Below are 288358 nucleotides of genomic sequence, written 5' to 3' on the forward strand. Positions count from 1 at the left end.
CTATCGCCTCTTGAGGTACACAGAGGTATTGCAAGACAGGATAGGCCGAAGCTAGCTAGTTAGCATGTTAACTTCAGTAGACATCTCTGCAACACAATACAGTCATTTTTATGTCATAATGTCAAAACTGTTATTTCCTCATATTGTGTTGATAATTTTAGTCTGAATGTTTTTAATGTTTTTACAACTGCACTAAGTTGCCTGCATCAGGGGCTCTCATAATGTGCTCACAGTTATTCCTGGTAACTAACCCCAGGGTTTCAAAAACAGACATTCACAGATTCCAGTGAATGTGCTGACCTCGATTTGGATTTCCTGCCACTGCATGAGTCATGAGGTGCAAGTATCATGTGCCCGCTTGCAAAAATTGCCAGGGTAGAAAGTCCAGACCCAGATGCAAAGAATAGTCAGCTTCTGTGTCTCCTCCTGTCCCCCAGTCACTGTGCAAAACCCGCAGCCTTAGCTTACAGTTGCTTGTTGTTGTATTTGTTACTGACAGGAAATTGTTAAACATTAATAATAGCAATCATTTATGTTTTTAGTTGCCAACTGGTTCCAGCACATAGCCACAACCATGTTGTGCTGCACCAGCTAGCATGTTAAACATCATTACATTGTTGTATTTTTCGGAGGAAATACATTATGTAAATCAGTGTTCCCAACCTTTGTCCCGGAAGGACGCCTTTTCTATCAGTGAAACTGATGACCCGTGTGACTGAAATAATTTATGAACCCAAATAGCAAACTCATTATTTCCTGTTCAGGGAACGTTTTATACGATTCTCTGTATTATGTCATTTTTGTAAATTTAACAATCATAAAGACTTAATAATATTCTTTTTACTTTTTCAATTTACTTTACATTTACTTTTCTTCACAGAAGTGAACCAAATGCTGAGATATAGGCCTATTGTGTATATTCTTTAAGTTTTCTAGCACGCCTTAAAATCAAGAAGGCCTTGCGATACTCTACAGAGCTTTGGGGACACCTAGTGGGGGTACCCAACACATATTTAATACTAGGTATTAAATACTAAAGGTAATTCTTCAATGCAGTAATCAGAAACTCTTAAATCTGCTGCTCCATACTTCTGTCACACTGACTGAGCATGTAAAATAAACCCTCCGTTATCATTTTAGTGGAAAGTAAAAGCTCCAGTTTTAACTGTCCTTTCCAAATGTTAGCATGATATGTGCATGAAGTAAAATCATATCAGTAAAATTACATAACAATTTTTTATTCTACTGCTCTTATTCTGCTTCTTCAATCAGAGAGTGATAGCATTCACTTATATAAAAATGTAAAAATTACTCACTACATGTGTTGCTCAGAAGGTGAAACAGTCAACCTGCTTCCTCTCTCTCACACACACACACACGCACACACACACACACACACACAATGGTGTTTTTCCTATTTTTCCTAACATAACTTAATCCTCCAAAAAATTCACTCATTCACATGAATTAAACCCAACTTATAAATTGTTGAAGAAATAACTCACTTTTGAGTGCACTTAAATTTGTGCAGTATTTTAAGAATTGGTGATATAATTCCAGTTTGTTCAACTAACCAATTTTCCTTAAATTTACTTTATATCATCACAAGAATATAAACCCTGAAGCCCCAAAATGAATTGGCTACCATTTTGATAATCAATTAATTGTGAATTGTTTTTCATCATACGTCAGTTGTTTTGGCAGGTAATGTAATAATTTGCTTTAGTGGGAAAAAAACTGAGTAATTCAAAAACATTGGTAACATTTGTATAAAGAAGTACAGTTAACTGGATGAGTCAGCATGGAAGACCCCTGGAAGTCCCTGCAAGACAATATTTTCAACTTTTGACTCTCTGTTACCCTCACAATGTAACTTTCATATTTCTTTTGTGTACTATTCAACAAAAAAGATACAGTCTGCTTTTCAAATGTTGGCAGATAGTAGTTTTGAACTTCAAGCTCAGGCTCTGCTCTAGTGTCATATTTGCTTTCACTCTGACCTCTTACTACTGCAGTTTGCTTTTGTGGACACCCTCCTCATATTAGTTAAGGAGTATAGGGGTACAATTAATGTTTAAAATGATTTCAAAATATTTTTGCTTTAATACATTTTACTCTATTTTTCAAAAATGTTCTACATAAAAATAACAACATAAAAGGCATATTTCTTCGCTAATATAATATCCCAGAAACCAAATGATACTTTTGAATTTGAATATTTCAGTGTAATAAATATTGGCCTATATATACTTGTTATTACCTACTCGCATAATGTCAAACCTGAGGCTTCAAAACAGTATTCTACAAACCATGATAGGTTCACACTTGGTTGTAACATTTGTAAAATGTGTTGGCTATAAGGTAGATTACAAATATGACAGTGGTTTAAGTCTTCTCATCAAAAAGTGAACAGGCAGTTTCTCAAACTGCTCCTTTAATACTCTTTCATGTGTCACAGCTGAAACCAATAAAGTTAATTAAGGGTTTGCCACTCATGAAGCAAAAAATACTTCTGACTGTCAGTACTTCATACAAACTATATTTGTGTATTAAACAGTTCCGGCACTGATTAGTGAATTGTTCTTGCACTCACATGCATGAGATACTGTTCATTCTTCTACATTATATGCATGAATTAATGCTTTTCCTTGATTTGTATTATCTGCAGTCAGATGCCTTCAGGCAGGAGATGCTGCTGCATTTGTAGCAAGAACACATATGTGTGACCGACTCTGTCTCTCCTGAGGCCATCTGTAGGCTTAGTATTGTCTCTGTATGTTTATGTACTTTACACATTCAGCTTGTTGTCTTTTACTACTGTGCTTGCTTATTACTAATTCATTTAGCTGTTTTTGTACTTTGCTGTTTTTGCGGTCTGCGTGCTATTTTTGGTATTAATATGGTTGGAACACAATAAGGCTCACATAAATCTCCAATGGTTGCTTTATTCCAGTATTTTCTTTTTTACAACAATAGAACAAAGTAATTCAGATTTATACCCTGTATATACATGCTCATTCTTTGAGAAAGTGTTAGCTGGAGAAAAAGAGGGAATCCTACCAAATAAATCACATATCTCATTCAATAAGAATCCCCCTTCACAATTAAAGCATGATGATTTTGTTGGCTAAGTTCTCATCACGTAACGGCTAAGCTATCAAAACCATGAGCTTGTTTGAAACTGACTCATCCTCACAGAATCACAAATGCATTATTTGTTGATGTCACCACGTTTGTTGCTCTCAGTAAATTATAAAATGCAGTTGGCCACTTAGCTGAAGCACAAAAATGTTATTTGCAGCCCAGCTTTCCTTTTTTTTTTTCCATTACTACACTTCAGTCTCTGGCTTTTGTTTCTTCTTTCCTTCCAATCTGTTAACCCCTTCCCTTGGAATGCCCTCTTTATGTGTGTGTGTGTGTGTGTGTGTGTGTGTGTGTGTGTGTGTGTGTGTGTGTGTGTTAGAAGGGGTTGATGCGGAGTCCTGTTCCCAAAGGGGAGAAGGGGTTGACTTTTGCCCACATTAGAGCATCGTTAAGGGAGATTGCTGATTTACCGTCCTCCAGCAAAAACACTGGACCCTGCACATTTAAAAGAAGAGAATCATGAGAAAAGGCACAAGTTGTCAAGACATATCAGTGCAGATACATAAAATACAGAAACACACACCTGTATTCTGTGTCCAGTGAAACAGGACAGTTGAACATCTGAGTGGCTCGGCAGATTGGAGCCGGTCACATAATCAGCACCACACAGGACCAACGCAGCTGGGAGAGAGAGGAAACTTGTTACGGGTTAATGATTACAAATAATATGTATTCACTATCATCACAGAATAACTGTCAAACCAACCTAATAGACAGTCCATTGTTATTCATGGAGCCTAGTTCCATCTAAACCACACTCCATCCAATCAGAGAGCCAATTACACACACACAGCAGCCAATCACTAATCAGCATACTCTTCATCACCCACTATGTTGAGAACAGTTATTTTTACCAGAGTCTGTTGGCTGGATTCTGCTCTCAAGGCAGCTGTACTCCTCTCTTTGACACTCTGATGGAGGACTGTTGAAACAGACAGACAGAGATACAGTTAATGCACATAAGCAATGTAGAGGTCACTGTTAGTGGAACTATGCCTGTGCATTTAAACATGTGGTACATAGATGTAGAGCAGGTTAAAGATCCATTGTGTAACATGTATGAAGATCTATTAGAGCCTTTCATGTTTTTTTTTAATGTTCCTCAGCCTCGCCACTCTCGGACCTTTTCTGTCTTTAAAAAACAAATACTGAACATGACATCCCATCTCCTGTGACTGGCTTGTCAGTAGTGCTGTATTTCACTATTGCAGTTATTGCGACAGCCTTATTCTGGGCTACTGTAGAAACATGGTGGTCCAACATGCTGGCCTCCACATAACAGCAGCCATTTCCTCTGTAGATAAAAACAGCTCATTCTAAGGTAACCAAAACACAATGATTCTTATTTTCAGGTGATTATACACTAATGAAAACATACCTATGGATATTATATTTTCTGCCTAAATGTTACACACTGGACCTTTAAATTTGTCTATTTTAAGTCTGTTTCATACACACAAACCCAACTAAGTCTGATCTGTCAAGACGCTCTAGCCTTTCTTGCCTCACTGATCCTAACAAAGCTCCACAGCACTGCAAGCTCCTCCTTGGTGAACTTAACATGAGGCTCAGTCTCTCCTCATCAACAAGTCCTTGATACCTCAAAAAGATGTTTATCTTCAGTCACCAGATCTGCCAGTCAGACAGGGACACTGTCACTACTCAGGACAACACATCCATCTCCCCAGAGGGGGATTCAGCTGCTCTTCAAGTCAGCTTAACCCCCTCCTCTCCTGTGTTGCCTTGGTAACTGGACTCATCATGGCCTTAGCTTTTGGCTCTCTTTTGGGTGAGCTGAGACTAGACATGATTATAATGCAGAGTCGTGACTGTGACGACCACCTCAGTGTTCTCCTCTTCACCATCTGCCTCTTTAGCATCATTTCCATTACACAGATGACCTACGTCACCACCTTCCTCTTTAAACCTCTCATCACTCTTGGCCCAATTAGTGTTCATTTGTATGTTTTCTTTTTTACAATATTTATGTATTTTGTGGTGTTACTAACAATATTGAATTGTAATAACATTATCTTTGTGCGTGTGTGTTTATCTGTGTAACCTACTTGCTGTTGCTTTGTGTGCAGGCCCGCCAGGCATCCAGCTCCACTGACAGCTGCTCAATCTTCAGAGGAACACACACCTCCCTCCGCTTTAACAACTGACTGAGAAACAGAAAGGAAAACATGGTAGTTACTTACAAATCATTAATCCAGTTTCACCCTGATTATGGCAGTTATCTAAGTAAAGCAATACTGAATGAGCAGCTTCACGTCAGGCATCAAATCATCAACGCAAAACACAGAGCCCATTACTGCTGTACACCCAATAATAATCTCTACAATGACCACAAGGTATGAATACAGATCCTGGATTTACATCTGCATTAGTATTGTAATGAGTCTTAAAATAAAGGCTTAAAACTAAGAAACAGTTAGAGTTCCTAATCTTCCTCATTACTAAACGAAACCCTCAGGCAGTATGTATGTATTATCAGCAAAATGGAAGCAAAAATTTGAAGTATATTTAACCAGCACTAAACCTTTTTGATACATGCAGAACACATCAGAAAAGACTGTAGACTGTGAGTTTAAACGACTCCATGTTAAATAAAGAATCATTAACACACACACACACACAGCTGTGTGTCTACCTGGTGTATTCGTAGAGTGCAGGTACGATGCTGGAGTACTGTCTTCTAATGGCAAGCAGACCTCCAATATACCCACACAGGATCAACAGTTCACTGCGGGTTCTACACACACACACACACAACACACACACACACACACACACACACACACAAAGACCTGGATGATGATCAAGTCTGACAAAGTATAGGCAGTAAGAGCATCATGGAAAATAATTAAAAGAACTACTAATACTAAAGTAATAAATGTTCTTACTCAGTCAACTTGGCCATGATGAGGCGGTCGGTTCTGATGTAACTCATTAGGTCCAGGATTGGCTGAACGCTATCCACGGTCCAGTCAGAACCAGACAGCTGCTCTGGTGAAGAGGAATGGTAAAGAGAGTTTCTGATTAATCGGGAAGACAGAAGTTTTTCTTCATTCTGACACTGGTTGCAAAGCATAAGAAAGCATTTAGTTATTTATTTAGTTAGTTATTGTGAGAACTAATATGGATAGGCATATATGTTTGTAGTCAACAGTTACATCATATCAGTTGAGAAGTACAGATTTGGTGGGAGGATCACAAAGTGGCTAAATTACAATATAATTTTGACCAAAAGAAAAAAGTAAAATATTGCCTCATTTAAGAATAAAATATAAAATCAAATCAATCACACCAACTAATGGCATATCAGACAGAATCTTGCCAACTGTTTATATGTTAAGGCAGGTAACAACACACACACAATGTAACTGAGTTGTCAGTACCTTTAACGTGATCTATCCCTATGTGAAGGGCACTCTCGGGTTCAGAGCTCAGCAGGTGGAATTTAACTGCTGAAAACAAATCTCCTTCACACATGGCTGCTTCTGCCAAGGCCTTACACTCCTCTAATGAAGGGAGACCGCACTTGAATGACAAACAACACATAATCATAGTCACTATCATAAATATATACATATAAATATCATCTACATCAAACATCCATTCCATTTCATCCAAAACATGTCTTAGATTAAACACACTGCTCACCCTTTCATGCAACTGGTTGATTTCAGCAGCACTTCCTGGGTAAAATGCACACAGCTTAGCCAATAAAATGCTGTTGTCGGGAATCATTCGCAGTAGGTCAGCTGAGAGCTCCCTAAATGTAAACACAATAAAGATAAGAGTGTGCTTTGTGTGCTACACCTTAGCAGCAGCCACTGCAGATGTGTTGTTGTGCATTGTAAACATACTCCTACTCCTAATTGATTCATGCAGAGGTGAATTTTGGCTTGATTTAAAAAGTTCAAGATGAAATAAGTTCATCCCTACTGTCTGGCTAGATATGTGAAATTGAGTGTCCTGTTACACAGGGGTAAGTGGTCTGCCGGTAGTTGCTTTCACTGGGCTTCAACAAGGGTTTGCAGTAGATAAGGAGTTCGGTCTAGACCTGCTCTATTTGAAAAGTGTCCTGAAATAACTTCTGTTATGAATTGGCGCTATACAAATAAAATTGAATTGAATTGAATTGAATTGAATAGAACACCCCCAGTTTGGAGAAGCAGACAGGAGTACCAGCACTGAAGCTATAAGCAATATACTGCTGTGTCCTTTTCCAAACTGGGGGTCTACTGTTGGTTGTACACTGACTGACTGCATACAACCCCACTTCACTCATCCACTAACAGTATATGAGCACATTCTTGGTGGGGGTTGCAACACTAAGGGACCAAAATCACCAAAAATTGCTTGAAAGTAGGAGACAACAAATATACAAGTATACATTTTAAAAGAAAAGAAATTACACTACAAAGTAAAAATTGGAAACTTCTTTTAACAAAATAATAACTGGACATGCATAGATGGAGACATACCATGTAGGTGTGGTCATGTACTTCCTGGCTAAGAGTTCAAGGCAGTATGCAGTGCTCTGATTGGCTGCCTCTCCCAGGCTGAGGCCGACACATGCAGCCAACTCCAGCTCATTACCTCGGATGAGGCTGGACATGGCTAGCTAAAACCATAACACACACATACACACACATTTCAGACACATTTTTAAAGTCTGTTTTCTTATTATTATCATGAATGATCAGTAATGCTAAAGGAGATGAAACTGCATCATATTCTTCATTTCAGGGCACATTACGTATAGAAACAAATATAGTGTAGGTAATAATGGTGATGTGCACAGACTGTGGTGTGTACCTGGACGTTGTCCACAGCTAGGTGGCAGCATGCAGCAAGGACAGAGCTTCCGTCCTGGAAGTACCACTCAGCTAGTTCCTTACACACCTTATGGAGGAGACTGGATGGGGAAAAAAAGCTAATAAAGCCAGGGATTGTGCTCAAAACACAGCAGCCCAAATATATCCTGGGGTTAATTTCAGAGAGCAGTCAAATTAACCTAAACTTTTACTAGCAAGAATGACAAGCTTATTTTGTTTTTTACAAGACCAAAGCAAGAAGCACAGTATTAAGACATTTTGCCATGTTGGCAAAAAGATGAGTGTTTGGGAATATGAATGAGCAAAGTAGAAGAAGTGCTGTAGGAGTGGTTTAAGAAGTTATTATTGGCATTTTGAGCCACTGTGAAACCTGATAACTACTGGGATATATTGGAATCACAGCTGACTACAGCTTCTGTTCTACTCGATTAAGAAAAACTACAAACTTTTGGTTGGAGAACATTTGGACCGTTCAGCTTTCAACTGAATTCTTCTCTTTTTTTTCTCATGTGCTGTTTTCCATGCTGAAAATAATAATTTGCCAAAAGTAATCCCTAATTAATATTGTTAGTAAAAAAGGCCATATTTAAAGGTTGTCATAGTGACATCCGCATTATAACTATCCTGTTGATTACCTGTTGGCTTTTAAACTACTCAGTTGTTTGATTAAATGTGTCTGTCTTTCTGCTGTGGACTGTAGTAAACCTTTTTCACTCCAACTTTAATGCCAAGTGTCTACATTTGACAGAGACAGAGAATACCAACACAGTATGTTGGCAAACAGCCGCTTCAGTCTGAACCTATGTGTACCTGTGTGTCAGATTTGTTCTGCCCATTTTGGTTAAATGTTAATTTCAAGTTCAGATCAAAACAAACACAACAAAGCTAAATAAATAACAGAATATTATCCTTGGTGTGTGCGTGTGTGTTTGTGTGCCAAACCTCTGGTATTGTTGTCTGTTATCCACATCATTAGTCGTGTGGTTGACTGGAGAGCTCTGAGGTGCACGAATGTTCCCTTCACACGCTCCCTAAAAGTAAAGAATGTTATTATTTTATTATTTCTGATTAATATTATCACAAGCATCAAAATTACTGTTCAATGCTTTCCTCAACCCTCTGTCTTTGTCCCTTGTTACTTAGTTATCCACCCCTCCTCCTCCTCATGCACCCATCTGACACTATTTATCATCATCTCTGTGTACCTGTGCTATTATTAAGGCTTCCAGCAGTTGTCCTCTGCCAGTGAAGAAAGTTACAAGTTTTTTTATGTCTCCTGTGGCGATGCAGTATGGGATAGCATCATCATTATCTTCAGCCATCAGCTGGTCGGCTCTCCTGCAACATGAGCATATTAAAATGACATACATAATTATTATTATTCAATCTTTATAATGATATAATAATTATTATGCCATTATACACCATGCAATACATTAATATACAAAAATTGGTAAAACTGAGATGACAAAATAAATGACAAAGTTGTTCACATGGACTGCAGCACACATTCTGTGATTCTTTTTTACATTTCATTTATGATTATTCATGTTCTAATGTTATTTAGGGGCTTCCTATTGATCTGCTGCATAATCAGCAGCTGTGTTCTTTGTTCTGTCTCTCTCCTACTATGGAGCAATATTCTGAGTTCCCTTTCTGTAAATGGTCTTTAGAGTAAAAAAAACACATTCAAGTGAAATCTGATTCTAATAAATTATACCTTTTAGAAAAACAACACAGAAAACAAGAAGCCTTCCAGGCTTAACACCCAAGCATGGGGGGTTGGACACAATAGACCTTTTTTCAAGGCAAACATTTTGACATGTCACAACAGGAAAAGTACAGGTGTAAATAAAAACATTGTTTTGCATTCCATTTAGGTGTGCCAGTTTCAGGGCTCCGGCAGTGTGCATGCTGTCTCACTGGCTCTGCTTACTGAAGCCATCATGAATGTTACTAGTAACAAAGCAACAACAACACAACATAATGCAGTTAACAACAACAGTAATATAAATACTACCCTTTGTGAAGAGTAGTAGTGTTTTTTGTTGACACTGTGTCAGGACTGGGTTTGATTTAACTCTTAAACATGGTTTACCTCTGCATGAGTTTCTTCCAGTACTTCATGGAGACTCCTGGTGCCACAGATAATGCTTTCTCCCACTGAAAGAGAGATAAATGTCTGATTTGACATCTTGTCAATGGGATAGGAAAATAAATCCCTATCGTGCATCCCTAATAATAATGCTCACTCCATAATTTTCTTTCTATTCATTTCTGTCTCGTCTTGTCTCTGATAATAGAAATATAATAATTACAGCGACTGTGACCAACAACCCATTTATTAAAATGTGATCTGTATCCAGACACATAATCCAGGAAAATGCATGTTAGTGCAAGGTGTAAATGCGTCATTATCATTAAGAAATGTGATCAAATCTTCCTGACCAGACCTGGAGGGAGTCTGGCTTTGGCATTGCACGTGAATCTTAGGTAGGTGTAATCTATACAACATGCTGGAATTCGTACACAAAATAACTGATACAGATAGTATGTATGAAATATAGGTTGTTGTAATGCCTCTAATTACTGATTATACGATTATTCTGTGCCATGAAAGTGGCAAAAGATGCGTTATTCAACAGAACTGTGTGAAAAAATTTGCTACCAATCAAATTACTCACGTTGATTTTGCTCTGGAGGACAGAGATCCAATCTCAATGAGCATAACAAGAACGCATTAAAAAAACAGGTGTAAATGCAAAGGGAAAGATTGCATTTTAATACCAGTGTAAATGGGGTACAAATATACTTCAAGCTAAGAGCTGGCTGTTTTGTTAGAACCTGTTTGATGATGCCCAGATGTCACTCTCCATGACCTCTTCAAACACCTACTTTCTGTCTCTGCAGCTGCTGCCTGCAGCTGCCGTTCTGCCTCAGCTCTCACTCTCCACTCTGTCAGAAGTCCTAAAGGCCAGCCCATCTCTTTTCAACTTTTTTCACCTCCACTTTCCACTTGCAGACTCTTGGATTGAGTATGACAAGCATAGCTTTTTACTGGTTTCACTGACTACATTGTGGCAGGGCCAAAAATGGAGTCCCAGAAATCAGTAACATCAGTGTTTTGACGACTGCCGAGGAACTTTCAATTTTCACAATTCAAAACTATAGAGAAAATATATATAGTCATAAAAAAGGCACTAAGATGGAGCCAGCCAATGATTAAAGAACATGTTGGTAAAAATTAAAATGGTCGGAGTCAATTCAGTTTTCTTGAGAGAAAAATAACCACACACACACACACACACACACACACACACACACACGCGCGCGTGCTCCGTACCTGTCCCAGCTCCACCATTAGTTCACAGTATCGTTGGATCTGTCCCAGTCTCAGATGGATGTCTGCTGCTTCTTTCAGCCTCTCCTCTTTACTTGGAGCTCCGATACCTCCTCCAAATTTAGACATCTTGACTATAGTGAGCTCCTGGGCTTCAGACTGAAAGAAAATGGGACAAAGGGAAGAAACAAAAGTCAAGTGACAAAGGAGACACTTTTGAACCTGTGATACATTCCTTTCTGAATCATCTTAAATGGACTTTGGTTGAAGAGAACAGAATAAACAATTCCCAATATGTTCTAGTCTTCTTCTCCCTAAATAAAATTGATAGTGTGTGGATGAAGCCAAATAAACTCTTGTTTGTATCATCTTAGATGGACTGAATAGAACAGAAGAAAATGCTGGGCAGGTAGTACAAAAACAAGCTAAAAACATGCCTGGATTTCCAATATTTTATTTTTATTTTATTATCATAAGCTCTCATTATATTTATTTGATGTATGTTCTCTAACTTCTCTACTGTTTTGACCTTATCATCAAGCAGGTATTATTTTTTCCATCTTATGTTCCATTAGTCACGGCAGTCAGTTTTTATTATGTGAAGCACTTGGGATCTTCTTCAAATAAAGTTTAATTATAACTATTATTATTACAACTACTGTGCTTTTCCTAATGTCTGGCCAGGTTAAAGAGACAATTTATAGACCTTATTATCTATCTATTATTTGCTCATGCCTTTTTCTGTAGTGCCTGTAGTACTTTTTTACGTGTGTTGGTGCAGCTGTTCGTACTTGACTGTGTAAATCATTAGTGAGGAGAAAAACAAGCAGGCTAATAACAATATTTACAGAGAGCACTTATCTCCCTGTTTAGGGACAGAAGTCGCTGTATTTATTTGGTTCTCCTCGAGTGAAGTACACTTCTCTGGGTCTGTCCATTTGGTGATTTGATTGGCTGTCATTTGGGGAAGGGCTTGTAACAAGCTGCTCCTTCATGTGCTCTCTCTGGGTTTCTGCACACACGGTGACCTTCCTGTTTGAAGAGGGAATCAGAGCTACGTACCGTTTTAAACTTAAGCAGGTGTTTCATGTGCATCACTCCCTTGCTGTAGCTGGCTGGCAGCAGCGAGTCATCCTGGCCATTGATGACTGACACCAAGTCCCACAGGTTGCTGCTGCCTCCTGGAGGCTGACACAGGATAGAGTACACACACAAATGCATTCAGAAACACACACAAATAAATATGTTGCCCACATTTTTGTAATTTTTTTCACAAATATGTATGTATCAGTTCTACTAATTGTACTTTTATTTAGCTTTTTCTGCTGTTGTTGTGGATGCTGTGTTCCACCACATGCAAGGAGCATTGAAAGAATTAAACTTTACAGAGTAAAAAGACTCAAAATGAAGTTGGTAAAGTGGTTGGAAATAAACTTGTATACTTTGTATGTATTGTTCAAATTTGAACTGAAAAGTCTTAATATTTGCTCATGTTTAAGTCACCACAGAGCTCTCCCCTCACTGACTTCAAATCGCAACAGAAATACATTTTTTACTCTTTTTTGTGAAGAGAAGCCATATCAAGGCCTTTTCTTTTCTAATCTGCGTTTGATTTGCATTTCCTATGAGTAAACATACAATAAAGGTTGTGTGTACGAGAGAGCCTTGTGTTGACTCACCTTCCACTTGCGTTCTGAAGTCAAACAGTTAAAATGAGCCTTGTGAAGAATCAACAAAGCTGCACTTATGGTTAAACCCTGGGCTCTGGGCCATGTGTTACATGACTGCAGTAATGGCAGTTAAACCCTGAATGTTTTTGGGCTAAATCTTAGCTATGGAAGCTCCTGGAATGTGGACATTAAACGTACTGCAAAGAGTTTTTAACTTGTTATGAAACAGTCTCTATCATATTTCTATATAGTTATTCTTAACGCCTGCAACCAGCTCAGATTCCTATTTAAATCAATATAACGAGGCAGTGAAAAACGTTCTTATCCACAGGGGCTGCCAGAATCAACACAAAATGAAAGTTCCTTGTAGGGGGATTTAAGAAGGCTGCTCATTACTCATCTCAAAAAAGACATTTTTTGAAGAAAAACCTGGAGTTGCACAGAAAAGAGAGATAAACCAGAGCAAAAGTTATGGAAGCTATAGATAGATGGAATAATAGAGTCTGGGTGCTAATTACGCAATTATGCTCCCTTATTTCCATTTAATCAACTAAAATGTTATCTAATACACTGAATAGTGTTTCAGCAACAGAGAGAACCTTCTCAAATGGTTTGCAAACAAGAGATTCAGATATATTTATTATATATTTCTGCATTTGTAAATTGATTTCCAGTTCTAAATCATCTAATCTGCAATAGGAAACATCAGCTTAGCACAGGTATGGTAGTCTTTAATAAATGATGAAAACAATCTCACAACCCACACACACATTTAGCAGCAGAAACATCTGCATGCGTGTATACCTAACCTGAGGCAAAATCATGCCCTAGCTGTGTGTTGCGTGCTGTGAGATTAACTGCTTAGAATGAAGACACAGACTGCACCAGAGCATGGCATCATCTAATGACAAAAGAGCATTCAGAATGTAGTTACCGAAAAGCATTCAGAGAACCAGCGTAGCTTCTTGGCCCTGATGTCTAAGCTCAGTTTATCCAACTCCTGCTTGATGTCTCGGGACACTTTACCACAGAGCAGCGGGGGTGAGCCAGGAACCATGGCTGTGTCTGCGGAGACACACAACCAACACACTTAGACGAGGTTTTGGAACACAACACCATAAAACAAAAACAGAACGGTAGTCTGTTCTCACCTGTGTTTCCTATGATCTTTTCCCAGGGCTGGTCGGTGATGATGTTCAGCAGCAGTGGAGAGATGAGGGGTGTGAGAGACCACAGCCTCACAGTGCTGTCTCTGCTACAGCTGGCCATAGTGAACGGACGGCTCTGATGACATGTTAAACCTACAGATAGGGATGAGAAGACATACTGATATTATCACAATTAGTGCTGTCAGTTTAACGCGTTATTAACGCCGTTAACGCAAACCAATTTTATCGGCGTCAATTTTTTTATTGCGAGATTAACGCCTGGCACACTTTGTAGTTTTTTTCACATGCTGTTGCCACAACTAGTAACGTTATAAAAACTACAAAACCACACCGGATCTAGCTAGACCGGAAACAAAACAACAGGCACGCCGCACACACTTGTTTAAGAGTAGTAGACGTTACGTTTTAAGTGGATGGCGAGGGCGAGACGCCGAAATGGATGGATTCCTTGTTGTCTGAAAATGTCAACAGGCTTGTCTGTTTGAGTAAGTGGCTCAAAGCAAAGAAGTAGTAGGCTTACCTTTTATTGGTAACCGTTACTGTTCATTCTTTCTGAAATAAGAGGCTGGGTTGAGCCTCTGGTGAATAAAGAGCAGTAGACTGACTGCTATGTTCAAAGCAAACTTGAGAAAAGTATTAAGCCATGGTTTAACTGCACTATAGGCTGAGTCCTAGTTTACCTTACATGTGCACTTTGTAATTTTATTTTGTATCGCCCTGTTTTGATCCCTTAGAAAGGGCTGTTGAAGGGGCTGTTTGTGTGTTGAATATTTTTTTCACCCTTTTATTGATGGACAGTGTTACATGGTGTGAGACATTATTTGCTCCAAGTGAGAATGTTAGTGTGAAATTGAACACTACAGTATATGCCAATGTTGTTTTCAATAAAAACAACATTTGCACAAAGCAAGCCAATCCATGTTGATAAGAGCATTAAAATGAGAAAAAATAATGGGACAAAAAGAAACCAAGGGACATTTAGAATAGATACAAATATGCGATTAATTGCGAGTTAACTATGACATTAATGCGATTAATCAAGATTAAATATTTGAATCGTTTGACAGCACTAATCACAATAAAAAACACATTTGTCGTGGTGAATTTCCATTATTGGGATAATCGTGAAACAGTATAATCCCCAGGAGTGACTTGAAAAAGCAGTCTAGCATGTTAATGTAATGAGTCCTATATTGATTTCCTGATTTATTTTTAATTGCCACAAGGAGAGCTTGCATATTTCCATAAATTCCAAAATCCTAAGCCTGGCACCATGGCTGGCTTGCCCATTCTATCCCCTACAAAAAAAGTTAAATAGGATGTTCAATACATGGAATAACAAAATAACGGATTGCAATGTACTGTGATTTTCTAAAACCAATAAAAACTTTTGTTTACTGTAGATTACATTTTAGTCTACAGCACTTAATTTCATGTAACCAAGAGTTTTTATTGCCTTTTTAATGAATGACCTCATTCATCACATGCTTTACGTCATATATGTGCAGTATTAATAGTCTAGTAGGCTGTTCTTGTCTTACCATACACATCGGCTCCGTGGTCGTAGACTGTATCCAGACATGTGCCATCTCTTGTGTCCCAAACTCTGATTGTATAATCCCAAGAACCTACAAAATGATACAACATTTTATCATTTCAATACAGCACACTCTGGGAGTATAGTTGCATTACTATAAAATACAGTTAATTTTACATCATACACCTGCCCTGTATCTGATCTGTAATATATTACTGGCTCCATGCAAGTAGACCACTACACGAGTAAGGCTTGACACAGTTGTATACCAGTTGCTCATCTGTCTGCTAAATGGTTGCAGAGATTTTAAAATCATGGAAGGAGCTTTGAACTCTGAACTGCAGAGATTATATATTTGTTGGATCGGTCAGTTACCTCTGTCATAGCTAACATTAGCCATATAAGCTAATTATTGTTACTGTTGATGTGAAATGTCAGCTGGCTACAGCATCACATTTACTGGCATACAGACATTCTCTTGTTGTGTCTAGTCTCTACATCCATTTTTCAGTTTAAACACATAAATGAAAGCTTTTACCACTAATTTCATGTCACTTGTCATGTTGTGCTCACTATGGTGTGGACTGGTGTTGTAATGGTAAATAAATATAGATAACAAAAAACCTTGTTATAATATGAAGTTGCTGGTCTTCCCAGAATGACTATATGAGCTGCAAGTACCTGTGGATAAACCTATGTATAATCCTCTCAAGATTACAGAGTAGATGTGTATATGTTGTTGTAGTTTCCCACAGCTGCCACTAGATGCTACTAAAGAGCCTTATTTTACTGTCAGCACATTTAACATTATTGAGCCATTATAGTCTTTGAATTTATTTATTTTTTGGGGACAATGCAATTTAACACAGTTCCAATACAAAGCATGGACACAGAGGTCACACTCTCTGTACTGTGCAACTTGTCACTGAAAAGTTAAAAAATATATAGTGACACAAAAGTATGTTGGTCATATGATTAAACTGTTAGAAAGCCAATGTTGAAACACACATTGCCTTGGTACCTTGATATCTGTTGGCCTGTTTGAAGTACATTGGGCACATACACTGACAAGCAGGTACACAAGCAGCTCCACAGTGTGTAGACCATTATATTATGTTGATTACAAAACAGGGTTTCTGCATGTTTCAACAGGTTTTAAGACATTTTTAAGACAATTAACATTGCAGTTTGTATTGGTTCCATGTTGGTTTGGTTTTGTAGTTGTTACAGCATGATCAGTACATACTTCTCCCAGAAACATATTTAAGAAAAAGCACATTTTACAGGTAACATTGACTTCATTAAACCAATCAATTTTTAAGACCAAGTCATATTACAGTTTTAGTGACCTTACCTGAAATGAGGAGGTAAGGAACCTCTGCGTTCCACATCAAGCCTCTGACTGGAGCTGTATGACCACTCAGCACATTAATGCACGCGTCCTGTGTGTAGTCCCATATACGAACAGTACTGCAGAGACAGACACACAGCAGGGATTTCAATTCATTTCAACCGATTACTTCAAGGCCGGATACTTTTTCTTTTCGTTTTCTTTACCATATAAACTCCAGGTATTTACATATGTGACTGCAGAGTTATAAATGATAAATCATTCTTTTGTGTGTTTATCTGCAGATCATAACAAAAAATAAAGGTTATGCTAAACATTAATGATAAATAAACCTGTAACAGCATCTAAACTGATGTGATAAATTGAATATGGGGTTGGTAACTTAATTATTGTAATACACAATACATATCTATAGAATATCTGGACAAATGAAACATTTACTTACATTTATAAATGCAGAGTTTCCATGTTAACTCTACAAAACCTCTCTATAAAAAGCTGTTAGCAATGGGACTGCATCCTTATAGTTTTCATTCCATTTAGGGTTTTAAGAAGACACATACAATACATGTTTCATATTTGCCAATCAATACATACAGGCAGTTAAAACACAATGTCCTTTTTTGTAATGCACACATTTGTTTTTGTACCTCATCATTATCTGCTGCAGTGACTCAGTTCAGTTAAATGTATTAGTATAGCGCAAAATCCAAGCAAAAGTCATGTCAGGACACTATAGAGCAGGTCTAGACTGTTCCCCATTAAATGTCTCATCTCATCCAAGAAGAACATCTTGAACAGTCTGTATTATTACCCCTAGCTCTCTGTGTCTGTACTCACCCATCATCTGATCCAGAACACAGTATCCCCTCTCTGAGTGGAGACCAGCGGACATGGAATACTTTGGCTAAGTGCCCAGTGAAGACCTTCAGAGGCTGATCGGAGCTGGTGGCCAGGTAGTACACGCGGACGTTTTTATCCTCACAGCCTGTTGCTATCATATCCCTACAGACAGAGAGGAAGAGGCGGGAGGATATGTGTAAAACTGTGGCCACATGTTAGCAACTACCAGATGGCACAAAACAGAGTTAATGTGTTTGAACATCACTATAGAGGGTAAGGGTTGGTACGGTCTGATTTTGCATTGACAGTAATTCAATGTTGTTCAATGTTCACTAAGGACCTCATGTGTTTGAAAACCCCTCTGTCTCTGTATGTCCTTTCTATTCTCCTCTGACACCTACACTTATCTCCATCCTTTCTCACAAAGACTCATTTGTTCAAATTTGTCATGGTTTGGGTTTTTTATTGGCTATTTCATGTTTTATTTTGTAGTTTTCCTCCTATTGTCTAGTTTTGCTTTACTTCCTGTCTTTGTCTTTTACCTGCTGTTTTTGATTGTTTGTCCAAAATGTGGTTGTCCTTTCAACATAGACAAGCCTAGCACATAGCATATCTTAGTACAGGAAAAGAGAAAGTAGACTGAGGCTAACTCGATTGTTATTGGATCACAGAGCCAAAAGGGGCGGGACTTAGGGACACATTTTTACCTGGTAATTAATTATTAAATGGACCTGTACTAACACGCCTTTCTAGTCTTCCGACCACTCAAAGCGCTTTTACACTACGTGCCACATTCACACAGCGATGGCAAAGTCCATCAAACAGAAACTAACACATTCACACACCGATGCACAGCATCAGGAGCAATTTGGGATTCAGTATCTTGCTCAAGGACACCTCAACATGTGGTGGGAGGAGCCGGGGATCGAACCAGCCTTCTGCTTGCCTTACATATAATCCATTACCAAGTAATGTGTTTATGTTTCTTTTGAAGATATTTTTTTAAGTCTTTCAGGTCCTGTTATATGTGTATAAACTGTTCAAATAAGTGAAATAAATGAATAGGTCTGCCACACGTAGAGGTCACCATCTAATGCATACTGACTACCCCGCTGAGAAAGATGGCTTACTTGTTATTCTGGCTCCAGTCACATCCAAATACAGCAGCAGGATGTTTGTACTTATGGAGGATTTTACCATCGATGGTCCGGATGATACTGTTGACAAAACAATATAAAACACATAAGACTCTCTATGAAGCACACATATTATGCTTTCTTCATAATGGAGCAAACTCTTTTCAGAAAGGAGGTCTACTGAGGAAGATGAGAACTCACCAGAATCCATCTCCACTACAGGTAGCAATCCTCTTAGAATCTTTATGGCTCCATGATATACAGAATATACCGTTCTTACCATGCTGGAGGAAGACAGAGAAGGCCATCATTTTTAATAGGCTGGGGTTGTTACAGTTCATTGTACACTTACTGTTATGCATTGAATGTATCAACATGTCAGTACAAAGCTATATTGATGCACTGGTAATTTTCATACATTAATGACACACAGATTTAAAGACATTTTCCACAGAGAGTCAAAGTAACCTCATTAAAGCGAGTGATGATCTTTCCTTTCCTGACATCCCAGATGAACGCTCCGTTACGAGACGTCGCCCCTGCGATGCAGTTCAAGTCTCCTTCAAAACACACCAAAACACACACAGACAGAAAGGTCACCAACTTTAACATGAGCAATAGATGATACACTTTACTGAGATATTGTTGCTGGGATGGAAGTCTTTTGAACTATATAACTGACTAGTTTGTGTATGTGCTTGTCTTTTGTGGGCTGAGATAAGTCATTCCTGCTTCTTCCTGGTTGCAGAGGTTTCACACACACATTTTTGTGTGCAGCTGTATGCATGCATGTGCTCGTGTGTGTGGATGTATGGAGATGGAGATGATCTACCTGGAGCCCAGGACAGTGAGTAGACCACTCCTTCATTGCCAGGGGAGGTGTAAACAGCTGTTAGTGTGTTTGTGTCCCAGATTTTGATGGTTCCATCAAAACTAGCTGTGGCCAGCAGGTTGGGATCATCTGGTTTAAACTTACAGTCAAAGATAGTCTCTACATGACCCTGAAACGGTAGAAAAACAGAGGAAAAGAGCAAAGAGCATGATCTTTTATTGGTTTGTTCATTCAGTAATGTGTTAGCATGTGTAGGCTGTTGACTAAAAAAATAACAAAAATATTACGGAATACCAAGTCTCGTAGGAAGTCCCACTTCTTGGCCCCCATGTCGTAGAGTCCCACCCCTCCATCCATGAAACAGCACACAGCGTGGCCAGGGGGCAGAGAGAAGGACCGGTTCTGTGAAAGGGTTGGGGGAGGTACTGCCTCACTGGTGGAACTGGTGTGCTGACTTTTACTGGGAGAAGAGGAACTCTGAGCTGCAGAGACAGTGTAGAAAGGAGAAAATATCTGGTGTGCTATTCAAGAAATCATAAAGAGGAACATCCTTACATTTCTTAACAGTTTCGAGCTTATTTCAGGGACTTACCTTAGCGCTGCTGAGTTAATCACATGAAGACTTACAACAAGAGAAGTACTACTGGTCAGTGTTTGAATAGCTGCTTTAGAGTTTCTGTAGATTTCACCAACCTGAAACCAGGAACTCCTGCACCTTGTAACAGTTGTGGTGCATGGATTTTAATTTATACCACATGTAAGTACAAAATGCTTTATTCTTATTCTTACCTTTCTTGGCGAGAGGGGAGTTGAGGACATGTAAAGCATGAAATCCAGTCTTTTTCAGTTTAAAGCTGTCCAAAGGAGTGGAGCGAGACACATTCCATACCCTCAACACTCCAACCTGGGAGTCTGACACAGACAAACATAAATCAGTTAGAAGATATCAAAGGTCTCTCCCATAATGTAAATGTGCTGAATATTTTTCTTGCTCCATAAACTTCCTCTCACAGAAACACATTCTTACTCCCACCTTGTCAAAAACTGCAGCTTGGTCAGTTGCCCTCTGCTTATGAAGCTGTCGGTATACCTTTCGTATAATTTCTCAACGAGCATCTTTTATGGTGGCAGCGAAAAGCTTGAAAAACACCCCTATCTAGAGCCAGTGCATGGTTTGTGTTGATTCTGGTGGCCCCTGTGGACATAAGTGATAATGTTTCCACTGTCTTGTTGCATTAATGTCAAGGGTAATCCAAACAAATATGTTTATGTTGGTCGTATAGAGGCAACATGTATTAAACCGAGACTGTTTCATAACCAGTTAAAAACTCCTTGTAGTACGTTTAAGTACATTACGTAAGGTACGAACATCACTTTAGAAATTGTTTACTTTTGGTTTCTTACAGGACATGAATTGGGTCTCCCGGGTTAAAGTTCTGTGTTTGTCTGAACCATCCATCTACCACTCTTCATCCATATGCAGACTTTCCCGCTCTTTATACTATGTCTTTGATGGTGGGCACATCCAAATGACGCAAGAAGGATACCTACAGCGTCTTATATTGAAACGGAGGGCCACTGACCAAGCTGCAGTATTTGAAGACTTGGGAATGGACTGGGTCACTTGTAACACATGGGTGGTATTAATATGAACTCCATCTACTATCTTCAAGTCATATAATTACACTAAGCATTACTGTGGTTTTAAGAAGCCAAATGGACTCATTAATATGCCAGTAAGAATGCATCTATACATAGACAGATGGCACTTTGGCAACAACAGGTCCCACATACCAGCTGGATGGCACGCTGGAGATTGAAATACAAATCTAACCTGTAGTGGTAAACACATCTAGGAAGAACGGAAACCAGCTCATACACACATCCCACACAGAAATATAGTCTACCTCCGGTGATGAACATGCCCGGTGCAGAGGGGACCCAGGCCAGACACTGAACGGATGCAGCAGATGAGGGGAAGCAGAAGGACGTGATACAAGCCAAGGCCTCGCTGTCCACCAGCCGGATACCATTATGGAGATTAGACACTGTGAGAGAGAGAATGTGTCATTTAGCATCTGTGGTTGTAATTATAGCCACAGAGATTTTTGCAATAACCAATAACAGGACAAACTCTTTATTGTTCTATTCTATGTCTTCAAAGTCTTTTGTCTCTTCACTTCAGCTAACAGAATCCTGGCAATGTTGTTAATATTTTCACCAACCTAGTAGATAGTCAGTTGACAAAAGGTCCCATTCCAGAGCACTGACTGGGTCCTCTTCATCTGTCCCCTCTAATGACTCTGGACGCAACACATGCTTTTGGCTTTTACTCCCTAAACAAGAGAGGACAGCCAGATTAATGAAGATGTGTTTACAGCCTAAGATGTCTGCTTATGGAACCTGAAGGGAAGAGTACGGTTAGACATGTATATGTTAGAGCCTATGCCTCCAAGCAAGGACTTTTTAATGAGTTGAGGAAAAACATTCATACCTGGCTGAAAAATAGACAAACTCCCATCTGTGTGTCCAAACACCAGTTTTCCCTTTTTAGTGGGGTGCCATCTGAAGAGGCAGATATCAGACAGGAAGGAGTGGGCTTCTTTATGCACTGTGACCCCTGGGTCAGGACCTCCATAGACCCAGATATACAGGGGACCACGCTGGGAGACAAAAGCCACTCCATCAGCTGAGTTCCAGCACCAACTGACTGACGTTGGGACACCTGGGAAAGAAGAGGAGATGCTGTGATACTTCATTGGAGGAGGTGACAGTACAATACTCAAACCGTAAACACTCCAGTGTGCCAATAAAACCTGGTGTAGATCATCCATCGACCTTTAGTGTTGTCCAGTCTTGCTACAGCCTTTTGTTCTGCTACGTTCCATACGATGAGTAGGTTATCAGCAGAGGCTGATGCAAACAGATCAGGGTTGTCGGGACACCAGCTGATGGCTGTAATGGTCTTCTTGTGTTCAGACATGATGGACCTCAACTTAAATTCATTATACTGCTGGTCCAGCTACAACATGGATACAGAGACAATGACAATGATTTTTCTAAAAGAGAAATAAGCAGCTTTGATTTTGTCCTGTGACGGGTTAAACATAAATTCTAAACATACATGATATTATGAAACCTCCCTGCAGTAGCAATTACATGATTGTAGACAGTTCAGGTTTAAGAGGTTTGGTTCAGTGATTCAGTTTTGTCCAGAACTGGACACTTCAAACAAAAATGACATGGTACAAATAAGTTCCAGCGTGTGTGTTTGAAGATTGGAATACATTGCACTCTGTATAATTATATTGTATGGGGTTTGCAATACCCAGAAAACATGTATTTTGGTTTACTGCCTTTGGATACCATGTGTGTCTGTACACTGTAGTGACCTCGCATTTCCTGTGACAAGACATTACAGTTAAAGTGGTGAGTTAAACACGGTTAGTAACAGTAAAATAATAGAGGTACAGTATGTGAGAGCTGCTCCAGCTCATTAATGTTACTGTGAGGAACTGACTATAAAATAAGAGCAAGAAGTAAATAGTGTTGTTTTTACTCTTTGTTCAACGCGAGGAAACATATGTTTTCAATTTGAGAAACATAAAAAAGGCATGAATATAATATAATCTAAAATAATCAGATTAGACTATTGGTTTTGGGCTAAAGAAATACTATTGCTCCATTGATCCCTAATGGCCTTTTTGGTGGTATCTCTCCAATTCTATTGCTGTATTTGCACACGGCACACCACCTGCCCTCATATAGTGTTTAGGTAGTCTTACTTATGCTAATAACAAACAAACAGCCACATGCCTCCAATTTAAGATCAAGTGAGATTCATCATTCAGCACACCTAGGTAAGAACGTTTGGTGCATCTGGAGTTGACTTCTCTTATAATTTCCCTTCACAGAAAATTAAGAGAAAATATGAGAGAATGTTGCTGCATGAGGCCTGTTGTACAGCATGTCAAAACGGTGGTACTCTGCTCATTGTAGCAGTACATAATGGCACCTTAGATTTTAAACATTCCCCACCCACATGAACACAAGTACACACAAATACACACACACACACACACACACACACACACCACACACACACACACACACACACACACATAGTTCACCTGGTAGATGTATATAGCCAAAGTAGCACAGTAGGCAAAGCGGTCTCCACTAGCAGCACACACATCTTTATTCCACGGCTGACAGCCTGCTGCCAGCAAGCCCACCTGCTTCACCTTGGCCATCCTCACCTAGAGACACATAAACAAATGCAGCAGACACTAGACACACTATGTTATATCTAAAGTATAATTTAGAAATGATACTTTTTAATCACACACACAATTTATATATGTCTCTTAATACATGTCTGGAGGGGATCTTTAATGTTTTTCTTTGAAGTTGCTCATATTCATCAACGCAACATTTGCACATTCACAGATCCTTGAATTTTTAATGAAGTTGAAGGAGTATTAGGTAGTATTTTAATGTGGAAATACTTTTCTATCAGAAACACACACAACACATTATTGTTCCAAGCCTGGGGGCTTTATATTCAGTTTAATGTTTATTAAGTGGCAATGGCTGTAGCAAGCACCTCTCTAAACAATATCTTTTATGGATTATGGACTGAATTGCAGCGTACAGTTCAATTACTACCAGAGTAACACACACAACATACTAACATACTATGTAGATCCACAGGTTGGAGAGGATAAGATGATTACAGAGAAAGAGGCATGTAGAGAGGATAGAATTAATCCCTGCAGGGATTGGCTAAGACTGCTGCTTATCTACTGATTGAATAGTGCTGTTACTGTGAAGAACTGACTCAACGTACTGTATGTCTGAATGGTGGTACTCTACTCATTCTACACACCCACAAACTCAGACCCCTGTTTGTTTTGTGTTAGTTACCTTAAACTACTTCCTTGTACCTGCAGGGTGTTTCTTCACTGAAGACGCACTTCACTTACAAATGATAACAGGTTCATGAGTATCTACCCACACACAGAAGTGTAAGTCTTAAGTCCATAAACCTGTAGGAAGAACTGTGACCTGCATGTTGTACTTGGTGTATTTGTTGAATTGATTACATTTTTTAGTTTATAATAATAAAAAGGAGTTTTTGAGGCGTTTATCTCTAAAGGGCTTTTTCGCCCAAATCACAGAGGAGCCGGAGAAGAGAAACAGGGGAGCGGGGATTTTATATCAAAGGTAATCTTCAAACACCTGTTGACCAGTTAGCCCATAACCTCTTTCTGTAAGGTGCAAATTGGCTGATTTGCATATAAATTTCTCACCGACCATTCTCTTTCTCATCAGATAATGGTGCGGTCATCTAAACAGTAATGATGTGCAGTTGTCACAGTAATGACACTCACACCACTTTAATGGAGGAACAGGGTATGCTGCAAGTGGACCTTTCTGGACATCCCAAAATTACATTTTACTAGCATTCCTCAATAAGCTAACGTCTTCCTCTAATGTTGTGTAAATCTCCTCTGGCCCAAATGCCACTCTTGCCACCTCATGCCTTTTACCTTCTCCTAGAGAATATCTGGTGTCTACAATCTTACACAGGAGTGACAACACATGCATTATTGTTAATATCATTTTTTAAGAATTGTTGCCACTTGATTTGTGACTGAAGGACTGCATCAACCAGCAACAATCAGATAGACGACACACACCAATGGGACCTAGCCGCGGCACACGGTGCACCAGTTCTACCCAACCCTAACCCTAACCCCAGGGAATGGGATGGAACCTTAACTAGTATCATTGGTGACACTTGTGTCTGTTAGGTACTGCCTCTCTCTCTCTCTCTCTCTCTCTCTCTCTCTCTCTCTCTCTCTCTCTCTCTCACACACACACACACACACACACACACACACACACACAGTTTACGTGGTCTGACTTAGGCTACATTTTGGGACACATTTCAGACCAAAGATAAGTTAACTGGGGGCTGCTTGTCTAATTTAGGGACAAAACCCATGTCCATTTGGAAAAAGCTGATTTGTAGGTCAGTGGTTAGGGTTAGGATAGGATATGGGTCCAAAGGTAGCCTAGGTAAGTGGTTTTCAAACTGAGGTTCGGGGACCAACAGGGGAGTGGGTTGCAAGGGGTCCCCAGCAAAAGGAGGAATGGAGTTTTTCAACCTAGTCAGATCATTGATTGACTAGTAAGACTTGATTATCTTCAAACCCAAAATAAAAAATACTCAGAGGGGATTCTTTAGGACAAAACTCTCTCACATTGGGGGGTTAGTGGTCCAATCTGCATCTCTGTTCCTTGACATAAAAAACTTTGCACCCACATACACACACAGCCACACACCTTGGGCAGCAGGAAAAGCACAGGTGGAACTAGTAACATTACCAATAGCAGGACCTGGCTCAGCCTTGATCACTGTTATAAACTACCCCTGTGCTTCGGCATTGCCGTGTCTAAAATGTCTGCCATGAAAAAGGTCCATTAAAAGTAAATGAGTCCCCAGTAGAGCAATTAAGACTTTAAAGGGGGATATTCTCTATACGGTACACAGTAAAACCAGATAAGTTAAAATAACAGAGACAACTGACAAAAGATTTGAAGCAAAACTAAATTTTGGAAGTTAAGAAAACATTCTTGATCAAGTCATTTTAAGTGACACTGACATGATTTTTTAATTTTTATTTGTACTGTGAAAACAAAATACCTAGAAATTATATGACAAAACAAGATAATATACGTCACCTATTGCATGTTATACACTTCATGTGTCATTTTATCTTTAGGTGGGAAAAAGCCTTTGATCGACTTGAATGTGATTATTTATGGTTAGTTCCTGACCGCTTGGGGCTGGGAGAGAAATTCATTAAAATGATACTAGTCCTTTATAATAACCCTTCACTTGTAGTAAACAGGAAAACAACACTTCCTAGTTAACAAGTATAAATCAGGAATGTTTCTGAAACTTACAAAACGAAGTTAGTGTCACTTAAAATGATCATCCACAGAAACACTACAAAGGTGCAGTCAGGAAAAGGAATGTCGCGATTTTCAAACGATGTATTTGTCTCTTAGAATTGTGCACATACTCATATAGAACAATGGTGCTGTCCAGCTCCTTAAGCACGGCTAGTCATCGTTAGCCTTCACACAGGTCTCCTCCTCGGGTCATTTATTTCCCGGTAAGCGCACGGTTTGGGGTCGTTCTCCGGTGAAAACGGTGTCTAACACACTGAGCCAAATGTGGCTGAAAGGTTAGAGCTACGTCTACGTTTCATATAAGCGTTGTTTCAGCATTTCATTGATTTATTTGAGCCCATAAAGGACCCGGTTTCCCAGACGCCAGACATATTTCTCCCATGCAAATCACCACAACCGTGCTCACTTGGTGTTGGTATCTATTATTAACACAAACACTTGGTTTCAGACAGGATCATAATAGTAAAAATAGACTCAAATAAATGCTCATGTGAAGCAGCGTTAGTTAAATCAATAGGCTAACCCTGTTTGGGAGCTACTAACTAGCGATTTTTCACCCTAAACTGCTGCCACCAGCCGCAGCCGGACGCGGATTCGGCGTTTGGTTTCTGTCTGTTCTCCGTTATATTTCACCAATATGTAAATGGCATCAACAGGTTTCAGCGGCACAAACTAATCCGCGAGGAAACAGTGTGTTATTGAGGCACTACAGTGTCGCAGATGTGCTCCGTCCGTACCTCAGCGGCAGCGGCAGGTTGCTCATATTAACGCGCGCTCAGCGGCATTTTACATGTATGCGTTGTGTGCCGTGGCCGTGGGTTCACAGTGGCGTTACGGAGCTAGCGGGCGGCTGCTGTGGGTCTGTTTTTCTTCTTACCGTGAGTTGTCAGTGGGCTCGTGCACAGCGGACAGCTCCCAGGTGCTGAAATGCTCTCCGCTCACCGTCCTCCGCGTGAGGTGGGACGTACCGGCGGCGGTGATTGGTCCGCGGGGATAGTCACTTTGATCGGTCATTGGTTGGCCCGAGTGTCACAGAGACTGTTTCTGTGTGAGAGAAGTGTGTGAGTGTGTCTCCTCCTCTCGTGACTGTGTCCAACATGATGTGTGATTATATTAGTGTGCTCCAGGGTTCGTTTCCCTGCAGCAGCAGTTCATATTTGGGTGATTTAAGCAGGGGCGGATGTAGAGTAATATTCATGGGGTGGCTGATTTAACCACATTCACATATATCAATACTTGCTCGGAAAAGCCCCCAAATGAATCTATTTGAACTCAAAAACATTACATTATTGTGGCACATTACCTGCGACACTGTAAATCCTAACCACATATCGTAATAAAATAATTAACCTAACATAGTTTAATCCTGCAAAAATAATGTAATTCCCATGAGTTGTCCCCAACTCAAAATGTGTTTTTTTGAATTGTTGAAGACATAACTCCGTCGTTTTCAGTGCACTTAAATCTGTGCAGTATTTTAAGTAGATATTGGTGATATATTTCAAGTTTGTTCCATTGACTCATTTAAATTGTTTTATTTTATTATACATCAGTTGTTTTAACAGGTAATGCAATGGATAGATAGATAGATAGATAGATAGATAGATAGATAGATAGATACTTTATTTATCCCGAGGGAAATTCAAGATAATAATAATTTGCTTTAGTGGAAGAAAACTGAGTAAATTCAATTTAAGTAGTAACATTTGTTTACAGAAGATGCATTTGAGTTGTCTTACTTTATTCAGAAGAATAATATTTTAAATAACCTTGGAGAATATGAGTGTAATATACATTACACAAATATACACTGAACAAAATTATAAACGCAACACTTTTGTTTTTGCCCCCATTCATCATGAGCTGAACTCAAAGATCTAAGACTTTCTCTATGTACACAAAAGGCCTATTTCTCTCAAATATTGTTCACAAATCTGTCAAAATCTGTGTTAGTGAGCACTCCTCCTTTGCCGAGATAATCCATCCACCTCACAGGTGTGGCATATCAATATGCTGATCAGACAGCATGGGTATTGCACAGGTGTGCCTTAGGCTGGCCACAATAAAAGGCCACTCGAAAATGTGCAGTTTCACTGTATTAGGAGGGTCCGGGGGGGTCCGGAAACCACTCAGTATCTGGTGTGACCACCATTTGCCTAACACAGTGCAACACATCTCCTTCGCATAGAGTTGATTGCGGCCTATCGAATGTTGTGTTGTTGGTCCACTCCTCTTCAATGGCTGTGAGAAGTTGCTGGATATTGGCAGGACCTGGAACACGCTGTCGTATACGCCGATCCAGAGCATCCCAAACAGCTTCCAGGAATTGTGTACAGATCCTTGTAACATGGGGCCGTGCATTATCATGCTGCAACATGAGATGATGGTCGTGGATGAATGGCACAACAATGGGCCTCAGGATCTCGTCACGGTATCTCTGTGCATTCAAAATGCCATCAATAAAATGCACCTGTGTTTGTTGTCCATAACACACGCCTGCCCATACCATAACCCCACCGCCACCATGGGCCACTCGATCCACAACATTGACATCAGCAAAACCCACACAATGCCATACATGCTGTCTGCCATCTGCCCTGTACAGTGAAAACCGGGATCCATCCGTGAAGAGAACACCTCTCCAAAGTGCCAGACACCATCGAATGTGAACATTTGCCCACTCAAGTTGGTTATGATGACGAGCATGCAGATGAGCTTCCCTGAGACGGTTCCTGACAGTTTGTGCAGAAATTCTTTGGTTATGCAAATCGATTGTTGCAGCAGCTGTCCGGGTGGCTGGTCCCAGACGATCTTGGAGGTGAAGATGCTGGATGTGGAGGTCCTGGGCTGGTGTGGTTACACGTGGTCTGCGGTTGTGAGGCCAGTTGGATGTACTGCCACATTCTCTGAAACGCCTTTGTAGACGGCTTAATGTAGAGAAATGAACATTCAATTCACGGGCAACAGCTCTGGTGGACATTCCTGCAGTCAGCATGCCAATTGCACGCTCCCTCAAAACTTTATTGTGGCCAGCCTAAGGCACACCTGTGCAATACCCATGCTGTCTGATCAGCATATTGATATGCCACACCTGTGAGGTGGATGGATTATCTCGGCAAAGGAGGAGTGCTCACTAACACAGATTTTGACAGATTTGTGAACAATATTTGAGAGAAATAGGCCTTTTGTGTACATAGAGAAAGTCTTAGATCTTTGAGTTCAGCTCATGATGAATGGGGGCAAAAACAAAAGTGTTGCATTTATAATTTTGTTCAGTGTATTTAGACAGGTAAATGAAGTACAATTAATTTACCTGTCTAAATGAGTTTGTTGGTCTTTTTCATGCTTAAATTGTTGGAAAAACTGTTGAAGGTTTCCTCAACAGTTTGAGTTAAATTAACTCAGTGTAAAGCACTGAATAAAAATATCTAAAAAATTATTAAAATTTAGATTAAAAATCAATGAATTGTTTTGTTGTATTTTTCCAAATACATGTCTTTTTCCATTGAACTTAACCTTATCACTTAGTCTAAAATGTGACCAAAACAGATCAATTATATGTTATTTTGAAAATTAACCTGGGGTGGCCAACCATTTTAAGGGGGTGGCTACTGTCACCCTATGCCTCCCCTCTAGATCCACCCCTGGAAGGTCAATAAAAAGCAGTCATGGAAGAAGTATGCTGATCTTTCATTTAAAGGGCCAGTGTGTTTCCCCTTGAAATCAATGAAACAAGGTGGTGTCCACAGGGGCTGCCAGAACTAACACAAAATGAGTCCAGTGTGTAACATTAACCAGGATCTATCGGCAGAAATTGAATATAATATTGTAATAAATATAATATATAAATATATACTATATAGTTGTGTTTTTGTTACCTTAGAATGAGGCGCTTTTTTCTACAGACACCGCTGGTCGCCTTCCATGGAGTCCACCATGTTGAACCGCCATGTTTCTACAGTAGCCATAACACTGGCTGTTGATAGGGCCTTTTGTGGTTTTTGCAATTTTCATGGCCGTCCTTCATTGTCCGTTGTCAAATACAGATGCGAGTGGTGTTCAACTCAATAAATAGTCCCATTAATTAAAACTGCATAGGTGGAATTGGGTGCTTTTGAGGGGGTCCCACAGGACCCTAATACAATAGTGAGTGCCGGATCTAGAGAAATATTCATGGGGTGGCATGGAGACTTTAAGGGGCCACAGAAAGAGATGCATTTCCTCCTACAATGTTAAACATTTGATAATATAAGGAATGTTTATTTTAACAAATGAAACTCTGTAATCTCAGATTTCAACAATCTAAGTGGCCGCTCCAGATTAAAAATAATCCTAGGAGAAGGATGCTATAACCCAAGGGACAAACACACACACACACACACACACACACACACACACTGACATTAATAAAAATGAATGTATTTGTGTTTTTTAACTACTTTTCCTTTTTCTTACTAATACGTATATTCCCCATGCCAATAAAACCCCATTGAATTGAATTGAATTGAATTGAATTGAATTGAAATATAGGTCGAACAACACGGAAAAGCCCCAAAATGAAGATATTTGAACTCAAAAACATAATTGTGGCACTAAAACATTGAATAGAAATACCTAAAGGCGGTATTAGAAATCAATACATTGTTCCAAATACAAGTCTCTTTTCATTAAATTTAAGACTATCACTATCTCATGTGGACATGACAGATCATTAAAATACAAATTAATTGTTTTTAAAATTAAATTTAGCAGCATTTGGAGCTCACCTGGTAGAGCTGGTCCTTGTTGCATTTTATCTCCTCTCTCTTCCCCTTTCCTGACTATCTTGAGCTGTCCAATAAAGGCATCCCAAAACATTTTTTTTCAAAAGTTTTAAATTGACATCTGACCCCAAACTAGGGTGGCAGCTGGGGTGGCCAAGCATTTTTTTCAGAGGTGCAGATGCCACCCAATGCCACCCCTCTAGATCCACCCCTGACAATAATATTTTTAAAAAGCAATTAAAACAGAATGGAAAAATGCTATGAAGACATCAAGAACACACTGACTAACAAAGTCATGAAGAATTGGAATGCTATAATAAAGCACCTGAGAGATATGATATGATATGATATGATAGGATGAAAATATATCCCTCAGGGGCCTGTGGGTACCCCAGTCGGCAGGATGAGGGGCCCTGTGGAGTTTTTCTGTAAAAAAACAAGTTCTATTTACACTGAGTGCACAGTGTGTGTATCATTGAGGTCTGACAAATGTGTCCACTTCATAAAGCACTCCAGTCTGAAAAAAATTGCAAAGCCAATTTCTAGAGATTTCAAATCCAGCATTGTTTACCTCCATGTGTACGTGCGTGTAGTCCTCTTCGTCCCTGCCTTTGGTGGCGCATTGCTGCGTGTCTTGGTGTGTTACTGCCACCTTTTCATCAGTGTAATAGTGTGACACAATAGGACTGTGTATGGCCTGGGTCTTCAACAGGAGGTCCGCAATCTCAGATTTACTGCATGGGGGATGCCAAATTATTGTTTGATCATTATTTGAGTGTTTTTGTGTATGTGAAAAATATACATTAACATGAATCCACCATACTAGTAGATAAAGCACAAATAATATTGTACACATTGTTGTAGGCCCAGTTCAATATGCAACATAATGAATATGGGTCCCTGCTCCATCTATCTATCAGCTATGGGGGTCTTGGCCTTAAAAACATTGAAAACCACTGGTGTACGGTGTCATACGCATGTGCATGTGTGTCACTATAGTAAAATGTGTTGGGCTTGAAGAGCCACAGTCTTATGCTGGCAGCTCTGTCTGGTTATTTCAGACTTATTGTAAATGGACTGTACTTACATACTACTTGACATTTATACAGTGATGGCAAAGGTCATCACAAACAGAAAACTAACTGGTTCACACTGATGTACAGCATCAGGAGCAATCTGGGGTTCAGTATCTTACTCAAGGACACTGACATGCAGCCAGAAGAGGCAGGGATTGAACCACCAACCTTCTGATTAGTGGACAACCTGCTCTACCTCCTGAGCCTCAGCCACCCTATTGTGCAGTGCAGTTTCAATATTTCAAACTATTTGAATAACTGTTCTGGAAAAGTGTGTCTGTATCTACTAATTGCGGGAAAACATTTTATTTGCATTGAAATATTCACACCACACTCCATATTATTATTCACACTACACTTTCACTTTTATAATAAAATGAATAGTTGGTAAAAGGAAGATGTTTTTCATTGAAGAATTAATGATATTGTAAAAGCTTGTTTTGTATTAACTATTCCAAACCCTTGTATTAAAAATAAGATTCTCAACATCCTCAGTAGTCAGCTACTACAGCAATAAATGTAGTGCAGTAAATAGTCGACATTATGTAGCAGAAATATACAGTAGCAGACAAATGCCAGTAAAGTACCTCAAAACTGGGCTTTACTACAGTACTTGAGTAAATGTACTTAGTTACACCCGATTCCACAATGACAGCATACTTATCTGTTAGACGAATAATGTTTTAGATGTTAAAAGGGCAAAGAAACAAGACATGTGGCCCATAGCAGATTCCAGTGTGGTCTCAGCCCTGAAGTGACCCGCATGACACTTTAGAGCAACACAAAGTAAATCCTGCTGATTGTTCATACTATGGTCACATTGAAAAAGTTCAGACCTGAATCTGATTTAGACTACACATAAAGGTGGCCCTTTCTCTGGCCTGCAGTCTGAGTCATTAGAGAACACTCATCCCACAACAGACTGCATATAACACACGACGGCATACACTATCTAATCCAAATGACCCGAGTCCTCATCAAGATCAGCTATATCCAACCACTGAAGGCTCTGCTGCCATCTAGCCAAGCTGGGTCACAATATAGTGACATCTGACAGCAGTTCTGGTAATGAGCAACTGTGCCACATTCATTTACTGAGACAAACTTCAGTCGGTGTGCAGTGTAGGGATTCAGAGAATTATGGAGGCTGTGGTCTTTATCACACACAGCGCAGCAAACAAACTATTATTTTCATTATGGTTTCATCTCTAGCATTTTCTCAATGAAGAGATTGTTTGGTCAGGAGAACGGTGAAGACCAAAACCCAAGGTGACATCCTCAAATGTCTTATAGTTTACTGTCAGAGGACCAAAAGCAGAACATTTTCACATTTGACAAGCTGGAATCTGAACATTGACAAACTCAGATTAAAATAGGGGACAATTTATTGACACAGCTCTAGACCCATGTATCTGTCAGCTCTATGTTGCATTCTACATACTGACCAACATGCACCAATATCAGTACTACAGGACAGCTGCAAGTCAGAACATTGTCAGCAGCTCATCAGTTCACTACATTTTGGGCCAGAAGATGTTTGCATGTTTATCAAAATCAGACTAAAGGCTGAACACTGGCTGTAAACCCACCAAATCGCATACATTTGAGTGCATATTAGCATCTTGTATAATTAGGTAAAGAGGGTTTAAGTGCATTTATCCTTTAGCATACGACTAAATATCAATGATAAAAAAAAAAAAAAAAAACACAATTATAATCAATATACAAAATTTTATTACAAAAAGAAAATTCGTTCTACATGAAAGTTTTCAAAGTTCCACATTAAAAATGGCTGCAAACCTCTTTAATCAAACTACAGATAACCCCTGGTAGTAAAATGACAGTGAAGAAACAGCACCACTAAACAGAAAACCTAAGCAGTGCTTCCAGAAACGATACATTTTTAAAACTTTACTGATTTGCTGCTGTCCACTGCCCGTACAGGAGTTTTCAGTTCTTTGTAATATCACAGGAAATTCATATGTGGCTGCCCGTGTAGATAGCAACAAGGATCCAAGATGTAAGAAACCCGAGTTCAGCAGAAAAACTTAAAAAAAAAAATCATATGGGGGGGGACTAGTGACAAAATAAAAACTAAATCCCTGAATTTGAAAAAAGGAACACGTCTGATATCCTACAGAGGCAGACCAACAGGGACAGCAGGCTATACTCTTGGAATCATCCACAGGGACAGCAGGCTACGCTGAGGGAATCATCCACACAAAAAACAAAAAACAAACAGGAGTTAAGCTGAACAATGCATTGCAAAATTCACATCCTTTAAACACAAACTGCTTAGTCGTCATCCTCATCGTCATCATCATCGTCATCCTCGTCTTCCTCGTCGTCATCATCATCATCGTCGTCATCGTCAACTGGTTCTGCTTTCTTGGCAGTGGGCCTGCCTGGACCACTCTTCTTACCAGCATCACTCTTCCCTGAGCCACTCTTTGCTCGGTAGGCAGCAACATCCTAATGAGGAAAAAAGGGAAAGTATATGTAATCATACCACCTAATACTGTCACATACTTAAAATATCTAAGAGCCAAGTCACTTTAGCTGGCAAAAACAGGCTACAGGTAGATACCTTCTCATATTTTTCCTTCAGTTTGGCGGCCTTGGCCACATAGGGAGCCTTGTCTTTGGGTGTCTGTGTAGCCCAAAACTCGCCAAGCTTCTTGGCAATGTCACCAATGGAGATTCCAGGGTTCTCCTCCTTGATCCTGGGACGGTGGTCAGAGCAGAACACAAAGAAAGCAGAACTGGAGAAAGAAAAGGGGGACGGGTTAGTGTCAGAAAGGACCAGAGGTAACAAGCATAAAAATCTGGCCTCATTAGTTTAGACTTACGGTGGCCTCTTGGGTGCATTGGGGTCCTTCTTCTTCTTGCCTACGACCTTGGTACCTTTGGGAGGCACGTATGATTTCATCTCCTGGTCATACCGGACCTTGTCGTTCTTGGCCATGTCCTCGAACTTCACCTTCTCCTTGGCTGACATGGTCTATGCAACAGAAACCATAAAACACCTAAATACCAAAATATCCCTACAAACATCCTTATGTAGGGATACCTATCCATTTGCTGTGTCCCATATGTTAACAAAATACTTTGTACCCTTTCCAGGGGGGAAATTTATACATTTCAACCAGCCACTCAATTGTCATTTTGTGGCTTAAACCTACCTGCCACTTAATCAGCATTTGCCTTGTGCTAATTTTCCACCATTACCCCTTTCTACCCAAATATGGAGAGGGCAAAAGGTCCTGCAAGGTCATGCAAGGGCATTGTTGCCTGACCCAAATCAAATTCTCATACTTCTGCTAACTATAAGTATAATTTGATTGTTTTAAATTGATAATGTGGATAATACAATGACCCATCCCAAATTACAATTCATGTTGTAATTTGTTAATTATTGCATTTATAAAGCTAAATTGCTTCCAACTTACCTTCCATCTCTCAGAGCATTTCTTGGAAAACTCTGAGAAGCCTACAGTGGTCCCTGGGTGTTTCTTTTTGTGCTCTTCGCGGCAGGTCGCCACAAAGTAAGCATAGGAGGTCATCTTTCCTCTCGGCTTATTTGGATCCTTTCTCATGACTGCGTTTGATCTAAAAACGGTGGCAAAGAAAAAAATAAAAATCACATGAAACACGAGTATATATATATTTTTTTTATTAGTTACCAAGTATAGGCAGTATAATGTAATATTTGCAAATTTACCATGGATTATCTAAAACGCGTACAATAACGTAAATATGTTTAAATTATTAGTTCAACGTAACGAATATGGACTCTGGCAAATATTGTATTTGTATTTGCCATAGTTCTAGTGTTGTAAATAATGTTATTGTTGCATAAACCGGACGAGCAGACGCCCAAGGGTGTTTTAAGGCTCTAATCGGATTTCTGCTTCACTGGGACAAAAAGACTTGCCACCATTTTGTATCTTCCCGCCTAAACTAAACTGCGCCAAAAGCTTACCGAAATAAGTACACTAATATCTATTGTGTTATTTCCATACTGACTGCTGATCTGCCTTTAACCTTAACGCAACTAACTGCGGTGAGTGTGGGCCAAATGGCGGCTTGGTTCGAACTTAAACCGTGGAAGCTAACGTCCCCGTCGTGTGGAAGGCTAAGCTAACTCACCAAACCAAATGGCGTTTGAACTGCATGTTGCGCACACAGCAATAGATTACACGGCTAGTGACACAGTAAGGTTATAGAAACAGGCTAAACACGCCACCGTTTGGAATCGGCATATAATCCGACGGCTTTCTCGAGGCACATGATAAACAACGTTGTGATTTATACGAACATATAAACGATTTATTTTACTAATATGCTTAAATTGGTAAATATGCACAACTATTACATTTTATCACCCTAATCAATGCACCAAGCTACCAAAGAAAATACTGGTGACTTTAAACAGTAAAATTAGCTGAATACAATTGCAAAAACGGTGAAACCTTACCTGTTCTCAGCAAGACAACTTGTAAACGACTGAATGAGGAAGAAAGCGCAACTGTTTTGTCACTGCCTGCGAGGCCGATCTAACTTAACTAGAAGGACTTTCACAACTCCTCCCCACCATCCACGGATTGGTCAGATTTAAGCATTTCAATTTGAATTTAGGGCACAAGAAAGATCCGGTGCTGTGATTGGTCGGAGTATGTGCCATCAAGACAGCATGTTTCTATGCATTGCCAACGCGCTGATTGGTTGAGCTGGGCTTTTAAACATACGGCGCGAAAGGTCCTTTGTTTGTCCTGAATCAAAATATGTTCATCTGTTGATGTGTGGTGTGTCTAGGCTGTGTGTACGCTTAAACCGTTTGTTTTCTAGATGTGACTGGGCATATAGGACGCTTTCTGTTTCGTTTTGTGCATTAGAAAGAGACAATTCAAACTCCCCTTATTAGGTCAAGTCAAAAATAAAACTGCTCATTTATTTTTAAATGGAACATGAATACTAAACTGAGCAGAAAATAAGAAAAAGACTTCTGGATTTAGCTTTTCCCTTCAAAATACATTATCAGTTTATAATTGTACATACTTGCATCTAAATTGTGAGAAGTCACTGTGATTGCAGCACCACACACTGCTGGATCAGCAGTAAAAGAAGCCTAGTCATGTCAATGCATCATGTTAAAGTGTACCACTGTATGTGATTTAGACTCTTAATTTTCTAAATTTTAGAGAATGTATGAGAATGTCTCTAAGCATTACACCTAATGGGCTTATTTTGATAACATGGCGATATATAATATTCTCTATAATCACTGCAGTGGTGCTTGCAGATTTTAGAAAATTACTAAAAAATACACCACAGACAGCAAACACATTAATATGAATGCAAACATTTTCAGTAAAATGACATTTTAACATTTTTGAAAATAACTTTTCAACAGGCAAATGCAGAACAATGTCAATTTCAATTAAAATAAATACAATTGAAAATAGATAGACTAAGTGCACTGGTCTGATCAATGCAACCAACATGTCCAAATGGAAGTCAGAAAGGAATTTTGTGGTATTGGTCACAGAAATATAATGCAGCTTTGCCTAGACGAATGCAAAAACATTGTGCTGATTGTACTAGGTCAATTGGATGTTATTATGTTTTATTTTTCTGTTAAAACAACAAAACCTTCTTCAGGTCTAATCCAAGTTTCTTTAACCAGTACACATCTTCTCAAACTAAAGTGAAGTAAATGTTCAGCTCAACAATTACTTATGGATGAAAAAGCACGTCTTGCCTTCTGTATCATAATTTGCCCCCAACATTTCTCTGGCATCCTAAACCTTGTGATGAGCTGAATCAGTACAAATGCGCAAAAAACATTCTTGAACTTTATTTAGTTCTTGAAATGTACTGTAAAAGTCTTAATGCCACACTTTTAATCCTATTTCTACAGGGTCTGTATGAGCTCCACATGAGAGAAAACCTCCAACCATATTTGTTGTTTCACAGCTGGACAGTGTGTACTTGGAGATGCACCTTAAAAACATACTTTCCTCTAGAAACATCAAATCACTTGCTGAGTTGTTCTTTCCTTGTAGCTTTAAGTTGAGGTCAGTGAGATGAGATGTCAACCAAGGAGGTATATCCAGTGTGGCCTTCTGACTCTGACCCTTATGTTGTGACATTTATAATTATATTCAGTTTCTAAGTGCCTTAAAGCATGCCAACACTGCCTTTGCACAGCAATCTTATGTTTCTGTGCGTGGGTGAAAACAATACAAAGGGCACCCACCACAGAAACTAGTGGTGCATTTATGGTGAAACGGCTCCAAACCCTGGTTAAGATTAAAGTTGTTTTATCATGTGACTCAAATTTTAAGTACAAACACACCTCTGTCATAAAACCCTCAAGGAACTATCATCTGTTTAACCACTAGAGGCTCATAGAGGCCCACGTTATTTTCCAGCATCAAAGGCACCCTGGAGAAAGACTTCTCAACCTTTTTGTTGTCAAGGAGCCCAAAACTGATACGCATCGGGGCCGTGTCCAGACCTTTTTGACTGGGTGGTGCAAATGGGGCACCGCAAGAGTGGAAGCTTTCTAGTCATTCCCAATTTCTGAAATTCACTGTTTAGTGACCACAGAATGCAGAACTCTTCAAGTACATGAGGGAAAAATAACACCAAACTGTGTGCTGAGAAAACTGCATGTTTTTTTTTTTGCCCAAAGCTGCATGGGATTAGCATGAAGTTAGCCTGTCTGCAAAGGAGGAGACTCATGGGTACCCATAGAAGCCATTTTCATTCAGATATCTTGAGGTCAGAGGTCAAGGGATCCCTTTGAAAATGACCATGCCAGTTTTTCCATTGCCAAAATTTAGCCTAACTTTGGAGCATTATTTTGCCAGCATGACATAGTTGGTACCAATGGATGCATACGTTTCATATGATACCAGTATCTATCTTCAGCTTCCAAAGGAGGCCCACTACAGACTCTGAAAGACAGTGTGGAGTGGCAGAGGTAAAGATAATGGGGTGGCACTTGGCTTGGCCAGATCAGATTTCAGGCTCAAGCTCCCCCCGTGGTAAAGATTGAGTTATTCCATAACTGTCTATACAGTAAATGTGCATATTAAGAGTGTGAAACCTGTAGGCAATAGTCATATTGATACATTCTCTCATTAACCTTTAGTAAATAGGGCTAATAGTGAAATTAAAATATTCTCTATTTTCTGGGGAACACCCTGGAACCCCCTCAAGGACTCTTGGGGGTCCTTGGAGCCCAGGTTGAGAACCGCTGCCCTAGAGGAGTTTTTGCAGATTGGGTTAGCATAGAGGGGCATTTATCATGTTTTGTCTACATTAGAGGCATCCAGGAGGGCACTATCGCTGCATTGTTTTTCTGTTTTTAACACGGGACCTTTGTATGTTGCACCCAAAATTCACTGTATCCTTAACTAACCCCGGCCTGCAGGCTGAGATGTCAGGAAGAGGCCTTATATTCAGGTTTGCTCAACATCCTCCGGTACAGCAGGTGGCGGCATGCACCTTACTTTTTCCTCCGTAAGTAAACGCTAAAGAAGAAGAAGCTGGTTTCTCTGGTTGTAGTTGTCGTCCACAACCTCAGCAGCTCTGCAGCTGGATCATACAGTGGAGAGAACGACGGAAGGACAGTGGGAGCAGAGCGCCCAACACTGAGCATACACACTGTCACTGGATATTGGGAGTACAGTCCGAGCTGATCTGGGATCAGACTGACAGGCAAGATGAGTGACGCCGCTGTGGACACGAGCACGCTCTGCCTCTTCGACGTTGACGGCACGCTCACGGCCGCGAGACAGGTGTGTGAACCTAACGTTACGACCGTTTCCACCTGACTCCATTCATACAAACACAGTACGTTATGACAGTGCAACATCCGGCTCCACGTCGTTGTTGTAGTTCTTCCGCGCGGTATTGTATCCCGCGGAAACTTTTGCTTTGAAAAATGGTTCCACTCTAAAACAATTGCAGATACGTAGTGGGACTGCTAGCAGCTACAGAGCACTCACTGGTCTAAACAAATAATAGTGTTAGCTACATAAACAAATTAACGTTACTGTGGTTACACTGCCCTGCTGAACGGTTAAAGTATGCTAACGTTAGTTGCTAACACGTTTTGGGCTTGTTTACCATCAATATTCAAATGTACTATACACTCTGTAAACCTATGGTAAATACAGGCCCTGTAAACCTATGGTAAATACAGGCCCTGTTACCCTTTAAACGTTCAAAACACTCCTTTCTTGGTCATTAAAACAAACGCCTGCTGCTACTGTTTCCGTTTGGTTCCGTTGGCATTTTGCGAACAATTAACTACAACCAGCAAAACAAATGTCTCTTTAAGTTTTGTTTTGCCTGATATGTAAATAAAAACTAAACTAAACTAAAAATATCCAGGAAATGTCTTTAGTTTTAGTTTTTGTCAGGTAATGATACAAAACGAGCAAACTCACTGAAAACAACAATGAAAAACGAAATATAAAAATAAAAAACGAATTAAAAACTATGAGTTATAAAAACTGTGGTTTACACAGATTAAAATGTACTAATTATTGATAACTATTAAAACAGCAGCTGCATTATCTGTATATTATAGAATATGTGTGTTATTACTAACATTGTACTGTAACGTATTATATAGTTTCTAGGCATACAGTATTTGCTTATTCATTAAGATATAGACCCAATGATCACTTTGGGCATGTTTATCGTACTTTTATAGTTTCCTACTATTAGTTTTATAGTTTGACTGAGAAGAGGACATTGCATCAGCAGCGGGGTTAGTCGGTGTGCAGACAAAACGGGTAACCTAATGTTGGATCGCTGCATAACAAAATACCTGAAAGACCAGTAAAACAAGTGATACTTCGACTAAAGACAGACAATCTTAGTAAAAAAAAAGACTAAAGGACAGGCTTTTCCAGTTGGTATGCATCCTGCAACATTTGACATGAATCCTGACATATGAAATACTGTATGTCCTGTTGCTGTCCTTGCTGTTGTTTCTCCCATTACGTCAGTAAATGTAACCTGTATTTCTGTGTTTGTTTTCAGCGCGTGACTCCAGACATGGCAGAGTTCCTCGAGAAGCTGAGGACTCAGGTTCGAGTCGGGGTGGTAGGAGGGTCAGACCTCTGCAAGATCAAAGAGCAGCTGGGAGATGATGGTGAGACACACAGATCAGTAGTAGACCAATTATATCTCAAGTGTGTCATTAGTCTGACTCTGTTCATTTATGTGTGCAGTGATCCAGAAAGTGGACTATGTGTTTGCTGAGAACGGTCTTGTAGCCTATAAGAATGGACAGCTGCTCTCTGTCCAGGTAAGGATCAAAGGATCAAAGTCTTCGTTTGACACATTAACATGATTTGCCATCATAATATTGGTTTGTGGGAAAAACCAAAACAAACCTACCTTGAATATGAAGCCGTCACGTCATGTGACAGGCCCCAGGAAGTTGACTTTGTCTGCTTGCTGTTGTCAGTCCATCCAGGCCCACATGGGAGAAGAGCTACTACAAGATTTCATCAACTTCTGTCTCAACTACATGGCCAAGATCAAACTGCCTAAGAAAAGGTACAGACACAATAGAGTCTCATTATCAGCATTTGTTTGTTTTTGGGCTAGCAGTTGTGATGTAATGGGCCTGGAGCAGTGCAAGGAAGCTGTAAAATGCATAACATTTGAAAATGTAGAATAATAACAGATAGTAGTGATGTGTATTAGCCTTAAGGAGACTGTAATGTTTTACAGGGGGACATTCATTGAATTCCGTAACGGCATGTTGAACGTGTCCCCTATTGGTCGCAGCTGTACGCAGGAAGAGAGGAAAGAGTTCTACGAACTAGATCAGGTAGCGCACACACTTTCATTCTCACCACTCTCAACTCCTTTCCAGCTGCAAAATCTCTGATAATCCGCTAACTGCTCAGAACCAAACAGACAGACACAGTTAAGGCTTATTGATTCTTTCTGTGTACGCGTGTCTGCGAGGGTCCATTAGGGTCAAGTGAGTGGAGAGAGAGTGCAGAGAACAAAGCAGTGAATCAGAGAAATGTCATTTTCTAATTCTTCTTCTTCTTCTTAAAAGCACATAGAAACACAGCCACACCTCCACACAACCCTGCAGAAGGTGCGTGTTGCCAGATTTTAAGTGAATGCAGCCGAACAGCACTGTCTTCTGTGCTGTGTTGTGGTTCAGCCCCGCCCAAGGTCAAACAGACACAGACCTGCACATCCATAGTCTTACATAGCCAGACCATATTTTGTTTAAATATGCCCATGCTTTTAGAGGGTAGCTGCTGAACATAGTGGAGCATTTAGCAGCTAAAGAGCTAGATGTTTTCCCCAGGAGTTGATGGAGACCAAAACAAAGCTAAAAGGAGAGCGAATGTTGAACTTACATTTGTCAGATGGCCAGAAGTTCTAAAGAAATTCAGTTCCTCTGTGTCGGCTGTATATGTAACAAGGTAACTGTTTGTTAACATGTTTTTAATGTGAAATATATATATGCTGTTTTCAGCTCGTTCTGCTGCCCCCCAGCGGCCAAAACATAGATTAATGCAGCCTTAACTTTGCGTATTTTTGCAGTGTGTACATTTCACTTACTGGATAGCAAGATTGTGATAGAATGTATATAAAGGCTGTGCTTATTATACTGCCACCTAGAGTTTTTGGTTTCCTCCCTACAGAAAGAGAAAATCCGAGAGAAGTTTGTGTCCATATTGAAGGAAGAGTTCAAAGGAAGAGGGCTGACATTTTCAATCGGTGAGTCAGCTGCATTTGTGACAATGATACAGCTTGTATTTACAGTGAATCTGTTTATGAAAGTAACACAGTTCCATTTAAATCTGCAGGGAACAGCATCAGTAGCAGCCTCAAACCATAAAATAAAATACTATAACAGCCTGGGACAGGATGAGATATCAGGTTGCTGTTGGCTGTTTTTAGTCTGTGTGATGTAAATTGTCCACATCATCGCCTCCTGCCTCTTGGGCTTTGTTTCTCTGCAGGAGGCCAGATCAGCTTTGATGTGTTTCCTGATGGTTGGGATAAGAGATTCTGTCTGGGGATCGTTGAGAAAGACAACTACTCAACCATTCACTTCTTTGGAGACAAGACCAAGCCTGTGAGTATGCTAACTGCTATAGGACGGCACAATGATGGCTGATGGCTGTACATGTGCATGTCTTTGCAGACTGAAACGATGTAAGTGTTTATTTGCATTTAGAGCAAGGACGGGAGATCCGATCACAAGTGGCTACTCGTGGAGATGCCTTTCAATGCACGGTGTGAACTGACGTAGAGCTGTTGTGATCCAATCACGCATGTTAATTGCTCACGTGGAATATTGAGCTGTTTTGTTATCATACTTTGAAAGTTGTCAATTCTGCTTATAATAAGCAATTTTGGGCTTATATGTATGTACAGTATGTAATTTCTGCAGCTAGCGAGTCTCTCACATCAAAACAATAACAAAAGACATTTGTTTGTTGTGAAGCAGTGTGGGATCCTGGGAGTTGTTGTCTTCACCACCATTGCAGTCAGCTTCTCCCAGTTAGGATTCCTTCAGTGTTCATGGTTCAGGAGGTTTCTACCGGGAGCCCAGCTTTCCACAGAGGTCTCCTCCTCTCCAAAACAAACAGACCCGCTGATTAAAACCACTAAACACACTGAATAAAGCAGTTCCACCTTAAAAATCACTGCTTCTCCCACGCTGTTGGACAGACAAGGGACGTCCTGGAGGGGCTGCGAGCTGAGCTGCTGCTAACGTTAGCTCAGCTTGTTTCTCTGATAACTTAAGATCCAGACGTCCAATGACTAAAATCCTTCATCCGGTTCAAATCTAGAGTTAAAAAGCACCAAGATCTAAACAGTGGATGGTAACAATGTGGCTTCAGACTGGATAAACAGTCAATGTATGACAGCTTCTGGCAGACAACCACAACGCTGACACAGGCACAAAGGGGATATAACGCCATTGACAGGCACAAATGGAAACATTTGGGATAATGTAAGGACAAAACTCAACTACATACAGAACATAGAGCTAGAGTTTATAGACTGTTTAATGAAGAAATGTTACATATCAGAACTTTAATACATTAGTTTATAGGATGGTTCTAATTCAATGTAAACAGAGCTTTTATTGTAGAATGAAGGTATTATCCTAGCCATTATCGGTGGTGATTTACATTTAATTTGTAGCAAATAATATTGATACATCTGTAATTATTCCTGAATACTGTTTTCCAAGTTTTCAGCATCACCTTAAAAACACAAGGGTAACCACCAAAGTGCTGTTCTTGCTTTTCAAGCTCAGACTGGTTTCATGGTTTCATTTTCATGTATTGAGCCTGTTTACATTGAGGTTGTAGCAGCCTATATTAACAGTAGTTCCTTTTTCTGCGTTCGAGTTTTGGCAGCACTGCGTACTTTATGTACAGTGTAGGAGCCTGAAACCCAAACATTTCCTCCAAGTTCATTGCTGATGTTTTAAAACTGCTCAAACACACAATTGGATTTAGGAGAGCCATCAGATGCTACCTTTGTAGTATTTATGTATGTATGTATGTATCTTCAGCTTTGTGAGTTAACACCCAGGTTCATATAAGCCAGTTGTCTGCATGCTGTGCTGTTGTGAAAGCAATCACACCTGGTGGTGGATGGTCAAGACCTAACAAGAGATCCCACTAGCTGACTACCATCCCATTCAAAAACATTTCTCTTTTCAGCCAGAGTAGATTGCTGTGAGTAGACTGATCACATTTACATACACAGAATATGCAAGATTGCTGGCTTTTTTCATTCATTTAACCTTTATGTACTTCTTGGGCCTACATTGAGGGGTGAACCGAGATAAAACATGTATAAGCAAAAATGGAAAACTAATCAAAAAAGAAGACACGAGCATCAGCATTAGTTAAACATATTCCTAATTAAATTGTTAATTAGGAATATGTTTTAACAAATGTGGCAAAATAATTAAAATGAATAAGCATATTTCTATCATTTACCAATGTTATCAGGGAATCAATATTTAAAGTGCATTTTAGGTTATTCCAAGAGTCCAGAGCTGAACGTCTAAAAGCAGGAACCTGAAAGGTAATCCAGTCCTGAGAGCGGGTTTGATAGGCTCCTACCTTGAGGTCTAATAGTGAAGTGATGTAAGGTGGTCATTTGTTTAGGAGTGCTTTATAGATAAACATAAACCAGTGTTGATCTCTTCTCAAAGAGAGAGAGAGAGGGTCAGCCAACCTTTCCATAGAGAATACAATGATAGGTACTGAAGGAGTCACCAGTAATAAATAAAGAGCAGAGTGATATATAGCATCCGAGGGCCTGAGGGTGGCAATAGCAGCATGTCTCTATATTACATCACCGTAATCCAAGACTGAGAGTAATACAGAGTCATGTATTTCTATAAATAAAACCATCTTTTGTTTGCAGCTTTTAAACCAAATTATCAACATGAACTTTAAAAGTGAAGTCATCGATCCAGATTATAAGATATTCATAATGAGGGACTCTTTCGGTAGGTTTTTTTCTCTTTACTGTGGTCGAAGCACACATAGAATATATCGTCAGTTTATATCATCAGGGGCAGCGCTGCGAGAAGCTATCTTACTATATGTTGTTGGACGGATTAAAGAGCAGGTTAAAAGGAACTTTATCTATAGTCGTACTGAAAATGAGAGTGATATCATGCTCTGTGCTGGATGGCAATCAGTGGAGATCCTCATATAGACATGGAGGTAGACTATATATATAAAGGTATAATTAAATGATTGGGCCAAGTGTATGCTAACTATATCCAGATATGCATCATATCCTTACTGAAGAAAGATTTTTTTGAGGAAAACTCTCTTCCTATGGGTTTGGAAAAGATGTAGAGCTGAGCTGGCTTCATGTGTCTACCTGGTGTCAGTTTACAGCAAGTCAAAGGCTGAGTGGGGCCTCCAGGACGAACTCTTTCTACCAAGTGACTCTTAACAGTAAAGGAAAGAGAATTGGCTCAGTCACAATTCGATCACATTTTTTTCTTTCACAATGGATATCTTCAGTGTAGTGTGTAATATGAGGAATCTGCAGAGAGGACAGTCTGGAGAGGTTTTAGACAGCATGACCTTCATCTCCAATACAGTTCAGCTGTTTTCAACCAACCAAGAGAAACCAACCTGCAAAACCTGCAAAATGTTGTGGAAAACTACACTAAATGACTGCGAGCAGCACCTTTCTAGCTGTGATGGGGTGTGAACAATCATCCCAATCCCAGAATGTAGAAAGCACCGGCTCACTTTGGTTGCTTTAGGACAAAAAACAGAGGCTCATATATGTACCAAGGGAGAAACAAAGCAGCTAAGCTAAGTGTGTGTGTGTGTGTGTGTGTGTGTGTGTGTGTGTGTGTGTGTGGTTGCAGGGAGGAAACGACTACGAGATCTACTGTGACCCTCGGACCATCGGCCATGAAGTCTCCTGTCCAGAGGAAACGCGACAGCTATGTCAGCAGCTTTTCCTCTCCTGAGAGAGAGAGACCAATATAATGCAGACAGAACTGGTGTCATGGTGTCTTTGATAACGCATGGAAGGAGAGCGAAGAGCCACTGACAAACAAGAGGAGGGATTTCTGGGTATTTTGGGTCAGGGTTTGAATGAGGGCTGTCATGGCTTTGAATGTTAAAGTAATGGTTTGAAAAGTGATCAGTGAAGTTCTTTTAAATGAGTTTCTGGCTCGTGCTCTCAGCATTACCTCGTGGTAAACGGTGAGCCATGGTCCTTCCCAACATACACTTAGCAGACTAATGCATCATCCACATGTAATTAAGACCAATCATGATTTTGATCATGAAAACAAAACTCAACTGGAAATCTGTTTGCTTGGATCTATCATTCCAGGTACTGCACGTCAATATCAGCTGATTCTGAATCTGCTTTTACTGAACCACAACCACCATGTGTCAGACGCACAAATACAGAAGACTACATGCCACAGTTAAAGCTGCAGTAGGTAACTTTTATAAAATAACTTTCTGTCATATTTTCTGAAACTTTCACTATATCCTGACAGTCAAAGCTGAGAAAGTTTGTTGCTTGTTGAGCCTTATTCCTAGGTTGTCAAAAACCAATGCTAGGAATGAAACTCAATAATCAACATCTTTAAGCCTCAAACCCGAAGCATCTTTCTTATCTTTCTCGGCTCTGATTGGTTGTTTTTGTTCAGACCCAGTGGATTCTTGCAAATCCCATCAGGATCACTAGGAGGAGCCAGAGGAACCTGATTGTTTCACAGATTATCTGTCTCATGTTCTACTGTCAGGATATAGGGAAAGTTTCAGTGAATATGACAGAAAGTTATTTTTATAAAGGTTACCTACCGCAGCTTTAATGTAACAAACAGGTTGTCAGAAGCATCAATACTATTATTCTTTAGCAAAAGAACAGATCTACATCAGATTTTCAACCCAAGCCTGCACAAATGAAGCAGAGGGAAGAAAATCAACTTGTCCTCAACCTTAATAATAATGTACTTACAAACTCACCTGTCACCTTTCTTTTTAAAAGGTGTCGTTTTTCTATACTAGTATTGTATCGAAGATTAAAATGATGGTATCGTGTCAACTTTATAACAAACTGATCCAAGGGCTGCTCTCCTTTCCAGAGCTCATTAGTCAGTCAGATCACGTCTTTTTCTTTGGATTTTATGTTGAAGTCTTTGCAGGTTTTACTCGTCTTTGTTCAGCAGTGTTAACTATCTCTATCCAAACAAACTGGAGCCATAATACACATCACTTCCTGCGTGCTGTCAGATGTTCTAGAACAGTACATACAAAAATAGTCTCATGAATGGTGTTATGGCAGTCAGTAGAGAGAGGCAAGAAGTACAAATATTATGTAACACTTCCTGCAGAGTCCCAGCAGCAGGGACAGGACCAGTGTCTGAAAAGTGAAGCTCTGTACAGTCATGTCCTGTTCTCAGTACATGGCACTTGAATGAAGTATCAACTTGTGTGAAGATTGTTCTGTAAAAGATGTGAGCAATAAAAGAAGGGAATAATTCTCAGCGATAGGTTTGTTTTGTAACCTATAAAGTGTAAATCTATGCTAAAGTGTACTGTACGTGACTGTATGAAGTGTAATGGAGATACAAATAATGTGTTGTTATAAATTAGACTAGAATCCAACTGACACTGATATCAATCTCTAATATCAACATTAGAGGGTAAAATATATAATATATTGGCAGATTTTAGTTCTACATAACTAACGGTTCTTAAAGGGTACCTTTGTATTGTGAGCAGATATGTGCTGAGTCATCTTGTCAGCGCTCTCCGGTGGACAGAGTATGTAATGGTAACACTGTTGCAATGCTCTCACATGCCTTTTCAGTGGCATGTAAGTATTCAGATCCTACTCCAGTAAAAGTACTATACCATACTGCGAAAATACTCCACTACAAGTAAAAGTCCTGCATTCAAAACCTTACTTCAAATACTACCAAGTATTTTTAGCTAAATGCACTTTAAGTATCAAAACTCAAAGTACTCAGTATTACTCTTTTCAAAAGTAATATTATGACTTTATTACTCCCTGTCAACAGTTATTAGTTACACTACTAGTTATATTACTTTTCTGCTTTTCCCAACAGAATTGTTAACTGTGTCCTTTCTCCCCAAAATTCACCAAAACAAATCCAGTTCTGTTTGTTAAAATCAAAGTAATGGAATATTTCCAGCTGTTGAATGGAAGTGTTTCCATCTTCCAAACTAGTTTCCTCCACCATTACAAAAATGAATCCAGGGATGTGATTGGAGTGTTGGATTTCTAATCAGTAGGGAGGTGTCAACAAAACTAATGTTCTAACTAATTATTTTTTAGGGGAAAAAGTCTTATTTTTTGTCTAAAAAGAAATAATCTTGTCCAGCATGTTTTGCATCAATCTGGTTTTAAGAAAATCTATCTAACTGTGTCTTAATGAGATATTACAGCTAATACTGAGCTAGATATAACCAGTTCCAACTATGGTTTGCATAATATCCCGGATAGAAGATTATTGTCCTTATTTTAAGAGGAAGACCACTTGCACAACTTAAACTCAGTTTAAGAGAAAGTAAATGAAGCAGCTGAGTTTTCCATTGTTTTAATTAAAAATGCTTCTGGTGCCTTCATTTGAGACAAAGTCACTTTTATTATGCTGTTTAAAGGAATTGTGTCCTATTACTAGCTTTTTTTTGCTAATGATTGATCTTAAACAGTCTTAAATTACCTAACTTATTAAATAACCCTAACCCCTAACCCATTTAAAATCTTAAATAACATAAACAATAGTTTTCATTGCTTTTAATAAGCACAACTTGCTTACCTTTCTTCCAGTTTTAAGGTCCATTACAGTCTTTCAGTGGCAAAATTGGCATATTATTCTGCTCAATACAAGAAAAATATAGAATATTTAAGAATATTTGTCTGTCTAGTCACAAGTTCTGGTGATGAAATAGTACACTGGTTTTTCCACTATTCATCAACAAAGACACAGTTTGGTGCTGTCATGAATCAATGAAACAACAGAACATTTGACATTTTCTAACAATTCTAAAGCCCTGCTGGGATTTGCTATTTGAAGCCGTTTTTCATGTCATACTGAATAATGTGTCAGACCCAGCATGTTGCAGTACTGTCCCTTTATTGATAGATCATTCACATCAATGGATACGGAACACACACACATACATACACACCACAGGCTACAGTGAAATGTACAAGTTAAGAGGAAGAGGAGATTCAGTCATTCATCACACACTGGGTGATGTTCTTTACCTTCTGTGTGTCTGCATGTCGGCACACCAGCCAATGACTGCCGCTGGGCGAGCAGGGACGGGGACACTTTGTTTAATATACCAACAGTGGAAAGAAAAACCTGTCCTCTTTTTTTTTTCTTGATTTGTTGGTATGAATGTCAAGTGTATACATGATTTCCAAGACCTAAAAAACTGGGCTACGTGATGATATCTGTGCTAAAACAGTTGGTCACCTTCAGTGCACTACTCAGTTAGCATGTGTTTGGAATACAGTTTTCTTTAGTCTGTCCCAGAGGTGGGGCCAGGTCATTGTTTTGCAAGTCACAAGTCCTAAACTTCGAGTTTTGAGTCCTAAACAAGCCATAATGCGCTCTTCCCAAATGTAATGCTATTTTAACCACAGGACGGGTGAAACTAAATGCTCCTTGGTAACATTTCTTCCAACTGGTGCTCAGTAATGCAACGTTAGTTCTTTCCATCAACTGGACTGGATCCTGTCCGATTGGTTCAAACACAGTGGATCTAGGGAATGAAGCATCCAGTTGCTGGAACATACTTTTTAATGTTTGGGGCTGGGGGAAGGTATCAAGTCTTTTCCAGTCAAAAGGCTCCAGTCCAAGCGAAGTCACGAGTCATTGGTGTTAAAGTCCAAGTTAAGTTGCAAGTCTTTTTTGATGAAGTGGTCAAATCTGTGACCTGAGTCTGCCTCGAGTCCACCCACATTAAAGGAGCAGTACAGGGAGCCAGTGGTGTTCATTGGGAGCCACTGTCAGCTTTAAATACACTTACAAACCAATAGGTCAACTCTTAGATAGCACACAGCCACACACTGTAAACGCTTGTTCAAATACAGAATGCACGTCCACACAGAGATCCCTCTGGACAGCGCAGGTAATTCATCAAAGTGGGAAGGTAAAAAGTTACAGATCCCCTGAAAGGACACACACTATAGATTCTGAAGCACACATCAGTCCAACCTCCCACTTTCTCATCTGAAGGATTCAGTTGGTTTGAGGATTAATACATGAGTGTGGATATCAGGTCCTTACAGAATGTCATACAGTACACTGGAACAAAACAGAAGACTACATGGCTTTTAAATAATATATTGCACACAAAAAGACAAAAGAAAATACTGTATCCCAACATTTGTTGTAAACAGGAATATTTTTGTTCATATTTTCTTCTTGCTGATTCTTGTTTCTGGTAATCTCATCTAATGACCAAACTAGTTCATGAAGCCTCCATCCAGAAATAAATGTGGCACATATTCTCTCCCTGTTATACTTTCATCACAGGAAGCCTCTGGAGGATCCAGTTTTCATTTTAAGCTGCTCGTCTTTAAACTCTGCAGGAAGCTAAACTGGGTGCTAATCAAAGGGATAGAACGTTGCCAAGCAAATGAATTCCTGCAGTTTGACTATTTATTTTACATAAGTAGCCATATTGTTACCGTCAAGCTCCAAGCTCAAACAGCCTGTAGTCCTTTATTGACACCAGCTACAGACTAACCTTACGATGCAGCTGGACTCGCCAGATCGCGCCAGAATCCATCTTGCCAGGCTTCAGTCTGTGTTTGTGGTCAGTAAAGTGGTACCGGACCAATCAGCATCCTTTGACACCGTTCTTTAAACTAAAAAGGCGGCAAAAACATCTTCTCCATGGAGAAAAGTCTTCAGTGCTGCTCTTTGTTCTTCTTTCAATGAAGAAATACTCGCTAACCTCTATGGGCTTCAGTAATAGTAGGCTGAGTGATATGGTTTGGGAGAAGTCCAGGACAAGTAAAAAAGGAAGGAAATAATTTAACTTGACTTGAGTGCAACCGAAGACGAGGCTTCAGGGAATAAGAGTGGATTCAGACGGTCGGCTCTCTGGCCTCCCAGTGTGGAGAGTACAAATACAACATTTAACAGTTCTCCTAGCAGCAGCTCTATAGCTCCATTTCTGTTCTTCCATTCAGCTTCAGATGGGACAATGGAGGGCTGATCCAGAGTCCAAACCTTTAAACTCACTGGAAACAACCCACTTTGCTCTACATGAACAAATAAGTTCACATTCAGCGACTCTGAATCAGCTTCTAATTATATTAATATTAATATATATATTACGGAGTTCTAGTGCTTTACTAGTGGCCCCTCACACCTAACTTGATCCAGACTGTCAAGGAGAAATGATGTTACCGAAAGCAGGTCAGTTATTGAGCTCATGTATCCGCTGCTACCAGTGTGTCTTAATGTCTGCTGGCCCTACAAACAAATACCTCAGAGGAAAAACTATTATTACTATCGTCATAATGCATATTATTTTACACTGAAGAAGGAAGACTGGATGTAAATCAATCATTCAGTAAATCTTCCATCATGTTGTTGACATGATAAACATGGACCCAAGTTAAGGTTGGTCTAGTGAGTGTGTTTGTTCTACTCTCTGAAAAGTGTTTCAGCCGGTTGTTTCCCTCCCCTCATCGAACCTGTGTCCGACATTATTAGTCTGGTTTCACGTAACATTTGTCCGTCTCACAGTAGTAACAGTGCAATCTTTAAACTAAGTGCAATTGACAGTAATTGAGCCCACCTAAACAATATCCACATATAAAAAAAACTGCAACAAAACATACAAATTAAAAAAATGTCAAATTAAAACATTAAAATGGCGTCTTTCAGTGCCTTTGTCAAAAAGGTGAACTGTTAAAACAGCCGGTGAGGTTTCTCTGACTCCCTTTAGACTACGAAAACACAAGACATAAAATCCAACCGCCTTTCAGTCAGTCAGTCGCCATCTTTAACTCTGCCTCTGCTCCCTCCAGGTGTTTGAATAAATATCTACTGTAAGAGCGGCCTCTTCCTCTTTCACCTTCCAGCCAGGCTGCAGGGTTCCCTTTTTTCCAGTCAGGCAGTAGCAAAGGCAACCTCATCTGAGTCCGGGTCCTTTCTGTCCTCCCCGCCGCTGGACGAGCGGCTGCTGAGGTCGGCCACGCCCGACTCTAGGTCGCTGCAGGTGGAGAGGTCGTCGGGGTCGTGGCTCTTGAGGTGGGTGTGTGGCCCTAGAGGCAGGATGAGGACGGGGTCCTTGGTTTGAGCCTTCTGATTGGCCGGTTCAGAGGAAAGTGCGTGACCGTTGTCCTGTGCAGGGCTGGTGATTGGGTCTGTGTAAGTGGTGGGCGGGTCCGGCCCGCAGTGTCTCTGCTGCAGGTGGCTAGTCGTCCTCCTCGGAACCTTGATCTGCTCCCACGTGATTGGCTTCCCTGTCAGGGCTGCTATCCTCTGCACAGACAGGAGGACAGCGAGACACACACTTTAGCTCAGGGATTCCATTCATTTATCAGCCATATTAAACTCTTCACTCACTGTGGCTCTTGAGTGGGTTAGGATAGTGTTTCTCAAATGGGGACACGTGTACTCTTAGGGGTACTCTGGAGTACTGCAGGGGGTATGTGACTGTATAAAAAAACAGCCTATATCATGCATAATTCCTAAAATAATTATACAATACATAAAAAAAGAGACAAAGACCCTCATTGAAGCACAAGCACACGTTTGTCAACTGTATGTGTGACTCATCAAAAACATGCAGTTTAATGCAACTACAATGCAGTCTTGGTGTTATTGCATGAATTTAGTGATGGGTTTTTATTGTGTTTTTATTAATAAATCAGACACTGATGGTACAGCACTGTACTGAACCAATTTTACCAAATGTGTTTTGTGCTGGTCAGGGGGTACTTGACTATTTATTTATTTCAAAGGGGGCTATGGAAATGATTAATTAATGAATGAAAAACCATTAAGAACCACTGGGTTAGGGGGTGGGAACTGTGGATGGCGGAACTTCAGCAGGGCCAGTGATTAGAGACAGAACTCAACAAGACATTTATTTGTTGTATAAAAACAAATTCCCTGTAACATATGGATTGTCTTTCCTAAATACTGTCACTCTTCAGGAAGGGTTGTATACCCCACCCAGACACTGGCTCACAGTGTGGATAACAGTATGCAGAGGATTCATTCATGCACTTTTTCTCTGCTCTGTCCACAAACTGACATGTTTTTTCAAATAAATAAAACCAGTTGGAAACTGGAAAACTTCAATAGTTCCAAATTTTGCAGGATGAGGAAGATAAGGTGCCAAAGGTTCCAATTCACTACTATTATTTCATGTACAGTGTGTATTTTTCTGCTTGTATTTAGTGTGTCATTGAAACAGCAGCTCAGGGAGAGATTCTCAGGCTCATTCTGGAGAGATGGATGTTGAATTGGGGTTATAGTGGTGTCATAACAGGGGGTGTCTTTGTGTGTTGTATGCCTTGTCTGGAGCCCAGGTGGTGGTGGGCGGTTCCTCCTGGCGGTACCTCCTGATGATTGGTCAGCTCCTCCTCCAGCTGCTGGGACTCCTCCCTCACGGCGGACAGGAAGTCGGCAGGCGACTGGCGAGGAGGTGTTGATTTCTCCATGTGGTTATAGAGACCCTTCCACATTCTAGAGACAAGGACATAGGGAGAAAGTAAAGGAATGATATTATGGTTGATGTTTTCCTTTTAAAGTCCCCCTCCTGTGGAAAATCTTGTTCCTACAGTGTGATGTTTGAATGATGTATGTACAGAGTTTGATCTGCTGAAAGTGGAAAGTTTCTCTGTGCTCATTGAAAATCTGATCTATTCGACATCACAAATAGTTACAACGTCAGTCCTGGTCCAGTATGCAACTTGTACAGTGTGATGTAGAAACTTGAAGCAGCCAGTGCACATCCACTGAGAATGGACTTTACAGTGAGACATCTTGTGCCACAAAAATTATACTCTCTGGAGTCATGTTTGACTAAGGGTTCTTACCCTTTTTAAGAAATAATTTTCCAGGACATTCTCAGGTGGTTTGTCTTTAAAATACAGGAAAGAACTTGGTCAAAAACGGTGGTCAGCCAAAGGTATTTATAATTTAGGGGAAGTGACTACAGCTTTCCTCTAACTGAACAACAAACAATAATTTGGCCACACAAAATACAATTAAAAATTTACAGGACAACATAGATTATTTCCACAATATTTGATTATTTTTATCAGTTTCCAGGTGTTTCCATGACTGGAAAACTAGTCTCTAGATTTTCAGGTTTTCCAGGATGCAGAACCCAGTTCACTGTTTTAATAATTTAAAATATACAGGTACAAAATATATTATATCAGTAAGGCAATAAATACATATTTAATACTAAATCCAGCAGTATTTATTTTGCCTTTTCAATGGTCACATGACATGACCCAAGACAAGATTTTAAATTGTAAGAAGAATTACGGCTGTATGTCCCACTACATACAGATGGTACACTTCTGAACCTAGTACAGTACAGCTTTTGCTGTGTGTTGCTGCAGTGACTCACTTGAAGCAGTAGGGGGTGGTGTTGGGTCTCAGGACGCCCTGAGTCTGGCTCAGCTCGGCCTTGTACAGAGGGTTGGTGTATTCGGCTCTGTCCTTCCACAGCTGAGGCCACACAGAATGACTCCGCTCCCGAAGCCTGTGGTCAAAACACCCACCCAAAGTAAAAAGGACTTCACTCCCTCAAAGCTGCTGGCAGACATCCAGCCCCATGTGGCAGAAGTTCATTCAGGACAGGACAACTCAGCACCAAAAGGAATTGATTATATGGATGTTATTGCGCTGCATCATAAACAAGGTCACAAGGTGCTGTTTTCTGTATGCTTCCTACTTTAACTGCAGTGGAACTGTTATAGAAGTGAGAATGTGATGCCTTCTCACTTTTTATGGTTATAAACTGTATGCAATTTTTCAAATTAAATTTTTTTCTGTCCTTGACATAGCAAAAAAGAAGCTCTGAGATAAACAATTATGTACCAGACATTAAGTTTTACCAGTGTCAACGAGTATACAGTGGCAATAAAACTGACATAGTTCTGTAAATATTTGACTGTGGAAAGTGAATTTTAAATAGTTATGATAATAAAAAAACACAATAACACAAATGAAATGAAATTAAATTAAACCTTTATGTACCATTTAGACAGGAAAATGAGTAAAAACTGCCTATCATGCTTATCTCTAAGAACTACATACTGTAATTACAGTTTGATTTTAAAATCTCTTCAGACAATCCAGTACGTCTGTAGTGTATGTGTGCGTCAGTCCTACCTCATATCCCTGCGTTCCTTCTGGCAGTTACCCAGGAAGGTCCCAAAATGACAGGAGTAGACGTGTGTGTGTATGGCGACGAGGAAGCGCTCGTTGAACTCAAAGGCACATGGGAACTGCTCAGACAGCTGCCACACACACTCCAGGAACTGATCGATGACGGGGGACACCTCTTTAGGATCTCCATCCAGGTGAGCGTACCTGCAGGGGCAAACACAGCTCCGTCTTAACTGTCCATCACACTATTCACTCTTCAAAAATAATCAAGTATTGATTTTCCTTGTGTGACCAATTATTTATTACATTTTGAAAGGACAAACACGAAGATGAAGCATTTACACAGAAACACACACGCAAAAAAAAAAAAGAAGAATAATAAGCAATTACAATTCTATGTGTCTGTTTGACCAAGGGCAGACAGGATGAAGCTACACTTTAGCTGCATTCACACTAAATCCAGATATATGGCACCTTCCTGCAGGGCTGTGCGGAGGTGTGGTCGTGTTTGGGCTTTAGAACGTAACCGCTGTGAAACAATCAGACATTAACATTTTATTTCTCTGAGTCACTGCTTTGTTCCCGCTAACCTTGCTTCTCTCTTCATTCATTCTCTATGTAGCTCGACCAAAGGTGCTCTCTCTGGTTCACTCAAGCTGGGGAGGAGTCGCAAACTTTGAATGGTGTGTTTACAAACAGCAATGCACAAATCCTGCGTAGTATGCCTTTAAGGTTCCTATCTATGACAGAGATAGTCATAGAGACCTATCGGACCCCTCTTGATTGTAAGTTAACTTGAGAAAGTTCCCATTTTTCTAATTTTACTTTCACCAACTTTTAAGGTTGAACAAAGTTAAAGAGTGGTAGCTCTGTTGGATTAAATACTTTTGTGATTGGCTAAGAAGTTCATTTTTGATATGAAGATGAAAGAAAGTCAGACTTTTGTGGCCTTTGGTTTGTTCGTCAAGCGTATTTAGATGGCGTAACTGCAGATAGGCAAGAGAAGCTAAATGACAGGTCTTTAATTTATTAATAACAATAAAAAATATACATGATTTAATTATGAAAATATGTATTATTTAATTATTTCTGTCACTGTTTGAACTGGTGTATCTGGACTTTGTCTCCAATGTAAGTGATAACATTGACAACTACTTTTCTGGTGTAACTGTTCTTATGTTTAGTTGTTATCCTGTGGAGAAAAGGAACTCTCTCAATAAAAACTTGAAGGGATTTTTTTTACTGATCCAAATTAGTCGACCTAGTACTTAAAATTGCCTATTTTTCTGTCTGTCACACATTTTTTACACACTCACTTCATCTATATATAGACCACACTAACTAATAGGGACATCCAATTTCAGTTTACTGCCAGAAACTTCTTTTATTGTTGCTAAATCATTTTTATATTTTTCTGCCTGCCATCATAACATGCACAAATGTTTGATAGAAGATGTGTAACTGCAAGGTTCAGCTGTTGGAGAATAATGGCTGGCCCTGTCTTACAAACTAAAATACACTAAATGACTGTCATGATATTGCTCTGCAGACACCGTTGAAGGCAGAGCCGGTTACTGACCTGTGGGAGAACTTGTGTCCAAAGGAAACCCAGTCTCTCTCTATCAGCACCTGGACGAGAGGAGAGGAAGCGGAAGAAATAAGGAGGAGAGAGAGTAGAGAGGAAGATGAGGATCAAATTAGAGAAAAGAACCGCTAATGTTCTTTGGATAAGAATAAGAGATTGTAAGTATTGTGTGTGTTACCATGAGTCCTTTAATGGTTCTGTAGAATGGGTTCAATAGTATACTGGCTACAGAGCAGGCCTGAGCCGTCCTGTCCCAGCCATCTGAACAGTGAACCAACACACTCACACCTTCATCAGCAACTGCCTGGAGGGAGAGAAAGGGAGAGAGAGGAGGTTCCATTTCTTTCTAAAGTTGAAAAGAACATGTTGGATGGGATTTTTTCCCTTTGCGCTCCTTCTGTCATATTGCAGACAGTCAGCTTCTTTCTCTCTCGCAATCACCACTTTGTGCCATGAAGCAATTTTCAAAATTTACTTTGCAACTACAGAAAATGATTTTGCATTCCATGGAACATATTGGACTCATGAACTGATAGCACTTTATACAACGTCATTGGACTCTTTGCATTTTATTGATGTTTTTACACTTCGGCACTGGTCGCACTTAATTGTTTTATTGCTATTGATTAAAAAGGTCCAGTGGGTAACATTCAGGAGGATCTATTGTCAGAAATAGAATATGATATTCATAGGTAGGTTTTCATGTATAATCACTTAAAACAATTGTTTTTCATTTTCATATTTTGTAGACTAAACAATTAATAGATGAATAAAAAAGATAAATTAAGCTAACGAAAAGAATCATTAGTTGCAGCCCTGTTATACTTTGATGTGTTCTTACACAGATTATATTATTATAACCCAATCAGACAGTATAAATAATTAAAAGTGTGGTTTGTGGCTGCTGTGTGTGTCCATCTTAGTGCCTGCCTCTTGTGTGTGTGTGTGTGTGTGTGTGTGTGTGTGTACACACCCTGGCTATGAAGACCCCAGCATCTAGTATGGCTTTAATGTGTTTGAGCCAGCCAGAGTTCTCCAGACCCCACAGGAAGTCAGTCATGGATGGCGATCTCATCTCACCCACTGCATGTACAACACAGACAGACAGACAGACAGACAGACAGACAGACAGAGAGAGAGACACACACACACACACACACACACACACACACACACACACACACACACACACACACACACACACACACACACACACACACAGGGAAATAGGAAAAGATACTATCAGAGAAGGTCTGTATTTACTGATAGCAGCTCTGTGTGATAATGTGAATATTTCTTCCTCTTTGATCAGCTGTTTCCCTGTTTCCATCGCACACTGTGTCTTTATATAGTTTTCTCTACACACACGCACGCTCGCTCACTCGCTCACTCTGCCTTCTTACCGTCGATGATTTTCTGCTGGCTGCTCCTCATTACGTGAATGTTTTCAATGCCAATGAACTGCAGCTTGATGTTAGTGTAGTGGTCCTCATTCTCGTAGCCTTTACCTGCGGCTCGATTCGCCATGGCGTTCAGCTGGACACACACACACACACACACACACACACACACACACACACACACACACACACACACACACACACACACAGTACTGCATTGTATATGAGAGTATTATAACACATTGTACATATGATTCACTGTGCCTATACTTGGATGTGTGTGGGGAAGTGCGTGTGGGGAAGTGTGTGTGGGGATGTGTGTTACCTTGGGCCTTGTATCCACCACATATATGAAGTCACTGCCAGGGTTGGACTTCATCACAGCCTGCAGCATCATCTCATCCTCCTGACAGCGTCCACTGAAGCCTGACAGTGGCTGACTGCACCGGCACACTGCTGCCTGTGTGAAACATCATCATCATCATCATCATCATCGCACACATTACTGTGGTACAGATCTTTGTCTTTTTAACTTTTTACCTTTCTACTGATGCAAAAAGTTATAAATAAAGTCATAACCCCCCCCCCACACACACACACACACACATTTCCAACATATGATTTTGATGTTGTGGATACCTTTTATTGTCTACTTAACTCGTTTGACAGGCTAAATTAATTATATTCACATAATTCTTCCTCTGTGTGTGTCACACTGACCAGCGTGTCCTGGTGGAAGTAGGACAGGGCAGGAAAGCGTCCCCGACTCCTGAACCGTGAGCTGCCCACGATGATGGCAGGCGTGGCTGACTTTGGAACAAACAGCTCTGATGGGTACGTATCACACACCTGGGAGAGGACACACACACACACACACACACACACACACACACACACACACACACACACACACACACACACACACACACACACACACACACACACACACACACACACACACACTTTAGGTTAGAAACACATTGATTCACAGTAAATGAAACTTATTTGAACTGTGTTCCTGTTCATCCTGTTTGTGAGCACATACAACTTACAACTATTTACATTATTTACAGGATATTTGGTCATTTTATTCAATTTCCAAGTGTTTTAATGACAGGAAAAGTTTAGTCTCTAAATTTCCAGGTTTTCCATGTTTTCAGTAGGAATCCTGTCAAATATTTAAGTAAGTATTTAAAAACTTGATAGGCTGTTAATATTATATAATGATATACAGTAAGTCTGGAGCCAGACTCAGCTAAAAATTAGAGTTATGGTCTCTCCTTGAGAGCGCTGCTGTGTGCTCCACGGGTTAGAGGAGGAAGCTGCTGATAAGAAGTCAGTGAGGCTGAAGGGAGGCTTGTACTATCTTATCTATGACCTTGTAAATGTCCTGAGCACAGGGCACATTCACTGCACTTAACAAGAGAATGTAGGCAGCTACAGACCATTAGAGTAATGGCTCTAGGTAAAACTTCACTTAAACTCCACCCTGTTTTATACAAGAAGTAGTTTTAATCTCTTACACCTTATCTCCTGAAATATGATTCCAACATCCTGACTGACTGGATGTCCTATTCCTCTTAAAACCACCACACGCACAAGTCACAATTAGACCGACCCTGTATTCACTGTTGGCTGCTGTAGCAACCCACAGGTTGTTAGGAACTCCCATCCTCTTGTAGTCGGTCATGAGGTCTATGAAGTTCCATGACTCTTCTCTGTCCTCTTTGTTCACATTGGGATTAAAGGACAGGCAGTACAGCTCGCTGTACTTCTCTAAGAGGAGAGCAATCATGAAATCAGAATTTTTTATGTGCTTAACATGCTGTAAAGCGTGTTAGAGTGATTTCATGCACACACACACCTGGTCGTGACAACCTGACCAATGAGGTGTGGACGTCCAAACAGTCTCTCTCCTGTGGAATGAGGATCTGGTAGACCCGGAAGTCCTTACAATGCAGGATCAGCTGACTCCCTGCAGGGATGGTGGGTGGCCTCTCCACACTGTTCACCATGCTGTGCAGCACCTGAAACACACACATCTGTTCTATTATGCACTGTGGACACACACACACACACACACACACACACACACACACACACACACACACACACACACACACACACACACACACACACACACACACACTTTCTCCATAAGGTCCTTTTATGAACTAATTAGCTTTTCATCTGTATGTACAAAGGTCAGCACTAAGAAAATGACTGACATCAACATGTGTAACATTATTGCGTAATCTGTCGTGTGATCTCAGATATTCAGGAAGGAATGTCAACATCACTTTATGGGGAAGCTCCTGTGCTTTTCTCACGGCACATGCCGTGCAGCGAGGAAGAAGAAGCGGTAAACAGTTGCTTTAGCAGCCGTTTCGTTTTGACATAGGCTAATTGTCCTCTTTGTTCCTGCTAATCCAGTAGATACAGTCGGTGCCTGTTGGGTGAAATCTGACACCCCTGGAGGCCTGTTTTATCTAGTCAGGTCCAGAGGGATGGGGCAGTGTCCTCCGCCACCTCTGGCAGGAGATTTGGTAGGGGGAAGGGTGGCATCTCTCCTTCCTGTGTCTGGAAACTCACACAGTCATTGATGGTGTAATAGCAGCTCTTTCAAAAGACAGGGAAGGTTTTTATTTAAGAATACAAGCATGCCAGATGAAGATTTCACAATTCCTTAGTGTCCTACTGTCATCATGACAATGTTGCACTTGAAGAAGAGGACGAGCTACAGAATGACATATTGTACCTGCAAGTCCAAAGGCTATGACTGAGGCCAGTGTGTGTCACTGTGATTATTTTATGTCTTCAGCTTTTATGTGCATCTCCTTTTGTACTGGAGCTACTAAATGTAGATACGATGATTTTTTTAAAGAGCAATGATCTCATGTAGTTTTCCATCCAAGTAATAAACCAAAACATATCCAGGATTTGAGCTGAAACATTTTAAGCAGTAACTTGCACATAACTTCTTTAACACTGTTTGATGGTGCCTACAGCTACACTGCAATTTTAATCCAGCCTTTCTTCAGTAGTCAAAGCGTGAAAAGATCAAATTATCTGCTAAAATCTTGTTCAGCTGTTACTCACACCATTGAGGTTGTGTTTTTGCTTGGAGTAACTATTTTAGATATTTCTGTAACTAATACGACATAAGTGTGTCTAACAAGTGCTTCTCTGCAGATCATATTTCTGTCACAACATGTCTTCATATTGCCATTCACTTGCAGTCACAAACCTGTCTAAAGAACTACCCACATTCAGATGGAGCAGCAGTATTAGTCTCTGCTTTACTGCTGTTGATGCACATTACAACACACATTTCTCTCTGTTCTGTATAATAAAATCCACCACTTTATCTAAAAACAGGCAGATATTGTTTCTTGGTAGACGCATGGATGGAGGAATATTTAAGAGCAGTCCATTCAGTTGCATAGGAACAGCCAGTCAAGAGCAAGACCCGAGTATGAGTCAGCAAAGTAAGGTAGAAAGCCAGGATTCACTTTAAACTAAGCCATCTGAGATCTCAAGCAGGCAGTGTTGTGAAGATGGATAAAGAGAAATACAGTACAGTACAATACAATACATATTAAAGCTGCAGTAGGTAATGTTTAAAAAATAACTTTTTGTCATATTTGCTGAAACCTTCACTATATCCTGACAGTAGTACATGAGACAGATAATCTGTGAAACAATCAGGTTCCTCCTTCCTCTCTGAATTCCTCCTCCTAGTGCTCTTAATGACATTTGCAAGAATCCACCGGGTCTGAACAAAAACAACCAATCAGAGCTGAGAAATTTGATTGATTGCTCATTCCAAGCTTACCTACTGCAGCTGTAATATGAATATTATTAACCTTGACTGTGACATGGATCAGGTGTTGACGGTGGTACTCATGACTAACAGGTACGGCTTCCTGGCTCCAGCTTACCCATGTCTCCTTGCGTGTCTCAGGGTTGTTCTCTACAAAGATGGTGTGCGTGGCAGAAAGGTAGAGAGTCCCAGTGCTGGCCTTCCTCTGGCCCGACGACCGGTCCAGGAGACGCACATTTTCCACCTAGCAGAGGCACAGAATGGTCAGTGATGGGAAAATACACAGGTCAAACTTGACAAATGGTTAAGAACACACCAAGACATGCACATAAACGATTTAACTGTAACGAATAATAATAGCTCACAGTATCCTCTAACCATGACTCAACAGATTACAATGTTCGCTGAGTTCAAACTTAAGCGTGTCTGAATAACAAGGTCATTCATGGTTTTGTATGGAACGTGTGTTTGTACAGAACAACAAACACACGTGCCTCTGTCAAGTGTTGGGACATAATAAGAGCTAGTTATGAGGATCTGATACTGTTATGCATGCTGCATTATAGATCCTGCATACTCTGCACGCCCTCTTAACTCATCTATATCCGTTATAACCAGGGTCAGACCATAATGATGTGGTAACGAGGAGGATGGGGGCCACATGAGGCCTGGATGTATTTACCAAGGTATGCAGACAGGAGGAAAATGGTGGTTACCAGCACATGCTACGTCATGGTTGGGCAGAACATCTCGACTATATTGCACATTATCATTAATACCAAACATTATAATAATAACTGAATGTCTATGGTAACAGGTGCACATGTGCATCATAACAGCCTCATGCACCAGGTGTGTTTATGGATAGGGATTCGGAATCTATTATCGGACACATGATGTTGGCTTCACTGGGATGTTTCCTGTGAATAAGGTGGTGAAGTATTTGTTATGCAGAAGATAAACTAGCCTACACTCCCTGCACTCGAGGTGTTTGAAGTCCACGGTGCCACAAACTGTACTGCTAGCATGATAAGGACGTCCTCCTGCAGGCTGTCCCTTAATAACAACAGGCAGACGTCAGTTTCGGGATGCCTCGCATACACTGAAAACACTGTGCCGAGAGACGGAGGAAGACAGAGATGAGACGCAGAGATGGATAGAGACAGAAGGGGAAGAAGGACCTAACGTGTCATGGTAGAAAAGGCGAAACGAACGGGCAAACCGGCAAGAAACTAAGACGAAGCAGAGAAAAAGCCATGTCGCTGGTGTTTAAATGCCGAGTGTCGTTACCTTGGGCGTCCGAATGTGCTCCATCACTGACAACCAAAATGGTGGAGATGGAGAAAGAGTAGCCCGACGTGTTGTGTGTGTTGTGTGGTCTACCGTATGTTGTTATATTCCCCGTTTCACGTCAACAAATGAGGTATATTCTCCGTGGCAGCCGTTCCAGACCTTCCCTGGAATATTTTCCATGACTTCCGTCCCACCGTATCGCGGCTTTGTTTGGTTAATCTGGAAGGGGAACGATTCTATCCCACCGCCACCCGTCGTTAACGGTACCCGCGCTCCCTCTGTCTCTGTCTCCGATGGATAGTGACGCTGATAACAGCTGCGTTACTGCGTGACGTACTACACCGCTGTCAGGTTAACGACAATAACATGCACCGCCTCCGGCTGTACCTTTCAAAATAAAACCCAGTAGTTCCATATTGGAAGGAAAAAAGGTCTTAAGCTTTAGCAGTAGTGGCGGTCCCATCTGATAAGAGTATACTGTAGATAGCATTTCTGCATCCCAACAAGACTAGCATGTATATGGTGTACCGAGGCCAACTGCTGGAATTGCGGTAAAAAAAAAATGACTGTACCATTTTTTAAATACTTCCTGTTTTATTCTGATACTTATGACTAAGCGTCCAATCCGTTATTTTTTCAAACTTCATACTTGTTCACGGCACTCGCCAAGAGCGTGCTCGTGCGCTCCGAGGATCAACCACAGCTGCGCGTGCGCATATTCTACCCTCTCCCGCCTGTCTTTGAACGCACGAGATAAAACCCATACAGATTTATTGTTTTCTATATATTTATTGTTGTTTATTGATTTCCTCTACTGTTTCTATATTCTAGTACTAGCTATTCTATAAGTCCACCTCCACCCAGCAGGGCTCTTCCACCCTTCAGTGATTCATTAATGAGGAGTTTAATCAGGATTTGGATTTTATCACTTAACCATCTCCTGTATATCAAAATTTCAAATACACTTGGAATAAACTATGTTGCAGCTGTGTATGTAAATGGTGTCATATTTTGTATTTTTGTGTACTGTGGCTACTCACAATGCTTCTAATTAAATCAGGTTTATTACATTGCCAATGCGTCATATGTCACACAGCAGCCAGGCAGAGCGTGACTGTCACATTGCAGAGTGACACAGTCAGTGTGTACAGTTCAGATGATTGTGAAACTCTTTGTCATGCTGAATCTGGGATGAAGAAGTGCAGGGGTGGAACTGGGGTAGCAAAAAAGGTTTGCTACCCCAGTTTGTTGTCAAATTTAAAACATCGATTTAGATTAATTTAAACAACAACATGAAATACAAATTATTTTAATGATCTGTTAAGACCAGATTTTTTAATTATGTGATACATACAAAATACATGCAGTTTTAGGAGTTTGTAGGAAAAATGTGTTAAGATTTGGTAAAAAAAACAATTTGTGATGTTTCTTTAGATATTTCTATTCAGTGCTTTACTAATGTGCCACTGTAATGTAATGTTTTTGAGTTCAAATATCTTCATTTGGGGGCTTTTCCAAGTAAATATTAATATATATGATTGTTTGTGATTAGATTCCTGCCACCATTGCGCCACCCAATGCATTTCTCTATATCAGCCCCTGCAGAAGTGTGAGTTCATGCAAACTGTCACTGAATGAAATCTGATTCTATTATGTTACATACTGTATGCTGTATTGCTCTCAAAAGCACTTTACTTTGACTGATGTTACATAGCTAATGTTATATCTGAACTCTAACTTCTATCCAGCTGGTGGATGCCAGACGGATGCACCTAATGCAGGTACAATCAAGTTAAAATCTCCTGTCCATGAAATTAAGATTTAAATTTTAGTCTTTATAATTTCTGTATTTCTCATTTGGAAATGTCTATTTCCTGAACTGTAACATGACTAAGTTGCACTGAACTGAACACCTACACCCTATGTTACACTGTATGTTACATTATTAAGTAGTGAGACTGCTACCGTTCCATGATAACACACTGTAAGCTGATAGTTTTACACCATTTCAGTATGAAACTGTTACACCAGAGTGTCTCAGTTTTACACTGTCACACATCAGTCAAACTGCTCCAACGGTGAACTGACGCACTGTGATTGAGTCAGGACTAGAATGCAGAACCTCCACTTGCCAGTCTTCCTTTGGCCACTAGATGGCAGTGTCACACGCGTCCAGTGGTAGGACAGGGTGAGGTGAGGTGAGCTGTATCTGCAGTGCAATTTAGCGCCCCATTGAAGTTTGTCATCCAATAAAAAACCAAAGAAATAAAAAAGTAAAATACATAATGGAATGAAAATGATATAATAATACTGATTATAAGTAAAAACGCATGAAATGCTTGTATAAAATATACTAGTTTAAAATCAGCACCAAGCACTCATTGCTTATATTAAAATAAAGTGTCATCACATAAATACATTTTTAAGAAAACGTATATTGTAATATTTTTACAAAACGTTATTCCTCCGCCTACAAATATAGTCCCTGAGCACGTGAGGAGGCTGGAGGTGTGATGATTCATTTGATCCATTAATATTGTTTATCCCACAGGTGTGTGTGTGTGTGTGTGTGTGTGTGTGTGTGTGTGTGTGTGTGTGTGTGTGTGTGTGTGTGGGCTTGTTCGTGACTCCGCTGTTCAGACTGTAGGACTGCAGCATCGCGGATCTCCTAAAGAGGGGTTAGTCCGCTGGACCGTTGCACTCCCGACCTAAAGGAATACGTTTGAATGGAAGAATGTGCTCGAGCAAGGTGATGTGGACGCCTCCACGCTGTGGACGGGGGGGAACCAGGTAGAGGCTGCGGACGGCAGGTTCACCCACACCGGGCGGCCACGACGGTCACGGTAGGTGTGACTTCCATCTGTTATAACTTACAATTGTCTGCATGAGTGGCTTCACACTGTTTGATACCGCTGCTGTCCTGGTGTATTAACGACAAGTGGTTAACTAGCTTAGGAATGCGCCGTTTTGGCCATAGGTTTCTAGTGGCAAACTCCATTAAAAATGTAACGGTGTAATGTTGGCTCGTGTATCGGTAAAAGTAGGCCCCTCGCTGAAACTGACTGAACACTTTTTCGAAGTCGACACACTCTTGAGCCAAATTCGGCGTACGTGTGATACAAAAAGCGGCACAATTTTAACTTTAAAACGTGTTCATGTTGCTCGATGTTGCTCTCCGCCGTGACACCATAACAGTGTGCAGTAGGGTAGAAACAATGGTAAAAACAATAGTAAAAATAAAGAGTTCATCGCCTAAGTGCTGCTTTATTATACTGACTGCACGATGAATCAAAGACGGAGCTCTGAATGTGTAGAATAACTCAAAGCTTAGACTTGTTCTGTCATGTAGGGTCGTTACAGTCCAAACAGCATAAAACTGACACATTTATGAACGGAGTTTGGCGTCGCCCCCTCTCCGTTGCAGAAAATTGCCATGTTTCGAGGAAAGGTGACGTCGGTGTTTCTCCATTATAGCCAAGCTGACAAGAGTCTGTCAAGTTTCTTTTTTTTGATAAAACACTATAAAAGTGAATGCCTTCTACTTAAAGCTTCTTCTCCAACTAGTGATTACTCCCTCTTTCAGCAAGGATGTGGGGTTTTAATCCCAGCCAGCAAAGTTAAACCCCCTCTATAATGTCTTTCTTGGGAATATGTCATTATGGTTGCATTCGTGTAAACAGTGCAGTCAGTAACAGGGGATTTTAAACGATTTGCAGTCTCCTATATGACTGAATGTGTGTGTGTGCGCGCACACAGTACAGGTGTATGGCTCTATGGCACCCATACTGCATGTGTGGGCATTTAACATGTGCAACTTCATCACTGGCTGTGCACTGTACACATGTATTTGTGTGTGGCTGTCCATGGCCGTCTGCTGCCATTTATGAATGGCATTGTGCAGCAGTGTGTGTGGTACTGCCTGTGGCGTTGCGTCCACAGTGCAGTAAAGCGTGCCCCGGTGTGTAATGGACATTTGTGCTGCAGCAGCATTCCGAGTGTTACATAACAGGTTGTCCTCTGCATCATCCTGCAGGGCTGCCCAGGATTAAATAAAGACTCAAGTGCTTCTCCTTGGCATGCTGGAGCGCTTTGCGTGTCTGTTATGAGGACGCACGCACCTCTGCTGGTTTATCAGAGACAGCTCAAATGAAAATCCCATAGAACAGAATAATAATAACATGGGCATTTACAGCAGTAACAGACAATACAAACTGATACTACAAGTGTCGACTGAAAACAACACCCAGTTAATATGGAAAACAAGGAAAACAAAACACAACAACACAAAACAATTATGGTGCATAAACATGTCACATTTTCTCAAATGATATCAATGACAATTTAGAAGCGATCACATTTACTAAAAGTACTAATCTTTTGATAATAACAAACCATTGCTTAATTCTAAAGGCTGATTACTGCTTTTCAAAAGTCGCTTTGTGGCCTTTTCTGTTTTAGAGCCCGAAAGTTGAATCAAACAACAAACCATTTTTTACCATTTAGCATGGTGCTATACCCCTCAGTCTGGATGTGATGTTTCTGTCCATTACAAACTTCAATATATTCTTCCATAGCAGTTCCTTGTTCACCTCCAGAGGCTGCAATCTCTTATTGCTGCTGCTGATTATACTGCAATGCTGTTGGGTGTTGATAGATGTAAGCAAAGATCCCCTCCAGACATGTATTAAGACATATATAAATAGTCTGCTTGAAACAATAATGTGTGTCTGATATGTTTTTCCACATTTAAACCCTTAAAAAGTCATCTCCTCCTTCTACCTCGTTAAAACTTCCAGAATCTCTGACTATGCAAATGTTGTTTCAAGTTTTCCTGCTGGACACGAGATGTCTCCTCCTTCACTGTAAAGTCCATTCTCAGTGGATGTGCACTGGTGGATCACAATGTACAAGTTGCATACTGGACCAGGACTGACAAATCCTGCTGGTAGGCCCGCTCCTTAAAATCTGATTTTCAATGAGCACAGAGAAACTTTCCACTTTTAGCAGATTAATGTGAAAACATCCTTCTAGTGTCAAACTCTGAGTTTTGAGTGAGTGGGACTCGCTGTAAGTTTAGGACGAAATGCTCCAACCCATCAGTATTAAGTACGAAGTCAAACTGGGATAACTAGATGTTTTTAATGAGAAGAATTATGAGCAAACCTGACTTGTAACAATGAAAACAGGATCAGTAATCATATGACTGGGTGCCATGCCACCCAATCATATGATTACTAAATACTAAAAGAATGGAACTGAATGAAAGAATAAACTGATCTGTTGAACTGAATTAGGCTCAAAATCCAAGGCACAAACACATTACTATAAAAAACCAAACACTACCAAAACCTGAAATGATATCTGAAAAGTTCAAATTGAATTCCTTTTATTGAACAAAGTAGACGCTCTTCTCTTAGTGGAAATAATGACAGGATATGTTTTTATTGCCGACAGTCAATCCTCACATTTCTTTTGTCTAAAGGGTGTCTCCTGGTAAATGGTATAAAACCGTACAAAAATAATCTTATAAAAAACACAAAAGGATCTTGGTGCACATTTTCTGTGAAATGTTTTCCAGCTGCTCAGCAGTGGAGAACTTTACTGTCCCGTAAGTACATGTCTGGCATTGTAATGTCAAGTCCAAATGACAAAGCAGCATATTTTAGTATACATATAAAAGGGTGCTATACTACTTTTTAGATGTTTGCTGAAGTTGGATCTCTAATTAAATTCTGTAGCTTATGTGCCTCTGTTGTGTAGAGATCTATGTAAGCTGAAATGACACAGACAAGATGTAGATTTAGGCTGATGACACTGGTGCATATGTGCAAGTGTTTCAGTCTCTTCTGTGACTACATATCATTTACCTCTTTGGCAGTAGAGCCAAATGTATCAGGTGCCAAGTTTCTGCAGGTCTGGTGCAGCCACTCCTTTTCAACAGTGTGATCGTGCACTTAGATGAGGCTGTGCTTGTTCATGTGCATGGAACAGTGTGTCTGTGAGCATGCCATAATTGGCATTTTTGTGTGTGAATGTGTATGAGGTAGTTAAAGGCCCACCTTTGCCCAGACTTGTCGTTGGGATCAACATTGTAACTTGTTGTGATTGATGAAGCTATTATCCACCAGAACAGATTAAAAGAACAACACTTTGCTCTTTGATGCCAAACCCAAACCTCTACAGCAATCTAGTTTATAATTATACCACAGCAGTGATTGTTCACTGTCAGTCAGGTTGGATCAGAATGGTTCAAAGCAGTCAGATCTGCACTGTCTTACACAAAGCCTTCTGCCCTACAAAGCCTTTAGCACTGTGTCTAATGGTGTAACTGAAAACCATGTTAAAGATGTTGACTAAAACTGCTCCACTCAATATTTTATATAAACTATTGGTCAGATGACTTGTGTGTAGTGTGAATTGGAGACTGGTGGAGACCAACCCATATGCCAAAGTGTATCGTTTTTACACTGATGTTTTAGGTAGTGTTGTTCTGATATCAGCCACAGAAATTCCTTACATACGGCCTAAAATGCGGTAATTAATTAGCCCCGGAAGGAAGTAGCGGGGTCCTGTTTTGGGGTCACATCTTTCTTCCCAGTATAGCAGTCATGACCCCTACTGGATTCTGATGAAGGATTTAACCTGAGCCAGGTCATACAACAATGATAGCAGTCACGCAGGCTTAGTATATGCTTGTTAAAAAACAACAATATTATTTAACACGTGTATCGGATCGGTACTCAGAATTGAACGATATGCAAAGTTAAGGTATCGGAATTCGGAAGGCAGAAATGGTTTTTTGAACATCTCTGGTTTTAGGTGGTTGTTAGGTTTTGTTGTATGTTCAGTCACAGGGAGAACATTCATGATGTTACAATATACCAATCTCACAATGTTAACGAGGGTGAAAAATGATTTGTATATCCGCCCCATGATTCGGATCTGCTGTAAAATTGAATGGGTTTTTCCTTTGCCCATGCTACAATCTTCAACCAAGTTTAATGAAAATTGGGCTAGTAGTTTTTTCCATAATCCTGCTGACAGACAAACAAACCCACAAACAGGAAGGAAATAAATAACTGACTTTGCAGTTCCATATATAACTAAGCTTTTTAGTCTCTTTCAGCTCCTTGTTGCTCCTCCTGTTGCTCCTTATGCAGCTTCACTCGTTTTGGTTCAGTCTCACTTCTCTGGCAGAAAAATCATGGATAATCCCTCTGTCAGTCTGTCAGTCTGTCTGTCGTTTGATGCTGTGCAGGTAGCATACAAAGTTAGTGACTGGCTGATAAACATTGGGCAGCTAAAGAGCCAGACGCAGTACATATATCCTTCAAGTGCTGGTGGAGACAAAACTGATCTAAAAGGAGAGGAGAGTGAACACTGGACCCACCAGGTCACCTGAAATGTGACTCCATGCTAATGATGCTAATGTTGCTCTGTTTCTGCTGCATGTGTAAACAGGGAATTGTTTGCTAAAACTTTTGCTAACAGGTGGCCAAAAAATCAATGAATGCAGGTGTGACGTGCTCTGACATGTCATGGAATGGACAGGTGCAGTTAATATTGGAATGTTCCTTCTATTATACAAGCTTGCTCGAAAAGGCACGGCTTACTGGGCCATTCAAATGGTAGAAGAAGGTCATCGTTATTGCTGTCAGTTTTACCTGTGCTTGTATGAGAAGTGAAAATATGTGGGGTCTAATAGCTGCAGGGAGATTAGATTAATAACATAACATTGTGAGCACTGACAGTGAATAACAGATGGGGTATATATCAGGCAGCAAGTGAACATTTTGTCCTCAGAGTTGATGTGTTAGAAGCAGGAAAAATGGGCAGCGTGAGGATTTGAGCGACTTTGACAAGGGCCACATTGTGATGGCTAGATGACTGGGTCAGAGCATCTCCAAACCTGCAGCTCTTGTGGGGTGTTCCTGTCTGCAGAGGTCAGTATCTATCAAAAGTGCTCCAAGGAAGGAAAAGAACCAGAGACAGGGTCATGGGGGTCCAAAGCTCATTGATGCAGGTGGGGAGTGAAGGCTGGCCTGTGTGGTCCGATCCAACAGACGAGCTACTGTAGCTCAAACTGCTGAAACAGTTAATCCTGGTTCTGATAGAAAGAGGTCAGAACACACAGTGCAGAGCAGTCTGTTGGTATGGGGCTGCAGAACAGTATGACCCCCAGCGTGGTCATATATTCAGAGATTCTGGAATTTTTAATGAGGTACAAGGAGTAGGTGTTTGTTTTTAAGTGTAGGATAAAGAGATTGAGTTGCAATGGTGTCACTGCATGCTCATAGTATCTGTCTAATTTTGGTTTTATTTTGTATCTATATGTTGGAGATGAATGATATTTTGTTTGTTGAACATGAAAATGCAACTTAATCACACACAAGCCTGTTTTCTTAATATTTATGTGTAAAGCATCTGTGTATTAGCATGGATCACCAGAGCCAGTGATCCATCAGGGATAGATGGATAATGCCCATGTATTTCCATTAGGGATGCACCGATCCACATTTTTTCACTTCCGATCCGATCCCGATCCCTGAATTTGGATATCAGCCGATACCGATAATACCAGAGCTGTGTTTGCTTTAATATTATTATTATCATTATTGTTGATTTTATATGAGGCTGAAATAAACTCCTCAACAGGCAAGTATGATATGTACGTATGTATGCATGTATGTCCCAAAAGGCAACTTGGTAAGTATAAGGTCAGAAAAGGAAGTCAGAAAAACAGGAAATCCTGTTAACAGGAAAAATCCTATTCTGAAAACAAATATGCAACTGTAAGGGTTTCAAATTGATTGTCATGTCAATATTTATTAAATTCCCAAAATGTCAAACATTTGAAATATAAGAAAAGTGCAATAAGTGTAAACATCTCACACACACACACACACACACACACACTAATCCCTTTAGCTTTCACGTTGTCTGCCTGGAGTTTACCTTGTTTTTGGAATGACTCCAGAAGTGATTCCTGACAGCTCCTTTTGTCTTTCTGCCCCTGCTCTTCTTCTTCATATGGATTTCCAGCAGTTTAGACGCTTCTAGGCGTATTACTGCCCTCCTCAGGAAGTCACTCTAAAGATAATGTTAATTTTATTTGTATAGCGCCAATTCATAACAGAAGTTTTCAAATAGAGTAGGTCTAGACCGAACTCTTTAAAACATTATTTACAGAGACCCAACAGTACCACCATGAGCAAGCACTTGGCGACAAGGGCAAGGAAAAACTGCCTGTTAAAAGGCAGAAACCTAGGACAGATCCTTCGGCTGTAGGTGGGTGGTCGTCTGTCTCGATCAGTTGGGGTGAGAGAGAGAGAGAGAGACAGAGAGAGAGACAGAGAGAGACAGACAGACAGACAGACAGACAGGTGTACAGCAACAACAGTATTGGCAATGGCAATCTAGCAGGACCATGGCAGGAGGCTCCACCAGGATCCATGAGAACCTGCGAGACGAGAAAGCACAAGAACTCCGGGGAAGAAGTGAAGTTAGTAACATGCATTAATGGGACATGAATGAGTGCAGAAAGAGAAAGGAAGGGAGGAGCTCAGTGCACCATGGGAAATCCCCCGATAGTCTAGGCCTATAGCAGCATAACTAAGGGATGGTTCAGGACTCACCTGATCCAGCCCTAACTATAAGCTTTATCAAAGAGGAACGTCTTAAGCCTACTCTTGAATGTGGTGAGGGTGTCTGCCTCCCGAACCACAACTGGAAGCTGGTTCCACAGGAGAGGAGCTTGGTAACTGAAGGCTCTGGCTCCTGTTCTACTTTTAGAGACTATAGGAACCACAAGTAGCCCAGCATTCAGAGAACGTAGTGTTCTAGAGGGGTAATAGGGTACTATGAGCTCTTTAAGATATGAAGGGGCCTGACCATGAAGAGCTTTATAGGTGAGGAGGAGGATTTTAAATTCTATTCTACATTTTACAGGGAGCCAATGCAGAGAAGCTAGTACAGGAGAGATGTGATCTCTTTTTCTAGTTCCTGTCAGTACTCGTGCTGCAGCGTTCTGAATTAATTGGAGCGTTTTAATGGACTTATTGGGGCAACCTGATAATAAAGAGTTGCAGTAATCCAGCCTTGAAGTAACAAATGCATGGATTAGTTTTTCTGCATCTGTCTGTGATAGGATGTGTCTAATTTTTCTAATATTACGTAAATGAAAGAAGGCAGTCCTGGAGGTCTGCTTTATGTGGGAGTTAAATGACAAATCCTGATCAAAGATAACTCCAAGATTCCTGACAGTGGTGCTAGAGGCCAAGTTAATGCCATCTAGAGTAACTATATCTTTAGACAGTGAGTCTCTAAGGTGTTTGGGGCCAAGAACAAGAATTTCGTTTTTTTCTGAGTTTAACATCAGAAAATTGCAGCTCATCCAGGATTTTATGTCCTTAAGACATGTTTGTAATTTACATAATTTATTAATTTCATTGGGCTTGATTGATAGATATAACTGCGTATCATCTGCATAACAGTGAAAGTTAATGGAGTGATTCCTAATAATGTTGCCTAAAGGGAGCATATATAAAGTAAATAGTATTGGTCCAAGTACAGAACCTTGTGGAACTCCATGACTGTAGTATTTATTGAAGATTCATCGTTAACATGTACAAACTGCGAGCGATCTGATAAGTATGACTTAAACCAGCTTAGTGCGGTTCCTTTAATGCCAATTTCATGCTCAAGTCTCCCCAAAAGAATATTATGGTCAATGGTGTCAAATGCAACACTAAGATCTAATAATACAAGTACAGAGACAAGTCCATTGTCACTGCTTCAAATTTTCATATATAGCCCTGTATCGTGTAAGAACTGTAATACTACTTTAACAATCAAGTGGTGGTTCTCATTTTGACCCAATAATCCTTGTGCTGTTTCGTGTGGTGCTTTTTTAAATGTTTGATTGCGTTTGTAGTGTTGTACGACGCGAGGGAGCTTCCGCCTCTCTGAATCACGGCTTTGCTAGCTGGCTAGCATTTAGATTTGGCGCACAAACACGTCCAGGCTTTTCTGCTCATTCAGTGTCCTTCTCAGCTCCTAGTTTGTTTCTACATGTGTGGAGGGAAGACACAGCTTTCACACTACACAATAATCTTTACATTTCATAGCTGTGGTGCCAGCAATAGTTTTGAAAGAATACTATAGCTCGTATTTTAAGCAATTATAGAGATAATTTGATAAAATTGTGGCAGATACAGTACAGGCGAGAATTACATCCAAAAAAAGTGCTGTGGTGTGTCTGCGAGCAGCCAGTGGAGTCGATGCTCTTCAGGAGACTGTTTATCATGACAGCTATACACACACACACACACACACACACACACACACACACACACACACACACACTTTTCTTTCACACTTCCTATGTCAGACAGGCAGGGCTTGATTAGAATATCTATTTTAGTCTGAGTTTCCAGAAAGACCAGTGGCTGAGAGATTACGTTGTCTTCTGCTACGACAGCTTCACAATAGTTTACTTTTTGGTACACACATGTTGCTGTCTTAGAGCTAGGGCTGGGTATTGTTAAGAACCTCACAATTCGATTCGATTTCAATTCCATATTGATTTAAATGCTTCAATATCGATTTAGTAATAACTTCCGTCATGTGTTTACGTGTTGGTATGGCGTATCGTGGTTTTAGTGTGTATACCATCTTCTTAAAACCCCCGTTTTCCACGACACTGTATGGTCGTAGGTCCTTACATATAAACACAGCCACATACTCAGTTATCTTCTGTGCGCGGGCAGAGTTTGGCGGCAGTTTGCAAAGGAAGGATCTGTCGAGTTGTGTCTGTTTTGAATCCACGGGTTTAGCCGCGGGTTGCTGCAGAGCATCTGCATGATGTCGGCTTAAGTGGTTGCGCAAATTTGTTGTGTTATTGCAGTATTTTAGTACTGCCTGGCACAGCTTACACAATACCTTACTTTTGTCTATTGTAACACTGCTGCTACTTGCTTCGGTTGCCATGTTGTTGTTGTGTGGTCATGTGCGGTCTCCGTCCATACAACGCAAGTCACACAAAGGTGTTGCTCACCGCGCCCCCACTGGCCAGGGGCTTGAATCGATTCAGAGGATTTAATGAATCGATACTGAATTGGGAAAAAATATATTGCAATGCATTGATGAATCAGTATTTTTACCCACCCCTACTTAGAGCGGTTCAATTTAAAAACGTATAAAATGTTTGGAGTCATAACATTATCGTTATTATTCATCTGAATTGCTACATGGGTTGTCTATGACTCTTTAACATAAATAAACAGCTATAGCACTCATGCAGTAATATGTCGATCTTTGAAATGCTGTTTACATGCTTTAGTGTTTCCTTTCTCAATTCTGTGTGTGTGGTGCATGTTTGTACACAACATGTATTGTCCTCTGAGCTGTTGCATGCGCTGAAAGCTTAAAAATTCGGCCCATGCGACCATTTTAGCTCCACTTGTGGTGTACTTCAAGGGCTTCTGTAAAGATCAAAGTTAATCTGATTATTGTTTTGTTAAAACATTCCGTCTACACTGCTAAACTGTCTGAGAAAATGTGGAGAAATTTTTTTGATTCATAATGTAAAGTCACATGGGTTTTGCTTGCAGAGACATGTAAGCTGGAAGCAAATACGAACAATTGAGCAAAATGGAACACAGTTTAAAAAATGTTTGTTGTATAGTTGCAGTGCAATAAACTGCATCGCATGTACATGTAGTTAAGCCTACACAGTTGCTGTTGTCTACTTGCATGCACAGGGAAGTTGAAGGTTTTCAGTGTTTTCTTCACTAAGCTGTAGCATGTGCTAATGTATAATGACTGCTGGGATTTAACTCGCCTCAGTGTTCTCTGTTCACAAGGCCTCACAGTTTAACCCCCAAACCCGGACCCTTAAGAGTGTTGCAGGTATTAAATGGTAAATGGTAAATGGACTGTACTTATATATCGCCTTTCTAGTCTTTGGACCACTCAATACGCCGTACACTACATGCCACACTCACCCCATTCACACACATTCACACACTGATGGCAGTGGCCGCCATGCAAGGTGCCAACTGCTCACCAGAACGGAGACTAATCATTCACACACACTCATACCTGTCACATAAATTTGGAGCAATTTGGGGTTCAGTGTCTTGCTCAAGGACACTTTGAGTCCTTTGCGAGGAGTCGGTAATCGAACTGCCAACCTTCAGATTAGTGGATGACCTGCTCTACCTCTGAGCCACAGCCACAGTATTAGGGCTGCTGTAATGGCGCCAATTTGCCAAAAGTGCTGTATGCATATTGCACTTGACCATAATGTTATTTCGATTAGGTATTTCAGGGCTTAGCACACCTACCGAGTGCACCTTTGAACACCATGGACCCCATGAACAGCATTTTTGTTGCTGGGTACTTTATGAAGGAGTAAGCCTCCAGGAGGTCTTTAGAAAAGACAGCTAACCATTAACTTTCTGTCAGAGAGAGCCACACGCCTATGATGTCTGTAGCTGACATTACAGATAATATTTTAATTACTTAGGGGTGGGAAATTACTTGCAATAAGGCAAACGCTGACCAGCACAGGTAATGTTTAAATCACCCCACCTCCAGCAGACAAATAAATCCAGTCTGGATGGGTCTGTGGTTAGAAATTTCACTCAAACTCAGATGTGAAAATAATGTGGATCAGGATGAAAATCAGATTTTAAATCCAAATCCAAATTTTCAGTTTCACGTTTAATGTGCTGGGGAACAAAATAAAATAACATTATTAAGCTATTAAGATAGAAAAATGGCTGGTTTGGGCCACCATGTGTTGCCCTTTTATGCTAGGCAGACTTTCTCTCTCTTAAAATCAGTTATGATCTTCACCAACTCTGGAGAAAAATATTTGGTTCTTTGCCAGAAATGGAATATTCATAGGTATGTTATTATTAGTGTATAATAGGAATCTTTTTGTTTTTTGTTACCGTAGAATGAGGTGTTTTTGTCTACAGACTCTGTGGGCCTTCCATGGAGGCCGCCATGGTGAACCACCATGTTTCTAATGTAGCCCAAAAGGAACAAACACTGGCTCTAGACAGGGGTGTTCACATTTTGTGACAGTTTTGGGGCCATGTAGTTTCTCCTTCACACTTGGAGGGTGGAGCAACTACACTGCTGGATGCCACTAAATCCTACACACTGCTCCTTTTAAAAAATATGCATGGTTATAGATTAAAGACCCCACACTTGCTGATCAGGTTGGAAAACCAACAGGAGAGCCTCTTAAGTCCTGATTTCCCCCCAATCATGTTGCACACGACAACTTGTGTGTGCTAATTATTCTCTTGAGATTTTGAAAAAATCTTTGGGGACCTTGACTCTATAATGCTTTCAAAGGGGGGATTTTAAATGAGTACTTTTACTTATAAAACAACTAAGGAAACTTCAGAAGGCAAAATCTCTTTGCCAAGTTCTTAACTTTTACAGAGGAGCAATAGAAAGCATCCTGACTGAAAACAAATTGGCATGGGATGTGCACTTTGAGTACATTTTGCTGGTAACACTGTATTGTTCAAATAAAAGAAAGTGAGGCAGCACTGGCATTAGCTCTAGTGTGTGTGTGTGTGTGTGTGTGTGTGTGTGTGTGTGTGTGTGTGTGTGTGTGTGTGTGTGTGTGTGTGTGTGTGTGTGTGTATAAACGTGGTTTAAGTAAGTTAGTAATTTAGGATGAGTTGTTATCATCAGCTAATGTTGGTGATATTACTGCATCACTACACAGTCACCTTTTTAGGAACAGGAGAAATGATGTTTAGTCTGTGTCACTCTCACTCTCAGGTCAAGATGAATGACATGAAGTCATCTTATTAGCTTTACTGGGCCAGTGGATTGCTCAGTCACTCATGATGGATACAGTTATTTTGAAAGGGGAGTTTTTGCTGCAGGGTCTCAGTGGGGTGTGGGTGCCCACTTGATTATGCAATCAGTGTATTGAGTTACAGTTTGGCTATCAGTATGCATGTGTTGTCATGCAAGCTGGTGATCCACTGCCACATTAGGAATTTATTGCAGTGTGACGCATGGATTTTATAACAGTGTTGTTCGAGGAAATCATTTTTGCTTTACGACCTGGATCTCATTATTGTCTGGGTGTGGGTCATTATGTCCCACGATTTGATTGCTGATCAATAGCAATGACTCAACCATAACTTTTCCAGAGAATTCTGGCTTTTATTGCTCACTCTTCAGCCTGCACCCTGGTTTGGAACCAAAGCTCCTCACCCTCTGGAGTTTTAAGACTCTAGCAACTCCTCCACCACCCACACTGAAACTGAACAGCTCAGTGGTGGAGGCTGTTGCTACAAGCAACCCTCCATCACTTTTTACCTACAAAGACGGACAAATTTCAAGCATTGGGTATTTGGCAAGCTTATTTTTACTCTTTATAAATTAATTGATTAGATGGACAGGGTTTATGCCATCTAGTGAAGTTGGAGATTGCGAGCAACGAAATACCACTCTCCTTCCAAGTGTGTAGGAGAAACTGGTGGCTACAACAAGCGAAAAGCGTGAAAGGCCCTATCTCGAGCCAGGGCCGGGTAAAAAGCGGAAAGATTTCTGGGACCCAGCCTCTTGGGAGACGGATGGAGGCCTGTAATGATCATGATCACCCTAAATTTAAGAGACCACATTTTTAATTTAGAACCAAAATACTCACCATTATGTATTAAAACAACAAAAATAAAAATTTTATTTATTGTTGCTTTAGTAAATTCTTGCTTATTTCATAATGTTAGTTTACAACCTTTCCAACTAAATGCTTACAGCCTGCATGAACCGACTTGTCAATGGCCAAAAAGGAAAAAAAGGTCATTTATGATGGACCTCTTTTCTGCTGAACGGGCTCTCCTGACAGCTCCTCACACTATTAGAGTATGACAGAATTAGTACAGGAATCAGGGCCTGTGTGTGTGTGTGTGTGTGTGTGTGTGTGTGTGTGTGTGTGTGTGTGTGTGTGTGTGTGTGTGTGTGTGTGTGTGTGTGTCCTCTGTCCTTTTAAAACCTGTTTGAGTTTTGGACCATAAAAGTGACCACATTTTAGCTAGAGATTGTTGTAACAATATATTCAATCATTATTAATGTAATAAAGACCAGTAGTAGCAGTGTAGAGCTTGGGTCGAGGCCTTTGCTAATCCAGTGGTTGGTTTGTTATTATTCAGTCTGTTGGCAGCACATACATGACCAATTTGTAATCTAACTTGGACTGTTCCTGTCATTGGTTCACCAGTTCCTTTTCCAGTCCTCCCTCCGTCCTCTCCATCAGATTACATGGGTTACTTTTCCATTACTCTCATTGCCCCTTTCTTCTCCAGTCCAAAACCTCCCTCTCTGTTTCCCCCTCAGACTCCTGCAGCCAGTAACAGGGAGGGGGCCCAGTGCAGCTTAGCAACAGCCAACCCTTTTGGACCGATCAGCACTGGTCCCTCCTACGTTTTTGGGGGTGGAGGGTGGACCCTGACCAGGGTAAGGTTACCTGGCAGACACACACGCACCAGCTCTCTGTAAACAGACATGGGACTGACTATCCCCTCCTACACTAGACCTTGAGGGATGTGTGTGTGCGTGTGCGTGTGTGTTAGCTGAGGAATGTTGTTTCCCTCTGCCATACTCATGCCAGAAACAGCAGTTTGCATACCCACACACTGTTTCTCGTTACTGCAGCACTGAGCAGTGTGCTCGTGTTTCAGAACCAAAAAGGGGAAGGTGTATCTCCCTCTCTCCCTCTTTCTCTCTCCCTCCCTTCCTTCCTCTCCCTGTCTCCTCCCTCCCTCCCTCTCTCGACCACCGTCACAGTCTGCGCAGTCTTCACTCGCTTGTGCTCACACACACAGCAGTGATGGGATAAGATACGACGCATAAACGTGCAGTGCAGTGCAGCAAGTCGAGCGTGTGTGTGTGTGTGTGTGAGGACAGCCAGCCAAGTGCATGTCATTCTGAAGCAAAGAGTGTGAGCGAGCTGAAGGAGCTTCCATGGTTTCTTTTAAGTGGATGTGTTTTTGCAGCAGTGGAGCCTGAGAAGGAGACAGAAGAGTAAGTTGTGGCTGTGGTAACAGTTATACATGGGATCAACATGTGTGTATGTGTTTTTTCTACTTCAGTAGTGTGTGTGTGTGCGTATTCTGGGGCATAGGTCTTCTGGAAAGCAAATGGTCCGTGCACTTTGAGATGCTGGTCAATCATTTAAAATGAACTTTCATGGTAGATCATTATCAGCCAGTTGGCTTAAGAGATTGTACTACTAATTTCCTTTGTTATCAATAGTGTAATTATAATTCTTATTGCTCTCTTAGTGATTGTTTATGTTATAAATTTCCCTTAATTTAGACGTCATGTTGAATTTTCAAGTATTGAAACTTTTTCCTATAGCAAAGACTTACCATGTTTTAGTATGTGCTGACAAGTCGCTGCAAGTCCAGGACAATTTACTCTACATTTGATCGTAATAATAAAACAGTAATTGGGATTTTAATTAGGATACTAACAAGGTGATGCTTCTGTTGCCAAACTGAAGACACAAAGCACTCATGTTCTTTCCTCTGTACTCTTTGAAGATGGTGGGTTTGATGGCTTCCAGATGCTTTGTTGAGATGATTGCACATGTAACTAAATCCCCTCACAATGTACGTACAGTCGAAGCATTGTTTCACCGGACTGCATGTGGCGGGTTTACAGTTGTCTTTGTTTAAATATGGTTTAACATGAAGGCCAACGCAGACCTAAAATTAACAACTTTATTTTGGGGCTGCAATTAATGATTATTGTCTTTATCAGTTAATCGGTCGATCAATCCCCTAATTTGTTTTTTGGTCCAAAAATGTCTGAAAATTGTGAAAAATGTTGATCAGTGTTTCCTAAAGCCCAAGGTGACGTCCTCAAAGGTCTTGGTTTGTCCACAACCCAAAGGACTAAAAAAACCATATGAACATTTGAGAAGCTAGTTGGTAATTGATTTAATAGTTGGGAACTAATCAGTTAATTGACTAATTGTCCCAGCTCTGCTTTATTTTGTCAGATCCATATGACTGATGAAGAGATGTCAAGATCTAAGACAGCCATTTTACCAACGGTCTTTTTAATGTTGAAGAAGCCATCTCAACATCTTTGTTTAAAGTAGCTATCAGGCACACATTTAAACTAGCATGTTTTTAAGTGATTGTTTGAAATGTGAGGCCTAAATGGAGAGCAGTCATGATGTGATCTAGTAATATTAAAGTAACCTCCTGGATCCTTTCGCTCACTCTTACATCCGTTAGTCGCTTGACATTCCCAGTGGAGCTAACAGTGACCCATGAATGGATTAATAACGTTGGAGGATGACATAACCTGCTAGTGATGAAGATCAGCTGCCGGAGCCGAGGCGTCGCAGTTCCCAGAGGAGGCTCAGTCTGTGTAAACAGGATCATACAGCCGCTTAGAAAGCAGCGACACATCGAACAGATCACACAGGCAGAGAGAGGCCTCGTAGGAGCCATAAACTCTCACATATGGATTATGATTTGGATAGCGTCAAGCTTTTATTAAGGCTCTGGCAACAATTACATATACTTCCATTTCCAGATATGTACAGAGCCACAGTTTTCAGTTTTTGAACTCCTGGAAGGTAGTTTCAACTTTACCAACACCATACAAAACAGGAGAAACACACATACACACACACACACACACACACACACACACACACACCACAAGGTAATTAATGTAAATAAGATTGATAAGATAAGACTGGTTGCTTTATCTTAATAAATCTCTCAGGAGTATTCTCAGCAAAAACTGTCTTAAAACCAACAGCATTTTTAAAGAAACTGCCATTTGAGGTTGAACACAAGGGCTGAGTCAGTTCTCCGGATTATCGCATGTTTCCAGAATGTTGGTTCATGTAGTAAAACCACGGCACAACTCACTGTGTGAACATTTCTAGCCATGTATGGACAGATCACATGTTCTGGTCCTGCATTTCTATGATGAGAAACACTGCATTCCTCCCTGGCAAGCACTACTGCAGTGCTCTGTGGGGAGCAATACTATTACTGGACGAGTTTGAATATACCAAAACATATCAGTACCATAATCAGTGATGTGGCCTAATAATCGGGGATGTGGTGATGGACTAACCCTTCTGAACTCTGTTTTCTACTATACTAGAAATTCTTGTCATTTACATTCTGGGTAGAAGTAAGTGATGTCCTAGTTAACGGTATATCACTGCTAATGAGGTCCAAATGAACCCTCATCCACTGTCATGTATCCAGGTATTGATCCGTTAAGATGGTGGGGGCGTCAGAGCTGGAGAGGGACAGCTAGCTGGTTACATAACCGCTCGATCCACGCTACGCTGTATCACCTCAGGACCAGTCTAGCAGCCAGCCAACCAGCTCTTTCTCTGTCGTTACTCTCCACGCCACTCTCGCTGTCCATTAGGATCGCTCCCCATTACTCTAATGTTGCATGTCTCTGTTTCTGCAGTGACTCACCATATTTTTCACAGTTTCTCCTCCTGACGCTCACTGATTCTAATATTGTTTCCGTCCTGCAGTCTCTCGCTCTGGAGCGCCATAACTGCTCTAGTGCTGTCTATTGTTTTCAGCTGCTTTAAAGACATAAAGGTGTATCATATGATGTCATACTGTTCATATTAGAGAGCAAATATGACATTAATATGACTGATGTCTCTCACTAGCTAGCATTTCCTCTACCATCCTAACTGGAGGGATGCACTTGTGTGTGTCCTTTACATCATCTGAACACACACACACCCGGTCAGCAGTGTCACATTTCCTCCTCCGTCCGCACGCACTGTGTCGCGTCAGAATAGAATAAATTGCTGATGCATGCACACAAATGTACACATGCACATGCTGTCATCACTAAACGTACACACTCTCACACACCCCTCTGCAGTGACTGCAGGTGGGAAAATCTTAATAGCAGAATGACACAAGCTGGTTATTAAGTCACACGGTCGCATCCATCTTCTCTTAGAATGACTAAGCAGTCTGTTTATTTCTATGGCAACCACTTTTGCTGCATTGACGGTGTCCTTTGTGTGTGTGATGCAGTGAGGGGCTGATGGTAACTTTGTCTGCTGTCTTTCACACACCACTGTTTCACCGACCTTGTCATTGTGTGTGTGTGTGTGTGTGTGTGTGTGTGTGTGTGTGATGTCGGTTGTCTCTGTGTGTGTGCAGTGATGCCAGCTCAGTGTTAGCGTGTGTTGCTGTAACGTGATGCAGTGGTGACGCTCGCCAAGTGTTTCTATGAAGGAAAGGTGAGCCTGCTGCCTCCTGCCTGTTAATAAGCTCCCTGATTGGCTGTGCGCCCGGCTGAAAGAAAAAACCATCAGCACAGAGCCTGCATTCTTTTACATCATGCATTAATCAAATGGTTTCCGATCAAAATCAATTCAGCACATAGCCGGAGTGTATTTTCTTCAAAATGAGAAATAATGGACATATTGTTGCATTGGGGAACAGGGAATCATTGGACTGTCATTAGCTAATTAATTTCCACACGCTTTCCATTTTAAATCCTTTCAAAAACAGTGAGATTGAGATTGCTTGTGTAACATAAAACCACTGGTGTAACATGAGCAGTTGCGTCTGAGCTGCTGCTCGGGTCCTGTCAGGTGGATGGTTCTGAAGCCTGATTGGGTGTTGTTGCCTCTGGCACTGCAGAGCTGATAAAGTTCAGACTGTTCTGCTGTTGGAAATTGGACAGACAGCAGCAGCGAAGTAGCTTACTGGGGTTATAAGCTAAAACCTAATGACAGCTCCCCAGTACCAGGACCTGTCTCTCCTGAAACAATGTGAAGAGGGGATGCTGTATGGTGGGGGTATTTCTCAGCTTCAGCTGTTGGTGTACTCACCCCTTTGTCCTGCTTGGTGGACGGTGGCTGTGAGACTGGAGCACATAAGATAATGTAAGTTCTCACTAAAATAGCTCCTGTGCAAAGGGTTTGTTTTGTTTGGCCACATCTATGCAAGAAATGTATTCCATGTTACGTACCTGAGCACAGAATATTGTGCATACAGGGTTCAACGGTGATGTTAGTGTCTTAGCTTCCATGTGAGACGCTGAACTTTGTCTTTACCTGCTGCCATTTTCACCGTGAGTGCCCGATTGTTACTGCGCAAGTGCAACTCTCAACAGAGCAGCAGAGCAGAGAGGAAGCAAGATGGCTCACTCCTTAACTACTTCCATTATCAGATCTGGAAAAAGCGGTGTGTGTTATTCTTTTTTAGGCACTTGCCCAATCAACTGAGTGAGTTTCTAGATTTACTTGCCCAAAGTGCTATTTTACTTGCCCTGGGCAAGCGGGCTATGCTTCCTGTCCAGTATATTAAAGCAATTAATAGAATTTAACCAGTGGAGAGGTTTGTTTAATTTAAGCATTGCCACCATACAGGCAGATATTAAGTGAAGGTAGTCAGTGAAGGTTCAGCAGTGTGTTTTTTGCTTTCTTTCACTTGATCTGTTGGAGGTTTTTTTCACCTGATGAAAAACAGTTAACAGAAGGTATCACTGTCTTCTAGTTGAAGTCATTGAATGGTAAAAGTTTTAGTGTGTTCCAGTTCTGTTTGATCTGTACCAAAGGTCCATTTGAAAGTATGAAACCACCCGTCGCTGTGTCACTTCCTGTCCAGAGCCATGAGAGGAACTGCTTGTACTAGTCATTTTGAAAACAGAGCCGACATCTCTGTACCATTCTCCTTCATGTTCCATTTTTTGCTTTTAACTTGTATTTGTTGTATACATAGAATCCTCTACTTTTTGGCTGTCCTTCATCATCCAGCTGGTTGGTTTGGCTTGTGCAGTAAACTACAGATGTATATGCTGTATATAGCAGATAGCAAACACTGTTACTGGTGATACTGATAAAACTATAAACATCTGAGGACTTGGGCTGAAGACTAAAGAACATTCTTGTTGGCAAATATTATCGTGTGTGTGTGTGTGTGTGTGTGTGTGTGTGTGTGTGTGTGTGTGTGTGTGTGTGTGTGTGTGTGTGTGTGTGTGTGTGTGTGTGTGTGTGTGTGTGTGTGTGTGTGTGTGTGTGTGTGTGTGTTCACTGCTCTTGTATGTGTCTCTGTATGTTTGTGTATGTGTGTGAATGTTTGTGTTCTTTTACATAGTAATTTAGTGAGAATTGTATTAATGTTTGCCTAGCTTTTTCAACATTTATACACTTCCATACTGACTGCACCTTTTCCTGCTCTGTGTGTGTGTGTGTGTGTGTGTGTACTCATTTCTGCATGCCCCAGTGACTATTCACACTTGAACAATAACTGTTCCCACTCTCTGATGTCCTCAACACTGCTGTTTTCAGGGTACAGATTTCAGAGCTGTCAGAGTTGTGTGTAAAAATAAGATCCAGTGGTCTGTGCATGAATCTGACATGTTAATGGTACTGAAACATGGTAACATAAATCTATCACTACCTTAATGACAGTTTGATAAAGTGTAAATAAATGAAACCACTGCTCAGATAATGTTCAGCATCTGTCAGGATTGTGATTTACATAATAGGACATATTGGTGGTTGGACATAGTACAGCAGCATTTAAATCTTAAGACTTTCTTGTGATGCAGAAAGAAAGTCTGCTAATGTTGTCTGTAATGCCAGAAGAAAAAAACTAAAGAAGCAATGTCTACTCATGACAGAGGAAGCATTAGACTTATTAGAACTAACTGGACTTATTGGACTTTGACTGGACTAACAATGTGACTGCTGTGTGAGTTAAACAGAGCTATAATTGCGATTGTACATTGATGTATAAAATGCTACCCTGAGCTTCCGTCATACTGTAGATGGTACAGTGACTAGAATTTCTTTTAACCAGTGGCCTGCTGCACAGAATTCAAATGTGAACAGATTGGAGAGTCTGTACTACAGCACTGAGCAGCACTGAGCAGCTCCTCTGTAGCATTCTGCAGGATAAACTTGCTGTAGTAAACCTAATATGTCTGCTATGTTTTCCTGAGAGAAACCCTGTGCAAGACAACACGTTATGTGTTGTTTGTAGTTTGTTTGTGAGTAAATGGAAGATTTGCTGAATACTTAGCTGCCATGCAAAGAGAAGTGCATCACTTCCAAAAACTCATAATAATCCAGCAATAATTAGCCAGGTTGCATAATGATCAGCTGAAAACAATGTGGATGACTGTTAGTTACCACAAATAGATTCTAGTTCAGTCAGCTGTAGCTGGCATGGGCCACTCTGATTATTGCCTTGTTGTACTCACACACACACACACACACACACACACTCACACACACACACACACACACACACACACACACACACTCACACTCACACACTCACAGACTTTCTTATCACAAAGGGTCACGTCAGTGGGTTGACACTGATCAGGGTGAGAGACGAAGATGAGGCCACAGAGAGAGAGGAAGCAGCAGAGGCAAGAAAAAAAATTCAGTTCAGTTTTATTTGTTTAGTGCCAAATCATAACAGATATGATCTAAGGACTGTTTTCAAATAGAGCAGGTCAAGACCTTACTCTTTTTTTATACAACATTTTTTACAGAGACCCAACAGTTCCCACCATGAGCAAGCACTTGCCGACAAAAACAGAGTGACTAGCTCAAAGCAATAGAGGCAGAGAGGGATATTCAGGCTCAGGTCAGCGTTACAGCCTGCACTTAACCTCAAAAACACAACCAAACAGTTTTTTTCTTGGCCAGCCTGAAGTGGAGGTTTAAAGAACAATCTGAATAGCAGAAAAGCAAGTATAAAGTAGGCCAGCAAGACAAATAAATTTGCTCAGGAGGCTCCAGTGATTTAGGTGTGACTACTACAAATTTGGCATTTTTAAAATGTAACACTAAATTTATATATCTCTCTATACATCTCACGTCATGAATACTTAATAACATAATGGAGATGCTTGCAACCAGCTGCCACCAGAATTAAGACTTGAAAACCCTTTTATTAAATTATCAATTTGCTTCTATAGGCTATAAATCCTGCTTTTAGTTATTAGAAATGTGTAAAAGTATTATTGATGGGTTTTTCATAAATAAAGGATTATTGGTGTCATTGGACCTGTTCTAAACCAGAAGAGGGAGAGCTCAGCCTCCACTGCAGGAGGAATCTGTGATAAAATATCTAACAATGTGTGTGTAAGCTCCTACAGCTTAATGACAACATTAGCTGCTGAGTGGAACATACCTGTCACCTGTGTACAATGGGTCACCGTCTAAACACAGCCAGGACGCTGTGCTTCATTCATCCGCACTCAGAATACGTGGCCACGCCCACCCCCAACTGCCCTGAGTTTCCTGAATGTCACCCATTCTCATCCTGTCACCCTAATGTATTACTCTCTGATAACTTGAATGATTTCCCCAATTTTTTCTAAACGAGGCTTTAAAAAACAGTGAACTTGATAAGAGGAAGACAGCTGATAAGTGATTATAAAGAAATGCCGTGGTCTTTAAAGGTCACTGGGGTAAAGGAAAGTGATTACAGAGTGAAAAGTTAGTGGTAAGAACTGAGGTATGATGTGTGCAGAGATGAAGAAAGAGGACGAGAGTGAGCAAATGTATAGGGAAAAGAGAATTGAGTTTTGGGTTCTCATGTAAAAATATTTGCTGTGTTTATGTTATTAGCTCTCTGGGCTCTCCTGCAGATTTCCATTCCATGACCTTCATGTGTGTATTGTTATGTAACGGTAATAAATGATGAGGTAACCAAAACCACCTCCCCATGCTGCAGCCACAAGACTTGTTGTTCAAGTCCCGATGAGAGCGAGGCCTGCCTGCTTCACTTTTACTTTGTTTATTCTGTCGTACTCTTGTTTGAATTAACCACTGTGTACAAAGATCAGAGCCAAGCAAGGAAAAAGTTCCATCATGATCTGCTGTCCCCATGAACAAAACAAACACCCCCTTCAGAGCTTCAGAGCCATATGATGTAATATGGATCTGCAGGGGGTGATTACATCAGACAGATGGAAGGATGTTTTTTGAAAAGTGTGTCACTTTTGAGCTCTTATGAATATTTAATAGTGACTGTGAATGTAAGCAATACAAGCTTTTTACATTTTTTTTTTGTCTGTTTTGTCATAGTCCTGAAGTGACCCGCATGTGCAAAAGAACAATAACAAGGACCCTGCACGCAGCACGCTGTCATATGGATGTAAACATAGAGGCCACTAAAGTCAGTTTCCTTTTAGAAGTTGATGTGCAGTGGAAGCCAGTGAGTTCATGAGCAGACGATAATGAGGATGAGGAGAAAGAGCCAAATGTTTGAATATGGGTCTTTGAGGAGGAATGGCTGCTATATCTGTACCCCTCTAGTTGCTTGTGCAGTAACATCAACCCAAACACCTCACTGTCCCTCCACTGACTCTCCATCGCAACTGAGTGACTCCCACCAGCACAGAATTCTGATGAATGTGAATCTAGAGCAGGGGTGCCCAAACCTTTTCCCCTTAGAGGGCCAAAACTGATACTCTCTGGCCAGTGGACCAAAAACAAACACCCATTGTAGTGTACTTTTAAGATCCAAAATGGTACTAGGATCCCAAGATCTCTTATTTGGCTGACTTTTTGCAGAAAGTGTCATTCTGCCTGCCACGCTCAGATTATGAAATGTTTAATTAACTAATAACTATGGATCCTACATATTTAGACAGTATTTTTACTTCACAAAAAATAAAACCTCATGAACAGAAATTTAGATTCAAATTACTATTCAAGTTTTATTATTCAAGTTATTTATTTTACTAGAAACATCTGGCAGGCCAAATCCAACCATATGGAGGGCCAGCTTTGACCCACGGGCCCCACTTTGAGCGGCCCTGCAGTGACGTGAAAGTCACATGAATTCTGACTGCTCACAGTGAGGTGCACAAAATCAGACCTGTATCTAATTTAGGACCACATATGAAAGTGACCCAAACCAGTTTGTTAAATGAAATGGATAGAGGCCTTACATTGCTTTATTATTTCTAAAAACAAAGTTTTCACACATAATTTGTGGACTGAACTTTAAAAGTATCCCCCAGTGTTGAGGAAATACTCAGTTAAATACTCAGTTCCAGCAATTATTCAATGAGTAAAGAGCTTGTATGGTTAATTCACTGAATCATTTTAAAGGCTTACTGGTTATTAGACCTCCTGTTGTAATTGCTGAGCAGTGCCTCTTTAATCTTGTGTTCACTTGTGTCACTCTCTTCCTCTTCATGTTCTTCCTCTTCCACTCCATCCAGCTCTGGGCATAACCTGCTTGACAAGCGTGTCTTAATGCATAGCAGGGTCCCGCCGCTCCACAATAGTCATTAAACTTGCGGATTAGCCCCGTTATCCACTTCAAACCCACGCACACACGCACTGTGCCAGCGAGGCCCCCGGAGGCCGATGGTGAAACTGATTCTAACAGGAACTGATGAAACGTTTGGTTGGTGAAGGGCAGCTCAGGAGTTTAAGCCAGAGAAAGTCAGTTCAGTTGTAAAGGCTTGGTGCCAGAGAGAGCGGGCTGCTCACTCAGCCTGACAGCAATGTAGGACAGTCTTTCAGCCTTTCTGTCTGTCTTTTAGTCTCTATTTGATGAAACAAATCTTGGTGGTATGGTTATTGAGTTGGAGCAGTCAAATGAATGTCTATATATTCATAGGAAAGACAATCATGTGCATGTGTCAAGGGACTGTGCACTGTTGAGAATACTGCCCTCAAGAAAGACCTTTCATCAGGACGTGAGTTTGAATAGCGATCTTCCTAGACTGTCAGAAACCGCTCAGTGAATGCCAGATGGGACAGACCAGCTCACCTGTAAGGAATTCATCACTATCATTATCATTGAAGTCCACAAGCTCCTCCGTTAGTTTTGTTCCAATGGCTGAGGCAGGCGGTGCATTAGGCTGTTTTCAAAGGGACAAATGTGTCACATTTATGGCTGCCAGATTGGTTGAGGTTTCTGGGATGAAAACCCTGGTGTGCAGGAGTTAGGCCGCTGTTGGGCCAAGCCTTTTTGTCTACCTAGGATGATGGTGTGGTGGTTTTTACTGCACTTTGTGCTACACTTCCCTGACATCACCTGTTTTTATAGGTTCTTTATTTGCTAAGTAGGGGTGGCTATTATCATTTCAACTACCAGTATAAAAGCAGATAATGCAATATGAACATTTTGCTGATACACACTTTGGATAATTACTTTAATGTCAAATGTGGCAAATGCTGTGTGTCTGAAATCACTCAATATTTCTTATGTAGTGTGCTGTTTACCCAGTGCCATTATGACTGTTCAAAGTGTAAGATTTATGCTCTTTATAGTTTTATCAACCCAGTTCAAGGTGAGGACTTAAGGGAGTTATAGATATTGTGTAAAGTTTAAAACTTCTTACATGAGAAATGAAAATGAATATGTGCAAAAGGGTGGAGCCATTGTGAAGTGTGATGTTTTTCAAGTTTTCAGCTGTTTGTTCAGTGTGAACACTTTGGGCAAAACTAACCATCTTTGTACACGCTTGTAAACGCTATGTTTTCTTTAAAGCCAGGCATCAGTCAGGGTTTGCCATTGCTGACAATGTAGTGTTGAATTTGATATTTAAGTTTGGAAAGGTTCAACTCAAATCTAATTCCCTTAGTCTCTACTTGTGTCTGAAGACCATTTTCTCTGCATGACCATAGCTTCTAATGAATCTTCAGAATTTTTAGCCAGCCCTATAACCTCTGTCTGTCCCAGTGAGTGCGTGAGTAATGAAGGTACACCATTGGTTGGTCGAGTGCTGGAGTTTCCCCATTTGGCGTTGCTCTTTCAAAATAAATAGGTGCAAATGTTAAGTCATATACTTTAACTCCATAGTGTGAGTATGGGCACAGCTCTCCAAGGCTAACAGTAGTGGGTTCATACCCTCTAGTGCTCATGCTGCATTGTAGACTTTTAAGTCCCCTTAATACATAGATTCGTCTGTCCTTAAATTGGGCTGAAACCGGACAAACACACATCCACTTCATGTGACACAACCAGTCCACACCACAACGACACATCACAGTACACTACAGCACCTGTTATTCATTCAGAGGGGGTCACTCATCATAACTTCAAAACAAAGCCTACTGCTGAGAGAAGCAGAGACGATGATTAAACACTGTAACAGTCCTAGGACAAGTTGCAGAACATATAATATCCAGTAATCCACATTATAGACACTACCACTGATTATGTAAGAGTTCTGCCACACGGTCCAGCCATATACTAGGTTTTCAACCTAGTGTTGTTGATACTGACAGTGACAGGGGTTATTGGGTGATTGTTTGTCTGCTCTCAGACAGACAGACAGACAGGAACAGAGGGACAGACAGAGACAGGCAGACAGACAACAACCACAGACTCTGTAGGCTGATCAGAGTGGAGAGATAGTGTTGATAGTATTTGATTAGGCCAAGCCGACCTCACCACCTCTACATCAGTATGCCACATTATCAGTTGACCTTGTTGTCTCAGTCCCTTTCATAGTTAATGCAGTTTGCTGACATACTCATACTGTCTGATTACACTTTTACACTTGCATACTGACCGGCAACATTTATCCATAAAACATTGGTTGAACATTTTGCCTTAGATATTCTCTTGTTTACTATACTGCCTGTGAACCCTGTAATCAGTCCTGTGAACTAAAGCTAACAGTGGAGCTAAGGTGACTGTTTGATAATGCCACTGTCAGGCTGTCTGTCTGATGCCCTAACCCTAGCTCATACATTATGGATTAGTGCAGGGGTAGACTGCAGCAGGGGAGAGTCTGGTGATCTCTCTTTTTAAGGCTGTGACTGTTAATACAGAACATGCTTTTTTTTTGCTGTTTGTTAATTTGTCCACCCAGTGTATTCAAAATGGGAGACTTCAGCAGTGGCAACCATTTGTGCAATGCTTTCAGCAAAAGTTTTCTTTTATTGCCTTTATTGGATAGTGACAGCCAAAGATAGACAGGAAAGGGGGGCAGAGTCGGACCCGAACCTGGGCCGGTCATGGGTCGCCAGCTCTACCGACTGAGCCAACCGGGCGCCCAAAAGTTACATTTTTATTGCTGCTCCTATCTCTGTAATATCACATACTACTTTAAAATGGGATTTTAGTAGATCCTGATTAATGCACGCAGGAAGGTGTAGTAATGCAAAATGTGTGCAAGAAGCTAACTCGGATGAAAAGAAATCTGTGTTTCAGGTAACTCTGCTCACACACAACACATTTGGATAAGAGAAGAAGATGCAGATATCCTGTTTCGGTGACGTAATGTTTTCCTGAGCAGTTGAGGGCTTTTAACTGAGTGCCTCCTCTCTTTCTGTCTACCTGGAAGTGAGTCAACTCTCTGTGCCGCCCGGGGGCCCTGCTGTCATTACTGGATAATGGAGATGGAGCGCTGTCCTGGATCTGATCGCCTTTATTTAGCTGCTCCTCTCTTTTCTCTTTGTCCCTGACCCACATACACGCACGCGCGCACACACACACACACACACACACACACCACACACACACGCACGCACGCACACACACACACACACACACACACACACACACGCACACGCACGCAGGCAACCACACACATACAGCAGGTGTCAGTCTCATCATTAAGCATGCCACAGTGTGGACGATGTGCATAAACGTGACAGACCTTTAACTTTGCTTTTGCAGAATTTGCATTGTGGTATTTCAATGATTTTGGACAGTAAAACATCTGTCGGCCAAAAATCAGAGCATCAAGACTGATGCTGAACTACTCAGACTTTGGAGTCTGAGTGTGAAAATAAAAGATGCAGGTCAGAATCACTGTTCCACTCCAGGTCCTTCACTTCCTAAAGGAGTTCAACTTGTGGAGACTGGTCTTTTTACTACCGATTTACTACAGCTGTTAATCGGAAACACCTCCAAGAGTCTGTTACTGTGTGTGTGTGTGTTATGCTTGTTGCTGCAGTCAAACCTATAACTTCCGGATTTTAGCCTGCAGAGGGCAGCATTTCTCAACTCTTTTTACCATCAGTGTGCAGACACTGGGTTGTTTCAGCAGCAAAGAGAACATCAGTTCAGCAGGGGAAGAGATGTACAGAAAAGTGACGCATACTAAAATAATGTTGTTAAAATCTTTCTTTAGGAGATTTAACATTTGCAGCTGATTCCTGATCAGCTACAGGAGTTTGACATTGTGTAAAGTTTAAAACTGCTTGCTTAAATTTAAATGTCTTTTATTTGGCAGTGTCTTAAATTAACAAGGTAGAAACTAAAATAAATATGTACAAAAGGGTGGAGCCATTGTGAAGTGTGATGTTTTTCAGGTGCAGCTGCTTGTTCAATGTGAACCCTTTCAAATCTAACCATCTTTGTAGCTGCAGCGATTAGGTGATTAATCAATTAGTTATTGTATTAAAAAATGCATAGCAAATATTTTGATAATTGATGATATTTTTTTTCATATATAATTCTGGTCTTCTATGACAGTAAAGTGAATGATTGATCAAAGTTGTGCTGTTGTATCCAAAAGTTAAAATAATCATTGTTTCTCTCTTCTTGCTGTTTTTCAGATGTTTTCAAAAGTGGAGTGCTGAAAATGTGGAATCTTGTCCTAAAATAAGATGCAAAGATCAGGGCCCGTAAATGCATATTTCTCTAAATTACAGTTCTGCAGTTGACAAGGACACGATGACTTACAGCCCTCGAGGAAGTACTGCAGAATTTTCGAGCAGTGTTTAAAATGTATAAGTGTCTGGACTAGATATCCAAAGGAGAACTGCAAACACTGCCCTACAAGAATGGATTGACAATCTATAAAATGTCAACATATAAAGAATATAAAGAGGATAAAAATCTGTGAAGAACACTGTTCATAGTTCCTCCACAACCAGCAAGAACAACAACAGGAAGCCAATGGGCCAGTAACGTTCATCACAGATCAGAAAGTACAACATTCCTGATCTAGAGATGAGTGTTTCTCAGCCCAGCGAGGGTCTCCCTGTCAGGGGCAAAAGTGGATCCACCATGAGGCTCCCACTTCACAGTGCAGGAGACCACAACGGGAATGCTTTCCCAATTTCCTCCTCCTCCTCCTCCTCTTCCTCCTCCTCCTGTCTGGGGGAGTCGTCTCCAGAGTCACTGCGGAGCCTGAGCAGCCTCAGTGGGGGCCGGACTGACAGCCCACTGGACTATGACATGTTTGAGGTCACCCTGATGACGACAGTGATGACCAAAACGGACAACGTGACAGATGTTGTCATTGAGAAATGGGTGCCAGAGGAGAAAAGTAAACCAGATGACAATGACGACGTCTCAGTGGGAAAGATACAAACAGCGGCAGAGCTAACGGAATCCAACGACAACTCTGTGTCTGTCTACCTGGACGCCATCAGTGGCGAGTACCGCCAAGACACCTGGAACGACAACCTGGCGCTGGCCCTGTCCCTGGCGACAAACAGCGGTGGCTGCGGCAATACTGATGACCTCAGCAGCAGAAGTGGTAATGGGAGACGGCATGGCTCCTCAACCCCAGATTCAGACGCTACAGAAATCCCTGCCGATGATGATGATGACGATGATGAAGAGGAGGGTCTGTTTTTGTCCGTGAGCTCTGACATGGGTGTGCGGAGAAGCAGCGTGACCCTCATAAGCTCGGGCAGACAATCCAGTGACAGCCTGGTGGACCCAGGTAGCTCTGCTGTGGCTCTGAGTGTAGCTGATGATGAGAGGTCAGAGCTGGTGTTAGAAGGGCTGGAGGTTGCCTGTCCCCTCGGTGTACCTGTGGAAGACCAGACAGAGCCTCCTGCTTGTGAGGACCTTTGTGACACCCCCCTGAGATCATCATCTTCTGCTAATCCAAGTCAAGATGCTAAGGAAGTCACACATTCTGCACCTGAGAAAGTTGAATTCAGTGCAGTGGGCCCCAAACCAAACGCCAGTCAGCCAGCCAGAGCAGCTAAATCCAAATCAACCACTTCAACTACAACTGCTCCCAAGACAGCCGTCAAACCATCCTCTCTGGAGGCAAAGAGAGTTTCCAAACTGGATCTAAAAAACGTCAAGGCTAAAGTTGGGTCCCGGTCCACATCATCTCCAGCTAAAACACCTAGCCAGGTATTGTAGTGTTACTGAAAAGCTTCCATGACTCAAGTATTGTACAGCTGTCTTCTGTCTAATGTTTGTAATTCTTCTTCTGCGCAGCAGAACAGATCCATTCCATCCAATGGAAAAAGAGCTGTTTCTAGGAAGGAGGAAGCACAGACTGGGGATGGAGGTAAAAAGCAAAGATCATCTACAGGTCCAGTCAAAGTGGCCGTGGTGCTGAAACCCATCAGAGGGAAGAGTAGTAACCTCACAATCAACCACAAGACAGCAGCCGGTGACTCCTCTCAGCCAGAGAGGAAGAGTGCGGCTGTCAGTCGAACACTCTCCACTTCGACCAGCTCTCTAGGGTCTGAGGCGGTTGAGGAAGGAACCCTGGACTCTCCCAGGAAGGCTGTCCCGGAAGTGCCTGGTAAACTGGAAACAACTGAAGGTGTGGAGAATTCCCATCCAAGTGAAGATGCTCATAAAGAGTCTGTGGAGGACCAAAGGGAGGGTACTGGAAAGGCTTTAATGACGGAGGCAGCAGTGGAGAAACCAAGGAACCATAGCAGGGTGAGTAAGATGAGAAATGTGTTTAAACTGAGCATCTCTTGGATGAGAGAGCGGGGATCCATCTTCCTTAATTACTAAATCCATGAATATGATTTCCTTCTGTGCTCTGCTGGCCAGGAGACTTATTTTATCCAAAGATTCCCTCCCTACTACATATGGGCAGTGGATTAGAAAGGTCATGTGTCATGCCTACCTAGAAGAAGATCAGATATACCATAATAGAGTCCACAAGAAAATTCCATTCCTATCCTCTGTTGATGGCACTGCAGCTGCTATCTTTTTTCCTTTCTTAAATTATTTGTTATTTTTGTATACTTCTTTTTATGTGTGTATGTGAACTTATCTCTATGAATGTAATATGTATTTATATGGGCATATTTTTGTATGGATGTCTGGCTGTACGCAAATGTACCAATGGTTTAGTTATTGGGGGGTTTGATGTATCGATTCTCAAAAACACTGTATAGATTTTTATGTTTAGATCACCAACAGCTAGATATCCGTGTTGAACGTAAACTGAGGGCAGTGATGTTGGATATTACAGGGACTGTGATCAGTACAAATGCAGATCCCACGCTTCTGGTTGCATGAAAATAGTAAACTTTTTTTAAATTCAGGTTTTATGCATGTAGCGGTGTGGTCTTTGACAGTTCAATCTCAAATTTGATTTCTCAATATATCGCCTATCACGATAGATCGCTATATATTGAATCGTAACCCCTGTCTCGTGATATGTATCGTATCACCAGATTCTTGCCCATGCACAGCCCTACTATCTACTTGTGGGGTATTTCGTCTATTTCCAGAGGTCTCCTCTTTAGGAACCGAGTCTGAGCCAGGGGTGTGTTTTGTTTTTTGCCTTTAAAATAGTATCTGCCTGGTCTTTAATATAACGTGTCTTGATAAGGCATTCTAGACTCCATCCTTTTTGACATTTATATGGAGATGTTTTCAGACATAATGTATAACTTAACCTTTTGATCAAACTGCTTTCCTTATGTGTTTCAATGAACCAGGCATTTTGCTCCACCTAGAACATGTACTTGAGGACACACCTTACCATGGTAGAGCACGCCTGTATTGTCCTCTGTTTGTCTGTTGAGCCTGTCCTTTAATACCCTGAAGTTGGTACATTATTAAAACATTTGAGTGTGCAATTATTTTTTTTTCTGCACCTCAACTGAGCATCTCTGCCTCAGCCTTGTGTGTTTAGTCACAGTCACTGGCCCGAGATATAGCTTATGCAACACAACCATTGTGAAACAGATAAGTGTTGCCACCCGCTGGATCACATCATCTGTCATAAAACCTGGTGGGTTAGTGTGTGTGTGTGGGGAGTCATTGGGTTTACTGGTTTTTTTTAGGCTAGACAAAGAAAACTTTGTGGATACACAGTAACATAAAAAGTGTCTCCAGCAGTGTTATGTTTTTTTTAAATGAGCACAGGTTGTCACTTTTCAGAGTTTTATTTTTAAATTCCAGCTTTACAGCTGAAAGGAAAATAGCAGTTATGGTATATGCTCAAACAGGGAATACTGGAGTTAAACATTGTCATTAACATTTGCAGGTCAGAGGTAGATGGGTTGGAATTACGTAAAGTATAAGTCAACACCGGAAAATGAACTGAATGAACTGTGAATAACAGGCAAATGCAAATCCAACTTTTGTCAAAAGGCAGTGAGCTTTAGTCGTCTCATGCCCTAAGCTGTGCTGTTGTCTAGCATCATTTGCATGCACAGAGGAGACAATGTCATAGCAGGTTTGGTGTGCACATGCAGTTGTACATGTACAATGTGTATGTACTCTGCCTCTGGTATGTGTGAGCCAATGACAGGTTTAAAACCTGCCCTAGCATATTCTCTCGTAGGCAGCCTCAGGGGATTGTATCAGCGCAGGGTGTGTTTAAAACAGGTCTCACACACCTGTGCATGAGAAACAAATATGTGTAAAAACCAGTGTATTTTGAAAAAGTTGTGATTGCAGTCAAACAAGGTAATATTTTCAAGAAGTTCCAACCAATCCAATCTAATCAAAGTTGACAATTCTTGTCACTTAGTTATTCACACTGATTTGCTTGATTATTTTATGTTATTCCCATCGTAACTTTATTTTATTGATATTCAGAGAAATGGTGTTATACATGTGAGCATCAATTGGGCCCAGTTCAGCTGCCAGCTAGCATGTCAACACATGATTTAGTGTATATTGGTATGCTACAATAATCCGTGGGCTCAGCCTCTTGGCTCAGCTGAAAAGTCAAAGGAGGCTTTAAGCTACAAGAACACTCCGAAGTGTTTCATCTCTTCTGAACAGGCCCCGTGTCTGCTGCTCTGCCACTCTGGGTGGGGAGGTGGAGGTGACAGGGCACAATGCTTTTTGAACGAAAGCACATCAGGGATTTTATCTAAGAATAGATTTGTGGACGTTCTCTTTTTTTCTTCACTGTCCCAAGTTCTCGACTGCTGTTAGTACAAATAGCTGAGCAATGACGGCTAACAACAGTTTCTATAAGCTGAGTCTTTCTTCTGAAGAGAGTGAGACAGACGCCAGACCTTCATCCACAAACTCACTCCATGTGTGCTGGTGTTTATAGAGTCAGAGGGGTGGGGGTGGGGGTGGGGGTGGAGAGAGAGAGAGAGGGAGAGAGAGAGGGGGAGAGAGAGAGAGGGAGAGAGAGAGAGAGAGAGAGAATTCTCAAGGGGAATGTACAACACAATAGCAACTTTTTTTTACCCCTCTTGTGGTTGCAGCACACTCCCAATTGTCCCTCCTCCCTCTCTTTCCTTCTCTCGCTTTTCCTCCTCCCCCTCTATCTTGACACACTCTCTCCCTCACTCCTCCCCTCTGCTCCTTCACTGCCTCCCTCGCTTCCCCCCAATCCACATTTCTGACTCTGAGCGGGGAATGGCTAACACCATGGTCTCAGTGCGCAGCTCCGAGCTGGGGCCCCTCGGCTGGGATGCAGTCACTAAACGTCAGCTCTTCCTACAGAAAGTCTCCTCCAAGCTGGGGCCCAATTCCAGGCCGCAGGGGAGAGGCATCAGAGTGGATAAGGGGCCCACTGGACCGGCTCCACCTCCAGGGTCAGGGACTGGAACTCCAGGACAGGGGAGCCCCGGGCCAAGGCAAACCCAGAAGGATGGCTCCACGTTGGAGGACGGACAGGGCGCTGGTGGTGGATCTCCAACGAGAGCGAGGCAGAGCCAAAGTCAGTGCCAGGGTGAGTCAGTATGGTTTCTGTATGTATGTAGAGACATAAACATGAGCTATTTCAGTACACACACACATTAACTTCATGAAGGCTGAAATGTAAACACGCTGCACATGGACTGTATGTCTGGTCTGCTCCGCTCGACAACACTCTCTTCAGCTTCTCTCTCTGTCAGTCAGGCATATAGACTCGTGTGTGTGTGTGTGTGTGTGTGTGTGTGTGTGTGTGTGTGTGTGTGTGTGAGTGAAAAACTCTGCTTTGTCTCTGCAGCAGACTCAGGAAATGAGCAGGCTGACACTGCAGAGCTGCAAGTTAAAATGCCTTCCACATACCACTACACCACTCACATGCACATACACACTCTCACTCACAGACACTCTGTTTTGCAGGCCTTAACACACACTGTTTTTCGATTTCCACACTCTGTCACACACAGTGAGCAAGTTGCTGACGGACAGGCATGTACTGTTACTGTTACTGTGTGTGTGTGTGTGTGTGTGTGTGTGTGTGTGTGTGTGTGTGTGTGTGTGTGTGTGTGTGTGTGTGTGTGTGTGTGTGTGTGTGTGTGTGTGTGTGTGTGTGTGTGTGTGCAGCTGGTGAATTAGCTTCTCGTGTGTGATTGTTTCAGCTGCAGTGTTGCATAAGAGCAGAACTCTGTTTCTTTAAATTCTACAGTTGACAAACTACTGCTGGACACTGGACTGTGTGTTTATGTGCAAACTAATTTTACCCTGCACTTCCCTGTTTGTCTGCAGAGGAAGTTGAAGAGCACATGGGTAACATTTTTCCCTTATATACTTTCATGATTTTTTTTCTTTTCTCCCTCATCCTTTTTTTTTTTTTTCTCCTTTCTCCGCTTTCTTTTTCCTCAAGGGAATTTCAGGTCTGTGTGTGTGTGTGTGTGTGTGTGTGTGCGTCTGTGTGTGTGTGTTTGTGTGTGTGTGTGTGTGTGTGCGTGCGCCACGCAAAGTGATATGTGTTGAGTGGGGAAATGGAGAGCGCTGTTGGCGTCATGTCAGTCACATGTGTCTGTGTTTGTGGGTGTATTAGTAAATACAGTGTATGCTGCTGGTGACAAGACCCTGTTGAGACACTCCACTTAAACATGGTGTCCCCTATCTGGTGTCCAGTGGCCTGTAATCCTACTAGTGTGTGTGTGTGTGTGTGTGTGTGTGTGTGTGTGTGTGTGTGTGTGTGTGTGTGTGTGTGTGTGTGTGTGTGTGTGTGTGTGTGTGTGTGTGTGTGTGTGTGTGTGTGTGTGTGTGTGTGTGTGTGAGAAACCAGATCTTTCTCCTTATAAAAGGTCACATTCGGATGGACAAAAACTTGTCTGTCCTCTCCGCTGATACTCAGGAACAAACGGATGCCTCTTGACCTCAGACTGAGATCGCCATCAATGGATTCCTTTGAGTGTGTGTGAGTGTGTGTGCGTGTGTGTGCCATTTTGAATTTTGACTCGATTACTTCATTACAAATCCTTTCCATTACAGGTTTAGCCAATGTACTCACGTGCTCTGTGTTTATCTGTACTTAGATGTGATGGGCTTTGTAAACAGTTAAATCTGCCTCTAAGATAAAAGAAATCCACATAAGCGTGAGGCAAACTGACCAGTCCACATTTTATCAGGAGGTCAGTCTTGGGTCAGGTCTTGCTTTAGCGTGATAACACTCCTCAATAGATTGTCCCCTTGGCTCACTATCTGCTAAACATGCACGGCCACAATTTAACAGTTTAATGTGTTCTTGTGGCCACATGGACGCTGCAGCACATGGTTGTGTTTCCTGTTTGCTATGCTGATTCATGGTTTGGGTGTTGAGTTTAAGTGTAGATTTGGTTCTGTCACTCAACCATTTACTGCTGTGGAGTACCATGGCTCAACACCCCTTATGTTATGCAAAACATTACCATTGTAGATAGCAGGGGGCTGACATCTTCAGAGCAGGAGACACATTCATTGAGTAGGCCTGAGGAAGACTTTGGTGCATTGCACAGACCTTTTTAACCAGTATTATTGGCACGGAATAAAACACTCTTCAGCTCAATCTTGTTTATCTTCCATTACTGCTGACCATTTTTCCAAGCTTCCTTCGGGCCAGTTGCGCACGGTGAATGTACGTCCATTAAAAAGTGCTTGTTTTTGCCACTGACTGGCTCAGATTGTTATTATAAGTGTCTGACAACATTATGGAAAAGATTCCCATAGAGATAGACCTGTTTTGTTAAAGATCCTTTTTTGGTTAACCAGAAACAGCTGTTATATCGCTCTGTTCTAAGCCACCAGACTCTATTGACAAAAACAGTAATTTTACCTTGCAGAACACGGGGGTCACTGGCCTACCGCTGCCTCAATTGGTTTGTGTTATTGTGTGACTTTTAAATGGTTAAAAACACCAAAACCTGTCTTTGGCTGCCAGCTGCAGCACTCTCCCTCAGTACTGGACCTGTTTCTCTTAGTCTTAGGAAATTGGGTCCAGGTTGGAAAAATACAATGTCCCTTTAAACTAACATCTAAGTCTAAGCAATCAGCTGCAGAGCAACATTTTTAGAGTTTGGTCTTGGGTTTATGGTTAGGTTAGGTTAAAGGAATGAAGTCACTAAAAGTTCCAGACTGGTGTTGTCAGTTAACTGTGTGTACATGTGTGTTTTTGTGTACCAACAGTAGGCACGAGGCAGTTCTATAGTGCACCAGCTCTTACCTAACATTGATTTCCTAGGTAAGAGAATACAGCTGATTTACTCTGGCTTTTCATCAGAACTGAAACAGAATGAAGCCAGATGTTTCCTGCCAGCTTCAGTCGCAGTACAAGTTTTACTGCTGCTCTGACTTCGCTAACAGAGACTACTGTGTGTGTGTGTGTGTGTGTGTGTGTGTGTGTGTGTGTGTGTGTGTGTGTGTGTGTGTGTGTGTGTGTGTGTTACTGTGAGGTAATGTAACACATGTAAACTTTTTCTCTTTATTACAAGCCCTGCTTCTTCCCTGTTCTTTGTGCTTTCTGTCTCTTTCTCTCTCTCCCTTTGTGTGTCAGAACTCATATTTGTAGAAAGTTTGATTCAAACTTTAATGATCTCTGTGGATAAATGAAGTTGTTGCATAATATGACACAGCAGAACAGCAACAATAAGATCCAAATAATATAGCAAATTGTTGGTCGTAAACATACAATAAAATGCCAACAGCAGGATTGGGAGAGTTACCTTAAAAATATAATCCAATACAGTTACTAATACCTAACCTGTAAGAAAAACTGATTTTATAATTTGCAGTCCTACTAATAATGCCCCTTTTATTCTAACTGTAATGGATTACAGTTACTTTTTTGTATCCTGATTATGTAACTTAGTTATATGTAACAGATATTAAGTACAAATATGAAATGAAATGACCTTACTGCACATGCAGGATGCACAAATGGAAGAGAGTTAGACTCCATTAAGGCCCAAAAGGAGGTGGGATAACCTGTATATGCATTCATCAGTATGTCAGTAGCACTGTGCAGGTCAAACCTCACAGAACTTTAAGAATAGGTGTCTGATATTAGACCGGATGTCTGTACATTCTCATGCTTCAGATAGAGGAGCTGTGATTTGGGGTCCTTTCACTGCCAAGTCCTATTTGTATATGATGGGATTCAGTTGTTCAAGCTGTAATGTGTCACAGTATGTGTTCTCTCCATCTTTTTTTTTATTAAGGTAGTTGACCACACATCAAAGCTAGCAGTGAAATATGTCTCTGTTGCTTAGTCTGAGGAATTTTTATATTCAGGCAGTTTGTCAGTACGTTGGGTTAAATTATCAAAGTACAACATTTTGTGGGGTTCTTGTCTCTTCTTCCAAGAAAACAAGGGTTGTTTGCTGTAGTTGTTCAATTCAGTTTCCTTTATTGGCATAAGTGTAACACAGACAGTATTGTCAAAGCATTAAGAATGTATAGAACACAAAGGAAAAAAACCATTAGAATTGAAACTATCAGAAAACACTGTGTGTGTGTGTGTGTGTGTGTGTGTGTGTGTGTGTGTGTGTGTGTGTGTCAGAGATTGAGGTGTGTGAAGTTGTTATAGGTTCCACTGATTGTGCTTCAGGTCATTACAGGAGGGGTCTTTGGGATTGCCAAGCCTTGTGTGTGTGCTGCAGAGGAGGCACTGGTTCAGTTGTTGTTTCCTGTCTTAAACATATTGAACACGTGTTTTTTTTTTTTTTTTTCTTTTCACAGCTTCTTAATTTAGAGTTTGAGACTAGGCTGTGGATGTTAAGATGCAGTAATGAACTAATAATGAAAAAAAAAAACCCCTGCTGCTCTTGAATGAGCCGCTGTGCTTCCCTCCTGTCCTCACCGTCACCTGTTTCAGAGCACCGAAGGAGGAAGAAAGCCACTGACAAATGAGCTGAGTAGTAGTAGTAGTAGTAATAATAATAATAATAATAATAATAATAATAATAATAATAATAATAATAATAATGATGATGATGAGGATGATGAGGCCGACTCCACTGCAATCACATGATCACTGTGGAACACCTTGCTGAACACCCACAATGTAATGCATCACTTGCAAGCAGGACTGCCAGGGCCTCCCTGCTCAGCTGGAGATCAGGCTGCAGGTCCCAAAAGTCATTAGAAAAACCAGGCACTGCCCGGTTGATCTGACAGGGCTGTCGGCTCTGGAGGACAAGTTTTAAAAAGTTCCCTTAATATGTATGAGTTAGGTTTTTGAGTGAAATGAAATAATAGTAGTTTTTAGAGCAGCAGACAGTAACGAGGTATTTGGTGGTGTGGCTTTGGAGTGCAAGAAGGGACTGTTGGATTATTTACTACATAAAGCAGCATCAGGACAAAATTGTTAGAGATGTAGATGGTGTTGGATCTGCATCATGGCTACTTCAGATATCTCACTGTTCTCATTAAAAGAGGAGCAGAGACCTCTTATTGTTTGCCACTTGACATTTTGTTCCTCTCTTCCTGCTATGTCTTTGTGTTGCAGTCTTCACGTCCCCGCTTTGGTGTGAAGAGGAGGGCGTCGTGGCTCTCAGGGGAATTCATTCTCCGTTTGGTTTTAGGAAAGAATGTGTGATTCAGTCCACAAAAATGAAAAGAGCTTGAGACGTTGGGCTTGACATTTCCATAACTATAGAACTGCTGCAGCAGCATGTTGAGCATGTACTTTCATCCTCTGGGTACTAACAAAAGAGCCATTCTGTCATTTGTGAACACTTTAATTTACAGATTGCACTTTATCTTTTTCTTAACTGCTTATTGCATATGCATATATAATTTAGAATATAGGCCAGTTTTACATCTTTGTTTGCAAATCTAACGGATGATCAGAAAAAGAATTTTGACCTTTGAATCACTTTGGGAGTCATGGCATGTTCTAGTCTGAGTTTTGATTTGTGGTGGGGGGTTTATAGCTGGAATTAACCTTTTTCTGACACTCAACTGTGACAGATGTTGATCTCTCTGTTATTTTGGTATATTCTGGAGAACCACTAACTTATAAAAAGCATTTATTTGTTGGAAGAATCATTAAAGCAAGTTTTAAGGAAGCACCTGATGGATGGATGGGGGATGCTGATGCTGGGTAGTCTTTGTTACAGTGATTCAACAGGTTCTTTTCTCCACGTTAGTCACATGTATATCTAAATGAAGTAGGCAACATTTTCTTTGATTTGAACCAAGGTGTAATATTGTGAATGCTGTCATAGTGACTGTGGATGTTTTCATCCTCTGAAAAATATCACATTCAGTTGACACGCATATATTTTCTTGATATCTACTACAGTACCCATAATCCTTACTAGCTGTAGGTTCATCGTGTGATTGGGACTGTCCTTGGTATGATCCTTGTTACAGTGTCGCTCTCTCCACTTTTAGATACACCCCCCCGTGATCCATTATATCCTCAGCATCCTAACAACATGTTTAAATGACACTGTAAACTCTGACTGAAAAAGACCAAAATTCTGTCTTCATATCTGTAAAAAAAAAAAAAGAAGGCAGTCTGTAAAACAAATGAACAATTTCTGTTAAGAAAGAAGGTGAGAAAGAGATACAACACGTTAGTAATAGTTTTCTTGCAGGTCTAATGCTGTCACACACCTCCAAAAAAATGCAAATCCTACATAGTTAATTATTACACTCACAATTCACACTGAAATTTTGCTGAGTGATGAAACTGTTTGAAAAGTCTGGTGGCTGTAAATCATTTACCAATACAATAGCAGGATTTTGATGGTATTAGGATCACCCTGCAGCTATCCAGCTGCTGCTGGTGTCACCTGCATAACAGTAGATTGTATTCCAGTCAGAGCCAGCAAGGAAGCATCAAACACATACAGCTGGTGGTGTGTGTGTGTGTGTGTGGGTGTGGGTTTGTGTAGGTTGTGATAGCTGGTTGTGTCACATTGTAAATGTTGCGCCAACATCACTGTAGATGTGACCGCGACCTCAGGCATGCTGATGCTTTGCTCCTGTCTCTGTGCCATGCAGGCCTTTTTTACCTGTGCATTGCCTCAGTCTTCCTCCTCTATTGTTTGTGTGGTTGAGATGGTATAATAATAATAATAATAATAATAATAATAATAATAATAATAATAATAATAATAATCATCAAGTGTGACATTACACTTAACATTACATGTGAGACTCAGTTTGATTACTTGTATATTATCTGATGAAAGAGAAAGATGGGGGAGAGTTCTGTAGTGAATGGAATGGACAGAAAGTAATGGTCTACCTATAGGTGGCATAAATAGCTGCCTCTCCTACATTGACGATTGTTCAGCTCACAAGACAGCTGTGTATGGCAGAGGCTACTAAAGGTTCTTATATATATATATATATATATATATATATATATATATATATATATATATATATATATGAAATCCACTAGATGTAGCACTACTGCTGACCAGACTCCATTGACAAAACCAGGAATTTTACCTAACTAGTTATGTTTCAAGGCAGTATTACTTCCAAAGTCATTTTTCTGTATTGTTTTTGTGGCGATGAATGAAACTAACTCATGGCCTTCTGTGTTTCCTTTTTCTCTCTCTCTCCCAGGTATCCCCAAACCTCGCACCACCACAGAGCGAGCATTTGCACTGGCTGCCCCGGGTCCCATAACATCCAGCTCCAAACCAACAGCCAATCAGCAGCCAGCGTTGGGGTTGGTCGGACGACCCGTAGCACCCGCGGCGTCAAAACTTCCTGTTAAGGGATTACCCACAAGCCTCAGCTCCTCATCTCTGGGAAGCAATGAGAACAATGGAGCCACAAGCAAAGGTGAGGCGGCGGTGTGTGTGTGCCCAGCTCTCTTCCCCTCTCTCGCGCTCTCTCAAACACACACACACACACTCTCATCAGAGGTGGTATTCTTTGGTGTGGTTTCCCTATCACTGCTGACTTAACTTCCTTTTCTTTCACTGTTGGTGTGTGTTTCTCAAGCACTCACACTTGCATAAAGCGACACATCTGTCTCCATCGTATACACACACACACACACACACGCTCATATACAAGATATACAATCAGCTACTAAGAGTGTGCTGACGTTCATAAAGATTCTTGTACAAACAGGCTGTTAGAGGTAAATATACGGTCAGTTCCTCTCTGACTCTGTTGTACACTGTCATCAGACCCGCTCGCCCTGGGGAATCAAGGTGTGTGTGTGTGTGTGTGTGTGTGGTTGTGTGTGTGTGTGTGTGTGTGTGTGTGTGTGTGTGTGTGTGTGTGTGTGTGTGTGTGTGTGTGTGTGTGTGTGTGTGTGTGTGTGTGTGTGTGTGTGTGTGTGTGTTGTCTACAGCGCCATTCTTCATTAATTAATTAAACAAAACCCAGAAGCTCACAATAAATAATGTGCCTTGAGTGACAGTGTGACGTAAAACCTGGAGTACATCCAGCCATCATCATCCAACCTGGTCATTAGTGGTTACTGTCCTCACCCAGCAACTGTCTGACTCATCCTGAATGTTTCATAGTTTGGTGGCATTAGAGATAAAGGAATTTCTCAACCTGTTCGACCTGACCTGCGGTACTCTGAATGAGGGCTGGCAGATTTTCACTACACTATTATCATGGCCAAAAGAATTCATGATAATGATATTTACGCGAGATCTATATATAACTTTTTGAGAACAATTACACTCCATGAACCATAAAAAGTCAGAGAGATGGAAAGAAATGGAAATGATCTAAGAAGTGCTGGGTCACCTACACAATAAATCATTTGTGTACTGTGGTATTTTTATTTGGATAGGCTGCCTACAGATTGTTGGCATATTACTACACCCCTGCTCTGAATCTTGTGATCAGATTTGTTTTTGAACTTCTATTAGGCTAGTCCAAAATCAAAACACTGGATTGTTGAAGGCAAACACACTTTCTCAGGCTTGCCCCAGGCTTGCTTTTTATAGTCTCTACAAAGCCCTGCTAAACATCCCTACAAAAACATAAAGGGAAGACCATGAGATGTGGTCAAAGGCTCAGGAAAAAAGCTAGTTAGTGAGTGAGGGGAGAGCACTTGACCCACAGAAATATTGACATTTATAAACACATACTAAAATGTAATGAGAAGTGGTTCAACAGCTCTTTCTTCTCTTTTCCCACTGACACACTGATCATCACAGTGATAGTTACAGATCACTAGGTTGTTATGGTAACCAGATTACATTCGAGGTTCCTAGTTCCCATGGTAATATTTAGGTTCTGTATTCATCAGAGAGGAGCGTCCGTGTAGTACACCTCCACACAGTTGGTTTTATGTGTTCTATCATTTTATAGATGCACATTAGTAATGACTCTCATTTTTTATCACCTGTAATATGTTTGAGCGGTCCACATGAAGGAAAATAGACAAAGACTGTAGCCCTGAGGGCATTATACTGTACATGTGTGGAAACCAGGAATACACCAGTATGTTAGTCTATTCAATCAAACTCCACCCAGTGAAATTGATTATACTAAATAAAGAATTAATTGGTGAGAATAATTTGATCAAGACTGTTGTGTTAACAATAGTGATGTCAGTTAGATTAGATTAGGTCAGAGCTATGGAATATTAAATCCATCTTTTCTCATTACATCTTAACCTGTCTTACCCTCAGGTGTGTAAAAACCACAGGTTATGAACTTGGCCATAAGAAGCAGGTAATTATCGGTTATCGTATTATCATTTTTATCCTGCTGGAAAATACAGTATTTATAACCTACGATGACATGCAGATACATCTGGCAGTACATACTCGATACCTGTTCCAACATGTGCATTGTCTGTGCTGTCTGAAGCTTGTTTTTGCCAGTCTGTGCTCCACAGACCTCAACTGCTGCTCTGTGGCACACCCTGCCACAAGGACACTGTAATGGGGGTATCGAGAACCGGGACTAAACATTTTAGCTGCACTTTTCACTCCACTTTTACCTGGTTAATCTCTCCCAGTAGATCACATCAGAAACAACATGAGAGCTGTAGGTGATAGAAACACACATAATTAACACAAGACACAAACAGGAAAACAAGACCTTTTTTTCTCTCCGTCTTTGGTCTGTCTTTCTTTTTTGTGCCTGACAGATGCCAGTAGATTTGCATCACACATCCTTAAACACACACATGCAGACATCTGATAAAGCCCTCATGCTTTCATTTCTCAGCCTCCCATCACCACAAATGAAATCATACCTTAGACAGTATTTATGTTTGACATCCATTAGATAACTTCATCAACATATCAATTTAATCTCTGAATGGTGACAGAGTTGCCCTTATTTAAATGAGGTTGTATTGTCTGTATGTATGAGGAAAGGAACTACAGGAACATGTAGTTTTTGTAAGTGGTGCTCTATGTTGAACCTTCCTCCCGCAAACCACTCTACTTCAGTTCTCTGCTCTGCAAAGGATATGCTCTACGCATCTACCTTACTTTCTCTTTTAGATATTTTATTATAATTGTTGAGGTTAAAAAAAACACTATCAACACCCACTCCAAATTTCTGCTCTTTGATCTACGGCATGGCAAAGTAATATGTTATATCTATTTTATATGTCCTTTCCTTCAGCCTCTCCAGCACCAACAGGGACCAAGCCAGAAGAGCGGCCCAGCAGAAGCACTCTTCCTGCGGGCAGCCAGAGCACAGCAAAGCCCCTTGTCTCCAGCAGTGCAGCTACCACCACCACTAATGCTCCCAGTGAGGCAGCTACCAGTGCTACCAGTGGTGTCACTGCTGCTCCAAAGCCTCCTGCAATGAGGAGCAGAGCTCTGTCACTGCAGGCCAGGACCACTACTACAGGTGTGTTTGTGTGTGTGTGTGTACTAAATCCTCCACAACTTTATTTGTTAAGCACTTTAAAACAACCAAAGTTGACCAAAGTGCTGTACCATTACATATTTGCACTGCTTCCATTCTCTGTATCATGCCTTACTTACATAGTACTGTACTGTATGTTTCAGGACTTAAAAGAATATCAGAATTTAAGAGCAAAAAAGCTGTTCCATAAGACTGGACCTCTGTACCCTATTGAAAACTGGCCACAGCTAGTTCTGTAGAACAGACTATCAAGATCAGCAGAGGTGATAACTGGAGTGTCTCAGTCTAATTAGCAGCTTGTTCATCAGCAGTGATAGCTGTTTGTGTTCAGTGAGAATCAGATGGGTTTTGATGGAATGGTAGGCATGGTGATGTGTCACAGACTGGGTCGTGGAAGTGTTTATATGTTTATTATAGGACTGTGTGTGTCAAAGTGAGAAAATGTGAGAAAATGTAAGTAAAAAAAAAGGATGATTGATGAGTACACTGTTCTCAGTTTCCACGTGAAGCTGTCAGTGGAAGTTACTGTGTACAATCTTGGGCAGGTTTGTTGATGCTACAAGATTGCAGTTTATCTTAAAAGCCTTTCATTCAAAACCCAAACAGCAGCAGAAAAGGTAGGCGGAAAGGAAATCTCTACTTTGGAAGAATGACACCCTTAAACTCCTGTAGTACTACACTGCAGTAAAGTCCAGCATTAAAATTTTTACTGAAGTAAAACTACAAAATAATTAGCATGAAAATACACTTAAGTACTAAAAGTAGGTCCATTTCAGAATGATATAGATTTCATTATTTGATTATAATTAGTGATGCCTTCATGCGTAATCATCACTTCAATGTTGGTAAATATGGAGCTAATTCTAACTACTGCTGGGTAGGCTAATATATAAAAATACATTACAATTCTTTTTTTTTATTGTTTTTTGTATTAATATTCTGAATCTCAAGAGTAACTTAAGCTGTAAAATAATAATGTTGCTGAGTAAAAAGCACAAGTGCCTCTGATTTGTACTTAACGACAACACTTTCCACCACTGCACATCAGCCAGAGAGTGAGACTTTGTATTAAAGGTGTGAACGACAGTGCAACTTCCCCTCCACCTATAGTAGGGACTGGTTGGCAGGTTGGCTTTATAACACACGTGACATGGGGACCTCTCCTTTGCACTGGAGACAAGAAACAGACAGACAGCTGTTTCTGTGGCATATCCAGTCTGGGTCAGAGTCTGGACAATACATGTGATCCTATTACACAGAGAGAGGGATAAAGTGTAAGAGAGAAATAGTGACTCTAGCTGAGAAGTCAGCTGAGGACTGAAGAACAAGATAAGGATGGTGCAAGATAAATGATAAAAAAAAAACACAACAAGTTCCTGGTCGCAATCTGGCTTCTCGGACTTCAAATCTTGGTCATTTGACTCTGTGAGAGAACAGAAGAGTTTGAGCATCAACATCTAGCCGGCGAGGGAAACAAAGCCTTCTACAGGTTCTGCGATGGGTTTTGACTTCTTCTGCATCCACTCCACAGGTCTGAAGACCCCGACAGTGACCAACAACAGCACAGCCAAGACAGCTGCCACCAATCAAACGGCAGCAAAGACTACTCCCACTGCCACTCAGGGACTGACCAAGCAGGCGTCCCAGTATCCCTTGCAACGAAGCGGCTCGGCAAGGCTCAGTCGACTGCACAGCACAGGTAAGGATGAGGCTGTTTGTGTGTGTGTGTATGTGTGACTATCACCTGCTTGTGTGATGTGTTGGCGAGGAGAGATGTTTGTGTGTAAAGGGCTGCAGGTGTGTCTGCGTCTCATTGCACTAATCCCAGGATTCTTGGCAATAGCTGCAATGGCAAACATCCAGCACTATCACAGCTACTGTATGCGATCTGTGTGGGTGCATCTTGAATGGTGCAGAAATGAAAGCACCTGAAGCTGTCAACCTGTTTTATCTGGTATTCTGCAGGTATTTTGGCAAAACTACACTCTGGTCTGTGCCAAACGAGGAGGATTTAGCTTCAAACTCTTAAAGACGTTGCTGTTTACTTTCTACTTCCGTTCATGTGGTTTTGATTTTCTACATGGGTTCAGATGATGTGGCTAGCCCCTGCAGTATTCAGATTGATTCTGTTGATAGGCAGCATTTTGTGCAGCCAAACAATGTCTTTAAACATGACTGTGTTTCGGCAGGAGATGATGAAACATTTAGACACTTGTGTTGAATCTGACCAGTGTCTCATTTGAAAGAGTTCAGCTTTAAGTGTACAATATGTAATTTGTGCCACTCTGGGCTCTCTCATCAATTCAATGGTAAAAGATGTAGTTTGATGATGCTGTTAAGTAGCGTGGGATCAGTTGTTGTCTTTATTGTCAAACAACCACCATTGCTGATGAAAATCTATTTAATGAGACTCAGGCACAAATTGTCCATGGAGGAGGCAATGTCAGTGTTCCCACACATCTTGGAAAACAGTTGGAAACACCTGAAAATTGATTAAAATTACCAAATTTCCTGGAGATAATCCATGTTGTCCTGGAAAATTGTAATCGTATTTTAGCCCCTCACTCAGATCGCCCACTGACTTGCAGCGACCTTATTAGTGTCAAGTCAAGTTTTTCCGCAGCTGTGAACGGAATTCTCAGGGAAGCCCAGTGAAAATACAAGATTTCTGTAAAATAAAGTAGCTTCTACTTGGTTTAAACTAGAATTAGAAGGAAATGTAGTAAACTGTAGTCAAATCTCTGAGCTAACACAGTGGCCAATAAACGGCGTCCACCTACAAGGCCTACCGGTAATCATAAGACCATTTATAAGTGCTGTCCTGTACTGTCAAGAGAACTCCTGAAAAATGTCCTGGAAAGATCCTGGAAAATGATTTCTTAAACAGAGTGGGAACCCTGGATGTATTAAAGTCTTATTCACATTATGTTAAGTCGTGACTTCCTTCCTCACTCTCTGACCTATCCCATGTTTCCTTGGTAGTTATAGCAACTAGAGGCAAGTAGGAACGCACTGCTATCAAAATAAAATGGGTTTTTCTGGGTTTGAACATTGTTAGAAACATATGGCATAATGTAAGTACACAACTCAACTACGTATATAATTTAAGTCTTGTCTTTATAAACATTTTAATGTGGAAATGTTACAAATGGATAAACTTGTGTAATAAATGCAATCAGCCTGACCTACAATTAAAGACTGTGTATAATTACAGTAAGATATTTGCATGTGTCACATTGTGGACTTCCATCAGTGGAGGACTCATTTTTAGACTTGAAACCTGTGTGAGTGATAGAGAGCTGTTTCAGGTGGTTGATGTGTGCAGGAGAAGTCTGATGTGTGTAACCGGTTACAAGCAATCTGAAAACTCAGTACTGCAGTACGACTGATAGCAGCCTTTGTATTGTTTTGAATACTGAGTACAACTTTTAATAGTGATACAAGATCATTAATTAATTAATTCAGAACCACACTTATGGCTTATGGTTTGCTGTTCAGCTGCACACACACACACACACACACACACACACACACACACACACACACACACACACAAACAAACATGCATATTTGGCCTTACTGACTACGGCTCATATGCTGGAAGCTTAAGCAATCATAATTCTCATCCCTCTGCAGTCTCTCTGTAATTATTCTGCTGCTCATGACACATACTTGCGCACACACGCACACACAAATTATGGTTGAATTTAGAGTGGAGCCACATTTGCATCTCAGCAATACTGAAGTTGGATTTAACGTTTCAGTGCTGTTTATTGTCAGTTTTCAACCAGTAAACACTCATTCACTGGTGACCAAATCCAACATTTCGCACCAAAAACAGATTTTAAAGCAGCTTTAGAAATTATTTTAGTATCAAGACAATATTTCAGATAGTAATGCAAGTAGTAGATACATGTGCAGTCACAGATGGGGTCCTAATGTTGGAGCATGAAAAACACTGGTGCTTTTTCCTCCGTGCGGGCCTCATGAAGCCAGGGCCTGTGGTTGCAGCCTCCCCCTGCATGTGGTGACTCTGGTCTGGGCCCGGGCGCCTGGCTGCCTCCCCTCTGTGGCCGGTCCTTGAAGTCTCCGGAGGGCCTGTGGGGAGCCGCCACTCACAGACATGCTGTCACCTCCGTGATGGCAGGCAGCCTACACTTCATATGCCCCACACTTTTGATTCATGCACCCCTCTCTCTCTCTCATTCACACACACCACAGCAGCCCTCAGGCGACAGCGGTTAGCAGTGTGGGCTTTTAAAGCACTCACTGGCTTACTTTAGCTCTTTCTGTTTCGGTTGAACATGGACTTTATTGATTCTGACATGCACATACATATACATACAGGGCTAGTTTTATTGTCCACGCTCTCAGGGGACTATTTATGTGTAATGGCTGAGTTGTCATTTTTCAAGGCTGATTTGAAGGTTTTATATCAGTCAGATTTGTTTTCCTACTTGTATCGCATGCCCTGTTCAGTGCAAATTAAAGTTTTACCAGACAAGGTTTCTGTGTAAAATTGTATCCTAACAGCCTCAATCACAGAGCAGGACTGCAGTAAAGAGAAGTCTGTCAAACCCACCAGTTGAGTTACCTTCTGCTGCCATTTGGGGCTGCCAGTGCGCCAAGATGCCTGGTGTAGCTGTGAACAATTAACTTTCTCTTTCTTCTTGTTTCTCGAAGTAACCACCTTGTTTAAAGTCCCCTCCAGTAACAACTCAGTGTTCCTTCTTGCTCCTACAGTGTGCTGTTTGAATGCTGTATGTGCAGAGTTTGACACTAGAAGGATGTTTTCACATTCATCTGCTGAAAGTGGAAAGTTTCTCTTTACTCATTGAACACCTGATTTTAAGGGGCGGGGCCTACCAGCAGGATTTGTGACATTGTTACATATAGTAGTTGTTATAATAGTTTGGAAGACAGGCATTTTAAATGAAAGCTGAAAATGTGCATATTTATAAATTCTGGAATTGTTAATGAGATGGAGGGAGTAGATGCCTTTTTAGAAGATTTAGTGCGGAAAAATGTATCAGACACACATTACTGTATTATTCCAAGCAGACTGTTTGTCCTAATACATGTCTGTAGGGGATTTTTAAGAAAGGGAGTCATTATTCTGAGATACATTTGAAACTAGCTATTTAAAGTCCCGTATGGTATGCTATAGACAATGAGTGAATATTTGAATACAATAAAAGCTCTCTGGATGGCCAGGTGATAATGACTTTTTTATTTTAAAGGTTTAAAAGCATGAAGTTATCTTCAGTTTATCTTCAGAATAGAGTCTATGAGAATCAGCTGCTGTTTAGTGTCTTGTTGGAGGAAGCAGAGTGATCTAAGTGTTCATCTAGTGCTGTTCAAACTGTTTCTCCTTAGATGAGGAATGCAACTCTTATGGTTTATAGTTTTTGTGTCTACCTAATCATTTGAGGGTCTCTCTGGTATCAACCTCAGTTTACTCCCATTTCCAAGTTCTTTAGATCAACCTAGCTACAACTAATGCAGTCAGCTTTGTAATAAATCCTACCCTCTTGGATGTTCAGTGATGTTGTGTTGTCAGTTGATTTCAGTCTGGTTATTTGAGGTGGAAGGTAATCATCCTGTTGAAAGTGTATTGCGTTATAATGAGATGATTCTAATGTTTTGTTTCCCCTCATTTATGTAAATGGGTGGATATTATTCAAATTATACACACTGTGGAAAAAGGGTAAAAAAGAATACTACTACTACCTGTTAATCAGTCTTGTGTTGTAACTGATTACATGTAATCAGGATTATGAAATCAGATAACAAAAATAAGTAACTGTAATCAGCCCTTTTGAAAAATAAATAATTAGATTAAAGTGACTTTGTCGAGAATCTTTAGATCTTTGTTGGGGGGATCTAAGAGGAAAGGAAATGTACAAGTGCTCAATATGCAGCAGTAAACACATCTCCCCCTGCAGCAGGCAGTAATAAACTTTAATCTTGACCTTCGACATCGTCATTTTGAAAAAGAAGCTGAACTTAAACGTGTGTGGTGTGTGTTTTCAAACAAAGCCGTCTCTTTTTTCTTTTCACAAGGCGTCTGTATTTGGCTGAATAGGTTTAATATGGCACCTGAGAGAGAGAGAGAGAGAGAGAGAGAGAGAGAGACTCCTCCCACCCAGTATTTCTTCTTTATCGTGGCCCTTTCATCACATCTAACCTTGACATGATTCATCTCTGACACTCTCTCATTCAAACAGAGGCAGAGAGACTTGAGAAAAGAATGAGGGAGGGAGGGAGGGAGAGAATGAGCGAGCAGCAGAGAGATTATTCAAATCCCACCCACTCCCCCTCCCCCTCCTCTCCTGCAGCATCCCTCCCTCTTTGTGTGTGTGTGTGTGTGTGTGTGTGTTCAGTATTCAGAGAGCTTTAGAAGCAGCAGTAAAATAGAGGGAGTGTATAGATGCTTGTCTTCGTCCAACCACTCTGTGTGTGTGTGTGTGTGTACACATGAGAGCTACATCACTGTGACACACTGCGGTGCGTCAGGGGGACGGATCACTCTGTGTTTTGCGTGTTAACCGCAGAGACGGACTACTAATCATCACCAGTGTTGAGGATTTTCTCTCCTCCCTCCCTCACTCTCTCACACACACACATACACACAGGAGTACTACCTCTGTCGTTCCCTCCATCTCTATCGTTGGGTGATTCACTACCACCTGGACAACGGTGGAGCACGCAGCTATTTTTGGCGCCATTTTCTCTTCTTCTATTGGCTGGGCTACAGAAACCAGTTCTCCTTCGCTTTTATTTTTTGGTTTTGCGGACTCTGTGGCTTTGAGTCGATGAAGGGCAGCTAGCAGCTTAACGGACTCCCTTTTTTTCCTCTTTTTTTTTTTTACTGCTTCTCTTTCCCTCTGTAATGAGTCAAAGGTTTTGCCTTTTAAATTCAAAATCTTGTTTTTGTCCTTTTTCTTGATCTCGAGGCACAAATTCCAGCAGCAACAATCCCTCAAAGTCTTTTCTCTCTTTTTCATGTGGAACAATTTTCACATACTTTTGGGATTAAAGAAGAAAAAAGGGAACAGTTAAAGCGTCTATTGTGCATCTTAATTCATTCTTGTACAAAAAGGAGTGTTAATATAACAAGGAAAAAATTCTGGAAATAGGTGACAACTGTAAACTGGCCAGACAGGCAACAGGAATTTGGACTGCAAGAAGAAAAAACTGGGTCAGTATTTCCTGCTCTGTGTGCAGAGTCTTTGAGAGTCCGGAAGAACAGGGAACGTGCTGAAAGTCAAAGTTTTGCCACAAAAAGCCAGTCCAGACCAGAAGCATCAGTCTCAAACCAAGTCTTGAGAATATTGGATTACAAACCGAGACAATGTTATGGTCTCCCAGACTGTCGCTGTCCAACTTCCACGTGAAGCTGACAGCCAAAGGACTTTTCCGAAACCTTCAGCTGCTGTCGGGATGCAGGAAGAACACTGTGGTCTTCCACGCAGGTCTGGATGTGCCGCTGTCCTCTGTGTCCTCCCGTCACCCAACCATCAATTGTTTCATCCTTTCAGCACATCCATCTTTCCACCCATCGATTAACACGAGTTTCAGGCCAACAGGTTGATCACTGCAGCCTGTCATAGACCTCCAAACCATCTGCAACCCCCATCTTCAATAGCTGTTAGAAATCTGAGAAAGATTTTCACAATTTCACACCAACCCACCCATCTATCCATCCATCCATCATTTCCCCAAATCCTCCATGCAGGCCTGAAGCCGGTTATCCAGCACCTTTCTCCATCCACCATAGATACACATGGCTGGGTGGGGTTTAAGTGGGATGCTACCACACCCTAGCAAATGAGCTAATTGCACTCAAGACTACTCATACATTCCTGAGAGCATAATGTTTGCGGTTTCTTCTTCATTAGCTGTCGTTTTTGTGATTAAAACAAAAAAGAAAAAAGATTTTGAAACGATGATGTCTTGAAGCCAATGTAGCATCACAAAAACACCTGGTTGTGCCTTGTGTATCTATTTAACCATACCACAATAAAATACTTACTTTCTGTATATTGTCTACCAATGTTCCATATCAATTCACCCCTCCTTACAATCTGTCTTCCTCCTCTTGGACTCCATCTGATGGGTGTGTTTGCCTTTGAATAAATTGTAAGGATCTGCTTTCTTTGCCATTTCTTTAAAGCTTAATCTTTAGTCATGGGATTGCAAGCCTGACTCCAGATCAGCCTCAAAGGCCACTTCACCCTCTCACTCCTCCTCCTCCTCCTGCTCCTGCTCCTTCTGCTCCTCCTCTGCCTGTTCTCCTGCATGGCGTTGGCAGCCATTGATGCCTCCGTCTCTCCTCCACTGTGGGGGCTTTCAGCATTGTGCATGCCGGCTACCACAGCCGCCATGGATGTATAGGGTTGCTTACAATAGGGCCGTCAGTCGTCTTAACAGTTGCATGTGTACACGAGTCTGTGTGTGTGGAAGCTTTCTGCACGAGTGCTTGAGCAGTGGCGTGATGAATAGCCGTGGCTGCGTGCTCCTTTTTAGCAGTGATATCCACGCCTAGAGGGGCACCAACCACGTGACTCACACACATACACAAACCAGAAATAGCCAAGGACGCATCTGGCCTTTTACTTATTCAACCATTAAATGGGTGCCCTCTATTTGTGGAAGGCTGGTGTCTTCTGAGTAACATGGCAGAGCGTCTGTTAATGGTGTTTATTCCATTTCTACAGGAGGTACAACAGCATTATACTGCTGTGTTCCTCTGAACATTTGTTGTTTTCTAGTGCTGCATAAAAGGAAAAAATCAGAATCTTTCTCTGGGCTTGCCAAGCTAACAAGACACATTGTTAGCATAAAATGAACTTTCGTGCTCAATGTTAGTGTTGCTTTGGCTGCAGCGTTAGCTCTCCATTTTCAGCTGAATTCAATATGGAGTGTTGCAGGGATGATGTATTTTTGTATAGTTGGCATCGTCCTGGTTCCCTCAACAAAAAGCCAGTGGGATTTTTCCATTGGATTTCCGATTGTTGCAGAAAATAAGCTGTGTTGTTAGGTTTATGATACTTACAGGTTTTGTTCAGCAAGATAATCTAGTGAGTAGATAGTCTGTGTTTAATGTCAAAGACAACCTCTGTAGTCCTATTTAGCCTCTTGTTAGCAACCACCTTTTTAAAGACACATAAAAGCTTTAAAATATGCAGGTGGGGTATTTACTGATGTATTTTATGTCGTAGGACATGTGAAAATCTCTGAAGCTTTTGTTATCCACAGACTTTTTATTTTATTTACCAGTTCAGTAATCTAACCAAAAACCCATTCAAAAAATTGAGGAGAGGGAACCGGAGGGGCTAAAATGCTAACCCAGGTCCAAGTTTTTGGACTCATTCCTGCAGCACTCTATAAGGCAAAATGTGCATATGTGAACACAGTATAGCAGCTTTAGTGTTTGTGTGTGTGCACATGATATGTGAGAGGATAAAGTCAAATAATAAACCACTGCCAGGCCCATGGATAATCAGAATTCTGTTTAGCAAGAAAACAAAATACAAAATAGTCACATGTGGGATGTGTGTATGAGATCGATTAAAACAGGAACAGCTGTAAAAGAGAAAATCTGAGATAATCCACTGGAGACCACTGAGAGTTGAACATTTTATGCTTTTTACTTTGTTTACAAGAACCAAAGAAGCTAACAGCAGATTTCCCCAGTTTGAACAGCTTCACGTGGGCTTTCCTGTGTGTTTGCCAGTATCATTAGGCCACTGGGCTTACTCTGAAGCATTCATTTCTTTCATGTGTCTTAGCTAAACTACTCACTAAGTCCTTCATCATTTTTGACAAATCATTTTGATCCATTTAAACTCTGAATTATCTGAATGTTTTTTCATGTTCTGCAACAAATTATCTACAAATCAGCTTGTGCTCTGCAGCCAGTAGTTTTCTCATTTGATTTTCACTCAGAAGAACACGTTCCTCCCTGTTCTTCAGTAATTATTCAGGTCAGCCGCTCTGCCATAATTATGTACCTCTCTTCATTGCACTGTGTGTATTCCTGCTGACCCATCTGAGCCCAGGAGCACGTGTTTGGCTTCAGTGTGTTTTCTCTGTCTGAGCTCCATAGACCCACTTCCCCGCTGCTGCCTGCCATCACCCTGAAATGTAGGTTAGAGCAGGCTTTAGTCACCACACTCGCGTGTCCACACACACACTCAGCAGAGACATTTGTGCGCGCTGTGCCGTGGTTCAGCTGAGGCTGGCCAATCGTGCAAGCTTTAATCTGATGTGGAGGTTGCTGTTTTTTTCCTAATGTGGCGGCAGATGAGGGCATTAGAGGTTGTATCTGCTGGAATATTCTCCCCAGGCTCAGCAGAGACGTACAGTAGATTTGGGCTGCGGTACTCTGATATTTGTAAAACTAGGTAGAGATGTTCTCTGTGGAGATAAAGTAAAGTTGTGTGCAGTTTATCTTTTGTCCACATCTGGATGCATCTAGAAACCTCATGTGAATGAGTAACACGTTTTACACAAGGCCAAAAACTGCTTTAAGTTTTACTCAAAAACAGCTGCTGGTTGAAGTGGTTGAAATTATCAGTGCATTAATGCCACAGCGCTTGTTTAACCTCTTTAATGAGGAGCAGGGAGTCATTTTAATACTGAGAGTTGCTATTTTAGGCTTTTTGTTACCCAACATGTGGTTTTTGACTCCTCAGTTTGTCTCAGTGGGATGTCTCGCCACTGAAGTGGTTTGGCTCACCGATATAATGAGAATCATCCAGAGTTCCCTCCTGTGGTTTGGTAGTTTGGCCGTGTATTGGCACGAATCTGGTGGTACTAGAGATGTACGCTAATTATTGGGAGTGATAAACTATTGGGAAATGTATATTACTATGAAAGATTGGTTGACATTAATAATCATTTATTTGTACTTTTAATGCAAAATAATTGATAGACTTTATGTTCTATAAAAGTATGTTTGAAGTTTTTTTCGATTCAATATATATTGCGATATTGTACGAAAACTGTCATAGTAGTAAGTTGTATTTATCTCAGTCACTGTAACATCCAACATCACTTCAGTTTGCAACACTGCTATCTAGCAGTTGGAGGTTTAAAGATAAAAATCTATACAGTGTTTTTGAGAACTGACATTTTCACACACCCCAGTTTGGTAGTGCTGTATTTATACAGTCCCTGACTGACTGGTTAGATAATCTCCACTGAATGTTACCCATTCATAAGGTCATGCAGAGCCATTGGCTGCATTTCTGTCCAACCGTCAAGCCAATTTGAAGCAAATCTTTAAAGTGTGGCCAGAAATAAAATGCATATTAGTGCGTTTCAATTGAGACATATAAGAAGACACTTTTAAAGACAAAAACATTTAGCAGAAAGATTAAACTAGTCCTCTTGAACTGATGTTGTTAGATTGTGTTGTTTGGTCTCTAGTCTAGCTAATGCTAGCCATATTTCAAGATGGAGAGCAATGTCCAGCACACGGCAGCAATAGCAGTTTTACATTGCTGGAAAACTGTGGTAGAACTGTTTTTACCTTTTTAAAACCTGACAGCATCCAAATCTTTGTTAGCCTTTCTTATTAATAAATCAAAATGTCCTCTTCTGTGCAGCTCTTTAAAATTCAGCCCATGATAATATGCAGAAATATACTTGGATGGAAACAAGTTATTGTTACAAAGTTATGTTCATCTGTCTGTCAGCTTGTCCGTACTGCTGTCATACTGTACCAAACATGTTTTTGTAGAAATAACACCTGGAGCTCTCAAAGATGTGACACAGGTGGAGCCAGAGCAAAAACATCCAGCTGTCTCAATAATCTACATGATTGTTAGACATGTGGATAAAAATGGTTGTTGCTAGGTGACTAGACTAGTTTGCATGTAAACAGGTCATATAGTGGACATGCACACTTGGGAACAGTGACATGATCTGCACACTTGTTTCCATGGCAACAGTCACGTGGAAGCCCAATCTCCAGTGCACAGATGATATGAATCTATGATTGCACCTGGTAGTTGATCATCGGCAAACTCTAGATCTCTCTGCCGCTGCAGTCAAACTTCACTGTGTCTTATGTTGTATTGAATCCCTCACGCAATGCCCCTCAGTGTGAAGATGATTGGTGGACTCCTGGGGGTGAATCTCATTCTAAACCCCCCCAAATCAGTGCATGTTTGTTCATAGTTCTTCCTGTAGTTGTGAGGCATCACAGTCATGCTGTGTTGCAGCAGAAAGGCTGAAACTACATGGGGAGGGACAATGATAAACTCCTCTGTGCCTTTCCCCTTTATGTGGAGTTCCAACATAAAAACTAAATAATGAATGTTTTTTGATATGTTGGTAGTTATAGTGTATGATCATTGGTGTATAGATAATTTAATTTTAGATTAATTCAATTCAATTCAATTTTATTTGTATAGAGCCAATTCATAACAGAAGTTATCTCAGGACACTTTTCAAATAGAGCAGGTCTAGACTGAACTCCTTATAACATTACAGATTACAGTCGTTGTGTTGGAATGAATTTGTGATCAACCACTAGAGGGCACAGACACGCACTATCCCTCCTTAGAAACCTGTCCCCCAATAGAACTGCCTGGTAACATGCTCAGTATTTGATCCTCTTAGTTTGAAGTATTCCAGCTGGTTTCTTCTATACTTAATGTGGTTGATTATAGGATGCCAATTTAAGGTCTTGGAAAAATCCAACCCAGCAAAATCAAGATCACCTGCCTTAATCTAACTGAAGCTCTGTTGGAATCTCCCTCTTCATAAAGAGGGATTAGATTATATTTTTCTTATCTATTTGTGTAATCTGAATACAGCAGATTAAGGAGATTAGGATGGCTACGGCTACCTGTATGTCTGTGTGACGAGCTGTGTCCCTGTTTTGTCCTGCTTCGCTGGCACACTTTTTTGTCCTGCAAACACACATACAGACGGAGTAATCCTGTACTAATCTGTCTCTGAGTAGGTGGTGTTTAATTTGGCCAGCGCGCCGCAGCCACACAGTAAGCTCGCCGTTTTCTCCCTCCACTGGCTCTGTTTACGGAGGATGAGTCTGTGTTAATGAAGGAGCTTAGTAAAGACAGCACTTCTTAATGTAATTAAGCCTTAATGTTGGCCTGAGTTGTTACTCTGTGATCTGTTGATAATTATAATTTGAGTTGATTTCAGCCTGTTAGACTGTAGACCAAAAATCTACTAGGCACACATGCATACAGGATGGCAATGTGGCAAAACTGTGAATTATTCATATGATTGGTTTGATGTGCACCTCCATATGAAGGAGCTTATTCAGGAAGTAAAATTTTCTTTTTGCAATAATTTGGCACATCTCATCAACACAGCTATTTTAGAGAGTCACAAAGCCCCCACTCCTCCTACACCCCTCCCCAACTCCAGCCCCTTAGCAGTTTTCCCTGATTGGTAACTGATGTTCGGATGAAATATACAGCAAAAAGTCCTACTGAGTGCTCATGAGACAAATAAGATGGCTGACATAATTGTGATACTAATACTGATGTATAAAGCAGTTCCCATACACTGCATAACAAACAGACTGCGAACATATTCCAGCATTTTAATAGAACTCATTCTTTTGAATAATTGAAACTTTTGAAACTAAGCAGTATGTTGTCATGTGTTATGGAGGTCATCTTACTGTGTACTGAAGGAGATTCTCATGTCCTTTTTGTCTGCTTTGTCTGTGTAACACTGTGATGTGCATGCTAACAGTGTTGTTTCTCTCTCAGTCTGGGCTCAGCAGCTCTGCATGACTGCCTGGCAGACTCCAGGTACACACCATCATCACCAGCAGCACTCGCACAGACCAGTACACGGTTGAAGTGACGTGTTGTCCCGGCAGCAGCTAGTAAACACGTTTTAAATGAATTTTTGCTGAAGTGAACACATCAGCTGAATGTCGAAACTGCTGTTGACTTCAACAGACAATCTGCTTTCCATGCTTGCAATGGAATTTGCATTGTTTGATTACCATTGTTTTTTTCACCTACAATTCAGTGTGTAGAATGGACAGAAAGGAAAAAAAAAACTTAAATGAAACAAATTTCAGGTCAAATTTACTAGATTAATGAAGTTCATGTTAGTTGTATAAATATAAATGTGCTTTTAGGATCAATTTATATTGATCATGCTGTAACAACAAAAAGAAACCGACATGGAGCCAGTACCTGTCACACAGGCCTTTCTGACGGGAAACTGAAGCCTTTATATCTGGTTTAGTCTGGTGGCTTTGGAGTAAGCGTAGATGGATATTATTGCTTCAGCTTCCTGTCAGAAAGGGCTGTGTGACGGCAAGGTAAAGCAGTGAAAATGTTCTAAATATAGCGTACACTGATAATGATTTTCTTTTTTTTATGTGGCTAAAAGACTTTGTTGTTGCTGCCCCTGCCCACAGCAGTGCATTGCTTAGCTTCTGTGCTGGTACTCTTGTACAGTTATTCTACATTTATTTAATTCTTTTTCTGTTTACCTGATGTGTGCAATCCCATCTGAGGCATTCATTTATGTAACATGTTCTCACCTCCCAGTTTCCCTCAGATTTCTGCACCCACCAGTATTTTCCACACACTGAATTAATGATCAGAGCACTCTGTTCTGCTAATACTGGTGTTGAGATGGTAAATATGCATCAGATCTGATTATTTATCTGGCTAAACAGAGACTCCTGCTGTGTTTCAGTGATGAATCCATAGCTCTAGTGTCCATAGTGTGATCTGGTAAACTGCCGGTTGTTGTAATGAAACTGTAATGAGACTAGATTGTACAAAGTCAAACATACACACTGAGGAAGTGTCCTGGCTCGTGCTTGTCCTTTAGTGTGGTGGCGTCTGTCGTTTGCCACCGCAGGCTCTGATCACACTGACACAGACCAGCATATTCTGTTTGGTGGCTGCCAGTAGGTGGCAGTATATTTACAGAAGTCACTACCAGCCTCAGAGCCTTGTTGACCAGGCCTGAGCAGACTTATTTGAGTTCAGTAGAATTTGCATTTTAAATGTAAATTGCAGTGCAGATTTTGAATTAAACTGAAACAGATACACAGTGTACACACAGAACGGATGGTCTGAATTTACAGCTGAGTAATAAAGATTAATGTAAAGTTGGATTTAGAGTAGAATTTGTTTTTAGAGATGCACACGACATAAGAAATGATTCTGTCCATTGAAACTTGATCTGTGTCATACAAATATGTCAACTGAGACTGACATATTGGAAAGTGAGATTACAACTCATTGGCTCCCACCTTGAAAACATCAGATTCCATATAACAGCACAACTCCTGCAGCTTGCAGTGCATTACCAACACAGGGACTGCACTTCTGCACGGAAAACCTCTTTGACATCATATGAAAGTCCACTGGTTATATTGAATTATTCAGAGAGAGAGAGTGAGTGAAAGAGACTCTAATTGCTTTGTCTCTGTTATTGCACTCCTTAATGCACACTCAGCTCATCATACACACACACTGACTGGCCATCATTACCACACAATCCCATGATGCATCTGTCTCAGCCTAGAACAGTCAGTAGGGCGTATTTACCAGATGAGAGCGAATGTCTGAGACGTGTGCGTTCTATGTTCTGTGTTTGGATGTTGTGGTGGTCAAGTCCTGACCCAGACTGACTGTTTTGTGTGTGTGTGTGTGTGTGTGTGTGTGTGTGTGTGTGTGTGTGTGTGTTCTTATGTTTTCTTTGGTATGTATTTTATTCTTTGTGAGAGGATGAAGGAGTGTTTGTAGCTTTATGTTGCGACCCTGCTGCAGCGTGTACCACACTGTGTTAATGGGCTGAATGAGCATTCTGTGTGTAGGCAGTGTGTGGACACCATGTTGAATGTTGCACCTGCCACCCGCACACTAAGAGGTCGACGTTTTCTTGCAGTGGACAAAAACAAGCCCCGGGAGGCGCTGGGGAGACCCACAAGCACCAACAGCAACTCACAGGGAGCAGCGCCCGCAGGAGGAAACAACCAGAACCAGCAGCAGCCTCCACCGGACCTGGTACGTCTTCTTCTTTTTAAAGTTTTGAGCTTTAAGAGGCAAACTCAATTTAAGAAACTACGCCATTACAGAGCAGAATCTGATTGATGAAAGAAGTATAAGGTGTGTTTTCTGAGAGGAAGATCCTCATTCCCCTTATCTCTTTCGGAGTTTCTCTTGGTGGTGCCAGAGAAGCTATATGCTAACTAGTTCTAAAGTTTCACAGACATTTTTGGACTGGAGACAAGTTCAATCAATCAATCAATCAATCAATCAATCAATCAACGAGCCACAGAGAGCAGCAAAAAGTACATTTATTTATAATGGAATAGAGACATTGTTTGGTATATTTGCATTTCTTGGCTACATATTTTAAAGATCATGAAGAGTATTTGGGTTCATCTTTCGACATTTACTTCAGTTTTTTTTTTAAATCATTTGAGTTTTTTATTAACATATTGAACTTTAGTGGTTATGTTAGTACTTCAGTGTCTTTATTGAAGATGTATTGCGGTTGTTTTATTGCTAGGTACCGGACGTGGTGAATGCAAATGCACCAGTTCTCCCAGCACCTGCCACTGATGCCACCACCACTGGGTCAGGCACCACTGGAACCTCTGGTCTTGGGTTCAAAGCAAGAACGGGGTCACGATCCAGCCCCAAAACAGCATCCCGCCTCCAAAATGCACCCAAGCCTGGCGCAGCGGTGGCGGTTGTGGCAGACGGTACGGTCCCGACTAAACAGAACCAGAGCAAAGAGCAGGCAGAGAAGAAGAACCAGACCATCAACCAGCTGAGGAAGCTGCTCTTCCAGGGGAATAAGAGAGTGGAGGCTCTGGCTACAGTCATCCAACACCTCTTCTCTGAGGTACTTCACTTTGTTTCCATGTTTGCCAAACAGTGAGAGAATACTCACACCACCTGCTGTGGAGGGAAAGCTTCCATCCATTATTTACAGCTTTTTAAACTGCATTACAAAACATGAGGGGGAACAAATGCTTTATTAAATATACTAAAAGGTAGACACTGTATTAGGGTTGTAAGAAAACATCAGTACACTTGAGTATCGCAATACTTTGTTTTGTGATAGTGTATCGATTCTCAAAAGCACTATTGAGTTTTTTACTCAGATTGTATGCATAAGCTGGCGTCTTTATACTATGACAGTTATCCTAAAATTAGATTTTAAAAAGAATTGCAACAGCCTTCCTTACAGTATCACAATATATGCAATATATTGAATCGTAACCCTTGTATCATGATACATATCATATCATAAGATTCTTCCTCAGTACACTATATAGCTGTTTGAGAAGAATCCATCCAGTCCTGCTGTTGGTGGTGATGTTTTTTATTTGAGCTTGAAGAACGCGGTTTTCAGGAATGTTTGCTGCAAGAAAGTCCATGCAAGAATGTTCCTGTTCCCAGTTCCCAGAACAGATATAAATTGCGGCCACTAGATTGGTGGCAATGAGAGTGAACTGTCAGGATGTCAGGTAAAGACAGCAGTGCTACAGTGACTTTATGTGAACACCAGATTCCACATTTAAGCAAAATCAGTGTTTGGATGATGCTTTGGAACTTAGCTGTGACCTGTGCTGACTTTCAAAGTGCCAAAAACCAACTGGGAAGAAATTTGGGGATTTGACTGGGATAAATGTTTGTACAACTGTAATGAGGGAATTATAAGTTAAGACTTGTATAGGTTCACTATGACACACCATCATCTGAAAACCAGAATGCCATATTCAATATTCAGCCATATTTCTAAATTGAGTTTTCCCTGAGTAGACCTTGCTCTGCTGTTAATGAGAATGTTTTGAATGCAGCCTGTCTTGTAACCCCACAAATAATACTACTGTTTGTGGTAAATGGGGTGGGTCTACAGTGTTTCAGTTAGTGGTGATGAGTCCCTTTGTTGTAATGTTGCACCACATCACTTTAAAGGCAGATAAGGTGGATGTGTTTGTGCATGTAAATACAACACAGTCTAGTGCTGCTTTAGGGGGGTAAATGAGGGGAAACGATCCCTCACTCGCACACCGTCCTTCCCCTCTGGCAAATTAGAGCGAAGCACCCGCAGCCTATAATTAAAGCATCACTCAGCAGTTGCCGGTGATATGGCAGTGTTGCTATTTAAGTTGCTGGTTGAGATGCTTGTAGAGGACGAGTGGAGTAATGGCTGTTTTTAGTAGGAAGCACTGAGGCAGCAGGGAGAGGCTTGTCTGAGTCCACACCCAGCTGCCATTAACAACAACAACACACGATGCCACGGAAACATCCTGCTGCTGTGTGACACTGATGTGCTGATGGATTTGAATGTGTGTGAGTGAGAAGTTGCTCTCCATTTCAGATTGTTTAGCGTGTGTGCGTGTGTTGCGTATAATAGCGGTGTGATAGCAGTTAGCCTTACCCAACATAAGTGCCCGCTGTCAGTTATGATGGGGTTGTTTACGACAGCTGATGTTACACTATTAAGGATTGCGTGTGTGGTGTGCCTGTATGACACATCTCGAGAGGTTTCCTCGATGTGCTCTCTCATGTGTGACAGACTTCATTCAGGCTCAGCAGCTCTGTAGCCCAGACAACTGTTGTTGTTTTTCCTGGTGAGTACAATACAATAAAACAATAAAGCCCCCCCTCCAGCCACAGCTCAGTGTTCCTTCTTGCTCCTACAGTGTGCTGTTTGAATGCTGTCTGTGCAGAGTTGACACTAGAAGGATGTTTTCACATTCATCTGCTGAAAGTGGAAAGTTTCTCCGTGCTCATTGAACATCTGATTTAAGGGGCGGGGCCTACCAGCGTGATTTATGACATCACAAATAGTCTGGAAGTCAGTCCTGGTCCAGTCTGCAACTTATACAGTGTGATCCACCAGTGCACATCCCCTGAGGATGGACTTTACAGTGAATGAGGAGACATCTTGTCTCTTATTTGTATAAATGTCTTAATGCATGTCTGGAGGGGATCTTTAAGTAATTCCGTGTACAGTTTTGTTATACTGCTAAAGTCGGTTTATACTGTAGCCGGCTAGTTCATCACAAATTGAAGGCTGTTGATTGGTTCCTCCTGGCCCCAGGATGTGCCAATCAGTCCCGGACATGGATAGGCTGCTCAGTAAATATTTGCTGTCTGATTATTGGGATTGGGATTTTATGTTTGCCAAGCATAGCGGCATGTGAAATAAAAGTGAGGGCATGCAAATACACATTACTGGAACTCTTCTTGGTTCTGCCACAATGACTATCATTCAGCCAGGCACACCTTATCCAGTGTGTAAAACCCTTCATTAGCTGTGTGTGTATATGTATGTATATGAAGTCTTTGGCTGAGCTGTAGTGTTGTTGTGCTGGAGGGGCAGGGGCAGCATATGCAGAATAGCACTCATGCCTTTTAGTTATTGAGACCTCAGGGGATTTCACAAGCACACACACACACACACACACACACACACACACACACACACACACACACACACACACTTGAGTTCATTGTACAGGCTTGTTTTTTGCTGCTTCTACTCAATCGAGTCGCTGTAAAGGTTTCCTCAACATGTATTGTCATACTAATCTGTGTAAGTGTATTAGCGTCACTGGAGGTAAGAAACTCTGCTCTAGGTCACCACTCACAATTTCAGATTAAAAACTATACTATTCAATGTTTGGAGGCCTGAAGTAAAGAAAAATATCATCTTTAAAATATCATGTTCAGAATTTGGTCCATAACAGTAGTTTGTGATAATTGATTTAATATTTAGAAATATTCATTTAAATATTCAAGTTATAAAACCTTTACCAATGTACTCAGAATCATTATCTCCACCATGGTGACAAAGTCAGCAACCACACACACACACACACACACACACTTGAGTCATTGTACATTTTTTTCTTCTCTTCTACTCAATCCAATCCAAAAAAAGATTCCACAAAAAATTTAAAAAAAAACTAAAAAAAAAAAAAATAACACACAAAAAAAAAAAACACCCCACACCCAACAAAAAAAAAAAAAAAAAAAAAAAAAAAAAAAAAAATTAAAGGAAAAAAAAAAAAAAAAAAAAAAAAAAAAAAAAAAAAAAAAAAAAAGAAGTAGTTTGTGATAATTGATTTAATATTTAGAAATATTCATTTAAATATTCAAGTTATAAAACCTTTACCAATGTACTCAGAATCATTATCTCCACTCATGGTGACAAAGTCAGCAACCACACACACACACACACACACTCAAGGTGACCCTTTACTGATAACAAACAACATGCAAACAGTTCTAAGAAGTAACTTTTGTTATATTCTTGCTTTTAAGATAAAAAAAAAAAAAAAAGCACAGGACAGCTGTCACCTGCCTGCATGTCTCTCTGGGGGAAAGTAGTTCATTATCTGTAGCATAACCTCTTATCAGCAGTAGCAACCCTGCACACATACAAGTGTGTGTGTGTGACTGTTAAATGTTGCATAACTCCCAGCACCAGCTTTTTGAATCGGGGCCTGATTAGAGGGGTTTTGTGTATTAGGATAAATGCCCCATTTCTCTGGCGGTTTTCCAGCAGCTTATTGTGAAAGTCTGTGATTGTAACATGTAAATATCAGCTGAGAGAGAGAGAGCGCTGTGCCGGGGCTTCTTGACTGGGTTATTGATTAGATGGATGGCCTGGTGGAAAGTGGAGGTAGAGGGGAGGGAATGATGGATAGAGGGGAGGGAGTGGTGGAGGAATGCAGCAGCTGCAGTTGGAGCCCAGAGGCGCTTTGATTTGTGTGTGTGTGTGTGTGTGTGTGTGTGTGTGTGTGTGTGTGTGTGTGTGTGTGTGTGTGTGTGTGTGTGTGTGTGTGTGTGTGTGTGTGTGTGTGTGTGTGTGTGTGTGTGTGTGTGTGTGTGTGTGTGTGTGTGTGTGTGTGTGTGAAGCATGAATACCAATGCTATCTAATCTGTCCCACACACTTGAAAGGTGACTGGTGAATATAAACTGCACACTTTCCCCCAGGGGTGGGCTGTGGGCGAGGGTGGGGCTGTTTGGGGCTTCAGCTTGGGTTGGTGTGGTGATCTGAATATTCCACTCTTAAAACCCATACTGCGCCAACTCTTTTTTTCAGTTGGACTTCTTCATATATTTTGTGCTTTTTGTGTTTCAAATGGCAACCATAAAAGGCAGCATGAGGCGTAAAGGACTTCAATACCCAGAAACTCTGTAAGGGAGTGTAATTAAAAGTTCTCCAAAGCTACAACTGTATTTTTAAAGTTAATTTAACATCTTGACTTTGTATGGATGCAGTTTTTTTGTGTTGTTTTTGTGAGTTTGTTTTTAATTTCTCTCTGTTACATGTAGTAGCAGTTTTTAGACCAAACTAGACATAGTTAAAGTTAAGTTAAAAATAACAAATCCTCTTGTAGAGCGTCAACAGGGTTTTGCGATATACTTTGAGAGCAAGAAAACAGAGAAAGAGACAGACAAAAACCAGCCTGTATTTGTGTTCCAGCTTATGTTTTTCCCCTCATTGCTGCAAAACTTTAGTTTGTGCTTGATAGAAAGGGAGGAATTTATTCTGTTTCATCTTAAGCTATATAAACTTTAAACATACAGAGAGACAAAGACATTTAAAGTTAGAGGAGGAGTAAAGAGAAGTTAAAGTTAAATGCAGATACTCCAGTTCTGTGTGTAAACAACTGATGGGGAACGAGAGAAAGGAAGATTAAAGTAAAGATATGAAGAGAGGAAGGTGGTGCCGAAATAACTTGCATTCCTCCATCATACAGTATCCAGACAGGAGGAGGAGAAAGGGGGGAGGGAGTACAGGGAGCTCTGTGGTGAACAGGTAGAGAGTGGGAGGAGTGGAAGTGGCCAAGTGAGCAGTCAGTAACGGAGAGGGAGGACAAGAGCGAGAGAGCGTGTCATTCAGTAGGAGGGCAGAGAGAGAGAGAGAGAGAGAGAGAGAGAGAGAAGTGTGTGTGTGTGTGTGTGTTCTTTTCAGTTTGTCTCGTCCTCCGGTGATGGTGGGAGGGAGTCAGTGAGAGAGACAGGAAAGACCGAAGACACAAGAGAAAGGAGTATTTTTTGTGTTGTGTGAGTGTGTGTGTGTGTGTGTGTGTGTGTGTGTGTGTGTGTGTGTGTGTGTGTGTGTGTGTGTGTGTGTGTGTGTGAGTGTCTGCGTGTGTGTTTGTTCACCGAGACATGGGCTCCTCGGCCAGCAAAGCCCATGCAAAGCCCAGCAGGGCCCCCCCCCATCTGCGCAAGAAGAAACGCAAGGTGTGTGTGTGTGTGTGTTTTTACAGCTGTAGATGAGTTTCTGCTGCTGCTCCTTCCTTTCTCTTCTCTACTGTTGGTCTTTTACAATCCGGTTACCTCTAACCAAATGTTTTTTTGTTAATGTTGAGCACATTAGCTGTTCAGGCCAGACTCTAGAGACATGACACTGCCTTGTTTGGATCATCAGTGTCACTCACACCAAGGCTACAACGAGGGATGAACTCTCCTTATCATGGTGTTTTTATGACACTTTCTCTCACCATCGTCTTCTCTCTTACCACTCCAGTAATCTGTCAGATCTCTACAGAGTTTATATTTTCACTACTGGAAACCTTTGGCCATTATCACAAGCTGTCTGTTCAACTTTTTGCTCTCTTTTCCCACTCTTTGTTTTATCTATCTGCTCTTTCACTTTACTGACCCCTCACAGAACAGATGGACTTTATGGCTGTGTGTGTGTGTGTGTGTGTGTGTGTGTGTGTGTGTGTGTGTCTGTGTGTGTGTGTGTCTGTGTGTGTGTGTCTGTGTGTGTGTGTGCGTGCGTGTGTGTGTGTGTGTGTGTGTGTGTGTGTGTGTGTTTTAACAAGAAGGCAGGAGCAGAAGTGTTCGGTCTCCATTGTAAATTCCACTACTCCTGTTGTAAAGCTGCTGCTACTTCACGTGTGTGTTTGTGTGTGTGCTAGAAAGAGTGCATGTTATGGTAACTACCATAAGGGACTATAGCAGAATAATGTGGTGGCACTTTGGTAAGCTCATCAAGTTGAAGTCTGTACTAGTCCACATGTTTATGTGTGTGTGTTTATAACTGGTGTAGGTAGCCATACAGTGTGTGTGGTAAGAGAGAAGTGAATAGAAAATACTGAATATGAAGGACTATTCAGGTCAGAATAGTCTGCTCCTGCGGGGCAGAGATGTGATATTTCAGTTTTTTTCACAATGTTATTTGTTCATTCTTATTTGGAGTAAAATATCCAGTATCTATTACATAATTTCCGTGTCTTTCCATTCCCGCTTTGTGGTTTACACTCTAACATAGCAGGTGGCGGTAATGCACCTTAATATATAAACACAATAAAAGCAATTTTCTTTTTCAGATTTTCTACAGAGAGCATAATATATGGTTGTGGTGAATTAATTTTGCCACAATAATTGTGTAGTGAAAAAGTGATATGGTGACAGCTCTGGTTGTTGGCTCTGGTCACCCTACTGGCTCTTTTATCTGCGTTACTGTGTTCCTACTCACAACCCTGCCTCTCCAACCACTGCTGACCTTTACAAAAGTAAAGGTAGTTAACTTTAAAGCCAATGAGTGCAGTCGATCTGTGACTACAAATTCTATCTATTCAATATGTATATATAAATATATATATACTTATATATTATTATTATTAGTACTGTTGTACTAAAGTCCTAGAGCAAATTAGCTTATGTAGAAGAAATCAGTGTACAGTCCATGTTCCCTCACTGAGAGCTAACATAGTGGTAGGGGGGTGTTTTTGGCCTTCTTACATAGAACCCCTGTATATTGTGTACTGAATAGTGAATGAATTTGGACACAGCTTCAATGTGTATCATCAATCTCTGCTCATATTTGAGTTTAATAGTGCAGAAAGCAATTCTGGAGAAAGATTCCAGTTGGTCAGATACCGATGCTTTGTGGAGTTCTCTCTCCTGATTGGATAAAGTAGGGAAAATTTATTCTCAGTTTACTGCAGAACAGTGTATATCAGTGATGGCTGTCAGACTGTTGAGCTGTTTAACTCTCATATTAACAAACAAATATCACAGAGACTTAATTTTTGTCTCTTCATGTTCCCTTCTGTGCAGCGCGAGGAGGCCCTGAAGCAGAAGAAGGAGCTGTCACTGGAACTGGCAAACCTGCGAGACGAGCTGGGTAAGACACCCTCATCACCAAGGGCTAACTCATACGCGCTCTCTCTCTCTCTCTCTCTCTCTCTCTCTCTCTCTCTCTCTCTCTCTCTCTCTCTCTCTCTCTCTCTCTCTCTCTCTCTCTCTCTCTCTCTCTCGTGCATTTGCATATGACACACACACTCAGATACAAAGCTTATCAAGGACAGGTCAACTGCCATTCAAAACCTGGTGTTCTCTCTGTTGTAATGCTAAAGTGCAGCTGCTGCTCATTCATTCTTAACTTGCTCATATGTCATGTCTGTCATGTGCCTTGGTTTATGAGCTTTTTACCATCAGGTAGTTGTTAGGATTTCAAAATTGAGACATTAGTGTAATTACTATAAATAAGTTAACACAGCCTGTGATGTCTATGCCACTGGGTTGGATTGGGGATCTGGTGCATTGCTTTACAGCACAACCAGATGGAGCTTTATGGCACAAGACAGTAAATGCACACTGTTTGGCCGATTTTAAATAGAATTCTTCTTCTTTTTTTTTTTTTTTGGCTTTAATAATTTGAGCACCTTCTCAAGAGCCACTAGTCTACTAGTATGAGCTGACAGTTCAGAGCCATCTCACGTCAGAGTAACTCCAGAGTGGAGCATTCAAGGTGATAGCAGCTGATAAGACTTCAACAACAAGACATGATCCAAATAATGCAGAGTTACCTGGCTCTGCGGGGGGTGTTTTCAGATAATGATTAAGAAACCGTTTCCATGTCTAGTGCGTGCGTGTGTATGTGTGTTTGAGGTGTGTTCCTCAGCATTTGGCAGCCTTCCATTTAACTGTCATTGAGACAATGCATGAGTTCAATCTCAGTGGTTACAAACAATGTGTTTACAAAGAAAAGAAAGGAAAACAGGCAGTGGGGATGGAGCAAGTGAAGGCAGACATACACAATCTGTTTTATTAATATGTTTAATGGAAGTGGTTCTTGGAGTTAGTGTCAGGATGAGTCCAATAGCTCACTGGATAGACTTCCACATGCACTGTATTTATATAGCAACATGAAGGCATGCATTTATACACACACACACCCACAGAGTGACACACTACTGGCCTGCACTGTATTTATATAGAAAGTAACACACACGACACACACACACACACACACACACACACACACACACACACACACACACACGTATCAGTATATTAAAAATAACCATGACTGTAATTTAAGTATATTCAAGTATTTGAGTGCTCACACACATATGCTCTAAATACCATCTTAAATTTAGCTTCCATATATACACTTACTCAAACCGCCTGTCCACTGCACATACCAGGCACCACACACACACACACACCTTTTTCTCACCGTCACTTTCTTTCTACTTTCCCCCCGGCCATCATTCTGAGCAGCAGTGACTATAATCTTTTCTTTTACTGCGTGTTTGACCTTTGGCTCGTCTCTTTACACACAGAGCTGAGGAATGTCAGCAATGTATAGACCCCCGCTGTCACCATACACACACACACACACACACACACACACACACACACACACACAGAGCCGTCTGTTAAACCTTCATAGCCCAACTGAACGGGACGGACCTGTTTGTGTCTCATTGGGTAACGTCAGGTGGTTTAATAGTTTACCTGTGATGTTTTACAGTGTAGAGTTACTGTAACAGAACTGCTGCAACTATTAGGATCAGGCCAGAGCAGCATTCCTGCTTCTTCTGAAAGCTGTTCACCAGCTATGTACTGAATTCACATTTGACTGACTGTGTGTCACATTTTATTTGGTATCCTATCAATGGGAGGAAACACGTTGTGAAGGAAGGTAGATTACATAAAAACTCTAGCTTGAAGCTGTTTGCCTTGTTTCATTGACTTTTCCTGCACTGTCTGAATGCAGGGAGTCTGTGTGCTCTTAACAAGTCTAAAACCCAATAATCTGAATCGTAGGTCTTAAAATGTCTTATATGATCTCCACAGGTCTTAAAAATTGATTGTGTGAATGAAGTTATTGTTACATAAGTTAAATTTTTCTGTCTCTTTTTAAATGTGGTTTGGAGAGGAATTAGTATTGATTATGCTGTAACAACTACACATGGAACCAATACCAATTTCCTTCATATCCTTTGCCATGGACATAAAATAGGTCTTAAATGTAGCCTGTTGAATCCTGTAGAAACATGTGAATGAGGAGCCCTCTTTTTACCCCACACAACCCCAGAAGTGACCCCAAGCAGACATTTTATACCGGGGTGAAGAAGAAGGGTATCTCCTGAAATTATGTCATTATTTTACACCGCCACCTGCCAAGCACCTGCTGTCACACACACACACACACACACACACACACACACACAGTTTGTGTTGTCCAGTCTATGATAGAGAACAAGCTTGTGTCTAAGATGCTCTCAGCTGTCGTTGGCTTTGTATGTCCATTACCATGGCGACAGGCGCTTACACTCACACTATAGAGCTCCATTCAGAGGGGAACAGCAACTGTCCCAGCTCCAGCCAGTTGTTATCACACACTTATATGAGATAGAATATTTATATTACAGGCACAGGAGTGTGTGTGTGTGTTTGTGTGTGTGGGGTTGTGTCTGATCAGCTTTTCCAAGTGATTGCATCAATACAGTACGTCCCTGCCGGAGTATGGTTCTGCTGCTACTGACTGATAGATCACTGTTTCTGTGTGAGTGCCGAGGTCCTGAAAGCAGTGCGAGGCAGAGATCTTTGTCAGTCCAGGTGCTCTGTTCTTTACCTTGATTTCGTCCCAAATGTTTCAGATTAGAAACAGTCATAAATCAGAATGGCGTGTGATGATGGGTAGAGGCGGAGGGAAGCGTGCATGTGCTTGCGAGAGTTTAAATTAGTCATGAGAGGAATGAGCCCTGCTGCATACTTCTGAGCTGACTTGCAGATGTTTCGGGGTTGGATCTCACGTCTGCCGTAAGAGCAGTTCAACTGGAATGCGGTTGTGAGGGAACGCTGAGGAACACACACACACACACACACACACACACACACACACACACACACACACACACACACACACACACACACACACACACACACACACACACACACACACACACACACACACACACACACACACACACACACACACACAGAAAATGTGTTATTCATTACCTATTGAGACACTGACTGTTCCAGGCATGCCCCACCTCACCCCACAGTCTGCACTGACATAATGTGATCTGATGGTTGTATTGTTGTGTGTTATGGATGTGACACACTGATTCACGGTAAGACGATAAATGGTCAAAATAGTAGCTCAGTGATGGCTAACTGACTCCACATCTGGCCTCCACTCCCCTCACATCTGCCCTCAAAAGGATTTCTTAGAACTTATGTTGTGTAATAAACAGCTGATTCCCAACCTGTTCTTTCTCTTCTCTCCTTTTTCTTGTTCTGTAACCATGACAACCGGCAGGTCGAGCCCTGACTCTTTTGTTATAGTAGATGAATCCGCTCTTGAATGTTTTGGTCACTGCAACAGTTTGAAAATAATTGCTTAGCTGATGGCACTTTGGATTGCTGGAGCTCTCTTGTGTATATATCTGCTTTTTGCAGCATCAGTCAGTGAGTTTTGTCGGTCATTTTGAGACTTTTCTCTTTCGGATCTTGCTTTACAGACTTTTATTTCTAGGTAAGATTGTGCTCTTCATAATGAAATAATAGTTTTGGATATATTTCTTTAAAAAAAAAAAAAAAAAAAAAAAGATTTCCCAAACCGGTGGTTTCGAGGGTTTTTTCATTGCAGAAGTACAAACTAACATTTACCTCCTGCTCTTCTTCTTTCAGTCTCGTCGTCACAGTGCTGCAAGCATCTGCAGAAGGAGAAGGAGGAGGTGCGCGTCAGCTTGGAGGAGGCCTTGAAGAGGCTGGAGGAGCAGCACAAGGAGGAGCTGGTGCAGCTGGAGGACAGGTGTGACATTCACCTCTGCTGATGTGCTCAGCACTCAGCTTCACATATATGGGATATTTATTACTCTGACTAGGCCTGAGCAATAAAACAATAGCAATATGTATCAGCAGGAGACAATCACCAATAGCCGGCGTGTCAAACTCAAAGGAGGGCAACTTCAACGTTAAAGTGCTATGAGACAGCACAATATTTAAAAAATACCTCCATAAGTAACATCGTACTGCAAACAGCAGTTTCTATACATGTTTTTATCTTCTCTGTTGTGTGTTTTTTTTCTAATTGTATATGAAGGGAAACAACTAGAGAAAATCTTGTAGGACGTGTTATTTATACTTTTGACATGGTATCAGAGGAAGGGGGATGGAGGGCCGCAAATGGCCCCCAGGCTGGCAATTTGAGTTCCTGATCAATAGCAATAATAATTTTTAATAGTTCCACTTAAAAACATTGAATGCAAACTGGGTTGCTAAATAGCCTCACACATCCCTTGATGATGGAGCATGCAATGAGTCGGTCACCACAGCTGCTTCCACCGTTTGGATTATTCAACATGTCATCAGTCACAACCTCCATTGGTTAATGTCAAGAAACAATTCACAGACGGTCCTACTCAGCCACAGTACTGTATGGCAAATCATCACCTTAGTGCCTTCATACATAAAGTGGGTAAACCTGCTCTTTATTAAAAATAGGTCATTAAAAACAATCAATAATGATTTATATCCCCTGAAATGAAACATTTCATCGTGATACGTTTTTCAGCTTGAACTTCTGTGTTAGTACGCCACTGATTGGAAATGAAAGTGCTCTGATTGTTGTGTCCTCTGAGTGTAATTAGACTAACTGTTTCTTCTGTGTGTCAGATTGAGGAGTTTTTACCAAACCGAGTGGGATAAAGTCCACCAGACGTACCAGGAGGAGGCTGACAAATGCCGCATGTTGATGGAGCAGCAGGTCAGAGCACGCACACACAACACACACACACACACACACACACACACTTACCTACACACATAACATAACACACGTAAGTGTTGTTACCGTCACTCTGTTGTACGCACGCAGTGACAAGTAGTTGCATGTCAGTCTTGTAAAATGTTCTTCAGCCTGCGACTCTCCTATAAATGTTTCATTGTGAAATAATTATAGACAAGTTGAACACAAAGTCAACATGACATGTAATAAATTGATTTGATTGATTGATCTGCTGCTGCACAGCTAACATGGCTGCAGGGAAACTGATGTGTGACCAGTATGTTTGTCAGAGAGCGCTGACTGGAAATGAAACATCCCATCATCCCACCCTCCTCAGACTGAGCTCTGATAGGTCAACAGTCTGTATTACAGTTGTACCAGAAGAATCTGTAATAAGCAGATACTGTCTTTAGTGAAGTCATTTGTACGCCTCCCTGATTTGCATCTGCTTCCTTCAGGTGGAGGAGCTGAGGAGCCGACAGGAAGCAGAGAGGAAGACCCAGGAAGAGAGTCACAGCCAGAAGATGAAGTCTCTCAAACTGCAGTATGAGACCTCCATACAAGGTGTGTGCAGGACAGATGCACACACAGATACAGCATCAGCTCAGCATGTGAATCATATGTAACTGCTCAAGCATTAATGGCTTTCATATACTGAATTAATATTTTCAAAGTCAGTCATTAGTTTAGTTTATTCATTTTGTCCGATCACTTGACCCTAATGTGTGTGTGTGTGTGTGTGTGTGTGTGTGTGTGTTCCTATCAGAGCTGAAGAGGATCCAACAGACAGACATGGAGAACCTTGAGAAAACACTGAAGGAGACTGAAACAGCTCTCTCTGTAAGAGACGCTCATATATTCATATTTACACTTTTTGAAAAGAAACAACTTGAACGTCTTACTGAACAAACATTTTTCTAACAAAGAAAGTTAGAAAAACGTTTAAGATGTAATTTTAAACCTTTTAGGAACCAGAGACATACTGTACTACAGTGAGTGTTCCTCCACAGTGACTCAGTGCATGCAGAGGTTTTAGTGTTTTGCTCACTGAAAAGCTGCTGCGGCAGTCGGACTAGAGACTTTTCCAGTTTGGTTAGAAAATTGGAGTCGCCTTGCTAACCAAAAACATTTTTTTCTGCCCCTGGTTTCAAGGAAAAAATTCAAAAAATCTTTTGGAGGAACGCAGATGATTAATCATGGAAAATTCTTTCTTATAATTGCATCTGTGTGCTGCCTGCCAAATTCCCTGAAACTTAACATCGGTTGAGTAAAAATGTGGAGTTCAGTTATAATGTTGGAAGCAAAAAGATAGAGGATAGAGAAGAGGATAGATTTCTGCAGGATCTGTATTTCTGCTTTGTTTTGCTCATTCTTTGTGTTGGCAGTAACGTCTTTTAATCATTTGTTTGAAGCAGTAGTTTGAGGAGTTTACCTGCTACTGGTTTTGACTCTGAATGTCTAAGTTTGTAAGAATCAAAACTCAGTGTTCTCTCAGTAATGACGTCTGTCTCTGTGTACACGTCTTTCCCTGCAGGAGAAAGTATCTGAGCTGTCAGTAGAGAAGGAGGCTCTGAATGAGAAGCTAAAAGCAGAGGAGGAGAGGAGGAAGCGCATACTCAGTGACAAGAATCTGGTAAAGATTGTTACATCTAAGAATGTTTCTGTCACTGACTCACTGCGTGAATGCAAGTTAATAAAGGAAAATTAACCAAGTGGAATAAACGCAGTGCTATTGTACCCGGCACAAACAAACACGAACGCCATCCAGTTAAATTCTTCCCTCCAGCAAAGTTTCTAAAATCCCAAGGAGACACTGCAAACTGTCAGTCAAAACATTATACAGGGGGTCAAGTGGGGTCATCAATCTTCTGATTTTCGTCCACATGAGTACCCTTACTTCTTGTTGAGTAACGCCACCTCTGGTGAGAATGGCCACCACTAAGTTCACCAGTATTTCTTATACAGAAGTTGTGAAATAATTAGTAATTAGTAATTACTTTGATGCCCCAAAACACCCCTGGCACGTAAAATGTTTGGACCTCTGCATTTCTAAAACCCTGCGTGTGTGAGTTCAGGAGCTGTCCTCGCCAGGCAGTTGAATCTGTTTCCCTGCAGAACACAGCTTCCCTCTGCTGGTTTGGAAGAATCACACACTGAACTTAGCATAACATGATAGCATGACCACTTACTGTGGTGACTGTTATTGCAGTTCATCTGTATTCAAGTTTGATGTCTAACTTGTGTTTGTTTGTGCAGAAGGACTCCCACACAGTGTACCTGGAGCAGGAGCTGGAGAGTCTTAAGGTGGTGCTGGAGATCAAGAACAACCAGCTGCACCAGAAGGAGAAGAAGTTAATGGAGATGGACAAACTGGTGGGCATTAATCTGTCTCTGTCCCCATATACTATTGTCTTGGAGAGTTAGAGGTCTAAATGTTGTTCCAGGCTTAACTCTGGGGAAAGAAATCTGACTTATTTTCACTTTTACATTCTACATTGTTTTGGGGAAAGTATTGAACCAATGTTTTGTGTGTGTGTGTGTGTGTGTGTGTGTGTGTGTGTGTGTGTGTGTGTGTGTGTGTGTGTGTGTGTGTGTGTGTGTGTGTGTGTGTGTGTGTGTGTGTGTGTGTGTGTGTGTGTGTGTGTGTGTGGCAGGTGGAGACTAATGTGAAACTGGAGGAGTGTCTGAACAAGGTCCAACAGGAGAATGAGGACTACAGGGCCAGGATGGACAAACACGCAGCTCTCTCAAAGTATGTACTCGTGCTCCTGCAGCTGCTGTGTGTCTGTGTGGATATTCAGCTCGCCGTCTGTGGACTTTAAACAGAAGGTCCATCGGCCATGTAGTCTTATGTCACATGTGACCTTTCCTTTAACTCATAAACTGTAAGATAGAACATTGTGTTGTGGACTAGACACAACAGGAGCCACCATGTGAGGCCCTGTATTCACATAAATTCACACTAACAATAATCTTAACTGAACAATCTGAATGAGAACAATAATCATGAGCTGTTTTGTGATTAGAGTATTATCTGACCAGTGAAAACATGGACATTTGTTAATACATATATAGACAGTGTATATTTTGTTAATATTACAGATATTTAGATTTATAATATTAATTGTACAATAAAACAAAACAGCAGATGACAGCAACAAAAGAAAGGAAGCAAATTATGGAGGTAAGATTAAAAAAAATCCCTAAGGCTTATACTATACAATCTCACCTCAAAAAACCAACGGCAAACCAATCAGTTAAAACCTGACAGCGGTAACTACAGCTCTCTGTCTCCCCCTGCAGGCAGCTGTCCAGCGAACAGGCCAAACTCCAGCAGACGCTGCAGAAAGAGTCCAAGGTCAACAAGCGTCTGTCCATGGAGAACGAGGAGCTGCTGTGGAAGCTGCACAACGGCGACCTGCTGGCGAGCCCCCGCCGCCTCTCGCCCACCTCGCCCTTCAGCTCACCCCGGAACTCTGCCTCCTTCCCCACAGCTGCCCCCTTATCGCCCAGATAACCCCGACAACGAGCGGCAACCCCCTCCTCTCCTCTGACCTCCCGACTCTCCTCACAAAGATGTTCCAAATACAGAGAAAGACTTAAGTGACAGCAGGCGTTGTTGGAATATTAACGCTGAACGTGTACATTTGGAATAAGTTGCAGTAAAGACGCTGATTTCGAGAGCGAAGACATTGCAGTGGCACCGATGCACTCAAGTCTGAGCGTGGGACTGGCCTTGCTCTCTCGTTCTCCAAGAGACGTTTCTTCTTTTTCTGAAGAAAACCTAAATAACAGGCACACCTCAGGGTCTGTACATAGCGCCTCACTTTTCGTTATGACTATCCTTCCCTTTTTTTTTCCTTTGATGTTGTACAGTTTAAGTTCAGTATTTTCTTTTATACCCTTCTTTTTAAAGGGGCAGATGAGAGAAAACCTTGGATTTGTGGCATATTTGTGGAAATGGACTCAAACTGGTTTGGGTTTGGTAAATCATAAATTGACGGGTACTACTCGGTGGAATAGCATGGATCGTTTTGCCTTTTCCATTCTTTTAAAGAGGACGTCTTTTTCCCCCAAAGAGCGAAGCTCAATCACTGATCTGCTTTGGACTTCTGGAAGAAGTGCATGGTGTCCTTCTGTGGACAAACAACTGATAGAACCTCTGATCCAATGGATACCTGTTCCTCCGTGTGAGCTCCTCACAACCTCTACCTTAATCTAATATGTGGAATGTAATCACCCTCGGATGTTAACTCTGAGCAGTTCAGACACACACCATCTCAGAGCCAAATATGCAGTTTATTTAACAGGGATGGTGTTGGCCAGGACAGTGTTTACCCCCCCCCCACCCCTTTTCTTTTCCCCTTAAATCTCTCATTACTGAAGAGATACGACTCCCCACACATCCTCTAAAATCACCTCGTGTCCAAACAGGAACAAGGCAAAGCTGAACCAGCAACGGAGGGTTCATATCTGTCTTTGCTGTGGGTCACACATACACAGAGAAAACTCCCAGACTCTCCTTAACTGCCAGACTCTGGCCTCTCTGTAACGGAATCCAAAAACAATATCACTTTGTGTGTCTGGTGTTTTGTCCTGAAAAACCTCAAATGTCCGCATATTGCCTAAGTCTACCATGTTCTGCTTTATTTTGGACACAGAATAAATACAATATGACATAAGAGAAAGCAACATTGTTTTATTTCGAGTATTCAGTGGTATTATTTTTTTTGGGAATACAGGAGAGGTTTCTTTGTACCCTGTAACGGATGTGAATTAAGTCAGATATAAAAACAGGAAAGCTTTCCAGGATACATGTTGCTCTCAGCTTATTGGTCCTGTGGAGGACCAACGCTGTCGCCTGCTGCTGTGCTGGGCTCGAGTCCTCCCGGTAACGGGGCGAGGACTGGCGGCAGATGCTCGAGGTCGGCGGCTCGTACCATCATTACCACGGATTTGATGGAGTACCACCAGCCGTGCCAGGTGTACCACACCACGCCGTCGTCGGTCATTGCTTCGTACGGCCCCTTGTAGTAATGACCGTTCAGGTTGCCTGAATCACACCTATGAGGAGGAAGTCAAAGACAATAACGTGACAAACCTTTCACCCCTTTATTCATTTGCACGTATTAAGTGAGACTGAAGTTGCGTTACCTGCTGAACCACCAGCCCGACTTGCTGTGTCGGATACACCCAGCGTCATTGTTTTCAGCGTCGCCGTCGTTCAGCTGATCGTAGGTTCTGAATTTGATCCCGCTTGACCCCGAGCCTGGACCGGCCAGGGCGTTCCCTGCATTCCCAATGTAGTCTCCCAAATGTAACTGGTACTGGTCCTGGACAGGAGAGTAAAAGCAAAGAATAAATCTTTGACGTTGCAAAAGGCCGAGTGTCCGTGGGGTCTAAAATTGTCTAAAATCAAGAATCTGAGTTGTAGCCCTTAGAATGTCTTAAAATTGATTGGATTAATATTTAATTAATATTACTTGTATAAAGTTTCATTTTTCAGTCTCACTTTTAAATGTGTTTTGGGTAAAAAGTGTATTGATCATGCTCTAACAACTACCAAACAAACCCTACATGGAATCAATACACATTCTCCATATCCTTCCTACTTTCACCCGTATGGACCTAAACTATGTCTGACATGGCGTTATTATGGTCTTAAAAAGGCTTAAAGGTACAAAATGTCATTTCTGCAGCTAGCGAGTCTCTCACATCAAAACAATAACAAAAGACATTTGTTTGTTGTGAAGCAGTGTGGGATCATGGGAGTTGTTGTCTTCACCACCATTGCAGTCAGCTTCTCCCAGTTAGGATTCCTTCAGTGTTCATGGTTCAGGAGGTTTCTACTGGGAGCCCAATGATCCACAGAGGTCTCCTCCTCTCCAAAACAAACAGACCCGCTGATTAAAACCGCTGAACTAAAATCCTTCATCCGGTTCAAATCTAGAGTTAAAAAGCACCAAGATCTAAACAGTGGATGGTAACAATGTGGCTTCAGACTGGATAAACAGTCAATGTATGACAGCTTCTGGCAGACAACCACAACACTGACGCAGGCACAAAGGGGATATAACGCCATTGACAGGCACAAATGGAAACATTTGGGATAATGTAAGGACAAAACTCAACTACATACAGAACATAGAGCTAGAGTTTATAGACTGTTTAATGTTAGAGATTAGAGCTTTAAGCTTAACCTGGTGAACCTGCAGAAACCCTGAAAGAAACAGCCGGTTGAAATGTCCTTCAGAGAAACCAAGACAGTACTATATAGAGTATAGTATCTGAATAGAGAATGTGTGTACTTTGGCCACATCTGCTGGAGCCAGACGTCCTTGCTGTTGTTTCCATAGCAAAGATCATAAAACACAAAGAACATGCATAGTCTAAATAAGACCCCTGTTGTTATGGGAGATGAAGAGAGGGTGAGGTTAATGATGGGAAAAGAGTAGAAATCAGAGGAAAAGGACAGACCGAGATAGTTATACGCTGTTTTTACAGGACAGCTGATTTACTCCAGTCTGGAGGATTTAAATCACTTTCCAGAAGTGTGTGAAATTGCACAAAAGAGATTGGATGGACTCCACTTCCTTCCTGTCTGTTTTACCTGTTCATCGTCCACTTTGAAGTTCTTGTACTCTGCGTAGCGCTGATTACCCTCAAAGTCCTCCATGTCGACCCGCAGGTCGTAGTTTCCTGTAAGACACTGAGTCACACAGGTGGCCATCCTATAAAGTCTGACAGATCATCAACACACACGTACAGGCACACACACCCTGTGAGGTGAGATGGTGTAGAGGTTCATTGCCCAACCAGAATTCTCCCTCAGGGGAGAAGAGGTCTCCAAATCCGTGCTTGTACTCCACCCACGCTCTGCACACACACAGTGCAACACGCTCATTATACATTCACTTTCTATGTCAAACATATTGACATGTGCACTGTTTGTAAGGTGTGTGTGTGTGTGTGTGTGTGTGTGTGTGTGTGTGTGTGTGTGTGTGTGTGTGTAAAGCTGACGCACACACACACCTGTCAAAGCTCTCTTTGCCGTCTCTCCTCCTCTGGAAGACGGTCCAGCCTCCTCCGTTGTTCATGTCGCAGTAGACGCTCAGTGCGGTGGGGGAGCCGCCTGGACGGATCACGTACAGCCCGCTGGCCACGTTACCGTCTGCGAACACCTCGGAGCAGTCTGAAGATGTACAAGGTCAAATATTCAAAGCAAGGGGGAAAAATAATTGGTTGGGATACAATATAAACAAACAAACAAACACGTTAGCTTAACGTCTGGGAGGATTTTTTACTGTGAAGCTGCTGCAGAGTCACCAGTGTTCACTCCCAGATGTTAACTGCTGATTGAGACGCATTTTATATGTAGAATTCCAATGTCTGGCACTAAAATATCCAGACTTGGACCTGAATCAATCAATAACACGAGTTAATACCCAAACATATACAACGGTTTTCAGCAGAATAAAGTGGTTTGGGGGTGCAAATGGTCCATCGACCATATCATACATTGTCTTTCTTTGTTTTTATTTAACTTGGGCAAATAAATCACCAAATAAAATAAATTTGTATTATTAATATCACATGAAATAATACCATTTTAATGTAAACATTTTATTTAAAAACTCAATAAATCCTAATAAAATAAAAATGTACATATTTATAGTGTTACATTATCTCCTCAAACAGTTTTATTGTTCATACTTTTGTTGTAAAACATTGGATACAATAAAATAATGAAATTTAACATGTTTTGCTCAAATAAAGGATATAATTTAATTCAATTCAATTTTATTTGTAATTCACCAATTGATAACAGAAGTTATCTCAGGACACTTTTCAAATAGAGCAGGTCTAGACTGAACTCTTTATAACATTAATTACAGAGACCCAACAGTACCACCATGAGCAAGCACTTGGCGACAAGGGCAAGGAAAAACTGCCTGTTAAGAGACAGTGTTAATGTGTTTGCAATTACATATTAACAAGGACATTGTCAGACCTGTTTAATAAAAACAAGGATGAGATAAAACAAATTCAAGTTTACTGCGGTGTGCATTGTTACTGTCGTCCCATCTGACGGGGTCAACAGTGACAATGCACACCGTCTGTTCAAAGTCAAATGAAACCAAAGTCACTGACAATTGTTGATTACAACAAAAATAAGTTTCTTTCTGTGACGTTATTTTATAAAACAACATTTATCTGGAAATGTGTTACTTTGGTACCAGCTCTCCGTACTCTTTAATTCACATAGTTGACCTTTTCCACTGTGGAACATACGGAGACGTTCAGCAGGGCTTTACAGCTGCATTCATGTTTGTTTGGACACATGGATGCAGAATAACACTAGGACCTGATTGAATTGCCTTACAAAGTCAATTTAGCTAACAGTTTCCTATTTCCACATCCAGCAGGCACACAGCAACGTCCGTGTTCATTTGGAGTCTGGTTTCAGGACCCCAGATGAATGTAAGTTCAATATTTTGAGCTCTGTTTGGGTCTTTTGAGAGAAAGAACACTCATCAGTGGAGAACGCAGATACACACTCTGACGCTCCAGACATAAATGTCTCTCATCTGAAATGTGGCCCTACCTTTGGAGAGGTTCTCAGGGCCCAGGTGGGAGTTGGGTATGTGCTCCAGCTGCTGGGTCTGGCTGTTGTGGAGCTCCTGGATGTAGCGATGCTGGTCGTCGATCACATTCATAAGACCCTGGATCTCTGCTTCAAGGCGGACAACCTTCTCCTCGCATGGCACAGGGGCCTGGACAGAGGAAGAAAGACGAGATAGTTAGCTGGCACACGGAGGGTTCTCCTGGCTTTTAAGGGTCGGAAAGCTCAACAGACAAAGACACAGTGCATTCTCAGTCTGTGTGATCACATAATGACACATTTATTCACCGTTCTATCCACTGTGCATGTAGAACCTGTTTTTTTTTATATATTTCTTTATTGCAGAATATTGATTTATTATTTTAGTTGTGTCCAGATAGCATTATGTTCTGCTGAAATATTCTACAATCCTTGAAGTTTCCAAAACTAACCAAAAGAGGTTAAAAAAAGATGCATGGTGGTCAAAACAAACATGCTGACACTTTTTTTTAAAGCTGCAGTAGTTCATTTTTATCAACATATTTGCTGAAACTGTCACTATATCCTGACAGTAGAACATGAGACAGATAATCTGTGAAACAATGAAAAAGAGAAAGATAGTTGATTGTTCAGTGTCATTCCCAGGGCGTCAAATACAGATGTTTTAGGACCCTGGGAAGAGAAGTACCTCAGACTCAACAATCAACTATCTTTAAGATTCAAACCCAAAGCGTGTTTCTATCTTTCTCAGCTCTGATTGGTTGTTTTCGTTCAGGCCGTGTGGATTCTTGGAAATACCATTAGAGGAGCCAAAGGAACCTGATTGTCTCAGAGATTATCTGTCTCATGCACTACTGTCAGGATATAGTGAAAGTTTCAGTTTATATGACAAAAAGCTATTTTTATAAAAGTTACCTACTGCAGCTTTAAAGCTACTGAACATGTTTTTGTCTAGTGACAGCCTATCAGGTGCAGACATAGTGATCCAAAACCAACATCACAGGTACTGAGTCTGACAGAGGCATGAAACAGTGGACACTGGAGGTACAGTCCTATCAAGCCTGGTTGGTCTTTAGTTATTGTTGAAAAATTACATTGAAAATTGAGAGCGTTCACATTACTCTGGATAAATCTCACCATGAACATTTTCATTGGAAATACTCCTTTACCAGACAAACATATAGAAATATAGAAACTGTCCACAGTGAAGTCTGTGGAGTATCCAGTGTTAGCAGGGACACTGCTTCAGGAAAGATATTGCTGCTGTTTTGTAAACAGCATTTTTATATCACATCAATATCACTTCTTGTTTTGGGGCTAAACTCTCAAAGAGTCGTCCTGTGCACATAACCCAACAATATACATGGAATATGAAATAAATCAAACTCCTCATGGCATAGTGTTTATTATATAGTGAGAAATATGAAAGTGAGTGTCTTACCGCTAGAGAGGCAGCCAGGTGAAGAAGAAAGGCCACTGATGTCCTCAGCATTCCCATAATCCCTGACCTGATGGACGGATGAATCAAACTGCAGCACTCTCTTGTCTCACTGTGTGTGGACAGTCTCTCTGACTTCCTTTCTCTTCTCCTTTGCCCTGTTTGATCACTTCACTGCTTTTTATCACTGTGATTCGCTGTGGCTGGAGATTATTAGACTGTACATGGACGCTTTATAAGATGGCTTCCATCTAGTGGTTGGAGTACATAGTCATCGTCTCCTGTTTGTACCCAATGCCTCATATTGAACCTACAAACTGCACACTCCCAATGAGCTTCAGTAAATTCCCTTATTTAATGTCAGGGTACAGACAGAATTAGTAAATTGAGATAATAAAAAAAAAGAGATTTTATTTTAATCCCCAGCAACCATAAAAACTCCATTACAACAATTATCTGTTTGTATGATGTTAAGTTGTCTTTTGGCTGTATCAGTGGTTCCCAACCTCAGGGTCGGGACCCCCCACAAAGGGTCAGCAAAGCTTCATGGGGGTCGTGAGACCTTGATTTTAATGTGTCCTAGAAAACTTAAAGAATATACACAGTAGGATGTATCTCAGCATCAGGTTCGCTTCTTTGACAGAACGATGGCAGGGATGGCAAGTGTCAGGGATAAGAAAACAATGAATTGGTCAAAAAGAAGCCTATTAAGTGTGTATGATTGTCAAGAATTATTTAAAAAACACACAATACAGAAAAAATTTCCCTAAACCAGAAATAATCCAAATTTATCCAAATCACTTTACACAAACTTCTTGCAGTTATTGAGTTCACGATATGGGTTCATTGTACAGTTTTACAGTTAACATATAAATAAATGCCGCAATAAATACACAAATACTGAAATAAATCCATAAATACACAATTTAGAGTATACATAAATGAGTAACTAAAATGTTAGTGACAACAAACATAACTTTTCAAAAATGCGACTCCGGTGGGACTCGAACCCACAACCTTTGAATCACTGCTCAAGTGTTTGACTAGAAGTCCAATGCGCTATCCATTGCGCCACGGAGCCACCTGTTGAACACTGACATGTAATAGATAATAAAGTTTAGTTTATAGCTCGTGTTATTACCGCTACCAGTATGTATTATTATCACAAATTTGGGAACGACTACTACAAAAGAGCGGACTGATACCCGTGCCGCCTCCTGGAGCCTCTCCCTCTTCGGGCCTGGCAATATAACGTTAAGCCTTTCTGCATGGGGGCCACTCCGGTATGATTACTATTGCACAGCAGGATTTAAGATAACGTTAACGTTAGCGGCGTTGCGGTGATTTTTATTGTAACGTTAGAAGGCGCTGCAGTAACGTTATGTTGGGTTATTATGCACCGCCAAAGGATTTTCTCCTCCTGGCTCTGTCTCTCTTACACTTGCCTCTTTGGTCGTAGATCAAGAACATCGGTCTTGTGATGTCTACTGGGGTTTTGCTGAAAAACAAAACGACTTATTTGATTATTTCTGTCCCTATAAGCTATATGGTAGCTCGTCATCCGGTTTGTCCCTGTACCTTCAAAGCATTGCGCACAAACCTGGGAAGACTTCCGGTTTGGCTGTGATTTCAAAATAAAAGAACGAACTTTTGCAAGCGGTTGGCTGTTTAACTTCCGAACTAAGGAATTATTAAGGTTTATCATATAACGTGAATTACCACTACACTACGACCACACATGACTTCCTCTTTCTTTTGAATGGCTACAGATAAATCTCAGTTAAAACACCTCTGCATGTCTACAACATGATTAGGACAGCTTATGGCAAGCAAGTCATTTATGGTAAGTTTTGTGAGAGATGTATGGCTATTAGTTTATTGTTAGTTAGTTAATCAGGTCAGCTTACCCCAGCAACACAAAATGACCGCTGTTTTACGTCCAATCAAGACGTCCCATTATGGTTAAAAAATCATTAACTTACCACGAAAGAGCCTATTTAGCTATTCTGCTCATGTTTATCTACAATATTGAACATTCAGCAGCTTTGTACATCATAAAAACGTAAAAAATAATAACTCAACAATCACCTGTGGTTTTAAACGGGACACGAACCCGCATCTCCTGGATGCAACGCAAAACTGCTGTCTCCTGTCAGTCGAGGTAATCCATCATGTGAGAGCCAATCGCGTTGCCTATTGCTATCAAGAGTGCTACCAAGAATTGACCAATCAAATGCCCCCCCACTGCCAAGAATGGCGAAAACCAATCACGCTTCGTTGCGCATACCAAGATTTGACCAATCACAATCGGGAACTCTACCAAGAATGGCCTGAGGCCCCGCCCATCCAGAGACCAACGTCAAGTGGTCTGTAATTTTGATCGGATTGACAGCTTTTGTTATATTTTCGGTAAATTCATTGTCATTTATTCATTCATTAATTCATTAATTGCCTTCATAACGTCTGGGCCTTTATAGTTCTTATAAGTTCATTATTGAAAAGATGTGGTTGTAAAAGAATCATATGTCAGTAACATAACTAACTCATTTTTAAACCAATGTCAGTAACATTAACTAAACAAGTCATGTACAATTTTCCGTTCTTAACTAATCAACTGTTTCTTTTAGTTTACTGATAACACTTAGATGTGTTAGTCTATTCGCTTTCACAGGCATTCATACAGTAAATAAAGACCACGGGTGGAAAACAGCAACTTGGGTTAATGTTTTATTGTGCACTGTCCCTGTTCAAATAAAAGAAATAATAATAATAAAAACATGGCTGCAATGTGATAACACTGACTTTACCTCATCATTCTTTACTTGCATCCCAAATTAGCTAAAAGTTGCCAGATATGTGTGGCTTAGTCAATGTGTCTGGGTTGTTTGCTGAGTATGCAAATGTAGCCCCTGTGTATAGGAATTATTTCACAAAGTTATGGTGTACAGGTTGTGGCATGAGCAAAGCAACAGTAGTGTACTTAACTGGTAACACCTAAACATCGCCTTCACTTCACCTCAACTGTCCCCAGTGCCTAAAGCCACTTTGCGCTCGTTACTGATTGGGAAAGGCAAATCCCAGCAGGCTATAGACAAGTCTGTGAAGAGGCTGTTTTCACAGCAGAAGTTTCGGCCGTGTGAGTATGCAACTAGAAAAAGGAATTTGTGTAACTCTGAGTTGTAGATGTTTTCATATTTTTAATGTATCATATATTGATGTCCTCCTTTTTCAGCTATTCCTGCTCGGTCTACTGCACATTGTTCATCAGACACAGTGCAGCAGGAACCCACTGACAGAGAACTTGTGCTAGCCGTTCAATGTGTGGAAGCAGACATTGCAAGTATGTATTTTTAAAAATATATTTACACACACTCTCATGCTTTCTGTCTCACACATACTCTCGTTCTCTCTCACTCCTCACATCTCTTTTCAATCATGAGTACGATTTGAATTTAGCATAAAAAATGAGTATATACTGTATATATTTTCTTTTGTATCCATTTTGTGGCTGTCTCAACTTCTTTATAATTAAGTTTAAAGTTGAAAAGCAATTTGTCTTTTTTATCCACAGTTTCTCATGGCATTTTCCCAAAAAGTACAAAATTATAACCAAGTATTTCAAGACAGGACCATAGAATATGACTCAATGTATCCTTTCTAAAAGAGAGTGTGGCTTTATACCTTCATTTATCATGCATTCTTTCATTCTCTCATGTCTGTATAATAGAGAGAAGATTTTGCCTTCCCGCTGGTTGGATCCCCGCCCTTCTAGAGGTTGACCAGCGCTGGATTGCCAAGGCTCTGTTCCAGTGGTCGCGCTTAAGTCAGCCAGAGCTGGACCATGCAAAGATGGACAGGATGTGTAGGTATCCACCTCAGCCATCACTGAACTCTAATGCCATACCAGCATTGGAGCAGTTTTTTGGACACCCCCTGTTCCTGCGGATGCCCCAGAAGCTTTGGCATGTGCAGCTTTTCTGTCTACATCCAGACTGTGGCAAATCAGAACTTACCTCTGCTGGACTGCATCAGAGGATAAGGCAGGTAGTGGGGGTCAGCAGCTCTTACTACTTGGCATCTGAATATCTTTCTTGTAAGAGCTGCAAAAGAAAGGTAATTAAGCGAGGCTTAGGAAATAGCAGCAGCCAGCTTCAAAGGCAGCTGGAGAGACACCCCCAGCTCGGCAGATGAGCAGCCTACAGCATCGGGCTCAGCCAGTCATGATGTAGGTTTATAGTTCTGATAATGTTTTAAACTTCTTTCAAGTTGCATAAAAACTGCTGTGCTGTAAAAACTTCAAATGGACATTAATACAATTTTGATTTGGATTATTTTGTTTTGATATGTTCATAAATAGATGAAACATAAACATTCTGAGTGAGTATTAAAAGATGGTACAGTATGTCTACACAATAAAAGTTCGTTTTTTTCTTTTAATTTGGCATACTCACAGATTGTTGTTGGCAGCACTAGATAAGAGATCATCCATAAGAAGTTTTCTTGATAATGCGATGTGCTATCGGACCAGAGTTTAGTTCAGTGTGAACATTGATTCTCAATGATGCTCTCTCTGTGTACATCCATGAGATAACACACTCAACCATATTTCTTAGAATTTTTGTTTGCACTTTTATCTGTAATGATCAAAATCTCGAGGATGAAATTTGGACTTCAGTCTGAGGGGAAACCGGTGTCAAATGTCCCCTCTGTTATATAGTAACTACACAGTTTACATACAGAAACCGATGACCACCCTGCCAGCAGATGTAACAAACTGTATTACATCCTGCTAAATTTAGTGTATGAGTGTAGTGTAAGAAATATAATCCAGATCAAGGTGTCGACCTTTTATTGTTTTTGTTTTTTTGTTATAAAAAAGAAAAGGTTGACATCGCATTACATATACTGATAGAGTATATGAATGTATGCGGTGTATTGGTTATACGTTGTAGATTACAGATGATAAAATGCCTTAATCTGAGATGTGGGAATATACAAGTTAATTTCTCTCTATAATAGTGTTCCTACTCACTACAAATGTTAAAATTACAGACTGGAACCAGCTGGACACATGATAACAAGGCAGTAAGTCTGGATACATGAAGGTGTGAGCAAATTATTATTTTGACTAATGTTTATTAAACCTTTAGGATTGCAGGCACCTGCAGAGCCGTGAGAAGTTGAGACTTAAATGCTGGAGAAAAAGTCATTATGACCTTTGGTGATGTTGGTGAGGCAATAAGATATAGGCTGCAGGAACAACTGCAGACTAGTGCAAACTAGACTCTAGTTAGTTACTCGAGCAAACAAACCGGTGCAAGAGAGTGAAGAGTGCAGCCCTGCTGTATTCACTGAGCGAGTAGGTTCAGTTTACGTGGACTCAGAGAGCAGTTAAAATGCTCTCAATCCAGCGTAGTTTATTTTTCAGGTGGACTTTAGTAGTAGTTTGGCATTTTGTTCTGCTGATGACTGAGACCTCCGGTCTAAAACCAGAAGACAAACATCTAAACCCGTCCACTGGTGAGTACCTTGGACTGGTGAGGCTCTTTGTAGCTTAGCAACAGGGTCAAAAATGCATAAATGCATGTAAATTCATGAATTAGCCTACACTGTATGTTGTAGATTTAAAAAATGAGTTGAAGCATTTACCTGACCAAGATCTACACATAGTTTCTTATAGTGCAGATTGACTCGATATAAAGTGTTTATGTAGGACTGAATAGGGCTGCACTGTTAATCAAAATATTATATTCAATATGGCCAAGTTCAGTATGTAAATCGCAAAACTGCAAATTGTTGATGAAGGTAAAATGTGTGACAAAATAGCATCATAATGAAGTACTGTAGTGCTGCAGAGATTAGCTTGCCTACAAATTGTTAATCATACTGATATCGCAAAATGTGTCAAAATAATTCCAATGTGATGTTTTTGCCTTATTGTGCAGCCCTACGACTGAATCCCTGTATCGTTGCATGAGACCAAAAACAAAGTTACGCAGGTTGTCTTTTAGCATGCAATGTTAATCTGTAGTTTTAAACTCTAAAAACCCCTCTGCAAAAACAATGTCTATTGATTGCCCAACGGTGGATCAGTCAATAGAAACATGTTGACACACACAGGAAGTTTTCAAAGACCGGTGCAGCCATGATGAACACCCATGAGACACTGTGGTGAATTTAAAGTGTCAGCAGAGATTGTGGAAATTGCATTGCTCACAATTAATAGCTAAACTCTAGATATATTTATATGTTGAATGTACTTAGAAATATAAATTTTATTGGCATAATTTGAATAAAATGCAGCAGCTTGTAATGAGAAGATCTCAGGTTCATATTTCTGAGTAAAGACTCTTGAATTTGGTGCATTGGAAGTAAATGAGAGCTTCACTGTCCTCCTTACTTGTTCAGTGCCCCATGATGCCCGGCTGGCCGAAGGAAACAGCCTCTGCTCCGGAAGGCTGGAGATGAAACATCAGGGAGAGTGGAGGGCTCTGAACACCAAAGAAAGAGAGGCCGCGGTGAAGTTCATGTATGCACGAGTGGCATGCAGACAGATGGGTTGTGGCTCTGTAGTTTCTATAGCACACAGGCCCAACAGCAGCGGCCCCAAACCAGCATGGGAGGTTAATTTCACCTGCAGAGGCACTGAGCAGACCCTGAAAGAGTGCAGCAGTGCTACAACAAAGAGAAGAGTGCAGAGGAAAGATTTTTCTGGCTACAGTCTGGAGGTCATCTGCTCAGGTAATTCAAGAAAAAACATGTAGTATTTGCAAATAACCGTTTTAGAGCTATGGTATATTTTCCCAAACCCATCACAGTCCCGTTTTATCTGTACTAATCTGCCCCGCCCCTTAAAAATCTGATTTTCATTTAAGGTTAATTTGATCAGAAATCCCACAGACATTGTATGTATGACCTTACAGGGGTCAAGAAGTGTCTGTATACACTGTTGGTCTGTGTGAGGCTTCACAAAGAATCTAGTCCTTGAGTTAGTTTAGCACTAACTTTAGTCTCTGTGCCCTGATAGCTCCCCTGGGAAGAGGTGCTAACAGCACGGCTGTGTGACAGTGACAAAACCCATCGTTTGCATAATAAAAGTTTTCATTTTAGTTGTCTTGGCAACACATCTTGTAGGTTGCACAATATTAAGCTATATATTTATATATTTATGTATTTGCTGTATCTCCCACCAGAATTTTTGCCCTTAAAATTTTCATCTGCCGGAGAACTTTCCCCTGATACTGTCCAAAGGCTGTCTATGCCGGCTAACCTAAACCTTGGTTGAACCGCAGTTTCTACCTTTCTACAGTACACAAACCAAACACTGGCTCTAGATCGGGCCTTTCAGGTTTTTTACTTGTGTTTTGGAAAGAATTAAAAAAAACGCACTAGTATCTCTCTGCTACTGCCGCCTGTCGTCAGCAAATGGAGAAATCTAAAGTTTGACAGGCCACCCCAGAGTGTGGGGGGTCAAAACTGCACCACACCACACACCAACAGGGGGCAGCACAGGCCAAGATTCACTGTAGATTTCTGTAGGGCTGCAACGATTCCTCGAGTACCTCGAGTACCTCGTACAAAAAATTATCGAGGAATACAATTAATTAATTAAATTTAAAACTCACGTTTCGCACTGCACGCTGTCTCACTGCACGCTGTCTCACTGTACGCTCTAACTACTGTAAACACAACACAGAGACAATGGCGACGAGCCAGCGAAATTCAAAGGTAGCGATATCAAACTGGAAGTACCGACACTACTTCTCGCTTACTGAAGTTAAAGACAAGAATGTTTATGTAACATGCACTGTGCCCAGGAAAAAAGACTTTCTCCACGTCCGCCTCAAACAACTCAAATCTTATGAAGCACCTCACAGCAACACATGCTAACACGCCACTTGTTGCTGCTGCTAACCCAACCTCAAGCCCAGATGCAGCTAGCCTGAGCTCCAGTGAAGGAGACGGAGCCACTCCGTTAAAAGGGTCAGTAACAGGTGGCGACTAGGGCCGAGCTGAACACACTGACTGCAAGATATGTTGTTGACAACATGCTACCTGTCCATTATTTCTATGCATATGGCCGGCTGCAATCTGTTGAGTTCAAATAAATAGCAAATGTTCTGAAATACTGTATATAGTGTTTTTATTCTTCATTCAGTTATTATAAACATATTTTACGTTATAGAAGATGTTATAGAATGTAATAGCGTTATAGAACATAAAAAATAACGTCAGTTACTTTGCTGAGTAACTAATTACTTTTACAATGTGGTAACTGGAAGAGACAGAAGATGTCGAAGGTGTGGGATCATTTTAAATTAAAAATTAAGGACAACATCGTGGTGTGTGTACATTTGGACATTTTTATTTTATTTTTGATACTTATAATAAATAAATGTACATTTTTCTTAATAGGAAACAAATTGTTTTATTATTAAGTGATCTGTCTTGTTTTCTATTGTATATTTAAAATTGGGCTTTGATTAAGCAAAAGTATGTTTTATCCGATTACTGGATTAATCGATGGAATATCCGATAGAATACTTGATTACCAAAATATTCGATAGCTGCAGCCCTAGATTTCTGTTTAAAGATGCAGCTCAATTCTCTCTGTGCCTGTTTTCAGAGTCCGTGAGGCTTCTTGGAGAATCGGATACTTGCATGGGGAGTGTGGAGGTGAAGTTAGATAATGGTTGGGCCTCAGTGTGTGAGGATGGCTTTGATTCTGAGGCTCAAAAGGTGGTCTGCAGGGAGCTCGGCTGTGGGCCTCCAGGGTCTTTTAGGGGGACATTTAGAAAAGGAGAAGGAACGGTTTTATCCAAACAGCTCCAGTGTCGAGGCAACGAGTCTCGTCTCGTGGACTGTGCCAGTTCGATCCACAGCAACTGCACACCAGTGTCTGGAATTTTATGCTCTTGTAAGTATATAAATATGATCTTTTTTAATGGGAAAACCTTAAAGCTGCTGTGGGTAACCTTTATTAAAAAAGTGAGAAAGATTGATGTTTTTATAGTTAATCATTGGATCACTGTTGTGCTTTTCCAGCCTGCAACAGGTTCAATAAAGGTTTGAAAGCTCTCATTAGAAGTTGTGCAACGACTGTCTTCTCTCTGTCCAGATCTTCATGAGTTGAGACTGGTGGAAGGAGAAAATCACTGTAAAGGCACACTGGTGGGAAAGGAGGACGGAGAGTGGAGGCCCATTTCTGATCCGTGGGCTGTCACGGAACTGAAACACTTTGTTGACGTTTGTCAGAAGGTGGGCTGTGCAGATGCCATCTCATATTCACAGATTTATCTTCCACAAAGTCAACCTGTGTGGTCACTGTCAACCAGCTGTCGTAGTTACTCTGGTTCCTCTTTCTGCGAAGCATGGAGCGAGGAATTTTCGACCGTAGCCATTAATATGACTTGTTCAGGTAATAGTCAATGTATTTGTCCATTCTTTTTGTCCATTCTGTTGTTAGTGATGACTTCCATAGTAAGGATTACAAAGCTCAAAGCAATACAAGGCAAACAGACATTACCTGGATATGACTCCAGTTCTTGCTATACTTTTTATTCTTTTCATGACACTTCCTTTTTTAGTTAGAGTATACAGTATACAGTCTATTAATGATCAAATTTACATTTGTTGTTGTGAAAAATTTACTTAATTAACTTAAATTATTAAGTTGAGCTTTTGTAAAATGTAATAATGTTTAGAATAGAAATAGAAAAATGAAAGGATGACCAATGAGGCTGCTCTCAAAGTTTCCAAAAAAGTCGAAGCACTCTCTCTTTTTCTCTTCCCACAGAGTCTGTGAGGCTGGCGAAGCTACACTCAATCCACAGATGCTCAGGCAAGGTCGAGGTGAAGTCTGGTCAATCATGGGTTCCAGTGTGTGATTCTTTCTTCAGCCCACAGACTGCCATAGTCACCTGTAGAGATCTCCAGTGTGGGTTTCCTTTGACTTACCATCGGTTGGACAACAGCGGCCATTTCCAAAATGCAGAACTCGCCTGGAATCCGGTCTTTATGTGTGAAGGCAAAGAGGAGCATCTCATGGATTGTCCCTCCACTAACATCAATACCACAGAACAACTACGACAATGTGGAAACACTCACCTGACCTGCACAGGTACTAGTCAAGGCTCTTTTCGCTTAACGGTTTTAGCTGTTAGAGGATTGAGGTGTTTAGTTACCAATTTGCCAAATACAACATTTTGATCATTTAAATGTTTATGCTTTAGATAATATCAAATGTGGGTAGTAATGTCCTTGCAACCCTCAGTGTCTGAGAACAGTCAGACACTTCTGAGAAAAACCTTCTGTTTCTTCATAAATTCATTATTTAAAAGACCAGTGTGAAGGATTTAGTGTCATCTAGTGGTGTAGTTTCCGATTGCAACTCCCTCGCTTCTCCCTTCCCTTTCAAGTGTGAAGGAGAAACTACGGTGGCCTCAAAATGCACAAAAATCTTGAATCACCCTCTCTAGAGCCAGTGTTTGGTTTGTCTGTTCTGGGCCACTGTAGGGACACAGCAGACTCAGTAGAAGAGGACCCGCTCCCTCTGTAGATAAAATCGTCTCATTCTAAGGTAACAAAAGAACAACTATTCTTACTATCAGGTCATTATACGCTAATTAAAATGAGTTTTTCCACTATTCCCAATCCAGAAGAGAAATCTCTCTCTCTCTCTCTCAGAGCCTGTAGTGTGTGCGGGGCGAGCTCTCTCTGCCTCTCTCTCACAAACATCTAGTGAAAGTAACATTACATCACATACAGGTGGAGAGAAACACAGATTCTAGAGTCCACACAGAGTTAACTAAATCATACAAACAGCAGTTAATGATTAAAGGTAATCACCAGCTGATTCTTTAGCTATAAATATGGGTGTGATTGGTCAGAGCATGCAATGGAAAATCTTTTTTTTGTATGGATCCAATATTCATGCATAGTGGCTAATTTGCAGATATTCTGAGCGGTCCTTCAACACTTTGTTTTCTTTCTTTGCAGAACGTCCACCCCAACCTTACATCACCGTGCATGTCCAGGAGGAAGAGGTTGTGTTAGATGATTTCCCACAGGTTCCTGAGAGCCATCGCTTTGCCATCTCTTGCAGCTTGTCTTCACCTTACAACATACTCTCCATCCGCCTAACCCATCTTACTAAGCCCCTGACTGAGCAAATCCAGTCAGCTGTCGATGGGAGAGCCATCTTCATGTTTCCTGCTGCAGAGGACGCCCACAAAGGGATCTATCAGTGCGACTACAACTATGATTTCAGTTCAGACATTTTCTCAAGGCCAAAGATTTTCACTCTCACTATAAAAGGTAACCCTGAGTTCATCAGTGCAGTAAGTTATGGCTTTTAACATCCTGTCTGCAGCTGTCCTGAATGTTGGTAATAAATCATTTACTAGCTACATGTAGTTTAATTTGTTAGACTTCACCTCACTGGACTTGTGAGATTTATCTTTATACATGATCAACAGCAGGCCAGCAGTCACATTCTGTACCTTTGAGTCCTCATTGGTGTTGATGGATTGTACACAGCGTGACTGGTGATTTAATTGCAGAGAACAATTATGCGAGGTTGGTGAACTGGAACAGCAGCTGTGCAGGTAGACTGGAGGTGGAGCATCAGAAGGAGTGGAGACCAGTGAGCCACCAGCACTCCTGGGGTCTGAAGGAGGCCGCTGTGCTGTGCAGACAGCTCAAGTGCGGCTCCGCTGTCTCAACCCGTAAAGAAGACAAGTCGACTGAACTTACGTGGCGCTTTTACTCAGATTGTAACGGCTCTGAACATGCGCTGATGGACTGCGGGGCGGTGAAGCAGTGGCTTTCCTCTTCCACTGTTGAAGTGGTCTGCTCAGGTAAAAATAGTGCAGGCGTTACTTTAACATGTAGCTGATTATATTTAGGCTCTAGACAACCTGCTCCCCTATGGAATTATGGTACTGGTGTCTGTTCACATTGACAGCTACCCTAACTTCAGATTACATTTAGTTGAATTTATATGTACCGTGTTGAGATTCAGCTACTATATACTGCTGCTATGTAGAATAGCTAAAAGGTGACTCATACTGCACATTCTTTAAAATCATTTGTACTATTAAAAGGCTTTCTGTAGTGGACTGACTTTATATATACAAATATATATGGGTGGGTACAAGCGGGGCTCACTTTCAGCCCAATGCAGGGTGCAATTACACCTTTATCTGTCATCATTGCGGGGCTGCCCTAGACTGTATCTTTATAAAATTATTTAAAGAGACCCAACAATTCCTACCATGAGCAAGCACTTGGCGACAGGGGCAAGGAAAAACTTCCTGTTAAGAGTAGAAACCTTGAGCAGACCCAGGCTCTTGGTGGGCAGAGAGGTAGAAGCTTGTGCACTCTTACATTCGTAAAGCTCCATCTCCGGTTTCTGTCTGTCTTTGTCTGAAGGCACCCTGCTTCGGCCAGAAATCACCGTTTTCTCGAGTAGTGTGCTCTATGACGACCAGCAGCAGGGTGTTCAGCTCTTCAAGGGCCACAGCTTCATCGTCAACTGCTCTGTGGAGCCACAATACCCCGGAGGTCACTTCAGCCTCATCTTCACAGGCCTCAACCAAACCCACAGCCGCACCCATCCAGCTGTCAATCACTCTGCCTTCTTCACCTATGCTGCTGCAGACCAGGCCCACCAAGGGAACTACAGCTGTGTTTATCACAACTTTGTTTTCAATGGTAACTTTTCTTCTGAGAGCCAGAGCCTCTCGCTCAGGGTCGATGGTAAGATAATGGAATTTTGTACAATTTGAAATGTAAATTGCACGGATACTGTACATACCATATATGATCAAATACAGCAGTATAATAATAGATAATTGTTAAATATGACTTCCTACTTGTTTAAACTTACCTGGGCTTTTCCTGCTAATCTCTGACTAGTCGAATTTCTAAATGTGATGCTGGACGATGGCGTGCTCAGAGAGGATGACAGCGAGACCTGTGCCGGCAAACTGTTGGTGAGGCCGAAGGAAGCGTGGAGACTGCTGAGTGCAGAGTCCACAGTCTGGGACCTGAAGCACGCTTCTATTGTGTGTAGACAACTGGGCTGTGGTTCCGCCATTTCAACCAGTGAGATAGATCTTCCTGTAAAGGAAACCGTGGCGCGTTTTTTCTCTGACTGTGATGGATCTGAGTCTGCACTGCTGGACTGTGGCGCTGTAAAGGAGTGGTTCTCCTCCTCTGCTGTTGAGGTGGTCTGCACAGGCGAGACATTAACAAGTCCTAGGTCTTAGTGAACAAGGCGGACAAACAGTTATTCATACCAGTGTCCTCTGGAAACCTAATGCCTGTTAAATTACTGCTTTACTACATCCCAAAATCTGAATTATTATGGGTGCAGTTGGAAATCTGGGTATTATCATTAATTCTGACCTTAATGTCCAGAACCACATCACCAACACAACAAAAACGGCCTTTTATCATCTCAAAATATATCCAACAGTAAGAGGCTTATAGTCTCAGACACAGAAAAACTAAATTGTACTTTTTTTTACTTTATAAAGTCCTACATGGCCTTGCTCCAGAGTACATCTCTGCTCATCCAGTATGAACCTCACAGAGCTCTAACTGACAGAGGTTAACTGGTTTGGACCTTCTAGTTGTCCATCTGAAGAGGCGTTTGGTTTTTATTGTCCTACCTCCTGGAATACTTTCCTAGAGAGGTGCTTTAACATTGACACTGTTTGAAAGCAGAATGAAATCATTCCTCTTTCTACTTTCACCTTCACTGCAAATATTAAAGAACTCTTTGTGCTGCGTCTCTTCAAGGCCATCAGGGGGCAGCAGCAGGCAAGAACTGAGGACATGAAGGTGGAAGTAAAACCTTGAATGGTCTTCATCCTGGAGACATACTCACTTACAACCTCCATTATAATAGTGTTGTATTAGAATCAAATGTATTGATTAACTGCAGATGCTGGAATAAAACAGTGGATAAGAGGTGATAACTAGTAAGGTAATTGGACAGCTGTACTGTCTTCATTGTTTTTATTGGTCTCACTGCATTTGTGTTCCTCAAATAAACAAACAACCTCAGTGGAGTGCTCATATTCTTGATCTTCTGTGGTGGTAGTTATAGAAAACATATCAGCCCCATTTCTTCAGTAACGTACCCTTTGCAACAAATAGAGCACTCAGCATTAACAGCTGCCACGCTTTAATATCTGCCTGATGGAGATTTTCCTTTTAATTGTAGGCTAGTGAATTCAACCCCTGTACATCACCTCAACTTCCTTACTCAGTGCCTCTATGGCCCCTCATTCTCAGGTCCCATATTGTCGGGAATCTTAAATATTTAATCTATTATTTATTGATCTCTACTGATGATGCCAGTGGGAAGTTATTTTATCAGTATTTACACATCAAAGTCTGTTTGCAGGTCTTGCATTGTGGGGAAAACATTGTTAAAGGCCCCAGAGGGAACTGTGAAATCTGATAAAGTGATGTCATTTGAGTGTAAATGAACAAAAGTCTGCGTGGAGTTCTGAGTGAGTTCAGATCTTCTGAAGCCCGTTGGATGCTAAAGGATACATTAGATGCTACTAGCATAACAAACCCAAATGCATAGAATGAAAAGGACAACATCTCATTGACGTCCATTGAGTCTGACAATGTTATAGGACTGCAATGCTAAATGGGTAGAGTACTCTTAATACGGTTGTCGAGGATGTGTGGAAAGAGGGGCAAGAAAAGTGCAGTCCACGTTGTTATATAATAGAAATACTTTTTAATTTGAAGGTTCATCACAGGCATAATCGTAAACAAGATATTTAAAAATGCAGATTTCATTATCATTCAGACTGTCCGTCTCATGCACTCTCGTACACACACACACACACACACACACACACACACACACACACACACACACGAGACTAAACACAAAGAAAAACTAAAGTAACTATAGAGATTCTGCTGGATTAAAATCATCCACCATGGATTCACCTCAACAGCACGCACACACACACACCCACACACACTCTTCTGACACGCACAAAAATAAAGGTCTGCATCGAGTGGGGAGGGGGTCGTGTTGATGTCTGTTGTAACTTCTACCTGGACAAAGCAGAGATCCTGAGAAAGGAAAACAACAGTTTTTATGTTCACACTACTGTGAATGAAAGAACACGTTCAGTCAGGCAGCGTCTGATAGATCTTAGTTTTTACTCTGACATGATCTGTATTTAACCGTAATATCTAACTGGGGATGCAGCTGGTTCTCTTTGTGCCTGCTTGTCCAACCAAAGCAACACAAATGTAACATGCCACTGTGTGTGTGTGTGTGTGTGTGTGTGTGTGTGTGTGTTGATGCAACTCACTGTAGCTTGTCCTGCAACAGCTCTAGCCTCTGCCGATCAACGTAGCGTGACAGGAGGGAGAGCAGGTTGGGAGGGGTGAAGAGGGGAGGAGAGAGGGATGAGGAGGGAACGCTGAGCAACTCCCTTGTTACTGAAAACACCAGTTCAGTCCTGGGTGGGTGGGGGGGGATAATGGGTAACAGCAGGAGGTGAGAAAAGCAAAGAGACACATTTAAAGAAGTGAACGACGAGAAGGAACACAATAAATCACTCCGGGCAGCGAACTGTCTCAGGGATGTGATCTCATGACACGAGAAAGCAGTTGACGTTGCGGCTTACCATCGATTGTCGTCCATGAGTTGACAGTTGGGGTCGGAGCTTTGCATCCTCTCTCCTTCACTCAGGATCAGATACAGCAGTGTCACACCAAACTAGACAGACAAACAGAGAGGTGTGTGAAATGTGTATGTGTTTAGTTGGACTTTGGAGGTATATGGCGGACCCTGTTCATTTCCATCTACAATTTTCTTATTGTCAACAACTCCCATTAAAGGCCGTAACCAACATGTGTTAGTCTGTGTCTTTTAGGAGGCTCAATAATGTCAAATGACTTTCTTTACAGCGGGACACTGACAGTCAAACCTTACTTAAAGTAGTGTATTTTGTGTACACCAGGCTTTGGATACACGTAAATACACAATCTTTTAATCTTACCATTTGGCTACACTATTGCCTCCAGGCCCACTAGATGGCGCTCTGAGGCCCACCAGTGGGCTGCACTGATACATTCACTGTTGATCAGTCTGACCAGAGGATCATCTTTGCTCTAAAGTTAATGAGTGACTGCATGTTTTGTGTCAGTGTGCCATTTGTGTGTGTGTGTGTGTGTGTGTGTGTGTATATGTGTGTGTGTGTGTGTGTGTTTGTGTGTGTGTACCTTGTTGTGCAGTACTGTGGCCAGTTGGCCCTCGTTGCCCTGAAGCTCCTGGAGCAAGTCTGTGAGGGCGGAGCTCGACAACGACTGGATCACTGCAGAAACCGGCTCAACTAACCAGCACAGCACCTGAACAAGAGGGCGGGGACAGAGGATGGTCACAGGTAACATTTCATGGTTTATCCCACTGGGACTGTTCCATTGTGCAGAAGAAATTCTTATTAGATGGGGAACTGCAAAACATTGAATGTCCTTAGACTGTAAGAAACTGCTAACCTCTGCTAACATGAACATTAAGAGAAAAAAAGCAGAGCAGAGGCTTTTTTCCCCCAGGAACTGCATATATTTAATTAGACTGTTCAGTACCAATTAAACTGATCATAAGAGAAGGAGCATCAGGATACCACTTCTGCTTCACATTTACAGTTATGGAGGAAAAACCTCCAGTCTCAGCAGAGGCAATAATGGTGTCCATTGCTTTCCATTTGTGCCTCTTTGCTCGCGACTGTTCTCCCCAGAGGAGGATGTCAGAGGTAGAAGTTTAAAAAAAAAAAAACACTACCTGACTAACACTTAATATTGAAATATGAAGCGCCAGGGAATAAGAATGTGACTGATAACACAAATAAAAAAAGAACTGGCAGAAGAACGCATTAAAACAGCTAAATCTAATCTATAATTAGTTAGACAGGTACAGGATGTTTTTCCAGGCACAGGATGATATTTTAGGACTACTAAAAACAACTGCGACTGATGACGAAAAACATACACAAAGCAGGAATGTTTTTATGATTCAGATTCTACACACTTCTGGTATTTTTAGTAGTTGGTGCGGTCATTTCTTTTCACTGGAAGTTTGCTTAATCTTCAGGACTACAAATGCAACACTATCAATATAGACAAGTGTTTCCACAACAACCAGGTTGTTTGTTTGTCCATCAGCTGACCCGTCATAAACACATTACTATTGACTAGAACTCATTAGATCTGCCCCAGTAACTGAATTCATTCCTACAAGTAACCAGTATCACGTTCAGTTTCTCACGTTTATAACAAACCACATTTCCTGAAAATGGGTTGAGAATTTAGCCATTCACAGTCGATTCTGTAGTGAAGTCTGAATCTCTCAGTATTGCTAACTTGCAGATGTTGACCTCTGCAATATGGCGACCGAGCAGATGTATATCAGCAGCATTCGGCAGCAGCCAATGGCAACAGTACCTCTACCTCACCAGCAGATGTCAGTCATGTTTATTTATTGTAGAGCCAAACACAGACACTGTGTTGCAGATGCCTACTGTTCCTATATAGCAGGACTAACTGGATATCTGTGGTTGGTTACCTGGTCCTGCTTGTCCTTCTTGGCCAGGGCGGGAAGGTTGCGCGCAATCGCCATGACAACGGCGGCGGCCTGGGGTGATGGCAGGAGGGGGAGGAGCCTGGAGATCAGCCGCTTGCCCTTCCTCACTGACATGATCATCACACACTGCTCATCGCTCACTCTTATAGAGAGGAAGAGAAAAAGAATGAGTGTGTGTAGATGGGCATATCTCCTCTCATTATCCCTTACACTGCTGTCCCATGTGTGGCTCTGTTGTACAGAGTGTGAGTGGGATAAGAATCAGGATTGCCAAGTGCAGCTCTTGCAGTTCAGGTAATTTCTATTCCCTCCCTCCTACCTGTCGTCCCACTCCTTCTCCCGCAGAGAGTTGCACAGCTGCACCGTGTTGGTTTTATGCTGCTCCAGCAGAGCCTCCCTGTCCTCCTCTGGCGTCTGGACAAAACGTTTCTCAAAGTCTTGAACCTCCAGCAGCAAACTGTACATCTGGAGGACAGACATATGCATTTAGGATCCAGAAGTTTTTCCTGCTGTTTTTTCATTAAAACGTGTGCTGCAGTCGTCCTCATCCTACCTTCTCCACGGTGTAGAGGATCTGTCGCCTCTTATTCCACACCTGCTTCTCTCTTTTCTCCTGGAGACAGACATACAGTCAGGAAATAAGACCAGCAGGACTTCAAAACCGGATCAAATTATAAAACGGGTACAGAATTATATATTCAAGAGCAAAATAGGAATGTTATCGTGCTCTGACTACAACTACAGCTGTTTTCAAAAGCATCTCTTTTAGATAATAGTGGACACCAAGGTGGATATTTTCAAAAACATTTGTCTACGATCTTGTCGCCAAGTGCTAAAGTGACATAGTGTGAACTCGGTTTAATTGGTATGAACAATAACAATTGTTGTTAACAGAATGGCTCGCTCTTTTTTGGTTTTATACTGTCAATAGGTGTGAGTGGTACCTGGTACATTTTGGGTACTTCACTGTGTTCACTGCCTGGTTAGTTAATGTAAGCCTCTTACTTTGTCTTTTAGGAAACAACCACAGCTTTGCACATAAAGAGAACATTGTGTATACAGCTTTAGTAGGAAAATAAACAATGAAACATGCAAACAGACCTCGTCATCCGTGCGACTTGTCACTACAGCATCAATCATCTTGCGTGGGTTGTTGACGCTGGAGACCGTCAGCTTACCCAGAGAGCCTGCAAACTGAACTGTTGACAAACACATTTCAACGTTTAACAGAGTAGTAGTTAGATATTGTACACTCTCGTTTGTGTGTGTTACCACATACTATTGAGTGCAGAGAATATTCTGGTGTGCTCTGTTGTTGTTTACCTGGTCTGTAGGTGTGTTCAACCTTGGCAACCTGCGGAGTGATCAACTTGGTGGTGTGTTCCTTCTTGCTGCTGTCTCTCTCCCTCTCCTGACGTTTCTCCATCTTCTCATAGTAGTTCTACGTGTACACACACACACACACACACACACACACACACACACACACACACACAAAGTGTAAGTGTCAATGATCATTAACCAACTTTCAAGCCAACAGTACATAACTCTCTACAAACATATGATTTTTATTATTAAACTCATTTAGACTATAAACTGACAAAATGGCACCCTTTACAACATGTCTTCAAAGTAAATGACTTTTCTTACAAACAGTCATTCAGAAATGTACCACGATGATATATTTAAAACGATCAGCATCCACACTAGCACTTCCAGGTTGTTTTTGCAGAGCCCTGTGTCCAAAACAAGCCAATCATTAATAGTTACTACATCAAAAACCAACCTGATAGTAGTAGTCATCCAGGTAAGGGTCAGTACTTTGCAGCTGCATCATTTGGATTTTGGTTACCCATTCCTTCTCTTTCTGAGTCATCAGGTTACTGTAGGGGTCCCTGCTGCGCCGGTCCCCTCCCGTCCTCCCACGGTCCCTACAGAGAGGTAAAGAGACAATGTTGAGATGGTCTTCATTGCAGCTCTATTACTGTTCAAACGTTCTGTATGGACACGCTTCCTTACCCTCCTCGGTTCTGCATGCGCTGAGTGAGCATGCGGCGGTGCTGGGGGTGGAGGTGGGTGGTGTTGTGTCTGATGGGTGGCGTGTGGTTGGGGGGACCGTGAGGGGGCGGTGGGCCCATTCTGTGACCGTGTGGAGGAGGAGGGCCGCCGAAGAACGGCCTGAAACCACCACCACCCGGTAACAAAGGAGGTGCAGGACCGCCGCGGGGGAAACCAGCCACCTGGAGAGAGAGACAGGTAAACAGTGTGTGAGGATGATTTGCGTGATTGAGTTGTGAACTATTGAAATAGTACTGAGTCATTCCACTAGCACTGAAGTCAAAAAACATCACCACCTTTCATTCTCATGGTCTCGTGTTGTTTTGTGCATTGTCTTTAATAAGATCTTTTTTTCCAAAGCTGTAACTTGTAGCTAAGAAGCAGGAAGTTATCTCCACGATACCACACTAAGAAGGCTGTGTTTGTGTGTGAGAGATTGTTTTACTGTATTCCAGGGGTCTAAAAACCGGGAGCCCACTGTATTTGCAGGGTCCGACAGTTTTGCGGTGACCAAAATGATGGAACCCACAAGTCTGAGGCATACGATGTGGTTTTAGGGTTAGGGTTAGAAATAGGTTACGGTTAGGGTGAAGGATAAGGGAACGCATGTCAATGATGGGTCCCCACAAATATGTTAACAAAAGGCTGTGCGTGAGTGCGTGTCACCAACTTGAGAGTTGAGCAGCTGGGCCCGTTGCATCTGAGACAGGACTCCGGGAGGGAATGGACCACGACACAAAGGGGAGTTCTGGGAAAAATAAAATACAATAGAAACGTCATACCCCCAGAATACTATTCATAAAAAAGGTTGTTATTCATAAAAATCTCATCTTTACTCACTTAAAGGAAATGTTTTTTTAAGGAAATACACATACTTGTTTTCTTGCTGAGAATAAGTTTAGATCAATACTCATAATCATGTTTGAACAGTAAATATTAACCCGCATATTAATCAGTTCCAAATATCAGTTATCGGTCAACTTGATTACTACTGATCGGTATCGGCCCTGAAAAACAAAACAAAAAACAAATGGCCCTAGTTTGCAGACCCAGTGTTCAAGATTTTTTATGGGTGAAATCACAGACTTTGTTTACTTGTGTTGGGCCAATGAAATGAAAAAAGGAACCCCACGTTCTTTTAGTGGGAATACAAAGCAATAAAAGTGAGGGGGGGGACGGAGGAGAGGATAAACTCACAGCTATATTGAGGAGGGTGTTTGGTGACAGACGCTCAGGGAAAGGAGGAGGGTATCTGTGCTGGACTGGGGCTCTCACATGAACCGCCATGGGATGGTGGATCTACGCACACACACACACAGACACACACAGACACACACACACACACACGATAGGGTTAACAGAGACAGAGCTCATTACATGTTCTATTATCACAAGATGCAGCATAACTATAACTAACAAACTACAAACTATATAACTTCATAACTTTAAAAAATAACATTATTGCAGTAAATATATGTGTTAAGCCTCCATGTGTAAAGTTCTACTTCTAGCAGTACTATTAAAAAGAAAAACACTAAGGTAGGCACTCAGTTTAATGGATTTGAAACGTAACATTAGCAAAATGAGGAGAACAGTTGTTATTCACCTGATGATTCATGGCGTGGCTCATTGGCTGTTTGGGCGGTGTCCCAATAGGCACTGCCCTCACCGGAGGGGAGCCAATCACAGGGGAAGAGGAGCGCGGCGGTGGGACCCTCTCTGACAGATCCTGTCCTTCATCGTTCCTACCCTGAGGAGGTCGTTTAGGAAGGCCTACCTCCTTGATTATAGACATTAGTGGACTGTCCTGAACAGGAAGAAGAATAAAATATTAGAAAAATCCAGCAGTGTGCTGTGATTTATAATACTGTGGCAAGCAGAACAGAGTACGAATAAGAAGAAGAAGACGAAGAAGCAGCAGCAGCAGCAGCTCTCAGCAATTGGTATCAATGTATATGTTATTTAACATGCTAAAGAATATTTAACTTAAATGTTCTTTCATACAGTTATTTATTTAAGAAAGCAGTCTTCTGAGTACCTTTACAGAGTATTTTATCATAAAACTACTACTGGCCAAATGTCCAATTAGGGTCATTTCTGAACCTTTGTAGATTTGCCAGGTGCATTTTTATTATTGCAGCTATTCCCTGAGTATGACTCTGCATGTTGCCATGAACATGCATGCAAGTTGAGGATGAGCTGTTAAACTAAACCTGATGCCTAGTGTTTGAACAAGGAGAAGAGTGAGCATCCCTCACCTCCATGTGTGTAACCAGTCCAGGGGTGAGACTGACCGGCCCGAAACCCATGCTGTTCTCCCAGATACTGTGAGAATTCATCTATGAGAGACAATGACAGAAATTAAATCTAAGGGTGCTGACATTTTCCACTAATTAAGTTTTAATAGATGTTGCTCCAGTGAATGTGTTATTCAGCCAGCCAGTAATACAAAATATATTTGACAGCATGAAACTCAAATCCAGGAAATTATTTTAATATTAATTCCACCTGTTCATTTTTTCTCATTTTACAGCCATTAAAACAGTGCTAATTGTGAAAATATAAACCATAAATCAATATTTTATTATTCATTTACACTGGAGATCAAAATTAGAGAACAATCTACAATTTCCTAAATGTCAAGGTCACTGCGTAGTCCTATTTGAAATGATCCAAACAGAGTAAAAGAGCAGTATTTTAAGCATATTTCATGAGTTACATATGTTCTGAAGCACAGTATAAAAAAACTTGAATGGGATATTTGAAAAAGAACACTAAATTAGAGAACACTTTTAGATACCTTGCAGTATATATATATATATATATATATATATATATATATATATATAGAGTGATTGATGATGATATGATTTTTATTTTTCTTTTTTTATGAATGATTTTATATTTTTTTTTCTATCTATCTGGCACCTGGTGCTAATATCCTCAATTATCTGACTAACCCCATTTAACTGGCAGCCTAATCTTCCAGTTTTCACTGACTTTGCAAGATGGTGAGCCGTTCTAAAGTGACTGAAACCCTCCTACAGCAGGTTGTCCAGATGAAAGCCAAAAGAGATGACCCTATCAGTCACAGCAAGAGAAGTTGATCATTCCAAATCTGTGATTTCTAGAATATTGCATCTTTACAATGTCACAAAATCATTCAAGTCCCCTAAGAAGGCCGGTCGTCCACGAAAGACAAACACAAGAGAGGACAGGATAATGCAGAGAATCTCAGTGGGCAATCGGTTCAGCGCTGCAGCTGGAATTGCTAGCCACTTCAACACTTAACATGCACACAGGCAGTAATCAGTATAGGCTACTACATACTTGCCAACATTTATTTTTTAAAGTATGGGTTTTTTTCTTTTTTTGGGTGGGGGGGTTAATACATAACCCATTGCTATTAACCTATTTGGGTTAATTGTATTGACGCATATAACCATAGCCATAGTAAATCAAAGGCAGCATGCTAGCTACCATCATATGTTAAGCTAAAGGTTAATGGTTTGGGCTACTACTCATGGTGCTATCCATTTGTCTCGTAAATCCCCCGCCCGAGTTGCTCTGACGCGAGAAAGTGACGTCATTGCCTGGCTTGTACCATTTATAGCGTTCCATTTGTCTTTGGGCATTACGAGTCGGAAAGAAGTGCAGCAGCTGTGTTGTTATTGCTTGTGGCTTCTGTTTTTCTACAGAAACACCAACATTTCAAGTTATTCCGTTATTGCAAGTCTTACATTCCAATAATATTTTTAATTTTCGCCTATTTCAATTTCAACAGGTGCTGTGGCGTTTTTCTCGAGCCACCAGGGGCATTGGCAGGCTAGTGTTATTGTTAACTACATAACTTTACATTGTATTGCACGCACAGCAACACCGTGCAATGCATAAATTGGTGACCGGACTAAAGCAGCAATGTAAAGAAGTGGGTAAGAGCATTTAAAATCGACATTAAAACGACCAATGTAGTACAAATACAAAGAAAATACATCTCAATATTGTATCAATTACCCAAATTTTCCAGTTAATTCTCCTAAATTCCCATTAATTCCCATAATTTCCCATTAATTCCCATAATTTCCATTAATTCCCATGAAAGTTTCCAAATTGGATTGTTTCCCCAGCTTATCTATTCCGGAAAGTTTCCGGAAATTTACCGGAAAATGTCCGCCCCTTTGGAACCCTAATAAGGATGGTAAATGGTAAATAGACCTGTACTTGTATAGCGCCTTTCTAGTCTTCCGACCACTCAAAGTGCTTTTACACTACGTGCCACATTCACCCTTTCAAAGTCTTTGCAAAGTCCATCAAACAGAAACTAACATTCATACACACTGACACACTCACACACCGATGCACGGCATCGGGAGCAATTTGGGGTTCAGTATTTTGCTCAAGGATACTTTGACATGTGGCTCGAACCCACAACCTTCTAATTAAGGAACGACCCACTCTGCCACTGATCCACAGCCGCCCTTGAGGAAGGATCTGTCTTGTCATTCAGTGTCTCAACGTTTAAGAGCATTTGGACTGAAACTCTGCAGAGACCAAACCTCTTATTGGCAGAAAGAATCAAAATGCTTTGATAACCTTTGCTGAGGAGCATGTTGTGTGGACAGAGGAGAACTGGGCCAAAGTTCACTTTAGTGATGAAAGAAAGTTTAATTTATTTGGGTCCAATGGGAAACAATATGTTCGTCGTCAAACTGGAGAAAGACTCTACCCAAAGTGTGTAAAGAAGTCAGTGAAAGGTGGAGGAGGAAGTGTCATGGTTTGGGGAAGGTTTTCTGCAGCAGGAGTTGGGCCTCTTATACAGCTACACGGCAGAGTGAATACAAATGTCTATCAGAACCTTCTTCCACAACATGTGGCTCCTTCCCTGCGTTCATCCCCCTATTTAGCGACAAAGTTACGGCCAAGAAACCCACTACAGTCACCGAACTGTGGAAGAGACTGGAAGAAGAGTGGACCAGAATCCCACCAGAGCAGTGTGAGAGACTGGTGATGTCCTGTGGCTGCAGATGTGCTGCAGACATTCAAAGGAACGGCCTGTACACTTCCTACTAATTGTTGACTTTTGTAACCTTCAGAAAATTGTAGTTGTAATCTTTCTCCGTGCTACAGTCATTGCTGTTCTCTAATTTTGATCTTTGTGTTTTCTGCAAAATAAAGGTTGTTTGTTGAAGTGCCTTGGTTATTTTGTAAAACACTGTTGTAGTAGCATGGTATAGCCACAACAAAAACTCCTTCAAATGTTGAGCAATGAAGATTACATTATTTGTTCATAAGTTCAATTTTGATCTCCAGTGTTCATATAAAAGCAGACCTGGCCCACAAAAAACAAGAACACTTCTTCCACACATAATAATAATGGAATAAATACAAAAATACAAGTATACAGAACAGTACACAGATAGTAAAAAAACAAACCTGGCCCATAGGAGCAGTGCCTCTGCGCAGCAAGTGCTGTTGCTGCTGGTAGCTGAGCATGGACGATGGAGGAGGGCCAGGAGGAAGTCCTGGAGTAGTACAGCAGAACACAGCAGACTTCAGTAAAAACACGGCCAATACACAGAACACAACAGACTAAACCATATTGTCTCAAAGTTTCTGTCTATAGGTAAATGTTTGTATTTTCCTCATAGAAAAATAAAGCATATAAAGCACTCTGTAGCAATGAAAATCCAACAACCACATGGGGACAAAACAGAACATCTTAGCTGAACCTTGCTAGGAGACTTTGTTGGTTTTTATTCAATTCAATTCAACACCCACACACCCATCTCACCTGAGGTGGAGGGCCCAGGAGGCAGCTGGTGCTGGGGGTGATGGGGATGCTGGTGTGACTGAGCAGGGTGTGGGATGGAGGAGGGCTGAGGCAGGACTCTGGGTCGGTCCAGCCCCTGTAGGGCGGACAGGCTGGACCCTGAAGAGCTGGGGGACGGACCGGGCCTCTCAGCCGCCCCGACCCCAGCGATGGCCGGGTCGGCCTCCAGGATGAGTCTAGCCAGGGACTCAGCCAAGTCACCTCCCCCTCCTCGATCCTCCACATCTGAAACAACAGTTTTACTTTGGATATTAGAGTCTTAAAAAAAAAAATAATTATATATATAATTTTATTTATTTATTTTTTTTAATTATCTTAAAATCTGAACATGTATTGTTATCTTAAAATCTGAACAGAAAATTAACTTTATCACATCACTGACCTGGGGGAGGCAGTCCAGAGGAAGACGAGGAGAATTTGAGTGAAGGGAGGGAAGATGGAAGGGGGTGATGGGCCGCAGAGGAAGGGAGATGGGTGGAGGATGAGTCTCCGGCTCCTCCTAAATCTAATTCTCCTCCCATCCCCCCTCCTCCCATCCCCAGCACCCCTCCGAGCCCGTCCCTCTCATCGAGCTCAGCGAGGCGTTTGTGTTCCTCCTGCCAGTCGTCATCTGGAAGAGCAGAGGGGCCAAACAGAGTGGTTGTTTGTTCTGTGGCCATCAATCAACTGAGCTGAAATCTTACACATAGTTCTCCAGAATGATGACGTTTTTTTTGGCCTACAACTTTGACAAACTGTCTCAAATGTGATTTCGCAATCATCAAATGCGACCAACAACTATAAAGAACATCTACAAACTCGTCATCAAGGTGACCCTGGAGGGACTGACTTAAATTAACAAATTCGGTCACCAGATTAACTCTGTTGTGTCACAAATACTGACTGGGTGAATTTAAGAAAATGGAGATGCAGGAACACAGTTAAGTGTATGAAGGTGAAGCAATGTTAACCTAAATTCTAATTGGGAAAATTCAGGAAGAAAATGTATTGGTGACGTTGTGTATAATACGTACTGTGTTGGGCATGCTATTGGAAAAGTGCAGTGCTGAGCTACTAGTTACTGTGATGAAATGAAGCTTCACTACATTGAAGCTACCCTGCAGAGAAATGTAGCAAGCTAAGCTACAGCAATGTGGCACAAATAGTTTAACTACATCAAAGTCATTTTTTTTTTAGCTTTTTAGGATGTCACTGTCATACTTTGAAGTGCTTCTGTCAGTTAGCTTTACATATAAACTTCTGTGTATGGTAGCAGTGTCATTTACTGGTCCTTAATTGTTTTATTTCAGACCACAGCAGAAAGCTCTGTTGACCCTGAGCTCCATTAATTGTGTAATTATGAACAAGCATAAGAGCATTGATTGCTCATCTCCTCAAGTATAGTACTTTGATATTTACACATTTAATATATATATATTCAAGGCATGACTCACCGATGGCCCCAGCTCCGAAAGTGTCGTCGTTGAACTGATCAATTTCATCTTCCTCTTCTACCAGTCCCTCGTCTTCCTCCTCCAACGTACAGTCTTCATCCAGGGACTGCAAAGACAGCACAGGAGATAGAGACGATGGGACAAGGAATGCAGTGAGTGGAAGGTGGGAAGGAGGAAACGCATTGAGACGTGACCATGGAGTGGAGAAAAGAATGTTACACACTGACCCTTTAAGATATGTTTTCTTGGCATTTTAGACAGTGACAGGTGGCGAGATGGACAGGACAGGAGAGAGAGAGAGTGAGAGAGAGAGGGACAGACCGAGGTGACACACAAGCTCAAATCAAACCCTTGATACATTGGGTGCACACTCCACCATGTGAGCAGTTCGATTTCGATTTACCTCTGCATTTTTTTACATGCGTCTATGCACAGGTATAGAGTAGTAAAGGATGTGGTACGTAAAAGTACTAATCACAGCAAATAAATAAAACCTTATAAACAGTATAATTTTTTCACTCTACAGAAACTCTTTTGTAACTGTAACAGTGAGAAATACAAATGTTTTCCAAAATAATGTATTTTCAATTCTATTTCAGGCTAATATTAATTTTTATGTAATTTTTTTTATTTCTCAAGAAGGCAGCAACAGACATCCTTCAATTGCAACACTGGACAGTAGCATCAGACTTTAAACCTGCTTCTCACCAGGTTTGGTTGAAAGTAAAATTTACCACAGTATTCTTCCAATTGTGAAAAATTAAGCAACACATAAGTTCAAGAATAAGGTTAGATTAGTTAATAACATCAACAACGTTAATGACGTTAATGAAGGTGCAACTGTCACCCAAATAGTCTACTGGCTTCCAAAATGTGGTGCTGATAATTCATATATTGATTTTATATCCATCTGTTAGAGCAGAGTCTACTAGTAACTGGAGACACTTGGTCTCTGTATCACACACTCTCATCAGCAGCAAGCAGTCAATCCTCAATCCTATTTCAATGTGCAGAATATCAGGTCTCAAGTTCTCACTAACAGTCACCATAACTATGCTCTTTATTGTATCTAACCAATATGACCAACTGTCAGGAGACGTTGGGAACGCTCCCTTTCTCATGTCTGCCAGTCATTCATGAGGCCAAATAATGCCTGAGTCAATGACTAAATCTGCAGGTTAAAAAGGCAAGTTGTGTATAGGGACGCTTTATTAAGAAGAACTGTTGGGTTACTGCATTACCACGCAGGCGATAAATACTGTATATGTGCAATTTGTTTCCCATTTGTCAGCTTGCCTCTGTGTTTCTTAAAATATAAAAAGGACATTACAGTGTAAATGAACCTGGGGACCCAGTGCAACATCACACTAGAAAGGTGTATGACCATCTCTGCTACACTTACAAAATTAACCATCAGGCTACTTCAGCTAATGACGTATGGGAACCGTTATTCATGAGTTAATGTAATAATTAGGGGACAAAAATATTTCACTTATAGAAGCAGCATTAAGTTGAGGCAGTACAGAGGTCAAAGTGTGTTACATTAACGCTAGAAATTTGTGTTTGAGAATTCCGTTTGACTTGAACCGTACACCAACTGGAAGTTAATTCATAACTACGTACATTAGTAGTTCATTAATAGCAGTAACTGAAAATTGTTGATCAGAATAGCCAGTTAGCCTTACCCAGGTCAGTAGTGACCGAGCATGGGTGCTCGCGGGGGAAAACATCACAACGTAGCAGAATAGCTAACTCGAGACGTTAACGTTAAACATGGCGGTAACCTTAAGTGTAGTTACGATACTAGTTAGTACCCCATCTTTAAACTACGAAGTTTAAATAATATTAATAATTAGGACTCGGGGCTTCTTCCCCAAGACCCACTGGCACCCTGCACATAGCAAGAGAACCCGTTAGCAGCAATGCTAATGCTGACGTTACATCACGCAGGACCCACGTCGATGGAAAATTGCTGCCCTGATACTAACCAATATGATACTGTGTGGACACAGGTTATAGCTATCACACACTGGCCTTTCATAACTGAGATTAACTCATGAAACAGTACGCCCATCCTGGTCACCAGCGGGAAGGAGCGCTCACCTTCCCACCGGCTCACCTCGCCAGGCAAACAGGCTGCTTCACAGGCCGCCAACCGCATTGAAATTGGCAGTCGCATAAACAATAGCAACATTCCCCATGTAAATCACAGCCACTCTGGAATTACTACCAGATCTCTTTAAAACATCTGAAATGATCCCCAGGAAAGGGTACATTGGTTTAGGAGGTACAATGCTCACCTGAAATCGAAACATCTATCTTTAGTCTTGCGGGAAAAGAGGTGCATCGGGAGCGAGGTGGAGCGCAAATGACGCAGGAGGGACGTCCACTTACGGAACGACGTGAAAACGACGTGAACGAGCACGCATTTGGGCACAGAACTGTTTTCGTTTTCATGATACCACCTTGTGTCAGTGCGGCCGCCATATTGGTACAGGGAAGCACTCATGCTCCTGATCCATGTATGCATGTTTTTAAGCCAAAATACCTTATATCTTATGTAGCCTAAACAGTAATAGTTCTATAATATATTATTTAAGCATATCTTACCCTATGTAAAGCTGCAGTAGGTAACTTTTATAACTATAACGTTGTGTCATATTTACAGTGCCCTGACAGTAGAACATGAGATTGAAAAAAAATGTTTTTAATTTAAATGCTTAAATTAATTTATTACCAAATTATGTGTACAATGAGTCACTAATGTAAAAACATACATGATATCAAATGTTTATTATTTATATGGCTTTTTTAATATACTCTAACAGAGTGCTACAAAAATACATTATAAAATACAAAAACAAAGACCCATCTCATTAGACAAAAAGGTCCAATCTCTGGTTGTGTACATTATTTGTAAATTTGCAACTATTTACAGTGAAACATCACACCATTAACAATTGTTTGTGGAGCCTGCTCATATTACATTTGAACTGCACAGTCTACACTCTGCCTTTGAATTGTCTATCACATTAACATGTGTCAAAACTTTACTACGTTTTTTACCTGACATACTGTATATTACCTTAACTTAATATCATGACGGTCACTTTACCTTATATTAATAAGATAAGATAAACCTAAAAGAAAAAAACAACTTATTGTGATATATCAAATTCAACTTTAGTAACAGAAGAATATTGTAAATGTAATGTTATGTAACACCCTGTTGTCTCGTTTCTTGCATTTCTGTCAAAATTCAAAAGTCTGGCTTTTTAATATTTGAACAATGAAATGAGTTGAATAGTCCTGAACCCCGCGGCAAGATGGCGGCGGCAGCGACGCATCACAACCTCACAATCCGGATGTATGCTCCTCTCCTGCTGTAAGGAAGAGCTATGAAACACCAGTAAGACAGAGCACAGCGGAAAGGTAAACACAAACTAACAATATCCTATTCTTTATTATTCACTCAGTCATTTTCAGCCTCAGTTGTTGGTGTACATATGCGTTGTATTATATTCAGTAATGAATTTAAAAAGGTATACTCGCAGTTTTATATAGTGTAACCTTTTTGAGGCCAACAACTGGAATTTGGTGGCACATTTTCTTCCAACTACAGAAAATAAAGATGTTATGGAGGTAGCGTGTTCTTTCTTTCTTTCTGTCTATAGGTTTGTACGACGGAGTATTAGGGCCAGACTAAGAATAAAATATATTTTATTTTTGGGGAAATTACGAGAATAATGTCGTAATGTTACGAGAATAAATTCGTACTAATACGAGAATAATGTAATAATAATTAAAAAAGTAGTTTTAATGAGGAAAAAAAAAGCTTCGATAGCGTTATCAAGAGCTCACGTGACCAGCTCAACCAATCAGCAGCCTCAGCCTGAGCCCAGCAGCCGCTGTACCTTACAGTCAACAGGTAAGATAACGTATTGATCATTTCGTCGTTGAAAGTTCTCATAAAATTACTACTTTATTCTCGTAATATTATGACTTTATTCTCGTAATTTCCCCCCCAAAAATATATTTTTCTCTTAATATGGCCCTAATACTCGTAATACGGAACATACTCCCACCACCAATTAAAGGATCGACTTGATATTTTCACTAAACAACTCATGACCAATTTTTATGATCTTTTATGGTCAGATTTTTATGAGACGGTTTTTCCTTGATCCAATATAACATTCCTATACCCGTTTTCTGCTTTTATCTTAATATCGTTTTTATAATTAACAAAAAAGTGTATTATATTTATTATTATTATTATTATTATTATTATATGATTTGTGTGTGTGTGTGTGTGTGTGTTGTGTGTGTGTGTGTGTGTGTCAGCCCCACTATGGTTCAGTGGCAGCTCTGCACTGTGGAGCACCTGATGAATTCAGGGTTCGGCCGTCCTTTTCCACGACATGGCCTTCAGCTCCTGTTTTGGTTTTCCAACCACTGTGTGACCTGTGAACTCATTAACTTTGTGGTCATCATGAAGGTAAGTAGTACATATTCTACTTTTCCCCATGTTTCTCTTATTATTAATAAGTAATTACTATGTTTTGAGGAACACATAATATTAATGGAGATTCTGTAGCCTATAACTTTTAATAGTAATACTCCAGTAATATTGATTGTTTCCAATGAAATTCATGTGTATAATAAAAAAGTAAATAATATGTGGAATGACTGGAGTCTGTTGCCACAGCTGGTGTCTGATTGTCAACCAGAGAAAGGTTTCTATGGTTTCCACCTGTTTGGGAATATTGAAGAACTTCTGCCTGTATTGGAGAGGCAGTCCAAGAGAAAGAGACAGGTTTGTGATGTGTTTTGTTTGTTTCTTTATTTGTCTTTTTTTTTTATTGAAGTTTTTTTTTTTTTTAAATCAGTTTTAAACATGAAGATCAGTTTACTCCTCACTAGGAGTACTACACAGCCCAACCCCTAACCCTGCTGCCTATACGTTAACCAGCCAGCCAGCTAGCTAAGATTGGTTCATGTGACAGAATAATATATTCTGTCACAATAATATATTTCTGTTGTGCTGCAATAACCTGTACTCAAATCACATAGTTTCTATTCTATTTCATTTACTACTACACTTTTTACTTAAACTTGAGACCAATCCTATTTTTAATGTAACAGGTACCAGACTAGTTCTAAATTTGACCACTGTGTCAACCACAGTATCATACCACAAGTGAGAGGTACACAGGTGGCGCACTGCAGATGTGTAGGTTTATTCTCTGTTACATTTAACAAGGAAACTTCAAACACACACAGAAAGAAATTTGCAATATCCTTTGTTACAACTTAAAACATTTGTTTTATTGAGTCAGTTTTAGCCCCCTCAGCCTCCACAAAGTGGAACTACCCTCCTCATGAAGCTGGTCGTGCTGGATAGGCTATGGTTGTGTGTCTGTTGTCACCACTAGTGTTTAATGTCTTACCTGCTCCACCTTTCCTCTTGGGCCGTCGATCTCGCTCCATTTTTCAAGCATGTAGAACTACAGGTGAGGGGAGGAGGGAGGAGGAGGGAGGAGTGCGGGAGCGCAACTGTGTGTGTGTGTGTGTCTGCAGTGCTGTGACAGAGAGCCTCAGAAAAAGAGAGGAGGGGGTGTGTTTGTGCCCAACGTTGCTGCTCAGTCTGTGTGAGCTTCAGCGAGGCAGATACCCTAATGAACCGCACGACGGATTGTTTATTTCAAAATCAAGCGCGACCCGAGCCGAGCCTTTGGTCCCGACCATCGGCAATCGCTGAGCGGGCCAGTACGGTGGCCAGGCCCCCGGAAAATGTCCCGGTGCTCCCGATGGCCAGTCCACCACTGTTCTTGACACAGCCTGTGGAAACAGGTGTATAAAGTGTTCTTTTCATTTTTTGTTTTACATTTAATTTAATGTTTTTAAATCTCGGTCTGTCTTGGGGATTTATAAAAGAAACCCCACTATAGTGGCAAGTTGCATTATGGGAAGTGCTTTTGGAGCCACAATAGTCAATAATGAATCTCAGCTGCTGCTTAAATCTTGAGCATTCTTTTTGTCTCCCCCATTTTTTCATTGTGCAATAATCTACTTAAAAGTTGGAGTGAGCATTTAAATACTTATTTTTTTAACCTAACCCATCCATCCATATGCTCCCTGACGCCCCACTAGCTTACCTTTATTCTCTACATGCCATCTCATTTAAGCCTCTCTGTCTCTCCCTCTCTCTCCCTCCAGGTTGCGTACTTTGAAATTGGCAACCTGAACACAAAAACATACCCAGGTGCTGCAAACCTCCCGACATATGTGAGGGAAAATTACGGGCTGGATGGTAACCGTGGTAATAACAATATAGACCGCATCATCATCAGCTACCAGGTGAGAACCAGGGTGGTGGAGACAGTGTACGTCACAGAGCATGACGGAGAAGCCTCCTGGAGGTTCAGTCCTGACAGGACTTTTGAAATCAGCTGTGAGCTGATTCGAGCCCTGCAGAGCCCACAGCTAGATCTCACCACCTTTCTCATCCAGGTGGGCTACTATAGTGGTCACCAGGTGATTCAGGATAACTATATTGGAGGTAGTCACAACCCAGAGCCCTCGGCCCAGCAAATGTTCAACACTGTGCAGACCTACAGTGGATCTACGGAAAGGACGGCGCAAAGTGGTGACCTACGATTCTTCTCACCAGCCTTTAACCAGCAGCTAGGTGTCAACGTAGAGCCCTTCAGCTATGACCAGCAACGGCACTACATCGTCAACGTACACAACTACAGCGGCTTGGAACACACTTACTGGATGCCTGAAACCATCAAGGGATCAGGGACTACTTCTTGGAAAAGTTATTTGTCATCTGGGTGGGAGCAGTTTTATGAAGGTAGAGCTGCAGTCACATTCTGTATGTGTCTCACAGTTCTTAGCATTTCTACAGTGGGGTTATTTACGTGTGAGCAAGGTCTCAGTAAGATGCTGATAGTTTTGGTTTTATTTGCCCAGGTTTTCATACATCTGTCTTTCAGATGATCTGCTGCCACATCAATACAGTGGCTAATAAAGCAGTGTTACCTCTGGTGCTCACAGTGTTGAAAAATTACATTTAATAATAATAAACTTTATATACTATATATATCTCGAAGTGCTTTAACATTTAAAAAGGAATAAAAACAGAAAACACATTAAGTTAAAAGGCAGGCCAGTACAGATAAAGAGAAAGCAAGTCTTTTGATTGATCAATTAATAAAAATACATTTAAAGGTACATTCAACTAAATTAAAAAGACATAAAAGGATATTTAAAAACCGCCTGTGAGATGTTCGTCTATGTGATGCAAGCAGAAGTTGCTATAAAAACGCTAGGTTAAAGATCTTTTTAACTAAGATCAACTGAAAAGATTAACTTTATTAATTCCCATTTCTTTTATCAGTTTTTTTTTTTTTTACATAAACATAGATTGGAAATACAACACGCAAACACAGGGTTTATAGACATGCAAATGTGGACAGATGGTGGAGTGATGTGCTGCCATGTAGCGGCGCCCTAGGAGCCGTTAGGGGTACTGTGCCTTGCTCAATGGCACCTCAGGAGTGGTCCTCCGAATCGTTATCCATGCTGGACTTGAACCAGCCAGCGGCTGCCCCTAATCTCAATTAAAGAAAAAAATTTGAAATAACTCAACAGTTTGTCTTTCCAGTAAACACAGAACTACTTTATGCTGAAGGAACAGGGCTTTAATACTGTTGCCAGTGAAGTCTGTTGATAATGTAGGGACACAGGCATTATGAAGGTTGGTGCAGATCCTTTTTTTAATGTCATTTTCAATGCTGTGAGCACCACAAACACAATTCCTGAGGCAAGGAGTAAAAATATGAATATGTGTGTGTTTTTAGAAGCTAAAAACATTAAACCCCAAACCGATGCACACTTGTATCTCAGTAGACTTGTAACCAGTGGAGATAAGTGGGGAAATGTTTTAGCAATTTGGGCAAATGTACCCTTTAATGGTAGGCAGTTGAACAACTACAATTCTTGCGTATATCCACTGCCACTTTAACACAGACTTTGAATCAGGGCTACTATATAAAAGGAATTATGGAAATGAGATTTTATTGCTGCTTGACCCTTTGTGAATTTCTGTCTCCAGGTTTTAATAAAGGAGTTAAGAAAAGGAGTGGAGGCATCAGCTTCATCAAGATTCTCCTCGGTGCTGGAGCGCTGTACCTGGTGGCCAAATGTTTCAGCTGGCTGAGGAGCTGCGGGGAGGGGGACATAAATGAAAAAGTTGTCAAGAGGATTCCCTGGAGGGCTCCAAGATATCTGCACACACATATCATGCTGGATTATGTGTACTAGGATTTTAGGGTGTAATGATAGTCCTAATATTCTCTACAGTGATATACTACTTTAATACATGCTGTGAGTAATTTGTAATGAACCTGAAATGATTTAGAGTGATGACAGTCTTTCTTGGGTGTTGACTGTCAAAATATAATATTCCATACTGGACTTTTTAATTCTATTTTCCACACTGGAAAAAAATGCACTGTAATTTTGATGTAATGATCTTGTGAAGATCTTAATTTTAGAAACATGAAACCGGTCAGTCAAGACTGTTTTAACTAAAGATTGTGATAATGAATTGAATTATAATTCTTTGTAGCCGTAAAGACGTCATATTGTAAATACTGATATTTCAAATTCATTACATTATTATTCATTGATAATGACTGTTGAAATTGTGCAGTATTTAAAGGGCCAGTAAGTAGGATTTAGTGGCATCTAGTGGTGAAGTTGCAGATTGCAACCATTTGAATACAGCTCAGCCTGCCGTGTGTGTAGGAGAAACTATGGAGGCGGCGAACAAAAGGCCCCATTTAGAACCAGTGTTTGGTTAGTCTGTTCTGGGCAACTCTAGAAACACGGCGGTTCAATATAGCCTTCTGTAGGTAAAAACGTATTATTCTAAGATAATGAAAACACAATAATTTTTAGGTGATTACATGCTAATAAAAATATACCTATGAATATTATATTCCATTTCTGCCAATAGATCCTCCTAAATGTTACACACTGTACCTTTAAGTGTAGGCTATGCAGTGTATATGCAGTACCTGTTAACGTGGCACAAATAAGTGAGCAGATTTATTTATGTCAGCTATCTGAACTCGTCTTACAACCAATGTTGCATGACCTACTGTTTATTCTGATGTGCCTTTATTTGTTCTTCTTCTGTGCTCCAGTAAAGTACACATTGTTGGAAAACAAAATATGCCTTCATATTACACCATCTAACTGCCCCATCCCTCACAGGTTCTGGGCAGTCAACCATAGGTTGCCAGAGAAGAGAAATCATGAGTGTCTGCCTGCAGCTGCTCTTGATCTGATCAGTAATATTGTTACTGCCACCACATTAGACTGTTGTTGGGGAGCTATCTGCTGTACAGCTCCAAGCTCTAAGTAGTAGAGGATGCTGTTTTAGAGCCTAAGTGTTTATAGAGTGTCTGGCAGCAGCAGATGGCAGCATTGAGTGAGAAATCACTTCCAACATGTCTGTCCTCCTGTGATAGTAGTAGACAAAGTGCACAACATTCCCCAGTGTATTTGAAACAATGAGATAAATGAGATAAAAGTAAATAAAGAGTTTGAAAAGAGGGTCTCCAGTGTTTATTCTTTTTTCTTCAAATAAATCATTGACTGAAGCCAGACAGATCAGTTATAAGCTATTAATAAGAACAATTTTTGGGTTAACAGATTGAGAAAAAATCCATAAGATGGTGTTTATCCTTTCTATTTGGTTATAATGCAGTTGAAAAGTTAGTTTATCCATTAATGAATACACTAAAGCTTCTTACTTTCTGTTGTAGTGATTAAAACAATAATATTCCAAGTCTGACAGTAACATAATAAAGAAAGCAGAATGCCGGAGGAGGATGAACACCAGCCAAAGGGATTTCCACAACCTGGCAACCCAGAGTCTGATGTTTATTTATGGTTTATACATAAAGCATCAAGTACTAATTTATTAAGCAATACATATATAAATAATACTTATATGTGTCTCGCTTTATATTACTTATACAGCTATATAACATACACACATACATCATTTTATATTATGTGCTATATATCATAGTACTGTATTATTACTGTATATTCTGCTTATACATTGTATAACACTTACATATACATACATATGTATGTATATGTAAGTGTTTACAACACAACAACAAGTTTATACCACATCACACCTGTGCATGTTCACACTGAACAAACGGTTTAATATAGTTGTGATGTAATAAAAAACTCCTTATTGTTTATGAAACAAAAAATTAGAGGAGAGGAAAAAATTTATTAAAAAAAAAAAAAAAAAAAAAAAAAAAAAAAAATATAAAAAAAAAAAAAAGTCATGTAAGTAATTTGCTCACATATACATACTAAACTGGCATGTTGGGCAAATATTATTTTTGCCCAAAAACTGCATGGGATTAGCATAAAGTGGGCATGTCAAAAGGGAGACTTGTGTGTACCTTTTAGAACCCCTTTTAATTCGGGTTTCTTGAGGTCAGAGGTCAAGGGATCCCTTTGAAAATGGCCTTGCCAGTTTTTTCATTGCCGAAATTTAGTCTAAATATGGAGCGTTATTTACAAATTTGGTACTAATGGATGCACTAGGTCTTCTAGTTTAATATGATACCAGTATCTTCACTCTAGCTTTAAAACAGAGACACTGTGTAGTGGAAGAGGAAAGGATTTCAGGGGTGGCCCTTTGCATTGTGCCATTGCAAAAACACTGAATTAGGTCTGTACTTACTGTATTATACATTCTTTAGCAGTAAAGTAAACTTTTACCCTGCTGATGGACTTTGTGGACCAAGAGGAATTACTTTTTCCTCTAGTGTGAAAGTATGTAGTATTGGATTTAATGAACAAAATAATGAATAAGAGGCTACATTTGTGAAGATACTCATATTCTTACAGATATTGACATCAGCTAGAATAGCAGAACAGAAACTACATAACTCTCTTTTTGCTTCACTATTCACTTCATCAGACAGACTGACAGATATACAGGTGTTCGGACTGTAGGCAGACTGAAGAAACTACGCTGATGGAGCCAGAAGAACAGATATATGTCAACCTAGAGGAGCTGGGTGACTACAGAACTGAATACCATAGACCAGAGGAAACTGGTAAGCCTGTAAAATACCACTAGTTTACGGTGTTGTGCCATGAACTTATAGCTCATGTAGTTTTGAAGAAATCTGAAACAACCAATACAAATATAAAGACACAAAATGGAATCACTACTGTAAATACTTGGATTGTTTACTACTCCAAAAAGGATATTTTGGTGACACAAATGCACCATAGCAGTAAGGATCAGTTACAGATTTATCGGATTGTTTGGATTGAACTACACTGTAATACCTCACAGAATATATTAATAAAAGCAGTAAGATAACATAACTTAAAGGGACATTGTGTAGTGTTTTAAGTATTTTATTAGCTAAAATTCATAAATGTTTCTCATTGGTATAAAATTACCTCTGCCAATGATCTGACTTATCCTCGTAAGCGAAAAATTTCTTTTCTGTATATACATTGGACGGGCGTTTTCGTTCAGAGCCAGCGTCAGGTGACTGAAACCAGCTATAACGGAGAAGGAGATCAGTGAGAGGTGCTTGTCACTGCCCCGGCACATTTGAAAGTCTGTACTGCACTTTAGTTCATAATGGAGGATCAAACTTATGCCGAGCCACAGGAGAAGGAATCCTCGTCGCCAAAAAAGCGAAAAAGGGAATTAAAAAGGCAACGTGACCGGCAAACTCAAATAACGAGGGTAAACATCGGGGTAGCTTTTCCCAGGTGGAAAGAGCTAATGAAGGAGAAAGACTTTAAAGGGACGCTGAAGTTGCCTGCTTTCTCCTCGACAGGTAGGCTTCTTGGTACATAACGGCTACCGTAGAGCACTATTCGTTTGAATGCAAAATACAATTTCACCGCTAGATGGGAGAAATTCCTACACAGTGTCCCTTTAATACTCCAGAAAATTCAGTCACTCATTCCTATGAGTGAATTTCCAGTTCCAGTTGACTTTTTGTATATCATTACAAAAATGTAAACCCCAAAGCCCAAAATGAATTGGCTGCCATTTTGATAATCAATTAATTGCATTTTCTTTAAATCACATGCCAGCTGTTTAAATAAAAATAATTTTTTTATAATTATATAATTCATGTTTAAATTGTTGAGTTAATGTTCAAGTTCAAGGCAATCGGGTTCCTCCAACTGTTTAAATTGAACTAACTCATCAGGTTTTACAGTGTAATAATCATTAATAGTTGGTGGCAAGTTTTTTTTGGGCTTTTATTGCCTTTATGATAGAGATAGCTGAAGATAGACAGTAAGGGGGGACAGAGAGGGGGGATGACATGCAGCAAAGGGCCACAGGTTGGATTCAAACCCTGGGCCGCTGCAGCAAGGACTCAGCCTCGTTACATGTGTCACCAGCTCTACCCACTGAGCTAACCTGGCACCCAGTGGCAAGTATTATGATAATTGACTTATTTTGAAATAGTTTATACAAAAGATACCAAATATTCCCAATATTCTCAATTCAACTTTATTTATATGGCACCGCTCATACAAACAGTACTTCACCTAACAAGACTAAAAATAGATAATTTTAATAATAATACATCATCATCATCATCATCATCATCATCATCATAATATGAAGAAAAAACCGCAATAACATGATAAAATATTAAAATAAATAAGAAGTGATTTGTGTGCAGACACATCACGTAGACAGTAAAACCACAGTCTGTTTTCAGCCTCGATCAGAACATAAACATGTGATTGACTATCTAATTCTGATTTTGTTTCTGGAGAGAATTTGAGTTCGGTGTGTGTGTGTGTGTGTGTGTGCGTGTGCGTGTGCGTGTTTTCATTTTGCAACGTACTGTATATTTGAGGCTGCTCTACATAGAAATTATGCAAGAAACAAGAACCAGAATGCTCTTTAGCTTACAATATAAACATGCTAAGCTCTCAGAAACTCCAAAAGTCAGTTTTCTAAATATTTTACACCATCAGTCGAGTACTTTTGAAGTTGACATCTCAGTCATATAGTTCTGGTCTCTTTTGATTCAGGTTTTGAGGCACTGGTTTCATTCATCTGGTATGGGTATATGAGAGAGAACAGAAATCCAACTGCAGAATGGATGATTTCTATGTGACTTGGACGTCTTTTCTTGAACATATTGGTCAGAAATTGTGAATATTGCAATAATGAAAACTAGCAAACTGTCAATTTTTTGTTGGGGTTATAATATGGGATATGGGATACATCAATTAGTAATTTTGTATTCATATTTTTCCTTCTTTCTCCCTGGGTGATAATGTGTTGCATCACTCTTGATTGCAACATTTCTATGTACCGATATCTATGCTCTCACAGCACGTTCATGCAAGAGTGCAGTTGTATTCGGGTATGTAATGCACTAATGTATGTACACCATACTAATGTTGTGCCTTGCGGCCACCTTGATCTTCTTTAAGGTCTGCAGTAAAACTGAACAACTAACAGTTCTAAACAGGAAGGCACCAATGTATCAGAGTCATGTGTAACTTCTTCTACAACACTGTACACCTGCAGAAACCAAGCCTGTGAGAACTGATGCTGTGGCTGGGGAAGAAACTGAAACCTGGCCGCCTTTTAAAGTGACTACAGTTTGTCTAGGACTGCTGTGTCTCCTCCTGCTGACCACAGTCATAGGACTCGGCGCCGTATGTGAGTATTCAGAGAGAGGAAAGGTGTGTGTGGGGGGTGGGGGCGGGGGCTGAAAGAGGAAGAAGAGGGGGTACCATTTCAGGCTAAGAGACACTTGTGGTATGTACTGTATGTTCTGCTTTTTTTCTCTCCTTTCAGATGACAGAGACTTTAAACAACTGTCCAGAGACCTGGCCAATCACACAGCAGAGAAAGACCAGCTTCTGGTCAGATACCAGAACCTGACTGATGAGAGAGACCAGTTACAAACAATTCATGAGCTGAACAACAAACTCGGTGAGGATTCCCCTCTCACAGATGTATCAAATATACAGAAGAAATATAGACTACATTTGATAAGATATTGTTTGAGAAGGACGTAGCAGGCATACATAGTCTATATATTAAATGAACTCCAACCCCATTGAACCCCAAGAGCAACTGATCCATATAAGATATGTAAGGCACATTTTTCACAATATAATATTCTTTTTAAAAAGCCTCAATAGGAAAGTGATTTAGATGTTTCAGGAGTTTGGCCTATTTATTACTTTATTAAAAAAAGCTATATAGGATGTTTAATATTTCTGAAATAATACGATAAACCCATTAAGTAATCTGAGGTTAGTGTATTAAAATAGAAAAATCTGAAATTCATTGTCACTTAAGTCCTTCATAGATGGCCTATATGCCCAAGAGCTTTATTGCAGTATCATTTATTTACAGTGTTGGGTTAGATTACTTTGAAATGTAGTCAGTTACTGAATACAATTTTAGTAATTAGTAACATAATCTGTCAGATAACATAATAAATGTAATCTACTCTGAATTATTTTGCATTACTTTATAATAAAAAAATCCAATCTATTCTTTTTCTAATAAAACCTGAAAAAAATTAATGCAAATAAAAATCATTTTTAAATATTAATATATGGCAATTTATTGTGATGAAAACATGCTGAATATGCATTTTCTGTGACTGTGGTTAAATCAAATCCAGCTGCTGTTTTTTAATCCAAGGTCACAATAAATTGCCATATATTAATAATCAAAAATGTAATCAATAAAAACAATATAATAAAATGTGGGTTTTGGACAATTAGTCCAGTGTGTAACATTGAGGAGGATCTATTGTCAGAAAATAAATATAATATTCATAAGTAAGTAAGTTTTCATTAGTGTATAATCACCGGAATATAAGAATCATTGTGTTTTCATTACCTCAGAACTGTACATTTTTTATTTATCTATCCTTTAAATAGACACATGGCTACTCACATCGCCTCACAATGTTAACCACAGAAATGGCCCAACAAATAGTTGACCAATTCTTTAAACAAGCCTGGTTATGAGATATGTAATTAATTGTGCACCAGGCCTTAAAGCTGCTACATGTTTTCATTGCCTCACATATTCCACAAGGTGACCAGTGTGTGTTTCCTCAGGAACATGTCCTCATGGATGGAGGCAGTTTGGTTGCAGTTGTTACTACTTGTATACAAGAAAGAGCACATGGGCTAACAGTAGACAGACATGTTTGAGCCAAGGAGCAGACCTGGTGATCATTGACAGCCAAGAAGAGATGGTGAGGTTATGAGTGTGTTATAGACACCTTCTATCCATGTGTTTGAATGTGAAGTGATGGAATGATCTCCCCCTCTAAGGTGTTTCTGAACAAGCTTGGAGCTCGTTTGAAGTTTTGGATTGGTTTAAGTCAGTCATCCACCCATAGATACCTAAGTACATGGGCGTGGGCTAACGGAAGATCATTTGTGACCTCGTAAGTGTTAAAGGATAATTCCAGTCTTTTTCCATCCCTTTTGGAAAGTCCAGTATTGTTGTATATGCGTATAATGACTGATGTGTTCTCTCTTTATCTGTCTCTCTGTCTTTCCCTGGAATTTGAATGACTCTGTTTCTAGGTACTGGCAAAATGACCGCCTATCATATGACTACTACGGTGGAGGACAGTGTTGCGCAGCTTTTAACAGCTTTAACTCTAACTGGAGGATTAAGTCATGGAGTAGTGAGGTCTGTAGTCAGGTACTACAGTGGGTATGTGAGAAACAAGCTCAAATGTCCTTTCTGTCCTAGTAAATCTGTGATTTTAAGAGATCATATTTAACCCAGTAATGTCCACAATGTAATTTTATCATTTCCTTTAGAGTTGGTTCTAGCTGAGCTAAGCACAGTTCACAGAGTATGGGGCTAAGTCATTAGTGGCTACAGTGTAAGATATATTACTGTAAATTCACAGCACCTTACAGTAATTATTAGTAATATACATGAAAATCACAGTAATGTATTGTGTTTCTACAGTAACTGGTCACAATGTACAGTAACTGTAAAAAATACAGTAATTTAACGTGAAATTACAATATGTTATTATAATAATCATCATAGTTATAAGTTAACTATGATGTTGTAAGTTCACAATAATTTATAGTAATATTACAGTAATGTATTGTGTTTTCACAGTAACCGGACACAATATTACTGTAAAAACAAATTTCTTTATTGCTAAATTACAGAATGGTGCTGTAACCTAATCACAATAATTACTTGTGAACATTTTTACTGTATTATTACTGCAACTCAGTAGCCAGTATATTCCTGTAAATTTACAGTATGTGCATTACATTAAAATACTGTAATTTTACATATAAACTGTAGTTTACAGCAACGCATTGGCCCATATCACTGCACATATTTTGGTTTTTTAGGACCACATACACAAATATATGGGTTGCTTTTTTGAATTTTCCAGCAAAACACCTCCAAAACAATAAGTTAGGGGATTAAGTTTAAGATAAATTAGATCTTCATCATTTTTGATACACACACATTCTTGATTATGTGTTTCCACCTCCAACAGAATAAATTCTATGGGGCTTTTCCTGAACATGCTAAATGTAGTCATTATGCATTAGTGGGTTAAGAGAAAGGACATTGTACATAGCCTACCCAGTGCTGGATTCTACTGTTATATATAGTAACAATGATGACAGTGATGATGATGAAGTTCATCCCCATAAGCAATAAGAATGACAACAATAACATGAGGAAAGAAGGGGGGAAACAATAAAAATAATAATTTTGAAAGAGCCACTTTGGTCCAGACTGAAACATCTCATCAACTGTGTGCCATGAACTGTTGCACAGACATTCATGGTCCACAGTGATCAATCACACAGACTTTGGTGACCTGCTGACCTTTCCTGTACATCTAACTATTACATGGACATTTACATTTATTGCTATGAAATGCTACGGATATTCAGGGTCCCAAGAGGATTAATTATATTGACTGTGGTGATCCACATCAGGTCGAAATATCCACTTAGTGAAATATCTCAACAACTACTGGAGGTTCTGTTCCATTCAACATTCAGGATACTGCTGTTGTGCATGTTGGCTCACTGGAAAGACTCTGCTACACTAAATGGAACAGAACCTTAATTAGTATCACTGGTAATATGTATTAACTGTATTTACCCCAATATTTCATGTCAAAATGACTGCTGTGAAAATAGTCTATTGTATTATAATTTCCAAAATAAAACCACCTGAAAGCACTGTGTGTGTGTGTGTGTGTGTGTGTGTGTGTGTGTGTGTGTGTGTGTGTGTGTGTGTGTGTGTGTGTGTGTGGGCAGTGAAAGGGTGTAGTGTTCAAAGAGTGTCACCAGGGGGCAGGAGGGAAGTGTCTCTGCTGAGACCTCTTAAACTCTACAACAACTATCCAGTTTATAGTTGAATTGAAACATTCAGTAAGTGGCTGAGACCGCCTGTGGAATTTCCGGTCATTGAACTGTTGCTGCTGATCTTTTTCCTCACCCTTCCTGTGTTCTGTGGGTCTGTTCTTCTAGCTTCCTGCTTTCTTTGGAAAATTTGAAAGGCTTAAACTAAAACACAGACTTCCCTGTTAAAGGAAAAACATTCACACATTTAATTATGACACACATGCATACATTTCTTAATTTGATTTGTTTTAATTCAGCCATTTTAAATCAATAACAGAATTCTTGTATACTGCTTATGTGCTTTTGATGGGATGAGACATAATTTTCTTTCATTCTATACAAGTGACATTCATTTTTGTGTTGTTCTGTCACCATCAGCAGATATCCCTCCATATTGACTTTCCATGTTGGCCAATTTCCTAATTTGATGCCTATGGATAATTAACCATGGATTACTAAGAATTCATGCAAAGGAAAATGACTCTTTAAAAAAATAAATAGGATAGGATATAAAATGGGATATCTATATATGTAGGGGTGTATATATATATCAGTGGGGCAATAATTAGCATGCAGACATAGTGTATGTGCTATAGCTCTGAAACTTTCAACAAGACCAAAGGAAAACAATCTTTGTTAAACACTACAAGTTAAATTTGTTTAAATTTCAGCAAAAGCATTGTAGACTATCTTTAGACAAACACAACTGAGCCTGGAACAGACAACAACATCTGACTATAAATGCAACTGGAAACATCTTCGATTGGTTGTTTTCTTGCCATTAGGAGCACTAGGAGGAGCCAGAGGAGAGAGAGTATTTTTCTCATGTACTACCGTCAGGATATAGTGAAAGTTTCAGAAAATATACGAAAAGTTGTTTTATAAACATTGCCTACTGCAGCTTTAAGATTAGCTTTTGTGTCTACAAGGACATGATGTACTCTATGGGCGCTCCTTTGTATGAATGAAACCCATTTTAGTACATCAACAGCACCTACCTGCAGGCTATCTCACAAGAACAACAGATGGTAGTTACAGAGAGCTTTTCAACCTCTACAGCATCAAATTCTCCTACCATCAAATTACTTTGTTGCCCTCTCAAAAATAGTAAAAGAAATAGTTCCTTTTTTGGACACTGTAAAAAGAAGGAAAATATGTAGAATATAAAATGAACACACCACAGAGAGGAGATTACGTTAAGTGTAATTAATTTCAATAAGCGGCATTGTATTGTTTTACATTTTCCATCAGCATCATATTGTCTTTCACACTTATGCAGAGGAACATTGTTAATGCACCAGTTCTTCTTCTAAACAGGTAGGTAGGATGAATATCATCTGGCTCATAGATAGCACAAGGAGTCAAAGACATTTATTTATTTCAACACAAGGTCGATTAAATGATTTTTGAAATGCAGTACATTGTACACACATTGAAAAGATAAGAAAATAAATAACCATATATATGTTATTTATACATATGTACATACAATGGACCAATTTAAACAAATTTGGAACTTTAAACTCAAACCCAATCAGACATTATTCAACGATTTCTTTAGCAATAAAGCCGGAAAAAAAACATATTGAAATAAATGTAGCAAGTTTGAAGGAGCTACTGCCAGTGGTCTGCTTTCATACACCTACATCTTTAATACCTGAGAGCTTTGACAACACAGTTTGGTTTGAAATCGCTGTACGACCTTGAAATGTTTGCATAAGTTTTGTATTGCCTACAAACTGCGACAATATTGGAATCATTCTCGTGTATATGGGCAGTCCATTGTTTAGTCATGAACATGATCCGCAGTGTCTAACCTTCAGTATATGAATCAAGCATCCGATGAGCCTCTAGTTTATCATAGACTGTTGTTAGATTGGAACGGTCAGCAGGTTCTGATGAATCTGGTAAATGTGCTCCCTGCATGAGAAACACAAAGAAAGGAAGGAGCAATGGCATAGTTATTAAAGTGGGAGTAATTCTTACTGGAAAGTCAACCATCTGGCAGGAGGTGTGGCTATAGAGCAGTGGTTCTCAACCCTTCTCCTCAAAGGACCCCTTTACTATCACTGAGTAAAGTGACAACGCCTGACTAAGTGACATATTTATAGATATTTTATACCAATTCAAAGCATAACAATAACAGTACAGAGCAACTGATAAACTGTACAATGAACACAAATAGGGAACACCATAACATCACATAATAAAAGTAAATTTGGATGAGTTTTGAGCGGACTATTTCCTATAATCCGCTCAAAATAAATAAGAGATCATTTTAGAAACTTTTCATACAACTCTGTCTGTATTTGTTAGTTATTTGAATATTTATATATTTTTAACATACATACATACTTAATAGGCTTCTTTTTTGACAAATTTAGTGTTTTGTTCTCTCTGATGTTTAGCCATTAGAAAACTTCGCTTTTACTTTTCTTCACTGAAGTGAACCAAATGCTGAGTTATAGGCCACCTGAGTATATTTTTTTAAGTTTTCCTACACCCCTTAAAATCAAGAAGGCCTTGTGACTCCCTGTGAAGCTTTAGCGTCTAGTGGACAGGACATAAAAGTAAGATACAATATACATTAATGTGATGTGTGTGAATGTTTAACTGTACCTGTACAAGAAACAAAAACTGTTAATACATTTAATTGATCTGGTTGTGTTCTGTCTTTTGGATGATCAAACCATCTAAGCTTTGTAACGCTTGCAAATGTTAATGGAAATGTTTTTTGCTTTCCCACGAGACAGCTGGCTGGAATTTCCCCTCCCATCCCGCCTCCCTCAGTAAACATGATTAACTGTGCGTATAACCAAGCAAACACTGCTAATAAAAGCATTGCTTAGGAACAGGATTATCAATGCCATTAAACATCATCTGGGTTGTGTTTGAGTACCAACCTGACTCCCTCTGTCTCCCAATATCTGTATGTCAGTATACAGCACCTCTGTGTGTCTCTCTGAATCTACAAAGACATAAAGAGTAAGAGACACAACATTAAATCTTAACCTAAATAAATAATGAAGTAAAACTTAATTCATATGACACTTTTCAAAACTATGGTGACAAAGTGCTTCACAGTTAAAAATATAATAAAAATACAACAAAAGCCTCTAAATAAATAATTAAATCAAGGACTAGCAAAAATTGTTAAAGAATATCAGGGCAAGGCCTCAAAAAAAAAAGAATACATAGCCAGACAGCCACTTTTGACTGTCCATCACACTTCCACTCCAATACAGTCGGTGATTCAATACCAGTTTTCAATTCAGTTTACCAAACTAATCGCAATGAGAAGACTTTGAACTAAATATTCAATAAGCTTGGTTAACTCACAGTTTTCAGTACACACAGTAACTCACTGTGTTACACCGTAGTCGAACAAGAATACATTGCATTCCAATAGTTACGTTAGGAGACAAAACAATGGATGACTTAGTTCGAGCTGTTGTAATGGACAAAAATACAATGGTCGAGGTGACGGAAAGGAGCAAAAAAAAAAAAAAAACGATGATGAGAAATTGATGAAGGATAAGAACTGTTTGTAGTTGGCAAAGTTTTCCATTAGGGTACAGTGTGTAGGATTAGCGCAACTGGTGGTAAACTTGCAGATTGCAACTAACTGTAGAAATATGGCGGTTCAACATGTAGGATTCCATGGAAGGCAATCCACTCCCTCTATAGATAAAAAGGTCTCATTCTACAGTAAAGATAACACAATTTCTTGGTTGACTCAAAGGGTTTCATAGCTTGATGCCTCTAAATCCTACACACTGGACTGACATGTAAAGGGAGCTTAAGACAGGACCCAGGATTGACCCTTGAGGAACTCCACAAGTCAAAGGAGAACAACTGACAAATAAGAAGAAAACCATTTAAGAGCTAGATCCAGATATCCATACCCCCTTCATCAGACAAGCTAATGATATATGATGATCTATGGTATAGAAAGCAGTGCTTAAATCTACAAGAAATGGACTGCAACAAGATGCAGTTACTTAGACATTTTTCCTGAGCTGTGTCCTGAAACTAGACAGGAATTTGTTAAGTAAATGTTTTTTTTACATTTTGCTTGTTGACATCAAGGATTTTAGAACTAAAACCTTCACCGTCCGATGACCAAGGGAAAAGAAAGGATTGAACATAGGAGAAACAGTTATAGGTATATACAATATACCCCTCCAAATAAATATGAGGCCAAAACCATTTGTTTAATGTTTCCAGAGTGACAAATGTTCATGCACACACATCTCTATAGTAACTCTATCTGCATCATATGCTCCTTTTAGCGTCAGGAAAGCGAAGCTAGTGATCCAGTAAACGCTTAAATAAAACATCCTGTTAAGCAAACATACACAAACTAAACCAAGAGCTTGTGTGTGTGTGTGTGTGTGTGTGTGTGTGTGTGTGTGTGTGTGTGTGTGTGTGTGTGTGTGTGTGTGTGTGTTTTCAATCTGCTCTCAAAGTACACTAAGGCCTCAAGCAGAAGCTATCCTCCCACAGTCAACAGTTACAGAGCTGCAGTAACATTGGAATTTGGGAAATACCATGTGATAAATTACCCAGGGTATGTTGACATGTTTTCTCACTGTGTGAAAGAACGGGGGTTACTAAAACGAATGCAGATGGATGTGAAGTCTTGTTGCGTGTCTTATGTTTATTTTGGATGACTATGTAATTATTTGAACATTACATTTCTATGTATTTAAAGATAGACTTTTACATAGAAATTAACATCAGTTAAATTCAAGTCCTTGCCAAGCAAGGTCACACAATACTGATTAATCATATCACCGCCTGGTAAATTTCTCTGTATTTCATAGCCTTCCCAGAAGGCAGGAAGACGAGATGGCATAGATGCTGTGAAAATTAAAGAATAGGCAGGAAGCTGTGTGCTCTGTTTGAGACTGCCCTCACAAGCAAAATGACAGCATAGGCTGTTTGCTCAAATGTCTCAGGTGACGTCTATTTATGGTTACCTGACAATGACACTTGTGAAATATGATTGCGTGTCACGAGAAAGGTCAATGTAATGGGGGTGTTACAGCACTGCAAATCCACCACAAATAACACAGGTGACTCTGACACAGGTGATGTTTTTCATTCTGTTTCTTAAATCTAAACATTACAAGTTTAATGACTATAGGCAGGCCAGACTTCCCTCTGTTTTATGTTTTTATGTAGAGAAGAGAAACAGTTCAGGGATAAAATCACAGGAAAAAACAAAGATAAGGTGAACATCTAAAAAAATCATTCTGATTAGTAAGACATGGAAAGAACCAGAGAAAACCAAACTCAGGGAGGTTAGGTTCTTCAAAGGCCTTTTTAACAACCCAATAATGTCATGCAAAAGCAATTTATCACTCAGCTCAATTTACATTCTCACCATAGTCAAATGTGGAAAGTACCAGCTATTCCCTGATCACGCCATGGGACTGAATACAACAAAAAGATCCTCTGAGTTGACAAGACAGCAGGTATAAAGAGTATCAATGTCATTCCAGTGTCAGACGTTCACAGTAATACTGCAAGATGATACCAGCTATGCAGGTGATGCACAATCACTCACATACCCACAGCCAGAACAAAGCACACACTCTTCTCTACTTCAGCTGTTCTGCATGGAATGGTTACTGACACATTCAAAGCAGGTTATACAAACAAGAACCTAACAAATGATCTAATGAGGCCATAACAAACTGATTGATCCACAATGTTTCAATGCATGCATCTACGTCTAAAAGATCTCTATTTTATATAAAAGTATAGTCCTAGAAAAGTTTAGAGATAAATATAACAAAAACTATAGACAAATGTATGCATTCAACTGATTAAAGTGAGATTAAAAGGACAAATACCTGCCTTGTGTGTGTGTGGTTGTGGTCCTGTTTTTGTTCAAACTCCTGACGATTAAGGCAGCAAGTACAACAATCACAGTTAATATGATGGGGATTACAATTGCAGCCAAATCTGTCAAACAAAACACAGTTAGTGTCAATGACAAGGGCTTTTAAAATATAAGAATTTAGAATAAGAATTAGTCTTACATTGCCGTTTATTGTTGGCTGGGCTGATCTGTCCACTGCAGGTTGTGCTAACATTGACTAGAGCAGTCTTCTTTTCAGCAGGGTTGGCAGACACACATCTGTAAGAGGAGTTGAAATCCTGCTTGAGTACAGTGAGAGGCAGAGAGAAAGCGGAGCTGCTCTGGTTCACTATTTCCTCGTCTTTGTACCACAGCAGTGTCGTCCCTTCAGCTTTCTCCACCCAACACAGCAGGATGCAGCTCTCAGTGCTCACATTCACTGACTTCACTGCAGGAGGAGGGACGGGTTCTGGAGAAGAAAATGGTAGAGATTAAAAATGAGAAAATATGACTGAAAATTCTGTATGACTTAACTCCACTTATACTTTCTGTTCATAAATGGTAATGACTTTCTTTTTGTGTTCCTCCCAGTGAAAGTCAGCAGGGGAACATTTTCAGAATATTACTTTTTATAAAAAATAAAATGGTTGTGTGCCATAGAATGCAGCTTGTAATACTGGGTGCTCAGATATACATACATACACATAGCTACATTAAGGTGTGTTCAGACATTGAATTTGAAAGTCTTCCACAAGCCAGCCAGGTATATAGTGCCAAAGCTACGAGCTAGTCGCACAAAAATGGCAGAGAAAGAGCAGCCAGAATGTATGGTTCCACCTATACTTAGTTGGCACAGCTAAACACAGCGAGCAAAGAAACACAAAAATAGATAAGTCTACAAAAAAAAAAAAAAGGTTTGGATAAAGCAATAGGTCCGACCTGAGTGAACATCGATGTGGCTTTTTAACAATGGCGAGAACAGAGGGACAGGTAATTATGTTTGTTTAGTTTACTTTTGTTTTGGGGGCAGTTTGTCATTTACAATGTGGTATGTAGAACTGTGTATGAATGAGATGTGAGGTAAGGTAGGATATGTTAACTCCTCTCAGGCACTGCGTGTTCGTGAGTTGGGGAAATGGCTTTGGAGGGGTTTTGATGAATGCTTTCAAATCTAGCCTCTTTGTTTCCATGTTACCACCCTGTTTAACAATATTAAAGTTAAATGTTTTTTTATTTATTGTACAGGCACTGTAATAGTTAGTTATAATAAAATCCTTTTTAAAATGTCAGTTTTCTCAGTGGAGTTTGGAGTCATTCCATAATCTAAACACATGCTATTATAAATTTACATGTATCTCCTTTATGTCTTTTAATTTAAGGCCAAAATGTAATTTCCATTTCCATGGTTATGGAACAATTCCCTTAAATAAACTTGAATTAAAATATTCAAACTGTTACTTTTGAATATGAGAGCAGAAGAAACATTTAGGGTTTCATTTTATTCAGTTAAGGATCAAATTCAGCTGTTTAAAATCACTGATTTCATAATAATTCAACTTTATTATTTATGAGTAGCCTGTATAATTACGAATTAACTAGTGCTAGGAAGGGTATAATGCTTTTACAAATTTAAAGTTTCCATTCTTTAATTCAATACGTAATGCCGTGGTGAGTTTAGATTTTGACACTTTGAGTTTTTTTTTTTTTTTTAAATATGTATGTATCTTTTGGGCTTTTTGCCTTTATTTGATAGGACAGCTAAAGAGTGATAGGAAAGGCTGAGAGAGAGAGGGGACAACACAACGCAAAGGGCCACAGCTCAGATTCAAACCCATGTCCGCTAAAACAAAGACTCAGCCTTTGAAAAAAAAATTATTATTGCCTGCAGTCTATGGCTAAAATGGCAGCTTTGGGCCCCCTTAGTTGCTTTAGGGGCCTTATGCAACTGCATAGTCTACATATAGCAAGAAACAGGTCTGGGAGGCGATTCGCCTGCATCCACCACTGGACTTTATGTAATCCTTTAGTTTCTTTTAAGGCCAATTTATAAGCTATCATTTCCTTCAGTATGATATCAATTAATGAGAAGTCAATGATGGCCATCATTTTTGATGCAAAGTTTGTAGGCTAACAGTAACAACTATATTAAATAAAACAGTTACATTATCAGAAGACAAAGCCAGTTACTTGCTTCAATTTTGACAGAAAGTAACACATGTGAAACAAGTGTTAAGTTTGTGGTTCCACACATCCTACTGTTTACACATCCTTTCCAAGAAATGTTCTCCAACCTTCTAACAAGGCCATTTACTCTTTTTATGAGCAAAACCTGAGAAAAATATCTATCAACAAGATGCAGACACAGAGAACCAGAACAATAGAACAATAAAAAGGTTTCCAAATACACAATTTAAGAGTTCTGAAGTAATGTTCTGAATATTAAACTTTATTTGGTTGATTTTATTTTGTTTAAAGGTCCAGTGTGTAACATTTAGGAGGTTTTATTATCAGAATAGGCAAGTTATCTACAAATGCTGCGCATCGCCTTCCATGGTGACCACCAATGTAAACCACCATGTTTCTACAGTAGCCCAGAACATGCAAACCAAACTCTGACTCCTGATAGGGCCGTTCATGTTTTCATTCACGTTTCGAGAAACCACAGTCAGTTGGAGGGGGAGTGGGAAGCGACTACCTACACTTCTTTTTTCATATTTAGTCACATTTTCCTGGCCCTTTGTCATAGATACATTCATATAAGACAACCAGAAAAGGTAGATGTTGTCATTGTATTTCTGTTTCTTTTTCCTTGCCCTGACCAGTGGTTCCCAACCGTTTTCCATAAAGGACCCCTTTTCTATCACAGAGTATATATCGATATTTCATATTATATTCAAATGTGAGGAGTTGAACCTTATTTTACCAGTAGAGTGCCGTTAGTTCATAACGGGTAAATGGGCTCCTGGTATTGCTGTTTGCAGCGTTGCCCATTGGGAGTGCTGTTAAAATGCCTGTTTGGAATTATTCCTTCATAGTTAGATGATGATACAGTGCCATCAACTAGTCTCACTGACCTACCACATACACAATCATTGTATGTATAATCAAATGTAACATATGTTGTTATAGTGCCAACAACTGCACCAAATTCAGCACTGCACTCCCACGGATCGTCAGCATTACACCCACCAAGTCTGAAGTTGATAGGATGAACGGCTCAAGAGCTATGCAGAGACTTTTGCCTCCCAGTTCCAGTAATTTACAGAAACTGACAACAAAAGTGACTAAATTAAGCCTTTACCTTCTGTAAATACATGTCTGAAGAAAAAGGTCATTACTGTGGGTGGCTCCATCAGCCGGTACCAGGGGGCACTGCCTCCCAACTTCAGTCACCAACACCGATAAACAGAAACAAGTTTGTGGCCAAGGGTTAATGAAGGTTAGCAGATTCTCCTAACACTCCTCTTAATGCTACATCCTTCTGGGCTGACGGTGCTGTTGGGCCTGACACCCCTATGGATGATGTAGGAGAAAATATGCCGAAACAGGTCAATCTGCACCCCTAACGTACAAGTAAGAAGAGATATTTTCTTGCTACCTGCTACCAGACGGACTGGCTGGAGTACTCCATGAAAGCGGATGTGGCTTTCTGTCATCTGGATGCATTTCAGTCACTGTAAAATATACATGTTCTTCTATTTAATTACCTAACTGATTTCACTTCCTGTTTTGAGTCAGAATAATAGAAAGCAATGACTAAAGACTAATTTTGTGATTTCTTCTTTAAAGTTTCCCCTTACAGAAAAGAAACACATGATCTGTGAAACATGGTTTAAGAACACTTTTGTGGTATCATGTGTGAAGCCCATGCAAAATTCTCATGTGATATCTTTCTACATGTGATCACTTGGGAAACATGGGACATTCAGTTTTTTCTGTAAGGGGGAGCATACCACCAACTGGTCTCACTCTGACTGTGCACCACTACGTTCCCTACATTGGTGGAAACAACTCAGACACGCATTCTTTAGTTTTGCTCCCAAAAGTATTGGCCAATGTAGCAATATCTCTTCCTACAGTATGATATCACGAGAAGAACATTTTTGATGCAGTTTGTAGGCAAACAGTAACAACAGGGTTAAATAATCTTTAATATAATCAGAAGGCCAGTTCCTGCTACAGTGTTGACAGAAAGTAAACCCACACATGTGAAACAAGCGTTATGTTTGTGGTTCCACATGCTTAAATGTTATCTAACCTTCCTCAGTCTAACACTTTTATATGAAAAGGATGCATACACAGACAACCAGAACAATAGACCAGCACATTCACAGCAGCAATTTACCACATACGCATCACTGTACTGCCTCGTTGCCATAAACCAGCATAGTCCAGCATAAACATTAATTCATGTTGATTAAATAAATAATTTAAAAAAAAACACGACTGACTAATGATGGAAATGAAGAGACCTGCAACAGACTGTTAAATTAAAAATGAAAAACTAATGAATGCTATTATGCGCAAACTAGCTTAACATATGCCTGTTTATCCATTACCTCATTAATAATTCAACAATGATTTGTTTTGCTCAGCTGAGGATGGCTCTACCACACATACATAAATACTGTCCTAAACAATAACTACATAAAAGTCTCTGGAAAACAGTTACAGGTTTCTGTTACAAGCACCTAACGGCGAGGGATCCAGTGGGAATTCCTATCCCACCTGAATGCACCATAAAACACTGACACCTGTCTCTATATTGAAACTAACTTTATGACTAACTGGTGGTTTGGCAAAGTTCAAAGTGGTGAAGCTGTTTAACAAAATTAGGAATTACAAAATAATAATAATAATAATAATAATAATATTCTGAATATTAAACTATTTGGTTGGTTTTATGTTGTTTATAACCTGCTGCTATTAAAGGATGTGTAACATTTAGGAGGATCTACTGAACAAAAACTCTACAAAAATTAAATATAATATTGTTTATGCTGTAGATAGGGCTGTTTTTTGTTTTTTTTTACTTAAAAAGTTGGATGGTCAGTTTACCCCCCATATGGCTCAACTCATATGGCCCCTAGTTGCGCCACAGGTACACATTTAAGTCATATTTTCTTGGACCTTTGTCACAGACACATTCTTATACAACCACCAGAAAGGGTAGATGTTGTCATTGTATTTCCGTCTCATTTTCCTTGCATAGAGGACAACATCAGAAAAAAATGGCTCATCTTAGCAAAAAAGTTACTGAACTGAGTTAACTGCAAAACGTGCCCACTTGTTCACATGTAAGCTAGACCAAAAAACATAAAATGCCTCTGTATTCATGTAAAGTGCAAGCATACTGTAGCTAACAAGTTAAAACATTTTAGTTTTGTTGGTGGAGCTAGTCAGTGTCATGCTTAAGTGTCGCCATGGTGATTCTTCCTCTAAGATTCAGGAAGTTTATCTATGATGGTGATGCCGTGTGAGCACACCAACACCTGACCTTTTGCACATGCACTACACAAAGGTCAAGCTGTTGGTGGCTGTCCAATGAATACATAGCCTGGGCATGCTCACATCAGTTAGGATGAAAGAAAGAGGGCAAAGTGGGTTCAATTACAGTATAAATAAATAAAAATAAAAAAATAGTTTGCAGCATGAGTAGTTAACGACACAAAAATGGCAAAAAGGTATTGAATCACTATAACTGAACCTTTTTGTAAACATGAATATAGTTGAACTACCAGCAAGCTACTGCAAAATGTAAGTTTACATAATTAAAGTTGTGTAAGCAGTCTCCCACAGAACCCACAGAGCAGCAGCAGGAGCTCTGATTGGCCACCGGTTATGTGTTGGCAAGAATCTGTCCAATCAGACTTCCTGTTTCCTCTCTGTGGGCTGAAGCATCGTGTAACGGAAACTGCCAATTCAAAAAGCAGGAAACTGAGATGGAATATGGTAGGTGACACATAAAGATAATAGATGTCAAAGGAACATTTTGTCTTTTAAAGATTTATAAACATCATTAATTCTAGTGCAATACTTACATTCATTCTAATGCAATAATCATTGTGCAATAACACACCTCACTCTAGAATCATAAAGCACAGAAGTTACTATGGAGATTGGAGATGGAAACCAATGTGTCCAAATTACTTAAACCTGGTTCCTCAGCCTGGTTTGGCCTACATGAAACCTATTAAGCCTGAATGCTTTAATTCAGGATAGGTCAAGCCTCACAAGTCAGGTTTAAGTAATTTGGATAAATGCACGTTCACAGCTCCCACAGAGTTGATCACAGGTTTACTGATGTTGAAATGGAATAAATGTCATATTAAACCCTGAAACTTTACAAAATGCAAACTTATGTAAAGCATAGGCCTATCTTGTGTTTGTGTGTGTGTGTGTGTGTGTGTGTGTGTGTGTGTGTGTGTGTGTGTGTGTGTGTGTGTGTGTGTGTGTGTGTCTGTGGTAGAACAGAGAGATAAAGCGGGGCATATAATATCAGACAGACTGTTACTAACATTCATAGGCTACTAACAACTGCTCTTAACTGAAACCATCACAATTATAGCATTTAAGGGGGTACCTGCCCTTTGCACAAATGAACAGTTGTATACTTTGCCTTAAAAGCGAATAGTGGAGGTTAACATGTTAATATGTTACTCAGGACATTAGTTTGTTGTTTTATGAAGTTATTTTAGAAACAATCTTTGAAACATTTTTGAGTATGTTAAATATATAAATGTGATTTTTGAAGTGATGAAAACTTTTATGTTTTATGTTTTTTTCTGTCTTTTATGCTTTTAATGGATACTAACAGCCAGAGGTAGACAGGCATGGGGACAGAAAGAGAGAGAGTGGATGTATGCAGCAAAGGGCCACAGGCTGGCTGGACTCAACCCCTGGCCACTGCGTTAAGGACCTTGGTAGATGGGGGGCACACTCTACCCGGTGATATAGGGGCGCACAAAGTGATGAAAGGTTTTTTACTTATTCGCTAGCTGCGGCTTTTAATATCAGAGGCCTCTATATATAGTGTTCATGAACACAATATAACAGTAACAATATGACAGGAATAATTATAAAATATCTTTGGTCACAATGTTAAAATAATAACAGTAGGCTACTTAACTGAATGTCAGTAGTCCTACCTGTGGTATTTCATTGTTCAAATAATAACAGTAGTATGCAGCCTACCTGTAGTATTTAATACAGTCTAATAAAAATAATGCAAATACAGACGTAAGAACATGAAATTAGTGTAAAAAACATATTGGATAAGGCACGAGGATTCATCAGACCTGGTTGATAGCCTGGTCTGGCTAGCTGATCAGAATAACTTAGAACATAAACTTTCATGAGACCAAGTCATGGCTGAACTCAGCCAGGATAACTGGAAAATCCCAGCTTAATCCACTATGTTAGTGGTGGGGTGTTCTACATGAGTTCTACAAGTTATTATAGGTATTGTATGTTTGAAGTAGTCGAATACAAGTCTATGGTTATAAAGCAGACAGTGATCAATAATAATCCATGCCTTCATCACCTCCAGAATCGATTTCTGCAACAGCATCCTGTACGGCACACCATCCAAAACCTTAAATAAACTCCAGTACATCCAGAACTCTGCTGCTCGTCTGCTCACCCACACCCGCACTCGTGACCACATTACCCCAGTCCTCCAGGGCCTCCACTGGCTCCCAGTCTCTCAACGTATTCAATTCAAAATCCTCCTCCTCACACACAAAGCCCTCCATAACCAGGCCCCTTCCTACCTCACTGACCTGCTGCATCGCCACAATCCATCCCGTAGCCTCCGCTCATCCGATGCAAACCTCCTGACTCCACCACCCAGGACCAGAAAAATGCACCTTCAATGCCCCTGACTTTATAGTTTTTCAATTGGTTGACCTTTAACCTGTCACTGGGTATGAATGGGTTAATTCTTCTTTTGGATCATTTTACAAACACGTCACATATAAAAAATATTCATACTTTCATGTTACAGACTGATATCCTGCCTGTTAGATTATTGGTGTCAACCGTCGAGCACTAAAAGCCTTAAGGAAGATTTTCTTGTTTCTTGCTATCAACTATAGTTTAATGTAGAAATATATAGAACTATTTTTTGTTTTATTCAGGCACCATGCCAACCGTTTCATATACGACAATGTAGCAGGAACATTCCTATAAGACCTTTTATAACAGGTTTTTGTAATATTCTCATGTAAAATTTCAATAAAGTTTATTTTTTTTAAAAAGACTTAGACAGTAGAGATCAGAAGACATCTGTGGGACCATGATAACTGGTAGAAACTGGTAAAAAAGTAATAACCAAAGGTAAAAAATATGACTCACCATACACTGTGAGTTGATAGGTTGTAGTGGACGCGATTCCTGTTTTAGGGTCAATAACATAAATCCCTGAGTCGTTCCTCTGCAGTCCTGTGATTGTAAACAGTCCAGTGCTTTTGTCCCACAGAACTTTGTCCTTCAAAGTTCCCTCATATATCTTGGAATTCCCGTTAATCACCATAGCAACAGTCTTTCCTCCAAAGAGGAGAAATCCCTCCTTCACCACAGGGTCAGGTAGAGTGATGGATCCTCCCTCAGTGCCTGTCAGGTTCTTCACTTTCTCAGTAGCAGATGAGCTTATCACTGTAAAACACAGAGAGAAACAACAGTTAGCAGAGATGTACAATGTGGAGCTGACCCACTGACAGTGAATAATAATTATCACAGCCTTATACAACACTGTAGGCCTACCCATGTGTATAAAATTTCCACAGAGATCAGTAGAGAGCCACACATTTTCTCTCCTTCTGATACTGGATGTTTCAAACTAAACATTTACAATAAATGCATCTTAGATATATTTCAAAGGCACAAACAGAGTTAAAACTTTCTTGATGAAACAACATTGCAACAAACAGCTCTGTTACACTTTGACTTGTAGCTGCAGCCACAGCGGCTGCAGGGTTTTTGCATTATGTTTGTTTCTGTCACACCTACAACCACACTGGGCACGGCTAAAGTCTCTCTCTCCAACCACCCACCTAGAGCCGAAGGGGTCTGTCCTAGGTTTCTGCTTCTTAAAGGGAAGTTTTGCCTGCCGCCATCGCCAAAGTCTTGCTCATGGTGGTACTGTTGGGTCTCTGTAAATAATGTTATAAGGAGTTCGGTCTAGACCTGCTCTATTTGAGAAGTGTCCTGAGATAACTTCTGTTATGAATTGGCGCTATACAAATAAAATGTAATCGAATTGAATTAAAGCACCAAACACTTTGTTTTCTTTGAGCAGGACACATGATGTGAAGTATGTGTCAATGCTACTCAGGCAGCAAGTACCATAAATGCCATTATTGGGCTGTTTGATAGCCCAACGCAGAAAAATGCACCTTTAATGCCCCTGACTTCATAGTTTTTCATCTGTGTGACCTTTAACCTGTCACTGGGTATTAAGGGGTTAATTCTTCTTTTGGACCATTTTACACACACGACACATATAAAAAATATTCATACTTTCATGTTACAGACTGATATCCTGCCTGTTAGATTATTGGTGTCAACTGTCGAGCACCCTGGCTCTAACAGCCATAAGGAAGATTTTCTTGTTTCTTGCTATCAACTATAGTTTAACTATATAGAAATATATAAAACTATTATTTGTTTTATTCGGGCACCATGCCAACCGTTTCATATACGACAATGTAGCAAGAACATTCCTGCAATCTATAAAGTGGCCTTAATCCTTGCATGTCATACACAAAACTCACATTTAACATTCCTTCATTCATTTAAATTAGAAGTATCAGCAACATCCTGAATGCTCACACACAATAATCACACATAGGCTGACAACAATACAATATAAAAGCAGCACACATAATTATGTAACATGTACAGACCAGGGCTGCATCAGGGTGGGAACTACAGGGGAGCCAGGGTGAGCTCCTCTTAATAAGACATGAGCTCTCCTGAAAACATGGCTTATGAAATTTCGGGGGGATTTAGCAGGTTTTTTTTAGGATTGTTGCTGCCTAAAATGACTGATTTCACGACAACCTTTCTAGAAAATTGTGATGCATGTTGTTTTCAGGCATTTTTTGCAATAAAACTGCAGGAGAAAGTGAATACATTTCTTCAACACATCTGCATCTTCAACACTAGAAACGAAGAAGTGAGTTTGGTGATATATGACTCAACATTTTGTGCGGAAATACAATGATTGGGCAAATTTGCGGAAACGTTGCAGTGACTGGACAATAACATAAGACAATACAAAATTCACAGGGATTGGTTGATTTTGCGCTAATTGCTGCGATTGAAACATCCTGGAATGACTGCAATGTGCTACTTTTGGCATGCCTTTCTATTTTTCTGCATCTCCACCATCATGGATTATGTGTGAACTTGCTGCTATTGATGTATGATTTGTGCTTGAGGGTGACTCATCAGTAATTGACTTTAAAAAAGATACTGCTGCTCTTGCCATCACCACTGAAGCGTGACAGCTCAATATCATTAAGTTCAGAAAATCAGAAAATATATCCTCTTGTGAAGGAAATAAAAGTGAGCTCCCTTGAAAGCCGTGGTATAGTTTGCACACTGGGCAGCATCATATGATAAAAATATCATATTGCAATTATTTTGACAGATATTGCGATATGCTTCACAATTATTGTCATTTTTAAAGAAATATTAAAACCATGACGATGTGACATTTTTTTGGGGTCTGTAAAAATGTTTTTTAAACTCTGGAGAACAAGATTTGTAGGTCAGGGCATCTCTGCAGCACTTTACAACTTTATTATAAGTGTTTTTTTTTTTTGGTTGTTGCTTTTTATGCCATTATTTGATAGGACAGGTGAAGATGCTTGGTTTGAACCCGAACCAAGGACTCAGGATACATGGGTCGCACTTTACCGTGCACCCTATTATAATGCTGTTTTAACACACAGTTTTTTTAAAACTGCTGCTTCTGCAATTTGCATATTACAATTTTGATAATATTGTGATTTACTGTGCAGCCCTAGTGCAGACAATGTTGACAGGAGAGACAGACACACACTCATGCACACAGAGAAAGAGAGAAAGAGACAGAGAGACTGTTTACTGTATTACTGACGGTAATACTCACAGTAAAAGGCAATAGGGGAACAGAGTTCAGTAAGCTCAATATACAGTACTGCTTTGTCATTCAGGGACAAAAAGTACCAGACTTCCTTAAAAGATGGAATTGTTGAGTTAGGGGAAACATTTTGTGAGACAGTGTTTATGTCAAATTCTTAATTATTCATCCCATCTCGTAAATTCGGCAAATACCTAAAATTCCAATTTCTTTGTTTTCTTCATTTGTCTTTTGGCAGTGTGGGAGGAATCCTTGTGTTTTGGAGACTTTAGCAGCAGCCAGTCTTTCTTTCATAATGACTTCTTGTGACCATTATTCACTTAATGAGCTGGCTTTCCACCCATGGATCTATTCATTTCCACCATTTTGTTTTCCTCTTTAAATCCTAAACTCTGGGCCTTTAATATACAGCAGTAGCCTCTATTGCAGTATGTTAATATCTATAATATGAATACTGAACTTAAACATCTTCTCCAGACGTATTAAGACATAAAAATAGTCTGCTTGGGACAATTATGTGTGTTTTTTTCACAAAAAAATAATTTACACATTTAAATCTTTAAAAACTCCTTATACCTCATTAAATATTCCAGAGAGTGCGTGCCTTAACCAACGTGCTCGGTCTGACATTTACTGACAGGATGAAAGGTGCTTTTACCTTCAATATTTGCATATTGTTTTTCCCTGTGGAGTCCTTATTTGCCCTTACTGCTTATTCCAGGAGCCAGCCCCAATTAAACCTCTATTGGTGCTGTGTATTGTATGAATGAAAGACCAGAGTAAATTCATATACAGTAATTCAGCAGTGCTTAAAAGACTGATAGCCTTCAGCCATCTTCTATGCTGTGGTCTGCTGGAGAGGGGGCAGTACGGACAGGGACAGGAAGAGACTCAATAAACTGATCAGGAGAGCCAGCTCTCCATAGAGGAAGTGGGTGAGAGGAGGATGTTAGTGAAGCTGACATCCATCATGGACAACACCTCTAACCCCCATATGACCCTGTGGGGTCCCTGAGTAGCTCCTTCAGCAGCAGACTGTTGGAGAAGGAGAGGTTCCACAGGTCTTTCATCCCTGCTGCTGTCAGACTCTACAACACCTGATCAGTGTTGTAGTTACCGTACCATAGCTTTACCACTTTACCATAGTTTTTTTTATATCTGTATTTATTTATTTCACGTAAATGCTGCTGTGACAAGGGAATTTCCCCGTTGTGGGATTGATTAAGTAATAAAAGAAAAGAAATAAATAAATGTTGTCAGTAAACAGTTGGATGGAAAAACCCTGCAGTGTTTTACGAGCTGGTTGCTATGACATGTTGATCTGCCAGTAGCCCAAAACAGACAAACCAATCACCGGCTCCAGACAGGGCCTTTTGTCCTTTTTGCCCTTTTTGCCTTTTTTGCGTGTTTTGCTGCCACCATAGTTTCTCCTACACGCTTCACAGCCCATTCCCCATTCCCAGGTCGTCAAATACAGACACCAGCAGTGTTCAGTTAGTTGAAATCTGAACCTTCATCACTAGATGCCACTAAATCCTACACACTGGTCCTTTAAAGCAACATTATGTAATGTTAATAGTAGTAATTCAACAGGCACTGTGTACAGTAAACAGTTGGGTGGAAAAACTCTGTTGTCAGTCAACAGTAACTAGGAGGTTTTCTTAGTGCCTTAGTTTAAGGCTAACATGTCATGCAGAATAAGGCATTTATACACGCTTTATAATGACTAATAATAACTTTTTTAATATAGTTTTTGTTGTATTGTTAGTTTTAGGATTATTTGTCTTTCTTTGTCTGATGGTGGATCTATTGGCAGAAATAACCTCTACTATTCTTACTTTGGGTTAACACACTGCAAACTGAACAAGTCTAAATAGTCTTTCATTGAAGTCACAGCGTGAGAGAATGCTTTTAACACACTGAATGTATCTTTAACGTCATGTTTGTGCAAATCCAGAGAACGTAAAATTTGCATCTTTACATAACTTGTTCGGTTCAATTCGAGCTTTAATTCTAAACATCAATCGATCAAAATATTGTGAAAACTTAATTTCACAAATAACTTTGCCAAACGACTATCAACCGTCAACAACTGTCCGGACCTCTCTGTGTCTCATACTGTGTCAGTGCAATCAGCACTGTTTAACTGAATGACTCTCTCATTACTCTCTCCCTCTCTAGTTTCAGACATCCAGCGAGGTGAGGTGGACAAAGTTTATCAGTCATTTTGTTCAATACTCACAAATAAAAAGGAAAACAATCCGCATCTGTTCGTCCATCGCAGACTTAAATAGAGACAGAGAGACATCACGGTATGATCCTGTCTGTTCCGACTGCAGTTTTCTGACCGACACAAAGATTGTTTAGCTCCTCCCAGAAAAGACAACTTTTAACTCCAGATATATGTAGAATATGTCACAGACATGGGAAAAAATACATAATTGTATTTTATAAACCCAACACCTCCTATACCGGATTGAGATTAAAAGCTGCGAATGGGGCAGTAGCATGACTTTGAAGGCATTCAGCCATACATGAAACCTACTGTGAAGATGGAGAAGGGTGATGTTAACAATTACAGGCATTACTTTTTATCCTCTTCGGAAAGAAGATCCTCTGCTACTTCTGGCTCTTTAAATGCCGACTGCAGGTTTTTACAGACGATGGACAATAATAATAATAATAGTAATAATAATAATAATAAGTTAAATGTTCTTTTATTGATCCTGCGTAGAAATTTAAGTTAGACACAGCAGCACAGGGGAATGTAGTACAAAAGTCTAAAAGTACAATAAGAATAAAAAAATAAGAATATTAGTAAATATAAGACTATAAATGGAAAATATATACACCATATGTAATATGCAGTAAAGTGGTGTGCAAAATATTTTGAGCAGTGTATAACTAAAAAACTAAGCTGTACATAGATAAGATAATAGTTTGTGTGTTTAACCAGTCTTAGTCAGTGGGGGTGGGAGGTACTGGGAGCTGTGGCGTTGTGGAGTCTGATGGCCGATGGTACAAACAAGCCTCCAAACCGCTTTGAGGCTCGAGGCTGAATCAGTCTGTGGCTGAAAGCGCTCCTAAACAGCCTCAGCTCATTGTAGAGGATGAGAGGTGATAGAAGCTTCCCTCTCATCCTCTTCTCAGTCACAGCCTCCACCCGGTCCAGTTCCATCCCCACCACCGAGCTGGCCTTCTTCACCAGCATACTCAGCTTGTTGGCACCATAGGTCCCAATGCCTCCTCCCCAGCACACCACAGCAAAGAAGATGACACTGACCACTACAGACTGGTAGAACATCTGTAGTAGCCGAGTGCACACGTTGAAGGATCTGAGCCTCCTCAGAACAAACAGCCTGCTCTGTCCTTTCCTGTAGAGGGCCTCAGTGTGATCCATCCAGTCCAGTTTATTGTTGAGTGTCACCCCCAGGAACTTGTAGGTGTCCACCATCTCTACCTTCTCCCCCCTAATCGCAACTGGGGAGGGGGTCCTCTTGGTCCGCTGGAAGTCCACCACCAGCTCTTTGGTTTTTCCTGTGTTGAGCTGTATGTGGTTTCTGTCGAACCATCCAATGAAGTTCTCGATCAGGTCTCTGTACTGCTCCTCCCTATCATCTGTGATACAGCCGACAATGGTGGAGTTATCAGAGAACTTCTGTAGGTGGCACGCTTCGGAGTTGAAACAGAAATCAGAGGTGTAAAGGGTGAGAGAATCAGTGACAATACAGTTCCTTGGGGTGTGCTGGTGCTGTGCAGCCTGACATATTGTGGTCTGTCGGTGAGGTAGTTTGTAATCCAGGCCGCTGAGTCTGAGATTTTAACAGTTCTTACAGAGCAGTTCTTGGACAGAGGGAGGTTGTGTGGGAGAAGGAACTGCAGCTAAAGCAGACTATGGTTTTATGACCCATAAAATGTCTGCCGATTAGGAGGATTATAGACCAATCTAGTTCTGATTGAATTTCTCAATGTACATTGCAGTTTTGGCAGCTAAGGACTTAATACTCACGAAAGAGAGCCACCATAGGAGAGCATGATCTGATATTACAGCCAACGGTATCAAGCTCTTCTCTACGTTGCGGACACTTCACATATCGTGTCTCTAAAGATGCCAAAAGCAATGTTGAGTGTTTTACAATCTGGGATAAACTATCTTCCAGACCTATGAAAAAAATCCACAAAAAACCACATTACAGAATCGTCACCAGATTAACGTACTGACGTTAACGGACTGATGTTAACGGACCGACCCTGAGGTTCGGGGATGAAGCAAATATCTTCCCCTGAGGACAGAGACTCACACTCCGAGTCAGAGAAAGGAAGACATAGTGACCAAATAAAGCCGAAAGGTAGGATGACAGTCGCATTAGCAACAATGGTCAGATCATTAACTGAGAAAGCTTACAGAGCAGAACCTTAAGGAGGAGAAGGATACAGAGAGTAATGCAATAACTCACTAACATCCTCCAAGAGACAATTTGTGGTACAGCACAAACATATTATCGACACATTAAAAACACACACATCAGATAAAAAACCCCATCATCATTGAGATTATCATCCTCCCCATGGAAACCCTTTTTTGTTTAATTAAGTTATTGCCATGGGTATAAATAAAAGCTCCAGCCAGAACAGGATGTTACAGTTTAGAGTTAATGTTAGGTACAAAGCCACCAGGGAGCCTGTATTTGCAGTAATAGTTGGCACTCAGAGCAAACACATGCGTCCTGCTTGATTTCCTGAACATGAAGCTCTTATAAAGTTGAGAGTTGAAACAAAATAACAATTCCATGTTCAACATACATTTATTCTATAATGATATATAAAAAATGAAAAAATATTAAATGAATATAAGGGAGTCAAAATGGTAGCATCAATAAAACAGTGTCAATATATAGGCAGACCAAAAATAGGCATAATCAGTAACAAATGTCATATGTAGGCTGGTTATTTTCTTGCACAGTAAGTTAAAGAAAACTAGTTAATGTAGTGAGATAAGAAGATGGAGTCCTCGACCCTAAAGTAAGATATCAGGGGTTGTGATGTAATATTATTTTCACAAAGTAAAACACACATCAGATACTTTAGAAAGACTTTTGTGGCACATTGGTAGTGGCTCTCTTCTACTGTAGGACAATGGCTTAAGATGTTGGTCCATTATGATTCTGCACTTCCACCTTTTAGGTTTGGTGGCCTCACTGGGGTCAGAGTTTATATGGGGGGTGGGCAATAATAATGTGCAGGTAAATATGCAGTCTGTAAATAACTTTTTGACCTTGTATCGTAGGAAAGAATCATGCTTTACAGTTTAAAATATCAAACTCTTGTACAGCTGCATTTGAAGAACCACCCTCTGCAGACATCAAGCATGCAGCACGGCGTGTTCTTGTGGTTGAGAGCTGTCTGTCACTGAAGGAAAAGCAGATACCTCTTCCTGTTGTGCTTGAACTAGTTAGATCAAAGAGCTGCACGGTTGCTGTCCAGCCATTCCAGCCATCTGTTCTACCACATCCTGACCTGTATATGAGTTAATGCACACCAGAGAGAGCATCAACCCACGACAATTACACGTAGCTCGTTTCATTTCCACAGAAACTGACCACAGAGGAAGGTTCTCTGTCAGTTTCTCACACTTACAATTGTGTGTATTGTTATACAAATAACCACCCAGTTTTAGAACTGAAAGCATCTAACCTGTAAGTCTATTCAAGGACTGGACATTTGCAAGTATGATACTGGGTTGATAATGGGCCTGGGATTTTGGTCTACTTTGAACTCCAACTTGCCTTCCTCTGTATTTCTTCTTATGGCTTCCTGATCATCGAGGCAGACGGCCACCCACCTAGAGCCGAAGGGTCTGTCCGAGGTTTCTGCCTCTTATAAGGCAGTTTTTCCTTGCCCCCGTTGCCAAGTGCTTGCTCATGGTGGTACTGTTGGGTCTCTGTAAATGTTATAAGGAGTTCGGTCGAGACCTGCTCTATTTGAAAAGTGTCCTGAGATAACTTCTGCTATGAATCGGCGCTATACAAATAAAACTGAATTGAATTGAATTGAATCGGTTGATGCATAAAAATCGGGAAAACTGGTTAAGTCAAATCCAGTTTTCAGAAGAGTGCTGCACAATCATATGTAATTTCATTCCAAATTATTGGAGGACAAGGCAGCATAAAAGACTGCATTGTACTCGAAATAGCCACAATGGCATCCGGACAAAGTTGTATGTCCTCTACATGACACACACAGTAGGTTACAGTTGCGTGTCTATTATTAAAATGTGTACTTGTAATGCAGATGGGGCTTTTGTTGGAACAGGATGCTGATAAGACCTAAACAGAAAATAGCCTGTTCACTTGACAGTATATTCATTGATTTAAAATCAGTAAATAAGTGGAAACACTAAAACAAAAACAAAAACAGATAACACGAGAGACATTTGAAAAGAGAGACATTTTACAATTGAGCCAGTGTGTGTCTGGGTCTTTTTACATTGCTTAGATGATTTATTTTTTAGAATAAGGAAGAAAGAAGCTATTGTTTCTTACACTGATGATTAACTCATATATAAATGGTTTTGAGGAAAATGGAGACGCTGCCGTGTGAAAGTCTCACTGATACTATGATTATAACAATAAAGGTTTTTGACTATGTTTGGAACCAGAGATCTTTGTGGTTCTCCTGTGAATTCACACACAACTCCCTCCAAGCTGTTCAGTGGTGTACACAATAGACTGTGGTTGTACTGCACTGCTCCAGGTTAGCAGTATGTGTGCAAGGGTGTAATTTCCCCTGGAATGGGGGGTTCCCCTCACATTTATTGTTTGATGTTTTTCCAACTGAAGTCTCGGAACATGGTTACTTTCTCTTTCAGCAGAAAGTGGGGCAGCAAAGTACAATGCTCTTGGTAAGGAAGATACAAACTTTACGTTATACAACATCATCTATCAGAAAATATCAAGAAACTAAAAAATATTTTGAGTAAGGTCACTGCATTAACAATACAGAGGATGGAAATCACAATAACCAGTGTATATATATATATATAATTATATATATATATATATATATAATTATATATGATAAAACTGCTACAACTGCTATAAAAACCAAACCTGTGCATACGTGTGTGGGTGTGGGTAGGGATTTCCTGCAAAAGAAGAGACCATTGTTCTCAAACTTCCTGGAATAGATTAATTAAAAAAGAAAGGAAGAAATCCTGCATGCACTCAAAAAAAGGAATGAGGTGGGTTGTCCACTTTATATTATTTATTTTCACTTTATTTAAAATACATGTATTTGTTAAGTTAAAATATTGTTTTCTAATAAAGTCCATGTAATTATGTCTCTCTGTAGCTGTACAAAAATATGAATGTGTTGTTTAATCACAAAAAAATTAAGTTAAGTGAATTAGGCTTGACATATTGCCACCATCCAGAAGGTGGCAGTAATGCAACGCCAGATGCCATAAAACCCAAACGAAGAAAAAATTACAATAATTCAATTCAATTCAATTTTATTTGTATAGCGCCAATTCATAACAGAAGTTATCTCAGGACACTTTTCAAATAGAGCAGGTCTAGACCGAACTCTTTAAAGTTCTTACTACCCATGCGCATTGCCACTTATTAAGTCTAAGGACTTCATTTTGGCGGATAAGTTGCTGTTGGTCTTACTTTTCTGCGTTGGAAGAGGTAGGAGAATATTAATTCATTACACTTATATATTTTTGTGGTATTTTCATATTGAGTATGATTGTATTGTATATTTTTGGTGTGCTTGTGTAACATTAGTTTGTGAGAGTTTGAGTACAGATGGATCTTGGACATTGTAGTTAGCTAACTTAACCTTAACTGTTTCGGTCTGCTTTTATCCCGCCAAATCTGAGAACACAATATCACCGTCTGCGCGTTTCGTTACGTTACTCTCTGCAGTCGCGATGCTGTTTACAACGAGTCTGCGCTCTGTTGGTGACCACAGAGAAAGCTCTGTGTTTAGTGTAGCGTTACTTTGAGATATCAGGCGTATTTTACAGGAAGGTAACCGATCCCTGTCTGTCGTTTCAGAACTATTGAAGGTACCTAAAACCATAATTGCCTGCAAACTAAACAAATTAGCCTAGCACAATAACACAATGTTAGTGCTTCACCGTGAAACGCTAGTTAGCAGCTACAAGTCATTATTTATCTCCGGATAAGGTCAGAAGAGAAAACGCCATCAATCATCTGTTCCTGTGCGGCCCCCAGTTTAGCAGCTCTGAAATGTTTTACCTCCAGTTTAGACTATTTTAATTGTCTTTAACCTGATTCAACTCAGCTGTCAACAGCACAAAAAGACGCTGTAGGAACGTTGACAGCAAACACAACACACCGCCTTTCAGTAACTATTATACTGCAACCTAATGTTACTAAACCTCAACCTCACACACCAGGAAAGACCACAAGCCCACCTTTCTTAAAGGGGGGAGGCTCGCTGGTAACACACAGGTACTGTTTGGCTGTCATTGAATCCAACTTTTTTTTTTTTAAAGTTAGTGTTGTTATGGATATAAGGTTCTAACTGGAGCCACAGACCACCAGGAAACAAGGATTGCCATCAGTCATCCATTTATTAACCCAAGGATTCAATTCATTGTTTTCTTGCTAGGATGATGATTGCTGTGGTTCTAAATAAAGAAAGAAAAAATTACAATTTTTACAAGTCATTAATCCAGTCTTCAAACCATGTTGAACATTTACACATTAAAATATGATAAATCTTTCAAATAAAGATTAGACTGACATATAAACCAACATCATATTATTTAACAAATTTAACCTTACTGTCTCTTACATACCATAATTAATTTATATAAAGAAACTGCTACTCACTCACTTTGAAGGTTCATCAGAATACACACTGCAAACATCTACATCATCTACAACATCATCCAGGTGAAATGTTTAGAGACAGAAGAGGGCAAGTCCAATTCAGCCTTCTATTTATAATGTGGGAGGTACTCACCAGTGCTCTGAACCACCAGTTGTCTCCTTGTGGCGAGGAGGGTAAATACACTTGCAGTTTGTAACAGCCGCCCCCCGATTTGTGCAGCAAATACGTTACATTAAGCTTCTTCACTGATTTCAGGTTGTGGGATTAATATGGAAACAGGGCGTATATATATATTCTCTACCTCGGAAAATGACCTTTGCACTGCAAACTTTTCCATCCTTTTCCAGGGTAGGTTTCAGTAATCCATTCAATCAGCCATGATGCTCGAGGATATTGAGGGTCAACTATCATTTCATTTCAGTTCACTCTTTTTTGACTTAGCCTCTGGTGAGAGATGGTGTATTATAGCTAGATAATTACTAGCCAACTGTTGGATGTCAAACCCACCATCAGAAAGCAAAGGTCTAATTTAGTCAATAGGGGTCTTAACTTCATGAGGAAGGGAAACTTTGGAGACAGTTATCAACATAAAAACCTCCATCACAGTGATCTTGGACATGTTTTTGAACAGCATAGGTGGCACAGCATACAGGTTGTTCCAAATGGCAAGACCTGCTATTCAACACTGGGCTCTTGGTCTAACTGCATCCCTCTCCATATGAAGCTTAGTAGAGGTTTGTCCTCATTCAAAAGGCGTACCTGATGGAACATACCTTTGATATCTCCACAGATGGCAATGGGATGTTGGCGGAATCTTAGTAGAACTCCAAGGAGAGAGGGACCAAGTGTTGGGCCAGTCAGAAGACATTTGTTTAGATTTTGTCCCATGTATTCAAAGGAGCAGTCAAATACAGCTCTGTATTTGTTGTTGTGTTCAACAACGTGATGAGGGAAATAGCAGGTTTCCTGTGGCTGATCTGCCTGCTCACTGGGAATCCTTTGAACATAGCCAGACTCCACAAGCTTATTCAGTTCCTCCTGGTATGTATCAGACAGTTTGTCATCTGTGTTTGGAGCTTGAAGAACAGGAATGCTGGGAACTCTTAGCAGTGGAGTGGCATAGCGCATTACACTATCTGTCTCTACTCTGTCTTAGAATGGAGTAGATCAAGAGCTAGCTTGTCTTGTTTTGACATTGTGGTCGTCTTTTCATTCACATATGTCAATCTGCGTTTTTCCACACTTCTAAGCAATTCACCTCTAAAGCAGGTACGACTGAAGGAAAGAGTGTGCTGGGTTGGGATTAAGCTAGTTGGCCCTTGGAGAGCCCATTCTAACCTGGTATGTACTACCAATGGGCCACCAGGGGGCTCCACGAGTGTCGGCTCTGTGGCTGTGATGAGATGGGCATAGTCTGAGCCAGTGAGGACAAGAGGGTATGCATGATCAGTAAACTCTAATGGAATACCTCTGAGATGGTGATACTGCTTTTGTAGTTGCTTCACAGGGTATGTGTGCTCCGACAGTCCAAGATTCTCCGCAGTGAATGCTCCATTGATACCATACCTTTCAGTTGGCTAGTTAAGAGGGGACATTTCAAAGGATACAGATGCTCCACTCAATTGCACTATATCCTGTCTTACTGTGCGTAATGAGATGGTTTCAGGTTGAGTTGTGAGGCCAAAACACTGGACAGGTTTGGGGAGCAGAATAGATCTGCTCCATCATCAAGGACTGTGTGAGTTGTGACGGTCCTTTCCCTATTATGGCCACATACATTGACAAGGCAGGGGGGATGAAGCCAAATGAGTTTGAGAGTCAGCATACATCAAATTTGGGGGAGCTGGAGTAAATATTTTGGTGGGAGGCAGATCGCAAAAGGAAGAGGTGGCTACATTTTCATTAAGAGATGAGGGAGTAGGAGCAGAGGCTACACCAGGGTGATCATCTTCATCTTCAGTCAGGGGGCGACCCTAGGTCTGGCCCCTAGGTCAGGGATAATATATATTAATATACTAATATAAAGTACTAATATCCCACTTTAAAAGTACTCCACTATCAGTACAGTGAGGGTACAACAGAAGCCTTTCCTCAGCTGCTGAAAAAAATCCTTCTAGAGACTGGAGAGGGTGTAATATATGCACTGAACCTGTTCTCCTCAGGAACTGAAAGCCTTCTTACAAGTACTTCAGAAGCTTCTTCATTCAAGTGGATTCTCACAGACTCTCAAACAAGGTACATTATGCACAGTTGTTAACAGCTGATGGATATTTTGCGGACCTTTAACACCAAGATGCACCAAAATTATTCTGACAAATAAATGGATGTTTTGTTGGATTTTATGCTGCATTAAGGCATCTTATAACTGTTAGTGTTGGCTCAAGCTGCACCATAATGTTGGTTTAATAATGGCATGGTTTATTTTATGTAGGGCTGCAACTAGTAATTATTTCCATTGTCGATTCATATGTCGACAGTCCACAACCCAAATATATTTAGTGTACTGACATACATGACTACAGAACGCAGAACATATTTACAAATGATTGAGAAATGTAAGTAGTGGGTGATTCATTTTCTGTCAGTCAGTTAATCTGCATAACGCTTAGGGTGCCAGAAATGTTACTGTATTGGTTTATTTTTTCTGACCAAGTGCACCAAATGTTAACTAAATCAGTGCTCTGTTGGTGAATGAAGGAAATGGCAGAAATATGTTGGGTGCACCAAATTCATTTGTCATTTGTGTTCTTTTTAGTTGGTTCAATTCACAATCATTGTGTTACTATAATACTATTTCATGAGGTTAGATGACCATAATATTTTCTACTTTTAACTAACACTAACAGAATTTTGTGGAACCTGTTGACAAAATGAATGTAATTAAAGTCAGTGTTTCATTTTTTTGAGTGTCGGCTGACAGATATCTAATTCTAAATTTTAAAAACTATACATTTATTCTTTAATAACATGATTACACAACAGGGTCTAAGAAACAGCCCACAATAATTTCCAGATGGGTGTTCATTCTAGTTCCGACCCCCAGGCTGTTGAATGGACTGATGCTTTTGAAAAGGCACCACCTGCCCATCATCAAACCATTGGCTCAAACACAATGTGCTGATAAGAGGAAGTGGCTCCGTTCATTTACCTTCAGAGCTGGGGTCACAGCTTAATCAGGTTTCATTGTTTTATGAAAATACAAACTGGATGTTTTGTCCACATAGCATAGCCTGACACACACACACACACACACACACACACACACACACACACACACACACACACACACACACAGAGTGTTCTATAGTAACTGCACTGGAGGAGAGGAGGACGCAGAGCAGAGGTGCAATAAAGCAATAAACCAAAGCACTGAGCCATCACATCAGCAGTGAGCAGTTAAACTGCCATACTGGAAATAACAAATATTGAACTTGCTAACCGTTGGGTATGTGAGCGTGGTGGGGCAGATGGGAAACAGGGTAATAAATGGTAAAATGTTTCACACAGGCATTAAACATAGTCATTTAATTTATTGTTGAATATATAGTGGGGACATTTTAAGGAATGTCACTCACTTAGCTTAAAGCCTTTGTTTGCTTCAACTCTGTGAGTGACTCAGTGGCTTAATGTAAGTAAGGCCAGCCACAGTGGCAACAAGACTGTGTAATCAGGATCTATTTAAAGATGTTGGTGTGCAGTTGCTCAATAATAGGATTTCATAAGAGCACAAACATGTAAAAGAAAAACAGAAGGGCAGCTATCTACCAGTCTCTAAGGTCAGACAAGCAATAGAAAAACATCACTTTTCAGATCCAGGGTGGTCGAACTGGTTCAGCTGTGTCTACAACATCCAACAACATCAGCCAAATGTTTTTGCATAAACAAATATTACGAGTAGGGAGGCCTGCTTTGCGTGGCAGTTGAAGATCTTTAATGTGTCACTGCAGAGGTGACGTGAAGGTTTTGTTATTGTCTGGTGTGGAGGCTTATAACTCTACTCTAAACAGAGGATGTTCTACCTCTTCATCTTTGTCTGAAAGTGTGGTGAGTGCACTCATATACTTATGCTGAAACGAACTGTTTGTATTTTACAGTATTCTGTTTAAGTCAGATGCATGCTACCGGCTATGTGGAGTATTCTAACCTTTTGAAAAAGGGAGACAAAGAGGGAAAGCATCACCAAACTGATTTATCATCAGTGGTTCTAATTTTACACTTATAACTTCACATTATTCATATACAGAGTTCAAAACTCCAAGGTAAACTCTGTTTCACAGCAAACAGTACAGTGAGCACTGAGATCATGTTCCTGATGATGGGAGTGGCTTCTCGAACGGCTTGATGGACATGAACTCCCCCTTGTGTTCATGTCCTTATTCAGTCAGAGCCATGCAGAGTGCATTCACACAAATCACAAAAAGATCACTGATAAAAAAGAGTCATGGTTTCAGTGATCCAGAGTTCCTTTTACTTACTGCAGTGTGAACAGGACAAACTGAGCATTTTGACTCCACAGCCAACCATTCAGACCGGATTTATCTCTGCAGGTGAGGTCACAGTTATTCTGATCTCGTCCGGAGTGTGTACACTGATATTCTCTCTCTGGCCAGCAGAATCTGAATTTCTATTATAGACCATATCCTGTTATTTAACCAGGGTTAAAATAGCATCCAGAAGAGGTGTGAATAATCCTCCCCCTGCAATGTTAATCCCATCCAAATGATCTTTTATGTCATTTAAATAAAAACATTTCTTCTTCTTTTAGTTTTTACTTTTTATATTTTACATTGTGTTTTTATGTTATTATAGTAATATTTCCTTACATCCATCACTTATGTAACATCATTTAATGCAGTTATTTTAACCCAAATTATTATATTTTCCAAAACCGAACCAAACTGTGACTGTTTCATAACGTTAGGTGTTAAAAAGGCTTATTAGCCCGGTACGTCTCAGACAGACACACAGCTCCCTGCGTCTGTATGAGACGCAGGGGAGGCGTGTGTCTGTATTTGAGGACCTGGAATGAGATTGGGTTGCAGCCTACCACTGGCAGTAAAGGGAAGCCCTCCATATCCCACTTTAAAGACCCCCCTCAAACAGTGACTGAAGGCAAACCTGAACTGTGATCACTTTTACCCTGACATGTTGCACAATGCATTCTGTCTCTTTCTACGTGTGTATTGTAAGTTTGTGTCTGTATATTGTCACTGGTAATGTTCCTGTGTTTGTTACCTGCCTATAGGGACTACGGATGTAAATTAGCATTCTTGTTAACTCCAACATTTGTTTACATGTTGTGTTTTTATACTGATGTTCATTAAAGTGCTCTGTCCCTGTCAAATAAACAAATATACAGAATTACACATTTCTTTTATTAGTAATATATTCATATTCAATGCAAAGCTTCACCCTAACACACAAGGATGCATCAGAGGACTCATATCAGCCTGCAGAAATGTGCTTAGCATCTTTAGACTGCTGCTGCAAATGAACTCATTAGAGCTGCGGTTCCCAACCTGGGGGTCTGGATCTCCACTAGGGGTCACTAAAGATTCAAAATATACACAGCAGGCCAATATCTTAGTATTTGTTGATTATTAAGTCTGTGTGATTGTTAAAAGAATATAAAAAATCATAATATAGACAGAGAATTGAATAAAACTCAAACTTCCTGCAGTTACTGGATTCACTATGTGGGGTAACTGTACAGTTTTTAATCCAACAGCCAGCTTCCTCCCCGGGGCCCTGGGGGTGACTGGAAAGGCAATCCCTGCCTCAGTAAAATCAATAAGAATAAAATAAAATGAAAAATAGATAAATACTTTATTAATCCCCTATTGGTGAATGTTTTCTTTTTTATACACACACAGGCTGAAATGCACACACATGCAGGGCTTGTGGACATGCAACAGGGAGAGAGATGGTTGAGTGATGGGCTGCCACATTAGCAGCGCTGCATGAGCGGGCTTGCCTTGCTCAAGGGCACCTCGGCAGTCCACAGGAGGTGAAACTGGCACCTCTCCAGCTACCAGGCCACGTTCCATATTGTGGTCTGTGGGATTTGAACCTGCGACCCTCCAGTTCCCAAGCCAAGTCCCTACACACTGAGCTTCTTTCTTTTTTCTTTTTTCTTTCTTTCTTTCTTTCTTTTACTCTTGTTGTATTCCTGCCCCATATGTACTTGTCTACTTTTTCTTTTTTTTTCTGTCTTCTTCTTTCCCTTTTTCTATTTTCGGCTAAAACACCACTTCCCCTTGTTGCTTCTCAACACTTACAAATACGCCACCACACACACACACACACACACACACACACACACACACACTGAAGTCCTTTACAATAGGCTGCACTGTACCCATTTTCATCTATCATCTATCTCTAACCTAACCCATGTTGATTTATTGATTTATTTGTCTTTGTTTGTTTTGGTCACACAATGTGTCTTGTTTCACCTGTCTGTTTTCACAAAATTAAAAGAATTTTAGAAAAAGAGCCTGTCCCTGTCTGGTGTGATTCAATATACAATGTCATATACAAGTGTTAATAATATAAAGAGAAAGCAGTTATAGCTAAATGATAATAAGAATACTAGAATGAGAATAATCCTTTTACTAGGACAGCTGGCAGTGGTACTGCAGTGTTTAGTGGGGATCATCAGTGTATCAGGTAGTTTTGTCTCATATGAACCACAGTGCTGTCAGACAGGAAGTTGCAGTCAGTATTTTAGCTTTCCACTCACGGGTGATATGAACAAGTTTCCCTGAAAGCTTCAGAGATCTGACACATCCAAAAACAACCATGGCGTTCCACATGAGGATCATCATCATTTTCATAGGTAACTTTTTTATAACTGGAGTAACTGATCTTTACCTGATCAGAGAGGGAAATGTGATGGTAAACGTTGACTTGGTTTTAGAGGCGTCCTTAAATACACACTGCACACATTGCACGACTGTTGTGCTACAACATACAGTACTTTCAGTAATGTGTGACTGCCTGTTTTTTAAAATGTTTACTGGCACTCTATCAGAGATGTGTGTGAATGACTTTGAATAATACGAGGGACCGAGACGGTGGAGAGTTGATTTGTTTTCCACCAAAATAGGCAGTCTTTCAGTACTATCCTCTCATAGTGACTACAGCATTATTCAACTGTCAGCAGTGACTTGAGACATAAGATTTTTTATTAATATTTAACTGAAATAACAATCTTTCCTTCCCTTAACAGACTTTCAAGGAAACTTGTTTGTGTCCATCCTCTCTATCACTTCAGATCATATCAGATACAGACAGACGCTGCATTAAGACACAGATACACCGATGATCTCAGAACTCCACCAAACACTGCAAGAGCACTGCTAGCTGCCCTAGTAAAATGATGATGAAGTGATTCTATTATTTAGCTATAATTCCTTTCTCTTTATATTATTAATATTAGTATATGGAATCACAGAGGGACACCTGTCTTATCACCAGACAGCGAGAGCAACGGCCTTTTGAATGTTTTTGTGTTTGTTTTTGGTGTGACAGCCATTTTGTACACCACCATCCTCCTCAGCCACCATGTTACAGAAATGTAGTGTTTCAAAAGAGGTTGTCTCTAAACATAACCCAGGACGGTATTATGTTATCACCACAATGTAATTATGCAATCAATGTATAGGCTAATATACAAACATCATTTCTATGAGACAGGGTTGAGTCACTGTACATCTGTTTACTGTGAAGATGTAGAACAACTGTAAACTAAAGACAGTTGAAGCACCATTTGTGTTTGTGCAGCTTTCTAGCAGTGGCTTTGAGCTCTGCTAACTGTTGTTTCTCTCTGTGTTTTACAGTGATAAGCTCATCTGCTACTGAGAAAGTGAAGAACCTGACAGGCACTGAGGGAGGATCCATCACTCTACCTGACCCTGTGGTGAAGCAGGGATTTCTCCTCTTTGGAGGAAAGAATGTTGCTATGGTGATTAACGGGAATTCCATGATATATGAGGGAACTTTGAAGGACAAAGTTCTGTGGGACAAAAGCACTGGACTGTTTACAATCACAGGACTGCAGAGGAACGACTCAGGGATTTATGTTATTGACTCTAAAACAGGAAGAGTGTTCACTACAACCTATCAACTCACAGTGTATGGTGAGTCATATTTTTTACCTTTGGTTATCATTTTTTACCAGTTTCTACCAGTTATCATGGTCCCACAGATGTCTTCTGATCTCTACAGTCTAAGTCTTTTTTTTAAATAAACTTTATTGAAATTTTACATGAGAATATTACAAAAACCTGTTTTTCTTATAGGAATGTTCTTGCTACATTGTCGTATATGAAACGGTTGGCATGGTGCCTGAATAAAACAAAAAATAGTTCTATATATTTCTATATAGTTAAACTATAATTGATAGCAAGAAACAAGAAAATCTTCCTTATGGCTGTTAGAGCCAGGGTGCTCGACAGTTGACACCAATAATCTAACAGGCAGGATATCAGTCTGTAACATGAAAGTATGAATATTTTTTATATGTGACGTGTGTGTAAAATGACTTCATACCCAGTGACAGGTTAAAGGTCACACAGATGAAAAACTATAAAGTCAGGGGCATTAAAGGTGCATTTTTCTGCGTTGGGCTATCAAACAGCCCAATAATGGCATTTATGGTACTTGCTGCCTGAGTATCATTGACACATACTTCACATCATGTGTCCTGCTCAAAGAAAACTTCAGCAGTGCCCAGTGTGGCTGTTGGTGTGACAGAAACAAATATAATGCAAAAAACCTACAAGTCAAAGTGTAACAGAGCTGTTTGTTGCAATGTTGTTTCATCAAGAAAGTTTTAACTCTGTTTGTGCCTTTGAAATATATCTAAGATGCATTTATTGTAAATGTTTAGTTTGAAACATCCAGTATCAGAAGGAGAGAAAATATTATCATATCATATTTACCTGTGTAAAATGTCTTTGTATAGTTTCACACACTGTGGTTTCATTGACTAGATTGAACTGATAAAAGTAAATTCTATATATATATATATATATATATATATATATATATATATATATATATATATTATAGTATCTATTTCATATATTATTAGGAAAATAGATGTTTTAATAGAATATTATTTATATTCACTGCTATGTGGTTCACCTGAATACAAAAACATTTCTCACTTCCCTTGAGTTTTATCTGACAATAGATGTAACTCTTAAATGTAAATGTTTAATTGCTTTAAACACAACATCTTAAAAGTGGATTTCTTAAAACCAAAACTCTCAGTGAGATTATGTGTTTTTATAGTTTGGGTGAATTGAGACTTTAACCAGGGGCTGTATGTAAACTGTAGTGTGTGTGTGTGTGTGTGTGTGTGTGTGTGTGTGTGTGTGTGTGTGTGTGTGTGTGTTAGTGTCAGAGCTTCTGTGTGACTCTGTTTTCAATGATTCCTCTCCAGAACCCGTCCCTCCTCCTGCAGTGAAGTCAGTGAGTGTGAGCACTGAGAGCTGCATCCTGCTGTGTTGGGTGGAGAAAGCTGAAGGGACGACACTGCTGTGGTACAAAGACGAGGAAATAGTGAACCAGAGCAGCTCCGCTCTCTCTCTGCCTCTCACTGTACTCAAGCAGGATTTCAACTCCTCTTACAGATGTGTGTCTGCCAACCCTGCTGAAAATAAGACTGCTCCAGTCAATGTTAGCACAACCTGCAGTGGACAGATCAGCACAAGTAAGAGTGACTCCTCTGTGTTCATATTCTCAGTGAAACATAGTGTTGGAGTGTTTGACTGATGATGGTAAATGGTTCTGACAGGTAGCAGCAACAGACAGTGCTGGTGGTGGGTCCGGATTCTTGTGGTTGTGTTTGTGGGTCCTGTTGTTGTTTACATCATTTTTACAAACGTGAAGAAAGAAAGAGAGACAAAGAGAGAGAGAGACAGACAGAGAGAGAGACGGCTGCTCCATCCACTCTACACTGAGGTCAGTACACACACTGCACATAATAACAAATAACATACAGACTGTGTTTTATATAACTTTCTGTATATTCTGTCCCATCTCCACAGGTCCCAGTGAAACCACTGTATGCCACCTGCCCTGCACCAAACCAATAAATGATAAAGTTAGCAAATAGCTGGTTAAGACCAGCTAAAGCAACTGATCAGAAACAGAGCAGGAAATGAATGCAGATGTTGCTTTGTGTGTACTCAATGTGTAAATTCACAATGTAAGCTTTTCAAACATCTACAGTGTAACTTATAATGCTGTTGGCCTGCTGGGACAAGGCAAAGGGAGTTCAATTAAACAATAAACAATGGTAAAATAAAAACTACAAAAATGTCAAAGAAGTAATTTAACTACCTGAATCTCTGTATGAATATGAATGTAGTTGAACTACCAGCAAGCTACTGCAATATGGAGTTAAACTACTTGTTTATTTACATGTAGTTCACTCCTCCCCAACACTGCTCATGTAGGCTACTGTAGTTTCAATATTTGAGGTACTTTACTTACATACAAAAAGATTAAGACAGCAACTATTTCCTTTCATTTGGTCCATGAAATGTCAGAAAAAAGTAAAAAAAAAAAAGATTTCCAAAAGTCGCCATATTCATATTGTTTTATATACTTACCCTACTATTTCATGACAAAATGGCTGCTGTGAAAAACTTCTATTGTCTGACAAAAAGTCCAAACAAATATATAGCTCATCACAGACCAAGAAAACCTCACAGTAAATCCTCACATTGGAGAAACTAGAACTTAAATGATGAATTGAATATCAGTTGACAGTTGTCATTTAATTTTTTTGTCGATGAACTAATCAATCAATCAGTCGGTTAATAGTTGCAGCTTTTACATATAAGTTTTTAAGATACAAAGTTGTTAGTAGTTCCACAGTAGGCCTATATCTCAGCATCTGGTTCACTTCTGTACCCACTTTCTGTACAGTTTTCTTATCTTTATTTATTTATATTTTAAAAGTACTTTATTCTTGTGGGATTTTTGAGTGATTTGTATATTTTATGCACCAATGCACCAAGACAAATTAAATTAAAAACCTACCTGGCAATAAACCTAATTCTGATTCTGAAGAAAAGTAAATGCTGATAGAACAATGGCCAAACATCAGGGACAAGGAAACACAGTGTGTCAAAACATAATATAGAGTATATAGTATAAAAAGTCAGAATCACTAATTTTACACAAACTAGCTGTTACTGAGCTCACTGTTTGGGTTCATTGTACAGTTTTGAATAGAACATGAAATATCCATAAAATATGTCACTGAGTAAATTTACTAAAGAATATAAAAGGGCTCCTTTAAGGAAAGGTTGGGAACCACGGTTTTATGTCACAGGGATGTTCAGTTACACCGACTATGGCTCCTGCTCTCCTTAAGTTGACTAAACTGTCCATCTTACAATAAAACACACACGAGAGACGACAGGTTCAGCAATTTCATTTCTCTCTTCTCTTGAGCAGAGCACTGTTAGGCCCGGAGGTTCAATTCATGCTGTTTAATGACAAAATTACAATGTAACAGAAATACTGACCATATCAGATTTTTCAATCATTTATTCATTTATCCCCAAAAAGTGTACTGAATATATCAGCTTACACAACACCAAGGGTCAGGTGAAACATCTTCTTCTAAAAGGAGTTCACTGCTTTTCAAGCTAGACTCTCACAACTCAAGAAAATAACAAAAAGCTTCTAGAAAATTGCATAGAGAGATAAAGTGTGCAGAAAATATATTTTAACAGTCCAAATAATATTGACAAAGTGGAAGCAGCTAAATTGACAGACTTTGTTAATTGATAATAAAACTTTCTTTGGGCAGGTGGGGTTGCACTGGAGTACTGGTAAAATCACAGTTATGGCCCTGCATGCATTATAAATGCTTACAGTGTAAAATATAAAAATCAAACAGAATATATGATCACATCTATGATATAGTCAGTGCATAATATAATATATATATAAAAACCCAAATCAAAAATGAGAGGAATGGAGAAGGACATCCTCGCTCACTGCAGCATCATTCTGAGCACTGTGTATTATAATGTACATAATGTTATGGATATTCCAGTTCAGAAGAAAAAAATATTATTAGGGCATCACTAATTTTGACTGATGAACATCATTCTAATAAACTATTAAAATAAGTTTAAAACAAAAAGAAAACATTGGACATGAGAGAGAAATACAATTAAATTAATGTTTTAAAAACTTGGAATGGAAAATAGGAATAGAATGATGAATGATAAAATAATCCTATACACTGTACTGCAGGCAGTAGTGACCCACACTATCAGTGGGATGTTTATGCTAATGAAAAACATCTATGGAGGACAGGAGGAAGCATAATTACTACAATGGGAAGGCACCCAACATCTATTCATACCGTAAACTGATTTATGTCATTTGCAATTAAAAGTCCTGTACTACAGCCACAAAGACCATCTGACCGACCCCCCCCCCACACACACACTTATGTTTGATTTTGTCTTCATTCCTACAAATACAATCTACAGAAATATTGTGATTTTAAGATAAAAATAAAGCTTAAAGACACACTACTATTCCAAATATGACACCCATCTGATGAGGGTCACGTAAACAGAATAGCCCGTTTGGATATTCCTAATTAGGCCTTATTCCGAATGGCACATTTTCAGATTAAGACGTGTGGGATATTCCTCTTCAGGTTTTAGGAGCATTCTTTGGACACGTATGCAGCACATTCAGAATGTGTCTCATTTGGGGGTTCTACCACATTTTGTGACACTACATGCGTCATACAGTGACGCACATTCACAGGAGCAATTTGGGGTTCAGTATCTTGCTCAAGGACACTTTGACATGCAACAGGAGGAGCCGGGGATGGAACCGCCAACCTTCCGAATAGTGGACGACCCGCTCTACCTCCTGAGAACCTGGCTCTGTGTTGTAAACACACAACTAGCCAACAATTTGCAAGGCTGGAGTGCATGCACAAAAAAAAAAAAAAAAAGGGCCACCTTTCTGATCAGAGAAACTTTTACACAATGTGACTGACCTGTAGATCAACAGGTTTTGGGATATATGTAAATGTTGCCACGCTTAACTTTTCAAGAAAGTGGTCGAACTAATGAAAGAGGGAAGCTCTGTTCACATGGTCGAACAGGTCACAGGTCTTTGTGCTTTTTCTGACCAGGTTGCTGCATTCTAAGCTTCTTTAACTTCATTTTGGTGGCTTTGTGTGTTTTAAATGATGAGGATTACCACAGCAGCATATGATCAATACTCATCATCACAGATTTCCCTTGCCTTTAAGCCGATCTCGTTGCAAAGGAAAGGATCATTGCTAGAGAAGACTGTGATCATGATCAAACTTGCTTCTTCTCCTTTCTTTCGCACCATGTCGATGAGGTCTCGAGCTTTGTCTGCTCTGTTTTTTACTATGGTTGCCTTGAACTCAGCATCATTTATGACCCTGTGGCTTAGAAGTTGATTCAGCATGACATCCAGAACGGGATAAGACACTCTGTCGATGAAGGGCGACCGGGCGATTCTTAGCTTCTCTTCTGCTGAGACGTCACTGCTTATCATTGGCAATTTTCCCAATGGAGCCAGATATGTAGATAAACCTGGGAATATAATTTGATTCAACAAATCAGATTGTTACTCTACAATAACATTATCATTGTAGTGCTTACAGAGACAGAACTTATTGTGAAAGAGTAAGATCCTTTAACTCATAACATCTCAACACTTGACAAAAACAACATTAAACTCACCAAAATGTCTAGGTTTCTCTTTCCACTGTTCCAACAATCACCCACTTTGGTTTGGTTGATAAAAACCCTGAGTTACATGTGAAAATATTCTCGCTCTACATGCATTTTCTCCCCATTGCTTCGCTTATGCCCAACCTCCCTCTTGCCCCTCTCCTGATATTTCAATTTTAACTGTACTTTCCAGAAATGAATGTCTACATTAAAGAAATATTAAGAAGTGCATTGTATCGCATCCAGTTGTTCCATATTAGAATGCATCGTCCCTGAATCGTATCATAGCCCATGTATCTAGATACGCATCAGATCATCTCAGAAGGGAGAGATGCACACCCATAGTAACTACAGTAATTGTGCATTGGGTTTTGAGCTTTGTCAATGAGCAGGTTAACTATACTCAATACTGTCATGTTTAAAAAGGATGAGAAAGTTCCTGTTATAGCTGACCATGTCAACATGGATGCACGAACTACCACAGCATTATGTATACATAACATACTGGAGTTAGAAGGATTTGTAAGCTGATACTAATCTAAAAAATATGCGTATTATGTCTGCGTTCAAATAAATTTAAACCCTCTCTCTAATTGTGCAGTTGCCTCCACCCCCCCCACATCACAGTCTAAAAAACCTCTGCTATAGACTGAGTGACGCGGTCCTTACAGCGCAGATGAACCTCATGCTCCCAAACGTTCATCTTGTCTGGATCTTGCACCATCATAGTCACCTCCGGAGTGGTCACCGTCAGGTTGATCTCAAAGGTTGCGTGGTAATTTGGTCCGTAATTATCAAAAAACTCTGCACGCTGAAATGAAATGTACACACGTCATTTTGCAGACTGATTGCTTTCAGACATACATTGGCTGGCAGCAGAAGTTGTGTCTGATACTCACTGCAGGCTGGATTTTATGCTCCTCTCGGTTACTTTTGAGGCTGTAATATTTGCCCATGTGGAGGAGACAGTGGGATGGGACCTGGGCGTACTCACAATCCTCATGTTGCACTTTTACCTTCAGTGATATCAGAACATTTTGTTAGAAGGCTTTAAAACTTAACTGTCCAATTTAAAAATACGTGAACTGTTCAGTCTTACTTTCTTGATATATGAGGACATTACAGTGCCTGGCCACAAGAGGGCCTACTAGCATAACAAGCAGATAGTGTACAGTGGCAGAAGAGTTTGAACTATGGTATGACAGGGTTTTACCTCCTGCAGAGGTACGTTGAGCGGTAGCAGAATCACACTGAGGATGAGCTTCCCACTTTGGTATGGCGGTCGCATGAACAGCAGGACTTGGGCTCTCAGTGGTTTCGTCATGAAATTCTTAAATCTCTTGATGAGATCCCATACGATGCCAAAGGCAGCGAGGGTAGGGGTGTCCACGACCACGTGGGTTTCGGTAATCACCTGCGGCTTTATGATGGTCATGCCGTCATCAGTGATGTGGACGACAGAGAGGCTTTCGGAGACCAGTGCTGTGAGTATGCAGAAGCATCCAAAATAAGCCCCATAAAAGGTTTCATGTTATCTCCATGTCGAACCACAACTGCCAACTTTGGGTACAAAAAAGGTAATGCTATCTTCTGTTAATCTGATAGGTGGTCACAAAGCTCAGTAGTGTTCTTACCAGGTTCAGGTTCACAGTGTGGGAGGTGCAGCTGACAGATGGACTCCTGAGGACACTTGATGTCGAACAGCAGTCCTCCAGGTACCTTGGAAGCCGGTTCGAGCATCATTGTATCCCAGATCAAAGCCTTGTACTTGACCTCCCCCTCGTGGGTCACATTAAACACCAACCCAGTCAGAGAACACTTGAACATACCCGAGCTGGGGAACGTGAACCTGTGAAACACACAATGGTTTAAAAGGAAAACATTACAATTGGACAGGACGGCTCAAGATAGACAGGAAAGGGGGACAGAAAGAGGGCATGACACAAGGGCCACAGGTCGCTGCAGGAAGGACTCCGTCTTGGTACATGGGGCGCCAGCTCTACCAGGTGAGCTAACAGGGCGCCCTCTTTAGGTCTTTTCATAGATTTGGCCTTTCTATATGTTTGAATATTGTTCTCACCAAAGTCATTGCTGAGCTCTGGGAACACTGAGACATAACTACAATAAATGTGAGTAAAACTGAGTTAGTGCAGCCAAAATGTTGTTAATAATCCCTCATTTGAGATGAAAACTGTGTGCACAACTGCAGTTTGGGTCAGAAGTCTGTATTCTCTTCCTTCTCTCTTTAAAATAAGTTGGGCCAACCTGGGGGTTTGTTCAAAAACTTGTGTCTTGCCTGAGCCGACTTCTTTTTACTGCTGTTTGCACTGATCTTAGCTGTGTACAATGTTGTTATTACTGTTAGCAATGATTGGTTTAAATAACAAACAGAAGACCCACGTTGTATGACACTTCCCTTTGAAGAACATGCTTTCGATGTATTGGTATGGGGTTAGGGTGTGTCCATGTTTATTTGTGGTTTAGTACCTTCTGGTCGGTTGGTCGGTCCATACACTCTCATCTGATTCTCATTGGTAGGACAATGGCTGGTGTTACTTTAATAAAGGACAAAGCGCTTCTTTATCAGTTCTTTTGTCGGGGGGGGGGGAACATATGCAGACCCGATGTACATAGATGTATGCTGTATTGTTAGATATTGATTGTCTGAAAATAATACTGAAATATATTTTACTCAACAAATGTGGTTCTGTTTGAATAATTGCATGGTTTAATTAACAAATGATAAGACTTATATGTTTTCACAACTTTAACTGGCAGCCTGGAGACTGCAGGGCTTTAACTGAACATTTACACTGCTCCAAACTAACTGACACAATGTCAAATTAACAGCACAAATTAGTGCCCAGTCTCAGAGGACAGAAGAGCTGAGATATTGCTATATGTGAAACATTTCAGTCTGACAGCACAAAGTCCTACCCATTCCCACTAAAGTCAATTAATGGACATAAATGATATTTCTTACTTGTATGAAATGCCTATCCTCTCTTGTATCACCTCAGGCGTGAAGCTTGACTGAGCCTGGAATCCAGAAAGGAAAAATGAATGAGTTGTTTTAACAGTGATAGCAAATTGTAGTGTGGTGCTAAGAGACAACCAGAAATACTCACAGGATCCATTCTTAGCTTCACTGTGCTGGACAGGGTGAGAGATCCCAAGTAAACAGTGAACGCCGGGTGCAGATGCTCAGTGAAAGTGGTGTGGAACGTGTGAAGGAGAGTTTTTGTGTTACCACACAGCGAATAGAAGACAGAATGCCAGCCGGCCAGTCCAGGAACAACCCCAGTCTCCTCTGTCTGGATTGAAATGCTGGAACGTCAATGATCGGGACAGGAATGAAAGTCTCCCTACGCCTGTGACGGAAAGAATAACCGCCCTGCCCCGTGATATTGAAGCACCAGGCCTTGTCGCTCAAGTCAATTTCTGAGTCCCACCGGCCTTTCCTCTTTAAGCTCTTATATGCCACACCAATATTCACTAATCCTGTCCACTCCACCTCCCAGTAGCAGCGTCCAGTCAGACCCTCTCTACACAGCACCTGTCTCTCGTCTTCGAACCTCTCTGGGTGAGCGGGATACGGCTGCTTCTCTTCAGTGTGGCTCACCGTCCTGTTGCACTCGGACAGGAGGAGGTGTTCATTCAGTGTGTCGGGGTCAAGCGTGAGATCACAGGCATCTATGGAAGAAACGGTGAGAGTTGAGTTTCAGTTCGGCCCGTTTCACACGGCCCAGTAGAAATGCAGTGAACAACTTTGAGTAGCTTACACTTGTGCAGAAGCTGTGGGTTTACCCAGTGCTCTTCATCATGGTCCACACTGAGGCAGAGGAACAAGGGATTCAAAGGGCCATCAGATACTAATACGTTCACACCGACTTGTTCAGAAGGCATTAGAAGAATTTTGTCTTTCTCTCTAAACATGAGACTCACATTTCATTTCTTATGGCTGAGGAAAGTAAATCAGCATCTCTGTACTATGCAAATGTGTTTGTCCACTCAGTTTTCACACAGTTTGTTGGTAATAAAGTTCAGTTGTTATCTTAGTCCTACACAATGTTTCCTGTAAGTTAATAGGACATTCTGGTAGTTATGGTATTTGAATTAATTGGGGCTGCAACTACTGATTATTTACATTATCCTTAATCTGTTGAACATTTTCTCGATCGATCGATGAGTTCTTTGGTCAACAAAATGTCAGAAAATGGTGACATGTTGATCTGTTTCCATAAACTCATAGTGATTATATATATATATATATCTCTATCTAAAAAATGTCCTGCTTAGGGAACTTTTTGTACAATTATCTATTTATACTATGCATATTTTAGCATTTTTAACTATCAAAAATACTTAAATTGTTATTTAAATTGTCAGTTTACTCAATGATTGAGACGGGCTCCCTTATGGAAAAAGGATGGGAACCACTGGTCTATTAGACAATCTACTTAATGTCTTTTACTTTACATTTTATATGTTGGAATATAAGCCTATTGTGTGTTTTTAATAACTTTTTTTATAGTTGTATAGCACCCCCTTAAATCAAGAAGGGTTTGTGCCCCCCCATGAAAATATGGCAGCCCCCAGTGTGGGTCCAGACCCCCAGGTTCAGATTCAGAATCACAATCAAATTAAATGAGATTTATTGCTAGGTAGGTTTTTGCACATACGAGGAATTTGTCTTGGTGCAATGGTGCTTAAAATATAAAATCACACAAAAATATATAAATCACACAACAATCAAACCAGAATAAAGTACTTTTTAAAAAATATAAATAAATAAATAAAGATAATAAAGATATGAAAGGATAAGAAACCTGTACAGAAGGAGAGTGCATTAATGTAATGCATATATACAGGCTGGGTAGAAGAGTCAGTGACAGTGGGGGATCCGGGTTGGGAACCACTGCATTACATCACAGACCCACTACATGAGAGGAATCCCCTCTTGTAACTGTGTATTTATTTTAAATTTGAAGATATTAAAATCGCCATAGCCAAGCAATGATCTTACTGGGATCAGTAAAAATTACAATCTATGGTGGCCGAGATGTATCAACGAACGCCAAAAGGCACAACGTTTTTGCTGTTCGCTGATACCTCGCGGCCACCGTAACAATACATTTTTTTTTTTTTAAAGTACAAACCCTATTTGTTCCCTTGTTGTTCCAAATTTCAACAACAAAAATATGATTAAAGTTTAAACCTTCTGTTCCTCCCATGGCCTTGCATTGTCCCCGGACCCCAGTCTGAAACCCACTGACATTACTTTTAACGTTAACGTTAGTTATTGTTCAGGCTGGTAGAAAGTAACCAGGCTGATGAAAGATGAACTTAAATCCTCGTTATGGAGGATTCAGTTACTGTGAATGACTTTCGGTTCTTCAGGTTGTAACTAAACCTAAAGAAAAGGTGCACGGCACCCTCAGTATGCTCTTCAGTCGTTTCCTAACTCCTCTCTGTTCAGTTTGGACCCGACTAAAGCTTGGAGTCAGTCTCGGTTCTGTCTTTTCTTTAGTTTGGCAGTTGTGTGTGTAATAGCCATTCCGGTAAGTTCAAAGTGAAATGACGCACTTTACAGTAAAATACCCGGTGAAAGGGAACGGTCCCGTTTTCTAAACGACACGGACAACGTCAGTGTTAAAGGAGGAAAATAGTTTCGTACCGCTCACTCGAACGGAGGAGTGTTGTTTGAGCCTCTTCTTTAGCCCTCACCACAGACTGACTCGACGGCTAAAGCTAACACGCTAACATTGCTACTTCCTCATCGCGGACGTCCCGCACTCAGACAGCGGAGGCGACTGCCTTCTTCAAAGCTCTCAGCCAATGCTAGCGCTGTCTTATAAAGAAAGGAATACAGCAAGTACACACAGAAAATGTGAAAATAAATGCCAAATAACAGCTGTAGTCAGTGTAACACCGACTTTAGACAAGTCACCAAAACTCTGTAAATGTGTCGTTTACCACGTTAATTTAACAACTTTATTTTATCCGCCTACGTTATTCTGTATCCTGACACACTGATTCAGTGGAACTATCACCACCACTTAAAGCCATGGTTGCAAAATAAACGGTATCATTTATTGATTTCAATAAACCTTTTAAGTTGCAGACATTATTTCGGTGAGTTGTGTTGATGTAAATATTGTTGAAGTGTACTGTTTAGAAATTACCCCATTATTATAATTCTGGTGAAATACCAGAGTGAGATAAAACTGACATTATATCCCAAATACCCTTTTTATTTTGAATCATGGTTTTGGACTAAACATTTTTGACTATCCAAAATATCAGAATCAGACTTAAAACACTCCCCCTGTGTAAACTGTGTGTAATTAGACTAGAGAGTGTGAACACACAATGAAGACATGACTGTGGTGTTTCTTCTCTGTTAATACCACAGTCTTTGACCCCCCCCCTCCAGATGTGCCCCAATCTCAGTGGAGTTAATTGTCCACTGGCAGTCATTGATTTTTGGCCACTTGGGGGCAGCACAGACAGTGTACAGTTTAATACCGACTCTTGTTTCACCTCTGGTCTGGCCTCTACCAACTCCTGGGAAAGTATCTGGCTGTTAAGCTGCTAAATGCTCCCCTGTATTTGTCAGCTAGTTTGCTAGCTGTGTCCCCTTTCACATATACGAAGTAATTTGATGTAAGTATGTCAATTATAGTTGCTTTAAAGTCAGGATTTATATTTCTGACATTGACAACTCCTAATGCAAACATATAATCTTGCAACCCCCCCGAAAGCAACACATAAGCTTCTTTCATAGTTGTGCTGCTAAATCACAGATCTCATGAAAAATCCACACTTACTGTCTGTAACCGCTGTCGGTACTGGGGGAAGTAGCCATTATTTATTCTGGGTCGCGCAGTCTCTCAGAGAGCAGCCTCACTCCTGCCTCCCCTGGATGATTGTAGCTGAGGTCCAGCTCTCTCAGATGGGACGGGTTAGACCTCAGAGCCGTGGCCAGGGAGGCACAGCCGTCCTCTGTGATCCCACAACGTGACAGCCTGTAGAGAAAAGGGCTCTTACTAAAACGAAAGCCCACACAACACGCCAGTATGGCTAGCTGTCACTATACTACATCATCACCATGCATCAGTACCTCAGTATCTCCAGCCTACATTTTGAACTTCCTAGTCCCACAGAGAGCAACTGCACTCCTAAATCCCTCAGGTCGTTCCGACTGAGGTCGAGCCGTCTCAGCTGGAAGTCTGAGCAGAGAAGTGAGGCAAACACCTGACAGCATTTACTTTTCAGGTGACAACCAGGCATGCTGAAATCAGACCAAAAATACATAATAATTCATTAGTATGTTAACAAGAAAACAATATAAGAAAATGATCTGATCGCTAAATACTTTTACCTGAACTCCTCCAGTTTACAGACTGGGCCGATCAAGGCAGCAGGAATAATAGTCATTAATAGTGAACAGGCTCAACTCATCATATTTTTCCTTTTTCTCCACCTCCTTAGAGAAATAGCCACTGTAGTCCTTTGAATAGTTGTATATGCAGTCTGTCAAGTCCAGTGCTCTCAGGGATGATTGCTTGAACTGAAGGATGGAGGCCAGTGTGTGACAGTACCTAAACTCTAGAGCAAACCCAGACAATCCACACAAAACATCACATATCATTTATTAATAAGGTGCAGAGAAAGTCTATCAGAGGTTCAGATGTGGTGGGATGATTAACATTTAGTCGTTAAACAGACTGTAGTTGATGGTTAATGTAGTTGAGTATGTCTCATATGTTAACAGTTACACTACAAAGTAAGTTACTGTAAAATTAAAAGTCTGCTAAAAAAGTTTTAATGTCAAACTGACCTCAGTGTCTCCAGTTTACTGTCAGGACTTCCCAGTGCAACAAAGAGAGAGTCGGAAAGAGGAACGTTGGCGTTAGAGAAACACACCAGGCACAGTTCTCGCAAGCATGAGTCGGCCGAATGCAGAGCGTAAACTAGTAGAGCAAGGTGATGACTCAAATGCTCACTCGTAAGTCTGTAGAATCAGAAGAAAAGCAACAAACCAGGGTGTCATGGCCACAGGACATGTACCTTAGAAAAAAAACTTAACTTTGAAGTGAAATCACAAAATTGATTTGGTATTTTATGAAAATCTTGAAGACAACAGCTTAAAAGGTCCAGTGTGTAACATTTAGGATGATCTATTGATCAGATGATCAGAAATGGAATATAATATTCATAAGTATGTTTTTATTACTGTATAATCACCTGAAAATAATAATCATTGTGTTTTTGTAATCTAAGAATGTTTTTATCTACAGAGGGAGCAGGTCCTCTTCTACTGAGTCTGCCACATTGAACCGCCATGTTCCTACAGGAGCTCAGAATGGAAAAACCAAACATTGGTTATTGCAGCCACCTTAGTTTCTCCTACACACTTGGAAGGCTGAGCTGTATTCAGGTGGTTACAATCTGTAAAAACAGGTACTCTAATTTAGGTACTTTATTTTATAAAACCTTGTTCCAAATAATCACAATAATTGGAGTAAGTTATACGTGTCTTGAATTAACTGTGTTCACTTATTCTTCAGTAAGGCTAGCACTAGCATGATTCTGGCAACCTAACATGTTAACACCAACAACAATAAGTCGTTAACTAGCTCTATAGTGTTGGTACTAACTAGTAGGCTACCCATTATTTTGTGAGGAAGTGCAAAAGAATTTTGCTGTGCCACTTGGTACTTGCCACTGTAGTACTGTCATCAGAGTCCAGCTGCAGCTGCAAAGCTCACGAAAAAGCGCTAAAGGCCATTACATATAAATCAAATATTCAATTTCAGTTACATTCTGTAAATAAGGTCCCTAAATCAGCAGTCAATGGGTGAGAGTCTTACTCCTGAATCTAGATACATTCTGACGTCATCCGGAAATCTCTCTTCATTCAGCTCAAACTTGCAGAGGAAAAAAAATAAACCCCCCCGGGGAAAAAAATTACAAAAAAAAAAAAAAAAAAAAATCTCTCCTCCTCTCTTCAGCAATTTGTGAAGGTTTTCTCTTCTCCAGAAAAAAAATAGCAACTTTTGAATGAAAAAAAAAAAAAAAAAAAAAAAAAAAAAAAAAAAAAAACCCCCCAAAAAAAAAAAAAAAAAAAAAAAAAAAAAAAAAAAAAAAAAAAATAAAAAAATTTTAAAAAAAAAAAAAAAAAAAAAAAAAAAAAAAAAATGGAGTCGCACCACTATAAGCCTGACAATCTGACCCGTCAAAATCATCAGACTTGAAGTGCTCACTACAGAGCTTTGACGACTCAGTCACAACAAAACCCTCCTGTCTTATAGCAACGTCCCATTGCCTCCTCAAGCCTGTATCACTGGGAAACCTTGCAAGAGACAATGAGAGAAAGTACCAGTTCCTGCTGTAATAACGTTACACGTAAGTAACGTTAGTTACGATGACATAATATTATAAATGGTAAAATAACCAAAATTATTGTTCAATCTGACTTGTGAAAGGTTCCCACGCGATCTGGTATCAATACTGCGCCGGTTATTGCAACCATAAGCTGCACAAAATACGGGCATAGTTCCTCACTCTCCGTTGACTCTGATTGCCTCTGATGGTAGCGTACAGTGAGAAGACCCAACCAATATGGCGGCGATGCTGGATTATGTTCCAGCACGTCATGAGGCGTCTACGTATATTATATCTATGCTTGACACTGTCACAATAACTGTTCGCCCAGGTTCACGCAGGGACAGGCCCCTGCTGTGGGGAGCCATGGGGGAACCTCGAAACAGTGAAATAGTAAAACAGCATAGGAGTGGTCATATATGGTGCACATAAGGTCATACAGAGGTCAGAGGGTGCCTTGACACAGACTTGCACCTGCATCTGAAATGTAACAATATAATCTAAAAAAAGACGAATTGGAATCAAATCAATGTGTGTGTGTGTGTGTGTGTGTGTGTGTGTGCGCACAAAGGGACAAAAGAGAAGGAGATGCAACCTCTGCTCTCCAAAAAGGACTGCAAAACAGGGACAACCTGCAGCAAATGTGGGAAGAACATTTGCAAGTCCCACACACGCAAAGTTTCCTACTACTGCATTGAATGCACTGACTAGTTTGCAATAGATTAAGGATTAATAATGAATTTATTAATGTAAGATAGGCTATTTACATATTCTAAATAGATCAGTAGTTCAAAATATGGTATAGACAAGGGACAAACGCAAAAAGACTCCAGTTAGTTCTAATGTTAGAGCATTACATTACCTTAGACCAGTCATCTCTCTCTCTCACACACACACACACACACACACACACACATACACAGACACACCTACACACACGGGCCAGCCTTTACTCCCCACCTGCATCAATGAGCCTTGGCCCCCCATGACCCTGTCTCTGGTTCTTTTCCTTCCTTGGAGCGCTTTTGATAGATACTGACCTCTGCAGACAGGAACACCCCACAAGAGCTGCAGGTTTGGAGATGCTCTGACCCAGTCATCTAGCCATCACAATGTGGCCCTTATCGCTCAGATCCTCACAGTGCCCATTTTTCGTGCTTCTAACACAGCAACTCTGAGGACAAAATGTTCACTTGCTATACCCTCCCCCACTGACAGGAGCCATGATAACCAGATAATCAGTGTTATTCACTTCACCTGTTAGTGCTCACAAACCACCACAAATACCAGTGTCTCCTCATGCTTGTTTTGTTCACAAATTTCACCAATTGACAAGACATTTCCCATATATTATATTATATTTATTTTAGTTACTTTTAATTAATTAGTACACAATATTGTTTCAGCTAGTTTATTAAGTAAAACACATTTTCGGGGACACATTTTTTGGTTCAAACCATCCTTGGCTTCATATTCAGATATTATATTCAGAAGTAATTTTGCATCCCAAGTCCGTAGATTACTTTTTGCAAGTGTTTGCTGAGTTCTCTGATTGAATTCTCGTGGTTTAGAATTAACATTACAATTCCTGCAAAGCAGTCAAGCTGAGTCAAAAAGAAACAAGAAGACAGTCAAGTTCTACACATGTTCAGTTGAGAGTAACATCTCAAAGTGTTTGTTCACACGTTTTCCTTCTTCTATTTGCCACTGTGTGGTGTATTTTCGCGGCTGCCAAAAGTTGGTCTGTGGATGACTGAAAAAGAAAAGGTCCGCCACCCTTCCTGCTTTGTATAATTTAGGACTTTATTAAACAAAAACAAGTGAGTGTCAGATGCATCTTCTGTCCGAATTCCTTCTCTCGTCCTGCTCAACTCTTATATACTGGCATGTAAACATTTTTTTTTTTTTTTTTTTAATACTTTATTTTGAAGTTTTCAGTTATGCAAAACAATACAACTCATTCCCTGAGACAAAGTAGTATAAATAATAAGACAGACAAATAAATAATAATAAGATAATACAATTATTTAGGAAAATAGATAAAATACATATAAACTATATATATATATAAAATAATAATAAAAAAAAAAGGAAACAATGATTACACTATGACTGATGTGTCAAGGACACCTTAAACATTGTACCTGGACGTTATTATTGATCGTTATATTGAACCAGTGTAATTTTTGAGGGGTGAGGTAAAGTTGATGAAGGAAATTGTAGTTGACCAGTTTGAATCTGGCATTTATAGTGGCGAATAAGCTATTCTAACACAAGCCAGACCACAGGTCCTCATGTATTTTAATGTCCAGGTCGGACTCCCACCTCTCTCTTTATCGGTGTATGTTTTGTTTTGGATACTCTTCCATTATTATTAAGTACACCTGGCTAGTAAAATGCTTTGGGCCTTTATTATTGTGAAATATTTCCTCCATCTTTGTCAGGTTAGGCAATGTCATTTGTTCCCCCCAGCTTTTCTTCAGGAATGTTCTCAGTTATAAATAACAAAAGAAGTGTTTGTTGGACAAGTCATATTTGGCTTTTAGTTGTTCGAAGGACATAAGAGTCCCATTACTATAGCATTGCTCAAAATGCATTATTCCTTTATCATGCCAGAGCTTAAAAATTTTATTTTCAAAGAACATTGGTATGAGTTTATTTTTCCATAAGGGTGTTTTGGGTGATAAATCAACCTTCACTCCAATAATTTTATGGACTTCATACCATGATCTGATCAGGTGGATAGTAAGTGGGTTTTTGGTTTTACTAATAATACTTTTGGGATTCTATTTATAAATAAAATCACTTTTCACCTCTTCATCAGGGTCATACGTTTCAATTTGTGTCCAAGAGGGGGTTGAGTCTCGTTCAAATAAGGGTAAGAGAAATCTCATTTGTGCTGCCCAATAATAGAATTTGAAGTTGGGGAGTCGGAGGCCACCCATCTTCTGCCATGATAGTTTCTCTATACTCATTCTAGGTACTTTATGATTCCAGATGAATTCACTTATGCTTTTATTAAGGGTTTTAAAGATGTTATTGGGATTGGGATAGGAAGCGACTGAAATAAGTACAGTATCTTAGGCAAAATATTCATCTTTATACAGCTGACTGCCATATAGGGTGAGGGGTAGGTCTGTCCACCTGTTGAGGTCGCTTTCTTTTTTTTGGATCAGTGCAGGGAAGTTCAGTTTAAACAGATTTTTCAAGTTATTATCCACCTGGATACCCAAGTATGTAAACCCATTTGGAGTCCATTTAAAGGAGTTTGTTTGGTATAGTTCACTCTGGTCGACCTAAGTTAGAGGGAATATTTGACTTTTTCCATAGTTTACCTTATAACCTGATATTGAGCTATAACTGTTCAGGAGAGGTTGTAGCTTGATAAGAGATTGATTTGGGTCCTCGAGAAAATAAAATTACATCATCAGCAAATAGACTAATTTTGTTAATTTGTTGACCAACCTGGACACCTTTAATGTCTGGGTCTTGTCTCACTGCTTGTGCCAGTGGTTCTAATGCCAATACAAAAAGCCCGGCTGAAAGTGGGCAGCCCTGTCGGCTGCTTCTTTGCCGTGTGATAGGAGTTGAAATTTTGCCATTCGTGGCTATCTTTGCCTGTGGTTTATGATATAGGGTTTTCACCCAATTATTAAAGATGCGCCAAACCCAAACTGTCAAGAACCTTTAGGAGATATGGCCATTCAAGGCAGTCAAAGGCCCTTTCGGCGTCTAATGCGTCTGCGAAGATTATCGGTTGCAAGTCGTTTGTTTATAAAACCTGTTTTTTCCTTCTCCAACTCATTAATTTCAGCCATGTGTTTTTCTTTAGGCCATTGGTGTAAGAAATAATCTGTCCTCTCAAGTAGGCTTTCATTGTGTCCCATATTAGGAAACTATTAGAGGTTGGAGGGGCAGTTTGTTTTACAAAAGAACTTAACTTTGTCCCTAATGAATTGGCAAAAATCAGGTTTCCTGAGCAGAGTTGGGTTCAGCTGCTATCTACAGTGGGTACGGAAAGTATTCAGACCCCTTTAAAATTTTCACTCTTTGTTTCATTGCAGCCACTTGCTAAAATCAAAAAAGTTCATTTTATTTCTCATTAATGTACACTCAGCACCCCATCTTGACAGAAAAAAACAGAAATGTAGACATTTTTGCAAATTTATTAAAAAAGAAAAACTGAAATATCACATGGTCATAAGTATTCAGACCCTTTGCTGTGACACTCATATTTAACTCACATGCTGTCCATTTCTTCTGATCCTCCTTGAGATGGTCCTGCTCCTTCATTGGAGTCTAGCTGTATTTAATTAAACTGATTGGACTTGATTAGGAAAGGCACACACCTGTCTATATAAGACCTTACAGCTCACAGTGCATGTCAGAGCAAATGAGAATCATGAGGTTGAAGGAACTGCCCAAGGAGCTCAGAGACAGAATTGTGGCAAGGCACAGATCTGGCCAAGGTTACAAAAGAATTTCTGCAGCACTCAAGGTTCCTAAGAGCACAGTGGCCTCCATAATCCTTAAATGGAAGAAGTTTGGGACGACCATAACTCTTCCTAGACCTGGCCGTCCAGCCAAACTGAGCAATCGTGGGAGAAGAGCCTTGGTGAGAGAGGTAAAGAAGAACCCAAAGATCACTGTGGCTTAGCTCCAGAGATGCAGTAGGGAGATGGGAGAAAGTTCCACAAAGTCAACTATCACTGCAGCCCTGCACCAGTCAGGGCTTTATGGCAGAGTGGCCCGACGGAAGCCTCTCATCAGTGCAAGACATATGAAAGCCCGCATAGAGTCTGCCAAAAAACACATGAAGGACTCCCAGACTATGAGAAATAAGATTCTCTGGTCTGATGAGACCAAGATTGAACTTTTTAGCGTTAATTCTAAGCGGTATGTGTGGAGAAAACCAGGCACTGCTCATCATCTGCCCAATACAATCCCAACAGTGAAACATGGTGGTGGCAGCATCAGGCTATGGGGATGTTTTTCAGCTGCAGGGACAGGACGACTGGTTGCAATTGAAGGAAAGATGAATGCGGCCAAGTACAGAGATATCCTGGAAGAAAACCTCTTCCAGAGTGCTCAGGACCTCAGACTGGGCCGAAGGTTCACCTTCCAACAAGACAATAACCCTAAGCACACAGCTAAAATAACAAAGGAGTGGCTTCAGTACAACTCTGTGACCATTCTTGACTGGCCCAGCCAGAGCCCTTCTAGACCTAAACCCAATTGAGCATCTCTGGAGAGATCTGAAAATGGCTGTCCACCAAGGTTCACCATCCAACCTGACAGAACTGGAGAGGATCTGCAAGGAAGAATGGCAGAGGATCCCCAAATCCAGGTGTGAAAAACTTGTTGCATCATTCCCAAGAAGACTCATGGCTGTAGTAGCTCAAAAGGGTGCTTCTACTCAATACTGAGCAAAGGGTCTGAATACTTATGACCATGTGATATTTCAGTTTTTCTTTTTTAATAAATTTGCAAAAATTTCTACATTTCTGTTTTTTTCTGTCAAGATGGGGTGCTGAGTGTACATTAATGAGAAATAAAATGAACTTTTTTGATTTTAGCAAATGGCTGCAATGAAACAAAGAGAAAAATTTAAAGGGGTCTGAATACTTTCCGTACCCACTGTATATGGTCCCTGTACCTTCTCTGGTATTAACAACGAAAGCGTCAGTGGAGAGTGGTCTGAGATAATCCTAGTTAGATATTCTGATTCCAGGACTCTATGGGTTAATTGGTTAGATATAAGAAAAAAATCTATCCTTGTATGGGAATTATGCGGGCATGATAGGGTGGCCATTTCCTCTACATCAAAAAGGAGGACACTTTGCATACACGGGGACACGCAAGCAGATATTTGTTTGGTATGAACCGGTTTTAAATTTTAATGTTTTTTCACCAGATTACATAAAGGTGCATACACATACCACATAGCTAATATTAAATATACAAGATACAGCTCATGACAACGTGTCCTTCCAATTCAGATTACATAGGTTTAATAAACATCATACAGAAACTGTTCGAGCATTTCACCCGTGGAAACATTAATATTTATTGAAAGTAGGTTATATATGTAGTCGAAATGTAACATACATTTTGAATTTGGTGCCTATTTGACCGACAAAAGACAGAAAGTGACTTTAGGGCGCATTTGGATTAAAAACAACTCCCACAATGCACAGCTCCGCAAGCCGCTCCCACTAACACTATCAAGGACTACAACAACGTGAATGTAAACCATTTATTTACAGAAATATATCAACAACAAAAATAAATATGTTAACAATGACAGTTATAGTTCCTCCTGAGCGTCCTCAACTTCTTGGTGCCGCAGTACTGGCCATCTGGGCTTCGGTGGCTGGTGTGACATTACACTCGACATACACTCTGAACATCACTCTAAACTCTGAAAATTTACAACTCTGACATTACACCTACATCACCTGACATTACTCTACATTACACTCTGAACATTACACTCTGACATACTCTGACATACTCTGAAAATTAACTCTGAACATTACAGTAATCGCGGGGAGTCGCCACTGACCGTGATTGTGGGGTTTGTTGTGGGTTGTGGGTTTTATGGTTTGATGTTGGCTGGGTCTTCCGGCCGCGCCTTTAAAACTCGGACCGCCCGACACCACCCCAATGGTTCCGGGCGACCCCCCCACTCCACCGCCCAACCGACCGCATGACCCCTCATTTGATTTGTAAACTTGTTTATGGGTGTGTAATGGATTGTTGTTGAAGGAGCTGGATATTTCTGTCGGATAGCCTGCACCACATCAGCGGGTAAAACGACACGATGGCCTCGACCCAATCTCTTGCCTTGCAGGACCCATTCCAGAAAGGCTGTTAGGCGATATTGTCTACAAGACATTGAGCACACAGTTAGCGATGCATGGTCTTTCTCTATGCGGCTCATAAAGGTAGCCACGAACATCTGATTCAACCATCATACTTTTGAAATTTCTTCCATATTACATTGATTACCATAGTCGTAACGTCTGGCACGACAGCGCCTCCACTTGGCTTCCAAAAAAGATGGCGGTTATATTTTTTAGTTTCTGCAAGTGAAGTCCCACCCACTGATCGGTAATAGGTCTGTAGCGTGAGTGAAAAAAAATGAGGAAGTAGTGTTTGTATTCTCACCCCCTCTACAGAGATATGAGACTTCCTGCTTCCAATGACGCAAAATTATGATTTTTACATCATTGGAAGCAGGAAGTGCAACACTAAAATCTGTATTTCTCCCCTCTCAGGGAAAGTGAGGGAATGATGCACGCCCATTCAAAAATATGACTGGGATTCTAATGATACAAAGCTTAATGCAAATGAGTGAAGTGTCCCTTTTTAATGTTTTTATCTGGATAGATAAAGAGTAAAAAAAATACAGCACCTTCTGTTTCATATGTATAGGCTTTGCCTGTCTATGGAGAGCTTGATTGACAGCCTGGTGGTAGCAAGGCTAATCAACACATGGCTCATTTGAATATTAAAATTAGCCATGTGTTGATAGGTCACAACACAAAATGTAACCAATGAAATTACTTATTTTGACACACATTTTTAGCCAATAAGTATTAAACTAACGAGGTAATGTGTCAAAAGGCGGACCTTTTTAGTTATTTTCTCAAAAGGAGGACAAATGAGTGTCCGGCTTAAGCCTGCGCCTGCTGCCGGACAGGGCATTTAAAAGCCGGACTGTCCGGCCTAAAGCCGGACGAATGGCCACCCTAGGGCATGAATAGAAAGAGTAATCCCTAGTTGTGGGGTGCAGGCGTCACAAAGGTTTAGGTCTTTCATAAAGGTCAATGTGGATCTGGCTGCTTTAGTCCTTGTCACTACAGTGTTTGATGACCTATCCAGAACTGGGTCAAGGCAAAAGTTAAAATCTCCTCCTATCAATATATTCCCAGAGCATTCAGGCACTTGAAGAAATAATTCTTGAATAAAGGAGTGATCGTCGTAGTTTGGGGCGTACACATTTAGGAGTGTCCAAGTTTCAGAGTGCCTTGGATCAATACATATCGCCCAGCTGGATCAGAGATATATTTTTCCATAGAGAAGGGTAGATTCTCTGTAATAATATTACAGCTCCTCTTGCTTTTGAGTTAAATGAAGATCATATACTTGCCCTACCCATTCCCTCTTTAACTTTTGGTGCTCAGTTTTAGTAAGGTGGCTTTCCTGTATAAATGTTTTCAACTTTTTCAAGTTATCATATACTCTTTTCCTTTTAACTGGTCCATTCAACCCATTTACATTAAATGATCTGAATTTCACTACCTTAACCATGTTGTTACTTTATGGTGATACTTGATAGATCGTTGGTAGCTTAGGCTTGGATGTGTTCATAAAGTAGATATTTGAGTTGACATATTCAAATATTGCGCCAGGAAACACATTGATAATAGTCAAAAAAAGAAGAGAAAAAGGTAAGGCCCATCCCACAGAAAATAGAACAATATTAATTCCCACCCATAACAGCACTGCTATTGAACAAAAACAGCGCAAGTCCCCATCTGTATAGAGTTGCGTGTCTGATACCCCAAGTGCAGACCTAACACTCCCCCAAAGCTACATCGACAAACACCCGGTTCAGGGGTTAACACCCTCACTCTTTCTAAACAAGTGGTCAAAAACAATTGTCAAATACAAGCGAAGTTGTAATGAAATAATATGGATCAGTTTAAATTAAGTTGCAGCATCTATATTATTAGCATCCAAAATACTCTCAATGACTATAGTGAAAGGAAAATATGAGCAAAGTTATGACTACTGTGTAAAGATAGGTTACACTAACCAATCAAGAGTGTCCAGTGAAGATTAAATGTCCCAAGTGTCAGTGAATGCATCGCCAGCAGTAAACTTTTACTCAGGCTCGTCCTCACCTTCAGGATGCAGTTTATTAATGAATGACATGGCTTCTTTGGGCGTTTTAAAGAATCGTCGTCGGCCGTCGTGGAGGATTCTCAACGTTGCAGGATGGAGCAGGGCAAACGGTATCTTCCTGGCCGCAAGCTCTTTCTTCCCCTGACCGTATTCCCTCCGGCGTCTGGCGACAGCAGGACTCATGTCAGGGAAAAGCATGACAGGTGTGCCATCATGTTGGATAGTGTTCCTCTCCTTTGAAGCAGTGGCGCGCAGGACCCTCTCTCTGTCTTGGTACTTCAGAAATCTGATTATGATGGGTCTCGGTTTCTTATCGGGGGGTGGTCTGGGGAAGAGTGCTCTGTGCGCCCGCTCTATGATGATGGGGTCGGGGAAGTTGTCAGAGCCCAGAGTAGCAGGGAGCCAGTCAGTGAAAAACTTAACTTGATTCGTGCCTCCACAACCCTCCAGTAGATTTATGATTCGGATGTTGTTACGCCTGCTGTAATTTTTTAGTTGGTCAACTTTTTCAAGCAGGTATTCATTCTGTTTGCGTAGCTGAAGCACTGTTTTTTTTCCAGACCCACTAGCGTATCTTCTGCATCACTGATGCGGTTTTCAGCCTGCGTAACTCTCGTGACCAGACTGTTCATTGTTTTATCCAGCTTCGTGATTGCATTATTAAACTCCGTCAGCTTGGAATCAAGTTGGGTAGTGAGTTTTTGGTTTCCTTCCCGTATCTCTCTGAGAATGTGAGTCGAACTCTCACCTGAGTTCCCTCCTTCTTCGCCATGCTCGTCATGTCGGATGCTAGCCTGTGGATGGCTAGAGCTAGCCTTAGCATTTTTAGCATCCATCATAAGTGCAGGACCAGCAAGGTAGTTTAGCTTCCCTTTGGATCTGGTATTCATGCACTTACTTGAAGTTGACTTTAGTTCAGAGTTTGGGTGGTATAAGTCAGTAAAAGGATAATTTTAACTAGGTGTTGTCGGGAGCTCTTTGGGGCACGTCCGTCTATCCTGCGTCACATGACTCTCTCGCATGTAAACATTCTGTAGGCTACAAGACTGACAGAATTTGTAGCGAACAGGTGCCACAGCAGGATATAACCATTTTTGGTCAAGTGCTGGTGGATGCATTGTTTTGGTAGTATGACAAATATGGGAAATATTAACTGAGCAGAACAAGAATCTCACTGCTAACATGGCCCAACTTCAGTGCCTCTATGTGAAAAATCAGGCAGAGATTGAACAGCTGAGAACAACAGCGTATGACCTTGAGCAATGTGCAACAGAGCCACAGCAAGACTAGTGTTGAAAATGAGCTATTACAGAAGGTGGCTGGATTGTAGACAGAAAACAAAAGCCTGTTAGCAGCAGTCCAGGGTCTACGGGAAAATGAGAAGATCTGTTTCGGATCTGGCCCACCTCATTGCTGACAGATGTCAGCCACAAAGCTGTCCCCTTTGCAAACACCGACAGCTTCTTTGTGATCTGTAATCACATAGAAAAGACAGTGAGTGATGCAAAATTTTTATATGGAACATTACTTCCATATTTCAGGTCTGTACTACTACTAATGTTGTATTTTCAATTATTTTGATTGAAATGTAAAAATAGTTACCTTTTTGGTGGAGTCCATCTTCAGGATGCAGCCATATGTGGACGTTATGCTGACTTTTATGTGGTCCAGCCTGCACAAGATATCTCGGCCATAAACAGCCAGCATCCACCTGTGGGAGGGGATAGTTTCGGGCTCAAGTGGCTCCTGAAACCTCACAGGGAGCAGACTTGGCTGGGAAGTGAAGTCTGAGCAGGCACCAAGGTACCGGCAAAGACGCTTCAGCCACTCCTCGCTGTGGTTCTCCCGCAGCTTCCTCACCAAGCGAGAAGGGCTGTTGCCCAGGGCCCTCTCCCTCAGGAACCTTATGACCCGCATGTCACAGGCATATCTGAATAAAACAAAGGGAAAGAGAGACAGAAAGACACAAACATTAAAACCAGCTCATCTCAATTGTGTTTTAAATGACAAACATTTGTTACACAAGCTAAATAATCTCAGTATACTCACTTTCGAGTTAGGATCAGCCTAAATTCCAGCCTGTGAGCTAAGTCCAGCTGGTCCAAGATGGCCTTGCTGGTGGAAATAAAGGCCGTTTTGCACCCAACTGCACTGCACCAGAGAGTCTCCGTGATCATCAGGTTGTACCAGTCCACATCCAGAACCTGGCGCGCTCTCTTGTGCGCCCCATAGCCTGTGAGCTGTCTCCAACACACAGGACAGGACAGCCTGACCTTCCAGAGGTGGTATGGCATCCACAGTAGACGCCTGTGTGTAAAGAAACGCTCTGGAGCGGGGCCTTGGTGATAAATCAGAGCTAGCTCTGGTGGATCATACCACAGCTTCAGGTCGGTACGAAGCCGATGTTGCTTCCACAAAGCTGCTGAAACCCACTTCTGATCCTGTGGTGGTATGGTTTTCAGCAACTTTGTGGGAAGCCATCCAGACTCTGAACCTGGAGCGGTCACCATATTCTCGGCAGGTTGGACAGAGGATCCAGCCACAGATGGAGCAGCAGAGGGAACACAGGCGGAGCTGATAACAGCGGTGAGAGGAGCAGAGGAGGTCCCAGAGGAGGCAGTGGCTGACACTTCCTAATGTATTAAAAAAGACAAACATATAGATATGATTACAAGCCACTTATGAGGAATGTTTGTTCAAAATTTTTAATATTTATGTGATCCAACAATATTAGTGTGAAGAAAACAATTAAATGAGAGTTTCTCACAGCTCTAGAAGCAGCTCTTGGAGCACAGGAAGCAGAGGTGGCTTCAGACACAGAAGAAGGAGGAAGAGACGGGGGGAGACAGTGTGGATATACAGCCTGGGATTGCGGGCAGGCGATGGTGTCCTAGATGCAGGGCTGGACAATGCAGAAGTGCTAATAGGCTGCAAGAGTAAGAGAGCACAGTTTACAATATTGAATGAAATAATGTATCATTATCAGGTATTGCAGTAACGATGATTAGATAAACTCAGCATATCTTTATAGAATGAAGTTTCATTTTCTTGACTATACCTTGGTTGCATGCGTCCTTGCCACACCTACGTTTGGCTTTAAGCTGCACCATGGGACCCACCATACCGCGGCTTTGTAATCTGACAAAAAGAAATTGATAACATTATGTGAAGCCTTTTAAAATGTTATATAACATATGATAACATAAATATCTGCATAAAGACATGCATTTACAGATGCCAAAGTCAAAGTAGGCTTTAAAGGTGCATTCCCAGATGTCGTTCCTGACTGCCCTGGTGTTACAGGTAGTGACGTGGATGGTGTGGATGACACAGGGGCCACAGGGGCCAAACTGGAAGGCTACAGTTACACAGAAAAGGAAATTAAATTCAAAAATACACCATCAACACATCACAGTTTTATGAAACACTTCTTATACCTTTTTCGTATGTCACTTGTCTGTGTCCCCCCAAACAGAGACATTTGCCCCCTTTGTTGCAGTGGACACTTCTCAATCTGTAACATATGACAGTGAATCATAACTATCTGTTCTCTCTAAATATGACATAGCTTTCCTGTGTTTATATACATGTCCAAGTTTACCTTCTGATACAGCTCATGCCATTTCTTCTGGCGTGGTGCCGGTCTGTTTCCCGCCTCAGAAGGCCAGACCCCCACTGTGGCAAATCTGCGCAGGCGGGCCATCCATTCACCCTCACTCATAGCCCTGTGCTTCTTGTGCTTGGAAGCCATCTTCCAATAAAAGATAGCGTGTGGCAAAATACAAAGTTTATGACTATTCAGTAGAACTGAGTTAATCAGTTTCATACATTTATTTCACATAGCACATATTTCATTTCAGTGTTTTTGGACAAGGTTATAGTTTGATATTTGGGAGGAGGGGATAATGTGGTGTGTGGGTATAATAATATGCCATAAGTCAATAAAAATCAGATTATTACATACCATTTCGATTACATAGACTTACAATTAGCCTACATTATGTTTATTATCGATTAGCCCACTTAAACTACTAACTTCACTTCTTCCCCGGAGTTCTTGTGCTTTCTCGTCTCACAGGTTCTTGTCGATCCTGGTGGAGCCTCCTGCCATGGTCCTGCTAGATTGCCATTGCCAATACTGTTGTTGCTGTGCACCTGTCTGTCTGTCTGTCTCTCGCTCTCTCTGTCTGTCTGTCTGTCTGTCTGTCTGTGTCTCTCTCTCTCTCTCTCTCTCTCTCTCACCCCAACTGGTCGAGACAGACGACCACCCACCTAGAGCCGAAGGGTCTGTCCTAGGTTTCTGCCTTTTAAAAGGCAGTTTTTCCTTGCCCTTGTCGCCAAGTGCTTGCTCATGGTGGTACTGTTGGGTCTCTGTAATTAATGTTTTAAAGAGTTCGGTCTAGACCTGCTCTATTTGAAAAGTGTCCTGAGATAACTTCTGTTATGAATTGGCACTATACAAATAAAATTTAATTTAATTGAAATTAAACAACACAAGCCCCATATTACGTCATAAAACATCATGATAAAGTTAATAGAAGTTTTTAAGACGTTCTTCTCTGTAACATTAGTACACGTAATGCGTTTTAGCTAACTTAACTAAATATAACAACATTGTCGGCTTCTTACCTCGATGTAGTAACGTTAATCCAAAGTAAGTCGAGTACTCTGACACCTGTAAAGTTTCAACTTTTTTTCTTTTAAACAGCTGGAAACCACTTAACCTCTGGCGATGCTTCGTCAGGTAGATGGAAAGTTTTTGGGAACGAACGATAGTCATTGGTTGTCAACAAAGGCAAGGAGATGGAGATTTCGGAAATGGACTTTATTGATTGGCTGTAAGCTGTGAGGTAAAGATTAACATACTGATACGTGATTGATGCATAGTATATATAAAAAAAAGTTGGAAATGGATCATAGTCACTGGCTGTCAACAGAGGCTAGGAAACGGAGATGATGGGATTAGGCTTTATTGATTGGCTGTGAACATAGATGGAAAGATGCCAATAGTGATCCGTGATTGGCTGGCAATTGACAGTCTCTCGTTCTCCCGGCACCGCAAATCGAAGGGGCACGCACTGTTTTGTGGGGGATTTTTGTTTCTGCAGAAGAATGTACATAAGAGTTTCATTTCATGTGATATGAATATTTCCCAGAAGTCTGTGTAAGCTATACAGCTTTGTATGTGTCTGTTAAAATGAGAACAACACAGCGGGTCAGGTTTCATTCATTCTTTATTTTTTCTTGTGTTAATCACTCGTACTCCAGCAATTATTTTGATGGGAAAGAAATCCACATTTAAAGAAGGGACAAAACGGAAATGGTGAGTTTCTAGTTGTGGCTCAGACTCAAAAAATCCAATTCAGCAAGCCAAGAGAAACTAATAAAACTAATAGTGACATTTATTTCAGTTTCATTGTTTAGAAATCAAAGCCATTCAAATTAAAAGCAACATAAGTGACTCACTGATCATACAGGATCATTGTGCAGTGTTTGGGCCAACAGAGCAAGAAAACTGGGATTTTACAATGTTTAAAACAATCATTTTCATCATGCCACCTGTACTTTTACAGGGTTAGGGTAAGGATAGGGGAACTGAAACGCATAACGGGAGGTAAGTGGTGTAATTATTTATTGATTTATTTATAAATCCAATATGAATAACAATCAAATGAAATCCAAAAAGTTTTTTAACTTAAATGTTTCTAAATTAAATTATTTATTTCTTTGTGTGTGCCTTGTGCGCAACGTTTAAACCACATAGGTCTTCTTCAGGCGAAGGCACAAGAAGACAAAAAGGTAAGTGCTTGTGTGACTGGCAGAGCTGCTTTCCGTTCCGTGGTCAGAGCAAGAATACCCGCCCCTCAACATCAGCTACAAACAAAAGCTGTGTTTTTAACTGAATTGATGTTATGAATTTGATTCCTGATTGTAAATATATTTATGAAACTTTTAATTTGTTATATTCTTCTCATTTTATTAATTAATATATTAATTTATTTTTTAATCAATTTTTGTCCTTTTAATTATTTATCAATCAGGAAATTAAATTAGGGCCAAAGGTCAAGGAGTGGTTAGGGCAAAGGGGAATTGGTTAGGTGAGGGGAACTGAACCGGGATTCCACCTAGGTGGAATCCAGAGATGCACGGTCCTTCCTACGGATGGCCAGCTCCCCTTCCCCATCTTTTATGTTTAGGTTTATATATATTATTTATTAAAATTATTTCTTAGACAAGTTCGCCTTTGTTATATCAAGTATAATTTTTAACCCAAACCCTAACCCTTTTTTGTATTTTTGTTGTTGGCTTCTTATAATTCCCTCCCATATTTTGTTTTGGTTAACCTGTTGTTTTCTTTTATATGTTGTGGTGGAAATTCAATTCAGCCCATTCATGTGAGATGCAAGAATTAGACAGAGTCAATCAGTTTGTCTTTTCACCCGGGTGTAACTCTGCGCAGAGTGAGCCTCTCCGCTTGTTAGCATGAGAAGGACTCCCTTTTCAGAGCTGCACCCTTATTTATTGAAGAAAGAGAAACAAATCAGGTGGTACATAGGAGATAACAGTTTGAATGAACGTCATAACCTTGATCAAAGGGAGATGTCTGGGGCCAGTCTCTAGAGGAGTCATCCTCTCCTCCCATAGCGACAGTAAAACAATTGAGACATTGTAATCACCGGTTGACCGTTAATCTTCATCGTGTGGGAGAGGTACCAGGTGCTGAGGGCACCCTTGAAACAGTTAGGCATTTTTGTACACACAATAGTTCATAAGCATGAGGTTACATAGAGTGCATGCACTATAAGTCATGAGAGTGAGGTTACTATAGAGTGTATTAAAGTGTTTACATAAAATGTATCATAATGTATTAAAATTTTCCATTACACTCCTCCCTTTTGATCATACTATTGATCAATAAAGAATATACAAAATTTTCAACTGTGTGGTGTCAGTAACTGAAATTCACTTAGATTCAAACAGTTACATCATATTGTAGAGTTGGTTGAGGGCAGTGTAACTGCGTACGTCACTTGTGACGCTCACTTAATCAGCCACCGCTAGTCGTGCTGGCCAATGTCAGTGACACCCTCGTCGTTGGTCTATTGTGTCTGAGTAGTTGTGCTAGGGTCCGGTACCCTTCTGCAGTGGCTGGCGTGGATCCAAGTGGCTCGTTCAGCAACCTTTATTGCTGTGTGGGTTGTGAGTAACACCTGAAATGGTCCCTGCCACCTTCTGGCTTGCCAGTTTTTTCTCCTGAAGTCTTTCACCACTACGTAGTCCCCTGGCTGCAGAGAGTGCAGTGGGAATGCTGCCGGTCGTGGGAGTGTTGCTGTCACCTGCTGTCTTATGGAGGAGAGAGCAGATGAGAGGTTAGTACAATATGTGATCATGTCATGCTCACACAGTGAGGTAGATGGGGGTGGAGAGTCCGGAGGCTGTGTTCCAACATGAGGAGGTGCTGCAAACAATACTTCAAAAGGTGACAAATTTGTTCTGGCCCTCCTCCTCATTCTCATGTACATCAACACCAGGGGCAGAGCTCTTGTCCATGAGAGACCTGTGTCTTCACAGCACTTAGCCAGTTTCGCTTTTAGGGTTCCATTCTCTCTCTCTACAGCTCCACCACTAGCAGGATGGTATGCACAGTGTGTTCTAAGATCAAACCCCATGTAGCCACTGATTTGTTTAATAGCCTCATTTACAAAATGGGTGCCATTGTCGCTGGAGATTCTGCCCGGGATTCCCCATCTGGGGATTATCTCCGAGAGAATCGCCTTTGCCACCACGCTGGCGGTTTGTTTGGAGGCTGGAAAAGCTTCAACCCATTTTGACCACATGTCTACCATTACCAAACAATGTGACTTTCCCTCTGATGGGGTGAGCTCGATGAAATCCATCATTATGTGTTCAAAAGGTCTAGTGGGTGGTGTATGCGCTGCCTGACCTGTTACGGCCACCGGTCGTCCCACATTATGTGTTGCACACACCATACATGCTTGACAGTATTTTTGAGCGTAGCTTGAAAACCCCTTTGTGAACCAAAATTTGGTTATATCATTTAACATCCCCCCTTTTGACACATGGTCTTTACCATGTGTTAATTTAGCGTAGTGAGGAAAAAATTTCCTGGGGAGACTAGGTTTGTTATCAGGACCCATCCAAACATCATCTTTCAAAACTGCCCCGCATGTTTTCCACAGTCGTTTCTCATCCGCTGTGGCAGAAGCCTGCATTGCTGTGAGAGAGGAAGGGAGGGCATTAGGTGTGTGTGTGTGGAGGGTGTACAGGAATGTGGGAGTGAGTGTGAGGAAGCGATACAGCCGCCGCTGTCTTTGCAGCTGCATCTGCTCTTGCGTTCCCCAGGGAGACAATGTCTTGATGTCCTGTATGTGCTGCACATTTACAGACTGCCAGTCGTGTGGGTAGCATGATAGCAGAGAGCAGGTCACTGATCAGGTTGTGATGTGCAATGTGTTTGCCTGAGGACGTGAGAAATTTCCTGTGACGCCATAATGCCCCAAAATCATGTACCACCCCAAATGCATATCTGGAATCAGTGTAAATGGTTACTGACTTTCCTTCTCCCAATTTGCATGCCTCAGTGAGTGCTATGAGCTCCGCTGCCTGGGCTGAGAGGTGGCGAGGAAGAGGGCCTGAGCGCAGGGTGGCATTGTCTGAAACAACAGAAAAACCAACACAGTTATTGCCAGAAACCGGGTTCCTGGAGGCAGAGCCATCAACATAGAGAACCAAGTCAGCATTTTGCAAAGGAACATCAGATAAATCAACACGTGGTGTGCATTGTATTTGTAACTCAGCCAGGCAATCATGTTCCTCATGTTTAACAGTAACATTCGGCATGTCCAATGACACAGTATGGTAACTTAACCAGCGAGCAGTGGACAAGTGAGACGTTTTCTGCTCGAGTAGGATGAGTGAAACCGCGTGAGGAACGAGTAAGGTGACGTCAGAATAGCCCACAATATCTCTTGAGGCCATTAGAGCTTTTTCACACGCTGCCACGGCGCGCAGGCAGCGTGGAAAACCTGCTGCAACCGGGTCCAATTTGGCTGAAAAGTAAGCTATCGGTCGGAGACGGTCACCATGAGGCTGCATTAGTACTGACGTCATACAACCTGCCCTTTCATCCACGGCCTGAGTGAATGGTTTCACGGGATCGGGGAGACCCAATGTGGGTGCGCGCTGCAGCTCCTCTTTCAGTGTGAGGAACGCCTGGTATGCTTCCGGTGTCCAGGTCACGTGATCACTCGAGGAGAGATTTTTCCCGTGGTACAATGCACCTAAAGGAGCTTCGAGAAGAGCAAAGTTAGGAATGAATGTACGGCAGTACGAGCATGTTCCCAGAAATGACATCACTTGTTTCTTTGTTACAGGTTTGGGTAGAGTTCTTATCGCTTCAATGCGTTTTGGAGACAGTGTTTTTCCTTTCCCTGAAATGTCATAGCCCAGAAATGTAACTGCCTGTTTCACATATTGCAGTTTACTCAGGCTGACCTTGTGGCCCTCTGTGGCGAGGTGTCTGAGCAGTTTAAGTGTGTCTCTTTCGCACTGCTCTTGGGTTGGGGCAGCAATGAGCAAATCATCAACATACTGCAACAATGCAGTACCTGGGGTCAACACTAGGGGGTCAAGGCTGGCACTCAAAGCTTGGTTGTAGAGGGATGGTGACTCACAATACCCCTGACATAACCGAGTGAAGGTGTAGGCTTTCCCTTCAAAGTTGAACGCAAACCAGAACTGACTGTCAGGATGCACAGGAACACTGAACAAAGCATTAGACAAATCAACAACAGAAAACCACTTTGCCCCTGAAGGTATTTGTGCTAACAAGGTGTATGGATTAGGCACAATAGGTGCATGTGGTATCACAGCGTCATTCACAGCCTTCAGATCTTGCACAAAGCGCCACTCCGTAGGCTGACCCCTGTCCCTTATCTTTTTTACAGGGAAAATGGGGGTGCGTACGGGGGAGTCAGGGCAAGGAATGATCACACCAGCCTGCAAAAGAGATTTGAATACAGGAGTTATGCCCTCAATTGCTTCCTTTTTCAGTGGATATTGTTGTTTGCATGGGCGAAAAGTGGATTTTGGTGTTATTTTTACTGGTGCACAGTTTTTTATTAACCCCACATCGTACTTTCCTTGCGCCCACAAGGTGTCAGGTAATGACGCCAATGCAGGGGAGACATCAGTTGGACAGGACACAAATGATTGAGAGCAGTGAGATCTGGGAACGCTCAACAAATAGACTGAGCGCAGGGCATTAGTTGTGCAATGAAATGGTTTCTTATAGATGTTAAAACAGGCTGAGTACATAACTGATGGGTCCCTGGTGGGGCACCAATCCGTTATGTTAAGACATTTTTTAACAAACGGCCCCAGACCTTTCCATTCGTCTGTTGTGGCTTTGGAGAGCGAGATGTGAGGGCTGGAAAACTCAACATGAAAGTCCTTCATTTGCCCTTCAGTCAGTGACACAGAGACTGCGCTCCGTGTCCCTGACCAAAACAGGGTGGAGGTACACAAAACATCATTCAAATCCTGATAAAAATGTTTCTCAAAATCATGGTCTGGACCCTCGGAGACATAGGCTGTACAATGTAAGCTTTCAGCTCTCATAAAGTCAGCATGACGGGACACTAACTCTCTGGCCTGTCTGACCAGGTCTGTGGCAAGGGGGTGTGGTATTCTCCACTGATACACATACAGAGGGGTTTTTGCACTGTGTTGGACCATGGAGAGTGCATGGTGTCTGCGCACCACTTTCAGACCGTCAGGAGTGGACTCCAAACTAATGTTCAACGTCAGCATGAGATCTCTGCCCATCAAATTTATGGGGCAGTGTGGGGACAGTAAAAACCCATGTTTTGTTGAGACTGTATCTCCATCAATAGTGTTTGAACATTGCAGTGGCACAGTGAATTTTTCTTTAACAATAGCTCCCGTTGCCCCCTGTGAATGGACGAAATTTCCGCTCATTTTCACATTTGTTAAGTACTTTTCCTGAATGACTGAATAAGTTGCCCCTGAATCCACTAGAAATGTCATCTGCTTCCCTTTTATAGTTAACACTGTTTTGGGCATACGAAGGAAAGGTTCTGTACTGTATTTTACATATGTGCCTGTTAAAGGTGTTTTTTGCATGCGCTGTTCTAAGTGAGCAATTGCCTGCTCTACTTTCTCTCTGTCTGTGTGTGTGTGTGTGTGTGTGTGTGTGTGTAGCAGATGCGGTTAGTGCAGAAAGCGATTCTTCATTGCGTGTGTGTGTGTGTGTGTATTTCACTTCCCTTTAATGATGTGCAGGCAGGATCACAGCTCGTCTCCTCTCCCCGTGCCCCTCCATCCGCCTCTCAATCGGAGTAAGCCTTAGTTTTGTGTGTTCTGCCGGAGTCGTCTGGGTTTCCGGACAGTCCTTTGCCCAGTGTCCCTCTGACTTCGGTATGAGTCTGACACAGCTTGCATCATCCTGAGCTGTGCTTGGTGGCGCTCTCTGTCCTTCTTATCACCTTCTCTGGCCTTGTTCTGGTTCTGAATATTTTGTGCATGTTCCGCATGCCTCTTAACTTCAGCGAGTCTGGCGTCATCAAGTCCCACGCAACTGTGTTCTACTGCTGCTTTAATTGCGGGTTGTAATCCATTTAGGAAGTAGTGGCGTAGGTGTGTTTCCCAGGACCCGGGTGCATCCCCCAATCGAGGTGGTTCAGGGATGCCGCTGTTTTCGTTGAAAATCTGGTAAAACCGATGATAAAAGTCACTTATTGACTCTTCAGGCTTTTGTTTGCAGGAGGTGATTTTTGACATGTCCACGCAGTTTTAATGGCGGCCTGGATGGTGGCGACCCTTATTTTGTAGGGGTCGTTGTCTGTGTGGGTATAATCAGCGTTCACCACTCGTTCGTCACCTGCACAGGCTCCCCTGATTTTGCCGTAACTTGTAGGACCCATCTTTTTGACTAGGAGCCGTCGGATTTCTGGAGCGGTGGGTTGAAATTCTGCACAGAAGTCATCCAGGGCAGCAGCAAACTTTGCGCCCGATGCGTCAGGATCGGGAAGGTGGACGAGGGCCTCCTTCATGTCCTGTTCTGTCCATGGTCGAAACACCACCTGGGGACCTCCTTGTCCCATGACTCCTCTTTCAGTGTCCAGATTGGCGTGTGCTGGGGGCTGTGGCGGTGCAGTCGGTGGCGTGGGTATGGGCTGGTTTGATGGATCTGGGTGTTGGTACGCTGGTGGTGGCTGCGGCGGAGGGTACGAGTGGAGGAGAGGACCTCTGTGACCTGTCGGGGAAGGATAAAGAGACCTCTTAGGTTTCACTTTGTCATATCTCTCATCATCTGTCACACTCATCTTAGCTATCTGACTTTGCAACTGTTTTCTTTCCCTGTGTTCTGCTTCTTCTTCCCACATTTTTAAACACTTTCTATGGCTATCTATCTCGTCTAAGTCCTTTGTTTCTACTCTCTTTTTCTTTCTTAGCTCTCCCTCTTTCTTTTCCAACTGCAGCTTGAGTTTCTGTAACTCTGTTTTACTGAATGAGCCTTCCATAGGGAAGCCGGAATCTTGAGACCAACATCTCAGGTGTTTCACACTTTTCTCTGTGTATTTGCTCGTCATTATGTCCACCATAGGCCCCTCTGGAGGAGGTTGTCCTTCTCTACTTTCTCTGTTTCCCATTATTGAGTACTCTTTTTGTGCCCGGATCTCTTGTCCGTCACTTTTTAAACACAGACGTCTCCGTGAGTTCAGGTTTCTTATTTGGTTTCGGGGTTAAAATGCATTAAAACTTTCCCCGCGGCCTCTGCCGGTGGTCCCAGACCACTGTGGTTTTCTGTACCACTTAAAGTCAGATACAGACGTGGACTATAGTGACATGTATGACGTTTCAAATACACAAACAAAATGCCTTTTTATATAACCTTCTTTCAGAACTCAAAAAAGTCTAACATTGCCTTTTAGAAACTTTACATCTCACCGGATTAGGCCGTTGATTCCTTTTTTCTGACCCAATCGGTCCGTTGGATCTCTGCGGGGACGACCCGGTCTCCCCGGTCAACGGTCCTCTCTTCTCTTCAGACTAAGGAGGTAGAGGTGGAATCTTTTCTCCAGATGATCAGTCACCGTTGTCCCAAGGAGTCCAGGCAGTCACCGAGAAATCCTGTTTGTGACGCCAAGTTTGTGGTGGAAATTCAATTCAGCCCATTCATGTGAGATGCAAGAATTAGACAGAGTCAATCAGTCAGTCTTTTCACCCGGGTGTAACTCTGCGCAGAGTGAGCCTCTCCGCTTGTTAGCATGAGAAGGACTCCCTTTTCAGAGCTGCACTCTTATTTATTGAAGAAAGAGAAACAAATCAGGTGGTACATAGGAGATAACAGTTTGAATGAACATCATAACCTTGATCAAAGGGAGATGTCTGGGGCCAGTCTCTAGAGGAGTCATCCTCTCCTCCCATAGCGACAGTAAAACAATTGAGACATTGTAATCACCGGTTGACCGTTAATCTTCATCGTGTGGGAGAGGTACCAGGTGCTGAGGGCACCCTTGAAACAGTTAGGCATTTTTGTACACACAATAGTTCATAAGCATGAGGTTACATAGAGTGCATGCACTATAAGTCATGAGAGTGAGGTTACTATAGAGTGTATTAAAGTGTTTACATAAAATGTATCATAATGTATTAAAATTTTCCATTACAATGTCTAGGTAGCCCTTGTAATGTTTCGTCCTGACTTCTTCAGGCTTCTCGCCATGACATACAATAAAATTCCCCTTATTTGGGTTTCACTGGGGAGAGGTCTTGGTCTCTAGAAGCCTATGGTTAGTTTGAGGTGGGAAAGCAGAAGCACAGGACTGTATGAGAATAGAGCTAAATCCATCTGCTGATCTGTGGCTCAGGTCTGTTGACCGACGGCACCTAGAAGCTCCTCGATGTCTGTGCACCTTGAAAGGAATCCCTCCTGTTGCTCTTCCTGAGGTTTCTTCCCTTGTTTTCCTGATAAAGGGTTGTTTGGGGAGTTTTTCCATATATGAGTAAAGGGTCTAAGGACAGAGGGTGCTGTATGATGTGCAAGCAGTAAAGCCCCTTGACGCAAATATGTGTTTTGTGGTATTGCACTATGAGTTTACTTAAAGAGGTCCAGTGGCAGCCTCGTCAGACATCTCATACTGTACATATGTGTGAAATCTTTAATGGGTTTCGTACACAGAAGGTCAGTCCACACAAGCATACAAATCCAATCGGCTTCATGGCCTTATTCCTGTGATGTATTTGAACAAAATTATAAAAATAAAGTTGAAAAACAACAACAAAGCAAAACAAAAACAAATCCAATCAGGAAAGGCAGAGACAGGGTCAAACAACAGGCAGTAATCCCAAACAGCCACATGCACACTGAAGTGTGTAAAAAGGAATTTTAATTTATAAATGACTTAATGTCATACTCACTGCCTGATGTTATGTCAGTAAAGTACTTAAAATACTAGGTAAAATACTGGTATTAGTCATATTCACAGTGATAACTCTGGTGGTTAACCAATATTTATACTGTACAGGGAAGGAAAATGACTTGGCTCTTCTGAGACTGATGCTAGAGGCATCTGGAAGAGCTTCTCTAAGAGAACTGACACTTTTATGTCCCAGTTAACTTAAATTATTAGCTGAATTCAATTAGCTTCATTGATGTGCACAAAGTGCACTGGATCTGATCTCAAACCAAACACTGGCTGTAGATAGGACTTTTCGTGATTTTGGCGAGTTTCGCCGCCACTATAGTTTCTCATGCACACTTCACAGTCTGTTCTCATTCCCAGGTTGTCAAATACAGACACTAGCCGTGTTAAGTTAGTTACAATCTGAAAATTCACCACTACATGCTACTAAATCCTACACACCGGTCCTTTAAATCTTTGGCTCATGTCTTGAACCTTTCTTTCAAAATCTGTCTGAATGAGAAACAAAAAAAGAAGATATCCCACTCAGTGAAAGTTGCTGTGAGTTCTGTAATGTTAGGTGCATACTGTTCATTACTCTGACTGCCTGTGGGGTTTTGGGGCATTCCATAGAATTTAAGACGCCTAGAGTAAAGTTTCTGTTGTGCCTTCTTGAAGACCTAGCTGGCGTTTAGAAACCAGGAGAGGCAGTCTGAGATCTGAATGTCACAATTCACAATTCCAACAGGGAAGATATTGATGTAAACTGGTGGCTGGACTGTTGTCTTCTATAACCATACCTGGTAGCACCATGCCTAAAGGCTGCTGTGTCACATTTTATGTCCTCTGTCTCAATATTTGTGACGTGTGGGGCGTGTAAGTACGTAAGGGTGTGGAAACTGGAAGCTGGTGGTCAGTGTGTTATATCTGTCTTCACACTTAACTCAAAACGTGTTGTTGGTGGAATTACTAAACAGAATAAAGTAACATAGGAAGTGAAGCTAAAACAGACTTCTGGTGGCTCGTAGTAAAAGGTCACTTAATCAGCACCGATGACTAATTTACCACAACATCACATTCACATTGCACAGACGACCAAAACAGCAAAATGAAGCATCTTAATGACAGAAAAGGTGACAAATGTCAGAAATATGGGATTCAGTAAGGTGGTATACGTCAGGGCTGTCCATTTCCATGGATTCAGACCGAAAGGACTCATCAGCCCCTATTTCTTTGATTTGTTCTATATAATTACACAGATCGCTGATCTGCAATTACTAATATAATTGTTTTCCTGGCTGGCCATAGGATTTGGGCTCCTAATGGCTAAAAAGCAACAACCCTGTGTTGCTCCTGTGTTGAGAACTATGGTAGATAAATATCTACTCTCTACTGTCTAAGCTCTGTCAAAACCACATACAAATGGAACTACAAAGAGGCCAAAGTCTCTGAGATTTAACAGCAGTTTAGGTGGTACAGTGGTATTAAGTGCAGAGCTGTGGTCAATAAATAACAATGTGGCATAAATGTCCTTTCCATGAAGATGTTTTAACACATCTTAAACAGCAAATGATGCATATTATCTATCAAGCAAGGAGGATAGAAACTGTCTCGTGGTGATGAAGAATAATTTACATTGTAGTTGTTCTCCTTTTACCAAAGTAAAGGATGTTAATACTTTCTCCATGTGCATGGCTCTGATGTTGAAAGAGTACTCACATAATACAACTGGAAGGCTGCTTGTTTTAGCTGCTACTATACTGCCTCGTCCCTACTAACTGCCATAGTAATGTCATTTATCATTATATTTAAAGTATTTCTTAGTCATTTATTTGACAGAAATGGCCCAAACATAAAGTTTGCAGTAAAAGTTTGTTGCCCCAAAAATATGAACCTACATCACTTCCACCGTGTTGTCAAGAAACCACAGTTTAAACAGGAGAATCCACCTAATACCAGAGTGGATTGTGGTACATTATTATGAACATGTGGTTTCATTATCTCTTCTTGCAGCTGTGATAAGTGGTGTTTATGATGATATCTCTCCACAAAGCATTAGTCATTTAGTAATTTCACCCACAACACGTTTTGAGTTAAGTGTGAAGACAGATGTAACACACTGACCACCAGCCTGTTTCCAGAGACAGAGGACTTAACTGAAGACTTCAGACTTCTTTTGAACAGACAGCAGTGATTCCAGTTCCCAGCTGTCCTTGTTACCATGCCATCTCTCTCTGACTATGCTGTCTCTCCACATGTATTGAGGTAAATGGAAAAAGGGGGAAACTTTGGCAGGGTGGGCTCCGTGTGGGAAATACAGACACTGTTCTCACACTAGTTGGGGTTTTCTATCTGTTCTCCCAGCCATGTGGAGAGACTGTCTGCCTATAATCTTACTACAGTATTCCAACTGCTTTAACACCAGTGCCCGCCACAGACTCTCACGGTGTCTCTGGACCAGTTAGGAAATGGTGGAAATGGAAACTTGTTTACTCCAATGAAACCCTCTGACAGTGCAATTTTAACCTCTAGCACAGGTATGGAGTCCTAATATATAATACGAAATATTTGATACAAAAATCTGCTGTCTTGCAGCTTTGAACAGGTTTATTCAGTATGACAGTAGTTTGTCTGTCGTCCTTGAAGAAATGGTACTGTTAAAGCCTGTCCTGTAATACTGCACACACACATCTGAGATCTGGGTGTGTCTGTGTGTGTGTGTGTGTGTGTGTGTGTGTGTGTGTGTGTGTGTGTGTGTGTGTGTGTGTGTGTGTGTGTCGGGTGGAACAGGGCCTATCAGAAATTTTCCACTGGGATTTAGAAGTGCAAAATGAAATAAAAGGAGAGCAAAAAGGGACTGACATTTTAAAGAACGTGCTTTGTTGAAGTTTTGTCCACATTTTGACTTTGGATAGACACACACTGGTTCCATTAAAAACAAGAAAAAAATATGCCAATATAATGAGCCATTCCTTCCTTGATTCCAAAATGATTCAAGATATAGACAGTTCAAACAAACACAGTTTAAACAAACAAGACTAATCCATGTCTGACAGCTTGAAATGATCTCACTGTAAGTATAACAGCAGTTTCTCTCCAGGCAGGGACACACAGTGCAGTGCAAGCAGACAATGACCATGTAAAAAGAGAAAAATACAGACATAAGTGTAACGATTCAGACAGCGTCAGGAACTAATTGGACACCAGGAATTAAATGTGATTACAATTTTATGTCAAAATATAGCGAGCTTCACAAGGTGCACCCAGATATTCCAGATGTGTCAGACACTGTATCTGAGGTAATCCTGGTCATGCTCTGAGCCATGCTATGCTACTGTACATATCACACAAGAATCACACTGTGCTGTTACTGAGCAGATGGCATACACACATGGGCATAACATGACTGCATGTATCTCATTATTATTCTGCAAACCATGACAAAGGCTGAGTGTGCACACTAACCAGCTCCCAAAGTCGCATACAGGAGGATGTAGAGACGTTTACTTTTATGTCTCAGTGTTCAGTGGTTGTTGGTGTTTGACAGGTTCTTTTTTCTAGAAGAGCAACTCTATTTCACAATCTTAACCCCTTTGCTCGGGTGGAGGCCTTGAGGGAGCAGTTAGCATGGATTCAAGCTAAACATTTAATCTAGTTGATGTGTTTTCAAAGTTTAATACTGTTTCAGTATTGTATTTATTGGAAAATGGTCTTATCTATTCTGCAGATTTGATTGTAAAGAAAAATAAACTGTGGTGGTGACACCCAGAGATGATTTCTTTTTTACCTGTATGTTACGTCGAGCATTTCAGGAAGAAAATATTGTTCAATGAATGCCAACTAGTCATCATTTTCAGTGAGCAAGCAGGGGACATTCAGCTCTGAGCCTGAGCAAAGCTGAGAACCAGAGGGACGTCAGTGACATTTGACCAACTTTACAGGAGAGCCAAAACAATAAAAGACCTCACTTTGTCCTGACTTTGTTTACTTCTTTAATATTAAATCTTACATCTTCATCATTAAAGCTTTGTTAACATGTGGATGACAGTATACTTAATAAACAAATGCACTTGCACTCTTTTGGCCTCAAATCGTTCAGTGTGTTCAGTGTTAGGTGTTTTGATTCACACACAGACGTGCATTCACTGATCAGGGAAGGAGAGAGGAGTGTGACCTGAGTCTGACAGGAGAAACTACAAACAGGGTGGGGTGTGGGGATGGGGGGTTGAGCCAGAGTTCTTGAGAAGCATTTCTGTGTCTGAGCTGCTGCTGTACAATGAACTGCAGGATTACACTGTTGATGTTGGCTGCCATGTGTGAGTACTTAACTTTTTGTGTTCATGGAACTATTATCTCTTTTACTGCCACTGTTACTTTTACTGCAACCCATCTTGCTATTATCATTCTGCTATGGGGGGAAAGTAGTTGTGTATTGTGTAGGGTTGTATTGTAGTTCACTGATAATAGAGAGTTTCATCATTATGTATACTTCTGTCCATATTTAAACACTCCCTCAGTCATCAATATGTACAGTGTATATTGTGGTAGAATTGACAGTTAACAGCTGACTCACACACAGACCACAATGCTCCATCAGGTGGAGAAAGAAAAGTGTGTCTGAATCTCCTCGCTGGTCAGTCAGACCTTTTCACTTCTGAGTGGAGTTTCCCTTTTCTTGAGTATTTTCTGCAAACTGTGAATCAGCTGCATTTTGGAGCACACGTGTGCCTGTTTTGTGTCTGCATGTGGCCTATGGCCAGTTGCAGGGCAGTGAGTCATTGCATACAGGAAGATATACAGAAGTGTCCTTTTTGTAAGGTAACCAGAGCTGAGTCAGCAGTTCACCTTAATACATATTAACCAGGTCACACCAGCATTTAAAGCAGCAAAACCTGTGGCTAAATAAATTCCTTTAAATGGAATCACTGCAATGAAACTAATTCATGCAAATCTTTTGTCAAGTTAAGTTTTTTGTCTACCTATTGGCTACGTCAACCATTTTAGGAAGAAAATATTGTTCAGTGAATGCCAATGAGTCATCATTTTCAGTTCCAAAATAACTGTTCAGTGTAGGTCTTTTGTTCACACATGAGCCCTGACTGTTCAGGGAAGGAGAGAGGAGTCAGACAGGCTAATATAGGGCAAGGTGTGGGGATGGGGGGTTGAGCCAGAGCTCTGGAGTCTGAGATTGCTCTGATAGAGACATTTCTGTGTCTGAGCTGCTGCTGTACTGTGCTACAATGAACTGCAGGGTTACACTGTTGATGATAGCTGCCATGTGTGAGTACTTCACTTTTTGTGTTCATGGAACCTCTGATCCTGATTTAAATCTAAGGCAGCTTGTAAACTGTTCAACAGTTGATTCAGAGTAGGAAAGCAGAAAAGTGTTCCAATAAGCTGTAACTTTAACCATCACAGTGTGAAATGCAGTTTGACTGCTGCTGGTACGTTCTAAACTAACGAATCTCAATGCATCTTTTTACTGGACCCACCTGCAGCGCGCATACAGCTCAGGGTTGTGTGATGGATGGTCATACGATCGGAACTCTGAGTTTCGTGATCCGCTGCACCTCTAATTGTTGTAAATGTGTCTGTTAGTAGCAGTGTGATGTGAGAGAGCATGTCTGATATGATCAGCCTGTTCTCACTCTGCACTCTGCTGTAGGTTCCAGATGGGACAGTATGTAGTATGACTGTTCTAGTCTCATGTGTAACCTTCAAAGTGGGAGAACTAATATAGTAGTGTTTGTGTCCAAAGAGTTTCCAAATGTGGTCCTTCTGTGAGACACAGTGATTGATACAGTTGAAGACAGAATAACTTCAGCTGCATGAAGAGTGTAATTGTGTTGCCTCAGTGCTGATTGAGATCAGATCTGAACAAAAAGAATCACACTCTAACGCTCTTCTAATCTGTCTGACAGATAGTTTTAGTCATTACTAAAGTCTCCCTTTCTCTCTCTCTCTCTCTCTCTCTCTCTCTCTCTCTCTCTCTCTCTCTCTTTGTGGCAGTCTCTCTGCCAGGTGGACACAGTGACATTAAGACACTGACAGGGACAGCTGGACAGAACATGACTGCACACTGGAGTCAGTGGACTACGTGGCGACTATCAGGTCATCTGGTCGTACGGTTCAGAGCGGCATGTCCTATTCAACTTTGATGATGGAAAAGTGGAGAAGACTGCATCACCAAGATTCCTCCTGGACAGAAAGACCGGATCACTCACCATTCGGTGACAGTGGACTGTACCAGGGACAGATCCTCAATGCAAAGGGGTCCATGCATACCTTTAACCTGACTGTTGTGGGTGAGTATTTGGAGACACAGAAACAAAGGAGTTGATCTTAACAGTCAGCCCCCATATATTAGATATATCTTGTTTTACATATGCAACAAGTCATACAACATACTGTTGTATTTCTGTGTTATTAAATGTCTCTGGGATTATGAATGAGGTTTTTTCTTTTTTGGGGGGGGTTGCCTTTATTTGATAGTGACAGCTGTAGATAGACAGGAAAGGTGGCTGGAGAGAGAGGGGATGACAGGCAGCAAAGGGCCGCAGGTCGGATTCAAACCCCGGCGGCTGCAGCAACTCCGTATATGGGTCGCCAGCTCTACCGACTGAGCTAACCGGGAACGAGGTTTTCTCACTTGGAACTGAACCTGGAAGTTCTGAGCAGTGTCTGAAATCTCTCCTTCGTTCACCACACTGCTCTCTGTTTACTGTACTTTAATAGACAATAGTTTACTCAGTAGTGAGCAGTACTTTGAGATTTCAGACACTCATTAATCATCATGGCTTTGTGTCATCACTGACAGGTTGCACTATGGCCATTTTCACATCTGCATTTTAGGTGCTGGTCTGCAGATGTTGTAATATAGATAGAAGAGAGAATACCAAAGTGTGTGTGTGTGTGTGTGTGTGTGTGTGTGTGTGTATCAGGAAGAACATATTGATATTATTCAAGTAGCCTGTGTAAATGTTAGTGGGTTTTACTTTTGCTCATACTGTATATCTCCACCTGTGTGTTTCACAGAGGCTGTTGGACCTCTGCAAACCACTACTGCTAACCAGAGGAGCCACATAGCTCTCGCTGTAGCATTTGTCTTAGTGTTTGTTGGATGGCCTGTGCAGTGACACAGAAGAAGAAAGGTGAGTATGAACAGAGCTCTGGGGCTGTGTTGTGAATGCTGCTCAATGTTTATCTAAACATTAACACCAGAGACCGTCATGGCAGGATTCATTATGATTTCAGGTAGTCAGTCTGTCCGTCCATCTCGTTCTTGTGAACGTGATATCTTAGGAATGCTGGAAGTAATTTCTGCACATTTGGCACAAACGTCCACAAGGTCAAAGGTTACCGTGATCTCACAAAAAACATTATTGGACATACTGGACATATATATAACTCAATAATTGATGACAATATTTAACAAGTGGCCAGACAACTCCTTTTTTACACTTTGACCTTAAATTGAACTTGACAAACATGATATTGATCATAGCGCTGTCATGAACCAGCTCAAAGTGTAGACAAAACGAGGACACTGCACAGATTATTATAATTATTATTATTATATTATTATTATTATGTCGACAATAGGAACATTTGTACTAATGAGCAGCACTGATACACATGATACATGTATGCCGTGTGTGGGAACAGTTACACTGTGTTCCAAATTATTATGCAAATATGATTTCAATTAAAAAAACATTAGATTTTTTGTTTTTCAATGAAAGTTTTGCTTCCCATGTCTGTTCACTGACATCAATCTCTTTATTAGTTTGCCAGGTGAGCCTAATTAATGGGAAACTACTTAAGGATGTTGTTCCACATTATTAAGCAAGTCACAGGTTTCATGCAATATAGGGGAAAAAAATATCTTTCTGCAGATGAAAAGCGTGAAATAGTGCAGTATATTTCAATAGGTATGAAACCACTGGATATCTTACGAAATATTAAGAGAGATCATCGTCAGATAAAGGCGTGTTAAGGAAAGTTTCTGTAAGGCTAATTCATCGTATTCAGAGAGGAGCTGTGAAAAAGCCACTGATGAGTAATAAAAAAGGTCTTTGAAGCTGCTGGTGCCTCTGGAGTCCCAAGAACCTCTCGACGCAGGATCCTCCAGAGGCTTGCTGATGTGCATAAAGCTGTATTTCGGCCGCCCTTAAACAATGCCCACAAGGAGGCATGATTGCAGTGGGCTCAGAAATACATGAAGACTAACAGTTTTATCACAGTATTATCTCAACCCTATTGAGAACCTGTGGAGCATCCTTAAAAGGAAGCGCTATGAGGGTGGGTGGCAGTTTACCTCAAAACAGCAGCTCTGAGAGGAAACTCTGGCGTCCTCAAAGGAAATACAGACAGAACCTGTACATGGAGACACAAGTTCAATGGATGAGAGTTGTTAATGTGATGTCAAAGAAGGGCTCCTATGTTAGTATATAACTCGATCTTTAAAGATGTTTTTGATTTAAATAGCTTTGATTTGAGAAAAATTATCCTCTAATGCAAAAAATACAACAGATTTTGGTTTTCAATCCTTTAGAAACTATTGAGTGGTTTGAAACTCTGTTTTGCATAATAATTTGGAACACTGCATTTTGAGTTATTTTGCAAAAAATGCCATCGTCATCATTGGTAATTGTGTTTAATAAAATCCAGATTATTATTCCTTCTCTCTGTTAGTGAAAACCTTTCATTTCTATTTTAGTCTCTTCATTTCCCATCCTGAAGAGTTGATGTATAGAGTTGTCATGTGACTGAGGACTTGTTGCTCGTGCATTTGGGTCCACCTATATTGTGTCAGAGGTCGTGACATAGTGTTACCTCCTGGAAAGTAAAACCTCCAAACCTCAATCCCAGAGGAAACAGGGTGGTTGAGTTTAACAGATGAGCTACTGGATGATTCATGGTCTTTTTCAGCTAGTGGTGTTTCTGTGGTCATAACTACTTATTTAGTGGTTGACCCCCCTGCTTCATTTTGGTAAGTTTGTTTAACTGACTTTAAAAGTGGTCAGATATGGTGGGTAACACTTTATAATGAGTACACACTATTAAGCATTAGTTAAGCATGAATAAACACTGAATTCATCATTTATAACGCATGAATACACATTAGTATGTAGTTTATAAACACAGTTAATGTTTTATTCATCATTGATAACCACATTAGTTATGGATTAGTAAATACTGAATTCATCATTTATAAAGCATGTTTCTGCTGTAAATAGTCATTACTATGTGGTTTATAATCACAGTTATAAATGTTTTACTCTTCATTGTACTGTACATTTCTGCATGCACTTGCACATCCACTATTCAGACATGTATTAATGATTAGTGACTGTGTTAGCAGATGTTCTATAAAACTCACAACAAATTCATTTTCTAATGATGGCCTATAAACAGTGATTAATGCAGGAATTCACAGTTACAAAGCTCTTACTACTCGTTAATTAAGTATTTTGCACGAGCTTATCTAAAGTGAGCACTATCTATGGCTTATTAAGCATTTACAAATGAGATATAAAGGCTGACAATGCCTCGAGACTCACAAAATGTTCAGTTATCTTAACAGACGAAGGAGAGACACAACACAAAGGGATATAGAACATATTGTATTGATATTTACTGCAACTTCCCAACATATTGTATGAAGACGAACAAGGCTGGTTTATGAAGACATGCTATATACAGTGGGTTGTTTCATTGCAGCCATTTGCTAAAATCAAAAAAGTTCATTTTATGTCTCATTAATGTACACTCAGCACCCCATCTTGACAAAAAAAAAAAAAAAAACAGAAATGCAGACATTTTTGAAAATTTATTAAAAAAGAAAAACTGAAATATCACATGGTCATAAGTATTCAGACCCTTTGCTCAGTATTGAGTAGAACTACCCTTTTGAGCTACTACAGCCATGAGTCTTCTTGAGAATGATGCAACAAGTTTTTCACACCTGGATTTGGGGATCCTCTGCCTTTCTTCCTTGCAGATCCTCTCCAGTTCTGTCAGGTTGGATGATGAACGTTGATGGACAGCCATTTTCAGGTCTCTCCAGAGATGCTCAATTGGGTTTAGGTCAGGGCTCTGGCTGGGCCAGTCAAGAATGGTCACAGAGTTGTTCTGAAGCCACTCCTTTGTTATTTTAGCTGTGTGCTTAGGGTTATTGTCTTGTTGGAAGGTGAACCTTCGGCCCAGTCTGAGGTCCTGAGCACTCTGGAAGAGGTTTTCTTCCAGGATATTTCTGTACTTGGCCGCATTCATCTTTCCTTCAATTGCAACCAGTCGTCCTGTCCCTGCAGCTGAAAAACACCCCCATAGCCTGATGCTGCCACCACCATGTTTCACTGTTGGGATTGTATTGGGCAGGTGATGAGCAGTGCCTGGTTTTCTCCACACATACTGCTTAGAATTAACGCCAAAAAGTTCAATCTTGGTCTCATCAGACCAGAGAATCTTATTTCTCATAGTCTGGGAGTCCTTCATGTGTTTTTTGGCAAACTCTATGCAGGCTTTCATATGTCTTGCACGGCGTCGAGACCGCCATAAAGCCCCGACTGGTGGAGGGCTGCAGTGATAGTTGACTTTGTGGAACTTTCTCCCATCTCCCTACTGCATCTCTGGAGCTCAGCCACAGTGATCTTTGGGTTCTTCTTTACCTCTCTCACCAAGGCTCTTCTCCCACGATTGCTCAGTTTGGCTGGACGGCCAGGTCTAGGAAGAGCTCTGGTCCTCCCAAACTTCTTCCATTTAAGGATTATGGAGGCCACTGTGCTCTTAGGAACAGGGGCGCCGCCAGGAATTTTGGGCCCCATGACAAAAAAATCAAATTGGGCCCCCTCTGCGCAGCTGTTGTCACCACATCTCTAGGACTACTGGCAACAATTGTTGCCAGTAGTCACACAGCTTGTCACTAGGTCAAATGTCACCTAATAATAATAGAGAAATAATAATAATATAGTAATAACAAAATAATAATAAAGTCATATTAAATAATAACAAAAAGGTGGAGCCTCAGGTTCCCCATGTATAAAATTCAAAACAACAAACAATTTGAACTGGTTTGTTTATTCTCAATTTTTTTATACTCAAAACCTCAACAAACTGTTTTTTCTTAGAACCTCTAAAAACATATATATATAACATATTTCTTCCCATACATTCCATCATCTTTCATGCATGTTCTACTCAGTGTGGTACTTCTTGAAGCACTCCACATGTAGTGGCACATCACACTTTCCACACGCAAATGATGTGCGTCCGCCACAGTTCTTGCATCGCTTGTACCTGCTACCAGTGTTGCAGGGCCAGTGGTTGAAACTATGAAACCTGGTGGCATCAGTTATCGCCACCGCCACTGAAGATCTTCTGCCCTGCCTACTTGGCTTTGTTCCATGGCGCAGGAGGAGGGTCTGGGCTACCAGCCTCTGGAAGGAGAGGAGATCCTTCTGCCCGCTTTTCCAGGACCTAAATGAATGACAAAACAAGCATGATGGATGCATGAATGTGCCATGTTTATGTTTGCATATGATGCTATTGATGAATCATCAATCTCATCCTTTCTACAGCGTCATGCCCCATATGTAGAATGTTCTGTAAAAGCAATATCACACTTGAGTTTGTGATGTTGGTCTGGATATCATCACTGTTGCTCTTGTTGACCGAAGAGCACTAGTGATGACCTTGAGTCAAACATCACAAACTCGATTGTGATATCGCTAAATAACATACAGCCTTGTGTACCTGTAATAGCACCAGCTGTTCACCATGGCACTGTTCAGGGCCCAGCTGAAGCATGGCCACCACCACTTCTTGGACCGGATGTTGACTCTGTAGCGGCTGACAAATTGGTCATGCAGGTCCACTCCTCCCATGTGTGTGTTGTATTCCTGGATACACTTGGGCTGTCTGACCTTGTCCACGGTCCGCTTCTGTTTGTTCCATCTCTTCGCCTCAGTTTCGGTGAACTCCCTCTCCATGTTCGACACCACAGTGACCACGCTGTTGTCATTCCACCTTACAATCAGCTTCTTTACCTCAACCAGATACTCGGCATCTCCTCTGGGTGTCTTCTTGAAGGTCTTGGGTGCTGTGAAGGGAACGTTATGGAGCTGAGTTTGTCGCATCGTGCCACAGCTGCCATAGCCTCTCAGGGTCATCTCATCCACCAGGGACAGGGTTGTGAAGAGGTTGTCATGGTAAAACTTGACTCCAGGTGGCACTTCAGCTTTCTCTGCCAGGCCAAGGATCACACTTGGACCTTGACCAAGTCCAGTTTCCACCAGATGTGTGTGGCTTCCTACATATGGCTCCATCTGATGGACAAACCAGGAGGAGGATGCTAAGCTCCATATTTTATACCCAAAACGAATAGGCTTCCCTCTAATAAACTGATGCACCCACGCCTTCCAAAATACTCAATCATCATCTCATCTACTGCCACATGTTCTGCTATCGGGATTGCTTTGTTGATGTCATTCAGATGCTTAAAAAGGGGACGCACCTTGAAGAACGGGTCAGCTGTGATCTTCATGTTGTCTACTAAATGAACAGAAGACATAACCTCATCAAACCTGTTCCTCCGCATGGCATCTTTTACAGCAGTGTTGCTGACATCATAATCGTCTGACCAGAGAAGACGCCGCCTTGGGACTGAATTGTATCCACTGATCAACAGAATACCATAGAATGTCAGAAGTTCATCCTCAGTCAGGTTGATTGTTCCCTTTTTGTTCGGCGTAGAGATTGGACATTTCCAGTGTGGCATCTCTGAGGGACTTGGGATAGAATGTGAGGAAGATATCCACTGGATCATCTGATGTGAAGCCAGGATCATGTTCTTTGGGGACATAGCGAGGGATCTGATATTTTTTGTTGGCTTGTGCTGGTGCTTTGGCCGCAATCTTGATTTTTTTGAATTTCCTGTCTTTGTTCTTAGTTTTGTGGAGCATGGGCCCAACGATCTGACTGGTCACCATTTCATTTGTGCCACTGACCTTTCTAGTCTCTGTCTGACTCACTGAGGATGAGCACCCAGGATCATCATCGGGGGGATTTGGCAGTTGCATGTCTGAATTAGGTAGAAAGCCTTCACCTTTCAGTAATCTCGATGAGAGGCGGTTATGGTCACCAGTGGCCTCGTCATCAGATTGGTCACTGTCACAGTCTGTGTCATGTGCGTGCATTTCTGACTCAGGCACAACTGTGATGTCCGCCACAGTTTCAGAGTCCTACAGCATGGCCAGGACCTCTGCTACGGTGTACCTAAGGAAAGGACAACATACATGATTGATTTTTATTTTGACCTATGTTATTTTATGAAAAATGCTTACATACATAGCATACCAGAAATAAGCCCATGAACAAAAAAATATTTATCCTAGGTACAATTTTTGGGGGGAGGGTTACTCTAGAGACTTGAATGATTAAATAATTATAAATATGTTTGGGGGGAAAATCATAAGAAATGTATGAAAATTACCTCTTTCCAGGAAGATTTGCAACCGCCATGTCTTCAGCCGGAAGGAGCAGGAAGCAGATGATGTCATGCAATAGGAAGCACTTGGAAACGATTTTTTAAAAATCAAAACCTTTGTCTAAGTTGTCTACTAGCATATAAATGGAAAAAGTTGCATTAGTACCTTTGAGATTTTTTATTGTGAGTTGAAAATGACAGTGATACACTTTGGCAACAATTTTTTGCCAGTGGGGCAAAAAGGGTTAACATTGTGATCACTGTAGTTCTGGCGCATCTACTGACTGCAACTAAACACCGTCACTGATAAGCAGGACCAAACCATTGCATGCAGATACAGGGGGGTGGTTGGTCAATATGGATGTTTACTTTTTGGTCAATGTGGATATTTAACTTTTACTGCCAAAAACAAGTAAAAACAAAGAGATCTTTAATTTTATTATTATATTTGAAATATATATACTGAATGATGATGGTTTAATCATTTTATATTAGTTTTTACCTATTTTTTGGGGCCCCTGTCAGTCATGGGCCCTTGGAATTGTCTTAACTTTTCCCGGTGCCCCTGCTTAGGAACCTTGAGTGCTGCAGAAATTCTTTTGTAACCTTGGCCAGATCTGTGCCTTGCCACAATTCTGTCTCTGAGCTCCTTGGGCAGTTCCTTCGACCTCATGATTCTCATTTGCTCTGACATGCACTGTGAGCTGTAAGGTCTTATATAGACAGGTGTGTGCCTTTCCTAATCAAGTCTGTGAGTTAAATATGAGTGTCACAGCAAAGGGTCTGAATACTTATGACCATGTGATATTTCAGTTTTTCTTTTTTAATAAATTTGCAAAAATTTCTACATTTCTGTTTTTTTCTGTCAAGATGGGGTGCTGAGTGTACATTAATGAGACATAAAATGAACTTTTTTGATTTTAGCAAATGGCTGCAATGAAACAAAGAGTGAAAAATGTAAAGGGGTCTGAATACTTTCCGTACCCACTGTATTTGGCATGTTCTGCTATGTTTTCATATTGCAGTTCCATAAATACTGTGAGCCAAAATGTTGAGAAAAATGAAGCTATTTCCCTTTTATGCAGTCCTCTGGGACTTTTTGCTGTTTAAATAAAAAAAAATTGGTTAAATGCAAGACTAGTTTTTTTTTTCTGTCTTATAAGAAGTAGTTAATGTCTTTAATCTAGTAGGTGAATGTCTTGAATCTAGACCAGTATTACTTTAGTAGAGTTTACAATAAGTCTCAAAATGCCAGTTTCTAACCTTATTTCAAGTAGGTGGTGGACTTAAATCTAGAACAGTTTAACAATTATAGACCTAAAAATTTGTTAATACACTTGAAACAAACAGGATGACAAACAAAGATGCTACTTTTGAGGGGAAAATATTATTTTTGAGCATCACAAGCTTATTATGAGACACATAACATCACAATACTAGTAAAGTATAGCTAAAAATGAGTTTCCCAGCTAATTTCAAGATCACTCTTATCTTGTAAGGCTTAAATATAATTTCTTTTTTTTTTTTTTTTTTTGTTTATTACAAGCAAAAATATCTTGTATTAATTTTCTTTGCTCATTTTTGGAGTCGCCTTGTTTGTCTGTCTGGAAAAATGGATGGGCATCAGTGGCACAGCCCTTGAATGGTTCCAGATATTGCTTGTTCTTTGTATTTGATAGTGCAAAGAGCAAAAAATATTCCAGCAAGAAAGAGTGCAGTCAACTATTAAAGCAACTCTGAGGACGTCTGATCTTCATACATTGTACATTGCACATTGTCAAATTACTCTGTGAACTAGCATGTCCTCATGGTGCTTTAGCCACTGAGTTGTAGTGTTAAGTAATGCTGGACTGTAGAACCTAGTTTCAATGTATAAGAATGATTATTCTGTTCATAAGTGTGGTATGGCTTTCTTGTTGATGACTGCTGGTTGTGTTCTGTGTACAAAAATGCACAGCTGGCACAGATTTTTGTATTTAAGAGTTAACTGCTAATCTGCAGGATCGGATGTGTGTTTCTGTGGTGTGTAGTTGTCAGTGGACCGGATACTGTACTCCAGCAGCACAGCTGCAGTTCAGTGTGGTACAGTTGATTGTCTTTGCATGCTTGGCTCTAAAAAAGAAAAACATGAGCCTGTCTGACTGATCTCAGCACTTGCTTTTTCAACGAGAACTCAACCGTTCCAATACAGAAGTCAAGTCTTTTTAATCTGTATCTATCCAGTGTGTGAAATACCCGTCAATATTTGGGGGGGGTCCCCATCTCCCGATTGATGCACAATACCGATCTAAATTTTCTCAATATGCAGTAGGCCTATAACATTACAATATCAAAGTCAAAGTCAGCTTTAATGTCAATTCTTCACATGCACCAGACATACAAGAAGAAGAAATATACAATAATTATGGTAGTGCAGAAAATGTTATTAACTGCGGAAAAGCCTCGTTTGCACTCAGCTGACTGCACGTTTGGAAACTTTTCTTTGAGTCTAACGACAAGCCCACTGGCTTTTCCTGTGAGCACCGCAGCTCCATCGGTGGCAATGCTTATCAGGTGCGTCTTAAAAAGTCATCATCCATTCCAGCTTTATGTAGACTCGCCATCATTGAGTTATAAATGGATTCAGCATCGACCCCATCTGTAAGTTCCACTAGATCCAGGAAAACATTGTCTACATCCCCCTTACCGCTGACATCACATCTTACGTAGATTATTAGATAGGGACTGCCATGAATGGTGCTTTCATCAATTGTGATTGACACCTGTGAATCCATTTCTTTCACACTGCAGACGAATTTGCAGCGCATTTCCTTGGCAATGTGACTGATTATTTCTGCGCATGCATGGTCAGATTTGTGGATCCTCTGTTTAGGTAGCGAGTGGGCCCATCTCTTCACCTCTGAGTGCCACCTTTTTGGATGTGAACCCAAAGTGTGTGAGTGACACACTCTGATTTAGCTTTTGCTTGCTAGCCATTTTTAGTATTACTTGTTGTCAACGTTATGTCTTTCTTCTGTTTGCACATTAAGCTATTATTATGTTAGACTGAAAGCACATCATATTGTTACACTGTTCTACTTTTTCGAGGAAGGAAATACTTGAAGTACAGTATATCTACCAATTGTCTTTATTTATTTGCACTACAAAGAGTGTATATATTTGTTATTTCTTTTTGGTATGCTGCTTAACAAGCATAGTTGAATTTTGCCCAGTAGTGGCCTGTTGAGGGGCAATAAATATCAAAAGTTCCAAAACATCTATTGTGTTATTTGTATTGATCCACTATATAAACATAATATCTACATACATGGCATTTGATTGGAGGCTAGTCTCACTTCGTCCCACAGCAACATTAAAATAGTTTAGATTTGTTTACATTGTTTCTGTTAATAATGTATTGTATTAAATGTCCATTTCATTATAATATTCAGATTTATCATAAATAATTGAACATGCACATGCATTTTAAGTTCTGTCAAAGAGGGGTGGAGGTGGGGTCACATTTGAGCATTTAAAAATTTACCTGAAAGTAACGCAATAGTTTCTGAAGTAACTAGTTACTTTTATAATTTTTAACTGAGTAAGTAATTTAGTTACTTTTTGTAAGAAGTAACTAGTAACTGTAACTAATTACTTTTGAAAAGTAACTTGCCCAACACTGATGACATTATAGTTTCACATCTCCAAAGATGTAATTAATAGAATTAAAATGATACATGTGATGTGGTGTGAAAAAATCTGAGATTTAATTATTATGCCTTATCAGGGTTCCAGGGTCCTTAAAAAGTCTTAAAATGTCTTAAATTAAAATCCGGGTAATTAAGGTCTTAAATTGTCTTAAATTTACTGTAAAGTTGCTGTAGGTATTACATTTTCAGCCGGTGTGCTTAATGACGATGGGAAAGCACAGTGGCCCACCGTAAAACATCTAATAGTTGATTAATTTAGTATGGCGTGAAATGACAGTCTCTGCGTTTTACGCTGTTTACGTCGGCTACAGACGCTGACGTCGGGCTGCGTGCCGTCATTACGCGGTTGTTGAGGTGAGGTTTAACATGCTAACTTTGACTATCTAACAGGTAACAACACATTAGCTCAGAGTTTAAGGGGTATAACTGTTGGTAGATGTGGTTTATTTTGTTTAAATATGCCGAATTGTGATTTTATGGGTTGTTGGGCAAATGTAGCCGCTAATGTAGGCTGTCACCTGTTGCCATAGTAACAGTAAACATTCACGTAAGGGTTAATGAGCTGTAAATAGAGATGCAGAATCAAGCTTTGTTGTAAATACACATTATGGGCGGCTATATATACATGTCCCATATCATAAGGCTCTGTATCATACTACATATAATGTACACTGAATATAAATATTATATATATTACATGTCCCATATCATAAGCTGTCATATATACATACATTGGTTTCTCTCATTAAGAGTGATGTAATAACATTTGTGTTTTCAAACAGTTATGTACATTATTTGTCAACTTTTTGGCTTGAGACAGGCTGTTTTGAGGACTTTCATTATTGAGCTTATTTATGATGGAGACTGCTTTAAGTTTTGAAAGTATTATTATTCTGTCTCCCACTGAGCCATGATGGAGTCCGCTTTAAGTGTTATTATTTTCATTATTTTATATGGTTCCTTCATGCAATGCATTGTGTTGTTTAGTGTAATCCATCTTATGTATGTTATGTTGGCTCTGTTCTGCATCACAAAGGAACAAAATGAAAAAAAAATGAAAATGCCAACTGTGAGCTTTGATTGTGTTTACGGGCTCTATCTTGCACTCAGCGCAATTGACTTTGTACACTGGCGCTTGTATAATTCCTATTTTGCACTCGACGCACATTGAAATTTTCCCTCCACCGACGCACGTCCTTAAATTGGGGAATGAACTTGCACTCCAGGGGGCGGTTCAGCCAAAAGAGAAGGCGTGTTCCGGCCGCAAACGTTCCCTGGTGCTATTTTGCTGTTTCAGAAAACAATTCTGCCACAGACCAGGAAAAACCTAGTCTAAAGTCAGTGGCGCTTATTCAGATGCTATTTTAAGGGCGCAGACTTGAGGTGATGCGCCTCAGAGGCAATAGCAACATCGCCACCCGGTCAAGAGCATTAATACTTTGCCGCATCCCGGACAGCTCCCGCTCCAGCATGTCAAACCCGGTTTGCTGCAGGATTGGGTGGTCCTCCGGCGTGTAGTGGGTCTGGATCGTCTGCGCCATGGTGTTTGCGCTGCTCCCTCCTCACCTGGCCCTTGCGCACTGCTCGGCCCGTGTGCACTGCTCCCGAGGCTGTACGGATTGTGATTCTGTTCAAACAACCAGAGAGAGTTGAACATGGTATCTTCAGTATAAAGACACTCTGCTTTATGGAACAGTGTGTTCTTTCAGCCTTTCGGTATATGCCCAGCTCACAGTGCACAGATCCTGAGAGGAAGTTTATTGTGCAGACACTCTGATGTTCAGACAGAAAAATCTAAATCAGCTTCACTGCAGCAACAAAGTGAAACCAGAGTTACCTCCTGTGGTCGTATCAAACTGCAGTTTACCTCCATGTCTGTCAGATTCATATGAAATAAGTGACAAAGAGTTTGAAGGAATTATATATTCAATTCAATTCAATTCAATTTTATTTGTATAGCGCCAATTCGAAACAGAAGTTATCTCAGGACACTTTTCGAATAGAGCAGGTCTAGACCGAACTCTTTATAACATTATTTACAGAGACCCAACAGTACCACCATGAGCAAGCACTTGGTGACAAGGGCAAGGAAAAACTGCCTGTTAAAAGGCAGAAACCTAGGACAGATCCTTCGGCTCTAAGTGGGTGATCGTCTGTCTCGACCAGTTGGGGTGAGAGAGAGAGAGAGAGAGAGAGAGAGAGAGAGAGAGACAGACAGACAGACAGACAGACAGACAGACAGAAAGACAGACAGTTGCACAGCAACAACAGTATTGGCAGTGGCAGTCAAGCAGGACCATGGCAGTAGGCTCCACTAGGATCGATTAGAGTGAGTGCAGAAAGAGAGAGGAAGAGAGGAGCTCAGTGCACCATGGGAAATCCCCCGATAGTCTAGGCCTATAGCAGCATAACTAAGGGATGGTTCAGGACTCACCTGATCCAGCCCTAACTATAAGCTTTATCAAAGAGGAATGTCTTAAGCCTACTCTTGAATGTGGTGAGGGTGTCTGCCTCCCGAACCACAAATGGAAGCTGGTTCCACAGGAGAGGAGCTTGGTAACTGAAGGCTCTGGTTCCTATTCTACTTTTAGAGACTATAGGAACCACAAGTAGCCCAGCATTCAAAGAATGTAGTGTTCTAGAGTGGTGATAGGGTACTATGAGCTCTTTAAGATATGAAGGGGCCTGACCATGAAGAGCTTTATAGGTGAGGAGGAGGATTTTAAATTCTATTCTAAATTTTACAAGGAGCCAGTGCAGAGAAGCTAGAACAGGAGAGATGTGAGCTCTTTTTCTAGTTCCAGTACTGTTGTCAGTACTCATGCTTCAGCATTTTGAATTAATTGGAGCGTTTTAATGGACTTATTGGGGCAACCTGATAATAAAGAGTTGCAGTAATCCAGCCTAGAAGTAACAAATGCATGGATTAGTTTTTCTGCATCTGTCTGTGATAGGATGTGTCTAACTTTTGTAATATTATGTAAATGAAAGAAGGCAGTCCTGGAGGTCTGCTTTATGTGGGAGTTAAATGACAAATCCTGATCAAAGATAACTCCAAGATTCCTGACAGTGGTGCTAGAGGCCAAGGTAATGCCATCTAGAGTAACTATATCTTTAGACAGTGTCTCTAAGGTTTTTGGGGCCAAGTACAAGTATTTAGTTTGATTTTATGTCCTGAAGACATGTTTGTAATTTAGATAATTGATTAATTTCATCGGGCTTGATCGATAGATATAACTGCGTATCATCTGCATAACAGTGAAAGTTAATGGAGTGATTCCTAATAATGTTGCCTAAAGGGAGCATATATAAAGTAAATAGTATTGGTCCAAGTACAGAACCTTGTGGAACTCCATGACTAACTGTAGTATTTATTGAAGATTCATCGTTAACATGTACAAACTGTGAACGATCTGATAAATATGACTTAAACCAGCTTAGTGCGGTTCCTTTAATGCCAATTTGATGCTCAAGTCTCTGTAAAAGAATATTATGGTCAATGGTGTCAAATGCAGCACTAAGATCTAATAATACAAGTGCAGAGACAAGTCCATTGTCAGAAGGTCATTATTAACTTTAACCAGAGCTGTCACTGTGCTATGATTGACTCTAAATCCTGACTGAAGATCCTCAAATAAACTATTGTTCTGTAAAAAGTCACACAACTGTTTGGCGACTACTTTCTCCAGAATCTTAGAGAGGAAGGGGAGGTTAGAGATCGGTTTATAGTTGGCTAAAACCCCTGGGTCAAGAGTGGGCTTTTTAAGAAGGGGTTTAATTACAGCTACTTTAAAGGACTGTGGTACATATCCTGATAATAAAGAAAGATTAATCATAGCCAGTAAAGAAGTGCCAATTAAGGGAACAACTTCTTTAAGCAGCCTAGATGGGATCGGGTCTAATAGACAGGTTGATGGCTTTGATGAAGAAATTATTAATGTTAACTGATGAAGATCGATAGCAGAAAAACAGTCTAAAAATATATCTGAGTTTACATTAGTAAAAGTCCCTGAACTTGGAGAGCCACTGATAACTGTTGATGGCAGTTGGTGATTAATTTTCTCTCTAATAGTAATAATTCTACTTAAGTTTATAGGGATATGTGGCTCAATAGAGCTGTGACTCTCTCAGCCTGGTTACAGTGCTGAAGAGGAACCTAGGGTTATTCTTATTTTCTTCTATTAGTGCTGAGTAATAGGCTCCTCTGGCATTACGGAGGGCCTTTCTATAAGTTTTAAGATTATCTTGCCAAATTGAGCGATATTCTGATAATTTGGAAGACATATAAAAGGTATAAAGTGTATTTTGTGTCAGAAGTAATCACTATATTGATCATACATACAGTATGTATGACTCCAGTTACTATGGAAAGATGGATTCT

At 40.6% G+C, this 288358-nt stretch overlaps 14 protein-coding genes, 1 non-coding gene and 1 pseudogene across 26 annotated transcripts; 6 read left to right on the forward strand and 10 right to left on the reverse strand.

Moving 5' to 3' along the window:
- Positions 1–2925: 2925 nt before the first annotated feature.
- On the reverse strand, positions 2926–32473 carry wdr17 (WD repeat domain 17). Of its 2 annotated transcripts, none has more exons than XM_051386068.1 (32): positions 32188–32473; positions 24000–24128; positions 22708–22891; positions 22364–22594; positions 22095–22205; positions 21777–21917; positions 20659–20781; positions 20164–20351; positions 19870–20038; positions 19506–19597; positions 19239–19321; positions 19032–19118; positions 17899–18063; positions 17062–17177; positions 15712–15798; positions 14153–14302; positions 13936–14066; positions 12394–12519; positions 11335–11490; positions 10090–10154; positions 9197–9329; positions 8934–9022; positions 7972–8071; positions 7638–7777; positions 6811–6922; positions 6546–6687; positions 6051–6153; positions 5798–5899; positions 5211–5309; positions 3999–4066; positions 3668–3765; positions 2926–3579 (listed from the first exon to the last, which is right to left on the reverse strand). In XM_051386068.1, the coding sequence occupies exons 1-32, from the start codon at positions 32470–32472 to the stop codon at positions 3460–3462; spliced, it is 4125 nt and encodes a 1374-aa protein (XP_051242028.1). In that variant the 5' UTR covers position 32473; the 3' UTR covers positions 2926–3459. The 2 variants fall into 2 exon arrangements, with proteins under 2 accessions (XP_051242028.1, XP_051242029.1); XM_051386069.1 differs by lacking the exon at positions 32188–32473 and adding an exon at positions 27731–27848.
- A 1930-nt stretch (positions 32474–34403) lies between these two features.
- hmgb2a (high mobility group box 2a) lies at positions 34404–37285 on the reverse strand. The gene is made up of 5 exons (XM_051386181.1): positions 37170–37285; positions 36142–36301; positions 35542–35693; positions 35280–35454; positions 34404–35164 (listed from the first exon to the last, which is right to left on the reverse strand). Exons 2-5 carry the CDS (start codon positions 36286–36288, stop codon positions 34988–34990), a joined length of 651 nt encoding a protein of 216 aa, XP_051242141.1. The 5' UTR covers positions 36289–36301; positions 37170–37285; the 3' UTR covers positions 34404–34987.
- Positions 37286–40232: 2947 nt separating this feature from the next.
- pmm2 (phosphomannomutase 2) lies at positions 40233–48761 on the forward strand. The gene is made up of 8 exons (XM_051386175.1): positions 40233–40500; positions 41756–41867; positions 41947–42023; positions 42186–42277; positions 42455–42554; positions 43393–43468; positions 43714–43829; positions 47121–48761. Exons 1-8 carry the CDS (start codon positions 40426–40428, stop codon positions 47223–47225), a joined length of 753 nt encoding a protein of 250 aa, XP_051242135.1. The 5' UTR covers positions 40233–40425; the 3' UTR covers positions 47226–48761.
- Positions 48762–50361: 1600 nt separating this feature from the next.
- LOC127355333 (myotubularin-related protein 7-like) lies at positions 50362–65043 on the reverse strand. 2 transcript variants are annotated; one of them, XM_051386117.1, is made up of 14 exons: positions 64726–65043; positions 63554–63679; positions 61477–61639; positions 61231–61388; positions 60333–60461; positions 59938–60072; positions 59616–59748; positions 59186–59295; positions 58391–58516; positions 58207–58256; positions 56631–56831; positions 55864–55998; positions 54842–54968; positions 50362–53756 (listed from the first exon to the last, which is right to left on the reverse strand). In XM_051386117.1, exons 1-14 carry the CDS (start codon positions 64747–64749, stop codon positions 53382–53384), a joined length of 1992 nt encoding a protein of 663 aa, XP_051242077.1. In that variant the 5' UTR covers positions 64750–65043; the 3' UTR covers positions 50362–53381. The 2 variants fall into 2 exon arrangements, with proteins under 2 accessions (XP_051242077.1, XP_051242078.1); XM_051386118.1 differs by having other exon boundaries at positions 53541–53756; positions 54796–54968.
- A 2247-nt stretch (positions 65044–67290) lies between these two features.
- On the forward strand, positions 67291–144626 carry LOC127355317 (microtubule-associated tumor suppressor 1 homolog). 5 transcript variants are annotated; one of them, XM_051386078.1, is made up of 18 exons: positions 67293–67571; positions 95291–96833; positions 96921–97376; positions 100368–100584; positions 107649–107870; positions 110640–110870; positions 112420–112587; positions 126801–126919; positions 127428–127766; positions 134967–135033; positions 138840–138963; positions 139827–139917; positions 140397–140502; positions 140705–140778; positions 141473–141571; positions 142195–142311; positions 142593–142690; positions 143242–144626. In XM_051386078.1, the coding sequence occupies exons 2-18, from the start codon at positions 95688–95690 to the stop codon at positions 143453–143455; spliced, it is 3888 nt and encodes a 1295-aa protein (XP_051242038.1). In that variant the 5' UTR covers positions 67293–67571; positions 95291–95687; the 3' UTR covers positions 143456–144626. The 5 variants fall into 5 exon arrangements, with proteins under 5 accessions (XP_051242039.1, XP_051242038.1, XP_051242034.1 ...); XM_051386074.1 differs by having other exon boundaries at positions 67294–67571; positions 100368–100596; XM_051386076.1 differs by having other exon boundaries at positions 67294–67571; positions 96924–97376; positions 100368–100596.
- Positions 144618–151603, reverse strand: LOC127355344 (fibrinogen-like protein 1). 2 transcript variants are annotated; one of them, XM_051386136.1, is made up of 8 exons: positions 151424–151603; positions 149982–150048; positions 148544–148712; positions 146971–147130; positions 146717–146814; positions 146549–146637; positions 145093–145271; positions 144618–145002 (listed from the first exon to the last, which is right to left on the reverse strand). In XM_051386136.1, exons 1-8 carry the CDS (start codon positions 151537–151539, stop codon positions 144768–144770), a joined length of 1113 nt encoding a protein of 370 aa, XP_051242096.1. In that variant the 5' UTR covers positions 151540–151603; the 3' UTR covers positions 144618–144767. The 2 variants fall into 2 exon arrangements, with proteins under 2 accessions (XP_051242096.1, XP_051242097.1); XM_051386137.1 differs by having other exon boundaries at positions 149982–151602.
- On the reverse strand, positions 150968–151059 carry trnar-ucu (transfer RNA arginine (anticodon UCU)). Its single transcript is given in 2 exon segments — positions 150968–151003; positions 151023–151059. It is a non-coding gene; the product is annotated as a tRNA-Arg (tRNA).
- A 3694-nt stretch (positions 151604–155297) lies between the features above and the next one.
- Positions 155298–164051, forward strand: LOC127355328 (scavenger receptor cysteine-rich type 1 protein M130-like). The gene is made up of 9 exons (XM_051386105.1): positions 155298–155498; positions 156387–156719; positions 158605–158895; positions 159097–159396; positions 159775–160098; positions 160977–161294; positions 161540–161836; positions 162411–162737; positions 162897–164051. Exons 1-9 carry the CDS (start codon positions 155375–155377, stop codon positions 163247–163249), a joined length of 2667 nt encoding a protein of 888 aa, XP_051242065.1. The 5' UTR covers positions 155298–155374; the 3' UTR covers positions 163250–164051.
- Positions 164052–164719: 668 nt separating this feature from the next.
- Positions 164720–179318, reverse strand: patl1 (PAT1 homolog 1, processing body mRNA decay factor). Its single transcript, XM_051386106.1, has 20 exons — positions 179229–179318; positions 176929–177034; positions 175878–176105; positions 175457–175720; positions 175099–175187; positions 171924–172004; positions 171272–171472; positions 170863–170964; positions 170336–170413; positions 169627–169847; positions 169394–169538; positions 168931–169048; positions 168709–168806; positions 168161–168220; positions 167927–168072; positions 167590–167749; positions 166251–166376; positions 165653–165744; positions 165335–165484; positions 164720–165089 (listed from the first exon to the last, which is right to left on the reverse strand). The coding sequence occupies exons 1-20, from the start codon at positions 179241–179243 to the stop codon at positions 165068–165070; spliced, it is 2502 nt and encodes an 833-aa protein (XP_051242066.1). The 5' UTR covers positions 179244–179318; the 3' UTR covers positions 164720–165067.
- A 935-nt stretch (positions 179319–180253) lies between these two features.
- LOC127355346 (uncharacterized) lies at positions 180254–186558 on the forward strand. 3 transcript variants are annotated; one of them, XM_051386141.1, is made up of 5 exons: positions 180254–180360; positions 181273–181426; positions 181637–181744; positions 183148–183787; positions 185051–186558. In XM_051386141.1, exons 2-5 carry the CDS (start codon positions 181280–181282, stop codon positions 185257–185259), a joined length of 1104 nt encoding a protein of 367 aa, XP_051242101.1. In that variant the 5' UTR covers positions 180254–180360; positions 181273–181279; the 3' UTR covers positions 185260–186558. The 3 variants fall into 3 exon arrangements, with proteins under 3 accessions (XP_051242101.1, XP_051242102.1, XP_051242100.1); XM_051386140.1 differs by lacking the exon at positions 180254–180360 and adding an exon at positions 180383–180570; XM_051386142.1 differs by lacking the exons at positions 180254–180360; positions 181637–181744 and adding an exon at positions 180380–180570.
- A 1414-nt stretch (positions 186559–187972) lies between these two features.
- Positions 187973–194256, forward strand: LOC127355361 (C-type lectin domain family 9 member A-like). Its single transcript, XM_051386170.1, has 6 exons — positions 187973–188096; positions 190568–190702; positions 190841–190978; positions 192127–192266; positions 192346–192461; positions 192604–194256. The coding sequence occupies exons 1-6, from the start codon at positions 188015–188017 to the stop codon at positions 192773–192775; spliced, it is 783 nt and encodes a 260-aa protein (XP_051242130.1). The 5' UTR covers positions 187973–188014; the 3' UTR covers positions 192776–194256.
- Positions 194257–195607: 1351 nt separating this feature from the next.
- LOC127355354 (SLAM family member 8) lies at positions 195608–213821 on the reverse strand. 2 transcript variants are annotated; one of them, XM_051386158.1, is made up of 6 exons: positions 213661–213821; positions 208646–208945; positions 200472–200759; positions 200287–200394; positions 197325–197389; positions 195608–196341 (listed from the first exon to the last, which is right to left on the reverse strand). In XM_051386158.1, exons 1-6 carry the CDS (start codon positions 213695–213697, stop codon positions 196234–196236), a joined length of 906 nt encoding a protein of 301 aa, XP_051242118.1. In that variant the 5' UTR covers positions 213698–213821; the 3' UTR covers positions 195608–196233. The 2 variants fall into 2 exon arrangements, with proteins under 2 accessions (XP_051242118.1, XP_051242119.1); XM_051386159.1 differs by having other exon boundaries at positions 200283–200394.
- A 10365-nt stretch (positions 213822–224186) lies between these two features.
- Positions 224187–232062, forward strand: LOC127355358 (uncharacterized). Of its 2 annotated transcripts, none has more exons than XM_051386167.1 (5): positions 224187–224327; positions 228125–228424; positions 229735–230004; positions 230089–230255; positions 230342–232062. In XM_051386167.1, exons 2-5 carry the CDS (start codon positions 228247–228249, stop codon positions 230387–230389), a joined length of 663 nt encoding a protein of 220 aa, XP_051242127.1. In that variant the 5' UTR covers positions 224187–224327; positions 228125–228246; the 3' UTR covers positions 230390–232062. The 2 variants fall into 2 exon arrangements, with proteins under 2 accessions (XP_051242127.1, XP_051242126.1); XM_051386166.1 differs by lacking the exon at positions 224187–224327 and adding an exon at positions 227015–227121.
- Positions 231837–241342, reverse strand: LOC127354992 (NACHT, LRR and PYD domains-containing protein 1-like; annotated as a pseudogene).
- Positions 241343–258788: 17446 nt separating this feature from the next.
- LOC127355345 (protein NYNRIN-like) lies at positions 258789–260607 on the reverse strand. The gene has a single exon (XM_051386138.1). It carries the CDS (start codon positions 260584–260586, stop codon positions 259453–259455), a length of 1134 nt encoding a protein of 377 aa, XP_051242098.1. The 5' UTR covers positions 260587–260607; the 3' UTR covers positions 258789–259452.
- Positions 260607–264947, reverse strand: LOC127355326 (uncharacterized). The gene has a single exon (XM_051386103.1). The coding sequence runs from the start codon at positions 263516–263518 to the stop codon at positions 260612–260614; it is 2907 nt and encodes a 968-aa protein (XP_051242063.1). The 5' UTR covers positions 263519–264947; the 3' UTR covers positions 260607–260611.
- Positions 264948–288358: the final 23411 nt, after the last annotated feature.

Source organism: Dicentrarchus labrax, unplaced genomic scaffold (assembly GCF_905237075.1).
Source record: "Dicentrarchus labrax unplaced genomic scaffold, dlabrax2021, whole genome shotgun sequence".
NCBI classification, from domain to species: Eukaryota; Metazoa; Chordata; class Actinopteri; family Moronidae; genus Dicentrarchus; species Dicentrarchus labrax.

Bases quoted from the DNA above. Each gene is read 5' to 3' on its own strand.
- wdr17 (XM_051386068.1), bottom strand. From the start codon at position 32,472: ATGTGTACAATATTATTTGTGCTTTATCTACTAGTATGGTGGATTCAT. The intron at 18,064-19,031 runs GTAAGCCATCTT...CTCTGTCTGTAG, and splicing joins GACTGGAGCCAGAATAACAA to GGATATGATAGCAACAGGCT. The intron at 12,520-13,935 runs GTAACTACATTC...ATCCTGTGTCAG, and splicing joins GGTTCTCTGAATGCTTTTCG to CCTCCAGGAGGCAGCAGCAA.
- hmgb2a (XM_051386181.1), bottom strand. From the start codon at position 36,288: ATGAGAAAGGATCCAAATAAGCCGAGAGGAAAGATGACCTCCTATGCT. The intron at 35,455-35,541 runs GTAAGTCTAAAC...TTCTTTCTCCAG, and splicing joins AATGCACCCAAGAGGCCACC to TTCTGCTTTCTTTGTGTTCT. The intron at 35,165-35,279 runs GTATCTACCTGT...TTTCCTCATTAG, and splicing joins TGAAGGAAAAATATGAGAAG to GATGTTGCTGCCTACCGAGC.
- pmm2 (XM_051386175.1), top strand. From the start codon at position 40,426: ATGAGTGACGCCGCTGTGGACACGAGCACGCTCTGCCTCTTCGACGTT. The intron at 41,868-41,946 runs GTGAGACACACA...TTATGTGTGCAG, and splicing joins AGAGCAGCTGGGAGATGATG to TGATCCAGAAAGTGGACTAT. The intron at 42,555-43,392 runs GTAGCGCACACA...TCCTCCCTACAG, and splicing joins AGTTCTACGAACTAGATCAG to AAAGAGAAAATCCGAGAGAA.
- LOC127355333 (XM_051386117.1), bottom strand. From the start codon at position 64,749: ATGGAGCACATTCGGACGCCCAAG. The intron at 59,296-59,615 runs GTAAGAAGGCAG...TTGTACATGCAG, and splicing joins CCAGCAGAAAATCATCGACG to TGGGTGAGATGAGATCGCCA. The intron at 58,517-59,185 runs GTGTGTACACAC...CTCTCCCTCCAG, and splicing joins CTGGGGTCTTCATAGCCAGG to GCAGTTGCTGATGAAGGTGT.
- LOC127355317 (XM_051386074.1), top strand. From the start codon at position 95,688: ATGAGTGTTTCTCAGCCCAGCGAGGGTCTCCCTGTCAGGGGCAAAAGT. The intron at 96,834-96,920 runs GTATTGTAGTGT...TCTTCTGCGCAG, and splicing joins CAGCTAAAACACCTAGCCAG to CAGAACAGATCCATTCCATC. The intron at 141,572-142,194 runs GTAAAGATTGTT...TTGTTTGTGCAG, and splicing joins TACTCAGTGACAAGAATCTG to AAGGACTCCCACACAGTGTA.
- LOC127355344 (XM_051386136.1), bottom strand. From the start codon at position 151,539: ATGACGAGCTACCATATAGCTTATAGGGACAGAAATAATCAAATAAGT. The intron at 150,049-151,423 runs GCAAGTGTAAGA...TCCGTCCATCAG, and splicing joins CTTGATCTACGACCAAAGAG to GTCAGGGATTATGGGAATGC. The intron at 145,003-145,092 runs GTAACGCAACTT...TCCTCCTCATAG, and splicing joins TCGGGCTGGTGGTTCAGCAG to GTGTGATTCAGGCAACCTGA.
- LOC127355328 (XM_051386105.1), top strand. From the start codon at position 155,375: ATGCTCTCAATCCAGCGTAGTTTATTTTTCAGGTGGACTTTAGTAGTA. The intron at 158,896-159,096 runs GTAAGTATATAA...CTCTCTGTCCAG, and splicing joins GTCTGGAATTTTATGCTCTT to ATCTTCATGAGTTGAGACTG. The intron at 160,099-160,976 runs GTACTAGTCAAG...CTTTCTTTGCAG, and splicing joins CACTCACCTGACCTGCACAG to AACGTCCACCCCAACCTTAC.
- patl1 (XM_051386106.1), bottom strand. The intron at 169,539-169,626 runs GTAAGGAAGCGT...ACCTCTCTGTAG, and splicing joins CGCATGCAGAACCGAGGAGG to GGACCGTGGGAGGACGGGAG. The intron at 168,807-168,930 runs GTAAACAACAAC...GTTTGTCAACAG, and splicing joins TGAACACACCTACAGACCAG to TTCAGTTTGCAGGCTCTCTG.
- LOC127355346 (XM_051386140.1), top strand. The intron at 181,745-183,147 runs GTTTGTGATGTG...CTCTCCCTCCAG, and splicing joins AGTCCAAGAGAAAGAGACAG to GTTGCGTACTTTGAAATTGG. The intron at 183,788-185,050 runs GTAGAGCTGCAG...TTCTGTCTCCAG, and splicing joins GTGGGAGCAGTTTTATGAAG to GTTTTAATAAAGGAGTTAAG.
- LOC127355361 (XM_051386170.1), top strand. From the start codon at position 188,015: ATGGAGCCAGAAGAACAGATATATGTCAACCTAGAGGAGCTGGGTGAC. The intron at 188,097-190,567 runs GTAAGCCTGTAA...GTACACCTGCAG, and splicing joins CCATAGACCAGAGGAAACTG to AAACCAAGCCTGTGAGAACT. The intron at 190,979-192,126 runs GTGAGGATTCCC...GTGTTTCCTCAG, and splicing joins TGAGCTGAACAACAAACTCG to GAACATGTCCTCATGGATGG.
- LOC127355354 (XM_051386158.1), bottom strand. From the start codon at position 213,697: ATGGACGAACAGATGCGGATTGTTTTCCTTTTTATTT. The intron at 200,395-200,471 runs GTAAGACTAATT...TTTGTTTGACAG, and splicing joins AGCCAACAATAAACGGCAAT to ATTTGGCTGCAATTGTAATC. The intron at 196,342-197,324 runs GTTGGTACTCAA...TTTCTCATGCAG, and splicing joins TGGGAGACAGAGGGAGTCAG to GGAGCACATTTACCAGATTC.
- LOC127355358 (XM_051386166.1), top strand. From the start codon at position 227,085: ATGGCGTTCCACATGAGGATCATCATCATTTTCATAG. The intron at 228,425-229,734 runs GTGAGTCATATT...ATTCCTCTCCAG, and splicing joins CTATCAACTCACAGTGTATG to AACCCGTCCCTCCTCCTGCA. The intron at 230,005-230,088 runs GTAAGAGTGACT...TGGTTCTGACAG, and splicing joins CAGTGGACAGATCAGCACAA to GTAGCAGCAACAGACAGTGC.
- LOC127355345 (XM_051386138.1), bottom strand. From the start codon at position 260,586: ATGCAGGCTTCTGCCACAGCGGATGAGAAACGACTGTGGAAAACATGC.
- LOC127355326 (XM_051386103.1), bottom strand. From the start codon at position 263,518: ATGCAAAAAACACCTTTAACAGGCACATATGTAAAATACAGTACAGAA.